This window comes from Furipterus horrens, unplaced genomic scaffold (assembly GCF_987537825.1).
Source record: "Furipterus horrens unplaced genomic scaffold, mFurHor1.1.pri manual_scaffold_1, whole genome shotgun sequence".
In the NCBI taxonomy this organism is placed as follows: domain Eukaryota; kingdom Metazoa; phylum Chordata; class Mammalia; order Chiroptera; family Furipteridae; genus Furipterus; species Furipterus horrens.
This window is the reverse complement of record NW_028327171.1, coordinates 214,083,751-214,336,931: the sequence shown is the minus strand read 5'-3', so window position 1 is coordinate 214,336,931 and position 253,181 is coordinate 214,083,751. Positions and strand designations below refer to the sequence as shown.

General features: G+C 53.1%; 4 protein-coding genes and 1 long non-coding RNA gene across 6 annotated transcripts; 1 reads left to right on the top strand and 4 right to left on the bottom strand.

Moving 5' to 3' along the window:
• Positions 1–13,173: 13,173 nt before the first annotated feature.
• INPP5D (inositol polyphosphate-5-phosphatase D) lies at positions 13,174–119,838 on the bottom strand. The gene is made up of 27 exons (XM_090285023.1): positions 119,535–119,838; positions 107,490–107,553; positions 72,498–72,648; positions 69,218–69,389; positions 65,422–65,562; positions 59,354–59,441; positions 53,977–54,057; positions 53,739–53,810; positions 52,607–52,730; positions 45,628–45,734; positions 43,862–43,964; positions 41,261–41,457; positions 40,703–40,820; positions 38,244–38,340; positions 37,594–37,732; positions 37,100–37,208; positions 36,853–36,941; positions 32,313–32,394; positions 31,936–32,025; positions 29,649–29,762; positions 28,283–28,365; positions 25,771–25,858; positions 22,700–22,849; positions 21,853–21,949; positions 19,757–20,023; positions 15,591–16,194; positions 13,174–14,579 (listed from the first exon to the last, which is right to left on the bottom strand). The coding sequence occupies exons 1-27, from the start codon at positions 119,666–119,668 to the stop codon at positions 14,577–14,579; spliced, it is 3,564 nt and encodes a 1,187-aa protein (XP_090141149.1). The 5' UTR covers positions 119,669–119,838; the 3' UTR covers positions 13,174–14,576.
• Positions 119,839–133,175: 13,337 nt separating this feature from the next.
• On the bottom strand, positions 133,176–140,227 carry NEU2 (neuraminidase 2). The gene is made up of 3 exons (XM_090269468.1): positions 140,151–140,227; positions 135,705–135,910; positions 133,176–134,456 (listed from the first exon to the last, which is right to left on the bottom strand). The coding sequence occupies exons 2-3, from the start codon at positions 135,903–135,905 to the stop codon at positions 133,518–133,520; spliced, it is 1,140 nt and encodes a 379-aa protein (XP_090125594.1). The 5' UTR covers positions 135,906–135,910; positions 140,151–140,227; the 3' UTR covers positions 133,176–133,517.
• A 34,468-nt stretch (positions 140,228–174,695) lies between these two features.
• Positions 174,696–237,276, top strand: NGEF (neuronal guanine nucleotide exchange factor). 2 transcript variants are annotated; one of them, XM_090285019.1, is made up of 14 exons: positions 174,696–175,037; positions 178,771–178,885; positions 206,066–206,208; positions 211,339–211,643; positions 225,396–225,556; positions 226,767–226,919; positions 228,067–228,196; positions 230,526–230,600; positions 231,902–231,991; positions 232,945–233,108; positions 233,578–233,733; positions 234,272–234,351; positions 235,006–235,110; positions 236,338–237,276. In XM_090285019.1, exons 1-14 carry the CDS (start codon positions 174,773–174,775, stop codon positions 236,526–236,528), a joined length of 2,133 nt encoding a protein of 710 aa, XP_090141145.1. In that variant the 5' UTR covers positions 174,696–174,772; the 3' UTR covers positions 236,529–237,276. The 2 variants fall into 2 exon arrangements, with proteins under 2 accessions (XP_090141145.1, XP_090141146.1); XM_090285020.1 differs by lacking the exons at positions 174,696–175,037; positions 178,771–178,885 and adding an exon at positions 205,108–205,379.
• Positions 180,141–184,073, bottom strand: LOC150022808 (uncharacterized). The gene is made up of 3 exons (XR_016512605.1): positions 183,826–184,073; positions 182,257–182,343; positions 180,141–180,276 (listed from the first exon to the last, which is right to left on the bottom strand). It is a non-coding gene; the product is annotated as an uncharacterized LOC150022808 (long non-coding RNA).
• A 1,951-nt stretch (positions 237,277–239,227) lies between the features above and the next one.
• Positions 239,228–244,898, bottom strand: SNORC (secondary ossification center associated regulator of chondrocyte maturation). The gene is made up of 3 exons (XM_090285013.1): positions 244,818–244,898; positions 239,440–239,622; positions 239,228–239,337 (listed from the first exon to the last, which is right to left on the bottom strand). Exons 1-3 carry the CDS (start codon positions 244,888–244,890, stop codon positions 239,228–239,230), a joined length of 366 nt encoding a protein of 121 aa, XP_090141139.1. The 5' UTR covers positions 244,891–244,898.
• Between the last annotated feature and the right edge of the window lie 8,283 nt (positions 244,899–253,181).

The window sequence follows — 253,181 nt, the reverse complement described above, 5'->3', positions numbered from 1 at the left end:
TAGAAGGGACTTCCTCATACCCTGAAGAAAAGGAAGAGTTGTACCCACCTCAAAAGACCACAGCATCGTATAGCATCCGCTCTTGACAGTTGAATATGCTAATTTTCCAGACACAGTTATGATGAAAATATATTAACAAATATGCAGAACCAGCAATTACATTTGTAGAAGTTGATGCCAAGAAATATTTGGACTTATGTCCATACAGAGAAAACCATAGAAAAAGTGGAAATGCTGAAAACAACCTGTGTTTCCAACAGTAAGAGGTAAATTACTATATATTTATTGCTCCAAAAAAAAGTTCATAATAAAAGCAATATGTATTATAAATCCACTGTATGTAAAATAAGTATGTCCCTGGCAAAAAAATTTTTTGAATGAACAGAGGCTATAATTTCTAAACGAAGCATACTAAACTCTGCTAGGTCTGCCCTCCCCCTAAATCCACAGCTTGATCTAGTGCACATGGCAGCTTCATTGGGCCCCATGATTTCCTTCTACTCACCACGTTCTCTCCCACAGCAGGGTCTTTGGATCTACTGTGCTTCCCTCTGACGTCACTGAGTTAATTTCTGTGTGTTAACTCTCAGCTCAGTAATCACGTCCTCATAACCTCTAGGAAACAGACCTTCACAGCTAGGTCAGATCTCCCTGCTACCCATAGTCCTCTCCCTTATAGCGTATATTACAGGTGCACCTGCACATGCATCTATATCATTACTGGATGAGGGTGTATTTCCACCCACGGGACTGTAAACTCCATGAGGCAAGAACTATGTCTATGTTTGCCCACCATTCTAGCTCCAGCAAGAGTGTAAAGCCTTTCACATATTAAATGCTCAGTAAATGTTGTTTAATTAATAAATGGAATCTATGAAAATACTAATAGGATTATCTCTGAGCAGTGGCACTGCCTGTGTTTTATATGTATTTCCTCTATCATATACATTTTCTAATTGTTATACATTATTCATCTACTATAAGGAAAAGTTTTAGAAATGAACATGTATTTATTGATGAACCCATTTATACAGCAGGGGGCTAGGCTCTGTGGGAGATAACTAATAAGCATGAACCTTCTGGGTATTCCGCTTACTGTAACCATTTTAATCCTCCCAACAGCCCTATTCAGTGGGGTCGTTGTCAGCTACTGTCAGCCTCTTCACCCTCATTTACAGATGAGGAATCTGAGACACAAGGGGTTAAGTAACTTGCCTGAGGACACCAGGCTAGCCTGGGGCCCTAATCCACTAGGGTGGTTGGTATCCCTTCCTCAGAAGAGTAAGAGACCCTCTTTCCCTGTCTGCCCTGTGAAGACACTGAGACAATGGCCACCTGCGAACCAGGACGCTGGCTCTCACTAGACACTGAACGGTACGGTGTTTTGTTCCAGCACCCTGAGCAGATCGTCAAAACTAGAAAACCGCCCAAGCTACAAATGTCAGGTTTGAAAGTTCTAGAGTTAGGTTTGTGAAGATCACATTTCTGATCCCTGTGGGAAACAGTCGTTGAAATACCCCGCCCAGCTCCAGGGAGCCAAGTAGGCATGTCCTCGGGCAGAGACAAAGTTTGGAGGGCTGGGGCCAATCAGGATTCAACTCACTTTTCTATTTCCTATCTAATTGTAGGACGGAAGTATTGTTAAAGGTCTGAAGGTAGAGACTGAGGTAGACTTTTCTTAGAATTTTAATCATTTCCTGTGTAGAATACAGAAGTAATCTTTCCTCTTGTATAGAAACTTAATTCTGAGAGGTAACTTTTTTTTTTTTTAATGTAAAACGCTTAACCCGCCTCCAAGTACCCTGGCAATAGAACCAACTTTTATGGTTGGAAAGGGCAGCTTTGGAGATTGGAGACACGACTCGAAGACACTGTTTTTCACCTTTCTTGTGTGGCTTTTGCCAAGTTCCCCAACCCGCAGAACCTTAGTTTCTTCCTCTATAAAATACGCATCAGATCCAGCCTATGGAGTGGTGAAGATCAAGTTAGAACACATATGACAGTGAACTTTCACCGGCCCAAAGGCATCTGGTACTAGACCCTCTCTGAGCAATCCCTGAGATAGGGGACCTACTGGATTTTCATGAATGTACCTTGTTTATGATCAGTTGTCCTGTGGTCAGGTTAAAGAGAAGTCCCAGAGCCCCCAATCCTAGATACACACCTGCCTCCAGGCCAGTGCTGAGGAGGATGCCTGGTTGGGAGTCTGCTCATAAGTAACTGATAGACAGGTGCAAATAAGGGGAAAGGAATACCTCCAGGAAAAATGGATTAATTGGCCCCCAGCTAGCTACATCAGTGTCATCTGGGGAGTTCTTTAAAATGCCTGTCCTAGGTTTCACCTCACCCTTACCCTCAGAACTACTGAATCAGATTCTCTGCGGGTGGCCCCGAACCTGCATTTCTAAGTGGGGTCCTTGGGTGAGTCCATGGGTACATAACATTTGAGAAGCACAGGTCTAGAGCTTGTTCAAATTTTATAGTCACTAGCAGGCGATTAGACTTTGTACCTAAGTTTTAAGTAAATGTTTTGAATGGCTTGCTTGGAACAGCTTGCAGTTCAAATTTATTTCCCATAACAAGCAGAATTCGTAGGCTATTTATTGGCAAAAAAAAACCAACAACCCTGGAAGCTTGTTATATATCATCTAGGATTAGTAACTACATTATGTAAAATATCCCTCAAGTCACATATTATCATCTACTCATGTCCAATTAGGGTGATTTAAGATGAACAATTAGACACTCCCTTTACCTGTATTCACTGACAGCACGCTGAGCAGGTTAGGAAAGACTCACAGTGGTAGTTAGATTCTGGGTGTCATCAAGGTGGCTGCATTATGGGGTCTGATTTTGGTTTTGCTGCTTGGGGGTCTGGTGCCCAGAAGCACAGCCAATTAAATGTAACAAATGCATTTTGCAATGAACAGAGAGCAAAGGTTCACTTAAATTTAGCCTTCTGACTTCATTACAATTTTTTATTTCAGCACAGAGAACACACAGTGAAAAAGAAATCACAGCCCTGGCGGGTGTGGCTCAATGTGTTGAGCTCACTGGCCTGTAAACCTAGCGGTCTCTGGTTTGATTCCTGGTCAAGGCACATGCCTGGATTAAGGGCCAGGTCCCCCGCTGGGAGGCACATGCGACAGGCAACCGATTGTTTTTCTTTCACTCTTTCTCCCTCCCTTTCCCTCTTTCTAAAAAATAAGTAATTAAAAAAAAAATCACAGAATGACATAAAACAATGCCTCTGTCTCGGGAGCCTATATTTAGAGTCATTTCTGAACGTTTCTGCACCACTGAGGCTCTCCACAAGATTTTTCTTCTCAGGATGCCACACGAGGGACCAGACCAAAAATCTAAGACGGCTAGTTTTAATATTTGTTGTCAACCCCGTGTGGTCCGATGGTACGGTGCTGACAGCAAGAGAGAATGGGAAAGCACCCTGTGCTCCACATGCTGCAGGAGAAACAATGATTTTCTGAAATGTATGAGACGCAGTATCTCAGGATGGTGCTCATTCGTCTTCAAAGGTAGGACTCCGAGAGCCCTACCACCCCAAGAAAGGCTTGCTCAAGAAGCTTCTGGGTACACATGGCGAGCGCCACTAGGTGTTAATCATGGTTTTTACTCTTCGGCGATTACCCGCAAGGAGACCGTTATGTACATTTTGACCTTCTCGTACATGACAGAGAAGGTAAGTGGCCTCGCCTCACCGGTGGTGAAGTCGGCATCTGAACCCAGCTCTGACCCCACCCCATTGCCCCACTCTATCTGTCCCACCACTTCGCCGCCTTTGTGTGTGAGTGGCATGGTCAGCCTTCTGCACAGCGTTTCCCGCAGAGGTTGGGCACTGACCCCCAGCAGAAGGCGCAAGGATGCTTGTTGGCATTCAGATTCCCAGGTGCCCGCCCGCCGACCCAGGGAACCCACCACTCTGGCGGGCCCAGGAATCTGCACCCTCACACGTTCTCCAAGCGAGGCTGGCACGGAGCGAAGTGTGGGTGCCCTTATTTTAGAGGGCTCACAGCTGCTGCCCTTCAGGCCTCTACAGACCAGTGGCAGAGACCAGGACCCATGACTCCAAAGCAAAAACTTCCATTTACTTCTGGTGGTCTGCAGCAAGGCGCGAACCCTAGTCTGGCTTCCACCTGGTGCTCAGGGCACTTGGAAACCATCCTGCTTGGCGATCAGGTGCTATTTACTCGAGGAATCCAAGCCTTGTATTAACATAAGCGAAACATAATTAGAAAAATCTGTCATAAAAACCATTCTGTTTTCTAAGCCAAGTATAAATTACCCTGGAGTAAGTCATGCCAAGAATCCCACTTCATCAGCTCAAGTAATTAAGAATGGCTGTCAGGCCGATTGCTGTCAATGTGTGTTTTTCTTAATTGTTTGGACATGTGGTCCCCCAACATCTTCTCCTCCCAACGTACGTGTAGTTTGAAAGAGTTGCTGTCAACGCTAACGGGCTGTGTTAGTTTTTCTCCATTTGCCCGCTCTCTTCCCTGTCCATCCTCTGCCCTCTCCAGTGTGTCCACGCCTAGAGACTGACCCCCGTGGGCAGTACCGCCACCTGGGCTCCCTTGCCCTCTGGCCTTTGGTTCAATGGGGAGAACCAGAGGGGAATAAAAGGACAGGAGAAGAGGAGGTCAAGATGTCTCTAACTCACACCTTTCTGCCTCCCTACTCTTCTTGGTTTCCTTTACAGCAGCAGCTTCTGGCAGGGACCCCTCTTTCTGGCTCCAGCTTTCACCGCCTTAGGTAGCAGCCCCCTCACCCCCTTCAGATCCAAGGGAGGTGATGGCTTCCTGCTGGGTAATTCTCATATATCTGCCTGCACTTCTATAAATCGTCTTCTCATTAAGGCCTCTCTTGAGTGTGCCCTGTTTCCTGTATATTCAGGTGCATCTATTTATAGTCATGGACTATGTACATACAAAGCGGTCTAGTTTATCTAAATTACTGGATTAATTTGCAAATATACAAAGACCTGTCCAGAAAGTATCCATCCATGCACACAGGACAATGACACCTCAGTCCTCTTCAAAGCAGGCACCTTGGGACCTCACACAGGTCTCCCAGTCTCCATCAGCTGCCCTGTCGTATTTTCCTGAATGTCATCATGGTCTGAAATCTCCTCTCTTTCCAAGGTTTTGGGAAAAGCTAGAAGTCGCAGGGCGCCAAATCTGGGCTGTAGAGGGGCTGAGTCACCTGGGTGATTTGATGTCTCGCCAAAACACTGCATGAGACGTGATACGTGAGCCAGCACATTGTCGTGATGAAGCTGCCAGTCTCCAGTTGCCCGTAGCTGCGGCCTTCTGAGTTACCTGAATAGTTTCTGCAGAGGAGTGTTCAAGCTTAACGCAAAATCTGATGCAGATTCGTTGCTCTACTTGCTCAGTCATTTTGAATGTGACGGCCACACAGTACACACACTCACTCACGGTGTCCACTGCCCCCACTGACTAGTACAGTGAGGTTGTCATTGTTCACACATGCACATGCCAGTCCACTCTCCTTGGCCACCAGGTTACATCGATGTCATGTAAACCATTCTCGTTACATTAACAATGGCTTGGCTTTTTCCAGACCGACCTCATATACATACACAAATGCATACACACATGTACATGAAAATATTAAAGAGTGGCAACCTACCCCTCCTACCTTCCTTATGAGGAAAGACTTATTGCTGGTTCCATTGAGGAAACTGATAGAGATGGGCCATGGGGAAAGGGAAAACATGAAAGCCCAAATTTAACTTGGTAAAAAACAGTGGGGGTGGGGCTGCAATGAGCTGGGACAGAGAGGACAGTAGAGGTGGCTGGAGAGGGGAGGGGAGGAGACGGAGAAAGCAGAGGCGCCAATGACTGCAGCAGAGGGCGGACACGTGGTTTTCGGGGAGAGGTGACGATGAGGACCTTGAAGAAGCTTTCCGTGGATCAGGTAGTGTGACTCCCCTCCTGGCTGCCCATCAGCTAGGATCCCCATTTCTTTTCAGGGTGTGGGGGTTTTAAACACGTCTGCGAGTTCTTTGACACATCTCCTTTCTGAAGGCAGGGTCTGTTTCTGGTCCCCTGGAATGTGGGCTTCCTTCAAGCAGAAGGCAGCAGAAGCGACTCTGCGTGACTGCCGAGGCACGGCCACAGGTGTCCCAGCTGACATCCAACTGCCCCACCAGACCCGTGAAGGAATGCACCTTCCGGCGGTGCGAGCCCACCCAGTGATCATGAGTAGAGCCAGGCTCAGCCCTGCCCAAATCGCAGACGTGGGAGCAAAGAAAGTGTCGCCGTCATTTTAAGCCACTAATTTTTGGGGTGATTTGTTATATATCAAAAGACAACTGGAACGATGCTTTTACATTCAGACTTGGGTTTCTCTTTCCTTTTTTTTTGTTTTTTAGTTATTACCATATTATTGACTATATCCCGTCGTGACTCTTTTGTAACTACAAGCTGTGCTCCATAACCCCTGCGCCTTCTCCAGCCACCTGCCAGTCCCCTGATCTGATGTCCATCATTCTGTTCCCTGTACCTGAGACTTTGTTTCTGTTTTGTCTAATAGTTCATTTTGATTTTTAGATTCGACATATAAGTGAAATCATATGGCATTTGTCTTCCTCTGTCTGACTCTTTTCATGTAGTGTAATACCCTCAAGGTCCATCCATGCTGTCTCAAATGGTAAGATTTCATTCTTTTTTATGGCCGAGTAATATTCCACTGTACAAATGTACTGCATCTTTATTATCCATTCATCTATCGATGGGCACTTAGGGTGCTTCCATACCTAGGCTATTGCAAGTATTGCTTCAATGAACATAGGGGTGCATATATCTTTTTGAATTAATATTTTAGATTTCTTCAGATAAATACCCAGAAGTGGAATTGCTGAGTCATATGGTAGTTCTATTTTTAATTTTTTGAGGAACCTCCACATTGTTTCCCATGGTGGCCGCACCGGTCTGCATTCCCACCAACAGTGCACGAGGGTTCCCTTTTCTCTACATCCTCACCAACATTTGTTGGCCTATTGATGATAGCCATTCTGACAGGTTTGAAGTCATATCTCATTATGGTTTTAATCTGCATTTTTCTCACTTGTGATGTTGAACATCTTTTCCTATCAGCTTGCGTTTCTTGAACTAGCCTTGGGGAGGCCCAGTATTTATCAGTAATGAGAAGATGACCTGGAGAGAAGTCTTTTTATCCTCTTAGTAGTCTTCTGAAAAACTCTGCTCAGGACGGGTAATACACGTGATACCATGACAGGCACTGTGCACCTAACACACAGGAGGACTTAATACATTTATATTGTAGGTGAGCAAAGAAGCCACGTGCGGGGGGGCACCAGGTGGGCGCTGCAGCAGGATAGCTATCGGGGCGGGTTTGGGTGCCTCTCAGGCACATGTTCGGCTCTGAGCCTGGGTAAGTGGTTGAGGCAAGTATGGGTGGGAGCTCATAGCTCCGTTTAACAGAAAAGGGGGCCGGGAGGCAGCTTGGAAGTTTATCTACATGTAGGAGCGAGGAAAAGTGGATAAAGAGCTGGTAGTGGAATTTTTCAGAGAGAACACAATCTTTTTGTAGCAAAACATCTTGGAGGGTCATGGCCCTTGTGACGCGACAACCCGCATGGCGTGGACAGGGCGGGTTTTGAATGAGACAGAGCTGCACTTGGCTGCGCAATGGGATGAGCGACGAGACTGGGAGGGTTCTCAGCAGAGGGAGGACCTGTGGGGCCCTAGAGAATGGACATCAGAGAGAAATTCCTGGTGGCCACGTGACTGAAGAACTTTAAGAATAACGATGTCTAACAGTTATTTGTAAGTTGTGGCTGTGGTGTTCTGCAGTAACGATCCATTGCCCCAGTTTTCCGTGAAGTCCGTCTTACACGTGGACTTTCATTGGTGGTGGCTTGTGGAATGAAGGAATTGGGCAGGGACCAGCATGGGGCAGACAAGAAAGGGTCAAGAGGCCAGACATATGCAGGCAGTGTGAGTGTGGAAGCAGAGGCCGCTGGAAAAAGCACAAGTCCCCAAGAACCCCCTTTTTCAGTGGTTGCTCTGGAGATTAAAATATACATTTTTAATATAGCAAGTCTATTTAGAGTTAAAATTGCCCCACTTCATGTAAAATGTATAAGCCTTGTAATCATATTGCTCCATTTCCCACTACATACATTATAAATCCTACAGTACAATGTTATAATTATTGCTTTACACAATCATATTTTAAAGGAATTAAGAGGAGTCTTTTCTATTTATCCATGTATTTACCATTTCCAGTGCTTTCCATTTCTTCCTGAAGAACTGACTTTCTACCTATGATCATAGCCCACCAGCTTAAAGACATTCCTGTAGCATTTTTGTAGTAGGTCTGATGGAGACAGATTCTCTCGGTTTTCTTTTATCTTCAAAATGTCTTTATTTCAGCTTTATTTTTGAAGACTATTTTCACTGGGACTAGCATTCTGAGTTGACTTTTTAAAATGTCTATTTCTTTGCTAGATTTCCTATCTTTTTAATTTATTTCAGGAGTATTTTCCTTTAAGTCCTTGGATCTAGTTACAATAGCCGCTGTAACATCTTTGTCCAATGCCTAGAGTGGGTTGATCTCTGTTGTTTATCTTTTCTCTTTAGATGTGTGTGTGTGTGTGCGTGTGTGTGTGTGTGTCTCCCTTCCTCTCTCTCTCTCTCTCTCTCTCTCAATAAATAAATCTTTAAAAAATAACTGAAGCAAGACAATTTCAGGGGATAAGCTCAAAATTAGGCATGAAAATGCCATTTACATTCCATGCACAAAAACACAATTCCACATAATGCAAAGGATGGCTTCTGTCTGCCCCTCTGCCTCTCCCCGTTTCTTGCCAGGGCCGGACGGAGCACGGAGCCTTGTCATTCATGGGAACTCGGCCCCTCCTGGCATCCAGGGCTCCCTCCCCCACCTGCTCAGCAGGCCGGGACTGCGGGGAGGCAAGCGAGGCATCCGGGAGCCGCATTTAAGACGGTGCCAGCTCAGGGGAACCTGAGAGTGAGAGACCCGTCCCTTTGGCACCCGGCACCTCACCTGTCTCATCCTGTCCCGACCTTCCTAAGCACACGAGCAGCGCATCACTGTCAGCTCCGGTCCCTGCAGGCTGAAGCGCGGGCCGCCAGTCGCTTACCTGGTGAGGCAAGAAGGAAGAAGCCAGTGGAGGGAGAGACAGGGGTGCTGGGGCTGAGTATCCCAGGGACAGGCTGATCCAGAAATGCTGAGGGCCCAGAGCAGCTGTGTGGTGACCCGGACTGCCACCAAGTCAAATGGCAAGGCGCGCAGGCCAGCGCGGCCCAATGCCCCCGGCCCCCGCCCATGAAACATAGCTGGGCACGTGCACAGGGACTGCCAATGTATCCCCAGGGCTCCCTCCCATTGGCTCAGGCTATCTGAGCAGCCCTAATCTGTGTAACTAAAGCAATCCAACTAGCCCCCCTACCCCTACCCCACCTCAGCTACCAGTACCCCCAGCTAGTTCCCCTGGCCTTAACTAGTAGTCCCCCTGACCTCTACGAGTTCCTCTGGCCTCAACTAGCTTCTCCTTGGCTTCATCTAGTTCACCTGGCCTCAACTAGCCCCTCAACACCCCTTGTCTTGAAGGCTTTCCCCGCCCCTTGATTTCTTGCCTTGCTCATTTCAGGCCCTCACACACCTGGGAGGCCTCTACCTGCCTCCTTCCAGGACATTCGTAACTGCCCCAAGGCCCTGCTCAGAGCCTCCCGCCTCCCTCACAGCTGCCTGGACCTTTTCCTGCCCACAGACCCATCTCCAGGGAGCAGGAGGGGCAACAGTCAGTGAGTGTCAGTGTCACTGGGCACCCACGACAGGCCAGCCAAGTGTCTGTGGAGCTCAGAATCCACACGACCACATCACACACAAGGCACCCTTCTCCCCACTTTAGAGATGAGGACACCGAGGCTCAGAAAACCTAAGTGCCCCCCGTACGAGATCGCACTTCTAGGAAATGAAACCCAAGATCTTTCGACCCCATTCTGTCTGATCCCACAGCCCAGGCTGTACCCCCCTCCCCCCTCCTGGTCTCCTTCATAAATGCGCTGACTCCCAAGGCCCAGAACATGCCGTCAACACATGTGTGGCTGCGGGAATGAAGGAGGCCACCAGCTGCACACGCCTAGGATAAGAGTACAGACAAGCCTCAGCTGTAACCTGAGAGAGACCCAACCAGTGCAGGCAGCCACCCAAACAGAATATAACAAGACGGGAAATTGTCCGGGACTGTCCCCGCCAGATGTCCCCAGAAGGGACCTTGGAGTTAGGGGTCTGTGTGGGTGAGACCAGCATGTGCATTCCAAAGGCTCTCTTCTTGTTGGAGTGAAGGCTGGGCCCTGGCTTGCTGCCTTGGAGAAAGCTTCTGCCCCCAGATAGCTGAATCTCCATGGAGATTAGTTTGCAGGGAGAAAGGAGCTATTTTAAGGGTAGGCAAAGCGAGAACCTGTAGGCTGGGCTTAGGGAAGGTAGCTGTGAGAGAGAGCTTTTCTGAAAGACTCGCTAATTTCCCTCCTATTGGGGGGGTGGGGGGAAGAACGGAAACCGGGGAAGGAGGAGGAGCCCGCAGCCTGATCCCCCTGGGAAATGGCCCCAGGCCCCCAGCGGAGGGGGAGGGGCGTGGAGATGCCGGTGCCGGAGAGCATCTATAGAGAATTATCCGCTGCATAACAATACCTTCCTGTTGGCACAGAGTCTGCGTTCATAGACTCACGCAAAGAAGGAAAAATTGGCTTCTTAAGAAAAGTCACTGCAGCAGCCTCTGCAATCTCAGCAGCGGGAGGCACTCCGGTGAGGAGGGCTTGTTCGGTAATCTGCCTGCTCGGTTAGGAAGCTGGGGAAGAAAATCCGACATAAAATACAGGGGCTCCTCAACCTACGATGGGGCTACATCCTCATAAATCCTTCATAAGTTGAAAATATCGTAAGTCAAGCCCTGAGCAGTGTGGCTCAGTTGGTTGGTAGTTGTCCCACAAAATAAAAGTTTCTGGTTCAATTCCTGGTCAGGGCACATGCCTGGATTGTGGGTTCAATCCCCAGTCGGTGTGCATGAGAGAGGCAAACGATTGATGTTTCTCTCTGTCTCTTTCTCCCTCTTTTCCCCTTTCTAAAAATAAATAAATTAAATATTTTTTAAAAAAGAAAACATCCTAAGTCGAAATGCATTTGATACCCCTCACCTACTGAACAGCATCGCACCACCTAGTCTGCCTTCAAGGGTGCTCAGAGCACAATACCCAAAAGCCACTACAACAAGCAGCGTCAGCTGCTTACCCTTGAGATGGCACGCCTGGCTGGGAGTCGCTGCTGGGAGCCACATCACGGGAGAGTCTCATGCTGCATGTCACTGGCCTTGGAAAAGATCAAAATGCCAGATCCGAAACACAGTTTCTCCTGAATGTGTATCATCTCCACACCTTTGTGAAGTCAAAAAATCATAAGTCGAACCCCTGAACCCCCCTAAGTCAGAGGCCATCTGTATCTTAGTTTGATGATAAAGAAGTGGGAATTTCTGGGGTCCCCTCTCATCTTGCTGCGGGAGGCCGAGGGCTGGGAGCAAAGCAGAGATGGCAGAGAAATCTGGCTGGAGTGGGCCCCAGTCAGGACTTGGGGACAAAGGTGGTCAGAGACCTCAGGAGTGGGAGCAGAGCTGAGTGGTTGAGAGGACAAGGATGAAAGGCCTTCACTTTCACAGTGTTTCCAGTTCCAGTCATGGCGGTGGGTAGTCTGGTTGGTGTTCACACAGCCTCTGTTCCCCACTGGGAGGGGTCTGTTTGCCCGTGGGCATCAAAACCCAGTAAGACATGAATGGGGGTTTGCAGCCAGGGAAGTAAAGATTTCTTAAGGAGATGGTGCCACGGCTGGAGTCACAGGTAGCTTATGCTCAAAGACTTGGCCTCCTGATGGCTTCCAGGGGGTGGATTAGTAATGGAAACATCATTAATCGTGGTGACTAAAGGAGTTAAGGTCATGGTCTCTACCGATGGGTCGGTGCTAGGGTAGCAGGTAACTGACCGTTGCATCTGGCCCTGATGTCAGCCACGAAACTGTCCTGTGCAACTTGGCAAGGATTTGTTTTTGGAGGTCATTCCGCTTTCCTGGGTCTTGAGCTAAAACACAGCTAAGGCCAAGATAGTATCTTTAGTTTGACTGAAAACTCTGTCTCAGTAGTCAACAGACCCAGGACCCTGTTCCTAAGACTACTTGCTGGGTGTTGCCCAGAACCTCCTGGTCCTGAGGGCTTCATGAGTCAGCGAGAGAGAGGGAGGTGGGTGAGTCGGTGCTGGGTGAAGCCAGCTGGCGTCAAAGTGAAAAATATCCGAATAAAGGGCAGATTAAAGGAACTGAGGTCCCTGCGCGGTTACACCTGTGCTGGAACTTCAGCGAGAGGCAGGAGGGTCACTGAGTTCACTCAGGCCACCAGAACTCAGGGCAGAAGGTGACAGGAGTCCAAGGTGCACCCCGCACGGCAGCTCCACTCGGTTCTCCTGGGAACCCTCGGAAATGGTGGAGGGGGCCTGGAGGTCCATTCTGGGTGCGGGTGGGAGCTTGAGCTCTTTGCTCTCGGCCCCAGCATGGCAGCCCACCCTGGAAGCCAGCGCTCCCAGGTGCCCAGGCACTAATGCCCTGCTCGGCAGGGGTCGGGTGCTGGATGTGGAGGGGGCTTGGCTTAAAGGATGTCTGGGTATCTTAAGCTGTCCCTTCACCATGGCCCGTGGGCTATCAAGTCCGAAGGCTGGTGCCCAGGGACTTGGGTCAGGTTCTGTGTGGGGACCAGGCAGGGAGTCTGCAGGGGGCGGGTATCTCCTCTGAGCGGGGGAGGAGCTGAGGTTGCAGTTGGTGCTCGGGTCTTGGCGCGTCTCCGGGGGCCATTGCTGAAGGGCAGTGAGCCGTTTGCTCCACAGCTGCCAAGGTCACCAGTCCCTTAAGTTCTGCGTGGCGTCTGAACCAGAGCAGAGGCTGAGTAGCCGGAGGCGGTGGGAATGGCAGCCCAGACCAAGGCACCCAAGGCCCGTTGGGGGAAGCCAAGCGGCGCCCATCCGCACTGGCCCCTGTGCTGGGGGCCTCTCCCTGACCCCCAGGGCAAGCTGCCCGGGAGTGCAGGGAGCTAAGAGGCGCATGACCTCAGCCTTGTTTATATGTTTATTGTCTTTGGAGCTTAGCGACAAACATTTCCACAAGCCATGAGGGACTTGTGAGGGCAGGCCAGCAGGTGGCGCTGGAAGGGGTGATGCAGGTGCCCTGAGTCACGTGCAGGTGTGACACCCTCTGCTCTGCTGGGCCCGGGTCTGAGGAGCGCCCTCCGCTCAGCACAATGCCTGCCCATCGCCGCTGTGAACCTCAACCCCGCTCCTGCCCTTGCTGCTGCTCTGCGGCCCCGACGGCCTGGAAGCATTTGTGGTCGGATGTCAGGAAAAAGGGCCACACGGAGGGCGCCGAGAGAGAAAGACACCGTTTATTGGTCACACAGACTGACACACATGGGGACACGGGGGGCGTATCCAGCCTCCAGCATTCACAGACACTTCTGGAGTTGACTTCCTACATTTATTCTGTATTGTGAAAAAGCAACACAAGGAAAGACATCACCGATCTATTCTAGTAACCAAGGAAGCAGGCCCAAAGGCCACGATAATTCAGAAAAAAGGCTGCGCTGTCTTGAGAGCCAGGCGCTGAGAAGCGCCCCCTCCCGGGCAGCCAGGTGGGGAGCTCAGGGTCAGAAGCAGCAGCAAAGACTCTGCTATCAGCATGACAGGACAGGCGTTGGGGGGCTTGGCTCAGCCCGCGGCCAGGGAGGACATGGGGGCTGAAGCCGGACCTCCCCACCGGAGAGTCAGAGCTGCTTTTCCTCCTTGAATCAAGAACTGAGAGGACCCAGATTGACCCCTCCGCTCGGCACCAGCTCTGCCCGAACCCTGGGACTTTAGCTAAAGCAGTTTTTGTCACTGAAGCTACAAGGCCAGGTCCCTTGTACCCTAAATTAACACTCACTCCTCAGCTTCCTGCAGGCCAAGCCCGAATTTTTAATGCTTTGTCCCAACCACCCAGGACATGCTGTTTTGAACTGGGGGGGGTCTGGGAATGTGGTTTCGGTTGGCCGAAGAAGACTGAACTCATAATGTCTGTAAAGCACTTAGCAGGTACCTGGTACGTGGTGAGTGTTGGAGACATGCAGCCATTATTATTAATATTATTATTATTTATATCACTACCCAGAAATCAGCGTTTTAGTTCCTTTCTTCAAAATGGTGCTGGAACAAGGCTCTTGGGTCCCAAGTACCAAGATCAAGCTGGGGGCCCAGGTGCGCAAGTTGCTTGTTGCCCGTCGGGTGGGCTTTCCCTTCCAACCGCGGCCCGCGGGGCCAAGTTCTGAAGCCGGCGCACTCTGCTGATCACACAGAAGCTGGGCCTCTCCTGAGAAGTATGAGGTCCCGCACAGGGAGCTGGGTGGGAGGGACCAACAGGAAGTCCCAGGAGAGTGGCCCGGCGCTGCTCCTCTGGGCTCCCGTCTCGCCGGCAGCTCACCAGGCACCTCACTGTGGGCCAAGGACAGAAGGTGTCAGCATTGCATTCCCGCCAAGCCAGGCTTAACTAGAGGGCCCCACGCTCCTGCGCACCATGGGCCAGGTCAAGATCCCTTTGACGGAGTGCTGAAAAGCGGCAACACTTAGTACGAAGTTCTGAGCACTTTAAATAATTCTGATACCTCTACGTATGTGTTATGTGTGTGCCTAGCATATAAATACATAACTTAGATGTAAATGGTAACAGACAGTAATAATGTATAATGAAGTTTAAACCTCCTTATAAACCTATGAGGCAGGTTCCCCTAATAGCCCCCTTTTTACAGATGAGTAAACTGAGGCTCAAGGCAGAGTCAGGAAGTGGGAGAACAGGATTCACACCCGGGACAGTCGGACTCCACAGTCTGTTATTAGCACTATTAGTCCTGCTCAGAAAGAAATATACTTTATAAAAAGGAAGGGGACGTTGCATCTGAAGTGTCTACCATAATGGGAAAATTTTAAGTACCAACACTAATGATGGTAATAAGGAAATGTAAATGATCTGGGCTCTTTGTATTGATGGTCTTATTCCCATGGGCCTGACGCAGGAGGGCTCAGTTTATCCATAGCACCTTGCACTGGCAAAGCAGGGACTTTTGGGGCAGACAGGCCTGGGTTCAAATCCCGATTCCATCCCTTCCTCAAGGAGCAGCTCCAAGAACCACTGTTTATTGGGACCCACTCCTGGGCTGGGTTGTCATCATGCATATTCACATGCACATGCATGCAGGCAAGCACACGTTCACCTGAGCACACTCCTCGGGTGTGGTAGGTTCTATCACACACACGCACATGCACGCACAGGAACACACAAGCTCTAGGCATGGTGGCCGTTTCATACATGTGCACACACATGGACACGAGCATGTGTATGCACGCTCCTCGGCGTGGTGGTTGTCACACATGTGCACACACACGAACACGAGCCCATGTGCATGCAGTCCTCAGCATGGTGGCTGTGTCACATGCACCGCAGCTCACCTGCATGGCGGCCCTGCCGAGCGGCATGTCCTCAGGGGGCCGGTGCTTGCCCTGGTGGGGGAGCTCGGTGTTCTCACGGTAGTCACGGCCCTTGGAGTGCTGCAGGTGCAGGACTGCCGGGCTCTTGACCGGGAGGGGTGGCCGTGGTGCCGGGGTGGGCGGGACCTGCTGGCTCAGCTCCGATCTGGAAGGCTTGACGGGCCTCTTGGCTGGCACTGGGACTTGGGCACTGGCAGGGGCCTTGGGCTTCCCCTGGCTCTTGTCCCCAGTGGCTGGCCAGCCCTCAGCAGAGGACGAGCAAGTGAAGGAGCGGAGCCGGGGCGTGGGACTGAGGAAGGGCGTGGGCACCAGCTTGCCAGTCCCTTTGCCGCCCTCAGCCTCCTGGGGTTTGGGGAGCAGGACGCTGGGCGACAAGGATCCTGTGTCCGGGCATGGCGGGGGCTCCTTCCTCAGCATCTGGGGAGATTCCTGCTCTCTCCTGGGAGCCGGTTTAGGGAAAGAACTCACAGTCCCGTACAGCGGGTTCTCAAACATCTCAGGCTTGGCCAGCTTGGGATCCTCCTGAGGCAGAGGTTCCACTGTGTTCTTCCCTGCGTCGCTGGGCCTGGAGCATGAGAAAGAGGAGACATGGCGGAAAGCCCATGGGGGCGGCTGCTTGATGCCCACGGGGTTTTCTTCGGGGGCGACAAAGACTTTGGGCAGTGGAGGGAGGCGGCCGTCGCATGTTGCGAAACACTGAACGCCACTGAATTATTCGCTTTCAAATGGTTAATTTATATCACATGCATTTCACCTCGATTAAAAACAAAGTTAAACACGAAAGGAAGAAGGACCGTGTGACTCCCATGTTGATGTCGCTTGGACCTTTTCCACCATAACAACGGTTCACAGGGAAGAGAGGGCTGACGTGGCACTGCCAATATCCAAACCAGCCCCGCAGACCTGCTCAGAGAAACCTGCCCCCCCCAACCCTGCCCCTCACTGCTGCTAACAGACCTGCCTTCCTGGTCACCCCCCCACCCCCACCCCGCAGCCTCTCTCATGTCTCTAGCAAATTCTGCCCTGACCCTCAGGGGAACGGAAGCCTTGTAGGTGACTAGATGTCCTCAGTCCCCATCTGTGCCACTTGAGGGTCCCAGGTTGAGTTTCATTTAACGGAAGGGTAAGAGCCGCTATGTGTCCCAGACAGAGGAGACAGCCATGAATGGGACAAAATCTGGGCTCCTGATGGACACAGAGCTCCCTGGTGACTGACTGTAGGTCCTCCCTGGCCCTGCTTAGTGTGGGCAGGAAAAACACGCTGGAAATCCCAGGGAAGGTGGGAAGGTGGAGAAAGGAGCCAGCAGTGAGAAAATGGCCTGCTGCTGACATATGGCCAGAGCGGGAGCACCCCGTCATGGGCCGAAGAAGCAGAGCACCCCTCTGTGTGTCTCTCCCGATTTCTTACGGCTTTTAATAGAGGTGTGTTCCTGCTGAGCAAGTGATGAGAACCAGGAATGAGAACACATTTTACGTCCTGGGGGAAGTCTTCTGGGTTCTGCTTTCTGTGAAAAGGAGGTTGCCGTGAAGAAACTTCAGGTCCCTGGGACCCCACTGACGGCAGGCTGCATCACTCTTACCGACAGAGCGTGTCCTGAAACCCGGCTCAAGGGTGCTGGGCAGTCCAGGCAAATGCACTCTTTGGGGAGTAAGGTGTGTGCTCAAGGGACCCGGTGGGAAGTCACCCTTGCTCAGGTGCCAGGAACAGGATGGATGATCTAGGGTGTCGGGGAGGCTAGCCTCAGGGACATGCCAGCGGGGGCCTGACTGCAGATGGTTTTTGGCTCATTTTCCTTTGGAAAGACCTGGAAGCAGCTGTGTAATGAGGAATGCTGGAGCCTTGAAGGAAGACTTTGGAAGCCATCCCCTCCACCCCAGGCCACCCTCTGTGCCCCCCCTCGGGGTCCTCGAAGACATTTGCTATGAGTTAGTCCAGGGAGGAAGGGGCAGGAAGGAGAAAAGAACAAAGCGGGATCTGATGCCTGACAGCCTTGGGAGGCGGGGCCAGGAACAGGGTCTTGGATGTAATCCTTTCGGTGATTCCAAAGCTCAGTCCCCCTAGGTCATGAGCAGAGATGGTGACAAGTCAAGTTCTCCCTCTGGGAAGGGCATCTGTCACTCTTCCAGAGGGGAGAGCTTGGCTGCGGCAGGGGAGACTGGGAAAACCATGAAAAAATTGAAAAAGTCTTATTTCCATGACCAAAGCTGGTAGGAAACCGACTTCCATAGTAGGCCACGGTTGTGGAATACATGGACCAATATCCAGGGCACAGAGTTAATAAAAAGGGACTCCACTTTTCAGATCCCAGAGTCGCTTCTTGTCCAAAGCAGTGACACACTCAGCAGGGACAGAGAAGAGCCATCTTTCTGACCACATGACCTTGGTCCAGGTGAGCAGCTGTTCAGGTTTGCCCAGGAGTCGAGGGTTTCCTGAGATGTGGGATTCTTAGTGCAAAGAAGGGGACAGTTTGGGGCCCACCGGGATGGTTTGTCATCCTAATAGGGTGTAGGGCAATCGTGCGGTGACATGGAGGAGCCTGGGGACACCCCCTTTTCCACAGCCTTTGCTCAGGCTAAGCCAGGGCCTGAGCAGTTAAGAGGGCTGCAGGCAGGGATGGGAGCTGCCAGCTTCCCACCTCTATCACCCCCTCGGTGAGCAGTGAGCTTAGAACGCCACCCCGGGGGCTCCTTGCCCACAGATGTCCCCGTTCTGGAGCTGCCACCCGTGAAACCAGGGGGAACACACTCCCTGCCCCATTCCAAACTGTGTGCTGTGTTCAACTCGTTAAGCACAAAGGCATACGATCTTGGGGAACTGAGAAACATTTCCCTTAAGTCACGTCCTTGTTCAAATCCCTTTCCCGGGTTGCCAAAGAGACGACCTTCGCTAAAAAGGCACCTCAGCACCCATCAAAGGGGCTTTTGTCCTCATTTTCCGAGGGCAGGACACTCAGGCTGTTTTTTTCCTTCCTCCAAAATATCATCAACAAATTCTGAAAGCTAGAGGGATGGAGAGAGCCACGGTCAAGCTCAGGGGCAGGTCTACCTACTCATCCTCCCCTGTCCTCTCCTGCCCGTCACATGCTCTATGCCTTCCTCCCAGTCAGTTGTCCGTTTTTTATTTTTTATTTTTTAGAGAGAAAGCTTAGGGAACAAAACTATAAACTGCCTCTCAAAAAGGGTGGAAGTGGTGAGATGAGGAACACTTCCCTTCCTGGCTTCTACTAAGTGGCAGGAAACACCACTGAGAAACAGAACGGCTCACCAAAGGGAGGAGAGCGGCCCCCTGAAGTCGTTACAAAGAGAAAAGAGCCACCAACGAGAGGCGATGCTAAGGCTGCTGTGCACACCTTCGATCGCTGTTCATCGGGGTCTGCACATTTCATTTCCGCCACCTGCCACCCATGCTCCTAGCCACCTGCCAGGCTCCCTGACTTCCATTCCCATGAGATGCCTATGAAGGAGTCTGCTGGCTTCCGGTGCCCATGTGAGAGGTGGCTGTGGCCGTGGCTGCTGGACCGGGGCCCCTCTCCAGCTCTCCCTCCTGACCCATGCAGTTCTAGACGCAGGTCGGCTTTCTCTGACCTCCTGGCCTTTCCTGCAGTTTCACGGCCAAAGCCCCTCCCCCTCTGCAAGCTGGCTGCTCTCTCCTGGCCTCAGCTGCTTCTTTTCCTGACTGTCCTTAACAGGAGAGGCGGGAAACCGGACACGGAAAGACACCTCGTGGCTGAGAGGAGAGAGGGAACCTGCAGTTGGAGAGGGACTCCTACGTGGAAATTCCCACCTCTGTTCCTCGGGGGCCTCCAGGGAGTGGGAAGTGGCCCAAGGGTTTGCTCGTTCCAGAAATGTATTTTTCAATCAATGCAGTCTTAACATGATGGTATTTTTCTTGACAGTATCTTTAAAACATTCTATTTAAAAACTCTTTCAAGTCACACAAACAAAGTAGGACTACAAGTGTTTCTCAAGTGCCTACTGTGTTCCAGGCCCTGAAGATGAGTCAGGGACCACAGTGGACACCGCCCCCCCAACCCCACCACCACCCTCCTTCAGCTTCCGTTCTGGGGCTGGGCCCCCAGCAGTGAAGTCCCAGGGAAGGGAGAGGTCTTGGCGGAGAGCACGCTCACCTTGGCTCCTGCGTCCTAGGGCAGGGGCCGCGGGTCGCTATGGAGGATGAAAACTTCTTGGGCGATATGGGTGGCTGGGAGGGTGGTGTTGGAGGGCTCTCCCCTCTTCCTGGTCCCAGGGAGGAGTCCTTGAGCAGCTGGTCGTAGCTCCAGGCTGTGGGCTGCTGGTCAGGGGACAGGGCCTGTTTCATGTGCCCCAAGGACCCCATTCCCATGTAATTGGGGTTGATGATTTCAGTGATGCTGGAGCCACTGCAGAGAGGGACCCTGTGGGAAAGACACACGAAGTCCCACGTCAGGTCTCCCTTCACGCCTCTGGGTCAGTCCCAGCCTGGGGACGGTGTCTTGTGATGGTCCTCAGGACCCCTCAGGGCCTTCTCCACTCCTTCACTGTTGGGGCAGGGATCCATCCATCCATCCATGCATCCATCCATGCATCCATACAACAAGATAGTTTCCGAGGGCCAAGGGAGCATCAGGCCCTGGGCCAGGCAAAGGGAACACAGTTGGGAAGGAGGCAGCCATAGTGCCTGCCCTCATGGAGCTCAGAGCCGGTGGAGGAGACAAACAGACCAGCTCCAGGACTGTGACACACGGTGCTGAAGTCTGACAGAGAGTCACAAGAGAGGCAGCGGTGGGCTGGCAGGAGCGTCGGGACGCGCTGGGCCCAGGGCGGCCAGGAAAGGGCCACCTGAGGGGTCAGGTAGGAAGGGGGACAGGGAGACAGTAGTAACTCCACTGGCCCAGAGGCAGAAGGGGCTGGACTGCCTTGGGAACCATCGGGGGGCCCAGAAGCCAGCTGGGAGAATGAAGTGAGCAGCTGTCGAGGCCCGTGGGGCCCCGGGTGGCCATGCGGGAGGGCAGGCTGGGGGGGAGGTACATGGGACGATCCACCTGCAACACGTCAGCCTGCGCTCCTGCGTGTGAGGTGCGAGAATGCAAGTGGTCACGTGGGCACCTGAACAAGAGGGCTCGAAGGTCAAGGCCGGAGCCTCGAATGTGAGGCAGTTAGCCTCAAGCAGCTGAGCAGACAGCCCAGACCGGGTGAGGCGCCGCTGCCGCTCGGTGACAGAACTGTTGTCCTTCTTTGTAAGACAGGGCTGTCACGAGAACGACCTAGCAGGGTTCTGAGTGTGCAGGGGATAGCAAACGCTCCCAGCTCCCATCTGCTCAGCCAGCCAGGTTCAGCCCCTGCCTGGCCGATACGAATTCTCCTGCCAGTACGAAGGAAAACAGTTCGTAGACCCGCACTGAGCCTGTGTCTGCAGCCAAGCATGCGCGTGAGCGCTGTGATACTTTCGTTGATGCGATAACAGTGGGAGAAAGGGTCAGAAGGGGCTGCTTAGCATCCATGGCAACAACCATCAGAAGTTAGAGCAGGTCAGGGAGCGGCCTGGGGACGTGAGCTGCTGTGTTCCCAGGGGGTGGGTGGGTGAGGATGAGGGCTGGAGGGGCGGACAGGCAGCGCAGGGACCGAAGGGGCACAGCACGCTGGGCTCTGCAGCAGCTTTGGGACCGTGACAGCCCTCGCTGGCCATTCTGGGACTCGAGACCCTATCAGAGCTGAGGCAACTCTATTATTCATGACTCGTAACGTCTGGTTATTGTCAGTCCAGTCTCTGCCAAGAGCAACCTGCGTGTATTCCCCCCTCCCCCCCTCCCCAACCTGGTGATGTCTCCCCTTAGGGACAGGACGGGGTTTGCTGGCCGTGGAGGCGAGACTGCCCATGCGGCCTGTCCGTGGGAGACCTGGCGTCCATGCCACGCAGACATCTCCGCAGCTGCTTTCTCCTGTCCTAGGCTGTGAGCCCTCAGTCAGGGACGGCACCCAATCTGCCTCGGTTTCTCCGGAACCTGTCATGTAGTAGGTGCTCAGCCCAAGTCTGCTGAAGGGAACTAAAGTTTCCAACACAGTCACTGTCACGCTAACGGCCCTGGAGCCGCCGTGTGTGGTCAGAAGCCTCAAAGCCGAAAGCAGGACACACCTCTTTCCCTCCAGGTCCTCGGGGTTTTTTTGGCTCCACTTACCCTCCCCGGGTCCTGGTCCACAAGGCCAGCTACTCTGCAGTGTGGCCCCGGTAACCCCCCTGCTCTACCTGTTGGCAGGTTCCCACTGCTTCATGGGGTCGTGGCTGGGGAGGCTCTTCAGAGGCTTGGGCCCGCCGGCCTCGTCCCGCTCCGTCTTCACGAAGTCTGCAAGGAGAGGGCCGGGGAGGGGCGCGTGAGGCCCCGGTGCGCAGAGGTTTCCACGGACACGCCAGAGCCGGGCTGCGGCCACTGGCTGCCTGGGGGGGGCCTCATGCGAGTTCAGTGATTGGTTAATTCTGCCTACCATGGACAGCTCCAGAGGGAGAACTGGCATGTGTGACCCAGAGGGGCCATCGCACGCGGCACTTCCAACGTTTGTCCCTTGTTGGCAGGGGACAAAACAGGCAAATCGTTCTTGGAAGATCCCCAAAGCCACCCTCCCCATGGGCTTAAGGGGCAGCTGGGACCCGTCTTCATTTCTGGCACTGATGTGTGGTTATAGAGGCCCCCTCACTGCAACCCACTGTCCTGCTGGAGAAAGGAGCTCCCACAGGGCAGAGGGGGGCCACGTCCACGGCAGGCACACCCCTGATGGCCCAGTGCCCTCCAAGGAGCATTGGGTGCCCCACAGACCATATGCAGGGAGCCCTGCTGCCTCACTGTCAGGTGCGGCAGCACCCAATCCCATTTACAAATTCTGCTCAGCGCCGGGTGAACCTGCCCCTTCCCCTTGGGCGGGCTGTTTACTCGGTGCATGACCTTCAGCCCATCACTTAACCTCTTTGTGCCTCCATCTACCAAACAAGGATGATACCTGGATCTCAGACAGCTTTGCTGCGAGGGACCTTACTCCTGACCCTAACCCCGTGGCACTGAAGAGGGCACAGGGGTTGGGAGGAGGGCGTGCCCACTTACCATACAGCTTCTCCCTCATCTTGCCCTGGGAGGTCTGCAGCTTGATCTCCCCCCGGAAGTGGCCCATCATCTCTCCGTGGTGGGTGAGTGACGTGTAGATGGGAAGCTCAGTTTCCGTGGCCTCTAACCGTAGAGCAATGCAGCCCTCGCCTGGGGACGGGGAGGGGCCGACAGTCATGTTAAGACGCTGCTGTTTCACAGGAGAAACACCGCAGATCTGGCCTGGAGAGTTAGCTCTCCCAATAAAGACGGTCCTTCAAAAACAATGGTCAAAGTAGGGCCCAGCGAATAAACCTGCAGAATAACTAACTTCTCAGCAATTTGGGGAAAACAACTCAAAATTGACAGCAGACGAACTTCATGGAGATGAGTTGGTATGAAAGAAAATGAAATCATAGAGTATCTCACAGAAAAACAGAATTAAATACTCATCCAATGGCTGGAAGGAATGACAAGTCTCCAAGGTTGAAGCTGTCAGAAATGACAACATAAGACTGACAGATAAGAGGATATAAAAGTTTAAAAGTTTTACACAGAGGGGAAAAAAAAATGAAGATGAGAAGATTGACTGGAACCATCACTGAAGTTAGCTTCATAAAGTGGGATTTTGTCTGAACTCACGAGGAACTCCTCAAAATTAGATCCCCAGCAGATAAAGGAGGCAGATAACCCAAACAGTCATTTCACACAAAAGAATCGCTGCTGGTTAATTTCAATAAAGGGAAACTCATTCAGCCTTGTAAGCCATCAATAACACCCATGAAGGCAGCACAAAGGGACTCTCACAGACGAGAACTCTGCACAAAATAGAAGGAAGGAAAAGGCACCCAGTGCCACCCAGAGTCGGGGAAACCTGCGCCCTGGGGCATGGCGAGGTCAACAGGGCAAGCGGCTTGATAACAAGGACCAAGAGTCACAAACATGTTTATACCCTTTGACCAGCAAACATGGGAGCTCATCCTAAAGACATGATCCAAAAGAATAAAAAACCGTAGCTTCAGGAGAATAAAAAATGGCCCCGAAGAGATCCATCTCAGCCTCATTGATAACACTAATGCATATAACTGGCAGTAATAGTAATAAAGGCAATTTTAAAAAATGAGGAGACAGAAATTCCATGGACTATTAGGAAGCTGTGAAAAAGCAACACTCATGAAGAGGAGGATCATGGGAAGTGGGTCTTATCTAATACTGGGTGAGGAAAGCAGAATATAAACGGGATCTCCATGAGGATTAGAAATGTAGAAGTCTACATATGCTGTGTACAGGGCCGCAAGCATAAAGCCAAAATGAAAAGGATTGCTTAGAGGGGAATGAGACAGCTGGTGGGTTTTTTTCTTCGTTATTATTACAACATGCTGTTTGTAAGTATACACACCAAAAAACGGAACCAAAGGGGGAATACAGTATTTGATCAAGAAAATGGAACCGTCAGACCTGAGTTCCCGTTTCCTGCCACTGACCCTCAAACATTCTGGCATCCACACGGATCCTTTCTCTTTGCCCCATTATGATGGACAGGAGATTCGGGTCCACAGCAAGACACCCCAGGCTTTGCCTGCCCCTGCCCTGGTTCGGGGACCCTCTTTCCAGTGCTATACTGGGAGTGGGTGAAAGGTATGATTCTGGAGCTGGGCTGCCTAGGTTCAACTCCAAGGTCACATAGCAGCTTGTCAAAGTCACTCAGTGGTAGCTCCATGACCTTGAACAAATCATTTCATGTCCTGACCTTGGGAACAAGGGCAGTGCTTGGGCCTACGTGCCGGCTTCAGCAGAGTCTGCAAGGAGGGCAAGCAGCACCCATGGGAGCCTTTTGTGACCATGCCCCTGTCATTTCCTGCCTCCCATCGTCAGCACTGAGAACCTTCAAACTCCTTCTGCTGAAAACAAACCCCTCCCTGGACCAGGTCTGCACTGTCGCCTGCCTCACGCCCTCGGCTTCCTCACCCCATTCACTTCCTGACCACCTGGGAGCTCCGCCTCCCATGGCCACGGATGGTCCCAGAGTCACCCTGTCTCAGGGACACGGTTTAGTTATTTTGTTAGATCTCTCAGGCACACCTGCTATCGTAACCTTGCCTTCTTCTCAAACCAGCTCTGACAGTGTCCCTGACGCCGCAGCCTCTGACTGTCCTTGTCAGCCTGCCATGCCCGGTCCTCGCCACAGTGGACCAGGGTCAGGAAATGGAAACACTGACCCAGCTACTCAAATGAGAAACGCAGGGATGTCCCCAAAAACCAGCTTCCCTCAATTCCCAAAGCCAAACCATCTCCCTCCTTACCACCTCTCAGCTGTCCTGTCTTTCCTGTCACTGCTTTCCCTCTGCATTCCCATCGCTCATCTTGATCCTTGCCAACACGTATTTGTAAGACGGAAAGCTGGTCACATTGCCGTGTTACTTGGGTCTTCGATGGCTTCCTACTGCCCCCAGGGTCAGCTGTGTACTCCTAGCCTGGCTGGTATGGAGCTGCTTGGTCAGGCTCTTGCCTCCAGCCTCTCTCTGGCCACCTGTCCCTCACCCCATGCTGTAGGCACACTGAATGTACCAAGTGCAAGGGCAAACCTGATGGGCTGGAGCCACGGCAGGCTGAAGGTGTTACAGAAGATGGTATCTCTCTAGTAGGAAAGTTGGTGGGGCCACTGGCCTGAGCACTGAGCAATGCTGAGCAGACCTGGGTTCAAATAAGGGCTCAGCCAGCTCCTACCTGTGTGACCTGGGCAGGTCGCTTAACCTCTCTGAGCCTCAGTTTTCTCTTCTACAAATTGGGAGAGCAATGTCTGCTTCATGGGGTCTTGTCAGAATAAAATTTTAAAATGCCTACAAAGCACCTGAACAGAATATGACACTGGAAAAGTCTCAGTAAATGGGAGGGGCTGTGGGCCTGGCTGTTACTGCCAGAGCCCGATGGGGCAGGAAGCGTGACTGACCACTGACTATCCACTGGGGGCCCTGGCATGGGGGAAGGAGGGCAGGAGAGTAGGGTGGGCTTTGTGTGACGGAGATGCCACCGCCGCCCTTACATCAGAGGCCGCCAGCAAACAGCAGGAGTGGCCCCTGCGGGACCCTTACCGTAGGACTCATCGCTGTCGGAGGATTTAATGCTAATCAGGATGTGCTGGTCCAGCAGGTACTCAGGGTCAGAAATAATGGGCTTCAGCTGCAAAGAGAAGGACGTGGGGTTAGAGGGGACAGGCCGGGGACAGGTGCGCGAGCGTCACCAGCGCAGAGGAGGGAAACGCGGGAGAAGGCGGGCCTGCAGATGCTGTTATGCACACACGTGCATCTCTGCTTTTCACACCCAGAGAGCAGGAAGGAACCCGTAGGTACACCGTACCCGCCAAGGCGAGCATGGGCTTAAGTTCCTCTGCTGTCCCCTCCTACCACATGGCATCCCAGGCCCCAGGGACGGGGTCAGACCCCAAATATGCCCCACCTTCACTGTCTCCCTTGCCTCCTTGCTGTCCCAGGGTCCTGGGAATGGGCCCAGACCCCAGGTCTGAGTGCGCCCACCCCCACCCCAGGTTCCTGAGCAGGGTGCAGTTCTCGCCTCAGGCCCTGCCAGGACGGGGGCCGCAGTGACAGTGGCACCCTGAGGCCTCTGCGTCCACCCATGCAGAGCCCCCTGGTGGGTCTGGAGTGTCCTGTGGGTAGTTGGAGGACGGCTCAGTGGATGAGAGGCACAGATCTCAAGTTCCAGCCCTGTCCCCGACTACACTGCTCCAGCATGTCCCCTCGCTTCCCACTTACAGATACAGAGAGACCCCTGGTGCAGGCCCGGTGCCATATTGGCTGACAGAAAGTTCCAGAACAAATGACTGGACATCGCAGTGGGCACCGAGGCATTCGGGCGTTCCAGAGGCACACCAACCACTGTTCATTGACTTGTCCTGGTGGCTACCTTGAATTTAGACCTGAGGCCACGTGCTACGGATGCAGGAAGGTTCCGCCCTCCCAGGCAGTAGTGGGAGCAAAGCGGCTGATGTCTGAACGAGGGGTGTCTGTGGGGGCATGCTCACCATGGGGCGGGGCTGGCAGGAGAGAGTGTTGGGGTGTCTTGAAGGGGGTTGAGAGGATGGAGTGAGAGGAGGCGGTGAGAGAGGTGGGTGCCATGGAAGTGGAGATGGCAGGGGGCTGGGAGCCACGCCAAGGAGCTCGGGCTCATCCCGTGTGACACCAGAGAGTCGGCCAGATAAAGAAGGGTGTGCCAGGATGAGACAGGCATTCCAGCAAGTTCCATCAGGTTTTAGGATACCTCACAAGGAGACAGGAGGATGGAGATGGCAGGGAGAGGGCGGCAGGTGCAGAGGAGGGGACAGACACTGCAGCATCAGGTCTTAGCAGCAGCTAGGCTGTGGGGACAGGAGTACCCTAGAGGTCCCTGAGGTGGACAGGGTGCTGCAGGGACTGGGATGCCAGTCTCCTCCCTGACTTGGACCCAGGAGGAAACGAGACATCTGGGAGAAGCAGGAGGGCAGCATGTATGTGGCCCTGGAGCCCAGACCCACCAGGGTTCAGGTGACTGACAACAGCCCAGGACTTCTGACCGCTGCGCCCTGCCTCGTGGAAGCTGAATTAGGAGTGCCGCCGAATGAGGGGACTGTGACTCGGGCTTTGGCCTCTGCTCCTCAGATGACAGGGCCTCTATGTGTGTGGCCCAAGGGCGGGTTCCAGTGCACAGTGAATGCCAGCATGGGCAGCCCAGCCCCCAGAAGCCTGCCTGCACCCCACCCAGCCCTGGGAGAGGACAGGTCCCTCCAGCTGTGAAAGGCCAGCCTCCAAATGCCACCTCTGAGGGCACCTTACAGGGAAGGCCCCAAGACCCCACTGCCCCATGGGACAGATCGTCCCGGCCCTGTATGCTGCCTGTGTCACTACTTTCATTATGTGACAAGGACACAGGTCCTACTCCACCGTGTACCCAGCACGCACATCCAGATGTGTTCACCATCAGCTGAGCATCCCCCAAACAGTCCTGGGCTCCAGGGAGAAAGCCATGCTTTTCTGCAGTGAAGACGAATGTGCTCCCACTAGGGTTTGCCTACGTGTCTTAAATGATAACCCTCTGCCCACACAGGCCACAGTCACCTCAAGGTCTCTGCATTCATGTCTGTATAGGAGCCAATGGCCCCCTCTACTCCCGCACTTGACCCTCCGAACCAGGGCTGATCAGGCAAAGGAGCACTCACTGCAGGGGAATCGGGGCCTTGGGGCGCGGGTCCTACATCTGTCACTGAGATCGGGTGACTGAACAAACCTCTCGGATCTGCCTCAGTTTCCTTCATTGGTAAGTCACGTGGTCAGCCGAGGTGACCTCTGTATCCCTCTCACAGTCCCTTATGGGAACTGAAATTCATTTAGAAATGTTGGGGCCACTAGACACAGGCTCATGTGTCACCTTCCCCACGAACCACCTTCAAGGAGAGCTGGCCCCACGGGTGGGCAGGTGGGCGGTGGCCTCATGCGTGTTTGGCGCCTGGGATGCCTGCTCCCCGGGCAGGTCCGCTGGCGCTCCGTCACTGCCCAGCGCTGCTGACGGCGTAGCTGCAAAACCCTCCCAGGGGCTGTCCTGTCCCTCCGTTACCTTAGGAAGGGTCTCACCAAACTTCACCACCAGCTCCCCTTCGCTTCCTTCTTCATTTTCTCCTTCCTGACTCTTGACGAAACCTGTCAGAGGACAAGAAGGCTGGTTTTCAGGGGACGGGATAAGAACCAGACCGAACAGACTCCTAGGGCCATCGCGCCTGGGCCAGTGAAGACACACGCTGTCCTCCTGCCTCTTAGGTCTGTAGGGGCCACAGCATCATGTAGGGGTCAGGCTTGTTGGGGATTCTGTTTTGGTGCAAGTGACAGCCGTTTGCCAACGGGGTCTATTTATTTTTAGGAACATCAGACTTCTCTCCTTTTTGGCTCCTCTTTGCAACAAACCAGGCACCCAAGAAACCATAGCTTCCCGGGCAGGATTAGGAAGTTTGACAGCTCTCCCACGCCACTCAGGATGGCAGCCTTTTGAATGCTAATTTAAGCTTCCTAATATGCTGTTTCCATAGAGATGTATGCAAATGTCGCGATAATTTATTAAAAACACCCACGCAAAAGTCCTCATCATTTTGGGGAGTACTTTGCCCCTGCTTGGTGAACTGGGACCTAGAGACTTTGAGGAGATGTGGAGAAGGTGGGTCTTTCACCAGGACTGGAGTGCAGGTGAGTCAGAGGAGGGAAGGGCTGGGGCACCCCTGCATTTGGGGGTGCAGGTCTTCTCCCTGATTTCTGGAAGCCTCCCTCATCCCATCACCTGATCTCATGGAGTTGATTCTGCCCCCCCACCCCCACCCCCACCCAGACCATCTCAGCCAGAAGAGCTAGAGACCACACGGGGCTGCCCACATGGAACCACTTCAGAGAACACGCCTAGAAGTGTCACCAACAAGGGGTGCTTTGTGCTAACTGCCTCCAGCTGAGAGGAGGCCCGTCCCCTCCAGCTGGCTTCCAGAGGCTCCAGACCCCCTGGGCAAGCTGCCCGTGGCGTAGGAAAGAGCAGAGGACTCCAGGGAAGAGCAGGCAGCTCAGGGCCTGGTGCTGTCTCCAGGAGCTCTGGACCTTCACCCCTGACCATCTAGTTCTGTCAGAGCCTGGCCTGGGGGGACCCCCGAGTGGGCTACACCCTGCCCTGAGGGGCAAGGAAAGCATCCAGCTGCCCAGCAGCCTACAAGGGGCTGAGGGGTCACGGCATCAGTGACTGCCCTGTCCCTAGAGTGGCAGCACCGCAGACCACTGGGGACCCCCACACACAACTGGTGTCCCCCTGCGGCCCCACTTCTCTGACCGCCCCCGGAGGTGTGTCCATGAGTCCTTCCCAGGGGAGAAACGGGGCAGAGCACCACCAACGACGGGCACCGATGACAAAGCCGGGCCGGCCACAACCCCACGGGGGCCCGACAGGTTCTTACTTTCCAGGCAGCTCGAGTGGAACTCCAGGTAGAACTTGGTCTGGGACTTGGTCTTCAGGGTGGCGAAGCACCTGAGGAACTCGATCTGCCCTTGGCTGTCGGCTGCCCCGGGGCCTGGAACAGTGAGCACAGAGACTGGGGTCCACAGTGCGCCCGTGGCTGCTCCCTGGGGTCCAGGGGGAAGAGAGGTTTTCCTCGAAGTCCCAGCACCCACACGGAGCACCCCATGGTGGCAATAGCTGCTGTGACGAATCGCAAACTGGCGGGGACAGAGTGGGGAGAGCCAGGAGTTCCAGGGCTTTGTCACTAGAGCTGCGCGGTCCCGGGCAACGTCCCTAACTCACTGCCCCCGTCTCCCTGTTAGCTCCGGCCGAGAGAGCCGCTGTGGTGGCTCGGCGGCTGGGTTCCCAGACCCACTTGTTTCCATAATCAGGTCACGAGGGTCCCTGCTCTCCCTTTCCCAGGCCCGGCCACCACCTGTCCTGACTCCGAGCTCCTGCCGCTCGCTCGTGCTCAGGTGACCTGCTCTCAGCCCCTTTCGCAGAGACGATGCTTTTGCAAGCGTCCCTAGGCTGACTGTGAGCAGGGGTTCTGTCCGCTCGCATAGAGCCTAAGCCACCGGAGAGCAAGGACGGACGCGCCCTTCCCTCATCTGTCCCATCGTCCCTTCTTTCCCGGCCCTTTCCCCAGCTTTGCTGAGGAATCCCTGACGAATGTAATCACATGCATGTCAAGGGTGCATGGCGTTGACTTGATATACATAGACGTCGTGAAATGATCACGAAGATCGAGGTCATTAACACACCCGTCACCTTACACAGTCACCTGTTCTCTGGTGGCGGCATGCGGGTGAGAACGCGCCGGGTCTCCTCTCTGTAAAATCTGAGGATACGATACTGTAGCGCTGTGTTATCACCTGCGGTCACCGGGCTGAGCTGCAGATCCCCAGAACGTCTTTATCTCAGAACCGAGTGTTTGCATCCCTCGCCCTGCGTTGCCCCATTTCCCTCATCCCCACCCCGGCAAGCACCACCCTACTGTTCTATGGTCTATGAAATCGGCTCTTTTGTTAAGTTTTCGCGCCTAAGTGATCCCATACAGTACTTGTTTTTCTGTCCGGCTTGCCTCATATAGCTTTTCTTTCCTTTTCTAAGTGCCAGAGCACCTAGGCCAGGCTCTGCTCAGGTAGCTGTTCCGGGTCGTGGGTGTTTGTGGGCACCTGCCCTGAGCTGAGTCCCTGCGGGGGTGAGTGGCAGGCCTGGCCCTGAGGAGGCCGTGAGGGTCCTCAGCGGGGTGTGATGGCAGGGCCCTCCCCATCAGCGCCGCGGGAGCTCAGAGAAAGGCGACGTGGGTGGAAACTGAGGAAGAGGTGGAAGGTTCTGGAAAGCCAGAGTGGCCAGAGCTAGGAAGGAGAAAGGATGGTGAGTCATGGCTGCATGGAGAGGGAGGTGACATTGCTGGGGACCGCGGATGTCAGACCCATAAGCATGGCGGAGTGTCCCGGGGAGGCTGCCTCAGCACAAAGGGCTCAGGGAGACAGGCTGACAGGCTCTTCCCGCCTGTCCTGGGCCCCCTGCTCAGCCTTCCTACGTGAGCCTGGGCTGTCTGCTGGCCCCAGAAGTGGGGGGTTGGCAAAGAAAGTGACAGCATGGCCCCCAAGTCACCCAGGCCCAGGGCCAGACAAACCATAGAGAACAGCAGGCCCCTGTTGGGATGAGGGTGGCCCGGTGACCAGGGCTGAGCTGGATCATTTGAAAAATCACCTGTAAATCTGAGTATGACTTACTGTAGCTGTTTCCCCAAACCTAGTCGCCCGTCTCCCATCTCCACACTTTTTACCGTCTCTGCCTGCCACGCACCTGTCCTGCTAGTAACCTAACACTTTCGTCAGACTCGCTTGTGAAACTTTAATAGCTGTATTGAAACCAGAAGGCCTAAATGGAAAATCAGTGTTGCTTACCTTACACAGAAGAGACAAACTCAAAGCATATTAAGATGAATGCATTACTGATAAATGCTCATCCAGGTCCCACCCAGAAGTGTCATTGGTGCCACACCTTAGAAAACACTCGTTTACCTAATTTTAAAGACTGTATTAAAAGCAGGTCTTTAAAAGGGGATGTATTTTCCCCAGAGAACAAGAAAGGGCTCTGGCCTGAAATCAGGATTCAGCTTGGAAGGAGGGAGGGGCCTTCGTGCAGGAAACAGACGGCTGCGCCCAGAAGATGTGCATCCAAGGTCCCCGTCTTTGTGGACAACGGAGGGGCGGCCACAGCCCGCCACTTACCATTTTTGGAGACAAACTGGGAGGTGACTCCTGCCTCAAATGTGGCAAAAACAGGGCTGTGGTCACTGGTCATGATGTCGCTGGTGCTGCCTGCGGGGGAGGGAAGGCGTTTCTGAGCAGCAAAGGAGAAGCCCTCCTGGGCACCAAGGAAGCACACCCACAGAGGAAGTCACTCACTCATGGCAGCCTCCAGAAGCTTTGCGCGTGGGTTTCCACAGACCTCCCACAACCACCCCAAAGTCCCAGGAACGGTGGGTGACCCCCGTCCCCTCCGTGGCCAAAATGCGCCTAAGCTGGTTTTCCCTAAAGACTCACAACTGTGGACTGGCCGGAGCCCCATAGGTTAGGGCTGTCGGACCTCCCAGCAGGCCACTCACCATAGGACTGACACACCACGTGCACCAGCGGGTAGGACTTCCACAGGACGCGGTCACACCAGGAGGGCAGGTTGTACTTCATCTGCAAATCAAAGTCACAAGCTTTGTAAAATGCCGGCCCTCGTAAAGTAGGTATATCAGCAAAAGAAAAGATGAGCTCGTGGCCTCGGCGATCCGATCCTTGACCTCATCTGCCATTGGTCCTTTACGGAATTTCCCCATAGGAGTCTTTAGATCCTCTTCACCTGCTTCCGGTCCCCATACTTCCAGACTCCCTGGGCTCCTGCTTTGGAACAAGACTGGCCCACCCGCGGTGCTCCCTCACCGAGCCTCATTATTTCAGAATCCCATGTATTTTTACATTCTTTGGTAACTCAGATAAAACCCTCTACCTGTATTTTCAACCCAGGCTCTGCTTTATCTTCTCGAGCTACTTAAACAACATACTCCAGCCACTATATTTGACCTGCCTGTTCACAGATCCATTCGTCTATCTACTTATCCATCCATCCATCCATCTAGCTTCCCAATTACTTATCTCTCCATCTATCCACCTATTCATCCACCCACCCATCCACACATCCACCTGCCCATCCAATCATTCCAACAACATGTTACTAAGAAGTCCTCTCCAGGCTACCGTGGTGAGCAGGACTTCCCCTGCGTGTAATACACAAAGCAACCTGGCTAGGACAATGATCCTCCTTAATCAATGTCCTCACCTCCTGCAGTTCTAGCTCTCGCTCCTCTGCCTACAAACGTAAAAGCTCTCATCCTAAAAGAGCCTGTTTCTGCCATCTCCTTCAATTATTTTTCTTCTCTTCTTTTTACCAATTTTCTTTCAAGAATGTTCTATTTTTGCCTCGACTCCTGGACTGCCGTTATTTTTTTAAGTTGAAGTACAACTTACATACAGTAAAGTGTACTAATCTTAAATGGGTAGCTTCAGGAAGTTTTACAGTCGGAGACACCCATTCAACCGCTCCCCAGAGCAAGATTTAGAAAATTTCCATCATCACAAAAGGTTCCCTGTTCCTTCCTTGTCAATACTATCCCCGCTTTGAGGTGAACACTATTGTGACTAATGTCAATGATTCGTTTTGCCTGCTCCTGAACTTACAAAAGGACTCCTTCAGTATTCAGTGGACCCCTGAACAACGCAGATTTGAACTGCCCACTTATATACAAATACTTTTCAATAATTATGTACGGTGCTATAAATGGATTTTCTTTTCCTTTTGATTTCCTTGATAACATTTTCTTTTCTCTAGCTTAGTTTATTGTAAGCAAGCAGTGCTAGCATACAAAATATGTGTTCACTGATGGTTTATGTTATTTGTAAGGATTCTGGTCAACAGTAGGCTATGACTGGTTAAGTTTCTGGGGAGTCGAAAGTTACATGTGGATCTTCTACTGCATGTGCTGTTCAAGGGTGAGTTGTATATGCTTTTGTGTCTGGCTTCTTTCCCTCATGTTGTTGCTCATAGAAGTTCTTTCACGTCACCGCTGGGGTTGCGTTGTGTTGTACGTAAATACCACACCTGTCTGTTCTACGGTTGGTGGAAGTCGGATTGTTTTCAGTGTTGGGACATTGTAAACAAAGCTGCTGAACCATTCCTGGATCTGTCTTTTGGGGAACAAACTGACTAACTTCTCTTGGGTACACACCGGAGTAGAATCGCTGAATCGCGAGGTAGGTGTAGTCTCATAAATTCTGCCAAACCACCGTTTCTTAACCTTGCAGCTCTCAGCCTTGGCCGCCTCTGAGAATGACCGGTGGGACTTAACCAAGGTGGGGAAAGCGAGGCCCTACGCCAGATCCATCGCATCAGAACCTGCGGGGAGGTGCCCCAGACACCTGCGTTTCTGAAAAACTGCACCAGTGACTCATCTGCACAGCCTTGGTGAAGAGCCGCCCTGTCCTCCTGCAGCCGGGATTGCACCTCCAAGGCTCTCTGCACTTTTATTTTATTATTATTTTTAAAGATTTTATCTATTTATTTCTAGAGAGAGGGGAAGGGAGGGAGAGAGAGAGGGAGAGAAACATCGATGTGTGGTTGTCTCTCATGCGCCCCCAGCTGGGGACCTGGTCCACAACCCAGGCATGTGCCCTGACTGGGAATCGAACTGATGACTCTCTGGCTCGCAGGCCAGCGCTCAATCCACTGAGCCACACCAGCCAGGGCTCTCCGCACTTTTAAAGCCCACCAACACCTCTGAGCCACGAGTCCGGCTCCTCGTGCAGGGGTCACAGGCAGGACACACACTCTCCACTCACGTGTCACACTGGTTACCTGCCCTAAGTCGCTCGCCCTGGCTTCTGCGATGCCGAGCGGCCTGGTGGGTCTTCCCACCACCTAAGCGACCAAACGTCTTCTGTCCCCTTTGTTGTCGCTGCTTCCTCCTCTCATCTGAGCTGTGAGAGGCCCCGAATATGCCCCCAGCTCTCGTCAGCTCACCTTCCACTCACTCCTGGGCCGACAGCTCCCCAGTCTAGGGCCCAGCCCTGGCACCTCTCTTTAGCACCAACCTAGTATTTTCACTGCTTTCTGGATGTTGTCTGAGATCCTCCACTTGCGTTACAGCCTAAGTCTGAAAATAAGCTGTTTTTCCCTCCAAGCCAGCTCTGCCTTCTGATTGTCCGGTTTTTCATCAATGGCAACCGGATCTATCACATTCCTGCTTTTCTCCTTTTCTCTGACTCATCGCTGTTGTCACTGACTCAGACCCTAGTTATTTCTCAGTGGGACCCCCCACGCCGGCCTCCTCACTGTCCCCTGTGCGGTCCTCGCCCCTCACACCGAGGCAGATGAGGCTTCTCGGTGCATCCCTGTGACTGGCGCTGCCAGCCCCTCCGCAGAATGGTCACTGGCTCCCAGTGACCTACTGAAAAGGGTAAAACCTTAACCTGGGACATTGGAGACATTGCTTCCCAGCATAAGCCACCAGTTTGGCTCAAATAAACTCTTACAGACATTCAAAACCAAAACCAAAACCCACCTTAATCTGGTATCTAAGACTTCCCCCTCTCCACCTCCAGTCAAACCAGACCGTCCCTCCCCAGCCCCAAATGTGTCCCCCTGAATCTGCCACACAGTGGCCAGTGGACGCCTCACAAGAAGGGGTACTGCCCTGGGAGGGGGGGGTATCCTGTCCTGGGGGTCTCCGCCTCGTTCCAGGCAGCAGACCTGGATCTTCTCCATTTTTCTCGGCAACTCCTGCTCCGTTCTGGCCCCTTCACTGACCTTGGCCTCTCTCCCCTGTTCCGGTTCTCCACACACACCTGAGCCCCAGTGATGCCCAGGAGGCTCGTAGCCAGGGTTTTGAATACCTCCCACTTCCCTAGGCCTCTCGTGGCCCCAGGAAGCTCACCACGGCAGCCTTCTGACCTCAGGATCCTACTGCAGGGCTATCTCCCCTGCATCAGGGGACAGACACCAGCATCTCCTGTCTCGGCATCCGCTCCACTAATTCTCTCAGCAAGATGGATCAGACCCCTCACCCCTTCTCATGGCGAAGCTTTCCTTCAAGGCACTGCACATGGTCCCTCTTTAAGAAACCTCCCTCACCCTGGCTGGTGTGGCTCAGTGGCTTGAGCACCGGCCTGAAAACCCAAAGGTCGCTGGTTCAATACCCGGTCAGAGCACATGCCTGGGTTGCAGGCCCGGTCCCAGGGTGGGGGTGCACAAGAGGCAACTAATCGATGTTTCTCTTAAACACAATGTTTCTTTCCCTCTCTCCCTCCCTTCCCCTCTCTCTAAAAATAAATAAATAAAAGAAAGAAAAGAAACCTTTCTTGATCCTTCCCGCCTCTGACTGCTCCTCATTGCATCTGGCATCATCACGTTCTCCTGGCGTACGTGTCTCATCTTGTGTTTCCTACTATAAACTCTTGGGGAGCGGGGGGCAGCGGCATCCCTCTCCTCTTTGATCTCCCATCACCTAGCAGAGCACCCAGCCCATCATAGGTTACCAGCAAGAACAAGAATGAATAAATGCTTTGTTGCAGCTTTCCCCAAACACGGTTCCTTGGAACCCAAGTGGCTTCGTGAGCTGTGCACCGGTATTCCGCGACCAGTCGAGTCTGGCACCTGCACTTTCTCGTGGAGAACTACGATGTTCACAAGCCCACAAAGGCTCTGACAAGTCCTGCAGCAAAGAAGCTTGTTTAACGATGATTCCCTTGGCAGATTAGCCCATATATTTGACCACAGGATTTTTATTTTAAATGAGCTTCAGAACCCAGTTAAGGAAATAACACTTAATCCTCTCAGAATCTTTGAATACACGGACAGAAGGTAAATACCCCAGAAGCCAGGAGCCCAGCTCATCACGGTGTGTAAGTCTGGCTGCCCAGCCTCTCCTTGGGAGAGGGTTTCGCTCTCTGACACAATCCACATGTGATTTCTAATTTTCTTTTGTTGTTGTTGTTGTTGCCTAGCAGACAAGGATGTGCACTCCGGTGTGTTCGCCTTCAGGGGAACAGACCCGAGAGCGGTGGGACATGTGGGGGCGGAGACCGTGCGCAGGAGGCACTCACCCCTGTGGCCTTCTGCTTGGTGTAGGCGTACTTGTCCCGCGTCAGCCTTTCAAAGCGGTAGGTGGGCGCAAACGTGATTTCTTCCTCCTCTGGAACCAGACAAGACCCTGGTCTCAGCTTCCACGCCCCGCGTTTCACATCCGGCCACGTCCCCTTCTCCAGGCACCACCCTCCCCACCGTGAGGGTGTGCGGGGAGACAGAAGGACGGCTGGAGAGGGTCCCGGGGAAAGGGACGATGGTTCTTACCGAAGTGCAGGAACACCTTCTGGTCCTTCCTCTCCATGAGCAGCTGGTCGTGGGCCAGGAGGTCTGTGTACTGCTGCTGCTTGATCTTCTGGATGATGGCTTCTGCCTCCTGCAGCGAGGACACGCCACTGTGAGACACCTGCCACCCCAGCTCCCGGTCCCCACCTGCGGTTGCCGGGTTGGTGCTTCTTAGCGCAACTGTTTTATAGGGGAAACCCCATGATAGTGAAGCATCCGTCAGACAATGTAAGTTCCTGTCTGTTCCAAATTTGCCAAGGGACACTCTTATTTCACACTGCCTTTAATGTCATTGTGCTAACACTTCATCAGGTAGGTAGGTACGTCTCTATCGCTGCTGCTCGTGGAAGCCCCTCACCCAGATGGAAAGCTCCTCGCCCAGAGACAGCTGCCACCCCAGGTGGGCAGCCCCTTACCCAGGTGGGCAACCCCCACCCCAGCTGGGCCGCTCTTCACCCAGGTGGGCAGCCCCTTACCCAGGTGGGCAGCTCCACACGGTAGTTGAGGTCCCCAAGCCAGAAGAGGTGGGTGAAGCGGTGAGTGATATTAAAGGGACTCAGCTTCTTGTCTCCCAGAGCCAGGAACCGGAGAATGTTCATATAGTTTTGGTTCCGCCTAATTAAACGACAAAGCCACCACCTCAGCTCAGAGCTCCCTACTCCACTGTGGCAGGAAGTCAGAGGGGCCAGGCTAGGGGCGTGGGGGAACCGAGACTCAAATGCCCAGCCCCGGCTGCAGCAGACCACCACGGCCCAGGGGCCCGGGAGCATGTGCCCCGTGGGAATCAGAACCGTGAATGTTCTAGATGGCTGTCTTCATGGCTGGGCTATTGATAGGCATCTGGAAGGGCGCTCCAGGGGACATTTGTAACTCTAGAAAGACGTGGTGTTCAGGTGTCTGCTAGGTTAATGACATAGGAAATTTGTGTTCTGCCCTTCTGATGAGATCCAACCCCACGGGAGGTCATGACTGTGCTGCAGGTGCCTCTGAAGAGACCACGGGAAGAGCCGCCTGAGGCCAACAGGACAGGGCCCCAGCCACAGCCGGAGCGGTCATGAGAAGGGGGTGTGAGGTCTGTCTGGGCAGGAGACCCCAGCACAGGCTCCCGGGGAACAAACGCTATTACCTGAGTTTCTTTTCACTTCCGGAAGTCAAGTGGCTGTTGACAAATCCCAAGGAGGTGCCATTAAACACAAACGACACCCCCACAGCTCCCTTGTTACCTGAAGGCGGGGGAGAAAGGAGTCAGAATGTCACATACGCAGACCTGCCACGTGGCGGGAAATCAAGGTGAGGAAAGACAGGTAGAAGCAGGCGTGGGAACATGCAGAAGAAAGGAGAGTTTCATTTGGGAGAAGAGATGGGACAGGTGACAGGGACTAGGGGGCTGAGACTCCTTCAGGATAATAAGAAAATGAGGGGACCGGCCAGCAGCCTCAGGTTCTTTGCAGGGCCCAGGGGGGAGGCTGCCAGGGTAACCCGTCCTGGCAACTCCCCAAAAGGGGCGCTCAGTCACCCCACATGCCACACAGGCAGGACGATGAAAGGCAGCCAGGAGCCTTGGGAAGAAGATACAGAAGGCGGAGCCGGGGCTGGGGGTGCTGACCTTGCACCCAGCTAAAACCAGGTTCCTGGGGAGACCAAAACCCGCACCGAGACCGCCTCTTTTTCTACCAGTTTTACTCTCTTCTGGACCACTGGTTCTCAAAGTGTGTCAGGGTCACTTGGGACCGTGTGGGAAGCGCACATTCTCAGGCCCCACCCTGGACCTGCTGACTCAAAAACTCTGGGGGGGCGCCCAGTAACCTGGGTTTGCCAAGTCCTCTGGGTCGGGGCGGGCAAACCGTGGCCCACCGCCAGCTAAAAATGGTTTTCACGTTTTTAAAGAGTTGGAAAACATCAAAAGAAGCATATTCCGTGACACATTAAAATGACAGGAAATTGGCGTTTCGGAATGCATGAATAACACTGGAGCGGACCACAGACAGAGCTGAGTAGTTGCAACACAGACCGCGTGGCCTGCAAAGCCTAAAGTATTCACTCTCTGGCCTTTTAGGGAAAGTTGGTGAGCCCTGTCCTAGGTGATTCTGCCTGGGAACCTGGTCTGTCCAATGCAGTAGCCATGGGCCTACGTACTGAGCCCTTAATATGTGATTGATCCAGTCCTGACTGGTGTGGGTCAGTGGCTTGAGCGCTGGCCTGCAAACCAAAGGGTTGCCAGTTCGATTCCCAGTCAGGGCACATGCCTGGGTTGCGGGGCCAGGTTTTGGGTTAGGTGATGTTTCTCTCCCTCTCTGCCTCCCTTTCCCTCTCTCTAAAAATAAATCAATCTTTAAAAAAAAGAAGCGACTGATCCAAACAGGGATGGGCTGTGAGGGTAAAGGGTGCATTGGAATTATAAGCCTTACTAAGAAAAACACAATATAAACTCTAATAATTTTCTTTATTGCAAACCCATTGAAATGGTAATATTTTGGACTGTGTGAGGTTGGATTAAATATATTATTAAAATTGTTTTCACCCGTTTCCTTTTCCCTTCTCTAATGTGGCTACTCAAATGTTTAGAACACACCACAGGGCTCCCCTTCTTCCTGGGCAGGACAGCCCTGCGCAGAGCTTTCGCTTTAAAAGGGCTGTGGGAAGGGGCAGGGGCAGCCCAGGCAGAGACCAAACAAGGACTAGAAGGAGGTCCCTGGGCAGCAGAGGGTGTGGGCTTCACAACAGGGCAGCCACGGTGACAGGAAGGAAGACGGGACAAGCGGGTGTGGACGTGTGCAGTGTGCCGTTTGTCAGCAGAGAAGTTGAGAGGGCCTTTCACGTTCAACTGCAGCAATTCTGCTATTTCCTGTTCTCTCTGGGACTATCCTGTCCCTCACCTCCGCCCACGGCCCATGGGGGGTACCTGCCACACGCACTCCAGACAGACTCACACACACTCACACGCCCACGCACAGACCCACACTCACACATTCGTGGGGTCCTCCGCTCGTATTTGGATGCTCTGAAGCACCCCGATCGGTCCCACTGGCTCACAGCTGATACAGCGTTTCCACATCCCACCTGAACTGGTCTAGATCCACACCGGGGGTCGGCAACCCACAGCTGTGGCCACCCCAGGCCCGCCGCCTGGGCTGTGAATCAAGTTTTAGCGAACAGCCCCTCCCATTCATTTCGTGCATCTGTGTTTGCTTCTGTGTGACAGCAGCGGGGACGAGGGGTGACGTACGGCCCGCAAAGCTCACGTATTTACTCTCTGGCCCTTCACAGCAAGTCTATCAACCCCTGTCCTGGGTCCCTGCCACTCGGGGCGGGGCCTATGGGCCAGCAGCGCTGACACCACCAGCGGCTTGTTGGAAACACAGCAAGTCGGGCCCCACCAGAGACCGGCTGAGTCAGAACCCGCATTTCAGCCAGCTCCCGAGTGCTGGCTTTGGGGGAGCAGCCACCTTGGTCTGCCCAGGACTGAGGGGGATCCCAGGCTGTGAGACCCAGTTGTTAATCCGGGGACATCCCGGTGGCGCTGGACAGGATGGACACACGTGTTGGCAGGAGCCCGCCCTGAAGAACATGACAGTCCCTGCTCACCCAGAGTGTTGGCGATGCCCGTCTTCACGTTGTCAGTACAGACATGACTGATCCGGTTCTCATGCTCTGGCTTGGCCAGCACCACAATTCGAATGTTCCAGAGGGTGTGGATGGCGACCTGGTGGGAGGACAAGATGGTGACCCTTAGCCAGGCTGTACTGCCTGACCCCAGAGCAAGAGATTCACACCTAGCCCTCACCTCCCGGGTGTGGGGATCCCTGTCTGTAATCCTCAGACTCTGGGGGACTCCTAAGGATGCCCCACTGAGGAGATAAAGTATCTTAAAGATGAGAGCTGGGACTGACGACATTTCAAGGAGGTCAAGATGATCTATAGGCACAGACAAGGCAGAGGCAAGACCGCGGTCTCTTTCAGCAACGCTCACGAGCCCCATAGCTTCCTGAATACAGGTTCCCCCCTCTGGCCCTGGGAGGGAGGGGAGGACCCCTGAGCAGCCCAGCATCTTTAGAAGCTGAGCGTTGATATGCCAAGCCCACCCGTGCCTCTGAGGTGCTCCCGGCCCCGAAGTCCCAGCCAGGGCAGGGGCCCGCTGTTCACCGTTTTGAAAGTTATGCTGGTGATTTCTTGCAGGGAGGTTTTGAGAATCTCCAGCCACTCCTTCTCCCCCAGGGGGTCCTCCTGGGTGCCGATCACGTAGATGTCATGGGGGATGTAATCGGCAGAGTCGTCCCGCGTCTTTCCCTGCCCCTTGGAGAGAAACCAGGACGTGATCTTCTTGGGAGGGGGGGCGTTACCTTCAACAGCAAAACCCAACACCAAGTGAGTCACAGGTGCATGAGAAGAATTCAAACAGAGGCGGGGGAAGCATGTGGGGCAGGGGGGGTCACACAGACATGAACACCTTTCAGGCCGCCCGACAAAATACCTTAGATGGAGAACTAGGTATTACTCTCCCCTGGGATGTCAGGTCAGTTACGTGTCTTTTTAAAGATCATGTGAAGCTCAAAGGCTAGAAACACTAGAAGAGTCAACATAGTGACTAGAACTAGTTATACATGTGGTCAAACACCAACTAGTCTTGGAAGCTACGCTGGTGACTGAGGCACAGCCCTGGAGGAATATACATTTTGTGGTCAAGGCGGCCCAGCAGGCTGACAGGTTTGGGCCGGGGCTTCTCGCCCACGGCTGGGAGACAGCTATGGCTTCCTTGTAAAGGAGAGACCTCAGCCAAGGTCCTGTGTGAGGGTGTCAGCCAGAGAATCAGGAGCAGCGTGGAGACCCATTCCACCCTCACTCTGAAAATGGAATCGGCAATGAAAGATTTCTTTCTCCTCTCAATGTCCTTAAAGATTAAGGAAGTTTTTCCCCCAAAGATTAAACTTCTTGGCTCACAAGTCCCCAAAAGACAAGAACTGAAATAATTTGACAGCTGCTGAGTTCTGCTCCTGAGGGCTGGTGGTCTCTGTATAGGGAGACCCTCCCACCCACCCCACCCTGGTATAGCCAGTTCCTCTATACTGTCTTCTGTGTGAAGGGCGCCCCCTGGAGTTGTGCAATAGGACGGCCCTCACCAGGCCCGGCCAAATCTAGATCTCCATGCTCACGGAGGGAAAAACGGGCAAGGGCCGTGTGTCCACGTGCACACGCCTGAGTGTGAGAGCCAGCGAGATCAGGCAGTCAATACAAAATGTGGGAGAGGACACGTGAGGGTGCGAGACCTCAAGGCACAGGCCAGAGTTCTACGCCAGTGCTACTGTGGCCCCTGGAATATCCGGGCGCGGAGGCCTGGGGAGGCTGACAGCTTGTGGAACCAGGGTCAGGAGGTCCCCTGACTTCCTTTCTGGAAGACTAGCCCGTCCTCCACTCAGCTGATGGACCAGCAGTGCCACTTTGAGTTTTCACCTCCGGATCACCCCTGTTCCTTGCTGCACGGCTCGTGGGCTGCTGCTCACCTCCCCTTTCTGGGCACTGCGGGGCGGCTGTCAGATGCATCGGGAGGGGCTGGCCCTGACTCTACTCAGGACCAACTGACTGGGGAGACAGAAGCACAGTTAAAGTCGAGCTTCAGATAAATAACAGAAAGTCTTTAGAATACATTTATCGCATGCAATATCTTTTATCTGAAACTCGATTTTAACTGGACACCTTATATCTACTTATTTTTTCATGTCTTGCTGAGTACTTACACTAAATAATTATTAGCATAATTTACAGTGAGTATACAAATACACATTAGCATATAAGTATATAGTGCAGTGGTTCTCCACCTTCCTAATGCCGCGACCCTTTAATACAGTTCCTCATGTTGCAGTGACCTCCAACCCTAAAATTATTTTCGTTGCTGCTTCATAACTGTGATTTTGCTTCTGTTATCAATCGTAATGTAAATATCTGATATGCAGGATGTATTTTCATTGTTACAAAATGAACATGATTAAAACATAGTGATTAATCATAAAAACAATATGTAATTATATATGTGTTTTCCGATGGTCTTAGGCGACCCTGTGAAAGGGTCGTTCGACCCCCAAAGGGGTCATGACCCACAGGTTGAGAACCACTGATATAATACAATATTTAGTATAATATATATTTGTTATATACCTAGTACTTATTTCTAGCTGCATAGTTACACTAAATATTTAGTAAAATTTATATTCAGTGTATTATATTTATAATTTGGTATATAATATGTATTAGTATATAAATATATAATACATACACTTAACATAATACATATTTAGTATGTACGTATGTATTTCTAGGTAAACACCTACACTAAAAGATTATTTGTCATTTATATGAAATTCATATTTAATTGGGTACCACCTCCTCTCTCTCTCTCTTCCTCTCTCTGTGTCTCTGGCAACGCTACTCAAGGAGGTTCTTTCTTCAAGTCTGGGGCCCCTGGATGAGCTGCCGAAGACGGGCAGGCACTCAAGAGCTCCTGACCTAGATGTGCAGCTTCTTTCCCTAATGTTCTCCGACTCAGAGACGCACCACAACACACGGCAGCAGCTCCCTGGGGTACAAGAGCCCCAGGGCTCATCCTTCTAACCCATCCTCTCAGGAAAAGGGTGGAATGTCCTAGAAGGGAGGCTATGCAGGTGGGCTGGGGTGGGGCAGACAGGTTCCCTCCACCCCTTTAAGGATGCCCGGGGCAGGAAGCAGGGCCCAGGGGGAGGCGGCAGGACCCACCCATGTTCCAGGTGCCGATGAAGATGGTGATCATGTCGGGCTCCGGCTGCTCCGAGTGCTTGTTCTTCATCTGCTGCAGGAGCTGGCAGAAGCCCTCTCTCTTCTAGGGAGTGAAAGGCAGACAGACTCAGATGGGCCTCTGCCCCCTGCCCCCTGCCCTTGCAAAGCGCTCGGTCAGCCTCAAGGAAACCGAGGGACACGAGAGTCAGTGTGAACGTCCTGGACAGCAATGGGACACAGCTCCGAAGGCTCAGAACGTGGCTTCTCCGTGACCCAGCCATGCGGGGCCCCCAGGAGAATGTTCAGGAACTGGACAGAGACCCAACCACATCACGGGAACTGCAGCGTGCATTTCAATACAGAAAAACACAGAAGCGGCCATAGCGTCCGTCTCCGGAAATGAACTCATCACGGTATTATGGGTCGTCCAAGTGCTGAAACACCACAGGGCTCAAAAATGTGGTGCAGAAACACTTTATCAGCGAGACTAGGTGCTCAAACTACATCAAGTACAAAAAGCCTGCTGACCAAACACTATGAATGGCTCCATGGCATTTGTTAAAAAAAAACGCAAAGACCATTCTGGAAGGTACCGTCGTCTATGGTTTGCTGGTGGTACACAGAAGCTGCTGTTTTAATCTGTTTGCTTATCTGTAACTTTTCCACCAGTAAGGCTAGATTACTTGTGTAATGAAAAGAAATTTAAATTAAAGAAACTAATTGAAAAGAACACAGGAAGGCTGCCAAAGCTTCCTTAAGCCTTTATTTAGTGATCCAGGAAACCTGCCTTCGGTTAGAGGCGGCCCAAAACTCAGAGCCTCAGTTTGCTGCTGGGTCCCAGCCCTTCGGAGCTGGTGGCAACAGGACGCACTGGTTTTTGCACTGAGGCCCCTGTGCCCAAAATGATGCCCAGCCAGGCCTGCCATCACCTGTCTGGCCCCCACTTCCTTGTTTCTCCCAGCCCCTTCCCTATCACTCCTCCAAGTCCTCCCCATCCTCTCCGCTAGTTCTGGGCACCCCCAGACCTGCCACGGGTCTCCCACCAGCCCACCCCTGCCAGTTGACCCATAGGGGGCCGTCCCTGTAAACCTGTGCTGGGACCCCTTGTGCCCCAGCCTTACCACGGTGCCAAGGTGTGATAACTGACACGTGACGGTATGGGAACACCTCGTGTCCCGCCTCACACGCGCTGGGCACCAGGGGGTACACGCTAAGGCTACGATGGTGGGTTGCAGCCCTTGGCTGGCACGTCAGAAGCGAAAGCAGACCAGAGAGACCTGTCTCTGTCTATCTGAGGCCCATGCGATGATCAAAGACCCCGAGCTTTTCCATGAGCCCACATCACCACTCATTCCAGGACCCTGTGCCCGGGCAGGGCACCTCACTTCTGCAGAGAGGGGTCACGTGTGTAGAAATGGAGCAAGCGCTGACTGGGATGAAGATTTAAATTTAGGGGGCCCCAGGGTGCTCCCAAGTACAGCCCAGAGAAGCTAAAGGCCTCCCAATGGGGCCAGGGACTGGGTGGCCTCGGCGATAAAGGATGCATCCTCTTGGGGAGGCAGCGTGAAGGAGGGGAAAGGCAACTGGGCGGAACCGCTCAAATCCCAGCTGGGGAAATGCATCCCCTCCCCAACCTAGGCTCGGCTTTCCCAGGCGAGAACTGAGGGAGCTCCCAGTATGTACCCCCAGGCAGAGCCAGCCTCGGGAACAGCCTCGCTCATCCCTCACCCCACCCCTGGCCGTCTCAGTCATCTGTTGTCACTTACTTTGGAGTCAGCAAAAACATATTCCTTCCGCAGGGTCTTCTCCTTCTCTGTTTCCACCAAAATCACCAACTTGTTCAGAAACTTCTGAGACTTGATGAGCTGCAGGACTTAAGAGAAACGGAAGTTCACTTGCTCATTTGCCCACTCATCGCCCAGTATGTACAGTGTGCACTGACCAGCAGCCTTGACCCTCCCACCCTCGGGCGCAGCACCAAATGTGCGCCTCGTCTCCCAGACGCCTTTGCCCCAAGCTGCTCCTGCGGGGAGAAACTCATGCTGGGAAAGGGGGTGTCTGCCACAAGCAAGGGGTGGCCTGGCCAGGGCAGAGACAGTGTGACTTCATCTTCCTCCCTCTTCCCTCCTCCTTATTTCTTTCTTTTTCCTTCCCCTGCCTCCTTTCCTTCTTTTGCTTTGTGTTATTTTCTTAAAAGATTTTATTTATCTATTTTTAGAGAGAGGGGAAGGGAGGGAGAAGAACATTAGTATGTGAGAGATACATCAATTGGTTGCCTCTTGCACACCCCCAACTGGGGACCTGGCCCACAACCCAGGCATGTGCCCTGACCAGGAATTGAACCGGCAAACTTTTGGTTCACAGGCCAGCGCTCAATCCACTGAGCCACACCGGCCAGGGCTTTTTATTATTTCTATCAATGATTTAAAGACTCAAGTTGTTCTACAAGATTTGTACACACAATAATAACCTCACAACCCCACTTCCCTCCAATGTTCTGCTTTCCAGAGGCAACCACTTTCTTTTTTATTTAATTAAGATGGTATTTATTTATTTTTAGTGACAGGAGAAGGGAAAAAGAGAGGGGGAGAAACAGCAATGAGAGAAACATCAACTCCCTTAGTGCAGTCTTTTGAAATTTTACTTCATCTCTAAATAACATGCCTAGATTGCTACTTCCCAGTAGCAATATTTCCTACTGCATACTGACTTGGCACTATGGAAGATGAAAGTATATCCTGTCCCTCCTCTCACCAGTCCCCTACCCCCACCAAAGCCCATGCACAATGTCAGTCCCTCCATGCTCCTTCCAATAATTAGATCATCATTTCGGCTGCCTGAGTAGTCAGTGTTTTTCATTTGCCAGGTGGCCAGCATCTGAAAATAAACCACTTTCCTTTAAACCGGCACCTCGCACTCGAATATTGGCTTTCATCCTGGCAGGCGGCTGGACCTGCGTTCGGTGACATTTTGGTGGCACAATATTTCTAGTAGCTTTCCAAGAAAGGGGGACAGGGGATAGATGTGTGTAGGCCTTGCGGGTCTGAACACTACCCTCCCACATCACTAACAGACCCTAAGTTTGGAATAATGTTCCTCAGACTCGGAGACTTTGCTTCACCCCCTCTAGTTGATGGCATTGCTGCTGAGCCCCCTGGTGCTGCTCCGATCTGCGTGCGTGCAGGAGTGCACGCAGCGGGGCTGATGGGGGCCTGGGAAAGCCTGCTTCCCTGGTGGCCCCGGGCCGGCACCTGGCACTAGGGCTGGGGAGAGTTCCCAGCAATCTCTGAACTTCTCCCTGTACCTAAACTGTACAGACAGCGTGGTGCAGGCCTGTGGGCAGGTGCCAGGCAGAGGGCACTACATGACCGGCTTCTAGTCCAAACCCTGGGTCCTGAGTCTCTCATGCGTTTCCCTGGGAGACAGCTCTTCACGCGGGTGTCCACACCTCGTTGGGCATCTCCTGGACTTCATCCCACGTGCCCTTTCCCTTTGCTGGTTCACTTTGTCCCTTCACGGGGACAAATCACAGCGGCATAACTCTATGCTGAGGTCTGTAGGCTCTCCTGGTGAACCCCTGAACTGGAAGGGGATTTGGGGAACCCCCCAAAGTCTCTAATTCTACTATTTGCTTTAAAGTTTTTAGGACCTCCTCTTTGAACGCACTGTTTTAAGACTTCGCAACGTTGGGTGCGTCTCCGGGCAGAACGGCTTTCCTCCACTGAGCCGGGCCCTGGATGGACCGACCATGTTCAGTCTGGAAACCGATGCTGTTCAGAGTACTGAGATTTTTCTTAAATTGTTTCTTTAACGAATCTTCTCATTCTTTCCATTTTCCTTTATTAACACTTATTATTTTGGCATTGAACCTCATGACTGGTCTTCTAACTTTGGAAAACCTGTCCTGTTTTTCCCTCACGTTGTGCATCTGTTCTACAGCCTGGGAGCTTTCCTCAGCGTGTATGTCCACCCTTCCTCCGAGTTTTTATTTTAAAAAATGTCTGCTATTATCTTTTCCTCCCTCCCTCCCTCCCCCTTCTTCTTCCCCTTTCTCCTTCCCCCCCCTCCGCCTTTATTCTTGTTTCCTTCTCTGAATATTCCTTCTAAAGCAGCTCTCTGTTCCCGTTTCCTGGTCCAATTTCCTTTAACCTTCATGATTTGTTTCCTTCAAGTCTTCTGCTGCTTCTTGGCCTCAAGCTGCCCTGTCTCCCAGCCCCGGCTTCCCTCCAATGTCTGTCTTCCTTGGCTGTCTGCGCCTGTGGAGCAGGGCTTCTCCACTGGGTGGACTCATGGGCTGATTCGTGGGGAGACCTCGCCATGGCGGCATCTTTAGATGTTGCCTTGTGTGCTGGTCACATGCTCCAAAGACACTTCCCACTTCCTGCCTGCAGGCCGTGGCCTTGCTGCCAGCATCCTGGGCTGGGCAGGGGTGAGGGCCAGGGTCTCAGCACTCAGAAAAGTGACCAGTATTTGGTCCTCTGTTTCCAGCAGCTTCCTCTGCCCTCACCAGGGCCCAGTGTCCCCCAGCCCTTTACACTCTCCTGAGGATCGACGCCCCGTCTTCCGCCTAATGAGGCGGGGAAGCCATCAGCTGTGAGGAGGGGGGATTTGGTGGGTCTAACGCTTTTGAAACAGATTTTCATCCTGTTCTGCTGTGTAGAACCCCACTATCAGCCTTACTTCTAGAGGCCCCTGATGCCATCAATTCCTGTCCTCTGTGGGTTCTGCGGTGTGGGAGTCAGATGTCTCACTGTTTCCTACTACTTGCTTAAAACTTCAGCTTTGGTTCCTACAGGTTGTTACCATTATCTGTCTGTTTTCCAGGGTTCAGAATTTTGCCGCCATTGTTTCCTCTCGTTGTCCTTGACCTTGTGCGTTTGCCTTTAGGAAGGGAGTTGACAGTACGTGCCTTCAGAGGCCATCCTGACTGCAGGTTTTACCCGAGGGACACCAGCCATGACCGTGTGCTCAGAAGTCCCACCCGTCTGTCAGCAGCAGTAAACATCCCACGACATCGTTCCTACCGCTGCCAAATGGGATGCCCAGACTTTCCGACACCTGCTGCCATTGGACCACGTCTCCTTCCCTCTGAAGGTCATGTTTCCCTTGACATCCGTTTGCAGAACTGTGTGGCTGCCCCAAGATGCGACATCCTGCTTGATCAGGATTCATATTCGAGCAGGGCCAGTAAGGGGCCCACCTGTCCCCACACCTAGTCATAGAAAGCTCGGGACTCTTTTTGGGCCCTCCCTCCCTCAGCCCTCTTCCTCTCCCTCATCAGCAGGTAGGCACAGTCTACCTACAACACATGCCCAGTCTGTCCACCTTTCCCCATCTCAGGTCACCGCCATCTCTCCCCTGGCTCTGGTCATGGCCTCGGAATCAGTCCCCTGTCTCCACCAGTCCCTTGCCATAATTTATTCCCAGCACAGCAGCCAGTTTATTTTAAAGTGGGGCCCTGTCACTCTCCTGCCGGAAACCTCCTAATGGTGAATCGGCTCTCCCAGAGATGGGGCGTGACGGGCTCCCAATCTCCGAGCCATCTCTGCCCTAGACGCTCGGCCTCCTCGCATGACAAGTTCACTCCTGCCCTGAAACTTCTGTCCCAGGGCCTCTGCCCCTGGTTTTCCCATGGCTGGCACTTTCTTGGCACTCCGGTGTGTCAGCTCAAATGGCACGCTTCCATTACTGTCATATCAGCCCATTGAAAATCCCAGCCTAGATTCTATCCCCTGACACTGTCCTGGTTTTGCATATTTGTGTAGTTGTTTATTTTCTCCCTGACTTGGATGTAACCTCCCTGGCTGTTCACTCCCATCTCCCCAGAGCCTGGCACATAGTAGCTGCTCAGTGAGTACATTAGGACTTCTTCCTACAGGAACTGGCTTTTCCCGTGCATAGAAGCCGCGATGCCAGAGCTCCTAGGAACATGGGGATGGGAACAACACACCTGGAAACGGACTGCAGGACTGGCCTGGCTCAGGGCAGACCTTAGCCCACCGTCCCCACAGCGACCCCATGAGAATCCTGTTCTGCATGGACACAGAGCCTTTGAGCAGTTAAGTCACTTTCTCCAGCTCACACCATCGTCAAGCCTTAAGGCAAGGACGGGATCCAGTTCAGCCAGAGTCTAAACCCGAAGGACACTCCCTCTTGGTGCCAGTCACAGAAGCCACCTAAACACACAGTCACATGGACTGTGCTACTGCACTCGTTCATTCATTCATTCATTATATACCTATTGGTCCCCTACTCTGGGCCAGACACTGTTCTAGACTCTGGGGATCTAGCAATGAACAAAACAACCCCACTTTCGGGCCTCTGCAGAAGATGCACTCACGGGGAAGGGGCAATGAGCGTTCCTGCCGCAGAGACCTCAGCCACCTGGCAACCCCTGAGTGTGCACCTGCCGAGCACCCGATCCTGCGCAGATGCCAGCTGTGTACGGGGAAGACCCCGCCCCTTTGGGGGAGGGAACCTGTGAACCGGTAATTGTGTTCTGATGTGACAGGTGCCATGACAGGGTGAGCTGGGCGCCTCCAGCCCAGAGTGGGGCTGGGAGCCAGGCAGGCACGTTCCTCAGTCTGGGCTGGCAAGTGCCAGACATCCATGCTTCTCCTTTAAGGGCTCATAAGCCTGCACTGTCATCGCCCATTTGGGACTGGAGCTGGGGCTTCTCAGGGGAATATTCACCCCTCTAGTGGTAAACACACCATTGCTGTCCACAGGATGATGTCTCTGACCCCGACTTCGGCATTCAAGGCCCTGCCCGTAGCTGGGACCTCCTCCTCCACTGCTCCTCCCTAAACCACAACACATCACATGTCATCTTCCTAACAGCCGGCTCCTTTCCTTGCACACGCCACTGTCTCAGTCCAAGTCCCCTGCCTCATGCTGGGTGAACTCCTATTCATCCTTCAAAGCCCCAGACAGAGCCACCTCTGCGGTAGGAAGCCTCCTTGTGCCACCCCACGGCAGGCTCTGGCCCACATTCTGATACATGCTCACATGTCAGCGGTTCTCTCTAAGTTGCCAATTCTTTGGGGGAGGTCTACCACTCAGAGCTGGCCCAAGCAAGAGGACCACGAAAAACAATGTCCATTGAATTAAGCTGATAAGAGTTCACAGTGCTTCCCAGAATCCTGGGAGGTGTTCCCTTCAGCCCAGAAACCTCAAGTGTTTTTAGAGCAACCAGGCACTCTTTGATAATCTCTTCGCTCATCTTAGGTTTCCATTTCCTCTTGTCAAAGTTGGGAACCGCCCCCCCCAACACCCCCGCTTTCGGCTGTAACTCACTCTCTGTGACAGATAAGGGGAAAAGTATGGCTCTAAGATAATTGCTTTCATCACAGCCCTCTGCTGCTCAAACCCTCAGTGAGTCCCCATCTCTCCTGCCCAAACTGGCGGTGGACAGAGAGATCCTGCCCGACACTGGGATCTCAGCTCCGTGTGAATACGACAGCCTACGATGCTCCAGCGCCTAGCGACTTCATTCCCGATCCATCCTCACTGCCCCATTCTGCCTTCCTCACAGCTACCTTGGACTTGGAAGGATAAGGACAATGATGATGGTGGTGGTGGTGGCAGTGGCAGCCAGTTTTCTTGAGCACCTACTACATCCTCGGCACTACTCACTTTGATGTTTTCCTGTTTAGGACTCAGGGCAGCCCTACAGGATGCTACAATACCCATCTGACAGAAGAGTGAACTGAGGACCAGAGAGAGAGCGAGACCCCTAGACCAAGGTTGCAAGTGACTGAGCTAGGACTCGGGCTGAGCTTCTAATACCCCTCTGTGTTGCCCGCAGTCTTCTCCTTGTTACAGCACACCTCCTGCACAGGGCTGGTCCCTGGACTCCCGTCCCCCGCACCCCTAGGGCTTTGGTGTCACTCCCAGGTGGGACTCTGGAACAGGAGGCTGCAGGGTGGGCAGGCCCCTGCCTGGACACTTTGCTGTGAGGTCAGAGGTGCCCTTGCGTGCATCAGCTCCTCTGTGCCTCAGGACGAGCCTGTGGGAAGGCTGTTATTATTACTATTACTAGTCCCATTTCACAGATGAGAAACTGGAGGCGCAGAGAGGTTAAGCACCCAGGCTGCAATACAGCCAGCCAGTGGCAGAGCCTAAATTTGAGCCACAGCCCATCTGGGCTCCTGTCCTCTGCCTCACCGGCCATAACCGGCCCAGAAGCATCTGGTGTGTGAACATTTCCCATTTTGCTCATGAGTTTACTTGATGCTATAAAGCCTCGGGTGCTCTGGGCAGCGCCTACATGCCAGGCTCATTATTCACTTAATCCTTATCATCCCCATTGGACAGATGAGGGAACTGAGGTCTCGGGCGGGTCAGGTGTCCAGGGCACAAGCTGCTGAGAGGCAAAGCTGGGGTGCGCCCTGGAAACTGTTCCCCAGTCTCTGTTACACTGAAGATGCTGCCTGACTCGGGCCGTAGCCCTTACACGTGCGGGGCCCTGGGAGGTGACCGTGGGTGTCAGCCTGGCCCCAGCTGGGAGGAACACTTCACAGAGCTGTCACATTTCCTTGGGTTCAGAGGAAGGAGGAGAACTGGACAGGGAAGGCCTCGAGAATGAGGGGGCGTAAGGAGTGGGCCCTAGAGCTGGTGGCGGGGGTCCACAGGCAGGGTAGGAATGGTGGTGTCCTAGCGTGGGGTGGCACGTGCCTGCTGCTGACCGGTCATCAGGAAGGACACTAGCAGAAGGGGAGCCCTGCGGGCACAAGGGGATCTTACTTTTCTTGTGGCTGTAGAACTTGTCCTCAGATCCATCCTTGGACTTCTTAATGATCAGTTTCCCAGACTCAATATCGACTTTGAGCTGCAATTTCTGAGGAATCCCCAGCGACTCTGACTTTACCTGTGAAGAGGAGGACGAGCAGCAGCAGGAGGGTGGGGGGAGACATCGGTCATCTCTTCTCCATTCAGGCTTTCATGGTGCCAGTCCCTGAGCCCCTCGCTCGTACATACAGCTGGGCAGCCCTTGGCCAGTCCAGCCTCAGTGTCCCATATGCATCCCTCTAGCTCCTATTTGCAAGTCCCCATCTCACCCGGGGCCACACACCCAGGTTTCCACCGGCCGCCCCTGAGAATTGCTAAAATGTGTGAAGGAGCCAGCTAGTCCATTGTGCGCATGTGAGCTGTTCCGCCAACAGGTTTGGTGGAGGAAGCAGATGAACTACAGGAAAAGTGTTCGTCCACTGCCGAACCTGACAACGCTCATCAATCTGATGTCATCTACTTCCAGAAAGGAGTTTAGCAATGGATTTAAGCTCCTGAACCTTGTTACCACCAAGAATTGAACCTTGACTGATAATAATTAGGAAAAAGACAATCGCCATACTCAGGAGACAGAAATATATGCTAACACAGAATTGTCATGAGGGCTAGGAAGGTCTTCGTGGGGTGGGGGAGACATGCGGGGACATCTCATCCTGTTTCTGAATGTGGGCCCAGGGCTGGGATAGATGCACCAGAATCTCTGGGGATAATTAAGAAAAACAGATTTCTGGACCAGAACCTGAGGAGTCTAACTCAGTCACTGCCAGGGAAGCCATGAGAGGTGTATTTTTTTTTCTAATCCCCCTTAAGGCACTATGCAGACAGCTTGGAGGTTCTGTTTGATGTCACTCCCCTCCCTGTGCTGAGACAGATAAAGTATAGGTCATCTTGGGATGAGAGGGTCCTTCCTGGGGCGCCTTGCTGTGAAGGAGGATGCACAGATCCATCAGGACACCCATTCTAATGTCTCAGCATCCTCACAAGTGGGCTCCTTGACCTTGTACAGATGAGCCCAAAGCTCTCCGTCCACAGGGACCAGAAGGGCCCCCGGCCTCCAGCTGTGAAGCACAAGGGTACAGCCACTTACCTCAAAGGTGACCGGAGGGATGAGCGACCGGCGGTGGGGAGCTTCGGGGCCCTCGTGCAGCAAGGCCTTGACCTGCGGGCACACAGGCACAACCGCCCTGAGGCTGGGAGGCGAAGGAGGGCAGCCGCCTCTGGGACAGAGGCCAAGGGAGCAGAGTCTGCACACCTGGGCATTCTCTGAGCCAAGAGGAGACCAAAGAGAAGCCGAGAGAAGCTGTAGGACCCCCCCCCCCAGGTACCTTATCTTCAATGGAGGACAGTAGACTTGTCAGTTGGCTGAGCTTGGTCACCATGTTGATGGCATTGGCCTCACCAGGCATCTGGGAGATGAGGAAACGAGCCAGTGAGGACACAGTCACTGCATGCCAGCCACAGAGAGGGTAACGCTGAGCGTGTGCCACGCTTCGTGGCCGTTCATGATCCCCAGCCACCCCCGAAGTGCTATCATTGTCGCCGTTTGCAGATGAAGACATCGAGGATATTGCCCATCACTTCACACGTGTCATGGCTGAAAAGCATGTCACTTCTTCCTCCCTCTAAATCTGCTTCTCCCCCAGAGCTTCACACCTCATCCACTCGTCCAGGACTGGCCTGGATTATCACCTTCCTCCTCCTCTCACATCGATAGCATCGCTGCTCCTGCTCTTCCCTGAGTACACAGCCACCCCACCACTGGAAGCCCCCGCTGGCAGGGACAGTCATCCCAGCTCCTTACCCTGGCTTTTAAGACCACAGGATCTAAAGCTCCGCGCCCAGTCACCCTCAGCCTCACTTCTGATCTGCGCATGGCCTTGAGCTACTCTTCTGAGGAATCCCCAGAGACGTGGACTCACCTGGGAAGGCCACGCCTTGCCACTCAGGTCTCAGATCCGCAACTAGTCCTTCCACCAGGTCACCTCTATCCAATCATCCTGCTTTGTTGCCTAGTGACCCCCAGGATCTCTATCTGTTCATTGTGTGTTTCCCCTGCCAGAACGTAGGCTCCCCAAGAACTGGGGCCAGAACACTCTTCTGCACTGCAACCTGGGTGCTGGTGTTACAGAAACAGGGGTGTTCCAAAAAACCCCAGTTTGCGGCTGGGGGATGGGGAGAAGGAAGCAGCTTTCAGAATGCCTCCACATGCCTGAGGCTGGTGGCTAGTTTCTTTTTTATGCAAAATGGCTTTAATGCATCCAAAGCCTCAGGTAGATGGGAGGAGTCTTGAACCAGGGGACGGTATGGAGAAAGCACACAGAACCTGCGTAAGGTTCTGTGAATGGTCAGAACTGGTTACCGCACCCACTACATCAGAGGACGTAGTCAGGGATTTAAACATAAGCGGAGACATTTTAGGCGGACTGACTGTGCGGATTTGACTAAGGTTAAGGCGGACTGTGCGGATTACAAAAGGACTAACTATACAGTTTACAAGGAGGCTGAGAATCCATGAGGTTCTGGATTAAAAGCTGGTGGACCCCATAACACAGACGAGGTCTCCCCAATCAGGATTGAATGATTGACAGCTACTGGTAAAGCTGAACTGTGTTTGGAAAGTAGGGAAAGGGTTTCTCTGACTTTTCTAAAACTAGCCTGGTTTGGTGGGGGGGAGGCAAGGATATGTGTTTATGGGTGTTTTAAAGAACATAAGACTTAACAACAGAAATCCGCAAATAACTAAATCTATATAACTGTTAAATAAACTATTCTTTTTCTTTTCACTAAACTCTGGTATTGAGAGTTATAATTTTGGCGGCGGGCAATCGGGCCCCTAACTAAAGAGCCCGCGGGTTTGTTTTCAACTGGAGCAGCCCAGGGGTTCTGTAACACTGGGACCAGTCTCCAGCCAGCGACGCTTGATGCGGGTGTTCGCGGCACAGGAGGCCCAGAGAGCTCAAGTTACATACCGGAAGTCACACAGCGAGCAAAGGACGGGGCAGGTCCTGAATCCTGTCCGCCCGGCACCACGTCCACCATCTCCAGCATTTGTTGCCAGAACAAACATTTATAAAGCTCCTATTCTGTGTCAGACACCTGCCAGGTGCTGGAGGCACAGTTAATAAGGTCCCACCCCTGCCCTCCAAAGGTAGGAGGAGAAAGTCAGGCAGGTGTAGCATTAACTTGAGCCCCAAGCAGAAGAGAAGGAGGGCTACCTCCAACCAAGCGGTGTCCCTTTACCCCCTCCCCCGCCCCCTGCTTGACCAGCCAGCCAGGCTGCGCTTGCTTCTGACCTCAATTTCCCACCCAGCCACCTCACATACTACTTCTGCCGTCAGCAACTGACCAACCCTTCCGTCACCACCAGCAGCAACATCGTCACCACTGCCCTCCCCACCGTGACCCTGTCACCCCCGTCAGCATCGTCACCACCACCACCAAACACTAGCCATCACCACCCCCACCTCAGCAGCATCTGCACCACATCCGCCAGCACTTTCTCTGACTACTTTTGCTCCTTAAAGCTGCAGGCAACAGTTACTATGATCAGGGAAAAGGCCGGCAAAAGGGAGCTGAGACCGAGCTAAGGACGGAACAGGAAGTCTGCTCAGTAGATGGGACAGCGGAGGATCCCCTTGTTTTAGGGGTGATTTTCTCCTAAAGGATGGAAAGGTAACAGATTTCAACCCCTCATCCTCCCTTGTGGACACTTGGAATTACTTGCTTGCTACCTGGGCAGTCACCTGGCAGTTTTAGGCAGGTGTCTCCCGACACCGCCACCCCGTGGCTGAATCTGCATCTTTTGGAGCAGGTTTGGCAAAAACTTATAGAGTATAAATGAAGTTCCCAACAAAATGGGGGTGAGGTCTTAGAAGATTCAAGAACAGCGCTGAAACTTTGTCTGCCTGCTTTACGCAGCGGAACGCATAGGGGGATTGGACGAGTACCCATGATGGCGAACATACTTGGAATGTGTTCTCTTGTCTAATCCACATGTGTGTTTATTCTTACAATCCTTGTTCTGCTGGTGGGGAAGTGGAGTCAAAGTGCTGAATCAACGGACCCAAGGTCACAGAGCTAGCGTATCCCTGAGATCCGAATGCACATCTAGCCCTGGGGTTCTCAGCTGGTGGCCCTTTTGCCCCCCCACCACGGGACATCTGACAGGTCTGGAGACATGGCAGGGGGTTGTCCCAGCTGGAGTATGCTAATGGTGTCTAGCAGGTAGAGAGGCCCGGTTGTGCTAACAACCAAGCAGCCCCAAAGGTCACCGGCCTGGAGGCGGAGGCCAGAATTCACAGCTCAGCCCAGATGTGGGCGGGAGGGTCTGGGTGCCGCCTCTGGGTTCCCATAAGCTGGTGAGGGGTTTCACTTGGCTTTGCAGCTGCCGGTTCAAAGGAGGATGTGGGCTCCAAGCGTAATAATGACTCTTCCTCCGCACACAGGACAGGCCGCATCTTTCCCAGCCTTCAGGCCAGCGGTCCTTTCAATTACGTGACATTTTTTGCCCCCCTTCCAGTTCTCGAGTGAACTCCACGCAGGGGTCCAGGGGTCCCCATCTTGTCTCGCCCCCCTAAGGGCCAGGGTGTGATGTTGGCAAGAGGCTGGCACGGTCAGCTGCCTCACACGAGCAATTTCACTTCCTGCCCAGCTGAACCCTGCGGTGTCACTCAGTGTGGCTGCCGTCAGCTCACCTCTCCGGAGTGTGTCCCTTGTCTCATCTACTTCAAAGATTTGGGTGTGTGGCCTTCTAGTCAAACTACTTAAATGCTAGTGTCTGGCATGACCTCTGTTTTGTCTAGATTTGTTCTGACTTTCCTGGAAATTTACCCATCATTCACTTGGAGGGAAGCAAAATTATCTTTTTCTTTTCTGATGAATTTTTAAGTTGTCCAACTAGAACATGCTACATATAATTTCTCACTAAAAAACTCAGACAGTATAGCCACACCCAAAGTCCCCCTTGGCCAAGCCTCTTCTCCCCAGTTTCAGCGCCGCCCCCACCACCGCCATGGTAACCAGAGTTGCCCTTTGGGTATAAATCCTTCTGGCACAATTTCCCCATCATTTGCTTTTGTCCCACCCAGCGGTATGCCGTGGAGGCCTCCCACGTCAGTGCCTCCGCCATAGAAAACTCTGCACCGCTGTTTAACAACTTTCTACGTTTGTGTGGTTTCCAATGTTGTTGCTCTTAGAGACAAAACCACATTAACCATCTCTGTCAACATCTGTTCGTCCCTAAGACAACCGCTCACATACAGGACTGCTCGCTTGGAGGACATGTGCGTTGAACGTTTGCGTGCTGTCGGGGCCGGGGGAGGCCGCCCCAGGACGTCCCGCGGGGGCCTGTGGCTGACCTCCAGCTGCCATGGCCCAGAAGCAGCAGGAGGCCGGGGGAGCACTGACTCTCCTCTGAGCCCCTCAAAGCAGGAGGGAATCTCCCTGTGCTGGAGGCCCCCCGCCCTGTCCGTGAGCCGAGACACACCGTTCTCTCAAGTCAGGAACCCGAGGAAGGTGGCGTGGGAGAAGGCTGTGAGACAGGCCTGAGCCACCATTCTGGCTGGGGCCGGAGCCCAAGCCCTGCCCACGTGCTTCTAACGGCAGTGACAGTCTGTCCTGTTCCTCCCAGGCGTGTTTGCCCACAAAGTACACGTAGATGCTGAGCACGGTCATGTCTTTGAGCCTCACTGTCCAATCTGAGCATCTCACGGTGATTCTCGCGTGCGCACGCGTTAAACTGGTTTTTCTCCTGATCATCTAGTCTTGTTTCAATTTGATTTTATTACCAGTCCAGCAATAGAAGGGGGTGAGTTATCCCCCCTGCCTGACAATGCAAATGGCCAGACTGCTTTTCAGAAAAGCCATTTCCTCTCCAGCAGGGAGTGAGCCCCTAGGGAGTCTCTGCACCCCCAACCCCCAGCCCCACCCCCAAGTGCTGACTTTACCCATCAGCCTCTGGCCTGTCTGATACGCAAGCTGCAGCTTTGAGCACCACATTTCGGTCACTAACGAGGCGCGGTTACACGTCATCTATGTGCAATGTTGCCCTTTCCCAGGTCTTCAGCGAAAGTCTTCTCTAGTTCCTTTCCCCATTTTACAAAGTGGATTGTTTTTACTGAATTATCTGTCAACTTCTAAAAAAGTATGTTACCGCTTTGTCCTGTATGTTGGTTGCAAGTACTTTCTCTGAGATATTTCTTTCTTTGTTTTAAATCCTGCTGATGACACCTCTTGTTAAACAAGTCTTCCCTCAGTGGGGAACTTGGCCTTGGCCCCCTGCGTGAGCAGGTGTCTTGGGGGGGATGCACTCACACCTTGCTCTTCCTGGGGCAAAGGCAGGAGCAAAATTTTTGGCACCTCGGGTGTTTTGTCTCTCGGTTTCTGAAGAGAAATGGAGGGAAAGGCCCTGCCTTGCCACCTTACTCAGCACTAATAAGTAGTTTTGCTGACGGGCGCATAATTTGACATCTTTATTCCTCAGATCAAAATCAGGCAGTGGGAAATGCTTTATGGGGGAGGGTGGGGGGTGGGCAGACTTCTGTGGCTCTCACCCCTCACCCCAAAGCATACTCCGGTGGTCTAGCAACGTCGGTGCGGGGTGGGGCTTCCCTCTGAGCCCTCAGGACACTGGCTACCTCCATGCCCCACCCCCACCCCATCCCCAGTTTATCAAACTCATCTTTCTAACCCCCAGAACTTTACCTGAGGCCGCGGACGGAGGCCCGGGGAGAGCTGCTGGTCAAACAACCTCTGCAGAGACTCCAGGGAGGGAAGGGTCCGGATGACTTCTCTGGGGGCAGGAGACAAGGTGAAGGTCAAGCATTAGTGAGGAGCCGGCTGAAGAAGCATCCAGGCTTCATCTGGACCCTCCTCTGGCGAAGGCAGGAGTTCTTCCCAGAAGAACCAGTCCCGGCAAAGGTCCAGGCCTGCCCACCCCCCAGACACCCCGACTCCTTCCCACACCCTGGCCAAACTGGAGCCGTCACACCTAGCCCTGATTTACCTCTGTTTCGTCCGTCCTACACGGCGGGTGAAAAATTTGGGTCTAGAATCACAAAACTACCTTGAAATCACTCAGTAGTCCATGCTTCCAGCATGAATCCCTCCTCCACTGTTAAAAATGCAAATTTCTGGGCCCCAACCTGGTTTGGTCTGGAATCTGCATTTTAAATGCGTGCCCCAGGGGCTTCCTGTGCGGGCTGTCTGTCCTTACCGGTGCGCGTCCCTCCTCCAAGCTCAGAGGGGCCCCAGAGACTCCCCTGGGTCTGACCCTTTCACAGTGCCTATACCGGGGCTTTATGGGTTCTTCAGCCCCTTCTCATCTTTTCCCATGGCTTTCACGTTGTTTTGGGCACGGTGGGCAATTTTGAATTCTACCTCTTACTTACTTCCCCCCAAACTATTAACGTTTTTACATATTTAACATAGTTGGTTTGCAAATAACCTATGGAGTAAATGTGCCCAAATTGGTTGTAGATACTCGGGTTATTTTGAGATCTTGGGGGTCCTAAACACAGGCCGCTCTGAACAGCTTTGCTCACCCAGGGTTTCTTCCGGTTTAGGGATAACCAGAGAGGAGGGCCCAGCCTTTGAGTGATGATGGTTCCCCTTAGGGGGCCCTCAGCACCGTCCAGGCCCCGAGGTGCGGTCTGAATTCCTGCAATTGTTCCCTTCCACCCCGCCTTTCTCTACTGATGCCTGGATTTGCATGCCTTTAATTTGTAACGGCATTAAGTGTTTTTCTACACCGTTGGTTTTGCTGTATTTCTCTTTGTACAAACTATCCGTGTCCTTTGTCAGTTTTCTGTTGGGAGTTTTGTTATTACTTTGATACATTGGTATAAACTTTATATATTGCTTTGCTTTTTCTTTAATCTAGGTGCTGTATTTTTCTCCCCATTCTGTGGTTTTCACCCTGGATGGGTTGGATTTCATTATAAAGGGATTTGTAATTTTTTATTGTTCTATTTTTCATCCTTTCCTTGGTAACATTTTGCTTACATCAGTCAACAAGTTACATCTGGACTTACTGGATTTTATGGCCCTGCCGCTCCCTGTGGCCCTGCTCCTGCCCGAGGTCGGCTAGCATCACGTCGATTTCTCCTTTAATTCGGCCGTGATTTAGGAAATGATCGGAGAACGTCTAGGGCTTGGGAGCTTGTGGCTCGTCTGTTATTTCTCTCTGTTTTCATCAGCCCGTGTTCCGGGGGTACAGAAGGAACACTTGCACAGGGGTGTATTCATACCCGGCTGCGCGGTGAGCTGCTGGACTCCTTTTTTTAGGGGCACCAGCATGCAAAAACTTTGGAAGAAAAAACTCTAGGATCCTTTTTGAAGTAGAGGCCTGTGATCAGTCCATTGTCACAACGTTTTGTTTTTTTTTTCTAATTTGCAAAGACTCGCTATGCCCTTGAATGACCTCTAGGCTGAGTTAGCCCCAGGCCAGAAGTCTTCTCCGCAGAGATAATGCAGTCAGAAGTTTTACTGCCTCCTCAGAGAGTGTGAATAATATTCAATATGTAGTTCTTGAAAGTGAGGGTGCCGTCCCCAGGCGTTTACTCTCCGCGTTCCTCTTCCCTCGTGGTCCAGAAACACTCTAAGTGGAGGGTTAGGGGTGACCGTTTGATTGTTCCGTGAGTTGCATCTTTGCGAGGTTTTTTTTGTGCCTGCATTGATTGAGTTCCTTTAAAAGCCTGGAAAAATTTCTTTCTCTGACACAGGGAGTCATCGGTTCTGCATCATTTCTTCTTGTGTCTTTCAGACCCCACCCGCCCACTGTATGTAGAATCTCTATGCCCTCCTTGCAAAGATTATCAATTCTAATCACACATCCTCTGTGTGTGCTTTATCCGGTCACCCCCCGTCCCCGCCCCCGCCACCCAGCCCAAGTTTTCTGTGTGCACTCCCTTGACACTCGGCTCTGTGCTGTAATTTGATTTTCAAATTTGATTAGGAAAGTATGACTTTGTGTTTATGGCCTCCAATGAAGCAGTCACAATTACGGTAAAGCAGTTCTGTTTGGGGTTGGTTGGTTGGTTGGTTTGTTTATTAAAATCTTGACCCTGTCCTCACTTTTTAAAAAATTTTTTAAATTTTGTTATTTTTAGAGAGAGGGAAAGGAAGGGAGAAAGAAACATCCATGGACGAGAGAAACATAGACTGGCTGCCTCTCGCACGCCCTCCGCTGACGATCTGGCCCGCAACCCAGGCACGTGCCCTGGCCGGAACGGAACCAGCAGCCCACGGTTCACAGGCCAGCGCTCCATCCACTGAGCCCCACCAGCCAGGTCCTCACTGATCATCGCCACACTTTGACATTTTATTTTAGAGATCCACTTACATCTCTCCTCATTTCTCTGTTTCAAGCGTTACCAAGTATTTCCAGACTCTGGTGACTTTATTCTCTTTATTTCTCTATTCTCGCCGCGAGAGTTCCAGCCCGATTCTGGAGAACCTACCTTGGGGCCACAAATCCCCCTGAGCTGCTGAAGGTCTCCATTTCCAATGCAGGACCTGGCACCCCGATGACATCTTGGCAGCGGGGCTCACGCCTCAGTTCCCCGCCACCTTCTTTTCAGGGCATTGGTGCTGGACCAAGTGTCACCGTGGACAAGCCTGGTTCCCTTGGGTGTCATCCTCAGACTCCTGTGGCAGCTATTCTTCCTGCACCACACCTCCAAGCACAGCTTGAGTCCCTGTCTCCCCGAGTAAGTGCCAACTGTGTCCTGAGGGGTCCCGGTGTGTACTCCCAGCCTGAGGTCTCGCGGGCTCTAACTTCCAGCTAAGTCCTTGGTGGGCAGCTCAGCAGGCGGCACGCCTGGTAGCACCCCAAACCAACAACAGCCCCAAGAAAGACCCCCACCCCAACCCCGGTCCCTGACTTCCACTTGTTCAGTGACCGGCATCACCACCCACTTGGTTGCGCACACCAAAAATCTGCGGGTCACCTCGAGTGTCTGCTCCTCACACCACACCCAATTAGGCCAGTCGGCCATCCCCACGTGCCCCAGGTCACACCGGCGGCTCTCTGCACACACAGAGCCCCAAGCCCTCAGGTCACGTCACTGACATCTGTCAGCTGTGCAGGTCCCGTCTCAACCCCAGGGCTCAGCAGGAAGCAAGACAGACGGAGGTGCCTGTCTCTGCCGCTTCTTTCGCATGGGCCGCCGGCCTGTCACAGCCACAGCTGCTGCGCGCTGGTCTCCTGCTTTGGGCCTGCCTTCTGGGGTGCAGGCTCTGCGGCCCCAACCAGATCACACCCCAGTCCTCCCAGCCCTCGGCAGGGTCCTGTGCAGCGAACGCGCTGTGGCTCTGCCCTGCACTGCCCGATGCAACACAGAAAGCCCAGCTGAACTTGAACTACAGATCAACCATGGAAAATCTACTCGCGTAAGCATATCCCGATATTGCGTGCTATAGCCTTCTACCCGAAAAACATTTGTGGTACATCTAAAATGCAGACCGAGCTGGGCATCCGAGGTCTTGTTTGCTCAATCTGGCCACCCTATGCCTGCCTCTCCCTAACCTCTGCGCCAAATGTTGCCCTTCTCCCATTACGCTCCAGCCACACAGGCTTTCTCTCTGTTCCTTGCAGGCCTGCCCCATTCCCACCTCAGGACCTTTGTACTTGACATCCATCTGCCAAGTGGCTGGATGGCTAGCTCTCTCTTGCTACCAAGGTGCCAGCTCTGCCATTGCCTCAGAGAGCTATCCATGGCCCCCCAAAGGACACTGGCACCGCCCCCCACTCAGTGTCTCTCCATCACTTTCTCCTGTTTTATTTCGTCACGACGCTTACTAGACCTATCTTGTTATTTACATACTTAATCTACCATAGCGCCCCTCACAAAGATGTCAGCTCCAACGGGGTCTAAAGAGCGGGAACCTTAGGCATTCGGGTTAGTGTTGTAACCCAGACCCCAGAACAGAGATCAGAGGATACTTTCCAGACAGCCTTGTTACGTGAGTGAATGAATGAGTGAACGAATGGAGTAAACGGAAGAACTGTTCCAACCAAAGCACCTTGGAAACTACAAGTTTATGGTTAGCTTCACGGAACAGCACCAGCAGGAGTGGCAGGGGGCGGTGTGTGTGGGGGGAGACCATTCTGTCCCTAAGATTTTCTAAAATTCCATTTCTCCGCTGTGCAAGCCTCTGAGCCTGCTATCACTTTGCCTCTGAAGGTGAAGACAAAGGAGTGAGCGGGGGCAGGGTGGGGGTGGGGACAGCATAGTGTCTCTGATCCTGATTGCTCCGGAAATGCAGACTGGAGCACCTAAAAAGAAGCCAAAGGAAGCTTTTCCCGTGAGCACAATGTACCAGAGAAACAGGCACCCCGGGGCACCTGCTGCCCCACACGGTGAGGTGACCTGCACCCTAGGAAAGTCCAGGTAGCCGTGAGGTGTTGGGGACACTGCCCACGTGCTGAGTGACAGGAGAAGCTTAGCTGAGAGACTTACAAGGACATTTTCTCCTGGACAAGGAAGCAGCAAAGACCAGGCTCTCCACTGGAGCAGAAATAAAAGCTTGTTACCAGTCATCATAAAATTGTTGGTTAAAAAGGAAGTGCCGGGTGTACACATTTCCCTAGTGACAAATGAATTCTAACAACAGCATCAAACAAAAAACATCTCTCCGTGGGAATTTGTAAATGGTGAGTCTAGGTCCCCCTGGCCAAACTTGGATTAGTGGAAAGCCGATTCATTGAAATGAAGCCTGACTGGCCAATTTGGTGAGTGCTCGGCCTGTCAAAGGCATTATCTGTTAAATGTACTACATGTGCTGATGGTACTTTTAAGAGCCCTGACGAGGAAAGTTCAATCTGATTACTGATAACAGATTTTTCTTTGTATATTTACGAAACTAAGATGGATACAGCACCAGAGAAACTGACAAGAGAGTTCTGAAACTGCCGAATCTGTAATAAAATACAAACCAGTACAGGTCGAGAAACCCTCCCCCACATGATATGATTTTTCCCAACCAAAATGTTGACCTTTTATTTACGATGGGAGTCCTTTGGCTCCTTGGGATCTCTTTCAGATGTTTTTGACTGTCCTTTCTATTTGTCAGGCTTTTAAAGAAAGCATTTAAAATAGTCTTCTGATTTTTTCAGATGGCAGATCAGCCTGAAGTTTGCACTTCTAACAATAAGAATTCATGAAGCTTCGAATTAATTTTTATGTGAATAAAATTAAAATGTGAAATAAAAATAAAAGTCTAAGTGAAATGGGAACTTTGATCCATGGGGTCATTCGATGAATCCAAAATTAGAATACTGACATTTCGGCGAATTAGCTCCCCCGAAGAAACGGCTGTCCTTGGCCACCTTGGGCCAGCACCAGCCACACAGAAAGTAAGCTGACTTCCATTTCGTCCCTCTGGGTGTCCAGTGTGCTTGCTGAAGGTGCTGGCTGCAGAAAGGAAAGCCAGCCCCCCTCGCCTTCAATGCTGGACCCTGAGCACGTGGGAAATGGCTCCCAGGGCCTCCTGCCCACCCCTTCCCGTAGCAACTGGCCTCAGATGAACGTCGGTTGTTTTTAAGTGCTTTAGTTCAAATACCATAAAAATGAAACCTCAGAACAACCACGACGATTTCTAAGCGCCGCCAAGTGCTCAGTTACCCTGAGCGCAGCAGCAGGATCTGAGCGGCCGCGGGGAGCCCCCCGCGCCCCTCCGAGCAGCGTCCCCGGCCTGGGTGCCCTCTCCCCGCCCCCGCGGCGCCCTTACCCGGCCTGGGTGCCCTCTCCCCGCCCCCGCGGCGCCCTTACCCGTAGACCTCCCTGCACAAGAGCACTGTCAGCTTCTTCAGGTGAGGGAGGCTGCTGGAACCCGTCTTCACGAAATCAGCGTCCAGGGTGAGCTGAGTGCTTAAATAGTCCTGGATGGCTTTAAGGTGCTCTTCTGGAAGCCTACAAATACAGAAACGAAAACACGCTCGTCCGGGTCCTTCGGCCACAAACACCATCGATAAGGAGAAGAACTCTGCGTTCTCAGCGTCTCCTGCCGAGACAAGGTCCTTCGGGGGACGGTTGCATACCTGCACGGCACCCTGGGTCTCACCAGAGGGTCGCAAAGCAGGTCGCCGCAAGATTAAAGGGTCTCGCAAGGGAGCGTGCCTTGTGACCCACCCTTAAAGGCTTGAAAAATGTCCCATGAGCTGTTTCCCTACTTCACCTGCTGCTAAGCACGGGATCTGGAGACCGCGGGAGGCTCTAGTCTACAGATGGCAAGTGGTCCCAGCTCACATGCCAACTCCCAAGTCACAGCCAAAGGCCACCTGGAGCCGCATGCCGGGAGGTTCCGAGTCACTCTAGCCTCTGTGGGGAGGGTAGTCTCTGTGATGAGAGGTGGGGGCTGGGACGTGGTAGTGGCAGCCCGGGTGCCCTGCCCGTGGCCTCCCTCCCGGGTCTGGTCCAGCCCCCTGATGGACCGCAGCTCAGACCTGCGCACCTAGCGCGCTGGCCCAGCGGACGAGAGCCCAGGTGTGGTGGCACCTGGGCCATTCCTAGGTCATATCACGCATATCACACCTCTACATTCTCTGTGCCAGCGCTTTTTTTTCCTAGATAACTTTTGAGTTTTAGTTCCTAGAATTTAAAAAATTAATCACAGCAAATATTTCCCGAGGATAACATTCTAAGCACTTTCTGCTCATCTTCATTTTCCCCTTTGATCCCCAAATGACTGCAATGAGGCAGACATTATTACTCCTATTTCACAGATGAGGAAACTGAGGTTCAAGGATGTTGTTTTACCTGTGTGGGAAAAACTATTCCACGCCTTAAAAACCTTTGTTCCGGCCTTGACAGACCATCAAGTTGAAACTGGAGGTCACAGGGTTTGGGTTTTTTCTTTCTTTCTTTTTTTTTTTTTTTTTTTTTTGGTAGGATCCTTGAAAGCATGAAAAGCTGTTGCTCTTGATTAGAGAGGAATGAATTAGTCCTTCTGGCTTAACTAGTTTGAGACGTGAGCAACCAGTTACGTGCCAGCTGTCATAACATTTGAGTTTAATCTATACTTATTCTGAGTCTCGCATCCTAGAAATCCCGTTTCTGCCTAAGTCTGCTTTACTGAAAAGGCCGAATCTCTCCTATGGTATTAGGATAGGCACTGTAACCGTTCCAACGACTATTGGCTTATCACTTGGAGGTCACGGATCCTTGTTACAGGAAGCTGCACGTGTTAAACTGTTCGTTGTAGAAAAGATTTGTCCTGAGAGGTGAACTCCGGGGTTCAGAGGTTCACGCCACTCTGTGGTCTTGTGTTAACTATGCCGCAACCGATTAGATCTAATTAACCTGCACAGGAGACTGCGCGGGTTGCCTTATAATTAAGAATAACCTGGGGGGAGGGGAGAAGAGGGGAAAGGAGGGGAACGGTCTAGTCAAGGAACTAGTATAAATGACCCATGGACAGGGACAGCGGGGGTAACAGGGAGGGGACTCACTGTGGGAGGAGGGGTGGGGGGGTGGGAGGGAGCAGTGGGGGAAAAAGTGGGACAAGTATAATAGAAAAAACAATAAATTAATTAAAAAACAAAAAAGAATAACCTAAAGGCCATCTTCTGCGGACAAAGTTATTCCAAAAGCAAAATAGATCAACTGTAAAACTCAAGGAAGAATCTCAGTTTTTCCTGACCCGGAAGAGAACAGGACCGTGTCACCATGGTCCCTCCACCACACGCCATCCGCTCCTCCCCAGCGCCAAGCAGAATTTTTAGGAAGGTTCAAAGGCCACACATCAGCTGACAGGGCAGCCGGCCTCCCAGCTCCCTGCTCCCCGCTCTCGGCCGCCCGTACACAGAGGCCTGGCCGTGCGCACTGTCCTGCACCCCTCGGCCCCGGGCCCTGCGCCCAGAGAACACCTGTGCCCGGAGAGGAGGGCCAGGACAGGAGACGGAGTCCGAAGGTGGGGTAGAGGCGGGAGGACTGAGAGATGACGGCCCCGCTGGGCTCCCCGCCTGTTTCCCTGAGGAGATCGCTGCACACGGCCCCTGAACCTGAGAGAAATGCAAACTCTAGGAAACAAACAATGAGCTCTGCTTGCAACGGCTTCCCAAGCACCTGTTGTTTCGAGACATACATCAGGATAATCATGATGATGCATCGAGGTAGTCCAAGCGTCAGACACGCAGCCAGTTGATAAACAGCCCATGTAACTCCGGTGTGCGGAGAACACAGCCAGGTGGGCCTGGGGGAGACTCGGAGGATGCGCCGGCTGGGACCACAAAACACCAGGTGCCCCAGCAACCGGGCGGCTTGTGCGCACCTGCAGGCATTTCTTCTGCGTGTGGCCAGAGCAGGCGGTGCGTGAGCAGCCAGCCCCTGGCCGCCCCAGATTGATCCTCCAAGTTGGAGGCGTTGCAGCCGCCTGCCACGAGGGTGTTCTTCGGGGGGCCTTTCCTCACGAAGAAACAAACATGTTTCTCGATTACTCATGCGTGGACGTCACTGGGCACGAATGTATGAATTGATTCAGCACATGTGTAGTCAGTGCCTGCTCTACATGAGGCAACATGGGGGCCACTGGGGCCGAGTCCCCCTCCCTCATGGGACTTCCTTCCTGTGGAAGTCAACTGGCCTGCCTTTTTAAAATTTTTTCTTTAAGGTTTTATTTACTTATTTTTAGAGAGAGGGGAAGGGAAGGAGAAAGAGAGGGAGAGAAGCATCGATATGAGAGAGAAACATCGATCAGTTGGTTGCCTCTCAAATGTGCCCCAGTCGGGGACCAAACACTCAACCCAGGCATGTTCCCTGACCAGGAATCCAACCGGTGACCTTCGCTTATGCGGGACAATGCCCAGCCCACTGAGCCACAGCAGCCAGGGCCCCCTGGCCTGGCCTGAAGTCAGGGCCTCTGATTTGCCAGGGCTGGGCCTGCTAAGGTAGAAATGGACCACAGGGCAAAAAATGCTGTAGGAGCCCGTCAAGGTGAACCAACAGGAGCCAGTATGGGGACACGTGAAGGACCAGATGCTGAGAGCCCTGCATCAGAGCAAGTGAGACTTCAGTCATTAGGATGAGTGCATCTCACACCTTCCGTCACAAAGGAAGGAGCGCCATGCTGTGCAGACATCACAGTCCCTACCACACATGGAACTATTGCTCTGACCCATTTACTGGTGACAAGGAAGGTGACCTCCTTTGTGTGGGGCCAGAGGAGGAAAGGGCTGTGTGGCCAGTCCGGGCTGCAGGGCCGGCAGCTTCTCCGCCGGGGCTGTCTGCTGGTGTGGCTCTAGAGGGGCTGTGATGGGAGAAGATGCTCCGTGCAGTGACACCCGGTAAGGGAGTCACAGCCTAGACCCCTCAGGTCCGGACCCTGCTGTGGGCAGCAGAGGGGTGTTTGTCACCCCAGAACCAGCTCCCGTCCCGCTGCGGGGCCTGACGGAGACGGACCCCCGAGCTGGGCCCTCCAGAGCCCATGCAGCGGCGCCCGGCAGGTGGGCTCCACAGCAACCTGTCCTGGGGTGGAAGGGGCACCTCCAGGAGGGAGCCCCGAGGGAGCTGCCTGGGTGCTGCGGCCCTGGGGCTGGCCTCTGAGGGGACCCGCCAGCTAGGGACTCACCCGCTGGTGTCCATGCTCTGCAGTCGCTGAAACAACGTCTCGGAGAGGCTCGGCCGGCTGACCTCGGTGGCTCTGGGATTCTCGCTCAGGAGAGGGACCTCCTTGGCCTCACATGGCCCGGCAGATAAAGGGATGTTTCTCGGTGGCAGCTCAGGTGGAGACGGGACACCTTCTACCCAAGACAAGAGCAGACACGTCCTGTGGGCTAAGCTTTTGCTTCTCTCTGGGTCACTCGCCTACAGAGAGGGCCACCTGGCTGATACCCTGTGTCCTCTATGCAGTGACCCCGCCCGACATGCGAGGTCCAGGCCACTGCACCCAGTTACAGACCCCATCTGCATCCACACTGCCCCAGCTGCCCCCACTCCCTCACTGCCTCCCTGACTAGACCGGGGTGGGGAGGCCCGTGGAGGCCAGAGACCTCGTCTTAGGGCACCCAGCACAGTTCGTCCCATTGAGGCGCTCCGTAAACACCTGACATTTGGCGGAGCTGCTGGCCTTGGACAGGTGGAGCCAGCAGCCCCAGGCAGCTCAGCAGGACAGCCAGCTTTTGGGACCAAAGAAGGGGCCCTGGACCAGGCGGGGAGAGGCCCAGGTCCCAGAACAGGAGGAGCGGGGCGGGGAGCAGGCAGGCCCCAGACATGCAGCTCGTCCCTCTCCCACCCTGCCCCCCTCTGCAGCCTCTGCCCTCCTTCTCCCCCGCCCCCCAGGCCCTCAGAGACAAATAAAGGAAACTGAGGGCTCTTCCTTCACCAAGAGAACTGAAACAGGACACAAATGACTTGAACTTGGCCTGGGAAGTAAAACACCCACCCATTCACCTTTAGGAGAACGTCCATCCCCCACACACCGCAAATGAGCGCGGGTTCTGAGCCCCTCGGGTCCAGAACCTCCTGCCTGAGCTTCTTCCTGCACCAGATGGCCGTCCCACGGCCTTGGCCATGGAGCTACTGTTATAGAGCAGGGTCCCCCAAAGCTCCCCAGAGCCCGTGGTTCGGGGATGGGGGATGGGACTCAGTGGAGCACAGACATTTTTCTAAGAAATACCTAGTTTCTTAATGTGTAAACAGCTATGGCCATTCCAGGCACCAACGAGGTGGGACGGGCTTTGACCGTAGAATGGTGACGAAAAGCTTATGGGCCTGCGCAAACTTCTACAAGTGCCCACGACTGGTCACCATATCCTCTATGTCACAGGCCACAGTCAGGCATTTAAAAATAAGGCCACAGCCATTGAGCAGGGAAACTCCACGGGGTTTTCCAGGAAGTAGGAGAGGGCCACATGGGTTGAAGGAGAGCAGAAGCACCCCACCAGCTGGCCATAAGATCGGTGGGTAAGAAGGTGCCCCGTGGTTCTGGATTAACAGCTGAAAGCCACCCCAGCACAGGCAAACCCTCCCCCGTCAGGCACGAGTGACGGGGAGCTGCCGGGAAAGCTGAGCTGTGTCTGGGAACTACAAAGCCACAGACTTCTATTTTCCCAGAGGGAAACGGTACCTCTGACTTTTCTCTTCTGAAACTAGCCCGGCTCAGCAGGGGGAGGCAGAACTATGTGTGGGGGGCTGTTTCAAAGGGAGTGAGACCTAGTGGCAGAAATCCACCACTAACCTAAAGCTGTATCACCTTCAAATAAACAATTCCTTTTCTTTTCACCAAACCCTGGTATTGAGAGTTCAGCTTTTTGGTGGCGGGCAATCGAGCCCCTGAAAACCAAATGACCTGTGGGTTCCACATCCACTGGGGCAGCCGTGGGCTCTGTTTCACTACCTCTTCACAGGGGTAGCCCTTCGCTTCCTCTCCTGGTGGGGCTCTTCGCTTCTTTAGGTGGCAGCGTCTGTTTGAGCCCCACGGGGACTGCAGCGCCTTGAGGACACCTGAGTTCCATTTGGGGCCCTAAAGCTGGCAGTCAGCAGGCCGCTTTCTCTTTCTGGCTCTGACAGAAGGTCTCGGGGTCTGTCTCCAGATGGCCCGCCCCAGAGGGGCAGCAGAGCTGGGCAGGGGCTGTATGGCCGGTGAGGACACGAGTGTGTGGAGGACATTTCTGTGGGATGGCCTCTCGGCATCAAGGTCAAGGCCGGGTGCCTGAGGACACTGGGGGGCATGTGGCGGTGGCAGAGCCCCGGTGAGTGGCCCTGGACTCACGCACGGGACATGTCAGTGGTGGGTACTTCACAGCTGGAGTCCCTCTCCGCCTCCACGGAGCCACGGCCCTTCTGAAACCCTCCGCCTGGCCCGGCCCTCTCCCCTGCGCTGAGGAGGCCACCGCCTGCAGGGTTTGCCCACAGAGGCAGCCACGAGCCAGCCGGGCAGCCACTCTAAGTGGGTCGCCAGGAGGAGCGGAGGAAGGGGGTGGGGCCCACAGCCAGCCCAGGGAGCAGGATGACAAGGGCACCCAGGGCGTGGCTGCCAGGGACAGGTGGGAAGACAGGCCAGGAGCCTCCGTGTCTCTACCCTGACCTGCCCTCCTTAGAAGGGGATCCTGGGGCCCGGGTTGTTTCCAGGCCCTGGAATTTAGAAGTCCTGACCTCCTACACTGAAGGGCTCAATTCTGTATTTCGGGGTTTTCCTTTAGGCAGAGAACTTTTAAAGGGAAATGAAATGCACCCCCAGGGGGGTGCCCCCCAGGTGAGCTTCCATCTGCAGCAGCTGTTCTGCCTGCACCCCCAGCCTTTGTTGCGGGATCCTGTCTTGTTGGTCTGTGTCTCTCCGTGGCCCATGGGGCAGGGCCCCCTCACGCAGGCTTTTTAGGGTCTGTGTCTTTTATTTTCTTTTCATCAGGATATAAAGAAACACCTTTGTCACCCTTCCAGTTAGCAGCAAGGATTTCTTCCTCCGTCACTCTCTTCCCAGTGAAATGCAGCTAATGATTCTGAAGATGATGGCAGCTGCATTTATTGAGCGCTTACTGTCTGTACACTGGGCTCTGGGCTCTGCATCTATTGACTCGCTGATGATGCCCTGAGAGGTAGATAGTCTTTGTACTGTCCCTTTAAGAGAAGTCTGTGGGCCAGAGAGGTTAAGTGATTCCCCAAGGCCACTCAGCTAGGACGCTGAGGAGCTGCACGTCCAGCCCAGGTCCGCCTGACTCCAGGGCTGTGTCCTAGCTTGTCCTTAACCACGGTGTCACACTTGTTCCCTCCGATCGGGGGACCCACCTAACCTACGAGCACCTGTCAAGAGAGAAACTCCCAGGACCTCTCTGCCACTGTGCTGCTTAGAGAACAGGGCCCCGAGGGCCCCTCCCGCCCGAGGCAGCTGCTCGGGCTCCATCCCTGCCTACCTGTCTCCTCCTCCGGCTCGTCACACGGGTCCTCCTCCTCCAACGGCACCGGATACTGCAGGTGGGTCACCAGGCCCATGTTCTCCTTCTTGTAAAACTCGATGAGCTGGTCCAGCTTGGTGAAGAACCTCATGGGGACGCCTTCAGAAGCCTGAGGACAGAACCCCCAACAGAGGCAGCATTACAGGCTGGAACATCACCCAGCCACAAAGGCCATCTGCAGGGGAGACCGAGGGGCCAAGGGAGTGACCAAGTGACCGCATCCAGAAAAAGCCCTGGGCAGGTCAGCCTGCATGGCCCACACCCTCACGTCCTGTAGCCAGCAGCCCCCGAGAGCCAGTCTGCAAGAGGCACAAATGACACTTTGAATGTTTTTTCTTTTTCTTTCAGTAAAAAAGCAAACAAAAAACCCTTCTATTTTAAAGAATATTTTTATACAAATAATTTATGCTCATTATGATGAAACTAGAAAACACAGAATTAAAAAAAACAACAACAAGAAACAAAATCACCTGTAATCCCATGACCTTGAGAGACCTATTTTCAATAGTTTAGAATGTTTTTCTAGGGTGTGTGTGTGTGTGTGTGTGTGTGTGTGTTTGGTGGGGGAAGATACCCGCCCCCCAAATCATTTATTTTTAAATAGAGGATAAATCTGTCCTAGTAACTGTTTGCTTTTATTTTTATATTTTTCCATTTGCTATAATTCTGTTTTATCAAAGCTCAGAAAATGAGTCAGCACAAAAATCTTTTCTGACTTGTATCTCGGTTGCTGATTGCAGAGGGGCCAGGAGATGATTGATCATTCCCCTGGGCTGTTCAAATGCCCTGGAGCCCGTTATTTCTCTGCTTCTGTGACGTCAGCAGGAAGTTTCAGGAGCTCCCTGGGCAGCCACCCACCCTCTCTTGGGAAAGCTCTACTTAGGAGAGACCAAGGCCGTGGGTTCAATCCCCGGTCAGAGCACATACACAAATAAGTAGAAGAACATATTGAGGTCTCTCTCTCTCTCTGTGTCTCTCTCTCTCTGTCTCTCTCTGAAAATCAATAAATAAAAAAAATTTTTTTAATGAGTGAAGAAGGTACCATCTTTAGAGATTTAGATCAGGGGTGCAGCTGCTCCCCTGGAGGCTGCCAGCTGCCTTCTTGCCCATCACATGTGGAAAAGGAGGCCAAGAGGCAAATAGGGTGGACGGTGGAAAGCCCACCCAGGCTGGTGAGTCAGCAGGGTCTAGGGCTGAATGTGGCTGGCGCGCCTTGACTCATTCACCTTCTGCCCTAGCATGGCTGGGCCTGACATGGCAGGATGGGGTGGTGCCCTGGCCTGAAAGCCTCAGGGCTGCAGGCAAGTGGCCTCGAGAGAGCAGAAGAGGCAGGTTGAGCCAGCCTGGGACAGACGCAGACATCCAGGAGAGGACCAGGACTCAGACCCGTCCCGGGGCCCTCGTTCCTGGCGGTTAACTGTGGATTGTAGTGCGGGTACATTTACCTTAAATAAGAACCCACCCCGGTCTCTCAGCCTGACCCAGGGCTTCCCACTTGGCCTTTGTTTCCCTCCAAGGGTTATTTGTGTGTGCATGTGCACAGCACACATGTATAAATCCGTGCGTGAGGGCATGTATGTGTGTGCTTGAGTGCATGGCTTAAGCTACTCAGTAAATTTGTAGAGAGTTTAACAAAAGGGTTTTTCACCAAGCCCACATTAAGCAACCTCTTTCAGGAATGACTGAGCTGGAAATATCTGAGCAGAGGCAGCCAGGCCTTCTGAAAAGTAACTTGAATAGATTCAAAACCAAAAATGAGCAGAATAACACAAATAATTTGAAATGACACAAGATCAATTAAAGGAGTCGTGATCACAGTGCCACCCTGCCGAGCGTGGGGCAAGCGAGAACAGGCGGTGAGGCGCGCGGGAAGGGGGTTTGGGAACAGCAGAGAATGTCGAAGGGGAACTCCCGGGTGGGCCTCCGCGGCAGGGTGTCTGGGGAACGTGTGTCTGAGCGAGCACATCAGATATGGGAATTGCAGGTGCCGGGGCTAAGACACGTTATTTCACAGACCGCTGGGAAGCTAGCATGTCAGCTCCCACGCTCCATCAGGTGTGGGCACCTTTGACTTCAGAAAGGTAAAAAATATAAGGGTCCTAGAATTGGTGACGTATGCAGTGTACTAAGCATACAGTATAGCAGGACACTCTAAAATTAACCAGATCCCCTCAAAATAAATAAAATAAAATGAACTAGTCCTTACAGGTCCACCTAGGCGGGAGGGCCTGGAGGCAGGCCAGTGCTGGGTGCTGAGTGCTGGTGGTGAGGCCAAGGTGCAGGGGTCACGTGCGCTTAGATCAAGGCTGCTGGGCGCCCGGGCGGCCCAGGGTCCCAGGAAGGCAGAGAATGAGGGTTGAGTCCGAATTCCAGATGGTGGACCAGCCTGTCTGGCAGCGGGCAGGCCAGCCAATGAATGGCCGCTCAAAGGCCTTGCGGGGGGAGGGACACCTGCCTGTCCCTCCCCTACAGGATGCACCCAGGAAAAGCAAGGGTGCCCTACAGGAGGCAGGTCTGCGGTGACAGATCCCACCAGAAGTGGAGACTCACCGGGCAGAGGGGGAGCAGCCTCTCTGAACAGGCAGCAGACACACAGACAGAGATGCACAGACACACAGACAGAGACACACAAACACACAGCCAGACACAGTGGAAATGGTGACAGCAGGGAGCCACCCAGGCCAGAGTTAGGGCCTCCTTGGAGGAAGTGTTCCCAAGACAGGCCTCAGCAGTCTTTGCTCTGGGCACTAAGACTTGAAGGGGTTCACCGGGACTCCTTTGAGAACCTCGTTCAAAGCACACTCTAGAATAGGACAGGAAGAGGAGAAGGTCAGAGGGCTGAGGACTATCGAAGCTCCTGAACTGTCCCGAACTGGGGGGTGCGGTGGGGTGGGGTGTAGAGCCGAGACAGGCGGGGGGAGGCTCCACGTGCCCAGTGCAGACAGGAGCCCAGCTGAGGTGTCCTCACGCCTACGCTGGACCTAGAAAGACCCCCTGTCAAGGCAGGATGGCCAAGAGGGCAGGGAAGGGTGGCCAGCAAGGTTGTGGGTCTGCTCACCGGGCATGCACGCCTGGGTGGGGCCTTCCAAACTCTGCCAAGGCAGAGCTGAGGGTCCAAAGTTGGGACCTTCAGGTAGACAGTGCAATGACCTTAGGCTGGTGGGACCACGGGGCCCTGTGGGGATGGGGTGGGGTCAAGTGCACATCCACCTGACTGTACCCCTCTAGTCTGTTGTGCCCCAGATGGTGCCGCAGCACCTGGCAGTCAGAGGGGCTCAGCAGTCAATGGTTAGGTGACTTGCTGTGTTTGGAATCAGGGGAGGTGTCAGGGAGGACTCTCCACAGGTCAGGGACTGGGGGTGCGGAGAAACAGCGTGGGTGAGGGGAGGGAGCAGGGGAGCACCCATCCCCGCTCACCCCTGACCACAGCCCAGAGGTGGTGTGTTTTCAATCATTTCAAATGCCAAATGTCTGAAAAGAAGGTTGTCATGTTTATCAGTCAGTCAGGTCTTGGCAGGAAGCAGTTGTCAGGTTAAACTGGGGAGTTTGGGGAGAATTTAGTGGAAAGGGGGTACGGATACCAATAAGAGGGGTGGCATCCCAGAGCTAGCAACCCGGAGACAGGCCCCAGGGGAGGGGAGGCCTGGGAACCAGAGAGGACTGCCTCCTGAGCGTGTGCTGTGTAGGCCGGCCACCACCCGGGCCTCACCTGGCCATGCCTCCGACTGCCAAGCCCAGCTAGAAAGGAAGGGCCAGGCCCAGACAGGCAGCCGCCACTCAGCACATCAAGTCCATGGAAGGCGACCTGTGTGTCCTGCCAGCAGGGGTAGTGCTTCCACCAGGCGGGGGACCACATTTGCTCCCAGGAAGGGGGCTGCCCTTGATTCTTAGGAAGTCAAGGCCTCCAGACTCTGTTCCTCATTCTACCGCCACTAGCTTCCTGAAGAGATTTAGCAAGTCATTTTGAAACAGAAAAGGAAACCTTGACACCTTAGCCATTCACTGAAAATGTGAGCCCAGCCCCGGGACAGGCACTCATTTCCCAGGGTAGTGACCACTTCTCTGTGACATCTTCCCCACTCGGGAACAAGTGCCTTGTCCCCTGCAGGAACCTAGAGCACGTGGCCAACAGTGTGATGCAGAACAAAGAGTAGCATTTCCTAGTTAACAGCATACAATGTGCCGGGCACAGAGCAGATGTCCCTTCAGGGTTTATGAGATTCACAAAATGGACGCGAACTTACGTTCATCCCCAAAGTCAGCAGAAAGCAACATGGTTGGGTTAGTTCAGAATGTGAAACAAAATACTCATCTCCTCCTGCTTCCCATTAAAATCTCCAGGTCTGTGGAAGCTTCCAGGCACTTTCCAGCAAGGTGGTTTCCAGGGAGGCCCTGCAGACAGCTCCCACCAAGCCCAGGGGCGCCTGCATCCCCGCAAGCTTACAAACCCTGGAAGGATAGGTAGGCTTGGCCTCCTCTTGTCCCCCAAGCCCCTGGCAGGGGTGCCGACTGGCCCTGCTGCTGTCGGGCACATGGGCTCGCTGCACAATACGGACCCTATGGTTGCAAAGTTGTAGGAGACAGAGACGTGGATTTCCAAGCTGGGCCCTGCGGGAGGGGCCCCTTCTCCTTCTCGCTTGGCACCTGAGCTGACCCAGGTGCAATACTCCTGGGGAAGGCACAGGGCAAGGGGAGAGGGGCACCTCCAGTCCCAGGGTTCGAGAAGAGACCACATCCGGGGTCTTTAGAACGAAGGACAGCTGAGCACCCAGTCACTCTGAGAAACAGTGCTTCTAGAAACAGTTCTCGGGCTGTGACTTTCAGACACCCTGCAAAGGTCAGGGAGCGGGGAGGGAGGCCGGAGCCCTGCACAGGCTGAAATTTCCCAGGGTGTCATTTTTAACGATGGCACTGTCTGCCGTCACTAAACAGGAACCGAAAGAGGCTCCCCATGGGAGAAAGCTGGCACAGGCCTGCAGTGGGAGCCGAGGGGTGCTGCACAGCAGACCCCCCAAGGTCCTGCCAGCCTTCGCGTTGCATGAAAAAGTATGTACAATCAGTGTGGACATCTTTTTTATTATTATTTTTTTATTACACTTGTTCCACTTTTTCCCTCATTGCTCCCCCCACCAGCCTGTCCCCTCTCCCACAGTCAGTCCCCACCCCGTCGTCCACGTCCATGGGTCATTTGTACATGTTCTTTGACTAGACCTTTCCCCTACCTACTCCCTTCTCTTCCTCCCCCTCCCCCCTGATAATTGTTACTCTGTTCCTTGTTCTATTTAGTCCATTTGTTTGTGTTGTTCTTTAGTCTCCTGTACCAGGTGAGATCATATGGTATTTTTCTTTCTTTGCCTGGCTTATTTCACGAAGCATAATTCTCTCCAGTTCCATCCATGTTGCCGCAAGTGGCAGGAGTTCCTTCTTTCTCTCTGCTGCATAGAACTCCACTGTGTAAATGTACCACAGTGTTTTGATCCACTTGTCTACAGATGGGCACTTAGGCTGTTTCCAGCACTTGGCTATTGTAAGCAGCGCTGCTATGAACATAGGGGTGCATACGTTCTTCTGAATTGGGGTTTCAGGATTCTTCAGGTATAATCCTAGCAGTGGAATTGCTGGTTCAAAAGGCAGTTCCATTTTTAGTTTTCTGAGGTGATTCCATACTGTTTTCCACAGTGGCCGCACCAGCCTGCATTCCCACCAGCAGTGCACTGGGGTCCCGTTTCTCCACATCCTCGCCGGCATTTGTCTATTGATTTGTTGATGATGGCCATTCTGACCGGTGTGAGGTGGTATCTTATTGTGGTTTTTATTTGCATCTCTCTGATGGCTAGTGATGCTGAGCATTCTTTCATGTGTCTATGGACCCTCTGTGTATCCTCCTTGGGGAAGTGTTCGTTCAGGTCTTTTGCCCATTTTTTAATTGCACTGTCTGTCTTCTTGGTGTTGAGATGTAGTGTGGCATTTTTTAAATTATGGGGAGGATGAAGAAGTGGGGTGAAAACCCTCCTCGTTATCCCACTAGAGCAAAGCGTTTTTTCCGTGTTCAATGAGAAAGTCACCAGGAAGATCTTCAGCAGGGTGACAATCCCATTTGGTCGCTGTGATGAGAATGGCAGGGACAGCTGTGGGGTGGCTGGTGTCCTTTCCTATTTCACTGTGGAGGTTGGGGAGGCATCGGAGGGGCAGAAGCAGCAGCGAGGGCAGAGCTGGATTCATCTGGGGCCTTGGAGCCCCCCCCAGACCCAGAGATCCCACACATCCACGGAGGCGCCACACTGATGGAGCAGACGGGCAGCTCAGCCTGCGCTCGGCCTCACCGCCTGCCCCTGGGGGCTGGGAGCTGAGGCCCAGCGACGCTCCCTCCACTCAGACATCAGCTCAGTACGGGCTGGATGCCGCCTTCCTGTCCACCTCTCGCTGCCCCCGGGTCCCCCCTGACCCCAGCCCTTCCTCGCCCTTCCCCTTCTCTGCCAGCCCCTGAAATGCCTTCCTTGGTTTTTCTTCTGCCCTCAGGACTGTTCTCAATCCTTAACTACCTCCTCTCCCCCAAACCTCTTCCCAAGAATTGCAGACCCCGACTTGGGTGAGGAAGGGAGACACCGGGAAACCAGTTCAGAGAATTTGGGTTTTGTGCTGAGTGACTTAGGTAGGAGCTGGGGACCCTGGAAACCCCACTCTGGGGCGTGAACGGGGGAGGTGGAGGGGACGGAGAGGGACCACGATGGAGCTGGAGTTAGAGCCGGACAGACCACTTGTTAATGCACCAGAGAAGGGCCAGTGAGTGACGAGGAGCCAGGGAGGAGGATTCAGGGCCTCCAGCTTAATAAGTGATGGTAGCGGGGAGGAAACTTCACATCCAGAAACCCCTCTTTAGCCCTATGGCCTAGAATGGACCCCGGAATATGTCTCCTTAGATCCAGCTCTTCCCCTTCCCTTCTTCTCTTTTTCTTTAAAACATACCCATTGGTTTGCTTCCTTCCCCTGCTTGCCCTTAAGTGACCAGGGCCTGCAGGGCCCTGGGGCAGGGGCCGAGGAGGGGGTCAGAGGCAGAGGGTGTGGCAGGGAGGGGCAGGAGGTGGAGGGGTCCTAGCAGCCCGCTGCCGGGCCCCAGAGTGGGAGACTGAAGCCAATGATACAGTCCTTGGAGCAATGGGCACCACGTTTCTCAGGGTCAGAGGACGGGCTTGGGCCAGACCGGAGTGTCTGCCGTGTCGGGTTGGAAGGGGACGCTTCGGTGAACTCAAGGTTTTACTCTCTGTAGGTAACACGGATGCAGGAGTGTGTGTGAGTGTGTGCGCACGGGCACACACACATTTCCCAGCTCTGTCTGTCAGGACCCAGTTGCCATGAGGAGCACGCCTAACCACCACCAGGCTCCCTGGATACACAGCCGATTCTAGGGCCCAGGCAGGAGGGTTAATGTGGGCCTGCCTGGACCATCTGTTGCCCCAGAAAGTAAGGAAATGCTCAAAAAGTGACAAGGACGGGTGAAAAGCGTGCAGGAGCCAGGGGACAGCGGCGAGGACAGTTGAAAGGACCATCTGGCATAATCAGAGCATCAACACGGATAATAAAAGCAATGATAATCCATTGAATAAAATATAAACTCATGAGTCTACACTGATGTAAATACATGGGAAGGGAAACTCCTCCTCACAGTAAATGCCAATAATAACTGTCGACGGAATGATGGAAACAGTCACCGTTTGGCAACCGTCGTATCAGTGACTGATTCAGGCAAGTCAGCAGATGCTGAAGATGCTAAAACGGCGGGTGGAGAGAGTTCAAGGGGGAACAGGATACCTACCCAGTCCTGCAGACACCCCTGGAAACCCCACATCGAGGGGCAGTCTACAAAATTAGCAGCCTGTTCTTTTCAAAAATGCCAAGGTCATGAAAGACAAGGGGCTGAGCCAGCAAAAGGGATGTGGCCAGGACATGTAACGTGTGACCCCGGCTTGAACTTGGGGCCAGAAGGAGGAGGTTACATGTGACGTTTAAACAGAACACAGTTACATCCTGCTCTCATGGGCATTATTAAGACAATAGGAGAAGGCGAACGGGGCCTAAGGAGAAGCTGCTGGGCCGTCAGCAGAGCCACTTCTCTGATTCCGATGGCTGGGCTGCGGCTCTGGAGGACAGAGGGCTTAACACGTAGGAAAAGCCGTGGGAATGTTTCGGGAAAATGGGGCCTTGTCAGCAACTAAGACTCCGATCACTCAAAAACAAACACTACCAATAACACGAGAGAGAGAAGACAAAGTCAGCGCTAAAACATCGACGGAGGGAGGAGAGGGAAGGGTATGCAGGGATTCTCTGGGTCATTTCTGACAATGTTCTGTAATTCTGAAATGGTTTTCAAAATAAAAAGTTAAAAAGCAAAAGACAATCAGGTCTTCATCTGGATGGTGGTTACATGTAAGCACTGTTTTGAGCTATATGTTGTAATAAAGTTTTTTAAAAAATTAGCTCAGGAACCTGGCCTCTGTGGCTCAGTGGACTGAGCGTCGGCCTGCGAACCCAGTGTTGCCGGTTCGATTCCCAGTCAGGGCACATGACTCAGTTGCATGTCAGGTCCCCAGTTGGGGGCGCGAGTGAGAGGCAATCACACAGTGATGTTTCTCTCCCTCTCTTTCTTCTTTCCCCTCTCTCTAAAAATAAATAAATAAACAAACGAACAAACAAATAAATTAAAAAAAAAATTAGCTCAGGAAGCCAAGCTGGTTTAACGAATACGTGTGAGCGCACACACATGCGCCCAGATGGGAGCGGGGTCTCAGAGGCAGCTTGTGTAAAAGCATCAGGTTTTTTTTAATTGTACAAAAATATTCCTAGTCGTTATCCTTCTGGAGGTTTCTGTACAAAAGTAACATCTCGGAAACATCTTCGCTGCTCGGAGAACCGTAATAACATTTTCACACCAAGAATAGAAAGGAAGGGTCAGAGTCACACCATGTGAGTGACGGGAGAAGAGGTAGCGGCCGCAGCGCCACCGCCAGCCCCAAGGGGGGCGCAGCCTCTGGGTGGACGCGAGTGCTCTCGGCTGACAGGCAGGAGGAGCAGCACCCGCTGTGATCACGCGTGCTTGATGGGCTGGTGTGGAAATCAGGTGCCCATGGGCACTGGCGTGAGGGAGCTGGGCTCCTGCCAGGGTGCCATCCAGGGGTGAGCAGGGAAGGGTTTCTGTTGTGATTAGAAGTGAGAGCCTGAGAGGTGGCGGTGGGCAGGGGACGGGGAGAGATGCTGACATGGCTTCTGTTCTCTGCCAGGACCTCTGAACTTGACTTAGGTCCTGGGGCGAAGGAGAGAGAGATGGAGACCAATGGCATGGGCTTTGGGGGCGCAGAACCTGGCAGCCTGGTGGGCAGAGCACAGGGACCCTGGCGCTCTCAGGGTGCACAGGGGCAGCATGGAGTTTCTCCCAGTGTCTTGCCTGCCACAGCCCCGCAAAAGCAGCAGGTGACAAAGGAAAAAGGAATGACGCTCTGTGTGGCTCCTGCAGCCGGCCGGCCAGCGGAGGGCACTCGCGGGGTCTTCCAGGATGTCCCAGAACATTTTGTGAGACCGTCGGAAGGGGCCGCTCCCTGGCAGCCAGGCTGCAGGGCACACTGGGGCTGCCTAGTGTCGCAGGTTCAAGGGCTGAGCACTGTGGGCTGTGAATGGCATTTGTCGGGCAGAGGAGGTGGGCGGGGAGGGAGGGATGTCCAGGGGCAGGGGACTGGGGTCTCCACCTTCCCGCAGGTCTTGCTCTGAAGCAATGACCAGTCCCATGAATCCATCACTTAGGATACAGATAGGTCACGGTGGCAAGAACACAGCTCTGGCTGTGTCCTGCACTGGGGCAGGGAAGGCTCCATCTGAGGGGACTCCCGGAACCTCTCTGCTCCTCCTGGTTGAGGACCCCCCCCCCCCAAATGGAAGAAACTGGAGCCGGGCCAGTTGTGCTAGGTATGTTATCTAATTTATATTATATCTAAGACCACCATGGGTGTCATAATTCCAGTGTACAGATGAGGAAACTGAGTCTCAGAGACTTTGAGTGACAGGCCTGGGTGGTCAGGGACATGTCAGAGAGCAAAAACTTGGGGGATGTCTCAAGATAAGAAGGAGGATGTGGGTGGGGATCCACGGCTTTCTAGCTAGACAGGATGAGGGGTACCAGGCACAGGGAGCTGTCGGCTCGGGGACACCAGGTGGTTAGAGATTCTCCCGAAGACTCAAGCCTCCCGCAGCTCAGGGGGCGGGCGGGTGGTGTGAAGCCTGGCATGCGGGAGAAGCCGGCGTCCTGGGAGGCAGCAGGCCTGCCCTCTGAGCCCTGGGGGCCGGTGGGGACAGTGGAGAGGCTGGCACTTGCTGTCCGTGGGCACAGTCCTGTCTCTGCTGGCCCACCCTATGGCAGGGTCCCCCAAACCACATGTCTGGGGGCTTGAAGAGGGTAGAAGATGACACCAGGCTCACTTGGAGTCTTATCTGTGCCCAAGGGAGCAACGTGGCAGCTCCGGGAAGAGGCATGAAACTCTAAGGAAGAAAAGTGGGGACGGCCAGGCCTGAGCAGCACCCCCGCATGCCCTCCACCCCCAGCCATCACCAGGGCCCATTACTGCTCCGAGCCCCCAGCCGGCTGCACACGGGGCTCTTTCCACTCAGGTCTGGTGGGCCTGGCACCGGCGGGGTGGGTTCTGTCTTGCACTCTGCCAGCAGGCTGGGGTCTCCCCCTGACCATGTTCCCCCAGGCCCCCACTTCTGGAAGCTGAGTTCTCCAGCTTCTCACTTGCCTGCTTTGGGCAGACTTCCCAGAATGGCTTGGCGTGGGCTTCGTACTCATTTCTAAATCCATATCTCTCCCAGATTCTCAGAGCTGAAACCCCTTCCTTGGGTTTGTGATCCCCCCCTCCAGCCCCCAGCAGAGCAGCAGCCCCAGCACCCCTGCCAACGGCACTCTCCGTAGGGGGACCCTGATGCCGGGGCAACTCCCACAGTCTTGTCGCTTTGTCACCTGTCAGCGGGGATCCCTCTGGGAAATTGTGCTGGTGATGCCCCAAATCTCTGCCTTCCGCTCAGAGATACCTGCCGCGCAGTGGGAGTAAGTCCTGAGCTTTCCTCAAAGACCTGAGCAGTTTATAAAGTGCTTTGAACCTCTGCCATCAAAGGCGCTGCAGGCTGGAGGCTGGGAAATTCACACCTCTGGCTGGTACTGAAATGACTGCACTGAGCTACATCATCTGACACCACAGTCCTTGCCAGGGGCAGGGCATGACAATGCTCTGTCTGCCAGCATGTGTTCTGCGTGTTTGGACAGTGGAACCCTCATCTGGGGACCCTGAGCCCACAGTGAAGGCCCTGGGAGAGGACAGATGTTTCGTGAATGGAGTCACAGTTGACAGCTGGAATCTGTGCGTCACACCAGCATCCCAGTGAAGTGAAGGCTAAGTATGGGAAAGGTTTCCATGCTTGTGCCGAGAGCCTGCATGAGCAGAAGGCCGGAGGGGAGGAGGGAGGCCGTGGCAGAGCGGGTCCTCCCGGCTAGAGCATTTGCAGCCCCACCCTCATCACGGCACCTTGCAGCATCTTACACGTCTTTGTAGCACTGATGAGCTTGGTCGTGCAACTTGCTCTGACCTAGGCAGTGTGGGCCAAAGTGCCAGTTCTAAAGTCCTGGCTTAGCGAGCATTGTGGTTTCTACTTGCCCTTCCAGGGCCCCTGTGATCTACCCCAGGACCCTTCAGGGTGGTCCAAGAATAAAGGCAGGAGGGGCAGACCTGGACGTCTTTGGACACCTAGAGTCCAGGAGAGCCCAGCTCTGATCAGCCAGCCCCAGCTGACCTGCAGACCCAGGACAAGAAAACAAACATCTGTTGTTATAAACTACTGAGCTTTTTGAGTGTTTGTTACACAGCAAACACGGACAAATATAAATTTCAAGGGAAGAAAGGACTTTTCCTGAGTCTTACACTTATTGAAACTTCATGACATTATTATCTTCATTCACGCACAAGGAAGCTGATGCTTCAAGAGATTAGGTAACTTGTCCAGTGTCCTACAGCTTGTTTTATCACCAGGACTTGCCTCAAGGGACAAATCTTCACGTCCCGTGTCCTCACTCCCAGTACGTCTGCTCTCTAGTCTCGTAGAGGCCACCATTTTTCTATCTCCTCCTCTGCATAGGCCCGCAAGCCTCTCTCGGCTCTATCACCTCTCTGACAAGCCTGAACCCCATGGGGGCCACCAGCAATCCTGTCCGCATGGCACCCTCCACCGCCTGTACTTCTGCAGGCCCTGCCTGTCAAAGCCACGATCTCGGACCAGCTTCCCAATCTGCCTTCTGCACCTGAGCAGGGCTGGAGGAAGCCAGAGCGGGGGACTCATCAAGCCAGCAGGCAGTCCCCACGCGGTTACTTGTTACTAACCTCTTACCGTGGGCCCCCCCTGGGGCTCGGCCACAGGCACTCAGCAGGGACCCACATAGACCCAGTCCTTGCCCGCAGTCCAGCAGAGAAGCAAGACATGAGGCAGTAAACAGTGACGTAGATAATTACAAGGTGCAGAGGCTGTGTGGGGAAGACCATGCCGTGGGAGGTTATTATACAAGGGGCCTCAGCCTGGTGGGCCAGGAGATTATTTGTCAAAGAGGCAACACTTAAGCTGAGATGAATGGGATGGGAGCAGTTCGCTGGGCAGAGAGCGAGGGGACACATGGCAGGCAGGGGCAGCAGCGTGCACCGAGTACGGGCATTAATGCAAGGTTGTGGTGGCAGTTAGGTCCTTATATGGGATGCTGCTGGTGCCCAACCCAGTTCCTCTAGGTCCCTCTACTGCTCTGTGCTCCCACCTCCCCCTTCTGGGGGCTCTGGGCTTTGCCGCCAAAGGCTCAGACCTGTAAGCTTGGGGGGACTCCCTCAGGCTCTGGAGCAACCTCATTCATTAGGAGATCCAGGAGAGATTGGGCAGTTCTCTGTCCCCTGGGCCCAGCCACGTAGCCTGCAGTGTATGCGGAAGAGCTCAGCTCTTTGCCTCAATATGGGACAGATCCTAAGGTATAGTCACACCTCAGAGCTCCTTGGAGGATCAGGCGGGTCCGAGACTTCGCCCAAAAATGCACCTTTGCTTGACCTCTCTCCTTCCCTCTCCTGGTCCACTCTCTCTCTGACTGGTTCTCCTGGAAGCCCTTCTGTGGTGAATTACTGGTACCCAAGTGCAGGGTCTGCTTCTGGAAGAACTTGACCTGTGATGGTCAGCTCCCAAATCAACCCTTTTACTTGTCTGTCTGGAGCCTCCCCCCAACAGCTGTTCCAAGGATCTACCTTTAAGCTCTCAACCCAGGTCCTTTACCAGCAGCGAAGAATCTGGACCCCTACTTTATGGGTACATTTATCAGATTGGATAGACATGAAGTCCTTAGCTTCCTCTTCCTCTCCTTCCCCAAACATGGCTCTGCAGGAGGACCACTCCCACCTTCATCCACCCCCCGCCCCCAGGGCTCAGCACACATCCTGCCTCATCTTCTGCACAGACTAGTTCATAACCCTGCCCAGTAGCTGAGCCTCTGGTCCAGTGAGTCCCGGAGCCAGTGAGAGGGGATAAAAGAAGCCCTAAACGGGACTGGACGCACACAAAACCCAGCATTTAGGTGACAAAATGCATCATCTATTTACCTACATGTTGAGAATGAATAAGTGAAAAGACGGATACTTTTTGAGTATCCAAACAACCTGACTTAAATTTCTGTTGGTCCTCCCATTGCGCAGTCAGGAAACTGAGGCTCAGAAGGGCCGAGCGGCTGACCCTGTACACGGTAGCACCAGGTCCCCAGGTCCTTCACTGCAGGTTCTGAGCTCCTGGAGTCTGAAAGGTGGCCGTCCTCCAACTTCCCCACCTGTGTTCTGGCACCTTGGTATAAGACGAGCTTATTTTGAACTCCATGCAAAGGACCGTCTTTACTAATGGATATTATATATTTAAAGGTCCTCTCTCCCTCCCATTCCTCCCTTAATGTCTGTGTTTTATAAAGAATTCCAGGAGTGTAGACCAGTGTACCCAGTCTGCTGAGCAATCAGACACAATTTAGACAAATTCAACATGTGTCTATCCTATGACTCAGCAATGTCACCCCTGGGTATGTGCCTCATTGGGCCATCTATATGGACGGTCATCACAAATTTGTGGTGGCTAAAATCTGGAGGGAAAGTGGGTGCCCATGCCCGGGCAGTGGACAGGTGAGACAGGAGACAGGTAATGTGGGCCCGAGGTCTACTAGGGGGCTATGCAGCAGCCAGAAACAAAGACCTGATGTATACACAGCAACATGGAAGGATCTTTAAAGGATCCTTTGATGAAGAAAGTAGAAAACAGAAGGAAAGCTATGAAATCATTTCAGTGAATTAAATATGCGTGTACACAAAACAATAATAAACATTTAAAAAGAACATATTCAAATAAGAAGATATCACGCAAGCAAAACAGTTGGTAAAGACCTTGCTTTATAGTGAGAATGCATCTTGGTTTTGCTCATGTGGCCCAGTTGAGAAAGATGGGTTCTTCACTTTGTTGTGACCCTTCTGATTTGACCTGAATTACCAAATCTTCTGTGTCTCAATTTCTTCCCTGGTCAAAATAGGAGGAAAGACTAGGCAAGGGGAAGTAACATTTAGTTTGAAAGCAGTGTCGTCCATGAATATAAGCACAAAATCCAAAGCCTGGCCTAAGTGGAGCAGGAAAAGTGTGAGGCATTAGGGAGAGGTGGGGACTGTGGTGCATTGGAGAAATGTCCCTTTAAAGGGATCAGCTTCCACTTAGCTCGTTTTATCCCCACAGGGTAACATAGGCATGGGGTTGTCAGAATTTCAGAATATTCAAGGGAAGGTAAAAAGCCAGATTCTTAGATAAAATCTCAGATTTTTTAGTGCTTGCAACCCCACGTCAGCTACAAATTCAATGAGCAGTGTGACCTGGAAAATGGTATTTGACTCTCTAAGGCGAAGCCAATTTCCTTGTCCATGAATGAAGAGTCTAAGACCAAGTCTGCCGGGAGCTTAAATGAGCTCATGTGAGTCCAGGACTTGGCTCTCCGTCAGAAAGAGCCATTATCATCACGGAGCAGATGCTGTGTGTTGAATATGCTAATGCATTATCAACTCTTATTTTTCAGATTAAAAAAAATAATGCCCAGAGGAGCGGAAAATTAAGTAGAAAGTCAGGTATGAAAAAAATCCTCTCCAAAAGGATTTTTCTCATAAAGAGAACGGGAAAAACAGAATTAAAATAACTTAGAAGTGAGGGTTTGGGGAGTTAAAGGCCTCTAAGTGAGACAGATTAGCAATCACTAATCTGTCTGACTGCTAACGAGCCCCCAGAGTCTCTAAGGGAGACACCCACAGTCCCAGCGGCACGCAGACCTCACCGGGGAAGCGGCTGGTGAGAGTTCATGATACCCAGGCCAGTGTGAGCTGCTGCCGCCTCACATCAGCTTCTGCCAACCTGGACTGGCTCAAAGCCCAGTTTCTCCAGAACACCACGTGCTGACACTTATAGGCCCCGGCCTCCTCCTGTTCACACGCCCTTCTCCCTGCAGAGCCCCAATCTCCAGAAGCGACACTCATCAGGATAACACTTCGTTGACACAAGATGGTTCGTGATTCACTGGGGGAAATGTGGAGGGGGCTCCTGTTCAGTTAGGAAAACCGCTTTTTCACTCAGAGATAACAGAAGCCTGTATCGACGTGGGACGCTTCCCGCCTGCCTTCATGGGTCAGTGGTCTGGTTTGAGACTGCGAGAAGCTGATCTGGTTGGCAAGATAGTGTGACAAATGCGAGTGGCCTGGCCCCCCAGCAGGGCTCCTCCCAGACCTCTGGGGGACAGAGGTGCAGGTCAAATTATCCGGAGTGGGCGGGCAGCTTCTGGTAAACATGTGCCCAGCAGAGGAACCGAAAGTCACCGTTTGCAGGCTCCTGCCACTCTGAGGAAGTGATCAGGCAGCGCTATCATGGGACTGAAGCCCCGGACAGAAAAGGCACCTGCTCTCCAGAATCCAAGCCTCATCCCCTGGGAGGCAGAGAGGCCTGGGAGAGGGAGCTCAGCCAGGGGGTGCTCATGACTGGGGGAGGAGCAAAGAGGAAGGGGGGCGGGTGGCGTGAGGGCGGGCTATGGAAGTTGTGGTTTTCACAATGGGTGAGCTGGTTCTTCTGCAGTTTACAGTTTAGGGAGCACTATGTCCACCCCAGGCAGGATTCTAGATCAGGTCACTAAGAGTGTGGTTGGTAAGGTGTGCAGAAGCAAGTAACTGTCCTAGGAACCAGCAGGACTTCACTGGGAACAGACCAAGTCAGGTGAACCTGTTTCTTTTTAAAATTTTATCTACATAGTAGAAGGCCAATGTCTGTTTGCCAGCCTAATGAATTGGATCTTTTGTTGCATGTGATTGAGATTACAGCCCAGTTGCCTACAGAGGCCAGGCAGATGATGAAAATCAATGGAACGGGGTAGGAGTGAGGCAGTAGGGAGAGGTGGGGACTGGGGCACATCAAAGAGAAATGCCTCATTGAAAGGCAGAGGCTTCCGCTCAACACTGTCGCATCACCAAGGCGTCATATAGGTCTAAGGTTATCAGATGTTCAAATTTTTCAAAGGAAGCTGAAAATTCAGAATATTATGTAAAATCTCTGAATTTGAAGAAATGCTTTTAACTGGTTCATACTTTTAAAAAACATGTCAGGTAAACAGAACACCAAATCCAACACGGGGGCTACACGTTCACGATCTTTGATATAATATACAACGATCTCAATAAAGTGTTTTGTGATATTCATCTGTGACTTTTGTTGGGAACCACAGGACAGAATACGGGCTGGGACGAGAACACGCCATGTCGGCCTGGACGTAGGTGTCTGGGCTGTTGGGATCTCCCCCTCATTCACATCAGTGACTCAGATGAGGATCCAGAAGGTGGGCTCACCAACGTGTGGCCCCCACCAGGTGAGGGGGCATCTAAAATATGCTGGGTGACAGGCAGAGCCGAGGTGAAACAGGGCTCCATGACGGGGAGCAATGGGCGAGGCCAGAGAGATGGCCCGGCGGGCACTGACTTCCTGGCTCTCCTTGGCCACGCCCCGCCAACCCCAGGGAGGGCACTGTTGGGTTGACGCCCTCCTCTCGGCTCCCTTATTCCACTCCTTGCCTTGGGTTCACATCCTCCTTGCGGAGCAGAAGCAGCCTCGGCATCGGAGACCAGACAACCAGGGTCATCGCCACCGACCCGCACCCCTGCGCCGGGTCCCAGCCAGTGCAGAACAAACCGACACACCCTCAGACCAGGCATACAGAGAAGAAGAAACACACATATAGTTTTCTGCAAATCACAAGGTCATGTACTTAGAGAAGCCAGAAGAATATAACCCCCAAATGAGGAAAACTGGTGAGATAATTCAGCAAGAGAGGTAAGAGCACCTCCCCAAACCATGACTTTCCTAGACACCAACACAACCCAGACAGAAAACGTCATGAATTCTGTTTGTCAAAGTCGCTAAAAGTATGTACTTCACACCCAGGAACAGGGTAAATGCAAGAGCGATATGGAGCCCTGACCGGGTAGCTCAGTGGGTTAGAGCATCATGCCCATATACCAAGGTTGTGGGTTCAATCCCCAGTCAGGGCACAAACAAGAAGCAACCAATGATGCATCAGTAAATGTACAACACATCAATGTCTCTCTCTCTCTCTCTCAATAAATAAAAATTAAAAAAACAAGAACTATATGGAGAAAACATAAGACATAGGAAAGAACATCTGAATAAATGAAGAGCAATGCCGTAAGATGAGTGATCCTTGAATTAATCCATAAAGTCAATGTAATTACATAAAAGTCCCACTGCAGCCCTGACCGGTGCGGCCCAGCTGGCTGGGCTTTGTCCCACAAAGTGAAAGGTCGCTTGTGTGACTCCCGGTCAGGGCACAAGCCTGGGTTGTGGGGTCGATTCCTTGTCTGGGTAACCCATCTCTGTGTCTCTCCCTCTCTTTCTCTCTCCCTTCCCCTCTCTCTAAAAGTCAATAAAATCTTTAAAAACTTCCAACTGTAATTTTAGAGACTTTACAAATGGATTATTGAGTTCACCTGAAAAAGAAGAAAAAACCATGGAAACCACCGAGAAATAAAAAGAACAATAGATAGGAACAGGTCTACTGGGTGGGAGTGCATGCGCTAACGCCCCACTAATGAAACACGATGGAACTGGGGTACAGAAGGGTCACCAGTCAGTGGAACTGAAACCGGATCAGGACTATGTGGGCATTTAGCATGTGGTCGGATGGCATTCGGAATCAATGGGAAAAGGGCGGACTGTTTAATGCTGAGTATATGACCCGGCTAGGAAGAAGGTAGGGAAATAGTATTGAGATGCGCGGCTCACAAAACCCAGAATCCATAACGGAAAACACTTGACCACAGAAAAGTCGTAAACTTCCACAGGACAAATGAGTCCTAAACAAGTCTTTGTAAAAGTGGCAGACTGGGAGAAAATATTCAGAACATAAGAAACCAAAAAATTAACATGCATAACGTATGAAGAGCTTTTTAAAAATCAGATGTTTAAAAAGGAAAAAAAAACCTGACAAATAGTATAAATAGACAAAACGGTCAAGGCACGTGTGAAAATATGCTTTTCCTCATTTCTGAGGAGGGAAAGGCGACGTCAGATACTGAGGTTGCAGAGTTCACCCACTGTTGGACGAAGATCACAGGCAGTGATGAAGTCCACTAATGGGAGGATGTGGGGACTCGGTGGATGTCAAGTGACATCAGGTGGGTGATGACTCGTTGGGAGAGGCTTTGGGTGGGGTGATGGGGCTGTATCTATGGTAAAAATATGCGTCCCGGCCACCTAGGAATGATCCTTCGTGAAGGAGACGGCCCCACGCAAACCTGGCTTACTGTAGTAACAAGGGAAACGAAGCGGAAATTGTCTAAATGCCCACCTGGGGCAGGGTGGGGCACGGTGCCACATGGCAGTTAAGCACAGAGTTAAACCATGACAGTTAAAAATCTATTGTTTACAGTACTCTGTTATAGATTTGGAAGTCGTTCAAAGAGCAGAGCTTAAAAGTTCTCTCATCGCAAGAAAAAGCAATGTGTGGCTGTGTGGTGCTGGATGTTAACTTATTGTGGTGGTCATTTTGCAATAGATCCATATGTCAAGTCATTACGTCATACTCTTAAAACCAATACGTTATGTGTCAATTATATCTCAATTAAAAAATAAAACGCCTCCCCCGCCCCAACCCCCAGAAAGCACAGAGGTGTGTGACCCTACTCAGAAGGACCTGAAGGACAGACTTCGCTGGGAAGAGAGAAGGTTGCAGGACAATACTATGTACAGCTCATCCCACTTATTAAAAACAAACAAACAAAAAATCACCGTATTCATACAGGCTCCTCCTATCTCTGCATAAATGCACAAGAAATAGACACGCCCCGCCGCGGGCCGTGGTTACCCCCAGAGAAGGAGGGGTGTGGGCTGGTGGGGGCAGGCTTGCACTCTCTACCCTCTAGGCTCCTGTTCTGTCTGAACGCTTTTAAAAAGTAGATTCCTATTTCACTTCGGTTGAGAAGCCAAAAGCAAAAGAGGAAAACGAGAAAGAAAGTAAACAGGCAAAACCGTTGTAAGCAGACCTGCTGCTCCCCTGACCGTCCCCCCAGAAAGGGTCTGGACGCCCAGTCACTCCGCCTGACAGTGAGCATTCCCAGCCCGGGCCTGCCTTGGGGACCCTGCCCTACTCACATGGTTGTGCCCCTCACCCCCCCGCAGGGCTTTAAATAACAACAACAGATTTTTTTTAAAAACAGACAAAAGACAAACCATCTCCCCAACATCCAGTTTTTGCCTTGCGGAATTTACATTCAACACAGACCCTCTTCCCAGAGGGGCACAGGGAATAAAAGGTAATTTTTTTACAAAACCAACTTTCAGTTATTATTATTATGCAGGTATGGGCCTTTATTCTGGAGTGATAAAAATGTTCAGGAAGTGAATGTACTAAATGCCATGGATCGTTCACTTTAAAATGGTTAATCTGATGTCCTATGAGTTTCACCTCCGTTAAAAACAATCGCAATGGCAAGCAAACAAACCCTCCACGCTCCCTGCTGTCTACAGAGCTGAGTCCCAGCTCCCGGCCCAGCCTTCCTGCTCTTGTCAAACCGCTCTCCACTGCCCTTTCCCAACCTGGTCCGCGGGGGCTCCGATCGGGGGCTCCGATCTGGGACCCCAAGCTACAGCAATCTTATTCCCAGATGGTCTGAGTGATCCCGTTTCCTGTTACCATAATTCTTCAAGAAAGACAAGAGGTGAAATGCAAAACAGAAAATATTATTATATGTTACAGTTCGACCACAGTTAAAAAAACTCTAACAGTCTTAAAAGGGTGTACATTGGACAGGAGGAGCCCCCGCCCCCCCCCATCGGCAACCCCCATTCTGGCCCCACGGTTACCAGTTTCTCAGACATCTTTCCTGCTGCTCTGACACATGCGCAATCGGGTGTCTGTATTTACCCCCTAACGAACAGAACCCCAAACTCTCACACTATCGTATCATCCCACCACTTTGTCCTTTCTTATAACGCAGTGCTTATTTTGGCGGAAATTTATTGATTTCTTTCCTAAATTACAGTCGACATTCAACATCATCTGGGCTTCGTTTCAGGTGGACAGCGCAGTGGTCAGGTAATCGAACACTTTTACAAAGTATTCTCCCCGCTACAACTTTTTCTTTAAAATCTGGAGATGTTTCCAGCTTATTACACACAGCCTTCATTTTCTCAAGAACTGCTTTGCCTTCCACTGGCCGGACCACAGTTGATGTAACGGCTTCCTATGAATCACATGTAGGTCTCTCATTGGTTCCTGTGGGTCTGCATTTGAAGGAGCGCTACAGGGAATGTTCGAGGACATGTATCTTTGCCCACGTGACCTGTTGGACACTCTCCGGGGGGGTACTCACCTCGGGGCTCAGGCGCTAGAGATGTTCATGGATATTAGCAGTTTGCTCTCTAGAGCGTTCGCCCCCGTTTGTACTCCCTCCCTCCATGTGTGAGACTTCCTGCCTCTGCCCCCACCCCCATGTGGTCTTCAGACTTTAACTTGCACACAGATCACTTGAAGATCTTGCTTCAATGCTGATCCTGAACCAGTATGTCTGGGGCCTGATTCTCTGTGTTTCTAACAGGCTCCTCTCGCCACACTCTGAGTACCAGGACCCCGGGCGATGCTGGTCAGTAGAAAAATAATGTAAACTTATATATGAGTTAATTTCTTCTAGGAGCCGCATTTTTAAAAGTTCTTAGAAGTCAAGTGAAATTCATTTGATGAATATATTTTATTCAATCCGATATATCTAAACTATTAGGATTTCAATCTGTAGTAAAAAATTAGGCTATATTACAATGTTTCTTCTTCTTCTTCTTCTTCTTCCTCTTCTTCTTCTTCCTCCTCCTCCTCCTCCTCTTCCTCCTCCTCTTCTTCTGTACTAAGTCTTTGCAATCAGGTGTATTTCTTACACTTAGCATGTCTCAGTTTGGACTAGCCATATTCCAAGTGCTTGATGGCCAATGTGACCAGCGGCCGCCACATTGCCCAGCTTTAGAGCATTGCTTGAGCTCTGCCATGGAACGTGACCTGAAGCCACCATGGGGCTGACAGTGGAGGGCGCTCTGGATGGCACAGGACTCCAGGCAAGGATGCTATGGTTAACATTACTACTATCTGTTCCTAGGCAACATTCCAAATAACTCTTTTTTTACATGAAAAAAAAAATTGAGATCTAATTGCCATCTAATATTGTATTAGCTTCAGGTGTACAACATTTGGTTTGATATTTATATATAGTGAAATAATCACCACAGTAAGTCTATCTGACCATGTAGGTATATTATTTTTTCTTGTGATGAGAACTTTTGAGACAACTCTACCCACATCTTCCCAATATACGATACAGCGCTGCTGACCGTAGTCACCATGCTGTGCATTACACCCCCGGGACAAGTCACTTAACAACTGGAGGTTTGTATTTTTTGACCATCTTCACCCACTAACTTTTAAAGGGAATCCTGGCACACTTGAAATTGTGTAAAGTTTGTTGTAGTTGCCTAGGTGTGATGATATAATTGCCAAAGTCAGCCAGTCTTTTCTGCCCCAGGTATCCGAGGGCTGTTGACACATAAAGAATGCCTCAGCGAGTACCCAAGTGCCGGCCATAAAGCCTTTAAGGACTTCAGCCACAGTGGAGCCGGAGGTATGCACGCTGCGTCTCCCTCCACACCTGCTTCCACAGCTAAGAAGGAACACAACTACCTCGAAACTGAACACAACCAGAAGTTCCAGAAAATTGAGCTGCATGGAAGTCCAACAAAGATATAAAGAAGAAATATTCATCCAGACAGGTAGGAGGGGCGGAGCCAGGGCGGAGAGGATGTGGCTTGGTAGTGGCAGCAACGGAGGCAGCAGTGGCAGGCCAGTGGAAAGCGCAGTCACAAGTTTTGAAAAGTCGGGAGGGACACCTGGGGAGCACTCCCAGCACCAGACCAGACCAAGCAGTTCATGGTCCCAGCACCGGGGAAAATCAAGCCTCATTGCTTCTGACTGTGCAAACCAGTGGGGGCTGGGGCGGAGGCAGAGACTGATGGTCTCTCAGCAGAGTCCACTTGTTTAGAGGGTTCCCACGGTCCTAGAACATCCACAGACTCACCCACCCTGGGAACGATGGCCAGAGAAGCTGCTAGAGAGGTGCCAGTCCCATACAGAAGCGGGAGAAGTGCCTGGAAAAGGGGGCGAGTGCTGAGCAAGCAGAGTTGTCCCCTCTCAGACCCCTCCCCCACATACAGCGCCACAACATGGTGAAACAGGTCGCCATATACTGACGAATCTCTAAGGCTCCACCCCTTATAATATAACAGGTACAACAGCTTTACCTAAGACACAGAGGCAAACAAACACAGGAGCCTGTCAATTTGAGGAGACAGAGAAGTACGGCCCAAGAGAGGGAACAGATCAAGGTTCCAGTGGGAGAACTAAGTGACGAGGAGATAGCCATCCTAACAGACACAGAATTCAAAACACTGGTGATAAAGATGCTCACAGGCTTGACAGATATGCTTGAGTACGGCAGACCCATAAGGGAAGAAGGGGAGGCTATGTTAAATGAAACAAAGGAAAATCCACACAAAACCAATGGTGAAGGGAAGGAAACCAGGGTTCAAATCAATGATTTGGAACATAAGGAAGAAAAAAAAAGTCAACCAATACAAAATAAGGGAGCAAGAATTGAAAAAAATGGGGAGAGGTGTAGGAACCTTTGAGACAACTTTAAATGTGCCAACACCCAAACCATAGGGGTACCAGAAGGAGAAGAGGAAGAGCAAGAAATTGAAAGCTTATAGAAAAAAATAATGAAGGAAAACTTCCCAAATTTGGCAAAGGAAATAGACATACAAGTCCAGAAAGTACAGAGTCCCAAACAAGCTAAACTAAAGAGGATCACACAAGACACATCATAATTAAACTGCAGAAGATTCAAGATAAAGAGAGAATCTTAAAAGTGGCAAGAAAAAAGCAGCGAGTTACCTACAAAGGGGTGCTTATAAGACTATCAACTGATGTCTCAAAAGAAACTTTGCAGGCAAGAAGGGAGTGGCAAGAAGTATTTAAAGTGATGAAAAGCAAGGACCTACAACCGCGATTACTCTATCCAGCAAAGCTCTCATTTAGAATGGAAGGGCAGATAAAGTGCTTCCCAGACAAGATAAAGCTAAAGGAGTTCATCATCACCAAGCCATTGTTATATGAAATGTTGAAGGGACTTATTTAAGAAAAAGAAGATCAGAACTGTGAACATTTAAATGACAACAAATTCGCAACTACCAACAACTGAATCTAAAAAATAAAAACAAAATCCAACTAAGCAAACCAGAACAGGAACAGAATCATGGGCACGTGGAGCAGACCGACAGCTGTCGGAGGGCAGGGGGAGGGGACTGGATGTAAGGAGGGGGAGGGATCAGCCAAAGAACATGACAACATGAAAAATAAATTAAAAAAATAAATAAGCCAAAGAGCCATTTCCCTCTGACACAGGCCAGGAAGGAAGCCCATCTTCTCCTTCACTGTTTCCATTTCTCCTTTTCCCTCCCCGCAAGCCAAGGCGGGATTTAAGGTGCCGCAGGGCTGCCACCTTTCCTTCCTGATCGGACCCACCACACACCATCGGGGGCCCCGGGACACAGGCGGTGTTTATCGTCGCCCGGGCTCCCCGCCGCGAAAGGCCCGCCCGGATCCGCTTTCAGAAGCCGCTGTGGTCCCAGGGGACCGAGAACAGGAGCCTTCTCCATTCCCCCCCACCAGGGATATTTTTACCCTTAATTACACTTCCCGAGAAGCTTTCCAGCTTCTTTCCTTTTTGTGACACTCTCGAGGTAGTCTGACAGAGGCGGAAGTGACAGCTGGCAGACAAGCTCTGAGTCCTCCGCCTGGATGAACTCGGCAGCTCGCCCCCAAGCTCTCCCGGCGCCCTCACTTCACCCCAGGCCCATCCCTGCTGCGGTCACTGTGCCTGACACTGTGGAGCCCACGGTAATGCATCCACCCTGGACAGTCCCCCTCCTAAACCTTGGCTGATGTCATTGTTACAGAAGGAGGCCTTTCCTCCCTGGCTCATGTTACAAATGTATCCCTTCATTCAACCACTTAGCCAGTATTTATTAAGCACCTACTATGTGCCAGGTGCTCTTGTAGGAGCTGCAGATACAGACAGGCTTTACCTTAGGTCTTAGGTGCTCACAGTGGAGAGAGATGACAAAAGAGTGAGCTGGTAAATAACAGAGAGAGTGGGTGTGGCAGGCAGAGCTGTGACCCACCTCAAAGACCTGGTAACCTGATCCCTGGAACTTTTCAAGACCTTCTGTTACCTGGAGTGGGGGAACCAAGGTGCAGAAGGAATTAAAGGTGCTAACGGACTGACCTGGAGACAGGGAGACTATCCTGAGTTATTTAGGTGGGCCCACTCTCATCCTGAGGGTCCCTCATAAGGGAAAGAGGGAGGTGGGAGGGTCAGAACCCGAGGGGTGGCCAGGTGAGAAGCCCGGGCCACCATCACTGGCTTTGAGGACAGAGAAGGGGGTCACGCCTGAGCCAAGGAATGCAGGCAGCTCCTAGAAACTGGAAAAGACGAGAAGATCACATTGCCCTTGAACCTCCAGAAAGGGTCACAGTCTTGCCAGCACCTGATTTAGCTCAGTATGACCCATCTTGGACTTTCAACCCCCAGAATAAGATGATACATTTGTGTTGTTTTCATTAAAAAAATTTTTTTTTAAAGAGTTTGTTTATTTTTAGAGAAAGAGAGGGAAAGAAACATTGGTTGGTTGCGTCTCACACACGTCTGGACTGGGGACCCAATCCACAACCCAGGCATATGCCCTGACCGGGAATCAGACGGGCAACCTTCTGCCTTGTGGTACAACGCCCAACCAACTGAGCTACACTGGCCAGGGCTGTGTTGTTTTTAAACTGCTATATGTTTGGTAATTTGCTACAGTGACAATAGAAAACTATATACCATTGCAGACAGTGTTAATGCCTGTGAAGACAAATAAATAGGTGTATAATGGAGAGTGACTATGGGGGCAGGGCAGGGCAGGACTTCAGATGGGGAGACCTGAGAGTAACTTCGGGGCAGTCAGCCACATGGTGATCTGGGGGTCAGAGTCCTAGGCAGAGGTCAGAGCAAGTGCAAAGATCCTGCGGCAGGGAGGAGTTTCATGTTCTGGGGTAACTTCCTCCTTAATGCCTTCTCAGGAAGAGAGAGCCATTCTATTCTCTGGTTTTCCTCACAGCCAATGGCCTTTCTTGCAGATTTCTGAGTAACCTTTAAATCAACTTGTCTGAATGTCCGGTTTCCCTGTTTATAGCCTGGGACTATGTCCCCATATCCTGTCCTTGTCCTAGTATTGAGGGGCTAAGGCCTCTTCTTAGAATCTTATTTTATTTTTTAAGATTGTATTATTTGTTTATTTTTAGAGAAAGGGGAAGGGAGCGAGAAAGAGAGGGAGAGAGAGAGAGAAACATCGATTGGTTGCCTCTCATTCATGTCCAAGCTGGGGACCTGGCCCACAACCCAGGCATGTGCCTTGACTGGGAATCAAACCGGCGACCTTTCACTTTGGGGATGATGCCCAACCCACTGAGCCACACCAGTCAGGGCGAGACACTGGATTTCAGAAAGCATATTTGTTCATTTCAAGATTTCAGAACCTTTTCTCCCAAGTCACAAGGGAGCATAATTACGGCCAAGACATGGGCAGACACTTGGATGGGCTGTCAGCCTCCCAGGGCACAGCTGGAAATAAAGGGATTTCAGGAGCGCCCTGCTCTCTTACAGTGACTCTCTTTGTAAAAATGAACAATTGATCACCTCTACTTCAAGCTCTATAGATCTGGGGTTCTGGGGATAATCTTGATAATCACTTGTCTTTGGTTTCCCCACTGAACGTCCCCTGAGGGCAGAGACCGTGTCTGTGTTGTACCAGCAGCGCCCAGCTGACATTTGCTGAATGACTGAGCAGATGAGCAGGTGGATGTGGGAACCTTTGAGCGAAGTCATGCTGACCTTCAGAGAATATGGTCAGTGGTTCCAGCTATAACCCCGAATGGACTTAGCTTAAGAGGAGAACCAGCTGAGCCTCGCTCCTGAAGGCTAATGGCTCAGAGGCCATACAGCCCGCAGCGGGGCCTGCAGTGGGGCCCACCCGCCTGTGGCTGGGGAAACAAAGGCGAGTAGCCGGACAGGACAGCAGCATCAGACTCAATCTGGCATTCACCTTCCAGCCAGGGGGGCCCAGGCTGCTGGCACGTCGATGACCAAGCCAAGGAGGGGGAGCGTCATCTGACCCTCAAAAGCCACAGCATTGGCAGGTCAGATGACATCTGTAGTCAGTCACTGGCTAGTTGTATGAACCAAGTGGACAACGTTGTCCCATCTGAGCCTGAGTTTCCTTGTATTTAAAATGAAAATAATGATAATATCTCCTTCACAGGATTCAATGAAAGCCTACATTCCAAGGGTCTGACTCTTCATAAGGGCCCAATAAATGAAAGCCATGAAGAAAAGGGATGATGAGGTGGACCCCACTGGGAGTTTTGGGCCCTCCCTCTGACCCCTCTGGTATCTTCAATGTCTCTCTTACTGCTACCTACTGGGGCCCCGGGCACCAGCCCCTGCCCCGAGCCCTGCCTCTGTCTTCCCCAGTCCTTTAACGTTGGGGTGACATCAGCCTGATAAGCAGGCACATTCATCGATGGTTAAGCAGTTATTCATTAAGCCATGCGTCAGGCCCTGCACTGTGCACGCGTCATGGAAACCATCACTTTGGTCCTGGAAAGCACCTTACACGAGGAGGACGGCCGTTATCCCTGTATTTCGGAGGGGAAAGGAGGCTAGGGAGAGAAAGAGCCAGAGGAGACCTTCCCGCAAAATGCTGCTGCAGAAACAAGTAAAACACGCTGGGAAGCCGAGGATATCCTCGCGGGGATGTAAAAAGGCAGGGCCTTTACCACCCAGAGTAAAACCTGCAAGAAAGACACTAGACAGCAGGACCAGTTAAAGAGGGAATTGGTCTCATAAGGTGGGCTTGCCCCCAAATGAAGAAGTTAATGTCCAAATTGAGACCCGCAGTGCAGGGAGTGACAGCAAGAGTGAGACTGTGGACCAGGAATGCAGAGGAAATTGACCAAGGCACGAAAAACAAGAGCAGCAAGCCACTCACTACGGTAGGCGCGGTGGAGATCAGCTTAAGGTAACAGGGACAAAGGAAAACAAGTCCTACTTATAAATGAAACATGCAGCTCTTTCTGCTGGGTTGGCCAACAAGTCTGTTACACTTTTTTCTGGAAAATAAGACACGTTTTTCATTTTCAACAGTAACTTCATTGATTTGGATATTTTGAGTATGCCGGCTCTCTCCTGCTATTGGCTTCTAGTGGGTACAGGCCCGGGGGCTGCTAAACATCTTCCAGTGCCTAAGACAGCCCCACAGCAGAGAGTTATTTGGCCAAAATGTTATTAGTACCAAGAAACGTCACAGACCCCTTCTGACACGTTCCATCAGTCACGGCACCTTCTCCGTACACGGCACACGTCTTTGTATTTCAGTTGCATTTTTATCCTTCAGGAAACAATCATGCATAATATGCCGAAAATGTTGCTTATTTTCTCCCATCCTCAATGTTAAAATGGCTACATGAAAACTCACCAATTTTGATATATTTTTTAAATGCACGCTGATACGACAGCTGTCACAATACCATCGAACGAAAGTGTTTAGAATGGAGTTAAAGACGACTAAGCGCTACTAGAGCCACTGCATGGAAATAAGTAACAGATTTTTTGGCCAAGCTGACATATTCTTACGGGGGCAGCAGAATTAAATCATTCAGTAAATACTTATGGAGCGCCCATCATATACCAGGAACTGTTCTAGGAGAGACGGCGGTAAATAGCAGGACTGAGTATATGAAGTCGGGTAGTTAAAGATAAAGCGGGGTAAGGCGATAGGGAGCGGGAGGTGGCGGTAGGTAACTTTAAGCAGCCTCATATGTATCTGAAGGTTAGACCCAGAACTTGACCTTGAAGGGTGACTTTGACAGGAGATGCTAAACCATTCTGCAACAAGAAAGTAATTGCTAACACATTGATTGTTTTTGAGATTTTCTGGCTAGACTTGGAGAAAGGATATCTGTCATGGAGACACAACACAGAGACTGTCCGGGAAGGGCAGGAGTGGGTGCTGCTGACGTGGGGCAGGCCACCGCCTCGGAGAGGAGAGAGTCAGAAACCATGTGTGCCAGATCGTGACCCGAGGGCTTCCGGTGCAGTGAAACCTGGTGTTTAATTTACATTTTTCATTTTCTGCTTTGAGATCCCCGTTGGACAGAAAACCCTAATTTAGCTCCTTGTAACAAAAATGGAATCAATTCTCTCACAGACAGGAAGTCTGGAGGCAGGGCAGCGACCAGGCTAGTTAATTCTGTCCAGTTAATCAGGGGCATCACTGGGGACACAGGTTCACTTCATCTTCCTGCTCTGCCCTCACCCTCAGCTACCAGCTCTCCTGACTCCAAGGCAGCCGCAGCAGCGCCAGCGATCACAGCCTAGGACAGCTTCCAAAGGTAGAAAAAGGACCTTTTCACCTAAGACCAATAAACCCTTCACAGAAGTCCTGCAGAATTTTCCCTTCACATCTCGTTGGTTACAGTTGCATTGTCGTCCCATCACCAACCACAGCTGGTGTGGGTCCTGCGCACGATCTGCTCTGGGCAAAGAGGAAATGGGCCCGGGTCCTGGGGCGAGGTGGACCAGAGGCTTGGAGCACGGAGCTCGCGAGGCAGGGACAAGATGACCCAGGGGAGGGGACAAAGTACACAGTCAGTCATTGGGAGGCAGAGATGACAAATGGAAACCAGAAGGAAATGTACCCGAAGACAGACAGAAGGAAGGTCTTCTGAGCCAAAAAAAAAAAGACCCAAGTTTGCAAAGCAAACAGGCTGAACACCTTCCAGGAAGGATCAACGACAGGCAAATGACACGGGCAGAAAAGAATTCCCGCCGGCTTCAGAGCAGAAAAAGAGAAAAACCGGTTCCCTATCATGGAAACAGTACCAGCCCGGCGCTGGAGTTTGCTTCTGGGGCTGCTTACGTTACTAAATTCCTCGAGGAAGTGGAACAACACCTGGGGGGAATGTTGAGGGACAACTCGGTTTCCAAGAACTTTATCTGCATCAAATTCCCGTCTGCACGTGAAGGCGACTAGAAGATATGTGGAGGTATTGAGAAGCTTGAACAGACCTGTCCGTGGTCTCCAGCCATGAGATAAAAGGGGAGCATAAAATAAAATATAACAGTGCCGTGGGGAAATGGCAGTCATGGCCTAAGGGACTGCTTGGCCACTGCAGACCCCCCCCCCCCCCCCCCGCCCACGCCGGGCCCTGTGGGCCTGTGAGGCAGCCCTGGCCCTGCGTGGCGGCGTCTGTCGCCTGAGCCTTTTCTGTCCCCTCTTGGGCAATGTCAGGAAGTGTGCGTTAGAGCCACATCCTTCACCCGGCGGCTCAGACGGAATCTTGACTTCGCTCGGTGACCACTCAGAACAATAACAGCGGCCACGCTCTTCCCGAGCTGAATAACAATAGTTAACGGTTCCCCCGCCCAGGCGCTCATGACGGAACGGCTTTTAGGAAGTTGTTTTCTCGTCTGTCTCCGAAAGTCGCAGTGCCCAGAGCAGCGTGACAGCCCCCGTCAGGGACCAGGAACTGAGTCATGAGCCTCTCACCCGAACGGCTCGAGCCACGCGGCTGTTCTTCCGAGTCGGGAAAGAAACTGACAGCATTTATGAGGCGGAGACTCTCAAATTGCCTCTTAACCTCCACTCGCGTTAAAGCCTGCGTGTGGTCTTGCCTTGCCTTCAGCGGTCAGTGTCCTGGACATGATGTCAACCCTGAGAAAGAACAGGAAGTTCGCAGCCCGTACTGACGGGGCCGGGCACCAGGGCTGGGTTTTATTTGCTGTTTCTTTATCCTTCTTGGTAGGAAGGATGTCCGAAAAAGGAGCCGGGCTGGATGGGTTGTGGGAATGGAGCCTCGGTGACTGTGGGGCCCCATTTCTCAAAGGGCCCCGTTAACTTTCACTGTGACATTGGGTCTAGAGCAGCCAGTTTTGTGACAGGCCTGAAGGCCACTTAAGAGCCCCGCAGCCTTACGCTCATTCACCCTCCAGCTGGCCCAGTGGGACTGCAAACTGGCCCTCAGTCTCCCGGGGACGAAGGTCATTTTGCAAGGCGGTAGGAGCACGGCAGGTTATTCTGGGCTCCTGTGCCCATCACTTTCACTTCCCTGTTCCACAGCAGGAAAGGAGTGGGGGCTTTACCAGAAACCCGAGGGCTGAGCTGACTGACCTGCCTTTCTGGCTTCACCCTGCCCTCAGGGCACTGCCACCCCTGGGGACCGGCGGCTCAGGCTCCAGTCTAGAAGCTTCTCCCGGTCTGAGGATCACAGCAGCTGCTGAACAACTAGTTAACGGTGCCACACGCCTCTGAGGGCACCGAGACACAGAAAGCCTCAGCGCAAGGTGCCGAGCTGAGGGAACATGGTGGCCACAACATCTCTCACCCCAGGTGCTGCTAGAATCTTCTAGAATGCTGCCTGTCCCCCTTTCCCTGCTCCCCGCCTCCCCCTGCCTCTTTGGTCTCTTTGCTCCACACCTACTTCCAACTCTGCTCTCAGCACTGTCCCCTGACCCTTGTCCCCTCCACGCCTCCCTCATCTTCCTCTACTTTTTCTTCCTCTCTGATTTTTCTCTTGCCCTCTCTCTCCTTTTTCCCATTGGTTCTTTCCTTCTCCCCTCTTTCCGTTGTCTCTCTCCATCTCTCCCCGTCTGTTTCCTCCATTCCCTTTCCCCTCATCTGAGCACACGGCAGACCTGACTTAACGTGGGTAAGCGGACGTGACGGTTTGTTTGACGCCTGTTCCTTCTCACGGAGAATCAAGACAGTCCTGGTGGCACCCATGCCGACCACCCACCTGCGCTGGGTCTTTCACAGGCACCCACGGAGGCACATGGGTGACTTCCACTTTCCAGCGGAGTGACGTCTTCTCCCAAGGCCACATGGTGGGCAAAATCTGGAATTGCACCAGCTGGGAACGGAGGGGTCTGCCTTGGCTCCAGGGCTCTCCCTGATTTACAACAAGGGCCAAACGCTACCGTGATCCAATGTTATCTCCACCATGAGAAGGACAAGGGGCCCCCCTCCTTGAGAGGCGACATCACCCTGCCCCCTGGGGTCTGCCCTTCCCCAGGGGATCCAACACCAAGCCAGGCTCGGTCACCCCGGCGGGGAGGCCTAGAGACCTGATGCGGGCTCCACCTTCTGCAGGCCTCAGTTCCGTCCACGCTTAAAACAGGGCTTCCACGGAGTCGGTTTATCGGTTTACATCTCTCCCACCCACCCCTGATTTTTCGTAAGTCTGCAGAGGTGCAGGGAGAATACAGTCGCCGCATGTCAGGACGCTTCTCTTCCTGACTGACACGGGCCATCATGGGCCACAGTGAGCGGGTCAGGTGGCCCCACTTGTGGGGGTCGCTCTGGAAAGCCCGCAGTGGCTCTTTGGTTGTCACCGAAAGACTGAAGCCCCAGGGAGGGGCACTGAGATCATTAACATAAGAAAGCGCTGCAAGCCTGGGGTGCTTCAGGCCAGATGGGGGGGAGCCTCGTTTTATTGGGTAGCCCGACACAGCCTCAGGTGTAAGGCATGAGTTATTTAGAAACTGTGGCTGAGCTCAGAAAAGAGTCTGAGGTTTTGCCTCCCCATGAAAAGAGGAACTTGAGTTAAAATAGTCAGTGATTCCGCTGAAGCACCGTCGTCAGGCCTTTGCCTCGCCGTGTGTCTGCTGTAACTTACTCCCGGTAGAAGTCTACTCTTACTGTTTTAGTATGGTGTTGCTATTTTTATAGGGAAGGGTATTTTAGGGGTGGTCACTTCCTTGGGCCGCCTAAGCCCCACAGCTCCCTGTCCCCTGGCTACTTGGTGTTGGCCACCAAGGGGGTCACAGACCCAGTGCTGGAGAGAGGACCAGACACGCCCAGCAGGGCCACAGCTCTTGTAGGAAACCTGCCTGCCTGTCACCCTGGCTGAGCGTGGGCCTCAGGTGACCGTGTTCCGTCTCCACAACTCTACCCCCACCTGCAAGTGGTAGGTGGGCACCTGCTTCAAGACGGCTGATCTGTACACAGACTTGTGGCCTCTATGTGGCCCACGCAGAAAAAGCCGTTGGAGGCTGAGCCAACCAGTTTCCTCTAGGGACCAGGAACCGAGAAGTGGGCCTGCTAGTGGCGAAGAGCAGACCCACAGAGAAGGGCTGAGCTGTGGCAGGCGCAGGGCCTCAACCCTCCGGGTCCCGGGTCCCAGGCCTTCTCCCCACTTGCCCTGTGCGTCTCCGCAAAGGCCGCCCGCCCCTTACATGAGTTAGCCGAAGTGAGTCTCTGTTCTTTGCGACTCCCCCAAACCTAGTGAGGCCCCTGATTCTGTAGGTCTGGCAGCGATTCCCAGAAACACACGATGCGTGGACATAAGAGGGAACAGATACTAGACACAGTCTAACATTCACGAGCCCTGGGTGCAACCTCTATACAAGAAGCCACAAAATCATGTCTTTTCCAGCTTAGGGCCAAGTCATACTTAAAGTCTTCTGCACTTTGAAGGAACAGAACAAACCACAAAGGAAAAAAGATCAAACGCATCAACCAACTTTTAACTTAAGAGAGTTTAGACTCCTTTCAGCAAAGCACCTGTCAAGGATGCCACCCCAAGAAAGTTCATACAGTCCCAGACATGGAAGGAAATGTGGAGGCTGTCGAGGTCCATGACCTGCCCCACGCAGCCCCTCCCCTCAGCAGCCACGTCCCCGACAGGGTGAGGAGCCCACATGAGAGACCCCCATTTGAATGATGAGCAGCCACCAAATACTTGAAAGGACAGTTGTGTATCCGGTGTGACGACATTTATTTCTGGTGACCAGACGGAGACATTAGGTATCCCAGACAGGCTAAGAACACTGAAATGGATACTCTTTAGATACTGGAGCAGAGGCACAGACGTGAGGGAAGGAGAAGCCAGAAGCAACGCTCAGTCTGACCTTCATCGGGTGGAGCAATTCCGCTCAAGCCCAGACTTGCATCTCCTGTGGGAGCCGAGCAGCAAACAGCCCCTGCCTCCCCAGAAGGCAGCTTCAGGACTGCCTGGATTGGCTCAGGCATGACCCTCTAGGTCTTACTCTCTGTCCCAAGTGGCGCATTGATTCAAGCGATTCCTTCGATCCCCAGATCTAGTCTCCCCAGAGGCCTTCTACTCAATATAGCTGCTCCCTCTTGACACATCCCCAGGGCCTTGTGCCCCAGGGCCCTGCCTGTTGCGCCGCCCTCGAGTCCAGCCTTGTTTGTACCACCGCCTCTCAGTCCTGCACAAAATGCGTCATCCTCTCCACGTTCCGGAATCAGGCCCTTCTACCTCCACTTTCTTTTCACCTAAACCCCACAGACCCCGTCACTGCTCCTCTGGGACACGGTGTCCCCGCCCTTGGCTCTCCTGGCTGCTCTGGTCGCCATGCGGGTGAACTCGACCTGTTGGTGCCTGTCACCACAACCCAGAGAACTGCATGTGACCCTCTGCCCCCACTGAGAGTGTCACCTCCTTCTTCGGCCCAAGTCCCTGCTCTCGCAATGCAGCCGGATAAAAAGAGCTCCCCTGGCCTCCGCCTCGTTCAACTGTGATGCACTGTGGCCACAGAGAGCCCCGGTGCTTGTCACACAGACTGCGCGTAGTAGGGTGGTCTTCCCGACTTGGACTGGCGCGAGCTGGCTCTTCTGTAACATTTAACAGCAGGTTTTACACATTTGCACTTCCCACGGCGCAATACACAGGCCTCTACAAATGGGAAGGCACCGTTGCGTGCTCACCCACCGGCGACCGTCTGGGCCCACGGAAAGTACAGTCCTTTCTCCTGCAAGTTCCCCTCCTCCTTCACGGTCCATGGGCCCTCACTCCGTTCAGTCATTGAAGGAAGTGACTGACGAGCCACAGGGGCTTACTTTCCTCCATCTCTGGGTCCCTTCCCATCGCCTCCCCTTCACACTCATGAATACAAATCACGTCCCTCGGGTCACAGAGCAGGGTCACTTGGCAGCATCAGTTTTGCTGCTAAGCCACCCCCATCCACGAACTTCTAGGACAGAGACAGGCTCAGCCAAGCCTTCCTGTCGAGGCCACTTGGGGCACATGCTTCTCCTCCCCTTTCCTTTGTCACTTTCTCTGCCAACACAGGCTCTGACCAGGTCAGACTGGTAGGTGTATTCAGCGCTTACCTGAACAGTGAATTTATCATCTTCATTGGGCAGAATCCGGTAAGTATAAACGCAGTTCCGATACCTGAAAAGGAACAAACACACTATTAGAGCCCATGCAGGAACATTTTTCAGGTCCTTACGCGTCTCCAGGAGTCAGCGTGAAGTTTCTGAACTTCGGAGCTGACTGTTCTGAGGGGGAGCTCTGTCTTGACATCCAGGGATCCTGCCCACCCCCTCGCCCCCCCCCCACAGGAACTTCAGGGAAAGGGCAGGTGGGGTCTCCTGGGTGTGATTTACATTCGCATTGAAGGCTCTGTGGTCTGAGCTAAAGCACTCGGCCAGACAGAAGGGCTTCTTCAACCTCGGAGCTGGCACGCTGGCCAAAGAACAGAGCCAGAGGGGGTGTTTCAGACAGAAACAAGACTCCAGGGGAGTGGAACAAGGTGGGGACAGGCCGAGTGGGTGTCAGGCACAGCCGCAGAGAGGGGCCGCCCCGGCCCAGGAGAGGTTCGCTCAGCTCTGGGTGGAGCGCTTTCCTCCTGCTGAGTCTCCCTCCCGCGCTGCGTCCTCCTCCCGGGGCATCTTGTCCCACGGGTTCATCTGCCCAAAGGGTCGGCCACCATCCCATCAGAGACCCGGGGCTTCCCTGACAACTAGTGAGTGAGTCTCAGGGTTGCTGCTAACGAGGAAGAGCTAGGGGCCCCAGATTCTCTTCTCTTTCTAGACATTCCACCTTCCTTTTGTTCAGGGGTCACCAGTGTGAGGAGGAGGAGCTACTCTTTACTTTCCTAAAACCTTTGAGAGTAAGAGGAGTTGTCACGGGTGAGCAGCTCGGGGAGGAGGAACCCATGGTGGGCGGTTCAGCGGGGCCCAGAGTCATCAGGAGCGTCAGTGTTTGGTGTTCTCACTCATCCCAGTCTCCCCCCATTTCCTTCACTCAAGATTCTCGAGAACCTAGGACCTCCTGCCCCTGCTGAATCCCCAGGTGGTTGTGTCGTTTCTGTGATCGGGACAATGACTCCTTTGCTGCAAAAATCTCACTTATTTAGCCTTTCTTGCATGCCCAGCACTTCACTGAGCAAGTACATGCATTGCTGTCTAACTAGATTTTAAAATGATGTCTTACTTTTAAAACTTTAAGACCGTACAGGAAGAAAATAAAAAATGAACGTCTTCTTCCCCGTCTCCTGTGAGTTCCGTTTCTTAAATTTACTGCTCCTTTTGGTAACTCATTACAGAACTTCAAAGCATGCACAAAAAAGATATACGCATGCCTTTTTAAATGCAAATAACCTCATACTGTATTCGTTGTTCAGACGGGTTCCCAAGTCGCGTTCCACCTTGTGGTTGCACCATCACGCACTGGACTAGACCGTGAGGATGGACAGGTAGCTCTCTGCAGCTTTTTACTATTATAAATAACGGCGTGGACGTCTCTGTTCCTGCATCGCTGGGTTGAGTTTTAGTTTCCCCGTCAGTACACCGGGGGTGACAATAACGCCCTACATCTACCCTGTTGCGTGTAGACTTCAGTAAATTCGTGTATGAGAAGCTTTTGGAATAGCCCCTCCCCCGTTCCTGACCACACCGAACACTGGGAAGAGAAGAGCCAGCAGGGCCAGGGGACTGGGCTCCATTCGGATACAGACTATCAGCTGCCTGCCTGGGGCGGGTCTGCTAACCGGATATGAAAGCGTCTCTTTCTCCACACCCTGCCAGCCCGCTGTTATCAGGCTTTTCAATCTGAGAGGTGAGCGAAAAATGACAGCTTGCATTATGACAAAGGTGGTATTTCTTTTTTCTGTGAATTCCTTTCCATGCCATGGGCACTTTTTAAAAATATATATATCCTTTGCTTATTTATTTGTAACACTGATACATACTACAGTACGTTTCGGAATGATTTATTTGTAACAGTGTTTCTCGTCTTCTTTTGGGACAAGTTGTTTGCTGTGTAGAAGAAGTTTGACAATTTCATATGGGCGGTGTTACAATCTTGAACAGCTTTTGAATCAATGGATGTTTAAAGAAAGTTTTGGGGAATGTTGTGGGTCATTTTTCCCTCTTTCTCTCATCTTTTTAATTCCCATCTTTTTTTCTGTCCTGTCCTCAGAGCCTGAACTGACATCACACTTGGCTTTTGATCAGAGATGGCAGGGGTGACTTTCTCTGCGGCCACCTCACCCTCTGGAGAGGTCCTAGGAGACAGAGAGCCACCCCAAGACCCCAGCCCAGCTCTCCAGCCCCAGCACCTCCAGCTTCCACTCCCTTCTGCAGAGCCTGCCAGACAAAAGCCAAATCGCTGGAACCCTGCTGTGCCCTTATCTGTCACTGCTACTGGTGACACTTCCTCCTGTAGATATGCAAATAGAGGCAGGGCACAGACTGTCTCTTACTCGGCTGAGGGTGGCTAACGTGCGCGGGAGGTGGAGCAGGGCCAAAACATCAGCTTGCAGACAGAAATAAGGGCCCAGGGGGAGGGGCAGAGACCGTGGCACGGAGCAGCAAGACCATTTGTGTCTTTTTCAAAGATGTTCTGGAAACACGCTGAAACAAAGAAGCAGCTCCACAGGACTGCAACAGATCAGAATTCAAAAGCAAGAACAATAGGAAGAGAGGGCACTTTGCCCTTGACAGTGACATCAGTGCGTGGGGCAGACACAGTGTCCTTGGGGCTGAATCCATTTAGAATTTCCAGGGAAGTTGCCACACACACCCACGGGGGAGCAGTCATTCCAAAGTGCATACCATGGGGGGCTGGGGGCTCCTCCGCAGGGAGGGGGAGGCGGGCACTCCCCAGCCTACCCCCGACCAGCAGCTGCTCTTCAGTCTGGTCCTGTATGCATACATGTGTACCTACCTGTGCACACAGATGCATATGCATACATGTGCATATGCAAGCACATCATGGGCCCATACACACACACAGACAATCTTACATGTAAAATGTTCAGAGTGAAGACTCCACAACTAAAGTGTCTGTTACCACTTCTGCACTAGGACATGCAGGGATCCCTCACTTATCGCAGGTATTACGTTCTAGACCCCCCACGATAGCTGAAAATCCGCGAAGTAGGAACCTTACATTTATTTTAGTATTTACTGTACAGTACTGCAAAATCCTGCGGTATAGCAAAAACACCGCGATAAATAATTAAATATAATATTTTTAAAAACCCCGCGATACAGTGAGGCCGTGATAAGTGACCTGCGATACAGAGAGGGACTGCTGTATTCCAGACAACACGTTCCTGGCTGTCGGAGCCACGGTGCCCATCCAGTCCTCGCCCAGTGACATAGGAACCATTAAGGGAGTTACACTGGTCCTCAGCTGCTGCTGAAAGAGTTCTCACCTCGAGAAGAAAAGGTTTGTCACAATGTGAGGTGTGGGGTCATTTCAAAGTCTAGACAAGTGTGGCACCATTATGCTGTACACCTGAAGCTAATATAATGCTATGTGTTGATTGCACCTCAATAAAGAGGTATTCTGTATGACTATTTCTAGCCAAATAAACACGGACAAGTATGCCCAGAAACATCCTTGCCATGGCGAGCAAGGGAGCGCATGAGTGAGAGAGAGCTCACACTCTAAAATTCAAGGACATCATTAGTGTCTCTGTCTAGCTCTGCTGATCACCTTAACATACTCCTAGAATTGTTTTTAAACCCCTTAGTAATTCGCTATATATGATTTCTAACTTCCAATGTGGTTTTATATGTGCTTTCTCTCTTTTTTCTTGTTTTAGTACTGCAAACATCTGGACCGGATGGAGTCTAGAAAGTTTGCATTCAAAAACACCCTGGACCACGTAGAAGCCAGAGAAAATGATACAGCCCCAGCCCAAGGGTGTTCACCGCTCCCACTAGAAAGCCTGAAGAATCCCAGCCGAAGAGAAGGAAATAGATGAATCGAAAGAGAACGCAGGAGGAGGTGGCCAGGTGAGAGGTGGACGTGAGGCCGCCAGCCCGTTGTTGGGGGGCCTGCGGAGCCTGCTGGCCCAGCAGCCTGGGGGGCCCGTAGGTGGGAGGGAGCCCGCCCGTACCTGCACCACGCCGCCTCCTCCCCGCTCCTCCATCAGCTGCGTCTTGGATTGGGAGCTCTCATCTTGGTCCTTTGTTTGTTTGGGAAGAAGATTTGGCCAGAAACCCACTCTGATCTCTACAAGAACGTGATCTAGTTTTTCCTGCCAGTTCTGTGTCAGAAAGGCACAATCACCTGACCTATGAAAACACATTGCCACCCAAAAGAAGGGGTGCCGCTTTCCTAAGGACTCCAAGGTGTTCCCTCTATGCTACATAGAACCACAGCAAAAAGGAGAAAAGAAAGAAAGCAAAGACATTCTGGGGCCGAAGTCTGATCGGTGAGCTTGGTACGGTTGAAGAGACCATTGTGTCTCTGAAACTGGAAAAACCGACTGTGAAAACAGAGAAACACGAGAGGAGGAAAGCTTATTAGAGGGTCGTGCCTGGGCTTCCAGAGTAGCGTTCAACACCGTGGGAGTCAGTAAATATCCACGTACCTCCTGGAGAACGTCCACGTGGAGGAAGGCAGACTTGAGAAAGTCAGTACAGAAGGAAAAGACAGATTCTAAATGAGAGAACAGAAGAGAAATGTAGAACTATGGAAGACTGTTCTCAAACTTATGTATAACAGGGGTTCCTGAAAGCACAAATATTTCTTAAATATAAAAATAAAGCCCTAGCTCGTGTGGCTCAGTGGACTGAGTGCCGACCTGCAAACCGAAAGGCTGCAGGTTCGATTCCCAGTCAGGGCACATGCCTGGGTTGTGGGCCAGGTCCCCAGGTGGGGGCTTGGAGAGGCAGCTGATCAATGTTTCCCTTGCACATCAATGTTTCTCTCTCTCTCTTTCTCCCTCCCTTCCCCTTTCTCTAAAAAATAAAATAAAGTCTTTTAAAAACCTCCCTTAACAAAATAAATAAATAAGAAGAGCTTATTGCTTGAGACATGGAAAATTAGATAAACAACCCTCTGACCGATGGAATAAAGGAAACAAAAAAACACAAGTGAACAGGACGTTCTTCTCCTTTTGCCCTCTCCCTGTCCCCAACCAGACCCACTCTCTGGCCCCTTCCACCTGCATGGTATCCAGGAGGCTGCTCTGGGCTGCTTCACTTAGATGGGGCCCATGGCAGGCAGGAGGAAGGGGTGAACGTGTTTGCTCCCCTGACCCACCCCGCCTGCTGCAGCTCAGCAGTGACTAGGTTCCCTCTAGGGGATACCACAGCTCGAGGCAGATGGCCTGGTGACACAGCCTTATTTCCTGCTTCTTCAGGCCCAGGAGTGGGGATAGTTTCTCATGGCCGCTGATCCCAGGCTGCATCGCCATAGCCACAGGTATGTCCCTTACATCCTTCCCGGGAAGTGTCACGTTTGATTTTCACACCACTTCTCCCTGAGGAAGCTATTTTTCCCAATATCCTCCCCTGTAATCTTTTAGAAATACTGGCCGATGTAATACGTTATGAAATCTGAATAAGAGTTATAAGTATTTAGAAAGTAGAAATGTAAATCAAGCAGAATAGAAAGTGGTCACCTTTCACCTTGTAACCTACTGTTTTTCTAAAAGAAAATATTCAAAATAGGGAGACTGGAATGAAGTAGGCACTCTCTTATACTGCTTACCGAAGCATAAGTTGGAACAAAATTTCTGGAAAGCAATTTGTCATTTTGTATCAAGAGCCCTAAAAAGGTTCCTATCCTTTGATCCAGTAACTCCACCGCTGGGACTCTCTACCAGAAATGTCACATTTCTGCACAAAGACCTTCCTCATCATCATATTTATAACAACAAAACACTGTTGATAACGTCAATACCTGACGTAAGTTTCTATTACATGGCCCACCATGTCATAGAGCTTTGAGCACCCATTAAATATGCTAGTTAGGAAGGAAGTTTAACTAAATGGGAAAATGTGAATGCAGTTTAATTACAGAAAATGCAGACTAAAATTATACGGTTCTGGGTATTTATGAAGATGGTATATGTACATGAGGGGGGAGAGAATGGGAGGATACACCAACAAATTCAGAGTATTTGTGTGAGTCTCTCAGGGAGGAGGTGGTTCTTCCCCTTCTTTACACTCGGTACTTTGTTTGTACTTAATACTGTACATATTTACATTTCTGGAAAGAATGTTGCCCTGTTTCTCAGAAGTTTCTGCATTGCCCTGACGTCCGCAATGGCCTCAGAAGCCTCTCCTCTCCAGAGGGCGCCATCCCGGTGGGCAGGTCAAGGGGCCGGGCCAGCTGGCCCCCCGCAGCCGGCCCTGCCTGGCGTTATTGGTAATAAGTAACTGAACCCAAACTGCTTGAGTCCTGGCACTTGGGGATACAATGTCTTTCTAACTAATGGACAAGGGGGAGTGCAATGAGCGGGCCAGGGAGGAAGGGCCCGGCCCCCCAAGGCTTGTGCTCCCTGCGCCCCGCCTCCTGCGGGTGCTGCACCCCTTCCCCTCCCGCAGAGCCCAGGACCTCAGTCCCCTCAGCGTCTCCCTCCTGACACAGAAGCAGTCGCTCTGAAGACGGCCTCCCTTCCTCTCGGCTTTATCTTCACTCCATCTCGTTTCATCGGGTGGCTCTCCCTGCCATCCGAGCCCCAGACCCCCTTCTCGCTCAGGCTCCCAGGCGCTCAACCGAGTCCCCCGGCAGCCACCGGCCACCGCTCCTGCGTCACTCAAGTCCTCTTCCTGCCTCATGGCTCTGAGCACTTCCTCTGAGGAGGCCCCGCAGACGGCTCAGTGACTCCGCAGCCTCCGCCAGGCCTCCAGGAAGTCGCAGGAGTGACTGCTTCTGCTTCCCTCTTCCCTCCTGAGCATTTTCTTCCCAGTCAGGCCCCGTGCTTCCGTGACGTCACTGCCCGCTCTACAGCTTGTAAACAGCGGTGACCAGCGTTCAGCAGGGGCCCGCCACGTGCCGGCCTTGGGCTGTGCATGTGGCTCACAGTCCCCCGTTTTATCCTCTCGGTAATCCGGTCACAAAGACAGGACAAACAGCCCAACTTTTTAAATGTGCAAAGAATACGAACAGACATTTCTTCAAAGAAGATATTCAAATGACCAAGAAGCACATGGAAAGCTGTTCAGTATCATTAAGCATCAGGGAAATGCGGCCTGACCAGTGTGGCTCAGTGGGTTGGGTGTCGTCCCACAAACCGAAGGTGGCCGGTTTGATTCCTGGTCAGGGCACGTGTCTGGGTTGTGGGTTCGGTCCCTGGCTGGGGGTGTGTGAGAGGCAACCGATCAACACCTCTCTTGCATATCGACGTTTCTCTCCCTCCCTTGCTCCCTCCCTTCCCCTCTCCCTAAAATAAATAAAATCTTAAAATACATCATTAGGGAAATGCAAATCAAAGTCACAATAAGATGTGCCTTCACACCCACTAGGACGGTCATCACTAAAAAGATAACAGCAAGGGCTGGTGAGGCTGCGTGGACGTTAGAACCTCCCTACGTGGCTGGTGGGTGGGGACGTAAGACGGTGCAGCTGCTGCGGCAGTGGCGTGGCCGCTCCGCCCAGAGTTAAGCACAGAGTTCCCACACAACCCAGCAGTTCTACCAAAGACATTAGAAATCATACATCCACACAAAAACATGTACTCGGACGCTCACTGCAGCATTATCCACAGCAGCCAGGAAGGAAGAACCACACAATGTCCATCAAGTGACGAACAGATGAGTAAAATGTGGTCTCTCCACACAACGGCGCATGTTGTAGCCGTAAGAAGGAAGGATTCGTGCTACACCATGGATGAACCACGAATGAACTCACGCTCAGTGAAAAAAGCCAGACACAAACGGCCGCATATTGTATGATTCCGTTTCTGTGAACCGGAAGGGGCTTGGTACCACCGCCGGACCTTTGTGCCCTCCCGAGTCCCTGCCTGTGCCTCTTCCCTCCAGGCCTCGCCCGGCCCCACCCCTGCCCAGGCCTGTTTCTCCCTCCCAAGAGCAGCATGAGTTCAAGTCCTGGCCCTGCTGTCCATTAGTCCTGTAAACGTGGCCCGTCACCTAAGCTCTCTGGGCCTCGGTTTTCTCATCTGTAAAGTGGGACTAACAAGAGCACTGTGTCCAAAAGCTGTGGTGAGGTGACACACGGAAAGAGCTTGGGATAGAGTCCGGCACACAGTCCACCCTCTATAAGTTTTTGCTGTTATTTTTAGGAGGAACAGGTTAGTGACCCCCTTTTGTTAGCAGAGCCACGCTCGGGGCTTGACCTCCCACAAGGGGACTGTCACTCTCTTTCCTCCCAGACAGGTAGAATGCCTTCTCTGAGGGGACTGGGATGACTAAATGTCTTTCTTGTGACTCTTTGTCTTTCTGGCTCTGCCAATAAAGCCACCAAGTCCAGGTGGCCTGGTACACTGTCCCCAGGAAGGAGAACGCCTGCCCCTGGGCAGGTTGTGTGCTGAGGGGAACCGAGACTGGGTCTCTGTGACAGCTGCCGGCCCAGCTGTGTGGCTTCTGAGCCAAAGGCAGTGCCCGCCTGCCCCTTCCCCAGCGGGGAGCCAAGTCTCTCTAGTGTGGTTTGTGGGAACACCACCTAGCCAGGCAGCTGCATGTGGCTGGGTGGCTGACAAACCCCGCCCCGGCAGGCTCTCCTGGGGCCGGGATGCCATCACAGAGAGGGCAGGTTGTAACCCCAGCAAGGCAGGGCCATTGCTCTGACCCCGCCTTGCAGCCTGGGCGAGGGGAAGCTGTCCCCGGTTGGCTCATGCCTCCTGTACTGATGGGTCCCCAGTCTCAAAGCCATATCTCTTCTCTGCAGCACGAAACAAGTGACAGGTGTGCTGGACCGGTGTGGCAGTGCAGCCCTGGCAGGACAGGAGGGCACGACCTTGCTGGGCAGCCCCCAAGTGCCCTGCAGACTCCCTAGAGCAGGACCAACTCTGCTGGCGGCTTTGAGTGGGGCCAGGTGAGGATGGCATGGCCCTCACCCAGGACAGCCCTCTGTCCCTCGTGTTCTCAACCCCCATGCTACAGACGGCAGAGCTGGACCCAAACCATGAGGTCAGCTCCCTGGGGTCTTCCCCCACCAGCTGTCTGTCTGTACCCTGAGACAGGCCTGCAGGGTCCTCCCCAAAGCAGGGCTTTCTGAGTTGCTAAGGAGAGAGCTGGGCTTTCCTGCCTCGTGGCAGGAGGCGGGTGGCAGGGGGCAGGGGGCAGCGCTGACCTGTCCAGAGGAAATGCGGGTTTGCTAGGCCTGGGGTAACTGACTCTCAAGTCAAGTGAGCAGCGCTGAATCGCAGCTGGCCCTTGGGTGTGCCCTCACCCTCCCTAGGTCCATTTCAATAGTCAAATCCTGTCTCTTCGGAGCACAAAGGTCGCCTCTGAGGAAGCTACATTCACTTTCTGGACCTCCGAACACACTGCCTAAACCAAGACTTGGACCCCCGCGGCCTCCTCACAAGAGGGGACCAGGAAGAAGCAAACTCTGGCCCCGGGGCCCAGGCAGGACAAGGTGTGGGCCCCCCGTGCCGTCTGGTCCTCTCCACATGGCTGTCCCTGGAGCAGGAGGCTGAGCCTTTGCGGCTCCCTCCTGCAGTCCTGGCTCCCGTTCAGAGCAGGGCGATGTGGGGGCCCTGACCTCTTGTGATTCCCAGGGAGACGGCAGAGGTGGGGAGCTGAGAAAAGCCCAGTTGCTCCCCGCTCCACCCCCGCCCCAGGGTTCCCAACACCAGGCGGTGGCCCAGGGCAGTGCAGGGCCAGGTCTGCGCACGGCCAGGTCTGGGCGGGGCCAGGTCTTCACCAGTCCATGGGGAACAGAGACAGCCACGGACGGTGGATTGTTTTCCAGTAAGTTAAATCGATTTGATTTAAGGAATCGGCTGGGTTTTTTTGTTTGTTTTTTTAAGAATATGTTTTTTCTGCCTCTTTGGTGTTAAAGGACACGTTCTTACATGAAACGAGCTGTTGGGAGGTGGCCGTTAGTGGTCACTCATTTAGTTAGTTGGCAAAATGAAGGGTCACTACAAAATGGGACCTCCAGGTCTGGGGTAGATTTGGTGGTCCCCGGTACCCCCCAGCCTCCAGTGGCTCCTGGCCCCACAGAAAGGGCAGCTTCCGCACAGACAGAGGAGAAAGGGGAGTCCTGAGCCTGCGGGGAGGGCTCCAGCCGCGGTGTCTGGGGCCTTGGGGACGGGAGGCCTGGGCTAAGAGGGTGGTGGACATCCTCCCTAAGGTGCAGACCCCAAATATCTGCCGCGGGCCTGAGTAACTCACTGCAGGCTAGGGAGGCGAGGGAGGTGAAAGAGTGAATACGGGAAACCAAGGCTGGATCCCAGTTTGCCACCAGTCATCAGGTCAACGCTAAGGCCTCAAGCCCTTCAAGCTCCATCGGCTCACCTGCAAAGTCAGGGGCCACCGGAATAGAGGTCCCCAAGGTCTGTGGCCCCAGTTGTGGCTGGCCACAACACCCAGTTTGGAGTCAGAGAGACCTCGTTCCACGTTTGCAGACTGAGCACCAGGCTGGTTCCCCGGGCAAAGGGCTGCTGTGTGGATCAGGGGGCCAGGGCCCTTTTTCTGCAGGAGGTGCGTGTCCACAAACACCCAAGGAATCAGCCCTGGGCCTCAGTCCTGCTGGGGCAGGGGAGAAGCCACATGGGCCCCGTGGAGCCTTCTTACCGTTTCCAAGGCCCTGTGGGAGGGTCCCCATGGGGACAGTGTCTGCGGGGAAGTCCGGACCTGTGTCCCTCCCCCAGGGGGTGAGAGCGGGGAGAGCAGGAAGCTGGCCTGGGGAGGTGGGGCCGCTGCCACTGTCAGAGCTCAGGCACCAGGCCAGCTGTGAGCCTGGGTTGTTTTCTAAATACTCCCAGCTGGTCCTTGAAAACTCTCTGGCCTTTCTTGCTGTCACCTGGAACCTATCCTCACACCCTCTTTCCAGGGGCAGGAGTCGATGCGTCTGGGGCAACCTCTGGGCCCAGATGGCCTTGGCTCTGACTATTGTCACTAGTTTCCCCTGTCTAGGCCTTAGTTTCTTCATCTGCAAAATGGGGTGAGAACAGGACCCGCCCTCCAGCTTGTTGTGGGGATGAAATGAGATAATGCACAAAACGGGCCCATGTTCCGTGGCCCACTGTGGTTCCCACAAGCTCAGAAGGGCCTTTCTGCAGGCCCACAGCCCCTACCGAGGTGCATGTGGACACACCCTTACCCACCGGGCCCTGGGGCTGCCCGAGGCGCCAGCTGGATGGCTGGACCACAGGGCTGCGGGGTGAGGGCCTCCGTCAGACATGGGTCTAGAAGGGTGTTTCAAAAAAGGACCCTTCTGCGAGAGGCTGGTTCCTCAGCTGTTAGGACAATGGCACGTGCAGCAACGTCTAGAGACAGGGAGCGGGGCAGTTCGTGGTGTCAGAGAGGCCCAAGTTGGTGGGGACACAGCCAAGCACCAGGACAAGGAGAAAAGAGGCTCTTGCTGCCTTAATGGGGACTTCTTCTGTGCTCAGGGCCCAGGACGCAGCTTCTGGGTGAACTGAGAGTCCTTTCTTGAGTGAACCTACCCCAATAGTCATAGCTCCCCGATAACGGCTTCCTCCAGGGGCCCAGAGTCTGGGCGTGGGAGGGTCCCCCATGCCACATCGGTTCTTCCGCCCCAGGCACCTCTGACTAACACCTGAGTGACTGGGCTGCTTTCCGACACACCCACCACCACAGAGCTCAGAGCTTCCGCCTGCCCCAAAGAGCCCGCGCCCCTTCTCCTGGCCCCTGTCACTCCGAGGGCACCCTGCAACCCAGCTCACGGGCAGCTGCAGGCCTCAGGGTGACCCTGGAGGGTCCTAGCACTGCCCGACCTGAACTCCAAGGCCAGCCAGTCCACCACGGGCCTCAGCTGGGCCCCCGACACACCTGGGCAGTATGCAAGTCCGGTCCCTCCGTGTCATGACATAAAGACCAGTCCCCCGAGCCCCGTCTCAGTGCGGGGGCCCTGGCTACACCCCGAGTTCTGAGCCGGTTTCCCCTCCCGGAGCGGTCCCTCCGCATCTCCGGGCCCGGGCAGGGGTGGCCAGGCCAGGCCGGAGGCCACTGGCCAGCGAGCGTTGTACTCACAGCACGCAGAGCGCGTAGGCCCGGGAGATGGACTCGCTGGCGCGCACGAGGAAGCTGCCGTCCTTGCCGGTCCTGGAGAGCAGCTCCTCTGCTTTGGAGCGGGTGATGTTGCCATGGTTCCAGCAGGGGACCATGGCGGGCGTGGGACTCCGTGGGCCTCCGCGGGCCGGGCCGGCGGCCACCGCCAGGATCGACAGGCCACCAAGGGGAGCTGAGGCCCCTGAGACACTGCCACCCCGCCGCCTGTCCTCTCTCTGCTGCCCTGGCTGCTGCCACCAGCTCACTGACCGACGACTTCCTGTTTCAGGCGCTTGGCGAGGGAAAGGAAGCGAGCTGCAGAGGACTTCCTCATTGCAGAGACGGAGCCAGGGCCCGGTCCCCCACCTTCCTACCCCACCCGCCGAGGCCCGCAGCCCCGGCCTCCCACTCGTCCGCCCTTTCTCTGTCCTCCAACAGGACTCAGTGTCCAGAGGGTCAAATGCCAGCTCAAGTCCTAGGGGGACGGGCAGCTCCTTTAGGGTCAGAAGGCTCGTCGCGGGCTTCTGACAGGCGTGTGCATGGCCACGTGGGATGGCCCCGCCCTGGACAGATCTCTCAGCCTTCCTTCCTACCCGAGGGCTCTGCAGCTCCCTGTCCCCCATCCCCCAACATATCCCAGGAACAGAGACTCACGGGAGATTCTCTACTGGGTCAAAGCCTGCCCAAGGCTGAGCAAAATTGAGGGGGAGGGACAGAGCCCAGCCACATTGGAGGATCATGGCCATTCAGACATCATAGAGCCTTGGGTATGGGGGGAAACCTTGGGTGACCCTACTGGATGGCTCCAAAGGCCCAGGTATGAGCTCTGTGACACCTTTACATTCATCTTCAGGGGCTGGTGAGTGTGAAAGATGGGGGTGACATGTTCTCCATGGCAACGTGAATGCAGACTGGGTTTTCACCTGTGGGTCTTTCCAGAACACTCAGGAACCCCACACATTCACATTCCCAGGGGCAAGCTGGCCATCTGGCCAACGGAGATGCTCCTTCCTGAGTTCATCTCAGCAGACTTGGAGATGGCCGGGCATGGCTACCCTTGCCCACAGCTCGAAGGGAAGCTGCCTCTGCGGGCCCAACATCCAGGGCCAGCAGATTCGAGGGCTCCAAAGTGGACACCCTCCCCTTGAGCCCCAAACTGGGTGCCCTCAGTCTTCGGGTCAGAGCTAGTAGGGTGATGGGGCAAGTGCTAACTTATTGTGCAAGCGGGACCCCGATCCCGCACCCAGGCCTCGCTCCCCCGGACACGACCCAGAACCTCTGCCTGGAGGCAAGCGGCCCCCAAGGGAGCGCACGTGTGCCACGAAGCCCCCAGCACCTCCGACCTGCAGCAGCACCCACAGCTGGCGATTCCGAGAGAACAAAGCGCTCTCGTCCAGGTGGACTGACCTCATCTGGATTCTGAGGCCCAGGGTGAGTGTGGCCCCCTCCCTGCAGGGCCTCTCTGGGCTCCAGGTGAAATCCCTTTTGGAAACTCAAGCCCAGAGGCCTCCCATCCTCATTCCCACCTCCTAAAGCCAGTTCCCCGAAGCCTCCTTTCCCAGCTCCTCCTACTGAACCCAAACCTTTGGCAAGCTCGGATCAGGGGCCCTCTGGGCAGGCCCTGAGCGGGCAAGGGGGCAGGGTGAGGCTAAGAGGTGGTCTTCATGCTCTGGCCTTCCCGAAGCCAGCTGGGACCTGGGGCTGCCAGCTCCCAGAGGCCCCTGGTGGAAACCCCTGCTGTCACTTCAGCTGTCCCCCACCCTGACGCTCCCATCATGACCTTCCTTCCCTGCTGACCTGCACTTACTGTATTTCCACCCTGCTCTCGCCTCCAAGCAATGGTCTCGAGAGCCAGTGGAGGAGATGGTGCTGCTGGACACCCGGACAGTGACCTCCAGAGGGGCTAGAGTGACCACCCAAGTGCTGTTGGCAGGTGTGCGGAGGGCAAAGAACACCTGTCACTACCTCTGCCACCCTCAATGCTACTGGATAGAGGCAGCGCCATGGATGGAATGCTGTAGGTGAGAGGTGACCCGCAGACCCACATAAGTTCAAGGCTAGGGATTGGCCATGAACCAGTAGTTACCCCGAGTCCTGAACTTGCCTTGTGTCTGATGTAAGAATCACGCAAAATGAGCATCTCAGCACCATTCTAGTCGCCCAATCTTGTGCCATTGCACAAAGGAAATGCCACCCTGGTTAGGAGTGACCTGCTCCCGAGACGTTATTCTTAAATCACAGCTAGTCATAGGACTCCGAAAAGATCTCATAGGCTGGAGTCACAGAGCTCCTTGGGACATCTGGTCAACCCTACATATAAGCACTAGGGTTGGAAAGCAGCTGACGGGAGAAAACGGGGCCCAGGTCCAGACTAGAGCTCGTCACTCAGTGGCACTGCCAGCCCTGGCCAGTGCCAGGCACTGGAGGGGGGCTTGGAAAGTTTCTAGGAAGTCAGGGCAGTGAGCATCGGCATGGTGGCCTGGCAGGCCCCGGGTCACGGGCACTTGGCCATCTGTAGAAGCCCTGGGAAGGACAGGCAAAATCTGGGTGCTGAAGCAACGAGCCTGTCTGGCAGCTCCCCCTGCCTGCCTTCTCCTCAGTGGCACCTTCAGGTCGGCCTTTCCAGATCCTCTCCTGGACCCCTTGAAGACACAAATTCGGTTCCAGTTTTTTGCAACAGTCCCTGAGCCTGAGGCCTCTTGGGGCCTGGAGCATCCTGACAAGCAGGCAGGCAAGGTCTCAGTTCACAGCCCGTCCCCTCCTGTCCCCCCACGGCTCCGATACCTCTGCTTCCGATTTGTAATCAGACCCGGGAACCAGAGACAGGTGAGGCCAGGGTCTGCATCCTGGCTCTGCCACAAATATCTAGCGGCTGAATCTCAGTTGCATCTCCGTGAAGTTATGGAAGGTGCTTGGTGCCAAGTAGGTGCCTCGGGGCAAGGCTGCTCTCCAAAGTGGCCCTCCTTAATCAGCTCCGTGCCTGGAGGGCAGAGCCTGAGTGTGTTCCAACCTGCGACGGGCATCAGTGATGGCTTCTCAACCCCGGTTTGAGAGAGGATGGGATTCTCTAACAAGCTCTTTACCTGCAACTCAAAAGAACCTAAGTGGGCCAGGCTCTGGACCTGGGGACTCCCGCCACCAGGGGGAGCCCTGAACTCTAGCCCCATCCAAGAGTTCCCACCCTGCTCTCCCCTCCAAGCCATGGTCCCTGCAGAGCCCTCTCATGTTCCCATAGCAACAATGCCAACAAGGATGGAGGTGATTTCCCAAGAGGTCCTAATTGCATCCAAGGACGTCCCGTGAACACCAAAGGCCTGGCAGCAAGCCGCTCTGCCTTTTCACTGAAGATGCTAGAAAATCAAATCGGTGAATAGCAACGAGGAAAATTAGCTTGATTTTGGGACGCATCAGCTAAGGGAGAATCACATTCACAAAAATAACTTGGGTGTTTTGCCAAGATTGTGAAGGACATGGGAAAGTATTCGTAATAATACAATAGTAAGTAAAATCAGAAAAACAGTTGAAGGTACATATTCCAACTATGGAAAAACTATCTCCGGAAATCACTGATTCTGAAGAGTCCTCAGGTGGCAATTCTACGAGCAATTTTTTTTTCTTCCTTCTGCTTTTCCAGGTTTCCTTTATGACCATACATTATTTTTATAATAATAAAATTAAATACATTAAAAAAAAAAAAAAAACTCTGGTTCCGGAAGGCATGTATGAAATCCCTCGGGACAACTTGGCTCTATGTGGGGAGCTGGTGGCACCCCCAGAGACAAATATTCCTCAGGATTCCTCAGGAAGAAACTGACTTCTTTAATCTTTCAAAGATCTTTTTTAAATTACAAAGTAACACATGCACAATGAAAAGTAAGCCTTCCTGCTGGCCCAGATGCCCCAGTGCCATTGCCCCAAGGCTAGCATCTTGGGTATTCTTGCAAAACTCCCCGTGCATATAAAAACATATTTTTGCAAAACCTCTTTTCCTTTAACCCTGCTGTGCACCTTGCTTTTTCCACTTAACAATATTTCTGAGCATTTCATGGCGGCTTTTGTGTCTACCACACTTTTTTGAAGCCAGCATGTCATTCCAAGCCACAGCCTAGGTCACGGCGCCAGTCTGCAGGCAGAGGCAGAGATGGGCCCCAGTGTTTGCTACCACAAGCCACGCTGCAGGGCACACACGTGGCCACGGCATTGCACACTGTGCCGCCAGGGTACCTGCTGGATAAATCCCCAGAAGAGCACCCGGGGTCAAAGGCGGCGCGCACTTTCAGCTCTGATTGATTGTGCCGTACTGTTCTCTAAAGTGGTTGCACCGACGGCCGTACCCACCATCTGTGAGGACCAGCCCAGGGGCACGATTCTGGCTCATCTCCTGTTAATAAAGTGACATGAATGAAAACCCCCACTTATGAAATGGATTTTAAGAAACAGGCCTTGGGGCCTTGTTTCAAAAGGATTCTTGACTTTCATCACAGTATTCATTTAAAAATGAGCTGTGCTTTTGCTGGTGTGGCTCCGTGGGTTGAGTATCGGCCTGCAAACCAAAGGGCCATCGGTTTGATTCCCAGTCAGGGCACAGGCCTGGGTTGCGGGCCGGGTCCAAAGTTGGGGGCGTGTAAGAGGCAACCACACATGGATGTGTCTCTCCCTCCCTTTCTCCCTCCCTTGTCCTCTCTCTAAAAATAAGTAAATAAAATCTTTTTTTTTTTTAAAGAGTTGTCTTCTTATATCCACACTGTGAGTTAGATTAAAAAATATGTATATGTTTCCTTTCCAAGAAAGCTGCCTGGGTGTTTCCTGGGCTGAACACGAGACACGTGAAGGGCGCCCTGGCTGGTGTGGCTTGCTTGGCTGGGGCGCCGTCCTGCACACAAAAAGGTTAGGGGTTCAATTTCTAGTCAGCGCACATGCCTAGGTGGCAGGTTTGATCACTGGTCAGACATCAATGCTTCTCTCTCTCCTTCTCTCTCAAATCAATAAACACATTTTTTAGAAAAGAAACATGAAGAGATGGGCCCAATGGCCTCAGAGGCTCTGGTAGCTTTGCATCTTTGTGGCACCAGGCCCACACTTGGGGTGTAGAACAAGACACACCAGTGATGTCCTCAAGGTAACCACGTTGCCATGGCAACCACCCCCTCCCGGTTCTCTGCTTCCAGGGTCAGATATGCCAAACTCTGGAGACAGCTAATCTCTGGCCCTGAGTCAAGCCATCGGCCCACACTGGCCAGCCTGCCTGGCTGCCTCTGTCCTGTGCTGGGACAGCCACTGCCCAGGCCGACCTCCGTTCCGGTCCCAAGCACTGCACAGCCTCCCTTGGCAGGGCCTAGGATGGCATTACCTCCACGCACTTGCTGCCAGCGGCCACTGCGTCCCTGCGGTGTGTATGTGTTAGCTCCTTCCCAGCTTCACGCTCTGTTCCTCTTCCCCCACGCCCCACACGCAGCAGGACTGCGGATGGTGCCCAGCTCCTTCCCGTCAGAACCTCCTGCCCAGTGTCAGCTCTGCATGGTCACCCTGAGTCCCAGGAAGCCCTGGGCTCTCCTGACTTCAGCTGCACCCATTGCTCAGCTCTCAAAGCCACGTGAGTGCGCTCTGCGTTGCCCCTCCACCTGCCACCCCTCCCCACTGCAGCACCTGGTCCCGGGACTGCCCCCGCCTGGCAGGCTCCCAGAGGCACCGTCTTTTCCTGACCACACTCCTGCTGAGCAGTCTCCTCCTCTGGGAGCCCCGCGTGGCCTGCTCCTCACCCAGAGCACGTGCCTGTCACGACCTGCCTTACTCTGTATGCACCTCTCTGAATCCACATTTGTCGTATGGGTGGCGGCAGTCACGGAGCAGATACCTCAGTCAGCTCAGGCGGCCATAACAAATCAGCACAGACCGGAGGCTTCACCAGCCCACGAGGACTGCTCACAGCTCTGACGGCTGGAAGAGCAGCGTGCTGCCACGGTCAAGTTCCCGTGAGGGCCCTCTTCCTGGCTTGCAGACAGCTGCCTTCTTGCTGTGTCCTCACGTGGCCTTTCCTCAGGACGTGTATGAGGAGCGAGAGACCGCGATCTCTCTCTTCCTCTTCTATAAGGCCATCAGCCCTCTAGGATTAGGACCCCATTCTTATGCGCTCATTTAATCTTTTTTAAAAAGATTTTATTTATTTATTTCTAGAGAGAGGGAAAAGGGAGGGAGAAAGAGAGGGAGGGAAACATCAATGTGTGGTTGCCTCTCCTGAGACCCCAAATGGGGACCCAGCCTGCAACCCAGGCCTGTGCCCTGACCTGGAATCGAACCAGTGACCCTTTGGTTTGGAGGCCGGTGCTCAATCCACTGAGCCACACCAGCCAGGGCTCGTTGAATCTTAATTATCTCCTGAACACCCTATCTTCAAATACAGCCACATTGGGGGTTGGGTGTCCAGGTGTTCATTCAGAAGGGGGTCCGTGCAGCCCACGATGGTGCCCAGCAAATATCTGCTAATGCAGAACGATGGCTCTCATCTGTCTATCAGCCACTGTGTGCCGGGCTGCGCTCTCAGCAGGAATGGCCTCAGTCCGTGCTCAGGAGACCTCCAAGGGAAGGCGTCTCCATTTCCCTGGCAGAGAAACGGGGTACCAGAGAGGTTAAGTGCTTCACCTGCTGGTTAGCAGCAGAGCGGAGACTCCCCTCCCATCTGCTTGGCCTTGTAACCACGGTGCACAGTGCGTACTTTGGGATATATAAGCGGTCCCCCCAAACAGAATTTATTTATAAAACATTGAGTATTTATTCTTACATGTTTAAACTTCAGTCACCTTCAAAGTTCTCTCCCTTGGATGCACTATGCCTATCGAGACGTTTTTTCTACTGCTCAAAACCGTCTTTGAACTCGTCGATTTTGATGCCTTTCAGGGCTTCTGCCGCTTTTTGTTTCTCCTCTTCCACGTTGGCAAAACGCTTCCCTTTGAGGACTTTTTGCATCCGGGGAAACAAACATACAAGAGAAGTCGCTCGGGGTGAGATCGGGCCACCTTCAAATGCCCCGTCATTCACTCGGCACCCCTGGGACTGTGTCTCAAGCCACCCAGACCCTTCTGGACTGTCTCCCTCCCTGTTCCCTCACCCTATAAGCAAGCTTAAGATGTTTCCATCTTAAAAACAAACAAGGAAAACAACACTAACAAAAACCCTCCCTGCCCATGGTCCTCAGACTTGGCAGTGTATTGAAAGACCTCACACCAGGTCAATTAAATAAAAATCTCGGGTGGGGCCTGGACATCCAGCTCATCCAGACGGCGGCCGGGACTGAGAACCAGGCCCCCGCTGGCTTCCTTCTCGCCTGGGGGTTGACCTGTCTCTTCACCCCAGTGGTGACCTTTGGGTACACTGCCCTCACTCACTGTCACAGCGGTGTCCTCACAGCTGCCGGGCTCCAGCCTGGCCCTGCCCCACAGAAAGCTTCTCAACAGCATCTCCACAACTTCCATCTCCTGCCCTCTCCCGCCCCCCCCCACGTTCCTCTGATGGCCCCCCCAGTCCCCCCCTTCCCTCTGACCAGCCAGTCTCACCCGTGCCCTCGGCCCTATTGGCGTTTCCCTGACTTGGTTCTCAGCTTCCCTTCGGTCTACCCCACGCTCTCCCCAGGCGCTCTCCCCCATGACCCCCAAATCTGTGTTTCTCGCCTTGACCTTCCCAAGCACCCACCCACCCTTCCTGTTGTCCCCGTGAATATTCAACGGACACTGCAGCCCCACCTCCCCTGCGGGCCGCACCATCACACGCAAGCCTGTTCTCCTGCCCACGCCGCCCACCTAGATTCCGATCCACCCAGGCTCCCAAGCCAGAACCCGGAGGCCTTCTTCCTGCCCGGCCCCCTCGGGCTGATCCCGGGGCTGTGGAACCCTCTGGAATTCGCCCCCTTTGGTGCAGCTGCGCCGGCCCTGGCTTCATCCTGCCCTCGCATCGTTGGTCCCCCGGACTTCTCAAGGGGACCTTCATGAGCGCGTGCCCCCTCAGGCTCCCACCCCGTCCCACTCGCACGTCTCCCGGTCCTCCCCTGTGCACCAACGTTCTCTGTCTAAAATGCACATCCGAGTCTGCCGCTCCTTCCCTCTGTTCTTAGGAAATGCAAGCTCCCTGGCCGGCTCCGCAAAGCCCTTCCAGGCCCACACCTTCCCCGCCTTTCCTGATCTTCTTCCTCTGCTGCACTCAGTCTGGGCTCCCGTGCCACCACATCAGGGCCTGGCCTGTGTCCCTCAGTCATTCATTCATTCAACAAACGTGGCTGAGAGCCTCCCGTGTGCCCAGAGGCTGTCCTAGGCCCCAGGGAGGTGCCTCCCCGGAGCTTCCAATCTACGTGGGACCTTCCGCCCGTCCTGTGCTGTACAGTTGTCTAGTCTAACTCCTCTGCAGCCAGGTGGGAAAGGGCACCCTTGGGACCCCGACCTCCTGCCTCGGCCATTTGCCAGCTTGTAAAATCATGGTCAGGTGGCTTCCTCTTTCTCTGCCTCGGTTTCTTCCTCTGTGAAATGGGGAAAATAGTAACCTGCCACGTAGGCTTGTCGTGAGGATTAAGTGAGCGAACACCAGCAAAGGGCTGAGAAGAGCGCCTCGTCCACGGTCAGGTCTCAGGACTTCTGCTTTAGCCACTCGGCCCGGTGCTTCACACAGCAAGCGTTTTCAATCAATGTTTCCCGGTTGGATTACAGAATAAGAAAGTACACGTAGCAACACCTTAGAAATCACATTCTCACTGAAAACCCAGAGGCCCTGCCGTTATAAAACCGCACTCAGAAAAGCCATCGAAAGACCTAGAAGGAAAGAACGTGCCGCGTGCATGGGAGCCACGTGATTTGGACCCCAACGGCCAGGGCTCGCCCTCTGACCCCAAGCTGCCTGTGCAGAGGCGGGGGCTGGCAACTCAGCCAGACCCTTTCGGTGCGAAGGCGAAGGGAAGGGGGTGACAGCAGTCAGGATCCCACCTGTGTTTGCTGGGACCCCTGAGCTCTGGTGCGGGGCAGAGGCGCGGGCGAGGCACCCACAGCGGACGGACGCCCCCCAGACCAGGACTGTATGACTTTGAGCTCCTGCCTCCCCAGGCCTGTGCTCAACGCTTGTCAAATGGACCAAGTCAGACCAAAGAATATTCAAGGCCCTTCTGACCTCTGGGAGTCTAGAACTTTCTGTAGGATAAACCTAGCTTAGAGACCACATCAGGGAGAAAGCAGGGACCGTGACTTACGGGTGAAAGAAAGACGTGCGTGACAATTCTCTGGGAACTGAGGTGTCTGTAAGTATGAAGGAAGGACAGTCATTTCAGGACAGGCCAATTTAACTCATCGTCGAGAGCTGTACTTGGACTTGGATGCTGCTGCATGGTCCGTTTTAGGGGAGAAAAAGGAAGTTCTCAGGTAAAAGACCAGACGAAAACGTGCCTCTGGTTAGTGGGGTGAGTTTTACTCTGCTTCTTTGCACTTCCAAACGTTCGGCATCTATGACTCTGAAACCCTCCTTTAAAAAGAGTACAAAAAAGGAATTTGAAAAAGTAACCCTTTGCCAGAAGTACAGCCAGCTTTCTCACCTCTTGGAGCAGTGCGATGAAAGACTCCCATTTAAGCTGGATTCCTTCCTTCCTTCTTCATGTGGTGGGGGCGGGGGAGGGCGGTCTGGTGCAGACCCCGAGATCTCGGGATGCTGAACGGGGCCTTTGAGCGTGGCGCTCTCCCCTGTGGCTGGCTGGGCCTGAATCGCTGCCTTCTTAGGTGCCCTGGGCGGGCAAGTCCTCAGACCCAGGCTGCCATCTGAGCTGCCATCTCCCTGCTCACTCGGGCAGGGCCAGGAAGGAATGCCAGGGAAGGCGGCGCCATCCCCAGGGACAGACCACGCAGGACTCCGCATCTCAGAACTGGGGCGCGTGGACCCCGCTGCCCCTCTGGGACGTTCAGACGCAGGCGATGGAGACAACTCAGGACGTTGGTCTGGGCTCAGAAAACCCAGGTCTTCTCCCAGCCTTGCTTCTACCTGGCTCTGTGGTCTTGAGGAAGTCACCAAACTGCATGGGACCCACTTTAACCACCTGTCTACTGAGTAGGATGGACTTAGCCTGAAGGCCATGTCCACCTCTAAAGGGCTAACCTTTGCGTCTTGCTGCTATGTGTGGCCTTACCTCTAAGAATGGACACGTTGTCCCCAGTTAATCTCAGCTGTGCAGAGAAAGGATCCTTCCTGGGTTTGGGAGCCCCCTCCTGGCCTCCCCACGGGGTCAGACTCTGAGCCTTCCACAGTGACTGTGATGGACATGGCCCAGGCCCCCTCTGCTCTCCCAGGCCTCAGGTGCACTTCTGCAGGGGCCTGCTGGACCTCCACCACCTTCCCGTCCCAGGTGTCCAACTCAGAGAAGAGTTTCCTGGGAGGGGGGGCAGGGCCTCATGGTTCAGCCACGGGGTCTGTTTGGCAGGCACAATCTTGCATGACGTAAATCGCCACGACAAGCTGACCCGTGGGGGAGGAGAGGCTAGGAGCAGAAACGCTGTGTGAGTATATGCATACATGTGCATGTGTGTGGACGTATGTATGTGCACATGTGGCTTTGGCATGATTACAATTCTTAGGGGAGGAAGCAGAATCTGACATGGCTGCGGCAGACCTGGCCTAATTCAACTGACAAATGTCAGACAGTTTCCAGTGTTGTGGGACAGTCTGTCCAGTGGCTTTGTGTAAGCATGTGTCCCATGGTCATTTGTTAACAGAATGAAGGCAGGTGGTGGACTTGCCAAGAGCAGACGGTGGTGGGGGTGGGGGGGCCCAGACTGAGGGCCCCAAACACACAAAGGCTAAGGCAGTTCATGTAGCTCCATGACTTCAGAATCATGTAAAAAGTCATTACTAGCCTTTCTATTGGGTGTGCCAATTAGAAACATATTTAAGTTACAGAACGGCCAGGAAGGGACCGGACTTACCTTCCCAGCGTTCGCTGATGTTTAGTTCAGTGCGTGGATGTCTGACAGAGAAGGGGCCAGGCCTGGGCGTGAACCACAGCTAATGGGCGTGAGCCAGTAGGCGCCCAGCTCTGTCCTTCCTGCTCCATCTGTGTTTGCTGCTGGCAGAGAGAGCTTTGCCCCCCTCTCATGCCCATCCCAGATCACCAGCCTCCACCTCCGGGGTCCCCAGGGTTTCCTGGCCTAAAGTCCCACGGGCAGCCTTTTGTATCAGTGAGACCACCAGCATGGGTCAGGGTGGTCTTGCAGAACTGGGAGGAGCCTCCTGCTTCTTGAACAAAGTCCTGGCCAGGCTGGGGTCTACGTCGGGGTTTCTCCAAGTTCTTAAACTTTTGCACACACCAGAATCATCTGGAAGGCTTGTTAAGACAGATTTCTGGAGCTGAAGATTCAAAAGGTCGGTAGGATTCAGGAGGACCCGCGATCTGCGTTTCTCAGAGCTCCCCAGGGGCCACACTGAGAACCTGCTCTAAGCCCAGGCGGACCCCCAGGCACGGGGCTTCGGGGGCAGCACCAGGGACAGGCAGGAGACGAATGTGCCTGTGCCCGGCGGCCCGCTGGACACTGGTCAGGTCCTCGGTTCCTGGCTGTGCTCCCTGAGGAGGACAAGCAAATGTATCATCGTCTCTCTGGGGCCTCTGTGGAAATGTCAGCTCTCCGAGGTGCAGGTACGGCAGCCCCCGCTCTCTCTCGGCCACGTGGTTCCCTTCCACATTCTCGTCATCACTAGGCGGTGGAGTTGTGTTTCCTGCTTCCTTGCCGTGTGCTTATCGTCCCCTTTGCCGCACAAGAGGACAGTGGCTCTGTCTCGTCACCGTTGAGTCCCTGTCCCCCAGAACAGCACCTGCTCCCTTGCTGACACTCAGTACACATCTGCTGTGTCATGGAGGCCTCAGCCATCCCCAGGGGAGCCAGTGGGGTGAGTGGTGTGGAAAAGGTGGCCTTGACCTTGTCACTGGCCCTGATCTATTCCCAGGGTCCTCAGGGGACCTGCGTGAGGTCACAGGTGACACGGCAGCCCAGGGCTCTCAGTGCTCACTGGCATCTCATGAGCCATCAGATGCCCCAACTGAACACAGCAGCCGAGCAGGGAAGGGAATGCGGACGGGATGGCAATGATGGGCCTCTTAGGGGGGTGGGCCTTAGGGGTGATAAGAGCTCTAACTCCTTCATGCTGATAGCAGCCCTGAGCCAAATATCTGCAAGGACCAGGACCAAGGGGGCCCCCCAAATCTGGAGCTTCAGGTCTCCCCGGCCTGCTCTGAGGGGAGTGGGCCCTGAGGTCAGGCTCCCTGCTCCCAGCTCCCTGCTCCCTGCTTGTCAGGTCACCGGGCAGAGTATTAAGAGGTGCTGCCTTACGAGACTCCCTCCACCTTGGGCTTGGCAGTGCAGGAACAATGACCATGTACCAGACAGACAAACAGACACACACTCACACACCCCACACCAGCTCCCCGATGTTCCAGGCAGTGTCCCCCTCCTCCATGTGCCATGCCTGGAGCTCTGGTGTAACTGACCTTGGGGCCACCTTCCCGAGCCTTTGGAGGCTGAGCTACTTCTGACATTTTCAGTCCAGCAGTCGGGGCTGAAGCACACGCTCTTTCCGTTTGCTCGTCCGTTCATTTGTTTGACGGCTGGTTTTTAGGGGAAGGTGGGTAGAGGGGCGGGGCTGCTGGAGCCGAGCACCCACCTGTGGGGTTGTGTGTGTCTCTATGGACACAAATTATAGTAACAGTTCAGTTTCACTAAATGCTCAGAATACATCCTAAGTGGGGTCCTGGAGCAGAGAAAGGACATTAGTGGAAAAACGGGTGAAATCTGAGTGAAGCCTAGAGTTTAGTGAAGTGTGCACTGGTGTGACTCTCGCGGTTTTGACCACTGTCCCCCAGTGCTGGGAGAAACCAGGGGTGGGGTGCCCGGGAACACTCCATACTATCTTTGAAACTTTTCTGTAAATGTAAAATTATTCCCCCAAAACAGTTTATTTAAAAAATTCAGTTCCAACGTTTTACAATCTAATATAACCTATTGATTTGGAGGCTTGATGAGCAAATCCACTATTCAGTTCAACTTTTATATTTTATTGAGGTATACCACGTACCGCAGGGCGCACAAAGCTTGTGTGTCCAGCGCACTGAAGTGTGACCCGACCAGCACCAGGTCACACAGTAGAAAGCTCCCAGCACTCAGGAGCTCCCTTCTGGCCCCTTCCCAGGGAGTGGCATTCCGCCCCCAGACCTGGCCACTCTCTTGACTTACATACCACAGGTGGGTTTTGCCTGTTCTTGAACTTCATATGAGTAGAACCATAAAGTAGGTACTCTTTTGAATCTGGCTACTTTCACTCAACATAATGTCTAAAAACCAGCCATGTTATTGGGTGGAGCCAGGAAGGTTCAGTCCCAGAGCCTGCAGAGGGAGCGCAGCCCCTCAGACACTTCGGTTTTGGACATCCAGCCTCCAGAGCCGTGAGAGATGACACTTCTGTTGTTTTAAGCCATCAAGTGTGTCATCGGTTGTTACCCCAGCCCTGGGAACTGGGCCCCACGACTGGAGTTAGCGTGGTTTTCCCAGACGCCACCGTACCCCCCTGCAAAGCCGCTCCCCGCACCGTCTGCCCTGAAGCGCTGCTGGGCAGACACACAGACACACCCACCGTCACACCTCTCTGCTCGCTGCCTTTCCCCAGCAACGCTCCCCCCCGAGAAGAAGTGGGACACACTGGATAATTTATCAAGACGCGCCCCGAAGCTGGGGGCCGGGGGCGCACACAGAGCTCTTCACACCGGCCCCATCGAGAGGCTCTGGGAAGCCAGGTTCCTTCGGTTTCTGGGCTGAAAACGAGTCCTTTGAGAAGGTGAAACTGCAGAGGAGGACAGGGGCCAAGAAGCGGACCTCACGCTCTCGGCGACGGGACCCAAGAGCGGCCTGCGAAGTCAGAGGCAGGGCGGCAGGGTGGGGGGCGGGCGCTCGGCACGTGGAGGGCTCACCGAGGCAAAAATTCAGCTGGGAAGGCTTGTTTCAGGGTGAACATGAGGAAGACGATCTCCTCGTAGTCGTCAGATTCGTACAGACACCCAAACTGCGGGGAGCCATCGGGGCCGGCGCCCAGGCTCTGGAGGTCCGAGTAGGCGCAGCTGCCCTGGGCCAGCAGGGCGGGCTGGGACCAGGCGTCGGGGGCCGGGGGCCGCGCGTTGAGGTAGGCGCCGAGGTCGCTTCTCTGCTGGGGGTCGGTGGGGTGCGTGTACAGCAGCCACTGGTCCCAGGCGCCGGACCCCACTCTGGGGCTGGGGAAGCTGACGAAGCTGCCGTGGCAGCCGTGGGGGGGCTCCACCAGCTTCCGCACTGCCTGGGGGCCCCTGAAATCAAGGCCGTCGTTGGTGCTCTCAGCCTGCACCCTGGCGCGGAGGGGGCTTCTCGCGTTCAGGTACACGGCCCTCCGTTCTGCACCCCCGACCTCAGCCACTTGGCACTCCAGGGTGTCCTGGGCCACGAAGTTGCCTCTTCCCCACGTGAGCCCGTGGTCGTGGCTGAGGAAGCAGAAGGCGAAGGGGCTGGGCCCCCGGTGGGCGTGCAGGTTCCGGTAGGCGTAGGCGGGCACCACCAGGCTCTGCGCCTCGTTGTGCAGCTGCAGACAGTGCCCCGGGCCCACCGCAAACGTGGCCCATTCCTTGTGGGCGGAGCCAATGGCAGAGCCGGTGAGGTCTCTGGCGGGGCTCCAGGACCTCCCGTGGTCGGCGCTGGTGACTTGGCACAGCCGTGTCACGTTGACCTTGGTGTGGAGCTGGTGGCGCTCGGAGACCTGGCCGGGGATGGCAATGAAGAAGAGGAAGAGGGTCCCCGTCTTCTCGTCATACAAGGGGCTTGGGTTCATGGACCGGTGGCCCTTCAGCTGGGCCTGGGCCACCACCTCCTGAGCGTGCCACTGAATGTGAGGAAAGGAGGAACGAGAAGCACTGCCTTAGCATGACCAGTGACAGTGACGGGAGCTGCACTCTTGGGGGGAGGGTGGTGTCTCATGGGGTCAAAGGTCATCAAGGAAAAGCGTTCATCCAGCACCCTGACACCACTGCCCAGAGATGTGGGAGCCTCCAGTGCAGCCCACTCCCCTTGCATGGCCATTCCTTCCATTCCCACTGACATGGGCCTCAGAGCGCCTACGGTGGGCTAGACGTCAAGGGGCAGAGCCATTCCCAGCTTCGTCCTGTTACCTCAACTTATCAGCCCTGCCCCATGTCCCGTTCTGGAAAAGTAAAGCCCAGGTAGGAACTACGATAGTCTGACCTGTGGGGGCAGACTATGACAATCACCTCCCACTTTCTGCATATCATACTCCATTAATGCAACCTAGGAAGCGGCAGCTCCGCGACACTAAGGGCTCCCACGAAGCTTCCATAATCTCCAAGTCCATGTCACACACATGGCACGTCTGCCTTCTACCCCATTCGTTAACGGCCATCCCCCAGTGAGTGATTCCAAAGGCAGCCACTGACTGACTTAGAGTGTCCCATCTACCCTAACCCTGAACCCCTGGGGAGCAGGTGATATTAGCTCCATCTTACGTCTGGAGAATGAGAGGCTTAGACAGGGTACAGAAGCCGCCCAAGGCCATACCTCTGGGAAGTGACAGGACCAGGACTTGAACCCAGGTCCAGCTGCTTCAAACCCCATGCTCTGAACTGCTGCTGCGTCATAATGACCACAAAGTAATGATGATACTAATATTTAACCCTGGGTATGTGATACACCAGCCTGCGGTGTCTGTCAAAATCAAGGACTTGCTCTGCATCCGGGAACTTTAGGATGTAGCAGTCACTCCAATCCTCCCCAGCCCCATTCCCCAGGTTAATGTTACTCAAAGGATACAGCCCCAGCTATGTGATAAACTAGTACTCTTTTGGGTTCTTAATAAGGCAGGAAAAGCTTTCTGACATCAGTTTCCCTGGACAGGTCCAATTATGACCTGAAGCTGGTGCTGCCAGGCCAACTGGACCTGGTCCTGGCGAACCCATGTTTCTGGGTGACCACTTGGGGCCACTTGCTCTGCTTCATCCATGATGGTGCCTCCTGGGTTTCAGTGTCTCCTTTCCTTTTGTCCCCAGACCCCAGCCATCCAAGGAGGGCATGGTCCCTGTATGCCCAGTGGGACTATTGCAGCCCCCTCCTGCCTTACCTGGACATGGTGGGTGGACGCGTCGTAGCTTCCCCTGCGCAGGACAATCAGCTCTGCGTGCTCGTCTTTCTTGCTCATCCGCTTTTCCGCGAAGGCCAGCAGGGTCTTCTCCCGCGGCAGGTAGAGCAGAGCAGGGATTCTGTAGGCGTGGGTTCCCGACCAGAACACTCTCTCCTTCTGCAGGACGGGGCAGGATGCCATGGGGCCTGAGGGAGGCGCAGAACGGGGCCTCAGCAGTCACATCCTGAGACGGCCTGAGTCATCCTCCCAGGCAGGGGGTGCCCACCCCATGGGCGAGCGAGCCGAGGCTGTTGGCCTGTCCTCCTTCCCCGTGGGAGTGCCCCCTGATTACCTTCCAGGGTTCTGCACGCGCTTGCCTTGGAGTTTGGCAGCTTTCTGTCCGTGAGAGTCCGGGGAAGGGGAATTTGGAAAAGTATACTTTGTGTTGAATTTTTACTCGAAGTTAACAGACCTCGTTAGGGCAAGTCTGTGATATCCTTCAACTGCTTTTGCCCGTCAAATGCTAACCCTGGGCTTGGACAGGAGGGCTTGCCAAGCGGCATTCTGCAGCTGTCGGGCTGCCAGGGAATGACACATAGGCGCTTTTTATAACTCCACAGTGCTGGAAAGTCACCTTAGAGAAAAAGGAGGAAGCGGGGAAAAGCCTCGACTCTCCAGGCTCCCCGCCGGCTGCCTGGGGCTGCGCTCCCAGCCGCCCCGGTGTGTGGGCTCCACCCAGGAGCCAGGGAGACGCAACTGGAATTGAAGACAGAGGCTCCTGACAGCTCAGCCGGGCTGAGAGGGTCCTCCGGAGGTACAGAAATTAATTAAAATTAAAATTAAAATTAAGCATTTGGCCAAAAAGGGCCAGAGATAACTTGGTGACCGTGTGTGTGACAGTGATCTCCAGGCTGGGCCACCTGGGGTCCCCCGCTGCAGGGAGTGCTGGAGGCAGAGGAGGTGGCCCTCAGCTGAGCAGGAGGGACAAGACTGCCATCAGCTGAAAAGAGCCTCCTGCTGGTCAGCCCCAGGAAGGACTGGCCCTGAAGGCTGGCCCGCCCGGAACACGCGGACCTGGCCCCTTGGCCAATCTGCGGGCTCTGCGGGCGTAGGACAGGGCTCCCACGTCAGCTGTGGCTTCTCTAGGACACGCAAAGCCCCTCCTCTGCCTCCCCTTTCCCGCTGCCTGCAGCCCCCCTACCGGGTACCTTATTATGTATGTAACACATCTTAACATGTTGAGAAACAAAGGCTAGCCATCAGTATTTCAGCCAATCCGAAATGAACAGTATTGCTAGGACCGCATCACAGAATAAAGCTAGTAAGGGCCAGTGCTGCACCCGGTAAAAATGGGCGGCTGCCCAGACGTGGGAAAAAGAAAGGAGTCTTTGTGATGACATCGTGACCTGAAAATTGCAGTCCAGTTCGATAGGGCTTGGTAGCCAGCATGGTGGCTGAGATGAAACTTTGTTATGAAATGTAGGTGAGAAAAAAATCAAACATGATTCGACATTGAAATGGCAATGGGGGAAAGATTCCGCATGACAGTGTTCTCTAGAAAAGTGATCTGGGTTTATTTAAGCTCTTGGTTTTTTTCCCTTGGAGTGGAGTTGCTGGGTTGTATGGGAATGCTATGTTTAACTTTCTGAGGAGTTGCCAGACTGTTTCCCACAGCGGCTGGAGCAGTTCACAGCCCGCCAGCGGTGTATGAGGGTTCCGGTCTCTCCACATCCTCCTCAGCTCTGGTGACTGTGTCTTTTGAAAATAGTCATCCTGGTGGGTGTGAAGTTGTGATTTGCATTTCCCTGATGACTAGGTGATGTTGAGCATCTTTGCGGGTACTATTGGCCATCAGGGGAGTTGGACGTTAGCCTGGAGGCAATGGGAAGGTTTCCAATGTGTTTAGGCAAGGAAGTGATCTAACCTGATTTATTTGTCAGGAAGTCACTCTTTTGGCTTCAGGGGGTGGGGGGAGGGCAGCAGGTGAGTCTGTTGCAATACCCCAGGTGATAGAAAATAAAAGCCTAGAGAGGAGAGAGAGGGGAGCCTGGCTCTTAGAGAGAGAAAACAGTAGAATTCATATGGTTTGGAGGGCAAATTAGGGTGGATTTCAGCAAGCCCCAGTTGTACTCCGGATTGATTTCCGTAGCATCTCTGCCTGTTTTCTGGACTCCTTTAGATTCAGATGCTCTAGGGGAGGACCAAGATTATTCATCGTATAGCGCAGACTTACTGTGCTCCTTCCTTGGGCCCTGCATTGTTTTAGGACAGTGGGAGGCTTGGTGAATAAAACAGACTAATCCCAGCCCCCCAAAGCTGCTAGTCTTTGTCCCTTGTGTATTTAGAGCCACAGCTGGTGCAGGAGAGAATGGGGTGGAGAAAAAGCGCACCTTGGGGTCCATTCTAGAACGTTCTTTCTCAGTCTCAGTAACTCAGCACCAGCCCAAACTCACACGTGCACCAGTGACACCAGTCCCCAAATGCCTTGTAGTAATAATAGCAAACACAGAAGTGGCCCATGGCAAGAGCTGGGCACTCTTCAAGGGCTGTATAATATTATTGTCAACTGGAAGTTGTATTTACAAATTGTATCGTTTACAATACAATGCACAAATTGTACTCCCTTAATTCCCACAGCACTCCGCTCTTCCCTTGTACAGATGAGGAAACTGAGCTCACTCAGCCTTAAGTGCCAGAGCTGGGACTAGAGAGAGTACAGTCCTGCCTCCGAGGGGCGCGGGGTCTGGGAAGGGTCACCTTCCTGCACCTCATTACTTCCAGTGACGCGTCAGCTGCTGGAGTAGGTAGCTGCCCCCGTGGCCCCAGCCCTGGCTCCGAGCGTGGCAGCAGCTGCAGGCTGAGGTTGCGGAAGGAGAACTCAGTTAGGAATTGGGTTCTGGGCCTGCACTCACACACAGCTGCTTGTGCATCTCTGGGCAAAAACCTGCTGGGGTCTGTCCCCCGCCTGGCAGGAAGGGGGCTGGAGGAGCTGAACGTGCAGGTACTAGATGAGAGCCTGACCCTCAGGGGAGGCTGGCTGGCCTCAGCACAACCCGGTCGCACACTAGAGCCCACAGGCCATCAGAGAGAGGACAATGCCCCTTTGCACTCGAGAACCTGCCATTTTGTGATTCAAAAATGGTTGAATCGTGGCAATTTCAGAGGGTCCTACCTAAGGCTACCAACGGCTGCCGTGGCTGGTGGCCTTGTGAGTACTGAGCCCAGAACGAAGCATCTCATGTGAGGAAGCTCACTTCTCTCCACTCAGCCCACGAGGCCGGCTCTCGCGCTCCCACCTCGGGTGTGGGGAAACCGAGAAGTGAGTCAGAGAGGAAGCGGATGACTTCCTTGGGTCAGTGAAGGTGGGTGGATTTAAGCCTGGATCTGCCTTATTTCAGAACACATGCCCCTAGCCACTGGGCTCTCCTTCCACAGACCCACAGCTGGGACTCTGAGGTCTGAAAGCTTCTTAAGCCAAGACAGGCGGCAGAGGGGCCCTGTCTGCCTTCTCCCTCTCCTGCTGGGAGCATGCTGGCCACTGGCCTTCCCCTGCCCACTTCGGGAGGACTCTTTGCCAATTCACAAATCTGTGTTGAACACCTTCCGTGGGCCGGGAGACAGGTAGACACACAAGCCCTGGTCCCTGCCTTCCAGGAGCCCATGACCGTCAGTGAGAGCTGATGCTTCTGAGGGGTGGGAGAGAGGTGCTCTGTGAGCATTTCCCAGGGGAATAGCCCTGGTTCATGGGTCCAGTTTTGGGTGGAACTTGGCCTCTTGGCCACCACATTGAAATTATGCCAACTCTCGAAAGAGCAGATGGAGCCCGCGTGTGGTCCAGCAAAGCAAGAATGCAGGGCAACAAGCCGAAAGCTGGGGCAGCCTCTTTGCCCCAAGAAAACCCCAACTCCGCTGGGCTCGACAGCTCAGCTTGGACCCTGGCCGGGTAGCTCAGTTCGTTAGAGCGGTGTCCCGATACACCAAGGTTGCAGGTTTGACACCCGCCCCGCCAATCAGGGCACATACAAGAATCAACCTATGAATTCATAAATAAGTGAAACAATTTGATGTTTCTCTCTCTCTCTCTCAAATCAATAAATAAAAATTTAAAAAACAAACAAACAAACCAACAACTCAGCTTGGGTCCTGGGCGTTGCTGGGATTCTCATCCCACGGTGAGAGGAGCCCTCACAACCCCCAGGCCAGAACAGGACCACGGAGTGTCCTTCTGGAAGGTCAGACAAGCAATAAGCTGAGGGTAGAATGAGGTGTTTTCTTGAACTGGCTGATCTGAGCCTTCTTCCCACATTTCCCATCCCACAGGTCCACTGGACACCCCCAAAACAGAGTGGGTGCCACCTAGGGGGTTGAAGGGCCATGAGCTGGCATCCTTAACAATTGCCACTGTCAAATGCATCCCCAAGTATCCCACCATCGCCCCATAATTACCTGGTACCGAAGAACTCCTGTTTATATCAACAAAGGGACAGGTGGGTCGGCCCCGAGGGAAGCTAGCTGGACCTCAGGGAGAGCGTTCCAGGTCGGATCCCAAGGCGTGGCCTGGAAGTCAGAGTGTGTGAACAGAGGCAGCGGGAACCCAGCTTTTCGAAGGAAGGTGCAGCCCCTGCGTTCCCCTGGCTTCACCCTGAGTCTCACAGCCTCCACCCCTGAGTCCAGGCCTGTAAACACCAGAGGGAGGCCCCAGCTTCTGCCACCCACTCATCTGCCACCCTGTTCCAGGGTGATGTCAGCGTACGGACCCAGCCCTGGCCCAGTTGGGATGCTGCCTCTCCCGAGCCAGGAAGGAGCTCCCTGTGTATCAGAACAAGCCCCAGGCCGCCTGCGTCACGCTTGCCTCTTGAATGGGTGCCGCGGGCAAAGTGCGTGCGTGTCAGGGACCTCAGACTTCCAGGGCCTGGGAGGGGCTGGGCCACCCAGGACTCAGCTTCTCTCCTGGCTCCGCCCGGGCCAGCTGGGTGAGCAGGGTAGCTCTCTTGATCTCTTACGACCTCAGGTTCCACCTGTGAAAAGTGGGAGCAACAGCATCACAGGAGACGCCAGGCCGCCTGGGAGAAGACGGCTTGATGCACCTGCGTCTACGACCCAGCACAGACGGCGTTTCAGGTATGTCGGTGGTGGTCGCCCACTGAGCGAATGGACGGGCCAGGCTGCCTTTGCGGCAGGGCCGACCCCCGCGTGTGGGCGTTCAGCTGCCTGTCTAAACCTCTTCCCCCAGCAACACGGACAGACATGACAACCAGCCCTGTCCTTCGGGACCCACCATGGCATGCCTAACCGGACCCACCGCCGGCCTGAGCTCATTCCCAGCAGGAGAGTCAGTGGCTGGCACACGGCCAGGAAATAAGTGTCACCCACCTCCGCCTAGTCCACCGCCAGCGCGGGGGAGGCCGCAGGGACTGGAAACATCAGAAGGCAGGCCATGCAGTTCAAAGGGCGTGTCTTGTCTCAGTCTAGAACCAGGGGTGAGGGAGGCCCCCCTAACCTATTCCCCTTCCTTCCACGGGACACGGTTCGTTCACAGCATCTTTGGCTCTAGAGGGTTCCCCTGGCTCAGAGCCAAGTGCCGCAGCACCTCGGGGCCTCTTTCCTGGGAGGCCAGCTCTCTCTGGCTGCCCCCCAGGTCAGAGTGATGCCTTCACGGCCCGCTCTGGGAGCCCTTGCTCCTGCTCTGGTCTAACCCTCGCACAGCCATGGTCTGACCTTGGAATGGATGTTTGAAAGCCCCACCTGAAGTCCTGCCCATGTGAACGCCCTGGTAAACCCAGACTCCGGCTCTGATGCCGCCCCCCACCCCAGAGGTCCAGGAGACACCTCGAAGTTGATGCTGCTCTATTCTGGTGGCTCTCCCACGAGCTTGCTGGGCCCCAGGAGTGGGGTTTCAAAAGCGAGGTAAGTGCGGGGGTGGTGACTCATTAAAGAAATCATAACACATCCATAAAATGCATTTGAGGCAGCTGATTAATTAAAAGCATGTTTTAAAGATAATGCATGAGAAAATGCTGGGACCCTGTGAACTACAATATAAAAAGCAGGGTACAAGATGGCATATAAGCTAGGATCACACTTTTGTAGATTTGCATATGATATACTCAAAAATCTGTATGAAAAATGAACAAGAATTATATCGACATATGTAATGCTGCACCCCCAAAACTTAGCATGGTGCCTGGAACAAAATGGGTATTTAGCAAATATCTAGTGAGTGTAGAATGAATAAATAAATATCAGGACCAATTTTAACCAGCGGGATTACAAATGATGTCTCTTTACTTCCTGTACTCTTCCAGGCATAGATGATTTGATTATTAGTTCAAAAGGCATTATTTTTAAAATGATCATAAGCAATATAATGACAGGCTTTAAAATCTGGCTTCAGAGTGCCTTTTAACTCTGTCCTGGCCAGAACATCAAGTGAAAGTATGGTTTCAAAAGGGCCCAAAGAGCTTGTAAAAATGGGCTTGACTCAGCATGAGACTCTAACTTATATTTGACTCCAAAGGATCAATTGATTAAGAGTTCCAAAATATTCACTGTACACATGCACGTAGCCAACCTACACCATACTAACTTGGGGAGAAGAGAAAGATCATGGATGAGGTCCCAGAACCCCCAATGTTCATTGTTTGTGTGGGGAAAAAGACAAACACCCAACGGACAGGAGCCAGTGAAGGTGGGCACCCAGTGATGGTGAGGAGGGGGTGCTGTGATGGGGATAGTGATGAAGAGCAAGTGTTGAGAACAGGGGCAGTCAGGAAGACTTCCTGGAAGAAGGGGTACAACCTGGGCTATACCAGGAAGAAAAGTAAAATTTACAGAAGCAGAGATAGACCATATCAGCAGGAGAGCACAGGCTAGCCCATAGTGGGTGCTCAGTTTGAGTCGGAGGAAGCAAGGGGGTGGGACAGTGCCTGGGTGGGAGCATCACTACTTTTTGACTCTCTGGTGTCTTTGATGACTTTTCCTTATCTTTGACATTTTGCAGTCCTGCCATGGGTTGTCCAGGTGTGAATTCATCTTTATTTAGCCTGTCTAGGACTCAGCATGCTCTTCCAAACTCAGAGTGCATGTCTTTCTGCAGTTGGGAAAATTTCTCAGTCGTTAATGCTTGAATGTTGCCCCTCCTCCTCTCTCTCCTTCAGGACAGCCTATTAAATGTATATTTGGTTTTCTTGCTTTGATCTCCAGTTGTCTTTGGACTAATTTTTCACATTTTCCATCTCTTTGCTTCCTGGTGCTTTATTCTGGGTGATTTTCTCAGATATATCTGGCTGGTTTGGCTCAGTGGATTGAGCGTCGGCCTGCGAGCTAAGTGTCGCTGGTTCGATCTTCCAGTCAGGGCACATCAGAGAAGGAAAACTCTGACTCCAAAAAACCTCCGCTGCCTTGAGGCATACCTCTTCAGGGGAAAGGCTAAGGGAGTAAACCCCAACAGGAAATCCGGAGCCGGAGTCCCTAAGGCGGTTTGACGTTGTAGTCAACACCGGCAACTCCTGCGGCGCACCTGAAGCCAAGCTGTATTGACTCCGTCTTTCCCTTGGACCCTTCAGCTGCGAAGAGAGGGGGGGTCTGCTGCATGGGCAACAGCAGACCCTCCATATCACCCTGCCCAGGCTCTGTAGCTTCAGCTTCACTGGAGAGGACACTCCAGCGTCATCGCAAGATGTCGATTCAACACGGGAGGAGACAGATACCATGTCACTCCCGAGTCGGACTGCACAGCCATTCTTGGCGGTGCAGATAGACTCTTAAGAAGCTACACCATCGTCTCTCAAGACGGACGGCTGCCGACGATCTTCCAAATCACTAAATCTAGAGTTGTGTCTAGCTAGGAGGGTTTTTGTTTTAATGCAATGTTTTCCATTTCCACAGTTTCTGTCTAGTCCTTCTTTGAATTTGCTTTTTAATAAAACTAATTTTCTCAGCATTAAAAAGCAATGAGCTAAGAAGCCATGAAAAGATGTGGAGGAAGCTTACAGGAATACAACTAAGTCAAAGAAGCCATCTGAATAGGCTGCACACTGTGCGATCCCAGCTACCCGGCCTCCTGTGAAAGGCAGAACTGGGAGACCGAGAGAAGATCAGGGACTTCCAAGGGTTGGGGGGCTGGGGGAGGGGCTGGAAAGGAGGAGTACAGAGGATTGTCAGGGCAGGGAAAATTCTCTCTGTATGATACCCTAATGGATACACCATTAGACACCTGTCCAAACATACAACACAGGGCGAATCCTAATGTAAACCACGGGTCTGGGCGATAATGATGTGCAAATGTACACCCAAGAATTGTAAGAAATGTACCGCGCCGGTGGGAGCCCTGACTATTGGGGAGGCTGTGGGGGGGTGCTGGGGAGTATACGGGAAATCTCTGCACCTTCCCCTCAACTTGGCTCTGAACCTAAAACGGCTCTAAAACATTAAAGCCTTAAAATTTTTAAAAATGATTTCCTATTTTTGTTTCACAGACTTCACTCTTTTATCTCTTTAAGCCCCTTAAACGTACTTACTTCTGTCTCTTTTTATATTACTTTACTGTTTCTCTTTCCTCATGTGTCAGCTTCTCTGTTTTTTGTGGGAGACTTTTCTTCATGTTAGACTTCCTCAAATGCTTTATAATTGTTGTAATACTATTTTAATAATGCCTAGTCTTTTATATTCGTCATACCGGTCTTCCTCCCATGTTCTGTAGTTTTTGTGTGTGAGCTCACCTTCCGTGGGAATCATCTCTCGGGTGGGATGGTGGCGGAGGTGTTCCCACCACTGGTCCCCCCACCCACCGTGCCCCAGAGCGTGGACACCTCCCCAAAGCTGCCTAAGTCTTAAGGATGCACAAGTTCTCAGCTGTCTTTCTCAGTTTCTCTCTTAGAGTTTCTGTGCTACACGAGCAGCAAACGCTTAATTCCCACCTGCAAACCCAGCTTGTTTTCTGGTCTCTGGGAGGTGATTCTATTTGAGGACATTTTTTAACCCATGAGCTGTAACTTCTCTCCCAACTTCCTGCTGTGTTCCAGTCCACAGGCTTTGATTCTTGTTCTCCCAGAACTGTTAACTGAATGAAACGCATCCCCAGCCATGTATGTAATAGTTCCTAAAGCACTAGCCCACCAGGGTGGCTGTCGAATTACCTCTCCCTTTATGGCACCTAGAGATTTAACTTTCTTGCCCTTGAAATCAAATATATATTTACATGACATATATATGATATCGTCGTCGGCAGCCGTCCGTCTCGAGAGACGATGGTGTAGCTTCTTAAGAGTCTATCTGCACCGCCGAGAATGGCTGTGCAGTCCGACTCGGGAGTGACACGGTATCTGTCTCCTCCCGTGTTGAATCGACATCTTACGATGACACTGGAGTGTCCTCTCCAGTGAAGCTGAAGCTACAGAGCCTGGGCAGGGTGATATGGAGGGTCTGCCGTTGCCCATGCAGCAGACCCCCCCTCTCTTCGCAGCTGAAGGATCCAAGGGAAAGACGGAGTCAATACAGCTTGGCTTCAGGTGCGCCGCAGGAGTCGTCGGTGTTGACTACAACGTCAAACCGCCTTAGGGACTCCGGCTCCGGATTTCCTGTTGGGGTTTACTCCCTTAGCCTTTCCCCTGAAGAGGTATGCCGCAAGGCAGCGGAGGTTTTTTGGAGTCAGAGTTTTCCTTCTCTGATGTGCCCTGACTGGAAGATCGAACCAGCGACACTTAGCTCGCAGGCCGACGCTCAATCCACTGAGCCAAACCAGCCAGGGGGTATATATGATATACGTATGTGCTATCTATCCATATCTATATTCAGCCTTTCTGTGTGTTCAGGAAATTTCATGTGACCTTGGGCAAGCTAGTGAACCTCTGCATGCCTGGCTTCCTCATCATAAGACCACAGTGATGATTAAACCAGTCACTTCGTGCAAAGTGCTAAGAACAGAGGCCGACCCAAAGATGGTCGACAGCTGTTATGGTAATTTTATTCATGCTTCTGCTCAGGTCTTTGTCTTGACCAGATCTAATCCCATGCTTTTATGTATTTCAAATGTATTTTTTAAATAACAATACAATTTAAAGTTTTTTCAAACATTTTAATTTCTGTCCTTTCCCCACCTCCCAACAGCAAAGTTTCCACAGGACGTGAGTAGATAATGTTTTAAAAAATAAGTGAATTAAACTTATTACACTTGAATGTTCAATTCCCTCCAATGCACAATTATAATAATCACCTTAAAATTACAGGCATATGATTATTCAGTCTATTAATGATCTATCAAAAGTTATCACGCAGAAAACGTTAGAAAAGCTCCTGGTCAAGAGCCCCTCAGGCCTTGAGAAGGGTGTCTCCCGCCAGGCTGCCGTCACAAAGCACCGCAGTGGGGGGTCATAAACAACAGAAGTTAATTTCTCACAGTTCAGGAAACGGGAAGTTCAAGATCAAGGCACTGGCAGATTCTGTATCTGGTGAGAGCCCACTTACCGGTTCATAGCTGGCTATCTTCCCTCCCGTGGAAGGGGCAAGGGAGCTCCGGGGTCTCCCTTAGAAGGGCACTAATCCCGTTCACAAGGGCTCCACCCTCATGTCCTCGTCACCTCCCATGGGCCCCACTCCCTAATGCCATCACCTTGGGAGTTAGGTTTCGATCTATAAATTTTGAGGGGACACATGCATTCGGTCTATGGCTCTCAGTATCACCCCAGAATATTCCTACAGCAGAACAATGGACAATCATGAAAAGACATGAAGAACTTCAAGGTGCGCTGCATTGGAACCTACCAAGACAACAGATACAGAAGAGTACCTACATGACCTACGTGTTGTGGTCCTGCCTAAACAAAACACAGGGTATAGGGGTGTGTGTGTGTGCATCTGTGAGAGAGAGAGAGAGAGAGAGAGAGAGAGAGAGAGGTTATGTAGAGAGAACATTTCCAGAATACTCACGAAACTGTGAACAGAGGTTATGTAAAACTGTTTTGAGAAGAAAGTGACAAGCTCAGGCCTGTGGCAGCATGTTCACAAGGGAGATTGGGCGGGATGGGGTGGGAAGGAGTGGAAGCAACCGGGGGAGAATGACTCCAGGAGACCATTTAAAGGATGTCGCAACAGGAGTTGATAGGGCCTGTTTGGAAGCAGAGTTGAAATGGAGGAGAAACAAAGCAATGAAATTTACTTTCGAGGTGCTCCCAGTGGTATCCCCAGGGCCTAGCACAATATCTACGCCAACTAGGTACTCCACAAATGTATGAAACGGATGGCTTCCCATATGAAGACTTACAATTCCAGCTCCCAAAGATGTCCCTCTGCGCTCCTCGAATCCCATAGACTTGTCGCCCTCTCCTCGGAGTTCACTCACCCAGCCCCGGACCTCAGCAGGGTCAGGAGACGAGGTTCACAGGCAGGTGAGGCCGGGGCGCGGGAAATGCAGGCTCAGCTCTGAGCTGGACCCTGTTCTCCCGTGGCAGGAAGGGTGTCTCCGCAAAGCTGTGGGGCCCTGCTTCCCTTGGGAGCTAAGGGGAGACAGGAAAATTACTAATGAGAAAGGGGAAAAGTTAGCCAACAAAACCAGGTCTAACCCTACACACACACACATATACACACACACGCGCGTGCACACACACACGCGTGCATGCCCACATGGCCTACCATCGCTCATTGCGTTTAGGGGGTGCTTAAAATAGGTGTTGGTTTTTTTTTTTTTTAACTGAGTAAGACAAAGAAAGAAGGCTGAGTAGGAGGAAAAGGAATCAGGAGTGTGGCATTGAGGACTGAGTGAGAGCGAGAACCGATGCCCCTGAGGGGCAGAGCATTCAGTGGACCCTCCGCACCAGACCCCCAAACGTGAGGGCTCAACTGGGGGCCTTTGGTGGTGGGGACAGGGAAGCAGCAGAGGGAATAATTGCATCATCCTGGTGTCTTCTGAGCTTAATGTGGGGTCTGGCTGGTTGTTTCCTGCTCCAATGTTTGTTGAATGAATGAACAGATATATGGATGAATTGATGGGTGGATGGATGGATGGATGGACAGATGGATGGATGGAAGGATGGATGATGGGTGGGTGGATGGATGGGTGGATGGACAGATAAATGGATGGAAGGATGGATGATGGGTGGTGGGTGGATGGATGGATGGACAGATGGATGGATGGAAGGATGGATGATGGGTGGGTGGATGGATGGATGGATGAATGGACAGATAAATGGATGGAAGGATGGATGATGGGTGGTGGGTGGATGGATGGATGGACAGATGGATGGATGGAAGGATGGATGATGGGTGGGTGGATGGATGGATGGATGGACAGATGGATGGATGGAAGGATGGATGATGGGTGGGTGGATGGATGGATGGATGGACAGATGGATGGGTGGAAGGATGGATGATGGGTGGGTGGATGGATGGATGGATGGACAGATGGATGGATGGAAGGATGGATGATGGGTGGGTGGATGGATGGGTGGATGGACAGATGGATGGATGGAAGGATGGATGATGGGTGGTGGGTGGATGGATGGATGGACAGATGGATGGATGGAAGGATGGATGATGGGTGGGTGGATGGATGGGTGGATGGACAGATGGATGGATGGAAGGATGGATGATGGGTGGGTGGATGGATGGGTGGATGGACAGATGGATGGATGGAAGGATGGATGATGGGTGGGTGGATGGATGGGTGGATGGACAGATAAATGGATGGAAGGATGGATGATGGGTGGGTGGATGGATGGGTGGATGGACAGATGGATGGATGGAAGGATGGATGATGGGTGGGTGGATGGATGGGTGGATGGACAGATGGATGGATGGAAGGATGGATGATGGGTGGGTGGATGGATGGGTGGATGGACAGATAAATGGATGGAAGGATGGATGATGGGTGGGTGGATGGATGGGTGGATGGACAGATGGATGGATGGAAGGATGGATGATGGGTGGGTGGATGGATGGATGGATGGACAGATAAATGGATGGAAGGATGGATGATGGGTGGGTGGATGGATGGGTGGATGGACAGATGGATGGATGGAAGGATGGATGATGGGTGGGTGGATGGATGGATGGATGGACAGATGGATGGATGGAAGGATGGATGATGGGTGGGTGGGTGGATGGATGGATGGACAGATAAGAGAATACTTCTATCTGGCTTTCAGAAGTGTAACTGAAACCACTGTTTTAGAGCAGTCGGATGGCTGTGATGGACAGCTTTCAAAGAGGGCCCTCAGCAGTCCTACCCCCCGAGAGTCACACCTTTGCATAAACCTCTCCCTTTGCATGTTGCCTACACCCGACGACTTCCTCCCAAGGAGAATACAGTGAAGTGATGGGATGTTACTCCTGTGAAGAGGTTATAAAAGACAGCGACTTCCTGGACTCTCTCTGTTGTGCATGTTGGTGACAGGCTGCCACAGTGGGGAGCCCTCTGGGGGGACCTCAGGACAACAGCCAGCAAGGACCCGAGGCCCTCAGTCTAACAGCTCCCAAGGAACAGAATGTCACCAGTGACCGCATGAGTACAGAAGGAGACCCTTCCCTGCGGAGCTTTGAGAGGCCGTCCCAGCCCTACCACATGCTCACTTCAGCCTGGGAGGGACCCTGAGCACAGCACCCGTCTAAGCCGCGCCAGATTCCTGGTCACAGAAACTGTGAGAAACACATGTGTTCTGTGTGAAGCCGCTTCATTCTGTGTCACTCCACTGCCAGCAATCCATAGCTAATACAGTAGCTGATTGGGGTTTAACATAAAAATGGACATTCTGGCAATTAAACTTGGCACATGGCAGTAGTGGTTAAAAGCCTAGGTTTTGGAACCAGTTGGCCTGGGTTCGAATCCTGGATCCCCAACCTACTAGCTGTGTGGCTTTGGGCAAGATGATCAGCTGCTCTGAACCCCTGTTTCTGCATCTTTAAAATGATCATCATTCTCTGCTCATAGAGATCACACAAGGATTATGTGAAACAATTACATAAAATGCTAAGCCCAGTACCTGTCACTGAACAGAAGGTAGCTGTTAGAAAATACTAGTAATAAATAATAATAATGGAGCAGGTTCCCTCCCAAAGCAGCAAGTGTCCCATTTCCAGAAGTGATCATGCTGAGGCGTGATGGCCACATGCAGGAAGTGAATGGACCCCTAGAGAACCCCAAGCCCTTTCCCGAGTCTCAGATTCCACAGCTGTGGCAGCCTGGCTAAGGCCAGGGGGTTGGGGGATCAGGGGTGCCAAGGGACCGTCAGGGTTACCCTGCACCAGGGACCAGCACCAGGTGTTGCCGGCCTGCAGCATGGGTGGCACCCTCCCTCCGGCACAGCCATGGGGTCAGGCATGTGGCCGCCACCTTAGCTGGGCCCGTGGGGCCCAGAAAGGTAAACACCCAGCCAGGAAGTGATTGTCACGGGCATCGGGCCAGCTTGGGGCTGAGGCAGGTCTGAAGGTCAGAAATGCGTCCCAGGGAGCCTTTTCCCAAACAGCACGAAGCGTTTGTCGGTGGCCCTCGGGGACGGAGCGGGGCCGTGTGGACAGGCCAGCTGCTCCGAGGCCCCAGACAGGACAGAAGACAGGAAAGAAAGAGCCACCCGGGAGGCCAACCCCAGGAGCTCCTCACTGGCAGGTGAGCAAATAGTTTTGGTATTTTTTTAAATGAAATGAGATAAAACAAGAGATGGAATGGAGGTTACGGCCAGGCCAGGATTGCAAAGATCCCGGGCAGGTGTGCGAAGGAGAGGAAGCCCCAAGAAACAGCCCAGACTTCACTCCCGAGTTGCAGGCCGGTCCCGGCTCAGGCCCCGCACTTCCAGCCAGGCTCAGGTTCACTGCCTTTGAACCGGGCTGACGTTTCCTTCTGGACGCCTCTCCTGGGCTGGCTCTGGGGGCAAGTGAGACAATAACAGGACTGGCGGCAGGGTTTGCAGGGCCCCGTGCAAAGGGAATAGAAGGGGCCCGTTGTTCAAAATTTCAGGCTTTAAGAATTAAAAATCGGAAAATTATTAAGAATGGCAAATCAGTGCCTTCCACCAAAGGAGTGGCCCTTCTAAGAGCAGCTTCCTGTGTGACTACCCAGGCCAGCCACACCCTAATAACAGGCATGTGAACTGGGAGGTGCCAAGCACACCGTGATTGCTTTGAGCCCAGGGCTCCAATCTCAGGGTCGGGAAGCACACCTGGCGGAATGGAAGTCACAGCCATGAGTGACAGCCCCCTGCAGGCCACCCCATTGCATTGCCCCCTGCTGCTCAGGGTCCCACCTCAAGAGGACAGAAGGACCCACCCCTCTGAGCCTTCTGGACTGGCGCACCCGGCTGGCATCAAGCCACAGCACAGCGTGACTCAGATGTCTGGGGACACTTGCGCTCTTGGACGTGGTGGGGGTGGGTCCTTTCTTATCTCAGTTTGAAGTTTGGGATGTTCGCAGTCACTGGTTGAACAGACCTGGGCTCGTGGCTCCGTCCGTGGGCCAGTTGTGCTGCGTTCTGACGACAGTCAACGCCTTTCTGGCTTTTGGAAAAATGTTTGTGTTAATGCGGTACGACCACTGGTGGGAATGTGCCGGTACACCCTGTCACATCTCTGTCCCCCCTCAGCTTCGCCCTCTCCACTTTTCCACCCAGATTCGTCCTTTCCTTGTCATTCTGGCCATACCTCCTGCTGCCCGGGGCATTGTGTAGACGGAGCACAGAAGCCAGTGTCTCCATGGGTGTCTTAAACTTCCGGGCCCGTGACAGCTAACAGTAACATCTTCCCCTGGCCCCTTCCTGGAGTCCAAATTCTCTTGAAAACTGCACCCTTGGAGGGGCTCCCCACAGGAGAGGCAGGGTGACCCCACTGGCCAGAGATGGAGGGACGTTGTTTGCCTTTGGAGGACCCCTCTGGCCCAGGCCAGGGCAGCCCAGCAAATCCACACCAGAGGACACCCCCCGAGGGACTTGGCAGAGGAGGCCAAATCTGCCCTCCCCTGCTGGCTCCACCAGGGATACAGCAGGTGCTGTTTGTCTCAACAGCCACTGCGCCCGCCAGCCCTAGACCAGATACCCCACCTCCCAGGGCAGGGTCCTTACCCCTCTCACGAGCCCAATGCCTCCCCCCAAAGGGGTCAGCTCTGATCTTTGGAGGTTACCCCCAGTACCGCCCTTCACCAAATCATTGCTGAGCAGCGCTGGGGGCAGAGGCCAGAGGCCAGGTTAGAGGCCCTTCCTCCACAACGAGGGCCCAGAATGCCCCCCTGCTCCAAGGAAGGATATGGGGTCATGGGGCTGAGAGGCATTTTGGCCGACTGAGCCTGGGGGTACATCTCTGAGCCTATGGGTCATCTCTATTCAGTTTGGGCCTCAGAAAGAATTTTCTTTCCGGTCACCTGGAGCTTGCCTTTCCTCACTCCACCCAGGAGGCAGAGCTCTGCCTCTGGACCTAGAGGCAGTACCTAGAGCAGCCCATCAGCACCCTCTTTTCCTTGGTTGACAGCAGTCCTTGAGGCCCTGCTCCAGGGGAAGCTGCAATGGGTCTGGGCAATGACTTTGAGCACTAAGGATGGGGCTTTTTCTGGGAGCACCCTTTAGGTAGCTAATTAAGGACCTGGGTGTCTGGAAACCTGGGTCTGTCATCTCTCAATCTTTCTACGTCTACTCACCTTATTTTTGGAATGGAAAAATAAAATCACATGTTCAAATGAGGATGGGTCATCAAAGGGATATCCGGGAGGCCTACATGGAGGAGGTGGCCTTTGAGCAGACATTACCAAACAATCTTACATCACGTATTATTTATTTTATAAGAGGAGAAGAGCTGAGGAGTATGGATTTTATATAGAGTAAAGCTCTCTAACTTGAAAATAGGGTAGTAATTTTGTTCACACTTACCCTAACTGAACGCTGACAGCTCTTTCAGTAGCACACTTGCTCGGAGGGCATGTTCCCAGGAAAGGGGCAGCAGGGTTTCAACAAGGTGGAGCAGGGCCTGGGGCTGGAGGGAGCAGAGGCAGGGACCCGGCAAAGCACAGGGCCTCTTAAAAGGATGCTGACGGGACAGGTTTGCTGGAGCAGAGAAAAGATGGAGGGGGGTGGCCCCCAGCCCACAATGCCTGGACCCCAAAGGCTCCCAGAGATCACACCGTGGGTCCACCTGGCCAGCGCGGTTCATGGGGCTCACTACCCCTCACTTCTGTGCTCAGATTCTCCCTTCCCTTTCCACTCCTGGCTGAGGTTCCCGCTCTGGCGCATGTGCCTGCCGCAGCTCTGACCATCAGTTACCTAGGTCTTTGATGACTTTTAAAACAAGGTGCTGAGTCATTACTAATTAACGACTATGTGTCCTACCAGAGGACACGCAGCTTGGATGGTGTCTTAAAAGGCTGGGAGAAGCTTGGGAGCCACTAGGGCAGGGACCAGCTGGGATAAGGAAAGAAGACCCTTCGGTCCTGCCCAGAAGTGGCAAGGGCCAGTCCCCAGTGGCTGATAGGGGCACGGCTCAGTCCCACGTACAAGTTAACATGACCTGCTGTCCCATGACCATGAGCTCCTGCAGACCGGCTGCTCAGAGGACCCCTCGCTCAGCCAGGCAGTGCTTGCTGCTCACTCACTCTGAGCCCGCAGTGATAAGATGGGCACCCCCCTGCCCGTCCCCCAAGCTCCGCACCTTCGTTCCAGGACCCTCAGCTAGCTCGCTGCCTTTGCTGCTGCCCAAAGAAGCAGAGGAGGAAAACCTAGTTTCTCACTCACAGCTGCTGTTTGCCCTTCCTGAGCCAACACAGATTCCCATTAATGGGATAAAAAAACCCTCCAAGCACTTGGGTATGATAAAACCCTGGCATGATGGGCTTCATTTTTCATGATGCTTTATAGACATAAATCCACGCATGAAAGTGAATATATCTATAAACAGTTTTTTGCTCTTAAGCGAGTGATAAAAACATTCCTCGGTGGATTATTGAATGCTGCGGGAAAGACTTCTTTCCTACTGAGTACCTCTTTAGGAAGTCAGTTTTGAACTTGAAAATGATGTTAAGGTTCTCGGTAGCTCCGTTGGGTAAAGAGTCATTCCAATACGCCAAGGCTGTGGGTTCGATCTCTGGTAAGGGCACATCAAGAATCCACCAATGAGAGCGTAAATGAGTAGAAGGTGACGTTTCTCTCCCCCTCCCCCTCCCCCTCCTCCTTCTTTCTCAAATCAATCAGTTAAAACATTTTTTAAAAGGCATCTGGCTCATAGACAATTTTTTCTAGTGCCTGAGATATCAGAGCAGTTACCTGGAACTTTCTTTCTCCTGCTTTCTGGCATTTTTGGAGCCAGTTCAGAGTCAAGATCAAAGTCACTTGCAGTCGGCTAACTTGGGTTCCAAGTCAAGGTTAAGACACGGAGAGATTCTAATTTGGGGTCAAAATGAAGCCATCTTGCTGTTCAACCTAGGATAAACAGACCCCTCTAGGCTAGGTTTGGGGAAACATTATTATAGCTGATTTGTGTATTCGCTGGAGAAATACCACAGAAATTGCCAAAATGAAGTAACATCTTCTAACCACGGGCACAGGCTGTGGAGGCTAAGGCGGCCCTCTTGTTACTGCTTAGCCCCAGGCTGGGTCTCTGTCTCCTTTCATTTCTCTCTGCATCTCTGTAATCTTCTAAGGCTGTGTCTCAGGAGAGGCTGTTGGCTATAAGTCAGAATGTCCTGGATGAAGGGCAGAGAGCAATAGTTTAGCAAACACGCTCTTGCCACAGACAGGCTGCCTCTACCCTCTGCTGCTGTGTGACCTTGGCTGAGTCAGTCAACCTCTCTGAATCTCCCTGCCCTCCTCTGTAAAAATGGGGGAAATGGGACAGGACCAGAACGGTCATGTAGGATTGCGCCGAGTGTCCAACGAGGTGATGGATAGAAAGCGCTCGGCACTCCCAGTTTTAGCCCCTACTGTCGTGAGAGGCCTGGAGAGAGAATAGGAATCCTTCTTTTCAGTATAAAAGCTGACTGTAAGCAACAGGGAGGGAACTGTGAGCTTACAGAGCATTGAGCACTTAACACAAATGCGTGCAGAGAGCTCTCAAATACAAAGAGTACTGGGGTCCCCTGAAGAGTTCCCCCACCTGCCCTAAGCGCTCTGAACCGGCCAGCGGAGAAACTCCTCCTTTTAATGGGGCATTCCAGCCTGCTTTCTGCAGGGAAGACTACGCACCCTGCCCTCCCCATCCCCACCCCCCACCCCCAGTTTTCCCTCAAAGTGTCGGCAGAGGGGACCCGAAATCACTGCTCCCCTCCAGTGAAGAAGCGAAGGCTTTTTTTTTTTTTTTTTCTGGCAAATTGAGATGGTGCTTCAAATTAAGAAGAAGAAAAAAGAATTTGGTAAATGCTGGTATGAAAACATTTTGAGGAAATCAATGGTGAGCCAAGCTCACAGATTTCAGGCTCCAGCTGTAGAAGAGTGTGTTAGCTTTGCATGGCCATTGTGACAAGTGACCAGGCAGAGTGGCTTAAAATCACACAAAGCATCGCCTTACAGTCCTGGAAGACGCAAGTCCACGGGCCTGGCTGGGCCAAAATCTAGGCGTCAGCAGCCCGGCGTTCCTTCTGGAGGCTCCAGGGGAGAAGGTTTCTTGGTTTTTGTCAGCTTCTAGAGGCAATCACTGTCCATCTTCCCAGCCTCGGAGCCTCTTCCTCTGTCTTCAAAGCCAGCAGCATCTCCAGGTGCTGGAGAGAGAAAGGGGTCAGTGAGTGAACAGGAGTCTCCATGGACCTCCGTGGGGTGGGCTGTGCGTGGAAGGGCTTCTAGGTCCCTGGGATCCAGTGGTGCCCTAGAAGGCAGAGCACGGAGGAACTAAGGATGAGGCAGGGCCACGGGCAGGAGCCCAGGGACCAGTCTAAGCTGGAAGCCATGGCCCAAGGATGGGCAGCAGGAACTAAAGGAGAACTCTAGGGGGGCGGGGGGGTGGAGATTCCTCAAATCAAAAAGGGCCAGAAAGAGGCCGAGGAGAGAGCACCCAGTGCTGCTGTGAAATGGGGGTCGGGCAGCCCCCATGGGGAAGCACCCAGCTGCCTCCTGGAGGGTCTCCTTGGCATGGGCGGGCCTCAAACACCTGCCACAGCCGTTTTGTGCCCACTGAATGTGCCCCGCTGACGCCCTGCAAGCTTTGGGTTATTCATCATCAGAAGCACGTGAATTCATGAACACAAGTGTCAGAGAAGTGCGGTGACAGGCACCTGGACAGCAGTGACACATGCCCCTGCACACAATTTCAGATTTTCAGACTTGCTGAGGCTCGGTTCCAGAAGGCTGAGCGGATCAGTGGGCCATCAAAGACCCTGCCGGGCTGTGATGAGGTGGCCCTGACCCCTCCGCGGGCCCAGGGGCAGGAAGAGAGCGGGACTCTGTGGTGTCCAGTTTGTCCAGGTGATTTCACGTCAGTCATTTACTGTCCACCTTTGCCACTTCTAACGTAGCCATGTGCCACCTGTGCTATGAACACTTTCTACCAATCAGCTTTCATGAGATTCTCTATTTTCATCCTAAGCATTAACATCTGTGAAACTGCAGGTTTGAGGTGCTAATTGGATTTTCTAAAATACATAGTATTAATCTTTCCAATGTCTGACGTGCCTCCTAAAATCAGCTCCCAGCCACAGGTTCACATCCCACGCAGCTGGCGGGGGCACAGGGGACCCTCTGGATTCAACCAAATCCTGTGAATATTTGAAGAAACCACAGCCCATCAAGGTCTCTGCCGCTATTGTTTACAAGTGCTGTGTCTCCCTCTTGCATAAGCCGGTCCTCTAAACCGAAACAGAAACCCCGGCCTCCCTGCCCCCGGGCGCCCATGCTCTGTCAGCTCCTACCTCTCGCCAGCATTCTGTTCTCTTCGGTTGCTCCTACTCCCCTCTCGGCCCACCTTCCAGGCCCGGGCATGCTCCACGGGTCTTGGTCCCAGCCGCCTGCGCCGCCATATGCCTCAGTTTACCTCCTGCCTCAGTAAACCTTCCTCAGGGCCTGTCACTTCCCTCCTACATGTAGGAAGGGAGACCCCAGAAGCCCCACAGGAGGTGTGCAAAGGCACTCGGAATGTTTCCAGCACTGCACAGATGACAGAAGTTTCCAGAAGGAAAAGAGAAGCCTGAGGAAGGGTGCTCATGTTTGGGAAGATAGGAATGTCAGAAATTCCCTTCTGCCTGCTCTTTGGGGACCGAGCAAGGTTTCCACATTGGCCTCAAGACCTGGGGCCTGGCACAGGGCAGACATAGCCACGCTCAGCATGTGACTGGACAGGACCCACTCAGGACACAAGGACGTGACCGGCCAGGTCAACCTCCTGTCCTAAATCAGAGTTGAAAACCTAGATATACCACAAGGCAGAAGTCCATCTCGGGACCACGGGGAAGCAACGTATAGAAATCCCTTCAAGCCAGAATAAGAAAAATGTTTAAGGGATAATATTGGAGAAAACATAAGGATCTAAAGGGCACTATGACCACCTCAGCCTGCTGAAGGCAAAAAGCAGCAGGAGGAAATGGAAATGCGCCACATCTCTCTCTTTCTCTCCTCCTTCTGCTCTGTTCTCTCCCCCAACCCACAGTGGTTCTGCTACACGCACACCTGGCCCATCCTGGCCCGTTCAAAACACCTCCCCTGACCCCATGGCCGTCCAGCTTGGAGCCGCTGCTCGCTGGCCTGGTCTCGGCCTCAAGCCTCACCTGAGAGACAGAATCTGACTGGCTCAGCCCAGCCTCGAGAGACTCCTCCTGGGTGAAAGGCCCACCCTGTTCTGGTCAGTTATGACCGAGGGGCCAGGGACCGAGGCTCTCAGGGTGCCCCTCTTCCCCGGCGGGTGGTGGAGCGGAAGGTTCTGGAGCAGGAGGAAGGATGGCTGCCTTCTGGTACAAGTTCTGGTTGCCCAGAGCCATTCAGAGACATCAGGTTGGGATTCAGATTTCTTCAACCAGAAAGGCAAGTACCCTTCCATTCCTCTGCCAGTTGTTATGAACTGAATGTTCATGTTCTCCCAAAATGCATACGCTAAAGCCCAAACCCCTAACGTGATGCATCTGGAGGTGAGGCCTTTGGAAGGCAATGAGGGTAGACGAGGTCACAAGAGTGGGGTCCTTCTGCTGGGGTTAGTGGCCTTATGAGACGAGGAAGAGCGTGCCCTCCCTCCCTCTCTTTTTCCTTCCTCTCCCTCCTCCTCCCTCCCTCCCTGTCTCCCTCCCTCCTCACACATGCACCCAGGAAAGGCCACATGAGGACCCCACAGGGAAGTGGCTGTCTGCGGGGCCCTCACCAGCACCGGCACCTGGCCATACTTCACCCTGATCTCAGACTTCCAGTCTCCAGAACTGTGACAAAACAAACGTCTTGCTCAAGCCACCCGGCCTCTGGCATTTTGTCAAGGCAGCCTAAGCTAAGACACCAATGCGGGTCTTGTCATTTTAGCAGGACCTTTCGTAAGCCCTCTAGGAGGGAGGTGGATAGGTGAGTTCATAGCAACTTTGACACACAAACCACCCCAGTCCTAGAACCCAACAAAGACCCAGTGTTGGTGCGCAGCTTCCTGCCCATAAAGATCCCCGCCCGGCGGGAAGCGCATCGCCTGCTGGTGCCGTGTCTGCCCTGCCCTGTGACCGGCCGTCCGCAGCACTGGCGGGCCTGCTTCTGGCAGACCTCGGCCCCCAGGAGGGTGGGCGCTTGCCAAGGGCGGTGGCTGGCTGAGGCTCACCCAGAAGGAGTGGTCCTTGTCCCCAGCTCACTCTCTGCTATTGCTCACCGCCTGTCTGATGGCCAGGACAGGAACGAGGGTCGGCTTCCATTCATTCGGTAAAAGTTCTCTTAATCACGGAAAGGCAGAGCAGCAGCTAGCTCAGCTTCCCTTTGAGGAAGTGGTGAGCCCTCTTCTCCCCCACCCAGCTGAGAGTGGCTGCTGTCACTGACAGGACCAGAGGGGATGGGACTCTGGCCAGTCCCTGGAGACAGGGCACAGATTCGCTCACTGGGACAGAGCCAAGGCTCCGTTGGACCCTCAATTTTATTATTTTTTTTAACCTCTATACTTAGTTTTCTATCTTGAACATTATATGCATTTTACTGTCTTGGATTCTTTTTACACCAAAAAGTAAAAAGCATAGACAAGCAGATCGTTCGTTGAGTTGCCGAGAGTAAGAAGAGCAGCCTGGGAGTGTTATTTACGGGGCGCTGACCGGGTGCCCGGCGCGCAAGCGCGTCAGTGCTGGCTCTAGCGCCGCACAACTGGGACGGTGGGGGTGATAGGAAACTCCCCAGTCTGCTCCCTGGGGTCCTGCACTAGGGGACACATCTGTCTCATGACCCCGTGCTTAGCACGTGTGGATACAGCCATGCTCGGCATGTGAGTAAATGGAACCCACTGGGGACACACCGGATCGATGCCACCCCACGTGAGCGAAGTGGGTACCATCGCCCTACATACAGATGGGGAGCTGAGGATCAAGGGTGTGTCAAGGACTGGGGAGGCCCAGCCCCAGGGTCCTTCCAGCAGGTGCTGGGGGGGCGGGACACCTTGTCTTCCCCTCCACTCCTGGGGTCCCACAGTTTCAGCCTGACTTAGAACTCAGAAGAAGGGAGCTGGTGGGAGGCCACCCACCACTCTCTACGAAACCTGGGAGTGGCTGTCATTCCCACGTGGGTAACCATGGGCCACAGCACTTTGGGGAGGATACTTCTGCACCTGGCTTGAGCCCCTGATGCCAGAATACCCAGGGCTCCCCATATAGAAGCCTCCACACAGCATGTCCCACTGCACACAGACCACTTGGCTCTTTCCCTCGTCCACCCCTGGACACTGTCACCCCCTGGACACCAAGCCATCCCCACTCACAGAGGGGTCTTAGGGGAGGGGCCCCCACTCCTCCTCTTTCTGATGCCTGTCACCCCCCCACCCCCGGGCTTCAGATGCATGTGGGCACGCTCCCAGCGCCCGGCCTCTCCTGGTCTCCTGCGTCCCAGCAGATGTGTCCTGTCCCCTCCTCCCTCTGCTCTGTCCTCCAGCCTCCTCCAGCCCCAGTCCTGGGTCTCATCTGCCGGCCGCTCTTTCCAGATGCACTTGCCCTCTGCCCAGGGTGAGGCCCAGCAGCCTGATGGCTCAGCTCCCAGCAAGCACAGGGCTGGTCTGTCCTCGCTCTGGCTTGGTCCCCTGTGTGTGCTTTGAACCTGATGCTCTTTGATTAAGGGCTGCATGGCTTCCTAAGCCACCGCCACCTCCACAGGCAGTCTCTCCCCCTCCCCATGACACTAGCTGTCCTGTCCTCCCAGCGGCAAGGCAGGGCTCTGGGACCTGCAAGACCCAGGTTCGAATTCTGCCTCAGCCACTTACCAGCTGCGTGATCTTGAGCAAGGGATTGAGTTTCTCTCAGTGTCTTCGTCTCTAAAATGTGAGTAGGAAGAGTCCCTTCTTTCCCTCCTCCATGAGGGTTGTCTGAGGATCCGGTGAGTTCAAGGACAAGTGCCTGAAACAAAACTCCGTAGACTGGCAGCCAGACCTGGGACTGCAGTTCAGTGCCATCGCTCCCTGGGCGGGGTGGCCTCGGTCACCACCTTCTGGCCCAAGTTGCTGCTGTCCTCCTCGGCGCTTCAAGCTGACCACCCTGCACCCACATCCTGTCCCCTTCAGAAACCGGGGGCAGGCGGCTGGCACCCTGTCCCCGACAACAGTGGCAGATGTGCAGGCTGCGGGCAGCCGCACAGAGGTGCCAGACAGAGGCTGGGACCATCATCTGCAGCTCGGAGGGAGGGCAGGGCCATCTGGAAAGGGTAGCCAGCAGATGAGACCCAGGGCTGGGGGCTGGAGGAGGCTGGAGGACAGAGCAGAGGGAGGAGGGGACGGGACACATCAGCTGGGACGCAGGAGACCAGGGGAGGCCAGGCGCTGGGAGCGTGCCCACGCGCATCTGAAGCCCGGGGGGTGACAGGCATTGGAAAGAGGAGGAGAGAGGGCCCCTCCCTTAACACCCTTCTGTGGGCAGGGACGGCCTGGTGTCCAGGGGGTGACAGCGTCCAGGGGTGGGCGAGGGAAAGAGCCAAGTGGTCTTGTGTGCAGTGGGACTCTGGGAACTGGTTGATGTTCCGGAAATTTCCACCATAACCTATCCGCTCCTGGAGGAGACACAAAGCCTGGGCCAGATGCGTCCAGCTCATAACCCGAGAAGCCCCAAGGATTCAAATAACAGAAGTGCCTGCCAGGAGCAGGACAGCAGAGACGCTGAACCCACTCTTGGACCCCGACTGACAAACAGCAGAGGCCAGAGACAGCAGAACACTGGCCTGGTCCCCCACCAGGCCCGCGGGCAGTGCTGCCCCTGAAAGAGTCTGGAAGCAACAGTAATGACAAGCCCAGATGCCTTTTCCAAAGGAAAGGGGATCTGCCCGATTAAAGAGGTAGTCAGCCTGGCATGGTCTCCAGACCTCTAGCAGCAGCAGCTGAGAATTTGTTAGAAATACACATTCTCAGGCCCACCCCAGACCTCCAGCATCAGAAACTCTGAGGGTGGGGCCCAGCAATCTGTGTTTTTAACTCCAGGTGATTCTGAGGCTCAGTCCAGTGTGAGAACCACGCTTCAGAGCAACGGGAACAAATTCTGCAAAAGCATGGAACAGTGTGGAACAATGTGGAACAGCATGGATGGATCTTACAAGCCTGATGTCATGAAAAGAAGTCAGGCATGAGAACACTCTAAAGGATTCCATTCACATCAAATCCCGACACAGGCAAAACTGGCTGGCTCCTTCCGTTAGACGTTGCCAGTCACCCTTGGGACCAGGAAGTCACAAAGAGGCTTTCTGGAGTGCTGGTGATGTTCTCCTTCTGCATCTGGGTGCTGTGACACAGGGTGTCAGCCTTCAGCATTTCAGACAGAGACACTTTCTGTATTCTATATACTTAAATTAAAAAAATTATTTTAACTGTATGAAAGGGTAAAATAGAAGTGCCAGCTCCCTCTTCCTTCTTTAGCCTAATAATTGGTTGAAATCACTTGGGGATGACCTGGGGGTGCGGGGGTCTGTCCTCCTGGTCCAGAGGGTAAAAGTTGGGCATTCTTTTACCCATGGCCAAAAAGTTTTCATGAACTCAACCTAAAAGTGGCTTCAATAGACGACAGCTAATTAAAGCCAGAAAGGTCTGTCGATCATCCCACCTAAAACTAACGCCGCTGTTTTTGGTAAAGGCTGCGGCTTCCACCTCTTCCCTGGATTATAGATACTGTTTGCGGAGAACAAGAAGCCTCATTCAATGAGCCTGGTGCATATTTCACAGAGTTTATCTTGGAGGGGGCACCAGGAAGTCATGTTGCACAAGGTGACACTCTGTGAATATTTCACTCTGGTGTTGGTAGGCAGGCAGTGAGTTGAAGGTCAAAAGAAGAATCTCGCCTCCCTTGCCAAGGAATTTTCCAGGCTAGACATCTCAGGGCCTTGACACCTGAGAACCGGGCTCTGTGACTCCATCCCTTATCAGCCCGGTGCCTAGACTAGTCAAAACAACATTCCTGATGAGATCATCTTGGTCCTCCTGGAGGGAAACTATCTCCCCATTTTCCTTGAAGTCGTCCACCCTTTCCCAACCCCGTAGTCTACTCCGAGTGGGTAGTTCCCAGGCAACACAGACACACCACGTCGCTGCGGATGTAGGAGCTTGATCTCAGGATGGCCCTAGCAGACATCTCTCAAGCCCTCCCCTCAGAGGACGGTGGAGAGTCGTGTCCTCTGCAGTCTCCCCCGTCAGGCAGAAGCCTGCACGGTGTCACCCGCAGAATGACCCTGCCAGGCTGTGTGAGGCCCATGGGAGGGGCACAGAGGAAGAGCCTCAGAAACCCGCGTGCATGAGCGTGTGAGCGTCTTGTGAGTTCAGGAGAGAGACCACGTGCTGGAGCGAATGGGCAGCCATGTGTCCCCTGGGATACTCTCTAAATTGCCTGATCCTGAGACCCACTTCAGCCTCACTCGGCCCAAATTCCAGCCATGGGGTCCAGGAACCCATATACTTAACGAGCTCTGAAAAGTTTGAAAATCATGGCCCTGCACTGCCACAAAACCCTGGAGAGAGATCCCTCAGCACTGACCTCCAACACGTCTCCTCGTGAGTGCCTGGTGGCTTCTATCCCTGAATGCGGTAGAATGAGTCACTGACACATGATCCCCCTCAGGGGGGCTTCTAGGAAGCTTACGGGTCACTTGGGACATCCATAGCAAGAGTCCTACCTGGCTGCTGTGGCTCAGTGGATTGAGTGTCGGCCTGTGAGCCAAGTGTCACTGGTTCAATTCCCAGTCAGGGCACATGACTCGGTTGCACGTCAGGTCCCCAGTTGGGGGCGCGAGTGAGAGGCAACCACACAGTGATGTTTCTCTCCCTCTCTTTCTCCTTTCCCCTCTCTCTAAAAATAAATAAACAAACAAACAAATAAATTAGTTATTTATATTTTTTTTAAAAAGAGTCCTTGTCGTAGGAATTTTTTAAACTTTACCCCTCATTGAGTTTTATGTCCCCTCCTTTTATTCTTCTTTCTTTTGCCGCCTTTTTTAGTTCGTGGCGTGTTGAAAAAGGGAAATAGGAGTATAAATATGTATTACACTTACAGATGGAAATATTATCGCTGTGTATTAATTTGCATGATAGCACACCGACAGCTACCATGCATGGAGTGCCAGCACTGCGCATCCTTGAATCAGCCCCAGCCCTTAGATGATGTCTGTCCACCCTGCGTGACAGTGAGGGACGGGGGGCCCCAACAGAAAGCCACACGTGCAGCTCATGTCGCCTGGGAGGAGGGGCTTCACACCCATGCTTGCTTGGCTCCACCCTTCCTCCCCTTGGCTCTAAACACCTATACTCTGCCCCCCCCCCCCCGGGTGCTCTGGCAAGATTCGGGAATCATTTAATTTCTTTTCAGAATGTTCTATTTTTGAGCCCCCAACAGAGGTGGAGGGGCTGCTCCCCACAGTGTCTTAACCCAGTCTAGACCTCGTGTAGTTTTTCAGGCTCCTTTTTCTTCAAGTAACTTGAATGACTGTCTTTCTTACAGCTAAGAAAGGAGTCTAACTTAAAGGTACATAAAAGGAGACAATGGGAACAAATTAAATCATGATAAAATAATGGAAGCATATAGCGCACGCTATAGAATATTATGAAAATATTAAAACTGAAGCTATACACCCTGTTTTATTGAAAGAGAACATTCCCCCAAACACATTGCTTGATGGGAGAAAAAAGTGATAAAACCATACGAAAAAATATGTTTTTAGAATGCTCTATAGTTTGAAGAAAATATTTAATGCTTTAATTCCTTTGGAGTTTATTTAGGGAATTTATTTTAAGGATCTAAGCTGGTATTTTCCCATAAGTGCTGACCAATATTCCCAAGTTTTATTGCTATCCTCATTTTTTTAATAACAATGTTATTGAGATATAATTCACATTCTACACAATTCACCCCTTCAGGGTACACAATTCAGTGTATGTTCACAGAACTGGGCAACCATCACCACTACCAATTTCAGCACATTTTTAACATCTCACCAAAAGGAAAGCTCATCCCCATTAGTAGACACTCATTCCCCACGACCCTTCCAGCCGAGGCAACCACTACCCTACCTTCTGCCTCCGGATTTGCCTATTCTGGGTAGTTTATGTAAAAGAAGTCATACGATACGTGGTCCTTCGTGACTGGCTTTTTTCACTTAGCAAGGTGCTTTTAAACCCTTATTATATGAAATGTTAAAGGGACTTGTTTTAAGAAAAAGAGGATCGAAACTATGAACGTTAAAGTGACAACAAACTTACAACTGTCAACAACTGAATCTAAAAAAGAAAAACAAAATCCAACTAAGCAAACCAGTGTAGGAATAGAGTCATAGGTGTGGGAATCCCTTGCAGGGTTATCAGCTGGGAGGGGGAAGCGGGAGAAATGGGGATATGGTGCAGGGATTGAGAAGCATAATTGGTTGGTACAAAATAGACAGGGGGAAGGTAAGAATAATATAAGAAAGGGTGAAGCCAAAGAACTTATATGCATGACCCATGTACATGAGCTAAGGAGGCAGGATTGCTGGAGGGAAGTGGGGTACTGGGAAGAGGGGAGCTAAGGGGAAAAACTGGGACAACTGTAACAGCATAATCAATAAAATATACTTTAAATTTTTTTCAAGATTCATTTATGTTGCAGCATGAGTCAATACTTAATTCCTTTTTACGACCATAAAATTCCATTGTGTGATACACCCCATTTTATTTATTCATTCATGAGTTGTAGACATTTGAGTTGTTCCCACTTTTTGCCTGTTATGAATAATGCCACTGTGAATATTCATGTTCAACTTTTTGTGCGGATGCATACTTTGATTTCTGTTGTGAATACGCTTCAGAATCGATTTGTTGGGTCGTATGATAATTGAGGAACGGCCAGGCTACTTCCAAAGCAGCTGCACCATTTCACATTCTCACCGGCAGTTCTGATTTCTCCACGTCCTCACCAACATTAGTTACTGTCTGTCTTTTTGATTACCATCATTCTAGTGGGTACGAAGTAGTGTCTCATTGTGGTTTTGGTTTGCATTTCCCTGACGGCTAGGGATGATGAGCAAGTTTCCATGTGCTCATAGGACCATTTGTAATATTTACTCTGGAGAAGTGTGCATTCGGACCCTTTGCCCATATTTTCGTTGGGTTATTTTTTTTCTTGAGTTGTAAGAGTTCTTTATATAGTCTAGATATAAATCCCTTATCAGACATATGATCTGAAAAAGTTCATCCTCGTTTGTAAGTCGTCTTTCCAGTTCCTTGATGGTGTTCTTTGAAGCAAGTTTTCAAAAACCGTGATGATCTCCAACTACTTTTTTCTTTGTTCCTTGTGCATTTGCTGCCATAGCAAAGAAACCATTGCCTAATCCAATGTCAAGAAGATTCCTGTTTTCTGGGAACAGTTTCTATGGTCCTAGCCCTTACACTTCGGCGTTCGATCCACGTTGCGTTAATTTTTGTATGTGATGGGAGGTAGAGACCCAAATGCATTCTTTGCATGTTCACGAGGTTGTCCCAGCACCGCTGGTTTACAAGATTATTCTTTTCTCATGGAATGGTCTTGGCACCCTTGACAAAAATCACTTGCCCACAGGTCTATGGATTTATTTCTGGATTCTCAATTCTGTTCTACTGACTGTATGTTTACCTTGCGTGAGCACCACACTGTCTTGATTACTGTTGCTTTGTAGAAGATTTTGAAACCAGAAAGTATGAGTCCAGCTTTATTCTTCTTTTTCAAGATTTTTTTTGGCACAAATTTCATGATCAGTTCATCAATTTCTGCAAAGAAATCAGCTGGCGTTTTGATTTGGATTGTGTTGAATCTATAGATCAGTTTGGAGACCATTATCATCTTAACAATATTAATTTTTCTAATCAATGAAAATGCATGTTTTTTCCATTTAGTTAGGTCTTCTTTAATTTCTTTCAATAACATTTTGTAGTTTTCAGAATGTAACTTTTATACTCTTTGCTAAATTTATTCCTAAGTATTTTATTCTTTTTGATGATATTGCATGTAGAATTATTTTCTGGATTTCATTTCTTTTTTTGTTCATTCGACTGTGCAGAAATTGATTTTTCAGTATTGATCTCATATCCTAAAACCTTGATGAACTTGTTAGTTCTAACAGGTGTTTAGGAGATTTCTTGGGATTTTATACATACAAGATCATGTCTTCTGGGAACAGAGTTTAACTTCTTTCTTTGCAGTTTGAATATTTTTAATTTCTTTTTCTTGACTAATTACCCTGGCTAGGACCTCCATAATATGTTGAATAGTAGTGGTGAGTATGCGCATCCTCACATCTTACTGACCTATAGGAACACATCCAGTCTTTCACAATCAAATATGGTATTAGTTGCCGTGGCTCGTGTGGCTCAGTTGGTTGGAGCTTCGTCCCATAAACTAAAAGGTTGTGGTGTGTGGGCACACACAAGGGGCGGCTGATCGATGTTTCTCTCCCTCTCTCTCTCCCTCTTTTCCCTTCTCTCTAGATCGGTGAGCATGTCCTTGGGTGAGGATGAAAACCAATTGCATGGTATTCATGGTGGGATTCGCATAGATGCTCTTTATCAGGTTGAGGACATGTTTTTCTATACCTGGCTTGTTGATGATTTTTATTATAAAGGGCTGTTAAATTTTGTCAAATGTCTATTGAGATGATCACGTAGTTTTTGTCCTTTAGTCTGTTGATTTGGTGAGTTACATTAAGTGATTTTTGTGTATTAAACCAACCTTGTATTCCTCAGATAACTTCTACTTGTTTATGGTGAATTAATCCTTTTCATATATTCTTGGATTAATTTGCTAGGACTTTTTTTAAAAAATCTATATCGAAAAGGAGTATCAGTTTAAAGTTTTCTTTCCTGGGGATGTTTTTCTCTGGCTTTGCAATCCCTCCATTTTTAAATATGTGTGATGCCTCATCTATAAAATAATATCTTTGTAGTTAAGAATTCATTTCTGGGCCAGCCATTCTGTTTTTCAGATTGACAACCTTGTGTCAGTACATTTCTTTCACTATTGTGATATTTAGGAGAAGTAGACTCTCTTCTTTTCCTTTGTTTCCCAAAAAGTTTGGGCTCAGCCCGTCTGTCTATCCTGCACATGAACTTCATAGTCATTTTAACAAAACATTCCAATGAGTTTTTTTAACTGGAATTTTTTCATTGAAATAGCACTAAAATTATAATTAACTTGGTAAGAACTGACATATTTTTAATATTCCATTTTTTCATTAAAGAAAAACTCATGCTTCTCTAAACACACAAGTCCCCTTCTGTCCCTCAAGTTGTCCCTTTATATAGGGTGTTTGTACTTATTAGTATGGTTACTTCGAGTTTTCTAGACTTGTTGCTACTATTTTCGACTTTCCTGTTACTGTTGACATGTTGTAAATCTCTCCTATTCTGGTCCTCAGCTGAATTCCTTTTCATTCTAATAGTCTCGATTGATTCTTTTGGATTTTCTAGGCGTTCAAAACATATCAGCTGCAAATTGTGAGTATTTCTTCTTTCTTCCTGGTAACGCTTGTTGTATGTCTCATTACACTGGCCAAAGCCCAGGAAACATGTCCATAGTAACGAGAGCAGGATTCCGCACTGATTTCCAGCATCACTGTTTTTGTCACATGCATCGCACTCTTTAATGCGATGGCTTTTAAAGGTCTTTCCTGAAGGGCTGGCATTTAACCTTGTCACTAACGCACTGATGTGTTATATTGTATTAAGCCCGCCTCGTGATTATAAAATTGCCTCCGTTTTATTTAAATCTCTCTGAGAACATTTTAATCAGGGAATTAAAACACCTCATTTAGCAGCTCATTCTTATTCTCTCTTTGATTTGCAGGAGGGCGGGGGGGGGGTGTCTCGGTTTTTGAAGATATGAACATAAAATAGCTTTCTTTTTCCCATCAGGGGTACCCCTTTATTCTACCCAGACTCACTTCCCTGAGGTTGAGTAGGGCTCTTGGCGGCTTCTTGGTCGTTTTCCGTAATGTCTCTGTCACTTTCAGTTTTTAGAAGTGATTCATTTCCTTATTTAAGATTCAGTCCTACTCGATTTGTTTTTTTCCCAAGAGATTTACCTATTTAATTTTTGAATAGGTTAAGACATCAACATAGCCTTTAAAAAAATAAAAAATAATTCATAGGTATGTAATTTTAAGTCTTTTTTTCCTTCCAATCTCATTTCCCAACTGCCCAGGTTTTATCCTATAATTAAAAAACCATGTATATGTGTAACCATTGATGCTGATTTCTTTTCACTCCTCTCATAATTTTTTAGGCACATCCAATTAATTCAAATCTGTCTCCTCCTTGTATACTGATGAAAGCATAACACGTACTCTTCTGTCCTTGTGGTTTTTAATCTTGAGATCTCCTAGGGTCCTTTCTTAATCAGTACATAGAACTTTCTCTTTCTTGCTTTTACATCTGCACCTCATTCCATTTGCGGAAATGTTTAGAATTCTCTCATTGGTGTGACCAGTTGTGGTGGAGAGACATCCTGGTGTCCCCAGTCCAGTCCCCACACGTGCAGCAGACCGTGGGCCACATTCCTGCGCACCAGATCGCCAGGCTAGAGTATATTTGTTTTCTGCTTTGACAGACATTGCCAAATTGCTCCCCGCGGGGATGGAATCAGTGATAGGGGGCTGCCCGCTGCCCCTCAGCTTCGCCAATCGCTGTTCAAACTTCTGATTTTTGGCCAATGCATTAAGTGAAAAAAGGATCTCAGTGCGGTCTGGATTTCCATTCCTCTTAGGAGACACGAGGCCCCAGGAAAGCGCTGCATTACCTGAAGTTTCTCTGCCCGCCCTGTGCCTGCCATCGCCCGGGGTCCCCGCAGGGGCCCTTGTCCTTCCTCCATCGCCGGTGATGACGCGGCTCGATCGTGCTCGGCCTTCTGGGATTTAGGCTCCACTCGTGGTCCCTTTTCTCCCGGCGCCTGTCACTGATCATTGTGCCAACACGAGCATCTAGTTTGTCCTTTGAGCCTCTGGTTTCCTTCTTCCCTCACAGGCTTTCTTCCCGTTGTAAGTTACAGGTATAAGAAGATAAACAGAGATGTATCAGCCACCACTCCCCGGCATTCGAACACCTTCCTATAAAACAGAAATGTGCTCAGCCCCGCTACACTGCTGTCCAGTTCCCTAGCTTCAGGTTAATTTCACCGATTTCTGGGGCCTCGTCAGGAAAGGGGTGCTGTTCGCACTCGATCGGTCGGTCAGTCTCTTTCGTCTTGTGCATGGATTTTGTCACTGTGCCTGACCCACCCCCCGTCTTCTGTGCGTGTCCCAGCCGGCTGGTGGCAGCGCTGGCTCCAGCGACACGGGGCCTACGCTCATTCAGCGGGAACTCAGCAGCCACGCGGCCTTGAGAATGATCTTGATGTCACAGAGTTACAGCGCTCTCGCCCCTAGAGACACGCTGTTCGGGTCGGAAACTGTTACTATTGCGTCCGCGCCCAATGAGTCCTGGCTGTAATGAGTACTTTGGCTTCTAGGCTGCATTCTGGCGAGTTTGGACTCTGTCCCTATGGACCATTTTTAAGGGGCACCTTTACTTTTCTCCCTCTTGAACCAAAGGCCAGGGGACAAGTCCAGACTGGAGCTTGGCCTCCGGAGCGAGCTCTCCGGCCTCCTTCAGGCCTCTGCTCTGACGTCTTCTCCTGATGCACCCCCTGAACCTGGAAACCCCGCCTCCTTCACTTACTCTATCCCCCTCCCCACTCAGTTATTTCTAGACAGGTGTCTTTCCGGCTCCTGGGGAGAGAATCTCTACCTATCCCTTTAGGCATCAAACCTGTCACTCTCGGCATTGGGCCGCAGCCTTGATTCTACAAGGACCCCCGCCCCTTCCCTCAGCCCCTGGAACCGTCCCCCAACCTCCTGAAGCTGATGTTGCCCCAACGATGCAGGTGATGCTGCACCCCAATGTTCAGAGCCTGCTGGGTGCCTGGGCTTTGCCTTTGGGATCTGCCCCTCCCCACCCTTATCCTGCAGTTTCTGAATTCCCGCCTTACATTTGTCAGGGGTTCTCTCTCCTCTCTTAGAGGGTTCCATTCCCTTTCTCCTTTGTTCCTGCTGAGAACAGCAAACGTTCCAGAGGCACCTCCCGGGCAGGGCATCAGCGGTGGCCCTTGCACTCACCTGAGTTTGCACGGTTCCTACCGTGGTCACGTGATCCTCACCACCCAGCAGAGAGCCTTCGGGGCAGCCTTCCTGACTTTTCCCCAAAACCAGAAACTTCACCTGCTTTCCCCTCTGCTCCCTAAAATCCTCCTCTACAGCTTTCCCTCTGTGCTTTCCAAGACAGACAAACAAACACACAAACAAACAAACAAAGCCCAAAGTGAGCACTGCTGTTTGCCTGGGAGGCATCTACAGATCCAGTGCCAGGAGCAGGAACGGAAGTCGAACTGATGCAGGTGACTTGGGGTCAGCCAGGCCCACCTCCCTCTCAGGGGGCCCCATCTTTCCATGGAGACCTGGCTGCCAGCATTCAAGCCCTTCTGGTTGTCACAGCCACAGCTAAGGTGACGCTCAGGCCACATTTCCAGGCCGTGCCCCTGCCCAGCCCCCCGGTCAGCTAACACACCCCACCCTCACCTTCACTCTGGGCCTCTGGCCCGAAGGCGGGGGCGGGGTCTTCCCTGTGGTCCGGACGTTCCCTGTTCATAACCGGCCCTCTTCCTTAGCATTGGCTCCCTCCCACATCCCTGGTTGGTAGGCCGGGCCTGGTCCTTACAGGGCCACCCCTGCACGCAGAGGGGCCTGCCTCGGAGCAGGTGCTCAGCTCCCTCAGCTCTGCATTTCTCCTGTTTTCCTTCCCCTCTCCAGTTCCCACTTCATTCCGTTGTGAGAGTCCGAAGGGGACAGTAGAGGGACAGCTCCTGTGTCACCCCCAACCCTGTCCTGACAGCCCCGCCTCCCCACTGCCTCAGCACAGCTGCCCATCAGGAGTTCCTTTTGCCTCTGACCTGGGGCGATGCTGCCCAGATCAGGCCAAGTGCGAGGCAGCGCCTGGGGCTTCCGGTGGCCCCAGTCCCACCCTCACTGAAGACACTGAGGTTCTGTTCCCCTAGGACCTGGCCCAAGGCTGCCTACGGACTCACAGTGGCGGCATCTCTGGCCAGGCCCCAGACCTCCTGAGTCAGAGTCTGTGCCTTAACAGGGCCCAGGTAACCCTTGTCCTTGAACTTCTGAGAAGTCCTGCTCCAGGGGACGGGCCACCCTGTGCCCACCAGGCCATCGTCCTCCGCCACAAGCAGCTGGCTTAGGCTGCCACAGCGGGGTCTGTGGCAGCTCCCCTCCCCACCACCTCTCACATGTGTCTTGACCTCCCAGGCTGCTACTGACTGACTCATGCAGGGAGGTCCTGCCAGGAGGTTTAATAGTCAGCCCTGGCTCATGTGCCTGGAGCCACACAGCTAGCACTGAGAGAGCAGACCAGAACCCCCACTTCGGCCTGACTCATCCAGGCGGTCTTTGGCCAGTTCTTATAACAGCACTTTCTGACCACATCCCGTGAGTCTCAGGTTCCAACAACAAACAAGTCAGACAGATGAGGTACGATCCTCACGGTACCGTTCACCAGCTGCGTGCTCCTGGGCGAGTTACCGGAGCTCCCTGCCCTGCAGGTTCCTCGTTGGTGATGGGGGGTGATTGTCACAAAGTCTCATGGAGAGAATCCGTTTGCAGAGAGCTGTGTGTGCCCGGCACCAGGGACAGCAGTGAACAAAACAGGCTAAGCCCTGCCCTTCCGGAGCTTCCTAATGAGGGAATGTGGGCAGAGGTGGAACAAAGGTGGGAACAGGGTGCCAGCCATGCTTGTGGCACGGGTGATCGAGTGAGTGAGTGAATGAGTGAATGAATGAGTGAGTGAATGAGTGAATGAGTGAGTGAGTGAGCAAGCGAATGAGTGAGTGAGTGAGTGAATGAATGAGTGAATGAGTGAGTGAGTGAATGAATGAGCAAGTGAATGAATGAATGGGTGAGTGAATAAATGGATGAGTGAGTGAATGAATGAGCAAGTGAATGAGTGAGTGAGTGAGTGAATGAATGAGCGAGTGAATGAGTGAGTGAGTGAGTGAATGAGCAAGTGAGTGAATGAATAAGCGAGTAAATGAATGAATGAGTGAATAAATGGATGAGTGAATAAATGGATGAGTGAATGAGTGAGTGAATGAATGAATGGATTATGCAAATATAGTTCCACCATCAGCCCCACCCCCTCCCAATCACAAAGCTGCCTCTATGGACTTGCACCCTGAAGCCGTCTGGAGCAGAAACACTGGGGCTTAAAGCTCCCAAGTAGTTTCAGTAAAACAATAGAAAATTGGGGGTGTGACTTTCAGGTTCCCAGCAGCTAATGGATATAGAAGAATGGAGTGATTATAAAAATATTTCAAATTTGGAACGCACGTGTCTGAAATAGGCAATAGTTAAGGTGGAATTAGAGCTGTTTTTTAGACTTTCACAAATTCTTTGTGTGTGTACGTGTGTGTAATGGTCTTTAAAATGGTATGATTTGGCCCTGGCTGGTGTGGCTCAGGGGACTGAGCATCGGCCTGCGAACGAAAGGGTCACCAGTTCAATTCTTTCTCCCTCCTTTCCCCACTCTCTAAAAATAAATTTTAAAAATAAAATCTTTTTAAAAAATAGTATGATTTGAAACACATTTTCTCATGGTTTCAGAGTCCACTCGTTTAAAGACCGTGAGAGGGATGGTCTGAGAGCGATCCCCTGGGCTCCTGACATTCCCGCTGAGGGCTCTCTGAGGCTCCTTCATCACAGAACTTGAGAGCTAGTGAAGGGATCTCAGAGAACACCCACCTACCCCCATGTTTCCTGGGAGAAACACCGAGGCCCTGACTTCCCAAGTAGGTGATTACAGGCAGTAGGAAGTGGGGATTCGAACCCAGGTCCCCACTTCCTGGCCCAGTGCCCTTCTCAATACATTGTGCAGGCATCCGTGAGTTCCTAGCACCACACGGTCAACACTGGTGGTCGGCACAGATACACCAGGCTGAATCGGAAAGACATCACACCAACCAAAGCGCACCAGATGCCGAAGGCTGCCCATGGCCGAGTTCCATCTATACCCCAGTCAGGAGAAGGATGACAAGGGGAGCAAACAGAGACCAGTGGTTGTCGGGCAGGGGGTGTGGGAGGGGCACCAGGGAACTCTGGGCTGAAGGAATGTTCTGTATGTCGATGGTGGCGCTGGTTACGTGGCCCGTATGTGTTCATCATAACTCACAGAACCTGGCACGGACAAGGGCAAGTTCTACTGGATGTAAATCACACCTCAGTTGTTTTTAAAAAGCAGCCAAGATCATCATGGTGATGCTAATGAGAATGATAATAATGATAACCTAGCATGTCAAAAGGCAGTCATGTTCATGACCGCCTCGGGGAGACCTTTGGGGTGCCTGAGGGCAGAGCAGGAAGATGCCCTGCCTGGAACAGGCAGTCAGCCAAGGATTTCCAGCTGCAGGCTCTCCAGGGAGGTTTTCCAGCTGCACATCCCTGAGGGCTGAGGGATCCAACCCCAGTCCAGCTTTGCTTCCACTTCCCCTGCGGGCACTGAGTGGCAGTGGCCTGCCTAGTTACCCTGCCCCCCCCAGCCCCCCAAGATGGGACAGCCCCTTCCTTGCTCCTCTACAAACCCCGTGACTCCCCAATCCTGTCATTCCTCTGGACCCACCCAGGCTTAGGCACTCACAGGCGACACCTGGGTGATACCCGTGTGCTACCTGCCCTCTGGCCTCGGCCCCTCTGCCCAGCCTGCCTAGAGTTCTGGGATCCTGCCACCTCCTCAGTCATGGTCATCAGTGATGTGGTAGGAGCTCCCTGACCCAGTTCAGACACCTCCACAGACCAGCCCCAGCCCACAGCTAACTCCTACATTACCCACCCACCACCACGGGACCCCTGCCACTTGCTGGCCCCAGATTGACTCCCACCGGAGAACAGCCTCAATATCAGAATCAGAGTCAGCCTAGTGGGAGGCACAGTGAGCAAGGGAAGGAGGGAGAAGGAGACATCGGAACGACCGAACCCTAAACACTCCACAGCCCCAGTCTGGACACCTCCAGTAACGGGACATTTATTGCCCCCCAGCAGTGGCCCCACCTTTGGACAGCTCTGCATTCAAAACTGAAGCCTGCCCTCTCCCCGGTCCACTCCTTTTCTCTTGAATTATTCAGAAAGTGTTTACTTAAAAGTTAGTTACACAAGCTACTCTAAGCATTTTCCCCCAAAGTGCATCCTATGAATAGAACAAACAAACCTCAGTAATAAAATGGTACATGAAGGCATCCAAATTGCAGTGGTTAAACTGTAATTTTTGTTGATAAAGAATTGATTGTTAGGATGTGCAAATTATCCCAAATTTCATCAAATCTGAATAGGAGTGGAAAACATACTCTGAATGGAACATTTAGCCTGATGATCCTAACGGAAAATTGTTCTCTTTTCTAGTCTAAATCACTCCACACTGGTGGAGCTGGGAGGCTTGCGGATCTCCAGTCATTCTGTTGAGAAAGAACCAGCCCAATTTGCATGGAGACGAGGGATTGTGACCATTTGAAAAAGCCCCAGAAGGAATCGGCAGGGGGGTCATGGGAAATTGCTGATGAACCAGCCACGGTGAGACCTGAGCTCCTTTCTGAAGAAGAGAAGACGTCCCATGCCAATGAGGTCCAAGACAAAGAAGCCCGATGCCACAGATCAATTCACAGACACTCTCTCTTCAATCGCGCCGTGAGACGCAGAAGCAGAAGCAGGGCCGGAGAGCCTCCTGAGCCAAATGCTGGGCCCCTGGCAGGTCAGTACCAGGGACAACTGTCCCAGCTGTTACTTGAGATGCAGCTGGAATCATCCGGGCTGAAAGGCCCTCTTTAAATGAAAGGCGCATTCAAGGCCATGAAAATGATCAGGGGTGGGTCCCACACGGTGGACCCTTCTGAGGCCATTATCTAAAGAAGTCAAAGTCCCCCAATAGGAAGACGTGGGTACTTCAGCACAAAGTGTTGACCCAAATTACACAATCAAATCGGCGTTGGTCTGTAAAAAATGTCTGGCTTTCAGAGTCAGCAAAACACCCCCAGATGTACTAACTAGCACCTTAGGAGGGAGGCTTGGAGCTGTCCTCACCTGGGAACATCTGGGAACACAAGGCTCTACCTGTCCTCCCACTGTCGCCATGACAGCCGGAGTTTCTTGCTGCTCTGGAAGTCCACGACATCTATATGCTGGGCAGAGGAGGTCGCAGCAGGAAGCCTTAATATTTCAATGCAGGCCCTAGCATATGTTATGTGCTCACAATCTATTTCGTGCGCAGGATAAAGTTCAGAAACATTCACAAACAGGGGTGTCAGAGCTACAGACTACTGTCCTTGTGACGCACACGGCTGAGCAGGCAGCGTGCTGGGGCTGTGGAGGGTGGGACCGTTCCCCTGCCCCTGGGGTACGGCAGCTGCCCCTGGCCGGACAGTGTGCTACCCTGAGTGTGCGGCACGTGGCAACTCCCGCTTTCACTTTGGGGCTTCATTAACTCCATCGATAACCGGGGACGCAAACTCTATGAGGAAGCCTCTTGCTATATGTTAAGCCACCTTCAAATCATAGGGACAAAACAACGTTGATTATTTCTCGTGATCCTGGGGTAGGCTGAGTGGCTCCTGTTCAGGCCACTTTGACCTCTGCAGTCAGCGAGTGGCTTTGGCTTAGCTGGGAAGGTCAAGGAAAGCCTCGCCGGCCTCTCTGGCGATCAGTGAGCTGGCTGGCCCGAGGGCGAGCCTCAGCTGGGACTGCTCTCTCTGCTCCACGTGGTCTCTCGTCCTCCGACGGGCCAGCTCGGGCTTGTTCACACGGCAGCAGCTGTCCGGAGAGCGGGAGCAGCAGCCCCCAGGCCTGGAGACCTGGACTGAGGCCCTGCACGGTCACTTCTACCACATCCTGTGGGTCCTAGCAGCTCACAGGGCCGGCCTAGACAAAAGCAGGCGGGAGGAGCGGCACAGAACGCGTGGTCATCCGCCATCTGCCCCCCACACTAACAAAATCCCGTGTCGAGTACCGGCCAGCAAGACAAATACAGCAATTTAAATAGAAGTCGTGGAAGCTGGGGCTTAGTATATTATTTTACTCTCCCAACTTTTATGTGTGTTTGAAATTTTCCATAGATTAAAACCTGACAGAAAAAGTTGGAGGCCCTGTCCTCAAGGAATCTACAAAGTTGTAATGATGTAATTTTGCAGCAAGCAGTGTGCCAAGGTCGGTGAGAGGTAAAGGCAGAAAACTAGGCCCTTCTGGGGGAGTTAGGAAAGGTCCCCCAAAGAAGGTGCAGTTTTGGATGCATCGTTAAGGGTGTGGGGGGGCATGGCCAGGAAGACAATGGGAGCTAATTTGGCTGAAAACTCACGGGCACAGTGACTGCGTCAGGCAGGCATTGCCAGGGGGGCCTTACCATACCCATTTTACAGTTTAGGAAAGAAAAGAACTGAGGCCCAGAGAGGTTGAGTCACTCACCCCAAAGCACACAGCTAGTGAGTGGTATAGCTTGAACTGGGGTCAGGTCCTTCTAGTCCCAGAGCCTATGCAGATGGGGAAGACAGGACAGCTCTGTCCAACAGAAATATAATGCGAGTCACGTGTCATCTTAAATTTTCCAGTGACCACATTAACAAGGCAAAAAGAAATGGGTAAAATTCATTTTAATGAGGCATTCTACTTAATGAAATTCATCCAAAATGTTGTCATTTCATCATGTAGTCAATAATCAATACGAAAAGTAGAAACGAGCCCTGGCCGGGTAGCTCAGTTGGTTAGAGCAGCATCACAATACCCTAAGGTCATGGGTTCAATCCCCAGTCAGGGCACATGCAAGAATAAACCAATGAGTGCATAAATAAGAGGAACAACCAACTGATGCCTCTCTCCCTTCCTCTCTACTGAAAATCAATAAATAAAAATAAAAAATAAAAATGAGTCATGAGATATTTTGTATTTTTTTTGCACTAAGCTTTTGAAATCTGCTGAATAGTTTAAACTTACCGCCCCTCTCCATTTACACACTACATTTTCACTGGAAAGATTTCAGCTGGATTTAGATTTCATAAAATATACAATCAGAAATGTAGATTTACATGCCCATATTGTTCCAAATATCCTCAAAAGTGTTCCCCAAATTGACTTGAGTACCAGTTTTTATAGTTGGATGTAAATTAAGTTAAAGACAATGAAGCATGCACTTCCTCAGGCGCACCAGCCACGTGTGACTAGTGACTGTCCCCTTGGAAAGCATGGGGTTAGAGTATTGAAATCAGAGAGAAGAGCGATGTAGCTGCCCAGCGTCAAGGCTGGGGGGTCTTCCTGAGAAGGAGAAAAGGGGGGCAAGGGGCTGTGTGTGAGATGGGGCCACTGGGGAGAGGCCTGGGGGTCGTGGTCTCCAGCCGAGCGGAGCACACGCTGGGGCTCTGGGGCGTGAACAACAACAGCCCCAGGAATGTGGCCAAACCAGGAATATTTTCATCGGGCTCACAGTTTTATTTTAAAAGCGACACCCCCACTTCACCCCCTGCCCCCGCGAGTTAACTCCCCAAGCCAGCCCAGCACCTCCTGACCCAGAGGGCCCTGCTCAGCCTGCGAGGACCGGACAGACGGGCTGCCTGGCACCAGCCTGCAGCTGAAGTACTGGGCCTTGGGACTAAAAAAAAGAAAGTGAGTTCTCGGTCTTAAATAATTTTAGGAACATGAGTTAGTCATGGGATTACTCATCTTCCCCAGGCACACAAGGACTGGTTGTAAAGATGAGACAGCGAGGGACAATAAAAGTGGCTGGAACATCTATTTTTCTACCAAACTGGAAAACTGAGCCGGGTTCCCAAAGAAGACATGGCAAAAGAAAACACACGAAGCCGTTCTGATCCTTATTTACAAAAAAAAAAAAAAAAATTCGCTCCCTAATTCCCTAACAATAAAACCAGGCTCCTGCTCTGGGTTCACAGTGACAGATCTGGGTGTGAGAGCTGTCACCTGCCAAATGGGCGTCCTTTGAAAGTGACACTGAGCAGTGACGAACAGCACGGGTGATCTGACACTCTGTGGGAAGTGACTTATTTAATATTGATCAGGACTTGGACCTCGTAAAGTTGGATGTTTAAAGACTGATACGGTGCAAATGATTTTTGTCCCGCAGAAATAATAACGCCAACGGTTATGGTTTTATTGCCATCTGAGACATTCACTAGGTTTCTGTCTAAGGTTGCCATCTCATTTCCAATGTTCTTTCCTCTGTGTCTGTATGCATGGACTTGTATGTAGGCATGTGTGCATGTACATATGCATGTATATGAACTTCCTTGTGTCATCATTCTAATTGTCACAGAGATGGCATCCAAGGTCACCACATAGAGCACCAGCTGTGCCGCATGGCCCCGGGGGTCTGAGAGGACAAACACCCCTCCTTGCATCCCCTCTGTCCCCTCCTGGGAGACAGCAGCTTCCTGCCTGAAAAGGGGGCACATTTTCTAACTTGCTACATCTCTTAAATGTCACAGATTCACTGGACAATGGAAAACCTGTAGAAGAGCCCCTGACCTTGGATTTCTCCCAGAGCTGGAGGCCTCGTTGGCTGACACGGACCCAGACAGACCCAGGAGCCAAGAGAACGAGGTGAGAGACAGCAAGTCATGGAGGGGCCGGTTCATGACAAGGTGTAGCAGGGACCTGTGTGCCAAGTATTGACAGAGGGTCAAGGGTGTCTTGTGCTTTTAAAAAAAAAGTGGGGGGGACACTTCTCATTGCTCATGTTTTTAAAATCTCCACAATTTCCTTAAAGAAAAAAAGACATTGTTACTCCTCTGTCACCAAACTAGGAAACTGTAGGTATTACGTACGTTGAAAAGTAGAAAAAAAAGAAAAATCACTGTATCACCATCACCCAGTGAGGTTTCACTATGTTGTAATTGTTTCAAAACTGTATTCCTTATGCATATTTTCTCTTCATAAAGCAGGGTCTTACTATACAGTCAGTGCTGTCACTTGCTTAGTGGTATGTCACAAACACTTCTCCCTGTTACTAGATATTTCATAAACTAACCTACGGTGTGACGGGACCGTGACTTAGCCATTGTGCTCCCGCTGTTGGGCCTTTGGGCACGGTGTCAGCGAGGAACAAACTTAGCTGCCTGTAACCAACTGCCAACCAACCAAACAAAACCCCCAAATGACACTGCTTAAGTGAGGGGGGTCTGGAGGTCTGCGTCAGCCCCTCCTTCCTGCCTTCAGGCCTCTTCTAGCTTCTGCTCCGACGTCAGCCCAGGTGACTGCCAGAGTTCCAGTCATCCCAGCCAAGTTCAGGTGAAGGGAGAAAGGCAAGCCAAGGAGGTGTGGGGAGAAGGCGGGAGGGCACATGCCAGCTTCGTCTGACCTTGTAAGGAGCGTCCCGGACGCCCACCCAGCCATTAGTGCTCATAGCCTATTGGCCAAAACTGGGTCACACGGCCCCCTCCGCCTACACAGGAAGCTGGGAAACACAAGTCTTATTTAAACCAGGTCTGTTTCTGCCCCCCAATGAGTTGGTTCCCTAGGAAGCAAGGAAGGAGAAAGAATACAGGGGAGGCAGCAGCAATCTCTGATCCAAGGGAGTTTCAGATTCTTGGCGGTTTTGTAGGCCACAGTGTGATACATATTGTTGTGGCAAAATCCTGATGCCCGTCCCTCATTATCTCCTCAAGCTAAATTCCTACAAACTTCACACACTCTATAAAATCCCTGGGTAGGTATGGGGGAAAGTGTTCTCCTATCTGCACCGGGGAAGTGCGGACCAGACACCCTTCTGCTTCCTTACATAAATCTTGGGTATTCAGCTGGATGAGTGTATTAGTCATCGTGAGCTGCCATAACAAAATACCATAGACCAGGGGCGGAAATAACACATTTATTTTCTCAAAGTTCTGAAGGATGAAATGTCTAAATCAGGGTGCCAGCACGGAAGTGTTCTGGGAGGGCTCTCTTTTCAGCTTGCCGACGGCTGCCTTCTTGCCGCGTCTTTACCTGGCGGACTGACAAAGAAAGCAGCTCTGGTCTTTTCCTCTTTATGGGGGTCCCAAACTCATGACCTCATTATACCTAATTACCTCCCAAAGGTCCCTTATCTAAATATCATCACATTGAGGGCCGGGGCTTCAACATATGCATTTGAGAGGGTGGACGCAATTCAGTCCCAGCAATGAATTTTTATATACATATACACCTATTTGATCATCAACCAGACCAAGATATAGAACATTTCCATTGTGCCAAGAGGCTCCTGAAGGCCCTTTATTCAGTCAATATCTAACCCTCTCAGTTATAACTTTCTTCTGACTTTTATCACCTTTAGATTAGTTTTGCTCTTTCTTGAACTTCATATAAATGGAACCATATAGTGTAAACTCTATGGTATTTGACTTATTTTGCTCAACACAATATTTTCAAGATTCATTAATGTATATATATATATCAGAGTATTCTTTTTTATTGCTGAGAAGTATTACCACAATGTGCTTATGCATCCTTCTGCTGATAAGCGTTTGGATTGTCTTCAGTTTTTGACTATTATACATAGTTGCTATGAACGTATTGAGAGAAGTCCTTTCGTGGATGTTTGCACTCATTTGTCTGGGGTGTGTACATAGACGTGGATGCTCTGGGTCTTAGGACAGGTGTGTATTTAACTTTACTAGGGACGGCCAAATAATTTCTCAAAATGGTTGTATTATTTCACACTCCTACCTGGCCAATGCTTGGAATTGTCAGTCTTTGTAGCTAAATCCATTCTAAGACACTGTGGTTTTAATTTGTGTTTCCCGGATGACTAATGATGCCGAGGGCCATTTCTATGTTTGTTGGTCATTCATCTTCTTTTGTGAAGTTCCTGATTAAGTCTTTTGCCTATTAGTTATTTATTTTAAGTTGTAGGATTTCTTATATATCTTGAATACAAGTTCTTGGTCAGATATATACATATATATATCTCACAAATACCTCCTACCAGCCTGTGGATTCTCTCCTAATTCTTTTTTTTTTTTTTTTTTTTTTGTCTTTTAAATGAGCAGGAAGTTTTTATTTTGTTGAAGAGTAGTTTATCAGTGTTTCCCCTTTATTGTTTGTCTTTTACCATCCTATCTAAGAAATATATGATTACTTCAAGGTCACCGAGACATTCTCCTGTGCTTCCCTTACAGAAGTTTTATACTTTCCCTTTCCCACGGAGGCCTGTGGTCTCCATGCACAAGAGTCGCTCTAATGTCATGAAAAAGAACTTCTGCTTCCCCAATAAATTCCATTGTTGCTTTCTTTTTTAATCCACTGACTGCAAACATGTGGGTCTTTTCCAGACTTTTATTGTTTCATTGATCTAATCATTTTCCCTTATGTCTATATCATTCTGTCTTAAATAACTAGCTTCACGCTAAGTCTCACAATCTGCTAGTGTGAGCCTCCCTAGTTTGTTCTTTTTTAAGATGGTCTTGGCTATTTTAAGTCCTTGCATTTTCATATAAATTTTAGAATCAGTTTGTCAATGTCTACTCCAGAAAAAAGTCTGTTAGGGTTTTGGTTAAGATTGCATCATCACTATAGATAAATTTGGAAATCATTGACATCTGAATACTGGCACCTTAAATTGTTCTATCTATGAACATGCCCTTATTTTCCATTTATATCTGGATATTTCTTAAATTAATTCAGCAATTATTTGCAGTTTTTAGTATACACAATTTGCACATATTTTAATTACATTTGTTCCTAGGTATTTAATGCTTGTGATCCTATTTTGAAAGCTGATGTTTATTCATTTCATTTTTCAATTATTAGTAGTATGTTTTAAACTATTTTTGCCTGGTCATCTAGCATCCTGTGACTCTGATAAGTTCACTTATTTGTTCTAATTTTTTGTTTTTTCCTCTGGATTTACTATGCACACGATCTTGCCATCTGTGAATAAAGACGGTATTAGTTCTTTCCAATCTTAATGCCTTCTATTTATTTGTTTTTCTTACCTTATTGCACTGGCAAAGACACCTATTACAATGTTGAATAGAAGTGATGAGAGTAGACATCTTTGTCTCATTCCTTCGTCATGGCTGCTTTAATCACAAAGATCAGAAATTTACTTAGATTTGTTCAAGTGAAGAGGAGATACTGTAAGGATGCAAGAACCCCTCAGAACCCAAGTATAAGAGATGAAACTCAGCTTTATAGGAATGGGAAAGCCATCAGGAACCAGAGCCACTTTATTCTTTTCTCAGGACAATGGGGCCCTCCTCGTGGATCGCTCTGTTCTCCTGCTCTCCCCAGACCAGCGCTTCTCTCTGTCTGTTCACTTGCTCATGACCCAGAATGGCAGCCATAGCCAGAGTGACCTTTCAGCTTGGTCACCACAGCCAATGGGGACTCCCTTCTGTATCTCTTGGAGAGAGAAAAATTCTAAGGAAAAGAACCTGGTTGGCCATCCTTGGCTCAGGTGTTTATCTCTGGGCCAATCAGCTAAAAGAAAAGGAAGCAGGATCAGTGGGGCCATTCCTGCTTCATCAGTGAGAGCTGTGTTTGGGAGAATCTTTGAGAAGTATGTGAAGAAGAGCCAGGCATCCAAAACGTATCTCATGTAGTTAAAGTCTGGGTCTCCCGCAGGAGAGAATGACAAAGATGAGTTGGGGGGGGGGGCAGCGCGAGAAGCAGCAGGACGGACATAAGAGCAGTAGGTTAGAGGAGAAAGGTCTCCCCAGACCCACAATGGGCCCGGGAGCCAGTCCTCCATTTGCAAGAAGCTTGGGTGGTGCTGATATGGAACATGCTATGTCCTTAGTGGTCAGTGCTTGTCCCCAGAGGTTCTACAACTGTCTGTAGCTCCCCCAAGGGTGTCCTGCTAGTCGTCTCCCATATGCCAACAGCAGGTGGGGGGATGTCGTGGTGCTGTCGGGCAGTGTCAAGGAGGGCAGTACAGTTATTACAGACAAATGTGCCAGAAAGAGGGGTGCAGGGAGGGAATTAACATCTGTGGAGTGCGTTTATGGGCACAATCTTTTTAAATTCTCTTATCATTCTGCTTCACAGATAAGAAAACTAAGACCCAACCGAAGTTAGTAACTAGCCTGAGGTTGCGCAGCTAGTGAGACAGCAGCCCATGAACCCCGAGACTCCGACTCCTCACCTCATGATCTCCCGCTCCCCAGGCTGCCCAGAAGGAGATCTTGCCAGGACACACTGGGCTGTGAGCAGGAGGATGCTCCTGCTAACCTGCTCACAGGGGGCAAAGCCCAGGGGCTCGTCCACTGCCGCATCGGTCCCTTACGCGTCCCCTCAAGCCAAGCTTTCTAAGCTGGGTCTCTGCCTCAGAGACTGTGTCACAGATCAGGGTTCTAGTCCCAGAAATCATTTTCTATCACAAAAGTACCAAGTTGATATACATTAAAAAAATATGTAACTCAGAAATGTGTTTCTATAAATGGGCAGTTCTATATAAAATTAAACTGCATTATAAAATTTCACAAGGGGCAATTTTTCTGTATAAATCAAGCAGGCTGATGCTTCTTAGAATATTTTTCCACTGACCATGCAACTGAAAATACCTGTCTTTTCCTGGAAATGCCCTGAAGGAGTTGCCGGAGGTCTTCGCTGTTCCAAAGATGGGTAGCCTGCTTCAAACGGGAGAGTCACCCCAGAGCTGGTGCTCAGCGGGGCAGCCAGGGACAGACAGATAGCCTCACTAAGTGTGACCGGCTCTGCTCCAGCTCGTCCTGCCAGGTTTCCTGGTTATAACTATTGTAACTATCATCCCTGGATCCGTCTCCAGAACGGCCACGGCCACGAAAACCCTCATGGCCACGAAAGGCTCATGCGTGCACCATGTCTTTGACGGCTGATTCAGGGCAAGAACCAGTTTCTATATTAGAAACGGTACGTGTTTCCATGGCGATAGACCAGCTCCACATTCTGTAACCTGGGTGGCAGCTTGTAAATGCTGATTTGGGTTGTTACTGGGAGGGGCTCACAGTCTTCACAATCTGGAGACGCCAGGAGCAAGCACTGAGTCACTGTGGGTTGGGGGCTTCCTCTTCACTCAAGGAAGCTGTTTTCGGGCTCTGCCATTCCTCGGTCGTTGGAGGCAACGTGGGAACCGAGCAAATGCAGCTGGATTCCAATCAGCCTCTAGGTCTCCCGGTTTACAAGGAACCACGGGAGAGGGAGGAACAGGTACAACAACACCACGCAGATGCCATCAGAACAACCCAAACAGGACGAGTGACCCAATTTCTCACCCAAGTGCAAGGAAGGGAGGGGCGATTCAAGGAGCCTAAAGCAGTACCAGCCCCGTGCCATGCACGTGTGGACCTCACTTGAGTCCCCCCTCAGCAGAGAACATTGAGAGGACCGTTAGTGCAATTGGAACACAAGTCAGATATTTGATGATGTTAAAAATTATTAATTTTTAGATGCGTTCATCATATTATGGGTTATTTTTTAAGTCCATGCCTTTTAGAGCCACATTCTGAAATATTTTGGGTGAAATAGGAGATGTCTGGGATTTATTTCAAAATAGTCCTGGCCAGGAAGGCGTGCGTGGGAATAGAGGTGAGGGAAGCTAAGCCAGGGGTCTTTACTGTTGACGCCGGTGAGAAGTCTTTGGGGAGCTGATTTTACTTTTCTGTCTACTTTGGTATATGTTTGAAATTTTCCATGATAAAAGTTTAATGTTTATGAGTTATTCGGAAGTCATTTTAAAAAATGAAAAGGCAGGAGCTGAAGTAGAGAGACCCTCGGCCCCCCAACTCCACACCCACCTGCCCATGACCCCTTTACCAGGAATTTGGACAGAGTCACCAGTGCCCACCCCAGTGGCCTTGGTGGCCTTGATGGCATCACGGTGGGCTCCTTGAAGGCAGGCCCAGGCCAAGTTGTCTTCTCTTCTGAGCCCTTAGCATAGGGCTCATACACTGGAAGCGATCAATATTTGCAAATGATTGGTGAGTGATTGATGAATGGGTGGGTGGGTGGGTGGATTGATAGACGGATGGGTGGACGGACGGACAAATAGAGTCCCTGGGCAGACGTTGCAACCTGGGAACTCGAAAACCTCCTGAAGGCACACCTGTGCAGACTGATCCACTAGTGGCCCAGGACTGTGCAGAGCAAGGCTCTCACCACGCCAGGTCAGACTGTCACGGGGTAGGCGAACCTCTGCAGCCCTGGCAGGGAGGCAGCGCCTCTAACTCAGAGACGTCTGCCTGCCCAGCTGCGTTTTGGAAATCACACACTTCTCCCCCTGCCCCAGTAAGCCGGGCGCACCAGTGCCCTGGGCAATAAAGATGCAAAGGGCACAGTGGAAATCATTTTCCTCTCTGGCATCCTTCCCCGGCAAGGCCCCTCCAGCCTGTGAACCACAAGCAAAGGACACTGGAGCCTCCAAAGGGTCTTGCGCCACTCAGACATGGTGACGGGAGAGGCCTGGGTTTCCTGCCTCCAACATTGTTTCTATTCTGACACTGTCTCAGAACTGATATAACTGCGACTTACGTTTCACAGTCGATGCAGCTAATTACTTATAGTTCTGACAGCTATCTCTGAGGTTCAGCCGTTCTCAACTTTTTTCCTGTTTGGGAAGGTGAAGGGGCGTCTTCCCCACCTCCCCGTGAGTGCTTGTTGATGGGGGCTGCAGGGTCTGGCCTTGAGATGAGAGAACTTCCCCCACCCCCACCCCCACCCCCGAGTCGACCAGACAGAGGCTCAGGAAGTTGCTAGGAACTTAGATCTTAAGGGGTCAACTAGTCTCCTGGACTTGTTGCCTTCTTTCACACTTGAAATACTAACAACAATAGAGATAACAGTGATGTGCCTTGGGCTGAGCTTGGCACGGGGATTTTACCTGCTCATAGCTACACCTGTAGCGTTTTACACTGCGGAGACCCATTCATTCCATTGCCCCTTTAGGTTTATTTTGCCTTGTTTTGGTTATTCTAGTTTATTTTACTGACCATTCCTTTAATGTTTAAGCTTCCCTACTTTGCCTTTTTACCTTTCTTTTTATTTTCCCTCTGTTTTAATCACTTTTAAGTGTTCCCCTTTTTTGTTTTACCTTTATAATTATTACCACAATTTCACAGTCACCTTTGTGCGTTTGGAATTAAGGAGGTGAAGGCGGGAGAGAGCGAGGCGGGGGTTTTTAACAAGGTTTCGTGTCCACTTGCGGGCGGTTACTCGAATGGTGTGTGAACCTAGAAGCACAGAAACGAGGGACAGGGCTTGTTTGGTGCAAAAAGAAACCTTTTACTGGGGGTTATAGAACAACTACCCTCAGGACCTGCCCAGGTAGAAATTTAAGGCCCAATCACTGCGCGTTGCCTTTCCATCCCCAGAGATGCCTGTTTTATTTCAGGGCGCCTTTTTTATCCAAGTGGTCAGACAGACGTGTCCAAGAGAATAAAGTGAATACCATGGAGCAAAAAACGTTCCTGAAATTTATAAGTATCACCCGACTCTACAGACTTGGGTGAAATCAATAGAACAACGTACGGAAAACACTTACAATGGTCTATTGGAGTTTGAAGAGCTTGACCTTCCTTGCAATCCCTGTATTACATGATTCTTATGTATTGTGCTGAGACTTTGTATTCCTATTTCAATTCCATCTGCAGGACTCCGGCCTTAGTCTTTAAGACCTGCCTCCATCCCTCGGGAAGCAGGCACCTGCTGCGTCCCTGCCTGAGGCTCGGTCACCCCCGTCACTAGCAGAGCCCTCTGAAGGGCGGTTCAAGGCTTTGAGGCCCCAAGGCCCCTTTATTCTTTCACCCTTCCGCAGTCTGAGGTTTCACCTCTGGTCTGCCCCAGCCCCTCCCCCTGCCCTGCAGGGCTCAGAGGTCTTTATCATGATGCGCTTCCCCCCAGCTTCCTGTGGTACCCCGCCATAAAACCCCCGCGCCCAACTGTCCCTGCTGCACTGACTACAGCCGCACCGCTGGGCATGTCATCCGTGGGAAGAATAATTCGTTTCGCCCATAAACAAAGTACTGGGTTCCCACTGCATGTAAAGACTGGGGGAGGGGAGGTGTGGGCCGCAGAGATAGAAAAGGGGGTGAGGGGGGCCCCGGCACTGTGGCGGCACAGCGAGGCCGCCAAGCACACAGCCCCCCGAGAGGTGCCAGACCGCCCCGATTCCGCTCGGCTCTCTGACGCGGGTGATGGGTGCTTCCCGCCTCACACCCCGACGCCGCCAGCCCTGCAGCTGTAAAACCTCCGGCTGCAGAGCTGGCCCCCGCGGGGAATCATGGCGTCTCTGTTTTGGCCGCGGTTCATTCCCGTGCCAGGAGCCAGGCCTTCGCAGGTTGCAAAGTCACGCGTCTGCCAGGACACGGCTGCCTCGCCTGGGCTGGGGAAAGAGAGCCACGCACCCGTGTTCGCGCCGCAGCAATGGGACGGCGGGACAGCCCGTCACGCGCGCCTCGTTTTCCGGAGTCGGCTGGTCCCCAGGGCTGCTACCGGGGGGCCGGGGCTGACGCAGCCCCCAGACGGGGCAGAAGGGGCAGCAGGAGGACCAGGAAGGGTCGTCCACGTGGCCGTCCTTGCTCTGGCCAGAGTCAAACCACACGGGACAGCGGCACCGACTGGCCCCAGAAATTTCCAAGCAAAAGGAAGCAGAAGGAACGCGAGGTAGTCTCCCTGCAAGACAACGTCAGGGACCCCGCCGCGGCCGCCCTCCCCCACCCCTCCCCCACGCAGGGTGGCGTGTCTCCGTGACACTTAGCGACGGGCAGCAGTCTCTCCGCCCTCTCCCACTCGTGTGGACCCGCGGCAGGCAGCCGGAGGGAACTTCCCCGCGGCGGGCGGCGGAGGCTTCCTGCCAACAGCCGTACAGCGAGCGGGACGGCGTCCCCGTGTGCGACCCGGAGCTAGACGGGCCTCCCGGCCTGCGGACGCCACGGGGGAGAATACGCGTTGCTCTAAGCTGCAATGTCTTGGCATCATGGGCTGCATGGTGATAGGGGCCTAACACATTGGGAACATTCTAGAAACTTAGCAAATGCTAGGCAGAAGGTTTGACCCCAGGCCCCTCTCACCCCACCTGGCCCTCTCTGTTCCCTGCCTGGGAGTTTACCGTCCCCTCCCCCACCCCTCCCCCACTCCTCCTCCACCCCTCCCCCTCTCCTCCCCTCCCCCACATCCTCCCCCTCCCCCACCCACACACATACACATGCCACGCAGCCCCCAGAGATGGGGGCAATGACCGTCACCGAAGTACAGAATTCCAGCTTCCTGTCACAAGTGGGAACTACTCCAAGGGGTACTTTCTGCTCCAGAGCCCCCTGTGGGAGCCCCGAGACTGAAGCCGCTCCCCTGCATCTGACTGAAATGTCCCCTTCATTTATCAGGTTCTTAAAGACATTATTCCATTTCTATAACTCACGAAGCTCACTTTTAAACAAAGAAAAGACAAGTTGACGACTTTAAACACGTAATTTACCCAGTCATTTTTAAAAAATTATTCAGTAGGCCTCTCTTCCGGGACTGACGAGGTGAGGCGAGGCACCCTCCAGGCGCGCAGCCTTTCGGACCTGGTGGGGACAGGAGCACGGCCACCCCGTGTCTGCGCACTCTGGGATTTCCACAGCGCGATCGCTGGACGTGAGGAGCAGCCCGCCACGTGTCGGAGGCCAGGGCAGGCACTGAGGCCCCACCGTCCGCTGGGGCTTTGTAGGTAGCAGATGCTCAGTGTCACTTGTGGGATAAATTAATTACTGAACTGTTGGCGTTGCCATCTATTTGTCAGCTGTTCTTGCTTCTACTTTTTCCCCTGTAGTGTGTTGCCCAGTCCATGACTTGTTAGCGAAAAAGAGGCAAAACCGGCCGACGGGGCTACTTTGGGTAGTGTCAGTTTCAGGCGAAACTGTCTCAGACAGGGGTGGGCAACAGGCGGTGGCTGGGGACTGCCTAGAAGGGAGCGGCGACCACTGTCACTGCCAGGACTGAAGAGCCACCCCCAACCCCGATCCCCCGCTGACACAGACCTGGGACGGGGTGTGTCCAGGGAGAGAGGTCCCGCCCCTTGGCTGTCCTTTCTGTAAAATTGCAGTACAACTGTCATGCTTGCCTGAAGGCAGGAGCTGGACCAGAAGACCCTGGGAGGCTCCTCTCTGACCCCCACACCCTCGTCTCCCAGCCCAGCACCCTGCCCCACACTCAGGGGGGCTGCAGAGCTGGCCGCACGGCCTGCCGCTGAGCACCCAGCACCCCTTCCTGATGCTGTCATTCAGACACCCTTTAGGCACCAGTTAAAAACAACTTATTTAGGGTTCCTATTTTCACAGGAAAACCTTCGCGGGGAGCTGTGTTCTAAAAATAAAACGCTCCTACAGACAACATCGCACACTGTATTTACAAACCAGTTAGAAAAAACATGTACGTTCTAAAATTAAAACAAGCAAGAGGCATGAAAAAATAGTCACTAAAGAAGAATACAGAAGTTTCATAAGTAAAACTAACGTCACTAGGAAAGAAACGCAAACCAGAACGAGATTGTTTTGTGTATCAAATTGGCACATTGCTTAAAATTCTAACGTGGGTACCAGAAAGAGCGCAGAGAGAGATCCGGTTGGGTGGAAAAGAGTATAACCTTTTGTAATTTCTTAAAACTTGTGAAAAGCATAATAATGCTCTTACTCTCTGACCAAGAGTCTAGGCTGGAAAAATAATAAAAAATCAGACAAAAATGTTTATCACCGAGCTATCTGCGCTTCATGGCATCTGATGGATGCTTCTTGAGCACTGACTGTGACCCAGGCTTTGCTGCAGGCCTGGAGACTTAGCAGTGAACCCAGGGGAGCAAAAGCTCTGCCCTCCCAGGTCACATTCCCCGGGGGTCCTGGCACCCCAGGGCTCCCAAGATTAGCAAGGTGACTGGCAAGGTCACTTGAAACCATGCCAAACTCAAAATTCTGTACCTTACGTCTGCCTACATTTAAACTTGGTTGTTAATACATGTCTTTAAACCAAACAAGGTGTTTTTCTAAATACCATCTTCCCTTCCCCCCCAAATTTTATAAAGAAAGAATTTAGACAGACTAAAAAAAAAAAAAAAAAGGAAAGAGTACTGCAGTGAACTCCCAATGTATCCTAAACCTACAGTCAATAAATCATTAAAACACCTCGTGGCTTTGGTCAAGATGGCGGTGGAGGGAAACGCAGCTCCATCTCCCCACAACCACATCAAAATTACAACTAAACTACAGAACAACCACCTGAAATCTAGCTGAAACGGAAGTCCTACAGCTAAGACTATAAAGAAGAAGCCACATCAAGACTGGCAGGAGGGGCAGAGGTGCGGAACAGGCTGGCCCCACACCCACCAAGGGTGGATAAAAATTGGGAAGAATCTCCGGATGGCGAAGGTGCCCCCTGAGGGGCGAGGTGCCCCAGCCCCAACCCTGGTCCCCCGGCCCAGGGTTCCGGTGGCAGGAAGAGACGTGGCCGTAACCCTGGCTGTAAAAACCAGCGGAGACTCCGGCTGAGTGAGACAGCGCTTCTGGAGTCCCGGGCAGCACCGCTTAAAGGGCCCGAGCGCACACTCACTCGGACTCACCTGCTCTGAGCCCCAGTGCTGGGCAGCAGCTGGGGGGGCACTGGGGACACACGGGGAGGAGGTGAATGTTCGGCTTCAGGGCGAGGGCTGGAGGGGCAGGTTTCTCCCAGACGGAAGTACTGGCAGAGGCCACCGTTCCTTCTGCTGAGCTGCTCCCCCGCAGAGCTCAGAGCGAGGAGCAGTACCCACAGCTGAGTCTCTATCAAACTGGCTACGTTGCTGGCCCCACCCTGGTGTTTTCTGAGATCCCACCCCACCCAGCTTGTGGGCCCACCCAAATCATTTCCAGGGGCTTTTGCATACAAATGGCCTCTCCTGGCTCATGCTTCAGGCTTCTGTAAAATCTCTCAAACAAGCAGCATCCGGCCTCTGCTACCCCATAACTCTGGCTAAGTGGCCCCAGGCCCCGCACTAGTGGCAGCTAGCCTCGGTTTGCAGCTGGGCTTCTCCTGGGCACCTCCAAGCCCGGCACAAATAGCAGCCATCTGCAGGTCACTTTGTAGCTCACGCCAGGTGGCCCCTGGCAGGGCACAGGCAGTAGCTGACCTTGGCCTGCACCTACCAGGAGGTCCCACAGCCAGTACACCTGGTGAACAGCTTTAGACCACCCCAGATCACAACCCGACCACCTCCATGAGCAACACACTCAAGGGGCAGACTCAGGGGGCACCAAAGCCCCACTGAAGTAAGTCCTGCCCCAGGAGGTCAGCCCCCCGCATAGCAGCGCGTCCGCTGTAGCCACAGCCAGTGCTCACGGATGGTCAGCCTGGGGTTCAGTCCCTCCCAGTGATGTGCCAACGGCAATCAAGGCTCAACGACAATGGGAGGGTGCACACCACCCACACGGGGGGCACACCCGAAGGACCCATCTCAGGTGACTGGGAGGTCCGTGTCACTGGACCCTACAGGACACCTACTACATGAAGCCCCTCTACCAAGACTAAGAGACATCACAGCTCTAACTCATACATAGAAACAAATATCGGAAGGCAGCCAAAATGAGGAGACAGGAAACAAGCCCCAAGAGGGAGGACAGGAGAAACCTCCAGAAAAAGAACTAAGGGAAATGGAGGCAAGCAAACTGCCAGGTACACGGTTCGAAACGCTGGTTACAAGGATGCTCAGTGGAGTTAGGAGGAGAGCAGATGAACTTAGAACTTCAACAGCATGAAAGTGGACGTGGAAATCATTGAAAAAAGTCTCAAATGAAGGACACACTAACTGAAATAACTAATTTACAGGGAACCGACAACAGGGTAGGTGAAACAGAGGATCAAATCAGCGGCTCGGAAGATAAGGAAGCAAAAACACCTCATCAGAACAACAAAAAGAAACAAGCATCCAAAGAAATGAGGAGAGTGTAAGGCATCTCTGGGACAGCTTCGGGCATACCAACCTTCATATCATGGGGGTGCCGGATGGGGAAGAGAGAGAGCAAGGAATTGAAACCATATTTGAAAAAATGATAACAGAAAACTTTCCTCACCTGATGAAGGAAACAGACAATCAAGTCCAGGAAGCACAGAGAGTCCCAAACAAGATGGACCCAAAGAGGACCACACCAAGACACATCATGATTAAAACACCAAAGGTTAAAAACACAGATACCCTTAAAAGCAGCAAGAGAAAAGCAGTTAGTTACCTATAATGGAGCTTCCATAAGACTGTCAGGTGATTTCTCAAAAAACACTCAGTGGACCAGAAGACATTTGTATGAAATGAAAAGCAAGGACCGATAACCAAGATGACTCTACCCAGCAAAGCTGTCATTTAGAATCAAAGAGCAGATAAAGAGCTTCCCAGACAAGAAAAAGCTGGAAGAGTTTATTACCATCAAACCAATATTATAAGAAATGTAAAAGGGTCTTCTTCAAGAAGAAGGAGAAATTTTAAAAAGATTAAAGATATGAAAAATAAACGGCAATAAATACATATACATCAACAATTACTTTAAATGCGATGGATTAAATGTTCAATCAAAAGACATAAGAGGACTGAATGGATAATAAAACAAGGCCCTTATGCATGTTTTCTATAAGAAACTCACCATATCAAAAGACACACACAGCCTGGAAGTAAAGGAATGGGGAAAAAATATTTCACGAGAATGGAAGCAAAACAAAACAAACATCTGAGGTAGCAATACTTACACCAGACAAAATAGGCTTTAAAATAAAGGCAATAACAAGAGGCAAAGAAGGACCCAGCAACTCCACTACTGGGTGTTTATCCAAAGAAACCCAAAACACTGAATCAAAAAGACACACGTACCCATGTGTTTCTTCACAGCATTACTGACAGTGGACAAGCTATGGCAGCAGCCTAAGTGCCCGTCCACAGATGAATGGGTAACAAAGACGGGATGCTTCTATCCAGCGGAATATGATTCAGCCATAAAAAAGACTGAAATCTTGCCACTTGCAACAACATGGATGGACCTATTATGCTAAGTGGAAAAAGTCAGGTGGAGAAAGATAAACTTCATTTCTATGTGGAATTTAAAAACAAAAGAAATGAACAGGAGAACAGAAAACCACTCATAGATACAGACACCATTTTGACGGTTGCCAGAGGGGAGGGCGACGGAAGGATAGTTGGGAACGGTGAAGGGATTAAGAAGCACAGACTGGTAGTTACAGAACCATCACGGGATGTAACGTACAGCCCAGGGGATATAGTCAGTAAGACTGTAATAACTCTACCTGATATCAGATGGGTACTAGATTTATTGGGGTGATCACTTCATTAAGTTATGTAACTGTCTCATCAAAGGGTGATACACCTGAAACTAATTCAATATTGTATGTCAACTCTAATTTGAAATTTTTAAAATAATTGAAAACCAACTTGCATGTTTGTATCCTCTTTCTCCCTCCCCCACTTCCACTAAAGCCACATGAAAGTAAACTGCAGGCATCGTTACAACATGTCCCTAAGTATCCAGCCTAGAAATTCTGAGACTAAGGATGTTCTCCTGCAGAATCACATGTCATTATCACACCTATGAAAATTCACAATCATTCCATAATCTATGGAATCAACAGTCTGTATTCAAATTTCCCCCCACTGTCTCCAAAATGCCTTTTAGAGCCAGGGTTCAGGAATCAAGACCTAATACAATTCAAGCACTGCATTTGTGGGTCCTATAATGGGAACAGTCTCCCCCACTTCTTTTTTCAGGACTTACTTGTTGAAAACCCACACTTACCTGCTGTGAAATGGCCCCGTTGTGGGTTGGTCTGCTTCCTCGGGAAGGGTGTTCACTTGCTCTCTGAGCTGCCTTTAAACTGGGAGTCAAGGCGAGCCGCTGGATTCGATTCAGGTGATGGGTGCTTCCAACCGCATCCTGTCAGGCGACGTGGGAGTCAGCTGACCCACCATTCCTGGCGGTTAATTCGGAAACTGCTGGGTTGCTCCAAAGTAAAGTAACCATCTTTCCTTTTGAAACTGACAAGTGATCGTTTGAGACCATGTAAATTTTAACATCCACTGATGGTCCTTCCTGAAACAGCCATTACGTTGGGAATTGCAAGCTCGGAGTGTTTCATGATCCCTCCTACTTTTATTAGTTGATTTTCTCCTGTGCAGAAGTCCTCGCTTTATCTTTTGATCCATTTTGCTTTTGAGTGTCCCTATGGATTCATGGTGGTGGCTTGCCCTTGCCAAATATCAGCGCAGAGGCGCTGCCCTCATCTTGGTCCTCAGCTGCCCCGCGTGCCATTGTGTGGCGGTCCCACAGTCTATCCAGACCAATCTTTGGTTGGGTAGGAAGGTTGCTTCCAATATTTTGCTATCAAAACTAGTGCCACAGCAAAGGATCTTGTGCATACCTTGTTTCACATTTCAGGATAAATTCTTAGAAACGGAATTGCTGGGTCCAAGAGTAAATGCATGTTGGCTGAGTCGGATCAGGTTGCTCTAACAGGAGACCACAGAATGGGTGGCTTATTAACAGCACGTGTACTCCTCAGCGCTCAGGAGGCCGGGAAATCCAAGCCCAAAGCAAGGGAGTACTCTGGGATCGCCTTTATAAGGGCACTAATCCCATCCACGGGGGCTCCATCCTCCTGACCTTATCACCTCCCAAAGGCCTCAGGATTTCGGCATGGGAATTTGGGGAGACACAACATTCAGTCCATTGCATATACGCAGTTCTCTTAGTTATGGTCAAGTCCTCTTCTGTACGGAGATGGACAGCTTTGCTCTCCCATCAGCAATGCATATGAGTGCCTGTTTCCCAGGAAGGTTTTCTACTGAGTAATAACAGAGTTCTTCAATCCAGAAAATGCAGAGCACTGCCCCCTTAAGACACGCATACGGTCGATGGCGGTCCACAGCGTGTGAAGTGCAGACACTCAGGTCCGGGGGCTGAAGGAGGGACAGCGTGTATTGTGCTAAGGTGTGCTCAACAGGAAGGAGTGTTTCCACTCAGCTCTGTTGTTTCTCTGACTCACTGTGTCGGGAAGACTCTCCTCTCTCCCGGTAAGAACCCATCGCTTCTCAGAGAAAACACTCAGGTGATGACAGGGCAGAGTCTCTTTCTTTTTCTGAGGTTAAACGCTAATTTCAAAAGGGGGGGGTCTGTTTCTGGAGAGCTTGAGGCCCCCCTCTGAAGCCCTACAAAAGCCCCTCGTGGTTAGGCAGAGAAGACAGGCCTGGAGATCCCGCTGACGGGGACAAGTAAAAGCCACTCCAGAGGCTGAGCCACGCTTTAGAAATAGCAATCACTTACCATGCAATCTTCGCTGCATGGAGAAAAGCAGACACGGATTTTAAATTATAAAAAGAAACATCGACTGGTCAGCTCTGGGTGCGGCTGACCAGCAAAGAGGTAAAGAAACAGAAGTGAAATTACACTTCTTTGGGGTAGCCGTATTCTTTTTTTCTCCCCCAGATAATGATGCCATTGATGCTTCAGCCAGAGGCACATTCCCCTTTTATTAAGCAAGAAGCCAGGACAGGAGGTTGTGTTTAGTGGGTAAAAAGGAAAGGGTTTGGGAGATGCTTCTGCGGCTGTGACTTACGGAGAGGCCCCGGGACGGCACCAAAGGCATGTCTGTGCTGTCAAGCCTTCTTCTACTCCGCCTCCGCTTGGCAAATATGTCTCGAGCCTCCAGGATGTGCAAGGTGTCTGCCCGCACAGTGAGGGGAATGACATCCATCAGGCTGAGTCCTGCCTCCTTGCACGGTCCGGGAGGACAGAGAAATCATTCTCCAGGAAGTGATCAGGAATGAAGAAAAACCGCGTTGAAGACAACAGGAGAGCCCAAGAGGAGGAATGCTGACAGCAATGGGATGGGATGGGGGTGGGCTTCACGGGGGCGGTGGCATTTGAGCCAGCACAGGAGGGATGGAGCCCTGCAGGAGGAGCTTGGTGTGAGGGGCACCTGCCTCTGAGGGGAGGCAGCGATTTCGGGATGGCTCCTTTGATGGGACCATGACTTCCGTAGAAAAAGCAGCAGCATTCTGGTTAGGAGTCATGGGTGGGGATTTATGGAAGGAAAGGGGGGATTTCTGGAAAAGGGCTATTTTGATAACCAGGCAAATTAGTATATCAGGTAAGTGCTTTAATTTGAGAGATGCCAGGAAGTAATCTACTGTGAAATTTGAATTCGTGATTCTTTGGAAACTGGAGGGCTTTTGAAAAGATGGATGTATGTGATGAGCTGAGGTGTTTTTCCCCCAAGTAAATCAACAGAATACAAAACAGCTCAGCCCGATTTGTCAAGTTCATCAGGACTCCCTCTGGTTATGTGAATGCTTTCAGCTCGGCTCTAAATTTATGCACATTGAGGGAATGGTGTTTTCTGAAGCACCCCCCCCCCCCGTTACATAAGTGACACATTTATTACAGGAAAAAATTTTAAACACATATGAGTAAAAAGAAGAAAATTCCCTCAGATTCTGACTAATCAACTGCAAGTACTGAGAAATGCTTTTGCTGATCATTCTTCCAGCCCTTTTTCAAATACATATGTGCTTGAACGTCCATTCCAATACATCTATTTATAAACAAAATTAGATCATTTATGAATGAAATTAGATCATACTACCACTTAGTTTGGGAATCTGCTTGTCTATTTGATATGTTATAGACATCTTTCTAGATCATTAAATATGTTAAAAATCATTTTTAAGGCTATTCCATTTTAGAGATGTATCATAATTTAAAGTCAATTAAATAATCTATTATTGGACATTCAGGTTGCCCCTAATGTTTCACTATTACAAGTAACACTGTGATAAACTATCTTGTAGCTAATTTTTTCACGTGGATTCTTATGGTTTGTTAGGATAGATTGCTGGAAGTAGCATCTCTTCGCTGATGGTGTGAGCATTTACAAATTTATAGCACGGACGGCCCAACTTGCCCTCCAAACAGGTGGTATTGATCCATACGTCCATCCCCGGAGGCCAGTGGCTGTCTCCAAGCCTTGCTAACTACCTGTCTGTTCTTAAACCTCTTTAAAGGCTGTGTGTCTGGCATGGTTTTGAAATGTTGTGCTTTCTCTTTAGGATAACATTTGTTTGGTGCTAATTTCTGCAGTGGGGTCCCTAGTTCCCTGATTAGAGTCTTCAAAAAAGAAATATCAATAATAGTCAAAAGCATTGAATTCCTGGGAGGACAGGCCTTTTCGTCAACATGACGATGGGCCCTTTGTCTGGCGGTGCACCTCGTTCGTGTCTGTAACGGCTCTCGTAAAGGGACTGGTCTCTGCCAAAGACACACTGATCTTTCTCCAGGACTCTCAGTCCTTGACCACTTCGTTCTGGTGGCTTAACAAAGAACGTCCTTTCTACTGGATAGTAAGGGCGAGGGATTTGTTTCGACAAGGGATGAAAATTTATCATACTACTTCCTGTTACAAAAAATACTTATCTAAAATCTAGTTATTTGCAGTTTTCATGGAACAATGTATGAATAATATTAGTTACTAATTTTAACTACATGCCATGCCTTCAAGTCTACTTTGTTTGTGAATGGACATCTTTTTCTTTCTTATTTCATATCTTACATAGTTTGGCTGCATTTGATTAATTGTTAAGGCAATACGTTCATTCTCCCATTACAACAATGAATGTATTTAAGTGCTAAATGCATGTTTCCTAAATCGTTGTCGTCGGCAGCCGTCCGTCTCGAGAGACGATGGTGTAGCTTCTTAAGAGTCTATCTGCACCGCCGAGAATGGCTGTGCAGTCCGACTCGGGAGTGACATGGTATCTGTCTCCTCCCGTGTTGAATCGACATCTTGCGATGACGCTGGAGTGTCCTCTCCAGTGAAGCTGAAGCTACAGAGCCTGGGCGGGGTGATATGGAGGGTCTGCTGTTGCCCATGCAGCAGACCCCCCCTCTCTTCGCAGCTGAAGGGTCCAAGGGAAAGACGGAGTCAATACAGCTTGGCTTCAGGTGCGCCGCAGGAGTTGCCGGTGTTGACTACAACGTCAAACCGCCTTAGGGACTCCGGCTCCGGATTTTCTGTCGGGGTTTACTCCCTTAGCCTTTCCCCTGAAGAGGTATGCCGCAAGGCAGCGGAGGTTTTTTGGAATCAGAGTTTTCCTTCTCTGTCTCAGTAAATTACACTCCCAGTAAATGACTGTAATTTACCCGTTGAATTCCCTTGTTCAGGAAAAGCACAAAAACACATTCCAGCATTTCCACAGCTCAAATCTACTATTCGGGATGCCAAGAACAATCCATGGGAAGTAATTTGAAACTGTTTGAACCTTCAAATGAGGGAAATTAGAAATGTTTTGAGAGCTAAGGTTTTCAGTGAGGAGATAAAAACCTGATAAAATCTAACTGTTCTTTCTCTTTCTTCCCCCTCCCATATCAGAGGCAGAGGTCTAAATAAACTATTCCACAGTAGATTTTGAGACAGTGCTATAAAATACAGTATGAATAATATGTCAAATTTACATTTACTAGGTTAACTTCTAGTGAAAATACACACTACATTCATGTCATGCTTAATGTTTAAAACATAGATCCTCCTGTGCACTTTTCTATCACAACTATCTCCCTGTGCACTGTCTACCTGACCATCACTCAAAATATCCTCTAGCACAACTTATATGAGCAGAGTTATAAGGACTCAAGGCCCCAAGGATACCAAGCAGTCCCTTTTAAAATTATCTGTATAAACAAATTATCTGTATATATCTGTTTCCTAAATAATAATAATAATAATACCATTTTCTATTTGTATATTACATTATAGCCCTCATGACATATAGGACTAAATTAGATCTAACTACGTAGTTTACAAGGCGATTTACAGTGAATGACGCCACATGGAAGGAGGTCGGCGGCAGTTCCTTCACAGTTTGAGTTCCAACAAAAAGTATAGGAACCATGAACTCCCATGGCCACAACCTCAATTGTGCCCAGGCAACTCCTCATCTCATTTTCTCCACACTCATCCTCAACATATCTCGGGGGAAAAACAGTATTTTTCCTTAGGACCCCCATTGTTTCAAGAGGCTTCTTGGTCAAAAGCCCCTGACATCACGCACAGCCAAAATCCGTGGACCCGCTGGGTCCCGGGCTCCTTGATTGGCGATATCCAGAGAAACCCGCAGGCCAGGCTCTTGCTCATTTCCCACGGTTTCAGATAAACACCCCAGCATCGTATTGCCTTAGCCATGGATTATTTGGGGGAGCCTGTTTCGAGAACGCAGTTCTGTCAAGGCCATCCAATTGTCTGCATCTCACAATTGAAGACAGGGCTATGCTTTGTCCCAGTCGGTTAACTATGCTACTAAGGATACAAGAGCCATCAGGAAGCGCTGGAAAAGCCAACATCTCACTCACCAAGCAACATCATCCAGGCTGCCGCTCATGCCTAGCAGTGGAGTGACGCTTGGCCACCTATTTTCGACTCTGCAAATGTATTCAGCATGGATAGCGTCATCAATTGTTCAGCCATTCAGCCCTAAGATCTCGACACCCGCTCCCCATATCATTGCCACCTGCCCAGCGCTAGCATATCTCCTTAAACCAGACAAAGACTGTGGGCATCTGCGCGTCCCTCTGGGCTTTCCCTGTTCAACCAGAACTGTAACAACATCCACCATAGCAGCCACATCAAAGAAGAACAGAAACAAAAATAAAACACCCCTCACTACCCCAAAATGGTGAATCGCGTTGCAGCGGGTTTCTCAGCTCCCTCCGATACGGCACAGTCACCACGCCCCCAGGCCTGAGGCACCAACCCCAGAAGCCTGCTAAAGGGGTCACTTAAAGAAACACCCTCTTTGACCAAAGACGTGCACGCTGTAACACCCAGGCAATGCTGACGCTACGCTCAATAACTGTAGAAGAAAGACTGAAACCAGGGACAGATCAACATCACATCCACCGACTTCCGTGTATTTGCTTAGTCACCAGCTGTCCTAATGCCTCCTGGATGGGATGGATGCTGGGTGCCGAGATCAAAGACCTCTGCACAACTGCCTCCCAAAACCCCAGGTCCACTGGGGACAGAAACCGCGCAGCAGGGAGTAAGTACTCGCAGAGCAAAGGGCAGGCCCGGGGAGCGCTTGGGGTGACCTAGCTTTCACCTGGGCAGCCCCAGCCTGGACTGCACTTTAGCCACATTAGCCGTGACTTCCCAGCAGGGACTGGGGAGTCCCTGGAGGTGGCAGGTGGGTGGCGTCAGATATGTTTGAGGAAAATGGACTGAAAGCTGCGTGTAGGACTGACTGAAGAAGAGAAAAAGGTATCAAGGAAAGCAAGGCTGTACTCTAAACCAGACTGGAAGTTAGGGGACAGGCCGCAAGATCGCTCTCAGTCCTGACACCAACCGTAGAGTTTGGGTGGGGGGTGTCTCCAAGACCACCCCCGCGTCCACAGTTCGCTGGGAGAACTCACAACTCCCCGAGCGCTGTTACGCTCACGGCGACCGTGTGTTACCGCGCAAGGTGACCCATTTACATCCACCGAGGGGAGAGGGGCCCGGGGTGGAATCCAGGGACGGTCTGTTCAGAGCTTCGGCTGGTCTTGTCCCTGTGGTACCGCGGCCAGCACTCCCAGTTCCCTGGCAGTGACGTGCGATGACATTGCCGACCAGGGAAACACACGGTGTCCAGAGTTTTTATTGGAGCTTCACCACCGAGAGCTGGTTGGTCGCCCTGGCAGCTGACGTCGACCTTCAGCTCCTCTGGAGGCTGAGGTCTCACCACGTGGCCCCAAACCCCTACCTTCTCTGGTGTGGCCCCAGGTCCCCAGGGAAGCAAAGACACTCTTAACAGACATGGCGTTTTCCGATGGCATAGAGGTCACCTCCCGGGAGCCCAGGGCAAAGGCCAGGTCTCTCTCTGGGCAAAATTAATGCTTTACTACCCGAGGCTAAACTGATTGTGCTTTTCACTTAGCTCTATAACATGTTAAGTCCACATTTACAAATTATCTTTATGATCAAAACGAAGGGAAGACCCCCACCTCCACGTGTCAAAGAAATCCTTCCAACCACACAACAGGACAGCCCACTTTTGACTAGTCTCCTTGTTGAGAAATCTTCGCAACCATCAAGGATGGGTTTCTTGGAGCTTTGGGGAGCGAGGCTGTGTCTTGGCCTTTTTCCAACTTTCTCCTTCGATTTGGAGGTATGGGGGGGTCTGTTTATCCCTTGAGGCTGTGGCCCTCCATGAGTTTACTGCTGGTGCTGCCTCTGTGGCTGAAATTTGTTGATTTTCAAAGCAACTGAGAAAGTCCTTTGAAGGTGGCAAAAACAAGCTGTGTGTACGGTTTTGAAACACACAGTTAATTAAAAGTTATCAAGCACCTGTTCTTAGAGGTTTCTAATATATCTTTGAGGATTATCTCCTCACTATAAAAAAATTCCAAGCCTGTTTTCCTTTTAGATCTAAGACTACAGATGTATTCAATTGTTGGATTGTCTATTTGCAGACCGTGTAACTCTGAAAATAGTTAGAAAAATTAAATGGAAATATGCTGCTCCTCCCCCCACAAAACGTAGTGTTGCCTTGCTAGCATCTTCTTCCAAAACCTGCCACTAGCCAGCTGTGTGATCTCGGGCTTGTCATTTCAACACGCTGGTTCTGTTCCTTTTTCTGTCAAATAAACGTGTTGGACCAGATCGTTTCTAAAACTGCCTTCTGCTTCTAGCAATTCTCCCTCAGAATAAGGTGACATTTTACAAACATAAATGAAGGCTCCTGAAAGCTGAGGTAGCTACATAAATAAGAATCCACTTTTCCCCGATATTGACCATTTAAAGCCCAAAGGAAAAAAATAAACAATCTTTAGATAAAATATATAAAATAACTAATGTTCAAGAACATAACTCAGCTGAGTAAATTTGAAGATCTAATTGGCTTTATTTTTAGTCCCTGCCTCTCAAAGATAGCTGCTGTCTGACTTTTCTTTTTTTTATTGCTGTTCTAGTACAGTTGTCCCAATTCTCCCTGTTGCTCCCCCCTGCCCCACCCCCTGCTCCCATAGTCAGCCCCCACCCTGTCGTCCACGTCCATGGGTCACTTATACATGTTCCTTGACTAGTCCCTTCCCCTTCTCTCCCCACTTCTCCCCCTCCCCCTCCCCTCTGGTTGCTGTCAGTCTGTTCCTTGTTTTCATGCCTCTGGTGCTATTCTGCTCATCTGTAATTGGCTTTATTACATGATTCATGAATCCGGCAACATCCCATCTAGCAATCAGAAGCGTCCTGTTATGAGTTGTACCAAACGGAAGGATTTTTATGGGCAGAAAGGGGGCGGGACTAAGAAGTTAAAAGAGTGGAATTTTTCAGGCAAGGACCCCTTCCCTTAGGGAAGGTGGGGGCTCTTATCCCGCAGACGACCGGCTGGTTTAAAAGTCCTCTTCTGGGAAAGTCTGAGACTGCCCTGAGGTTCGTTATTAAGTTCTGTTTTGGTGATGTTGCTTAGCAAAAGTGACTCCTTCTTGGGTCTCTTGATTCTTTTTTGAACACTAAATATTTTTTAAAACATACCATGAATAGAGAACACCTACCATGGGCTGGCTAATCAGGTATATTTGGAAAATTTATCTCCATTTTGTGAATACCGTATAGTATTGTGAGCAGAATGTCAGTTAGGTGGCGGTGCTGGTGACTCCCTGCCTCGTAAGGACTAAACGTGATACAAAGTAGAACATGGGGACGTTAGCTCATGGCCGAAAGCCTTCAGAACTCAGTGACTTTCTAAACTGATTGTACTATGAGGAGGGTATTGTTAGCTTATTTTTCAGTAGGAAGGTTTCAGTACGCTCACCTCACTGATCACAGCTGGCTCACAGCTGTGAATGTGTGAAACCCCGAGTTTATCCTGTATTATTATTGATTAATTATTGTATCATTTCCCATATGAACAACTGTAAACCTACTTTTGCCCGCCGCTGAACGTAATTTCACTTGAACATTTTCTGATTTTAAAATAATTAATCTCTTCCCCTTGGTACAGCCAAGTGGGACAGGAACAACGTCACTGCCTGTCGCAGCCGAATTTAAGGGGGCCCCAGTGATCGCTGATGAAAGATTTGTAAGACATCGTGGTGCCCAGCCTGGGGGGGGCCTGTCTTGGTGGAAGGACAGCCCTGTTCGCGGAGAACTGCAGCTGGTCACACAGAGGGAAGGGACGAGGTGGGGCACCGAGGGCACCTGGATCCACAAGAGCGGAGTCCTAGCCAAAAGAGCCTCTGAGGACAGTGGCCTGGGGAGGCTGTCAAGGAATGGGCCACCCGGTGTACCTCATGCAGGGCTGGTCCCCTTCCCCCTCAGGCGATGGCACTCCAGTGCCTGTTTTTAAGCAGGGGACGGAACAGAGCAGACCCATCGTTTAGAGAGGGGACAGAGAGAGGGAGGAACTGGGTGTGGACGGGTCCCAATGCCAAGCAGCAGGTTACTGCTTTAAAGGACTGGGGACCCAGGGGGCGACTGGGGCTAAAGAAGTGGAGGCCAGTTCTCTGCTTCTGCCCGGCCTGGCTGGCGCTGGGGGTGGTAGGGTGTGAGTCCCCGGGGGGAGTGTTTAGGTGGCAGCAGGAGGGGATAGCCAGTGAGCAGATGGAAACCTAGCGCTCAGGAGAGGGCTGTCTGGGGATATGTGGAAGGAATCAAGGAAGGGAGGGGCTTGTCTTGGAAAAAGAGGAGACCAGATGGTTGTCACGAAGACATTCTGAGGCCAAGGACAAGAGGAGCTGGGACCTGTCCGTTCTGGCCCCTGGAGGGAATGAACTCTTTTTACCAGAACTGCCATGCTCTGGACAGCGGGATAAGGAACTATGAAAGCCTGCAGTTCACTGCTGATCGTATCCCTCCCACCAGGAGTATCTGCATCCGAAATCAAGCAATTTGTTCATTTAAACAAATGCCCCGCGGGTGGAACGCGAGCTGGGCACTGGATCTCCATCCCCAGGTGTCCTCTGGCGCCACCCCTGGCCGGCAGGAGCCGGCTGCTGTCGCAGGCCCATGGAGGGGAGCAGGAGGGCTGGCCTCAGAAAGGACACCGGGGAGTCTGCCAGTTGTCCTGCGAGTGAAAGATCCCTCTAGAGTTCCACGTCACACAGGATCACCCACGTTCCACTCGACTCCAGTTTTGGCTTGCTTTCTGTATCCAGAAGCGCATGCAACTAGTTAACACGAAGGTGCAGATTCCAAGAGTCCATGTGACCAGGCAGGGACACCAGTGGAGGTCTGGGGGCACTTCGTTTCTCCTCGTCTATACACCACACCCCTCCCGGGACGCCAGGGCCTGCGGGTGGCTGAAGGCGGCCAGACCGCCCGGAAGAGGCCTCCGCGCTGGCCCCCGCTCTCTAGTCAAGGTCACAGCGGGTGTGCAGGAGCTCTCCAAGACCCCAGCCTCTGCCTCAGACTCCCTCAGACAGAGGTATCTCCAGCCAAGAACGCGCCCCCGGAGGCTGAGCCTGGAGAGGCAGAGACAGGGTTCCCCAGGCCGGTCCCTGTGGAACCGCAGAGAAGGTGCGGCACCGCCAGGCGGAAGTTCGAGGGCGCGCGGAGCAGAGGGTCCAAGTCCGCCTCGCAAGCCGGTGGGGTCCAGCCAGGCAGCGAGGAGGGGGCAGTAAGCGGAGGGAGCAGCTCTTCGGTCCCCACGCATCCCGCCCTCCCCCTCTCCCCCGGCGGGCGAGGTTGCTGCCAGGGAGGGGAGGTGAAAGCCCGCGGGAGGACCCAGGTTGCGCCCAGCCCCGGCTCCGTGGGCCACCCCTTGGCCACCGGGCCTCGCCCCCGCCGCGCGCGCACCCCTCCCGCCTTCCCCGTTGCCTTGGCAACCCCGGGATCCTCCAGGCGCGCGCCCGCCCGCCTGCGCGAGCGCTCGGCAGCGGCGGCGGTAGCTCCGGCTGGAGCTGCACGCGCTGCGACCCGGATCCGGAGTCCGCTGGTCGCCCTGCGCCCAGCTCCGGACCCGCACACCGTCCCTGGACTCGTCCCCAGCGCCCGCCTGGCCGCCGGCCCCCATGGAGCTGCTGGCCGCAGCGTTCAGCGCCGCTTGCGCTGTGGACCACGACAGCTCCACCTCTGACAGCGACGCGCGCGACTCGGCAGCGGGACACCTGCCCGGCAGGTGAGGACGAGCGGGCGCCTGGACGCCCCGCGCCGCCCCCGCGCGCCTTTGGCCCCAGCTCGCGTCCCCCGCCGTGGACGCCGACCCCCGAGGCCTGTGCCCAGCGGGCCCTGTCGCCCCTCACTTCACCCCCGACCCCAGCCGTTCTGGCACCCGCCTGGGATTGGGGGTGAGTTCCAGCCCAAGCCACTGACGCTCCTGTCCCTGCCCCGGAACACCTCCGCCCCCTCTCAGGGGCGCCCTGGGCGCGTGCGTCCCTCTCGGCAACCCCGTCTCCGCGCCTTGGGGCCCTTGGACGGGAGGACCGGAGCCCGAGGAGGGCCGGGGCGGGTCACTGCGGGCAGCACGGGGTACGCAGCGCAGGCTGGGCTCGCGGCCGCGGGACCCGTCGGGGCGGCCGGGCGGCGCCGTGGAGCGGGCAGGACGCGCCAAGTTTCCGATGCCTGCCCGCGAGCTCCGAAAATATGGTTTGGGCGGGCTGCTGTGGGAATGAATCACTCGGTCGCGCCCTGGTGCGGTGACAGAAAGGGCCTGTGGGGCCCGCCTGGCCGGGAGGGGCTCCGCCTGGACCGTCCCGGGCGGGGCCCGCTGGCCAGGGCCGCGTGTGCGGACGCTTCTCTCCAGCTGGCCAAGGTGTGTGTCGTTGCTTAAAAATAACTGGCCCTGCCCCTGCTTCCCTCTGCCAGCGAGTCGTCCTCCACCCCGGGAAATGGGGCCACGCCCGAGGAGTGCCCGGCGCTGGCCGACAGCCCCACCACGCTCACCGAGGCCCTGCAGATGATCCACCCCATTCCCGCCGACTCCTGGAGGAACCTCATCGAACAAATAGGTGGGTGCCCCGGCGGCGGCCGGCTTCGCGGGGCGAGTGTGGGCTCCCGGTGGGCTCGGAGGGTCCGCCGCTTGGAGATGCCCTTGCATTTCTGTGAGCAGAAGCATCTGTCGTGGCTAAGGGGCGTCCTCTGACATATTTGGTTCGAAATGATTCCCAAACCGCTACATTGTGATAGTGCTGAATAATTGGGCTTTAGCAAATGCATTTGTGTCCTGCTCCCTCGGGAGAGGTCTTCCCGCCCAGAGCCCTCGTCACTTCTGCCGGGAGGACCACAGTGAGGTGCTGCTAGGCCGCGCAGGAGGGGGCGCCAGGAAGGGGTCTGGGGGGGACCCGGAAAGAGAAGGAATCTGCAAAAACGGGGCTTCTGGAGAGAGCCCGACTTACGGAGGTGATTCAGGAAGAGGGGACCGTGGCAGGCTTTGGCGTGGGGGGCGGGGGCGTAAGGATGAGAGAAAGCGGGGGCCCCTCCCCGGCCCCTGGGTAGAGCCCCGAGAACGCAGAAAGTGGGTTGAGCAGGCATCCTACCAGCGAACGCAAGCACTTGGATTTGAAAGTCAAAAATTGCTGATGCCGTCCAACGAGTGCTCACCCCGTGGGTGCTGTGGTTCAGAATGCGGCATCCCGGCTTAGAAAACCTGCTTGTTCTTGCGTGTGCCGTCAGCAGAGAGTCTGTTACGTTGAAACTCTAGGTTTGGACAATCTCTTCCCTAAACAGCATTGTTGTCCTCCATCTCAAACGCTCAGACAGGCACAAAGTGTCTCAAGTCGAAGTGCAGCATCCATTGCCCACCAGCCCCCACATTTGGGAGACTTCGGGGGCGGCCCGCCCTTCCCTGGCAGGGGTGTTTCCGAAGTGAGCCTGAGAGGAGCTGGGCCCTCGCCGGCTGAGGGGGTGGACCGCGCACGGTGCAGGCTGTGAGGCTGCTGACTCCAGGAATTTTGTTTCCAGCGGGCCCCCTGCGTGTCAGGCCGGGGGTGGTGGCGGCGGCGGCTTTTCTCTTTGTTCGCTGGGGGACTGGAGAGGGGCTGATCTGGGAACAGACTCCTGAAAACGCCTTGCTCCCAGCTCCCTGCCACGTTGTCCTGCCTAACCTGGAGGGCCACCTCTGCCTTGGCAAACGCTGGAAGCCTAGACTTCCACCCTCTTGAAAGAGATCCCCTTTGGCTAAGGTCAAGGTCATGACTAGAAAGGATATGGGGCGGGGCCAAGGAGCTCCGTGACTCCTCTCCCAGAAAGAGACAGAGAGCGAGGCTCCCTCCCGTCTGCATTCCGGGCATGCAGAGACTCCTCTCTCCTGAAGGTGGCTGAACCTGCTGGGTCAGTATCATAAGCTGGAGATCTGGGATCCAGAGCTCTGGTGCCTGCCGCCCCGGCCCTCAGTTTCCTCGTGTGCTCAACAGAAAAGAGTGACATTTGGGCCCCCGGCCTGTATCTGCTGGTATGATGGTGACTTCTTTTCCTGGTTCCTGGGCTGGATCCGTAGCAGGTTCTCAACCGGCGCGCTGACAGCACCCAGTGGTCGCTGCCTCCTTCTCGCGCCCTTCATCGTAGGCTGGAGGCAGGTTCCACACCCGCCCTACCCGCGTTTAGCTCTGGAGTGAAGTGAACCCTCGGCCAGGAATCAGGAAAGCATGACAGGTCCCTGAAGACAGTGTAACTGACAAGGAGGGAAGTGGAATAACGACTGCGCTAGGTTTTGCAGTGGCTCCCACGGAGGCCAGAACAGAACTATGCCAGGATCATGCATGACATGGTACACGACTGTCATACACAGTGGACCCTGAGACCCCGCAAGTGTGCACATGTATGTGCGTACATGCATTCTGGTTGCTGTCTCTGACACCTAACAAATTCTTGGTACATAGAAGGTACAGTACTCAGCGAAAGAATAATAAATAAATAAAAGAACTCCCTGTCCTTTAGAAGTTTCTATTTAAAGGAGCCAAAGGATAACAAATTGTTTTGTTCAGAAAGTGAGATTTTGAATGACTGTGGCGGCTTTGATAAGAAGAGCCGGGAACTTACCTTGTCTGCAGGGCAGTGCAGTCAGCCTGGTCTAGATCATTTTTATTTGGAGAGATGAGAACTGAGCCTTCTAATTCTGCATGGAAATAATACCAGGTGCAATTTTCATATAAAGTTGTGCGTGCTACATGTACAAAATATAAAATAGGAAAACATGCTATATTAACAGTATATTGAGTACTTCTAGAAATGTAATCAAAAAACATAGTTCCTCAGGTATTATGAATTTTAAAGTTAATAAAAATAAACAGTTTGTGAAAAATGGGTACACAGTGTGTCAGATAACTGTAATCATAGGAACTCTAGAAAATTAGTGCTTAAATTTGTATTTTAAATACTTCAAAAAATATGAAGTTTTAATAAAATTCTAAAATTACTTGTAGTGGGAGCCTTTGGTTGAATGTAACAGAATAGCCAGCAAAAAATGACCTTTAACAATAGAAGTAGCCCTGACTGGGGTGGCTCAGTTGGTTGGATGTTGTCCCGCAAAGCGAAAGGTCACCAGTTCAATTCCTGGTCAGGGCACATTCCCGGGTTTTGGGCCGGTCCCCAGTCGGGGTGCAGGTGAGAGGCAACCAACTGATGTTTCTCTTACACATTGATGTTCCTCTCCCTCCCTTTCTCCCTTCCCCTCTCTCTGAGAATAAATAAAATCGTAGAAACAAACAAACAAACAAACAAAAACAATGGAAGTGTCCCATCTCCGTCAATGAGCTCAGGGGTAGGATGTTCTGCGGTTGTTTAGTTCGGCTAAGCAGTCACCCAGCTCCTCTTCCTTCGCCGTGCTCAGCTCTTGGGCTTCGCGTCACAAGGGGGCTGCCACCGCTCCGGGCATCACATCCTCAAGCTGCCGTGTGTCAAAGCAAAAACAGGCAGCCTGTCTTCAAGGGTCTGTTAGGGACAGACGTCTTTTTAAGAAGCTGTCCTTTTACTCTCCTCGGCCACGCTGTGTTACTTGCTTACGTCTAAAGCCACCGCTGACGAGGGGAAGGGAACTATCCCAGAAAGTTTGGTCAGTTGACACTTCCCCGGCATCCCTGAGCGCAGAATGGGTCAGCATCCCAACAAACCCCTCCCCTGTCCGCTGGGAAGAAGGGGTGTGAGGGGCTAGAGGAGGGGCAGCCAGGAGCGTCTGGCCACCAAGTGATTTCAGAAATAGCATTTTCAGTCCAACTGGACACACCGCCGATGCGGTCTTTTTTCAGCATATCGTATTGCAAATAGCTTTTACCCGTGATTTGCCCACTGTAACATACATGAGACATTTTTTGAACCTTCAAAAATATGTCAAATTAGACATTTGTGAAGCTTGGAAGCTGCAGTTTTAAAAGGTGTTCAATTCGACAAATATATATGTACCAACTATGTGCTAAGCATTGAAAAGCAACTCCAAGTCAGCTGTGGGAACCTGGTTGCTTTAAATCTCCGTAAACACAGAATCAGAATCACAGAATAATGGGACTCCTGTCCGTAACAACAGAGGTCTTATGCTTACGACTGACTCAGCTCAGGCAGTGACATTACACCTCCGTCTTTATAGATCTTCAGTTCGCATTGCATTTAGTGTAGACTCGGTTTTCTTTTTCATTCCTTTGTCAGATTAAGTCCATGTTGTATTCTGCAGAACTGGAAACCTGTAAAATCACAGGGTCTTGCTTTTTAAAGTAAGCTTTACACTTCCCGTGAAGGCGTTATAATTTAGTGTCCTGGAGCGTAGGAAAGGATGGATTTATGAGGTTCCTGTTTATAAATACAGTCTATCCAACCACACTCAGGATTTCGAAGTTTGTTTTCTTTCCTGCCTTTTTCTGCTGTTTACATGTACTGAACAATTAGATAAAGAAGGAACAATAGCCCGTGTTTGTACTGCATTATCGGGAAGGAGCTATACACGTGGAACACGCACCGCTATCACAACTGTCCTGGGAGAATCATCTTTGTTTTACAGCATATCAAGGCTCCCGACAGCTCTCCAGACCAGTATGTCCAGCTGCCCACTGGACCTCTCCAGCTAGGTGGCCCTCAGCCGCCCACTGGATCCCTCCACCACCCTCTGCCCCTTCAGACACTCCTCCTGTGGCCCTCATCTCCTTAGACTAGGCCACCCGACCTTGTTGCCAGGCTGGTCACCTGGCTCTCAGCCATGACCCAGCTGCATCAGCCACTCCCCAGGCCCTGTCGTCCCCCTTATCCGTGTCCCCTGCCTCAGGCTCTGCTGCATCTCTCCGCCCCCACTGCAGCTCAGGCTTCCTGAAATGCAGACCAGAGCTGCTCATCTGAGGCGGCCCACAGGATAGATGGCCACCTCCAGTCACAGCTGACAGACAGGACCCTTGGGTCTGATGCCCTTCCTCCCAGCCTCACATTCCTACACCCCTCCCCGTCCCCAGCCCCCTCCCCCTTGGGGATTCCCTCCCTCCCCCTTACCAAGGAAGTTTTCTGCTGCTCCTGTGTGAAAAGACAGCCTCTCCGCCCCCCCACCCCCAAGCCAGGATGTCCTGGGGAGGAGGTGCCACCTCTGTGCGGATCCATAGGCCCTTTAAATCTCCTTGGAGACTGAAGATGCATTTATTTCAAGTACAATAGGTCTGGGAAGTAACTCTGAAACTGTAAAAGCAGAAGTAAAAAAATAAATGTCTCCCTTTTGAATCCTAAGGCTGGTGAAATATTGGTTTTTCCTTCAAAATGAGAATTGACAACTACTCCCCATTCACAAAGGAACACACTTGCATTTTAACAGGGAAGCGCTAAAGGCTATGACCGCCTCCTGTCAGGATGTTGAAGCGTAACGGAGACATTTTCACCCGCTCGGCACACATTGGTTATTAACACGCCAAGTTGTGGAATGTTGTTGTTTGCCAAGTATGTGTGGGGAAAGTATGTATTTACTTGTGTGATTGGGTTTTAAATCAGTTCAGGGATTTCTTTATTCTTCAGGCTGCTGCTCCTTCCCGGGAAGTGGGGACATGGAGGTTGGGCCCCGGTGCAGGTCTGGCTGGCTGTGTGCATCCCTACAGCCTTGCCCGTGAGAAGAGTGGTTCGGAAAGCTCTTCATCGGAGATCTGCTTCCTGTTCCTCATGCCCTTGCTGTGTGATTCCAGGGCTCCTGTATCAGGAATACCGAGATAAATCAACTCTCCAGGAAATTGAAACCAGGAGGCAGCAGGATGCAGAAATACAAGCCAGTGACCACGGTTCCCAGGCCAGCGAGGAGACTCCGGAGGAGGAGGAGGAGGAGGAGGAAGAGCAGGAGGAGCCGACCAGCCCTGCCCAGAGGAAGGCTCTGCCTCAGATCTGCCTGCTCAGCAACCCGCACTCCAGGTTTAACCTCTGGCAGGACCTCCCGGAGATTCAGAGCAGCGGGGTGCTGGACATCCTCCAGCCGGAGGAGATCAAACTGCAGGAGGTAGCACCCCCCGTGGGCTCCCGGGGCGGTGGGGGGGCGGGTAACCCATGCGGCGTGAGGCAACCTAGCAGGTGCACCCTGACAATGACCGGCAGGGTTCATCCACCGGGAACAGGCAGGAAAACCCGCTTCTTTCACAGGCAACCAGAAATACCTCCTTACCTCCTAGGAGGGCTCAACCCCAACGCCGAGTGTTCTCCGCATAGCGCTTTCCTTAGTCAGCAAGACCGCACCCTCAGACCTGCTGTTACCGTTGGGTGTTTCCTGGTGCCCGTGACCACTGGTGCTCAGGGAGGGACATGGTGGCCGTGAAGTCACTGCTGCGGGCGCCTGCTTCTCGCTCGGTCTTACCGCACCCCTCTGTTGTAGTCGCTTGAATCTCGGGGTGGGGGGAGGGGAGGCTCTGCAGGAAAGCCCTGGTGCCGAAACTGGGGGCTTGCGTCTCTTCCCTCTCATTTGGGGGTCCAGGCAAACATCACCCGTCTGTCCGTGAGGCTCTGGCCTCGCTGCGGAGCCCCCAGCCTGTGGCCACCGCGCAGAACATCCGTTACACAGGAGCAGAGACGGGGATGAGTAGCTGAGGAATTAACGAGTCTGTGTTAGCGGCACCGAGACCGTTTGGGCGCAGAGGGAAAACAGGTGGGGTAGGTGGCGAAAGCATGGTCGACAGGAAGCGGGGAGACGGGGCGAGGGAACCAGGGAGTCTGTGGGTGTGTGACAGAGGGAAGTGGGGACAGAGGGAAGAATGGAGAGATTGGGCTTTTTCAGCTCGCTCAGTCCAAACCCCATCACCTCTGTCCTCTCGACCCCCGCCTGTCCCCTCACCCTCACTCACCTGCTCCTTGAAGCTGCACTTGAACCTGTTGCTGGTCGGAGTCGTGAGGCCAGATCCTCCGCCGTCTGTAACCTCCGTTACTGACTCCTGCGCCAGCTTCTATGGACGCATTTGCTCGTCTCGTTGACTTAAAAGGCACTCTACAGACTGGGCACGGTCAGTGACCAGGACTGAGCACGCTCCTGACCAGGGCCGGCTACCTCACCCGGGTTTCTCCCTGCATTGCCCCCCCACGCCCCCGCCGGGAAAGCCTGATAAAAACTGTTATGTGACAGGCAACCCACGGTCCACCCGCATCCTGCCCCGCAGAAGCAGGAGCAATTGGTTTCAACTTTGACATCCTGGGGCTGTGAGCAGTGATTTGCAAATGGCTGCATCGAGTTTTATATGAAACTTCTGATGTCAATGATGTCATCAGTCCCTGTCTCCCCGGAGGCAGGTGGAGATGGACAGAGGAGAGCCCACCAGGCAGGGACACATGGAGAAGTCCCCTGCGGTGGCCGTACCTCCTGAGAGACCCAGGGGCTCCACCAGCCACACGCAGGGCCACCATCCCTAACTCTGACTCTTACTTCTGTTTTTTTTATTCCTCAGGCAATGTCTTTATTGATTTTAGAAAGAGAGGAAGAGAGAGAGAGGGAAATATTGATGTGAGAGAAACACTGATGGGTTGCCTTCTGCAACCTAAGTACGTGCCCTGACTGGGAATTGAACCTACAACCTTTTAGTGCACAGGACGCTGCTCCAACCAACTGAGCCACCCGGCGAGGGCCTCTGACTTTCCTGCAAAAGGAATTCTACAACAGTTTTGCTCTTGGCTTCTTTCATGCAATAGACACCATGGGACAGTTTTTCCCCCCTCTTTGTCCTCAGAACAAGGAAAAGAGACCAGTTGGGGGAAATACCTATTTTTTACCTAGTTGATTAGAGAAATGACAGTTTTAAATACTTTGAAAAGCTTAGAGATAAATGCTAGTAGAACTTAAAACATGATATAAACTTTCCACGATATAAGCAAAGCTAAAGGCAGAGAAGGCTGGGCCCTTGCAACACAGGGAAGCAAGCAGTGGAGAAGCAGGGAAACAAACAGCCCTATCAGGCGGCAAACAAGGTGGCGGAGCTGGTGGCAAAGGTGTCACTTAGAGCAATAAGCGCGAATTTCTTAAATCCTTCACTGAAGGACATTCTGCAGTTGGTCAGAAAACAAAATGAGTCATTTTGTCTTGTTAAAGGCATCACTTCATTTCTAAATGTTTTGAAATCAAACGAGCAACTCGTTGTTACATTTTCTAATCATTCTTGTTTGTTTCTGAACTGCAAACCATGCAGACCTGCGGGCCTTTTCCTGGCTGCCGGGCTCTCGCTGGAGGCCCAGCTGGGTCTCTGCCGTCTCCCCCAATACGACCAGTACGCGCCATCCAATTTGGGCATTTAGACACTTCGGAAGGTTCTTGAGTGCAAAATCTTTATTGATCTTCATATTGCTTTCTCCTGTGTTTTACGCCTGTACGATTCAGCAGCAGTGTGATGTTGATTTTGGTTTTTAGCAGCCTGCCTCTCCCGGACTCTTCCAGCTTCCACCTTCGTCTTCATGACAGTAACCCCTTTGCACTGAAAAGTCTTGTTATCTTTAAAGGACATAAGTGCGCAGCAAGTACAGCTGACTGGCAAACATTTAAGGAAGAACACGGGGACTCAGGTGGGGAGGGAGGTGTGCTGATGGCCCGGAGAGGGGCCTGCTGCCCCGGCGCTCATGGGCCCCCCAACAGCTTTGCAGGAAGGCAGTGCAGCTGGACTTGAACATGGGCCTGCAGAGCTCCGTTAGGACATTTGTGTGTGTGCGTCCTTGGGCCCCTGCGAGACCTTGGCCGCAGGACAGAGGCCTAGGAGTGGCACCGCTGGTCAGGGGTGAAGGGCATGGTCACTGGTGGTGGCTCCTGCCAAGTCGCCCTTCCCTTAGGCACGTTTCCCAAGCCTGCAGCAGGGACGGGTCGTGTTCACACAGCAGCCCAGCCCTGGGAGCAAACTCCTTCATTTTTGCTTGAATCCGTTGGTTGAAAAATCACATCTTGTTTTAACTTGCCCTCGTGAGTTGGGGATTGAGCTTCTTTTCAGTATGTTTATTGGTTATTTCCAATTGACGATCTCCCTTTTGTTCTTTTTGCTCTTGGGCTGTTTATATTTGTCTTCTTGATTGACAGCAGCTTTTTAGACATTCTGGATATTAACTTTTGTATATGGTTCACGTGTTTTCTCCTGCAATGTAGCGCAGGGGAGGCGATGCAGCTTAGCGGCTATGCACACAGGCCTGGCGGGCTGACCCCTGGGTGTGACTCTCAGTTCTGTTGCTTCTTAGCTCCGTGACCTTGAGCAGGTTACTTAACCTCTCCGTGCCTCTGGTTCCCTATCTGTAAGATGGGGACATTCACAGCACCTGCACCTGGGCTGTGAAGGTTAAGTCAGTTAACGCGGAGGAGCTGGCGACAGGCTGACGGGCTGATCAAGTGCAGACTTGCTTCCATGCCTTATTCGTGGTATCCTTTGTCACATAAAAATATTTCTCCATTTTTATAGAAAATCTGTCAGTCTTTTTATTTATTTAAACCTATTCTTCTGGATATTATGTCTTTTTTTTTCAATTTTTAAAAATGTATTGATTTGAAAGAGAAAGGTCTATTTGATGTTCCACTTGCTGATGCTTTCATCGGTTGATTCTTGTATGAGCCCTGACGGAGGATCGAACCCATAACCTTGGCGCATTGGGATAATGCTCCAACCAACTGAGCTACCCGGCCAGGGCCCTGGATGTTGTGTCTTGATTAGAAAGGCCATTCCCAAGAGGTAACCGTTACACACTGTTATGAGCTAGCAGCCAGATAGAGCAGGATCCATCGGACACAGGAGCAGAAATGGCCACGCACTCTGTACTGTTTCTCTAGGACTGGGACGTAATGGGGATATAAGGAGTCTGAGAAAAATAATGGGGCCGACTGAAAATATTTTTACTGAACTTTGTGCTCTCTGAAGCGGGGCGCCCACCCCAGAGCCACCGGCCACACGCCACCGCGCCTCCACTTAGCGTGTGGAGAAGAGGTGGCAGTTTCCTACGAAGTGAAACGCGCGTTTACTACCCAACCCAGCAAGCCCAGTCAGGCACTTCCCTGGGGCGGCGTCTCAAGAGCAACAGTGTTGTCATTTGGGGCTGAGTCATTCTTTGCTGTCGGGCTTGCCGCGGCAGGTAAGCGGGCTGGCAGCACCCTTGCCCCTACAGGCCAGGTCCCCAGCTGGGGACACGCGCGGGGCAACCGATCAAGTAGCAGTTGATGTTTCTCTCTCCCTTCCCCTCTCTCTAAAAATAAACAAAAAAAAATTTTTTAAAGGGAATTATTGATAAACACAGCTTAGGTGAATCTCAAAGGCATTTTGCCGAGTGAAAGAGGTCACAGAGGTCATGTGCCATGTGACCCCATTTACAAGACATTCTAAACAGGACAAAGCTGTGATGACTGAGCCCAGGTCTGTGGGTGCCAGGGCTGAGGGTGTGACGAGAAGGGGCGGCAGAGCAGGGGACTTTGGGGAGGGGATGCCACCATCGTATGCCCTGGCTTTAGTGCCAGAAGAATCTGTACATGTGTTAAGGTTTAGAGAACTGCACACCCCAAAGAAGTCGATTTTACTGTCTGTAAACTTGAAAACTAACGCTCTGTAAAAAGAGTTGAATGTCCTCATTTTGTTTAACCCAACAAAGTAAAACACAGATCTATCTCATTGTGAATTAAGACAAAAATTTACATAAAACATAAGGAAATCAAATCTGGAGATACATTCAAAGAATAACATGCAAAGATAGTGTAATGTTGGGGACCTAAATTTATCCTCTGAATAGGCCAGGGGAGAAAAATCGCCTCATCTTTGAAGAGGTTGAAAAGGGGGTAGTGCCGCCACTTCCATCTGAACACAACCCAGAAGGCTACTTCCTGACACGCAGCCGGAGTAGCTCAGGCACGTTCATAAGGAATATCTCGATATAGAGGAGTAGCTATGCCCAGCATCATACTCAGCGGAGCCGTGTTGGTGGCCGTAGAGGCCACCTAGGACACTGGCTGACACCACGCGGCTCCGGGAGCTCCAGGCAGGGCAGCAAAACGAGGAAAGGAGGGAGAAAGTCGTGACAGAGGGAGGGCAAAGCCACCCCGACTGGCCCTGACAGGTGCCTACTTTAGCAGAAATACTGCCTCTAACAAGGCAGTTCTGGGAGGTGGCTGATTCTAACATAAACATGCGAAGTCATTGGTTTTGTATATATCAGGTTTTAATCAACTAGGAAGTTCTCTATCAATAAGCACCGAAAGGAAATGGGAAAACATTTCTCATAGGAAAAACTGCAAATGGCCAGTCATTAAATGAAGAAAAGAAAAACAACCCCATCAAATTCACTGGCAATCAAAGAGGTACAGATTACAGTGACCTTGAGTACAGGTGTGTCACGTGGCAGAAAATGTTAAATGTAAATATATTAAAACCTAGTGTTGGGGGATTTTTAACAAGTTCTCAAACACAGCTGATAGGAAGAATATGCAGTAGGTGAATCAAAACCCTTACAAGAATAGGTTTGTACCCTGTCTGGTGTTTCTATTTCTAGAAATTTATCTTGAAAAGTAATCCAAAGTGTGCACACATACCTATTTATTAGGATGTTCATTCCCGTAACAATTAGGGGAGGATTCTGGGGAAGAAACCTCAATACCCCATGATGGGGGAAGTGTTTCGTAAGACAGAGCACAACTGCCCAAAGGCACAAACCTCAAAAACCATGTTTCCAAAGGACGGAATAGGTGAGTCTTCACAACATATGAAGTTCTGAAAGGCAGGACAGAACATTTCATCTATAGTAGAGTGGGCACAGAAGATAATGATACTTAATAAATTACAGTTGTTGTCGGTTCCCGTGGGCATATAAAAATATTTACATGAATTAGGACGACTGCACAATACATGCTGTCACATGGGCACACGGGCTTCTGACTTTTCGTATTTATGTTAAAGCGCTTCCTGTGCCCTTCTCTTTGTTACTGTCTGGGCACCTGCGCAGGCCCAGCACCGAGAGCTTCAGATACTTTGTTCCAAATCAGTAACTTCGGGGGGCCATGGGGGTTTCGTGTATCAGAGCAAGTCCGGCAACTTGCGCTGCAACAGCTCGGTCTGCGGCTGGAATAGCTCTCCTTCTTCAGCTATAGAAGAAGCAGGCCCCAGTAAGGAATGGTCACCAGGTACATGCCCCCAGGCGATGGCTTCCCGTAGGAATGTCACGCCAGGTAAGTGCCCACAGACGCAGGCTTCGTCGTAGGCCTGACTCTCCATCAGCTGGTGGAGAATTGGGTTTTAAAAACAGAATTGTATGTTTTCCTCCTCTTTTCAGTAAAGATTAGGCAGCTGAGATTGGAAAGTGGGACCTCAGCTGTCGGGTAGGATTTTCGTGGGTTTTTGTTTTGTAACGTGTTCTGAAGCACCTGGTCCCCGTCCGCCTTTGTGCCGGAGTGGCGTTACCCTTTGAGCGCGCACAGCGGTTGCAGAAAATAATCAGGCCTCTCTTCAAACCACAGGGTTCAAGGGGGGCGGCTGTGGAAAGGGCCGGGTGTGCAAATGGGGGAGGCGGATGGCACCTCTGGGAAGTGGGGGACCGATAGGGTCCTACAAGGAGAACGGAAAGCGAGGGGGAGGGACTGCAACGGTGGAGGGGGGGGGACCGTCACTCCTGGTGGGGAAACTTCAGCCAGCCCTAGATTCTTGTCACTCCTGATGGCTGTCCGGAGAAATGCAGAACCCCGGGGGCGCGTCCCCAGCGGGGTCCCTGGAGCAGCCGCTGCGGCTGGCGAGAGTGTTCTCCCAGCGCGCACCAGGAGCCGGTCTGGGCGAAGGAGGCAGGAAAAGGCAGGCTCGCCCTGGTCCGCGGTCTTGGGGAGCTGGGTGTACAGGTCTTAAAAAATGAGCAGAGAATATTTTGAGTATCTCCAAGGAAACAGGGACACATGTACACTCAGGCGGGGCGTCCTGCCCAGCTGGCATGCCCAGACAGGACTTCCAGCCTCGTCCTGCTGTGCCCGAGAGGGGAGGAGACCCAGCGGGTACCCCCTGCCCCCTGCCCTCTGCCCGCCCCCCGTGTGGCCTCCCCAGGGGATCTACCAGTTACAGTACAACTCAGAGTCCATCTGCTCAGCCTCTGACACCAGGGCTGTATTTTTGTTGTTTTTCAATCTATTTTTACAACATAGAACTCAAGTGTACTTTCATTTTTTTCCCTCCAAAACTGTCCATTTTAGAAGGAAATTAATTACTTAGGGTTTTCATATGATGTATCTCTATCAGAAAATTAAATCGTGTGGGTTATTTTATTTACCAACCCTCACTGAATCATATTTGTCTCTAGGATAAACCTTAACAATTCAGCAAGTCAGTCCCAAGTTGGGAGGGAACAGGGACACTTGCACTGTGACTTAAGGGGGACAGTAGCTGTCACCCCAAACCCTAGCTCGCTCCTGCTCTGTTTGATTTAGAAAACAAGCACCTACAACTGGCCTAGGCAAAGGAAACAATTTAACAATCTAACAGTTTAACAAAGTGGCAATGGTAGCTTTGATCGCTTTCAAGATGAATCCTTTGGATAAGTAATTTATGCAACTGATACAAAGTTCAAAAAGAGCAAACAGATTTATAGTGAAGGGGAGTCTCCCCCCACCACCCCACCCTGACACCATCAGGGCCATTGTGTGTGTGTGTGTGTGTTTTACACAAATGGTAAAATACTGTGTACATTGTTATAAATCTTTCCTTATCAGCCCAGAGTACCCCACTCTTTTTCTTTTCTTCTCTCTCTCTCTCTCTCTCTCTCCTTTTTTTAGGAGGGTAGCTTTATGGGGCTCCATGGTTTATGATATTCTGCAACTTATCTAACCAGTCCCCTGTTGCTGGACATTTGCAATTAGAGATGCTGTGTATTACGGATGTTCATTGCAGCATTATTTATAGGAATCAAAGACTGAGAGTTATATAATGGGCTACTTTGGGAATTGCCAAGTGGAATTCTTGGGTTCTAGATGACACATTTTTTAAATCTTGAGAAGACACCGCCAAATTATGTTCACACTTCAGCTGTGTTGAGGGTCCGGCTTCCTATCACCATCATCCCACAAGGTGACCTTGACCAGTGTGCTCGGTGGTAAATGATAGCTCACTGTGGTTTTATTTTGCGTTTCTCTTATTGGAAGTGAGGATGAGCATCTTTGCAAGCATGTGTCTTTTAAAATTAGGACTTTTTTACTATGTACATTTTTTAACGTTCACTAGATCATCTGGGAAAACGTAACAATCGGTGTGCAGGCAGGCGGGGAGAGAGCTTGCCGAGGCTGTTACCCACCAGCAGTGGGGTCCCGCTGCCCGCCATCACCCCCTAGGTGAACCCCCAGAGGCAGAGGTTGGCGATAAAGGAAGGGAGTCTTTATTCAAAAGTTACCCAATTTTGGAACAGCTTTTCACAGGCAGTCGTCACTTAGGCCTATCAATAAGGCTAAACTCTTCAAAGCTTCAGTTACAGCTTTAATCACTTAAGCCTATGATTAAGGCTGATATCTTTAACACCCGAGTTCTCTTAGCATTCCCATTAGTTTTTTAAAAGACTTTATTTATTTACTTTTAGAGAGAGGGAAAGGGGAGGAAGAAAGAGGGAGAAAAACATCACTGTGTGGTTGCCTCTCTCATGCCCCCAACTGGGGACCTGGCCTGCAACCCAGGAATCAGTTGCCCTGACTGGGAATCGAACCGGCAACCCTTTGGTTCGCAGGCTAGCGCTCCATCCACTGAGCCACACCAGCCAGAGCTCTGTTAGTTTTTAATTAGCTTGTTTCTATAGGGTTAGTTTACAAACTAAAAAGAAACAAAAGCTACACAGTTTTGGAAGAATGGCAGGCTTCTGCCTCAGAGCTCGTCTGCTCTAGAACACCCCAAGGATAACCCTGCCACCCTCTCTCAGTCCAGCCCGATCTAGGCTGTGCCTCGCGTTTCCTCCCATCCAAAATCCCCCCAAATTACCGTCCTTTGGGAAGCACAGGCAGCTACAGCATGACCATCCAAGCATCCTTGAGGAAGAGAGGAGCCCACCTGAGAGCCCTTCTATTTCAAATCTTCCAGCCCATAATTCCATGCGCTCTGGAGGTGGGCAGCTTCTTAGCCAATCCTGTCTTGTTATGCTGTTTACCGTTGCCTCGGGCAACCTCCTGGGGTGGGGGTGGGGGTGCTCCTCCCCCTCCCCAATGGTGTGACATGTCTCTGTATCAGCTTGCGTCTGGGCTGCTGGTGGTGCGGGGCGTGTACCAGGCACCCCAGTGCCTGCGTGGATGGCTGGCATTTACTCTATGACCCGAGTCCCACAGCAATCCCAGGAGTTAGTGATCACCCCGGGGGGCAGCCGAGACTCCAAGAACTTGGTCAGCCTTGACCCTCCTTGCGCTTCCTTCAGGGACTAGATGTCGCTGCAGAGGGTCAGGGCACAGGCTGTGGATTCTGACTACATCAGTTACTATTTGCAGAAGAAAAGGACACTCTCGAGACTTCTTGACTACGAGCCTGTTTGGGGACATTTCTATCCACCCTGACACCTGTAGGGTGCAGGTTCCTGTCTTGGCCACATAAATGAGGAAAGCTTTGTACCTTTACGGTCGGGTCACGGGGGAACAAGGTCTGGGGGAGCCAGTGGCGGGGCTGCCACAGGGCAGAGGGCAGCTGCCTGGGGTCTGTCCCATTCGCCTACTTAGATGGGCGCTCAGACCAGCCACCTCGGACAGGTGGCCCTGGTAAGAGCCCGGACTCAGCTGGAGGTGAGGGGGTGATTTTGCTTCTCAGCTGTGCCGATGATGCACCGGACAAAAAGAGCAGGAGCGGTGACACGTACCTTCTGTCCTCAGTCAGCCCACCGCTGTCCTCGACCCCTACAGAGGGCGCCCTTGTGACTCAGGCTGCAACGCAGCCTCCTGCTGAAGGGCGGGTGGCAGCATCACAGACGCTGTAGTTCACTGACACTGAGGTCGGGGAGCAGAAACAATGCACACCAGGTTGGGGCGCCCCGCGTGGGGGACCGTGGGGGTCCCCGGAGAATCCTGAGCCAGGAGGAGGAGGCCTGGCCGGTACCAGCTGGGGTGTCGCAGCGGGTGTGGGGGCCGGTGAGGAGAGCGTGCCTGGCCGGACAGCGAGGGCCCACGTCCCCCAGAGAAACACGACGCACGCTGAACTGTGACAGGTCACCGGCAGTTTCGGGTCAGGAAACGGAGCCCTTGAGGACCGGTGCTGTGTTTTAGGGCTGGTGTCCAGGCCTCCTTGATCCGAAGCAGGTGGTTTTTCCCCCCAGACTGGTTTGGAGCCGCCGCTTCCTCGCCCAGCCCGCGTGCGCGTGCCCGTAGGACGATCAGGTGCCCTTTGTTTCTCCAAATGCGCTGCCCCAAGCGGGGTCCGGCGGGGCCTGGCTTGGGCCACTGCAGTCCCGAGGCCACCGAAGGTCGCTGATCCCTGAGCAGCGCCCGGGGCCTGAGCCGCACTGGGAAGCCCTGGCTCTGCACACCCGTGGGGTGTCCCCTGGGCAGCCCGCGTGGTGCCGGCTGGGGTCTGCAGTCTTGGAAGTCTGGGCTCCCCCCAGGACAGGGAGACCCTCCCAACTGAAGCCAGGCCTGGCAGCTCCTCTGGCGCTCTGTGGTGGTCCCAGCTGGGCCGCTGGTGACTTCTCTGATGTGCTGTTTCCTCCTCTGGAGGAAAACCTAAACTAACAGGAAAAACATGTTCCAGAGCCTCCCGAGCACGGCCGGGGAGGCCCATGGGCAGCCGGGCATGGCTTCTGGTCCACGGGCCGGCTGGGGAGCTGCGGGAACACATTCTGAGCCCAGGGCAGCCACCGCCGCGGCCTCGTGAACACACGGCTGCAGGTTGCGGCCCACGCGGCCGACCGTCAGAGGGGATGGACCCGACGTGTAATTGCAGCCTGTTGTTCCCCGACCCGCGCCCTCCAGTGGCCTGGGGCCGGCCCCACTGTTCTCACTCGCCACCTCCTCCCGGAGGCCTCCCCGTTCCCTGCCTGGGAGCCCCTTGAAGTCTCCTCCTGGGACAGCCCCTCGTGGACCCCTCTGGCCGGAGCACCGTCCAGGAAGCGTGGTCCTGAGAGGCCAATGCCCGGAGGTCGGAGGGATGATGAGCCCGCGCGTCTGCAGGTGCTTTGAGACCGGCGGGCTCCCGGCTGAGCGCGTCCCACTGGGGGCTGTTCCCATGTTGCACGGAGGGGGACGGAGGCTCAGCGGGTGACGCGGCTCTCACTCACGGCGGAGGCCTGGCTGACTCCAAGGCCGGGCCTGGGACGCTGCAGCCCCGGGGCCTGTGGTGGACATCAGACCCGTCACGGCCCTCTGACCCTGCCGAAGAAACGGCCAGAGTTCACCTGTGACCCGTGAACGCCGAGGATCTGACCCTTCGCTACGACTCCATGCGGCAGTGGGCTCAGTGGTCGCGGGGGTGGGAGGTGCCACGAGCAGCGTGATTATCGGCAGATACACGAAGGAACAGTCTAGCGCTGAGGGCGCCCCTGGGAGTCTTCCTAAAACCCGGTCAGTCTGACCGAGTGCTCCTGGGGGCTGGGTCCTGCGTGAGCCCAGCTGCGAGGGTGAGCCGAGGGTGGGGGTGGGGGGCACTGCGGGCTGGGACGCAGGGGCGGCGTCCCCGAGGAGGGCGTCCCTGCAGTAAGTAACACGCTCACACACACCTCTTCCCCTGGCTCCACAGCTCTCTCCCCCTGCCCCGGTGTGCCCTCCACCTGTCTGCCCTGCCCCCACCCTACCCCGGGACATTAGCTTTGGTGGCCGCAGGGAGCTTGCCATGTTCACCGCTGGCGGCAGTGCCTAGCCCAGCAGTGCTCAGCAAACGTTTGTGGTGCAAATGGATGAATGAATGAGTGAATGAGTGAGTGAGCAAATGAATGAATGAATGAGCAAATGAATGAGTGAGCGAGTGAGTGAATGAATGGATGGATGAGTGAATGAATGAGTGAGCGAGCGAGTGAATGAATGGATGGATGAGCGAATGAATGAGTGAATGAGTGAGCGAATGAATGAATGAGCAAATGAATGAATGAATGAATGAGCGAATGAATGAATGAGCAAATGAATGAATGAATGAACGAATGAAGGAAGGAATGAGCAAATGAATGAGTGAGCAAGTGAATGAATGAATTAATGAGGGAATGAATGAATGAGAAAATGAATGAATGCGTGAGTGAGCAAATGAATGAATGAATGAATGAGTGAAGGGAGGAAGGAAGGAAAGAAGGAAGGAAGAAGGAAGGAAGAAAGGGAAGGGCTTGGACTCCTGCAAGCTCCACACTTCTGTGCCAAAGCTTAAATGACTAAGAGAGAGAACAATACTGGTAAGAAAATGACAACCTTATTGATGTGGCCAATAATTTGACATTAAAATGAAGACAAACACCCTGGAAAACTAAAATTCCGGATGACTAACCGCCAATCAACAGAGAAGGAGGGGGTGAGTGTCACGGTGAAGGGCCCCGGCCAGTACCAATTAGCAGTGACTCAGGCCCAGCCCCCTGCGTGTCAGCAGCTGAAAGGTCACTGACTCCCGCCCAGCTGCCCCCTGACTCCTTGTCCTCCAGAGTGAAAACAAAGATGCCATCAGCCCAGGGGACCGGGGCTTCTGTGCACAGTCCCCTCTGGTGCTGCATCTGGGGCCTGGTGCTTTTTCTTCTCCTGTTAACACTCATCCAAATCGGTTTTACGGTTCTTGTTGTTTTTAGTTATATTTGCTTAGAACTTATGAGCTGTAAGGCCTTGACATTTTCTTAAGCAACTTAAATTTAGCAGCAGGAAAAGGACTTGATTTCAGCATCAGGGACAGAGAAGCTTCCGGGGAGCCTCGTGCTCGGCACAGCCTCAGCCTTGCCGGGCAGGGTGTGAGGGAGTTGTGGGGGGCAGGGGGTGCGCGGGGGGAACACTGGGGCGGACCCTGCAGAGCCCAGGGTGGGTCCTCGCTCTCTCGGTGCCAGGGCCACAGCTGAGCCCTCAGAGCAGCCAGCGTGCTGTGCCTGTCAGGAGACCGAGCTGCCGTTACCTGGGGACCGTCCCAGAGGGGCTGGGACCCCTTCCAGCACCTCGTCTTTCTCGCTGTCCCTGTCTCAAGTCAGCTGCAGGGAGCAGGGACCCGGGCAGGGGCGGCTCTTGCTGCAGCAGGGGTGCCCAGGTCTGTGATGGTGGCCACCCCCGGACTTCCTCACTGTTGCTGGCCCATCCATGCTATGAAGCGCCCCCCACTTACCCAGATGTCACTTACTGTAAAGTGCTTGCCATGTGGGGCACCCAGCTTTGCTAGGATGCCACAGCGGGGCTGCTGGGCTGGCCGCCTGCAGGCTCTGTGGAACCAGCCCCATCCGCGGTGTCTCAGTGCCGGGGCGGTAGTGCAGCCCGGATGTGGAGAGACCTTGGGTGAGTCTCCGCTCTTCCACTGGCCAGCGGTGTTCCCTTGGGGCATTGGTTCACCTCTACATCCTGTTTCCTGATGGTAAACCGGGAGCCTCCTGAGTCCTTCCAGGACCTGCTAGGATTAAATGGGACCGAGCCTGGGGTGCTGGAGCACATGCCATGGCCCCCTCCTTCCCTCCTCCCTTCCCTGTCTTCCCTCTTCCCTCCCTGGCCCCCATCCTTCCAAAGCGCTGGAGCAGGTATGGGGTAGGCGGGGTGTGGGGGAGGGGCTGAGCCCCCGAGCTCGTCAGTGTCCTGAGTTTTTCCATCCCTCCTCTGTCTGTGGGCACCCTCCTGGGGACGAGTCCTCGGGGGTCACCACTGCCTCCTCTTGTCTGCTCTGCCCGGTCCCCTGCGCAGGCCATGTTCGAGTTGGTCACCTCCGAGGCCTCCTACTACAAGAGCCTGAGCCTGCTCGTGTCCCACTTCGTGGAGAACGAGCGGCTGAAGAAGCTCCTGCACCCGTCCGAGGCCCACATCCTCTTCTCCAACGTCCTGGACGTCATGGCCGTCAGCGAGCGGTGAGCCCTGCCCGCACCTCCCTGCGTCCCCGGGGGCCCGGCTTCCCGCCCCTTCTCGCCTGGGGCCCCGCAGGCGGCCGGTGTTCAGTACGCAGACTTCTTCTTGGCTTCCGTGGGTTTGGAATTTTCTGTGATAAGGCAGGAAAAGGAATAAACACGGAAACCCAGAGACCCACCTGCCTCCCGGCAGGGCAGCCAGCGCACCCCCCAGGGCAGGACTGTGGCTGTGGGTCCCTTCCCGTGAGCACACGCGTCCGTGGGTCCCACACAGTCAGGTGGGAGTGTGGCTGGTGTCGTGACAGGCCCGGGGCGTCCACATAAGCTGTTCTTTACCCCGAGAAAGTCACGAGCCCTGGCTTGGGGCGTGCAGAACCCGGCCCTGAGAGAATGCCTTGTCCCCTCCAGATGGGTGGCTCTCAGAACTGTGCTCATATTTTAGCCCACAGGGGAAGGGACAAGCTTAGTGGAGGAGCGGACATCTATGCCTGGATTCTTGCGAAGAAGAGATGAACTGTGATCATATTGTTAGGGCAAAAGCTTTTAAACCAGATAACAGTGCAAAACTCAGCTTTGCAGCCTCTAGCCCGACCCTGAGGGTGCAGGTGTGAAGCCCCGTGTGGCAGGGCTGCTGGCTGTCCCAGGCCCCCCTCCGTGCCCCCCCCCCCCCAGCACACACACGCTGACACCTCGCCTCCCTGTCTGCGGCGGACTCAGGAGGGCGAGAGCCCCTGAGATCACCGCGGCCGTGAGACCCCTCGGCCTCTGGTGCTTCAGCCGCTCAGGAAGGAGAGGGTCTTTTCATTCAAGCACCCATGTGTACTAGGAATCGTTCCAAACGTGCAGACTAGGGCCACCTGCGTAGTGAGCCCACACTTTAGCATCTAGGTTCAGCCACATCCCCTCCCCTCCCGACACCCACGGGATCGGATCTGTCTGAAGCAAATCCTTGTCGTCATTCCATTTTATCTGTAAACCCATCACTGTGTGGCTACAAGATAAGGTCTCTCGCTCCCTCTCTCTCTTTTAAAAATAGTCCTAATGCTGTTTCCACCTAAAAAAAAACAAACAAGAATTCCTTGATGTGACCAGATACACCACCGACCTCGGGGTCCTGTCCTGTTTGTTGGTCTGTCCCAGGGAGGCCCCCTGGGGGAGATGTGTCTCGAGGCTCCACCCAGGCGCCCTGAAGCCCGGCCGCTGCCTTCTGCAGGTTCCTGCTGGAGCTGGAGCGCCGGATGGAGGAGAACATCGTCATCTCGGACGTGTGTGACATCGTGCACCACTACGCGGCCAACCACTTCTCGGTCTACATCACCTACGTCAGCAACCAGACCTACCAGGAGCGGACCTATAAGCAGCTGCTGTGAGTGCCCCGGGCTGCCGGCCGCTGAGCCGGGCCGTGCGCCAGGGCGTCCCGTGTCGCTGGAGAGACGCTGATCCCGAGCCGTCAGCACGGCGCCTGCTGGGCCTCTGTCCTGAACAGGCGAACAGAGCTCTGTGAGGGTTAGAGAGGGAGTGGGAGACCGGGAGGGCAACTTGAGGCTCAAGGCGGCAGGGAAGTGATTGAACCAGAGACAGAACAAGGACGGGCAGAAGGAAGTCCTTTTGGGGTTACCCGGCAACACCCTTGAGTGCCTCGCTAATCTGCCCGTTGAGTAAACGTTCTTGGGAGTTTAGTTGCCGAGGTCATTTTTCCATCAGCTTGCCCATCTGACCCCGGGTGAAAGGACAGCGTCCCCAGTGACGAGTTCTCGGCTGCACCCGGGAGCAGGCGAGAACTTTCTGAGTTCTGGCTGGCACGGCATCGTCACACTCACTTCGCCGGGCCCTTCCACCAAAGCATGTCGTCCACTGTGATGTTTTAAAGCTGGAATATGGGGACAGGGGTCTTGTGCACGTGGGGTTTGGAATTGGAATTGGAGGGAACCGGGAAGCCGGATTTGAGGGCAGACATCGAGAAGACGTGTGCACAGGGGAACAGGAATCTAGACATCACGGTGCCCGTGGGTGCAGGGGCGTGGCTGTCGGCCCGAGGACAAGGCAGAGTGCCCACATCCCCGCTGACACCAGGGCCTGCGTCTGGGGGCAGCGGCAGTTTCCCGGAGCCCTGGGAGCTGGGGACCCGGTGCACCGCCCATCCCGTCTGCAGACCAGGCGCCCCCGCCTGGCAGGAAGAGCACAGGTCCCGGCCGGTGGCTGTCTCCAGCTGCCGCCTGTCCCGGTCGTTCTGTGGATTTATCTTGCCTGCTGGGTAAAGCCCTGGGCTGTGTCTGATTCACAGACTTGGCCCCACGAGGCCTGCTTGCCCTCCCACACGGCATCTTTGGCTAAGTCTTCACAAGCTGGGCATGGGAACCCGCAGTTTATTTTCCATTAAAATAAATAAATAAATGGACGTGTGTTCGGCGCCCATAGGCTGTCTGGTTCCTGCGAGGCTGTGCGTGGGGAGGAGCACCGCCAGCTCACGCCTCCGGTGAGCCAGAGTCCCACTCCCGTGTCTGTCTCCCCAGCCAGGAGAAGGCGGCCTTTCGGGAGCTGATCACGCAGCTGGAGTTAGACCCCAAGTGCCGGGGGCTGCCCCTATCCTCCTTCCTCATCCTGCCTTTCCAGAGGATCACACGCCTCAAGCTGCTGGTCCAGGTACGGCCTCTTCCCCCGTCATCCCCAGGCGGACGGGGCTTGTGTGCGCTCCTGTGGCAGAACTGTTTCCTTCGGGCACCCAGGTCTCTGCCGGCTTCCTGGGAAGCCTGTCTGTTCCACAGACCCGAGTTAAGCCCCTTCTGGGAGCCAGGCAATGGGGGCCATACTTCTCCTAGGTCCCGCATCCTGGGCCGGGGAGAGATCAAACACACGACCAGGAAGTGGTCACGGCTGTGAGAATGGTGAGAGGGATGCTTTCCTGGCCACTGCCAGTTGAGGGGGTCAGGAAAGAGTCTCAGATGAGTGGCATTTAAGCTGAGACCTGGCTGACAGGCAGGAGCCCTTCAGGTGACGGAACGGCTTGTGCAAAGGCCCTGGGCAGCCAGGTGCCCAGACTGGAGGCCAGCGCTGAGCTGGGGATGTGATAGGAGTGAGCGTGGAAACGGGTGCAGAGGCCCGTCAGGGGCTCTGGGAGGCCCAGAAAGACACCGAGTTCTGTCCTCGGGGTGACAGGGATTCACTTGATCCGGTTGCCTGCTGTCTGCAAGAGCACAGAGGCCACCATGTGGGGGCAGTGGGCAGGAAGTCCAGAGGGAAAATGGGAGGAAAGGTTAGGAAGTGATTCAGGGAAGTGAGATGGCGCGGAGGGTGGAGGGGATCCCGGAGGGAAATCGGTGGGTTGAGCCCCAAGCTTGCAGCTGTGAGCTGGGAAGGAGAAGGAGAAGACTCTTCTAGCTGGAGCAGCTTTCCAGGCTGGGGAAGACGGCGTGGGGGGCGGCCGGGTCTGAGATGACCTGGAGCCGTTGAAGATCCAAGTTCAGAGTCAGAAGGAGGAGGGGGCGCCAGAGCTCTCAGCACAGAGATGGCATTTAATAGTGAGACCACAAGGAAGGACAGAAAGGGGTCCGGAGACCCTGCGCGGGGACACGCCATGCCCAGGAAGGAACAGGGGAGGCTAGTGTGACGGTCACGTGCGCCCGGCGGAGGAAGCCACGCCGTCCTCAGTTTGCGGCCAGGAGCCGGAGCTGGGCAGATGGGAGTTTCATTCCAGTGAGAAAAGCAGGAGCCTGACCGTGCCGATTTGGGCACAGGGGGTCCATGACTGACAAGGTCTGGTGGCCCCACGTTGGTGGAGAGCGGGGCGGCATCAGGGGTGACTACAGCCTCTGCCTTGCTGCGGGCGAGGCTGGGCAGGTGACCTCCAGAGGAGGCTGGGACCGTGCAGCCGAGACCCGTCAGAGGCGGCAGGGATCTAGGTCCGGTCTGGCCTCAGGAGAGAGGCTGGGCGCCGTGGGAAGAGGGCAAAGGTGTGCCACCATCTGGGTGTCCACAGGGCGCCCAGGGGTCATGTCAGCCGTGGCACGGGCAGCTGGCGGGGAGGAGGACTGGGCTGACGCCCCCAAACCTCCTTAGGGGCAGAGCTGATCAGAGAGAATATGGGCACAGACCTGGCCTGTGTGGCTCAGTCGGTCCCGTAACCTAAAGGTTGTGGCTTTGATTCCGGTCGGGGGGCACACGCCTGGGTTGCGGGTCAGACCCCGGTCCAGGCGAGAATGATCCCCGGTCCAGGTGCGTACAGGAGGGAGGCAGCCCGTCCAGGCTTCTCTCGCACATCGATGTTTCTCTCTCTTCCTTCCTGTCTCTCTAAAGTGAAAAGGAAAATGTCCTCAGGTGAGGATTTAAAAAAAAAAAGTGCAGGCACCGTGAGGACTGTGAGGCAGAAACCATGCAAAGTGTGGAGAGCAACTCAAATTCGTGATACAGAGGGGAAGGCAACCTGAGCATCATCTTTCTGGTGATTGAAGAAAACTTAACCATTAGAAAAAAGACCTTTGGATTAATAAGACTGAAGTTAACAAAGCTCTGCGGTTATTGCAACTTGGTTTCAAATGGCAATCCCAGAGCGGGAGAAGGGAGGCCCCTGGGGCCCGCCCTGAGCTCCCCTTGGGCCTGCACCTGCTCCGGTCCCTCAGCGCTGGACCCTGCCCTCCACCGGGGCACCTGGTCACCCCCTTGCTTTGGGGTTCATTGTGCAGTGGGGTCTCAGGCTCTGGGTTGGCCCTCAGGGTTAGTCCTCCCAGGAGACCGGCTCGTGGTTAGCAGGTTAGAGCTGAGCAGTGTTTGGGGTCAGGATGCTCAGCCCCCGGCCCAGCGGAGGGTTCTCCTGCCCTCTGCTGTCACCTGGGGGTGGGGGCTGTAGAGGGTGTCGCAGCAACAAGAGGCTGTCTGGACGGGCGGGGCACGCGGGCCACCGCTGCGAGGTGCGTGGGGGGAGCGGAGCGGGGCGGCACGGCCGCTGCGGACATTAACGCCGACTCCCGGTGCGCAGAACATCCTGAAGAGAGTGGAGGAAAGGTCTGAGCGTGAGTGCACTGCCTTGGACGCCCACAAGGAGCTGGAACTGGTGAGTGTGCGTCCTCCGTCCGCGTTTCCCCGTAAACTGTTCCCTCGTCTAGACCTGCCTTCCTGGCCCTGCTCCCTCGCCTGTGAGTGCGTCTTTGGAAAACGCAAATTAATTTCAGCATTTGCTTTTGCAATCCAGAGGAGTCACTGGGTCTAAACACTAGGTCGGGTGTGACCTGGGCAGAGGGGCAGGTCTAACTTCTCCACCCCCTGACCGCTGCTGTGCGTGCATGCGCGTGGGGTGGACCAGGCAGCAGCCCACCCGCTTCACCTGCCGATGTCTGCTGCCCCCCACAGGCCTGGTGTGTCTCACCAGCAGCCTCCTGCAGACCGCTGGGGCCCTCGGAGGCCCCTCCCTGTCCCATGTCCCTGCCCGTTTCCCTCATTCCCTCCTGTGACTGTCAGAGGCTGGTCTGGCTCTCTCAAGCCCTGGGTAGCTCTGCCCTGAGCCTCTGCCTCCACAGTGTCCCTGTCCCTCAAGCTGCAGCCGTCCTGTCCCCGCAAGAGGGCTCACGGACCGTGCCGTCACGCCGGCGCCTGCCCCTTCGCCTCCTCCCAGACAGACCCACGTGCGCATGATCGCGTTCTCTGCAAACAGAGATGGTGGCTTATAACCCGGCTTTGCTCTCCATTTTAGTGCATGTAAAGCTATTGCAATTTTTAATGATTTCAGAGTACTTGGTACAATGGCTCTATGAGCACCGATCAATCCCAGGTGATGGACACTTAGGTCGATGACATTTTCCTCGCCCCCGCTGCAGGGAGTGTCCTAGTTCACATACCTTTGGGCACCGTCCTCACTCACAAATACTGAGTGCCTGCTGGGTGCCAGATGCCGTCCTAGACACCTGGGATGTGGTGCAGAATACTGTTTCTTTGTAGTCAGTCTCCAGGAGCCCCAGGAGATGCAGTTTTATTAGGCCTCTTGATTCCTGGGCTGCCTCCCAGGAAGGTTGGGGGACCCTCACTCCCCCTCAGTGTGTGTGGCAGGGCTCGGTCCCCCCACCTCACCAACCTGAGCCTTGCGGGCCTGTCTTTTCCAGTCTGACAGATGAATAAGGACATCTTATCGTTTCGGTTTGCTTCCTGACAGCCTGAAGGGTTTTCCCGTGTAGGCTTTGCTCCAGAACACACCAGAGAAGGGAGCTCCAGCCCAAATGAGGCGGCCCGGCCCGTCTCAGCTGTGGGCGCAGTGTCTGGACACAGCGATTGTTCAGCCCTCTGGGGCCTGAGTGGGCAGAAGGAAGTGACCAGGGGACAGCTGGCTCCAGGCCGCCTGACATGTCCTCCTTTTTATCCCAGGTGGTGAAAGCGTGCAACGAGGGCGTCAGGAAAATGAGCCGCACAGAGCAGATGATCAGCATCCAGAAGAAGATGGAGTTTAAGATCAAGGTGAGTTCACACCCATCTGCATGTCCCCGACCCAGCCCCGTGGCCTGGAGCTCAGTGCAGTGTCACCTCCCCAGAGGCCGTCCCTGATCCCCTAGCTGGATGGCACCCCTCTGCCTTGTAGTTGCCAGACCATCACGTCAGCCTGGCCTGGCTCCTGAGGGACAGTGTGCGGGCTGCGGCCACCTGCTCCCATGCACTGGCCGTGTGTGAACACCAAGTGCCCGGCAGGGGCCAGCCCAGAGCTCTTCCCGCTGGAGATTTGAAAATCCGAAGGAAGTTACCAACCTTCTCCCCCAACTTTGCATAAAGCTTTGGGCATCAGGGAGCCTATTAGCCTGGGTTTCCGGCAACATGGACACTTGAACACACAGTTCAAGAGGGGTCCCTGAGGCCATGCCGGGTTGGGAGCTGAGCCCCACTTGGGGAGGCAGACCTGGCCTTGGGAGCCCCTCCCTGCCAGGCTGAGCCGGGTACGGGAGCCTGCCCCTGAGCCATGCGCTGCGGCCCTCACACGGCCCAGCTCTCTCCGCTCCCTGCAGACCTGGCCTCCCCTCTGATTCTGCAGACACACCCCCACACACAGAGGCACCCACGGGAGCACGTAGTTACACGTGTATGGACACGTGCTGTGCACATTGATGCACTTAGACACAAACACACATACATAGAAGCACCCGCGAATACACCTGCGACAGGTGATGCACAACTGCACACACAGGTATAAGCACATGCACAGCTGTACACACACACACACACACACACACACACACACACACCCTGCCCCCACCCCCCGGGACTCGCCCCTCCCTCCCGCCAGCGCCGCGTGTGTCCCGGCCCCGCACAGCCCTCGCGTGCCATGCCTCCTGCGCCCGGCTCCCAGAGGGCCCTGGGGGAGCCGCAAGGAGCAGCGTCGGGGGGCCCAGCCGGTCTGATGCCGCCCTGCGCCCCCACAGTCGGTGCCCATCATCTCGCACTCCCGCTGGCTGCTGAAGCAGGGCGAGCTGCAGCAAATGTCCGGCCCCAAGACGTCCCGCACCCTGCGCACCAAGAAGCTCTTCCAGGAGATTTACCTCTTCCTCTTCAACGACCTGCTGGTGCTCTGCCGGCAGATCCCGGGGTGAGCGGGCCGGCGCTGCCTGGCACTCGGGGGCAGGCATGCTGCTGGGGGGCTGTCAAGGAGGCCCTGGGGAGCCGGTCCCCTGTGGCTGCGAGAGGCCGGCGGGATGGCAGGACGAGCTCAGGCGGGCAGTCACGCTTAAGGTCAGCTCCGATCTCACCCAGCCCTGGGCCTCTGGGCAAGTTTACTCAAACCACCAGGCTCGGTTCCCACTCCTGGTGGGCGGAGAGGCCAGCGCACACCTGGCACGTAGTGAGTGCTCAGCAGAGCGGCTGCTACGGCTGTGTGCCGATGTGGGTGCCCAGTCTGCTGGCCACGCCCCAGGAGGGTGGTCTCAGGGTGGGGGGACAGGCATCCTGGGAGTGGCAGTGGTGGGGCTGATCCTGCCGGCCAGCCGGGCTGAGGGGTCCCCTGGGACCCCTGGGCTTCCTCGGGACTGACACGCCCCCTGGCCACCCTTGGTCCCCAGAGACAAGTACCAGGTGTTCGACTCGGCCCCGCGGGGCCTGCTCCGCGTGGAGGAGCTGGAGGACCAGGGCCAGACGCTGGCCAACGTGTTCATCCTGCGGCTGCTGGAGAACTCCGACGACCGGGAGGCCACCTACATGCTGAAGGCGTCCTCTCAGTGAGCGCCCCGCACCAGCCCCTGCTCCAGCCCCCTTCCCGGGCCGCCCGGGTCCTGTGTTCCCCACCCCCGGACCTGTAAGGAGGGTTTCCATCAGCGGTCAGTGTTGGAGCGAAGTACACAGCCTCGGACGCTGGGCGGACCCCCTTTTCCCGTGAGATGCTGTAGAACCCCAGGGCCAGGCTGACCAGTGAACTGCCAAGTCTCACCTCTCCGAGCAGCCAGGCCACCTGCCCTGCCACCAAGATCAGTGTGGGGACACGCGCTCCCTCCCCCAGAGTCACAGGTGCCACCCGCCTAGCTAGGTCCAGCCCCCACCGCCTGGGGCAGGGGTGACATCGGCCTTCCCCAGCTGGCACTTCTGGGCGGCTGGCCCTACAGGGCTCCCCCGCCTCTCGGCTGAGTCCCGGGCACCCTGTCCTGCTGTAGCCCTGGGCGAGGTTCCACACCGAGTAGCCGGCTTGCCGGACTCTTGACACGACACCTCGGTGGGGCCGTGGCTCTGCAGTTGGGGCATTTGTCCTCTTCCCTGTCCCAGGAGTGAGATGAAGCGCTGGATGACCTCGCTGGCCCCCAACCGGAGAACCAAGTTTGTTTCCTTCACGTCCCGGCTGCTGGGTAAGTGCCTCTTGGGAACAAGGACACCTCTGGGCAGGACAGGTGAGGCCCCCGTGGCATCAGCCTCAGGTGCTTCCTGGGCCCATCTTTCCAGAGGCCTGTGTGGCCTCCAGAATGCCCACTCTGACTGCCAGGTGGCCCAGGTGCCAGCTGCTGGCCTAGCGCCCGATGGAGGACGTCGGTGTGCTGAGCTCGGCCAGCGTTAGGATGGTGACCGGAAGAACAAGTCACTGGGTCTCTAGTGACAGGTGCTGCAAGGAAATCACGAGGAGCCTGGGCCCAGAAGGTGGATGCCCGTGTTCTTTGGGGTTGCCGGTGTCCGAAAACCTCACACAGCATGACCGGGTGCTGGGCTGGCTGCCTGCCTGGAAGCTGCCGTGCCTGTCGGCCCACCGCGGCCCGAGCGGCCCACACTTGCTCCCAGGGCCTCATGCTGGTTCGAGAAGCCCCTTCCGAAGCCTCGAATAGGAGCCCTCATGGCCTGTTCATCCCTTCACACATGTGGTGTTTTCTCTGGAGCCCAGCCCCTCCCTTAGACGACTCCTTGTCAGTTGCTGCAGGACAGGCGGTGTCTAGGCTTTGCTGGGTCGGGGGCAGGGGGGTGATACAGTGGCAGGGTGATGACGACGTGCCACCTCCGTCCCCTCCCCCTAGACTGCCCCCAGGTCCAGTGCGTGCACCCATACGTGGCCCAGCAGCCGGACGAGCTGACTCTGGAGCTGGCCGACATCCTTAACATCCTGGACAAGACGGAAGACGGTAAGGCAGGGGCTGGGCGCGTCACCCACTGGTATCCCCAGGACTCTGCACCAGCCCGAGGACGCAGTGGGAGGCCCGGCCCCCCGTGGAGAAGCTGGCTGCCGGGCAGGCAAGCCCAGGCCCCGGCACGTCTCTGCTCCCCAGGACCGTCCCAGCTTCCCACCTTCTCCCAGGGCCTCTGCCCTCCCCAGACCTGCTAGGGCCATGTCTGGCTTCACACCAGGCCCAGCCCGGGCAGCTGGCTCTATGCCTTCCCCAAGGACGGCCCTGGGCTTGGCCCACCCATCGGGGTGGGAGGAAGGACAGTCGGGAACACCCCACCCTGACCCCCACCCTGACCCTCACCCTGAGCCTAGACCCTGTATTTGCAAGAAGCTTCCATCTGAGCCTGTGATCCCCAGGCTCAGAGCCCCATGTAGGCCAAGAAGCCACCCACCCAACTCCCACCCACCCCTGTGGGTACATCAGTGCCAAAACACTGACTCCTTTTTTCTACATCAAAATATACCCAAAACTGCATGGTGCGCCTCCCTCCTCCCAATTCCTCCTCCCCTTTGAGGCCTGCCTAGACGGCCTCAGGCTGGTGACATCCCTGGGAGACCATTCCTGCTGGTTTCAAACTCTGGGGGCTCACCTGGCATCGGAGGAGCAGGGTCCGTCCTTCCCTACCAAGCCCCGCAGAAGAAAACAGCCCAACACACCTCCCATGGGGCCTGCAGAGGGTGCTCTGGGACCTGCCCAGGGACCCCGTGATGCAGGGTGACCTTGGGGGGAGTGAGGCAGAGACAGGGCACCATGCTGAGAGGCTCAGAGAAGGGTACCCAACCAGAGGGCGATGTGACCTTCTGGGCCCGGTGACCACCCATCAGCCACCACCCCCACCAGCCCCTTGGATGTCTCTTGCTTTTGGGGTGGCTTTTGGGACTGCCCGACTTCATGTGGGACAGCCTAGAATTACTAAGGACTGGGGAGCGGGTTCCAAAGTCAATACAGTCGGGATCCACCGTGGCATAGAGCGCAGCTGGTTCCGTCAGGGCACAGAGGCAGGGAGGCAGCGCCTCTACAGCCCGGGGGGGCACCCCCAACCTGAGGTCTTTGGTAGGGGCTTCCGGAGCAGGCGCCTCTGGGACGGCCCTCTGGGCTCCGGTGCCTTCCTCCCTTGTGCCAGGAGGAAGGCTCAGCCAGGCCCCCGCGGGGGCTCCTCACCCTCCCGCCCTCCCTGCGCAGGGTGGATCTTCGGCGAGCGGCTGCACGACCAGGAAAGAGGCTGGTTCCCCAGCAACATGACCGAGGAGATCTTGAATCCCAAGATCCGGTCCCAGAACCTCAAGGAATGTTTCCGGGTGCACAAGATGGAGGACCCCCAGCGCAGTCAGAATAAAGACCGCAGGAAGTTGGGCAGCCGAAATCGGCAATGACCCCCGGCTCCCAGCCCAGCAGAGGATGTGGGCGGGTGGGGGGAGCAGGGCCTGGCAGGCAAACCCATGGACCATGGAGGGGCTCTGGGGGCAGGTGACCTTGTACAGGAGTCACGCCCACCCCTCATCCCTGCCACGTGGTGAATGCTCATGCATCTCGGTCCCTCGCTTGCAAACTGGAAAAACAGTGCCCGCGTCTTTCCTCTGATGCATTTGCAAATGAGAAAGCATTTTAAACAGTATTACACCACCTCTCCCTCTTGTCTCTTAGAGGGGGTGGAAGGGGAGTGCAATGCTCCAGGGGCCTTCCCAGGCACTGGAAGAGGCCCCAGACCCAGGGTGTCCCTGGCCGAGGGCAGGGGCAAAGGTGATGATTGTCATGATCCCCTGCACGTGTCCTTCTCTACCCCAAAAGCCATTAGACTCCACCAGGCTTGCACATGGACTGCCCTCGCCCGGTGAGCTTGATGAGCAGCCTTTGGTCCCCAGGTTACAAGACTGAGCATCTGTCTGCCTCTGGCTGCACTGCCAGGCTCTGCCTCGTGGCGGGCCTCCGAGAGCTTGGCTAAGGGCCCCCGCCACCTCTGGCTCCCTGATGGGCTGGGTGTAACTTGTGACTTCTGGCCCCTTAAGGAGCCCAGGTATCATAAGAAATGAACTGGCCACTGCATCCTGTATCGGTTATGTTTCCAAGAAAAGCAAATACCATTTTTGGCTGCATTAAAAGAAGCATCATGTATAAAATAAAGGAGGTGAAGTTCTACTCTTTATTGCCCTGCTGCACATAGGAATGAAGTGCTTGCTTCTGGACAGAGAGAGAGGAGCCCCCTTCAAGGTCAGTGGAGGACCTATATCCTGAAGGAGGAGGTTGAGGTGGCCTCTAGTGGAGACGGGAGCCTCCAGGGTCAGGACCTCCACTTGTTCGAGGAGTCCAAAAACAAACGGGTGTTTGAAGGAGTGGGAGACACCCTGTGAGAACACAGGTTTGGTGGGACCGAGGTGTCAGTGAGTGGTGGTCCCTCAGGGAGTCTGACCATCAGGCATGGGGCTGGGGCTCCCTACCTGGCCAGTCACTGGCCTTGGGCACTTGTCCCACCTGTGCAGGTACTGCCAGTTACCCAGAGGCTGCAGCTCCTCCCCCAGTCCTCACGGCCACCGTACCGTCACCCCAGTTCTGTTCTGGAGTGTGGATGGGCCTGAATCTGGCCCCGCCCAGCCCTGCCTGCCTGGGACCCTGCTCTCTTGGCCAAGACACACCATCCTCTGCACCAGAACAGGCCTTTGATTAGGAGCCGGAGGCTTAGAGCCAGTGGGACTTTGTAGCTCCTTCCCACAGGCCACAGCATGACTCTTGGCATTCTTGAGACCCCAGATCCATTGAGAATTGCCCGAACCCTACAAGATGCATGCGCCTGCAACACACTGATTCAGCTGGGGAGGAACCCCAGTCCCAGGGAGGAACCCCAGGCCCCAGGGAGGGACTGATGTCTATGCTGTACCCCTTGGGGAGAGTAGCCACACCTGAGTCCCCAGGACTGAGGGAAGGGAGTGAGGGGCCATTTCTGAGCCCCATGCTGCTGGGGGTGGGGTGGCTGGCACAGAGTGGTGGGGTTGTCTCTAGGTCCTGGCCCTTGTCCAGTCTTCCTTTTGAAGCTGGGAACAGCATGCTGACTTGGATCATGTGCTCTAACGAGGGCTCTGGCCACTGGAGGTTATGTGAGATGAAGTAATTTAAACAGTTTCATGAAAACTGGTTAGTTTCATAACAGTCCTTTATCAGCAGAAAAGTGTAACCCATGATGTGTTTTGGGGAGTGTGTGTGGGTACCACGTGTACTCATCTGGAGTATCCAGGAGAAAACTGGCCTTCGCAGGAACACGTGTGGCCAGATCAGGGACACCCAAGGGTCAGACAGCTGCCGAGACCATGGGGGAGGGGGAGGAGAAGGAGGAACAGCTCCCTGCCCCCAGCACCCACTCCAAGGACCTCCCAGGGGCAGACGGTGTTTGCAGACAGTCTCTCCTCCAGGCTCCTCACCCCAAAAGGCCCTTGCGGGGCGGGGACAGGACACAGTTCTGGCTTCTTCTCTGCTGCACACAGAACAGCCAGCCACTATTTTAAATCTCTCTAAATTATAAACGCTAGGCTTCCTGGGAAGTGTGGAAGACAGAGCATGATCAAGGCCGAGAGCCAGGGCCAAGCTGCAGGGCGCGGGGGCGGGGAGTGGGCAGAGCGGGGGCGGGGGCTGGGCGGGCCATCCTCCCTGCGATCCTATGGTTGATCGAACTGACTTGCGTGGGGCTATAGGGGCCCCAGGCTCCCGTGAAACCCAGCCTGGGTGGCCGCCTGGGACTGCGGGTACCAGGCCCACTGATAGCACCTGGGCTTCACCGCTCGGCTCGTCCAGCTCCTGGGGCTCCCTGGGGTGGAGAGGACCCCGCGATGGCCGCCCGATCCCCGGGCCGAGGGTGCGGGGCGGGCTTCTGCTCCGAGCGCCGGCCGCACCCGCCCCGCATTCTGCTGCGCACCCGGAGGCCGGGCCCCGCGCACGCACCACGCGGTCCCTGCGGGCGCCGGGGCCACACGCACATACGCGCACGTGTCGCGAGGTGTCGCCAGCCCCCGCTCGCCACACACTCAGGCGCGGACACACTCGAGACACAGGCGCGCCCGGCGGGAGCGCGGCCCCTTTATTCGCTTCAGGAAGCGGAAAACTTTCTCAGAGCGACGACCACGAGCGCCAGCACCACGCAGGTGGCCAGCAGGGCGGCGATGACGATGGCCGCGATGGCGCCGGGCCCCAGCGAGCCTGCGAGGACAGAGGGCCGCGTCAGCCCCGGGCCCGCCCGCGCCCCCGCCGCCCCCGCCGCCCGCCGCCCGCCCCTGGGCCCCGCACCCGGCCCGCGCGTACCGCCGCCCTGGTCCAGACGCTCCCGCGCAGTGCTGTCCTCGGGGCTCGGCGGGGCGGTGGGGCCCGGGGGACCCGTGGCCGCGGGCTCCCGGGCTGCGCTGGTGCTCTCCACGGGGCCTTCTCCGGATGGCAGCTCGGCGGGCTCGTTCCACAGAGTGGGCGCGGGCTCCTGCGGGCCCTCGGCTGCAAGCCAAGGACAGGCGCTGGGGCCCAGGCTGCGGGCCTGCGGGGACGTCTCCCTGCCCCTGCCAGTTAACCCCCTGGGAGGGCGGCGCTGTGTTCGGGGACCCTGGAGCGCAGCGCTGCTCTAGCCTTCCCGGGTCATCGGTGAGGCAACCAAGGCTGAGAGGCCACGCGTGACCCAGAGCCCCCACTGCCTCCAGGCCCAAGTGGAGACCAGTTGATAGAGGTGGGGGGAAGGGTAAAGGCTCTGTAGGACTGGGTGAGGCGACCCTTGGGAGGGACCCCCCGCAGGGTAGACACAGGTCAGCCTTCACCCTGGTGAAGAGGCCAGGCAGGTGGAGCAGTGACCCCTCCAGGAACCAGGGTCCCTGCCCGCTCCGATCCCCATGAAGCAGGAGGGGGACCCCTGCTGCAGAGGCGGGCAGCAGAGGCCACCCACACCCGGGGCAGTCAGGCCTGCTTCTCCTCTTTGGCCCTCACCTGGGTAAAGCCATGCGGCCCCCAGGACAGGGGTTCACGCCCACACCTGCCCGTTTCTTGAGGCTTAACACCCAAGGGGCCTCTATATGGTAGGGAACTGAAGCCTGCTTGTGACTGTCTCCAGACAGAATGGGGCTGGGGGGGTATGTGGTCTCTAAGGGCAGCCCCAGGAGAGGGTGCGTGCCCCCTGCCCTCCCCGACAGGCTGAGGTTCAGTCAGCACATCATCTCTGGGCAGCATTTTCTGCAGGAGCCTTTCTTTGCTCATGGGTGGGGGAACTGAAGGGACAGGCTGAGTGATAACCGGGCAGCTCATGCCAGTGCCCACCCCCACCCTGAGAACCTTGGCCTGAGGAGCCCGCAGCACCTCCCCAACCCTGGCCCATCCAGTCTTCCCAGACAGGAGGCCCCAGCCACCCAGTCAAGTTCAAGAGCAGGTGGCAGGCAGGCTCCAGGCCTCCCCTGCCCCGCCCTGACCATCAGCTTTAGCAGAGGTCAGGCCCGCCTGCACCTGATCTTGACCGTGATCCACGGATGCTCTGGGAAGAGGCAAAGGTACTCCCAGGTCTTTCCTGCCAACAGTGCCCACCTGGGGCAGATCATGAGGAAACATCAACAAGCCCAAATTCGGGGTCAGTCTTAACATAACTGGACTTTCAAAAATGTCAAGGTCATGAAGATGAAGGCTGAGGAATAGTTCTAGGTTAGAGACCAAGGACACGTGACAACTAAGTGCAACATACGTTTCTGGATGGGGGCAGGGGGGGCGCTGCTATAGAAGACAGTTGGGGTCCACTGGTGAAAGCAGAGTCAGGCTGTGGCTCAGATAACAGCACTGCATCGAAGTTCAAGTTCACTTCCTGGTGTGGACAAGTGACTGGCTATGTGAGAGAACACCCTTGTTCGTGGGCACATTTGGGGACAAAGGGGCACGTCTGCTTCTTATTCTCAAATGGTTTAGCATCCAGACAGACAGGCAGGTGGGTAGACAGACAGGAAGACAGAGAAAGCAGATATTGCAAAATGTTAGAAACTGGTCTAAGTGAAGAATCGACTGGTCATTGGATTATTCCTGCAACTCTTGTAAATTTAAAATCTTTTCATAAGAAAAATGTGTAAGGCTCCCCTGGCCCTGCCCCTGTAGCCTCTCTCAGGCCCTGGCTGGCTCAGTTTGGAGGCTTGGCCAAAGCTTTGGCAGAGCTGGTACCCCTTTTCAGAAAACACCCCTGACCAAGAGGCCTCCGGGGGCAAAAGGCCTCAGCACCCATTGGTGCGGGGTGGGGAAAGTTTCCCTCTCCCAGGGCCCAAGGCCCACCTACAGTGATGCATCTGGGGGCCACCCTGGGTCCCACCAACTGTGAAGTTGTCCCTGTGGGGAGGGTGAAGTGACCCTGTCAGGCCTCCCTGGTCACTGCCTGGGAGGGCAGGGGCCTGTGGCCGTGTGGCTGGCCAGGGGAGGCTCCAGGCCCTGGGCATGCTGACCTCAGGCTCCCGGGGATCTGGGCAGAGAAAAGGCCTGAGCGTGCCCACTGCTTGGCAGGCCTTGAGGGCTAGGGCTTGCAGACTGTCTGTCCCATCAGATACATGGAGAAACCACTGGCCACCAATCGTTTCCCACACACCCGAGACAGGCACCTCCCTGCCCCACCACTGCCGACCCAAGTTCACCTCTGACTGCCAGGCACCTGGCCAGGGAAGCTGCCACAGGGCTCCTGGGGACCCTGCCCAGCCAACCTGGGTGGCAGCTGGGAAATCAGCTCTGGGCTCAGAAGGTGGAATGACAGGCCCCATGGCCCTTGGGAGGGCAGGAGCTCACGCCCTGGAGCTGGCCGCCCTCTGCCCTTGGCCAGAGCCCAGGAGCCTTCTCCGGGGACAGGGAGCCCTCTGAGCAGGGCAGCCAGGCGGTGTACCCAGGCCGCCCCCCCTTCTCTGCCCTGTGACCGGTCCCTCCGCTGCCCCCACAAGGCCTGGCTCCCCACTGCAGGACACACAGGTCCAGGCCACCTCGTCCCTGCTGAGTGCACCCTCCTCCGGCCTCTCTTCCAGCACCCAACCAGTCAGTCCCTGAGGCTCAGGGTGCTAAGCCCACACTCTCACCTGGGGGCCCCTCCCCCCTCACTTTCCTGGCCTGTGAAGTGGGGTTGGACCAGGCCTCCCACATCCCACCCACATCAGTAACTGTGAAATTGTTGCCATCAGCAGGGCTGCCCCTATCCCAGGGCTCCCCTGGCGTGAGCTGCCCGGCCGGACACAGGCTGGGCCACCCCGTGTGCTGCGTGCCTGTGGCACTGCCTGTCATGGGAGACCCCCACAGGCTTGTCCAGGGCTCGGCTGTGCCGAAGCAGCAGGGCCCTGGGGGCCGCCAGCTCCCTGCCCACCCAGGCGGGTGCCCCAGCAGCAGCCGGGGCTCAGCCCCAGCCCCCAGCCCAGGGTGTGCAGCTCCCAGGGCAGGGCCGAATCATCCTCTTATCCCATCTAGATAGACAACTCCGTGTTTTCTCAGGGTGCTGCGGTTCAAGGGGAAAACAAAGTCCCAAGGCAATGACCTGCCCCGCCCCGGGCAGCCATCGGACGTTGCCAGCAGCTGGACTGGCCCCGTCTGAGGAGCGGGGAGGAAAGCCGGGCGGAGCGCCCCGCGTGAGCAGGGGGCACAGAGGAGGAGCCCACGGGCACGTAAGGCGAGCTGTGAGTCAGCCTCAGCGACGTGAAGTGCAGACGGAGAAGGCTGAGGGCCCGTGATGAGACCCAAACTCCAAGAGCAGAGTAAACAAGGTTCCGGGACTCCGTGCTCTTGAGCGAGGAGAGCAGCAGCGGGGCCCTGGGCCACAGGCCTGGGCACTGTGGGCTCTCCCCGGCCCCACCGCCCCCGGCCGCCCTGCCTTTAGGTAAATAAGTTTGTTTAGCGCTCACTCTGACCACAGGGCCCCGGGGCCAGGCGCCCGTGCTCACAGACGGCCTTTGTACGGGCCATGAAGGGCCTTTTCATCCCCGCCCTGGCCTCACGCCTGCGCGGCCCCAGTAGCTGCGGCCACAGGCGACCAGTGGGGAGGGCAGCAGGCCGGCCTGGACGGCAGCCACAGGGCCCCCGCCCACGGAGCAGCGGGCAGGGCTGCGGGCCTGGAACACACCTCCCAGAATGGCAGGAAGGACAGCCAGCCAGAACCCCAAAGCCTCCAGCCGGAGCTGGCCTGTCCCTCTTGGTAGCACACGTGGGGAGAGGTGAGGCCAGCTGAGACCCCAGGTGACTCCAAGCACGAGGCTGCCCCTGCAGCGTTCCTGTGGTGGGGGACGGAGCCCGTCCCCACCGCCCACCTCCCAGGCGGTGTATGCGTGGTGTGACCCAGCACCTCTGGCTGGCAGCCTGGGCCGCTCGGAGCACGGGAACTGGGCCGGGAGCCCCCCACGCAGCCCCGGGCCCACCAGGCAGAGAACGGTCTCAGTGAGGTGGGCTGGGGTGCAGGGCCTACACGGTCACAGTCCCGAGGTCCAGGCCATGCAAGATGCCACATTACACTTTAGGTCACTTCCCCAGTTCCTGGGTACCTCTCCCACCGAAAGGTATCTAGGCAGCGCGTTCACAGCCTGCGTGAGGAGGCGCCTCTGCCCCGAGGCTGCCCGGCGGCCCGCGGAGGGGCTGAGACACGTGTGCCCAGTCCCCTGACTTTGACCGAGCACCGCCTGATGCCGCCCGAAGCCGCTGCCCAGACTCGGTCGGCCTGCAGTCCCGTGTAGGAGGCAGCGGCACACAGCGGTCACCGTCCTACAGGTAGAGAGGAAAGCGGAGACGCTGAGGAACAGCCAGGAGGGGCCAGAAGCCACGCCAGGCTGCTAAGTTCTTTTAGGGCGTCTCAAGCTTCCCCGCGTGGGCCTGAGCGCGTGGCGGTCCCACCAGGCCTCACGTACATCCCCCAGCCGCTCTCCCCAGGCCACGCTCACTCACCTGCTACCAGGTGCCTCCCCCGCAGACCCACAGACCCTCCCTGAAGCCCATGCTGCAGGGAGGGTCTCCAGCCCTGGGGTCCCTCACGGGGACCCTGGAACACGGTTCTTTGGCTACATCATGGCCAACAGAGATTGCTTTCTTCCGGGAGAAGGATCACCCGTGACCCACTGTGCCTTTTCCCTTTCAGGCTTCGAAGCCAGCCTGGGCCAGCGTCTCCCAGCTCGGGGCCCCACAGCCATGCCCGGGACTGGGGCTGAGGTCCCGGGAGCCGAAGCTGGCGGCGTCCTCCTCGTTGGACCCCAGCCCCAGCCCCTTTGCCTCCGTGCAGAGCCCAAATCCCGCGTCCTGGCCGGCCTCCTGAGGTGTCGCCGGCCCTGTGCTCCCTCTGGGATTTTTCCTTAAGTAGGAAGAGCAGCTGGGGCTTCACTCTTACGACTTCAGAAAACCAGCAGCGAAGGGCGTGAAGGGTTTGACAAGCCAACGACAGGGTTCCATCCAGGGGCCTGGGGCCTCTGGCCCCTCAGCCACTTGCCTTGGGCCAGGTGTCCCCTCCTGACTCTCAGGTCTGGAAGGCTACAGATTTTAGGGTGCTGGAGTTATCCCCTTGTCCCCAGACAGTTAACGTCCCTGGCCCTGCTTCAGAGGCCATCGGCCCCGTGGCTGCCGCCCCCTCTGCTGTGAGGGACCTCTGCCCCTTGGGCATTCAAAAATCTGGCCCTGGGTGCTTCTTGGCCGTGGAGGCTCTGGCAGCAGGGCCCAGGGACCACCCTTACCTGTGAGCACCGCAGGGGCCAGGACCCCGGAGAGGAGCAGCAGCGCCATGCGCAGGGCCAGACAGAACGCCATCCCGGCCCGAGTGCGTGAGGCCAGCGAGCGGGATGCACCGAGGACTGAGCCAGTTAACTTCGGGGCGGCGGGAGCGAGGTATCAAAGGGCTGGGAAGGGTTTTCATCAATGCAAACTCTGTCCTCCTGGGACACCGTGCCCGCCCCCCAGGCATGCCAACACACACACACACACACACACACACACACACACACACGCGGCAGAGCTAACAGAGCAGACCGCTTTCCTGAATTCTGGGGCAGCCCCACCCTCGGAGAGCAGAGAGCAGAGAGGAAACTGTACCCTTTCTCTCTCTCTCTCTCTCACCTCCACGCGCAGAAGACTCACCCAGGGAACTGGGAAAGGCAGATGCCGTGGGCACTGTTCAGCGGGCCGTGTTTGGGCCCAGGAATCTGCACTTCCGCACCCAGGGCCCAAGGACTGGGAGACTCGGCGCTGGGCGGTCAGCACGCTTTTGGGTTCTGGATGCCAGGCCGGGAGCACTTTAAAGCAGTTTCAACCCAAACCCTCTGGCAGCTCTAGTCTCTTTCCAGAAAAGTTCCTGTCATTAAATGCTGTGTGTCTCCTCCTCTTGGTCTCTGCTTGCCCAGGTGACTGAGAATTAAAATGCCACCTATATGCCGGTGACATGCGTACCAGCCTGGGTCGGGCCCAGAACTTCAGCGCCACGGCCCGCTGCCTCGCCAACGGCTCCATGGGTGTCTAATGGGCACCTCCAACGTAACATGTCCAAAACTGGCCTTGGCTGCCTTCCTCCCAGCCCCCACCTGCCAGGTAGCCCAGCCACACCAATTACAAGGTGTCAGAAGTCCTTCTTTTTATCTTGCTTCCCACACCACGCCCCGACCCTCGCCAACACCACCCCTGCCCCCCTCACGCCCTTCATGGCGTCCCACTGCTCTTTGAACAAAAAGCCGACTTCAGGGCTTGCCGGGGCCCTGCTCAAACTTGAACCTGCCTCAGGGCCTTTGCACTTGCTGTCCCCGCTTCCAGAAAGCAGCTCCTCAGCTCCTTCAATAAGTGGCTCCCTTCTTATCACGGTTCAGTTCTGATCTGTTAGCCCTCTATCAACTCATTACATCACTTTTAATTTCTTCTTAGCACTTCTATTTTTATGAAACTTTATTTTTTGTTTTCAATTTTTTTGAGGACTAACATATATACTGTGAGGTATATGAATCTTACATTTATAGCTTGATAAACTTTTATACAGGTCAACATTGCCCAAATCAGGAGAGAACATTTCTAACATACCAGCAGGATCCCCCCCTGGCTCTCCCCAAAGTGCCGTTCTAGCTCCTATAACCATCACCACCAGTTTTGTCTACACTTGAACTTCACGTAAATGGAATCATATTACATGAACTCTCTTACATTTGGCATTGTGAAATTCATTCTCATTGCCGAATAGTATTCAAACGTCTGAGTGTGCCACAGCTTACCCATCCTTCTATCCCTTTTGTTCTTTCTCTGCATCCGTTTGGGTTGTTTCCAGGTGTGAACTTTCTCGCGCACGAATACTGCACGTGAGAATATTCTTGTGCATGTCTTCTGGTGACCATGTACGCTAATTCTCTGGGTGCTGTAGCTCAAGATCAGATTCCTAGGTCTGAGGGCGGTTAGCGTTTATGTTCTATAGCTGCGGCCCCGCAGTTTTCCCAAGAGTTTGCCCTGTGTCCTCACCGAGGCCGGCTGCCGCCTTTTCTTTCCAGTCATCTGCTGGGTTCATGCTGGTGTCTCATGGTGGTGGCTTTTCCATGACCGATAAAGTGGAGCCCTTCTTCATATTGCCCACAGGAGTATCCTCTTTCATGAAGGGTCTGCTTAGTTATTTTGCCTACATATTTACCAGGTAGCCTATCTTTTTAGCTGTGTGTCCCGGATAAAAACCCTTTGTCAGATACGTGTTACAGTGCCTTTAGATGGAGTGTTCACTGGTTGTCTTGTTTGTCCCCACCACCCAAGTCCCAGGACAGCAGGCGCTGTGCTGTGCTCACCAGGGCATTTCCAGAGCCCAGCCCCACGCCCCGCACACAGCAGAGGCTTACCATGTGGCTTCGGTCAGCTGTGACTTGGGGGACAGACTTAACCAGGGGCATCTCCTCCCTGCTCATCCGTTTGTGCTGCTTGCTGGCTCAGCAGCCCAGCTTCATCATCCTGCGCGTAAGTACAGTCAGACCCGGAGATCACCCCGGAAGCTTCCCTGCCAGCGGACTTCCTGTTAGCACCTGCCAGTCGGGGGCACTGCTGGGTGATGGAAGGAGGGGAGAGAGGACGACCTTCTCGCTGCTTCGGGTTTCCACCGGCATCTCCGGCAGCGGCAGCGGCCTCGGCTACAGGGACAGTGACACGCGTCAGGGGGAGGTGGCTGCAAGGACAGGAGACTGGAAGTGCAGGCTCCCGCATCCCCAGCCCCAGCAGCCCTGGTGGACAGTGCTCTGGCCTCAGGCAACCCTTTCTGCTCCTCCCGCCCAGGCTGGCGTCCATTTCCAAGCTGCAGCTACTGATTTACAGCCTTTTCCTATCTGAATAATAAATAACCTCACCTGTTAAGTACCCTCCCGAGAGGATGCCTGTTGTCAACAACCCCCCAGTGTCTCCATACCCATACCAGAAGCAAGGAAAACGGGGACAAAGTGTGAGCCAGGAGGAAGTAAGTACACACTAGAGCAATTGCTGATTATTCTAGCAATAAGTGAATGACCACATGCTCAGTGCGATTTTGCTAACTTATACTAATAGAAACCTGGGTAATGTGTGTGGGAAGGAAGCCTAAGGTGTTAGACGAAAGGGCAAGGATATGAGTGATCTCAGATCAGGTCAGATGGATTGACAGGGGCGTGTTTAGCAGAGATTCTGAACTCAGTGTTTAGCTCAAGCACCTAGAACAGAGATTTTCAACCAGCGTGCCACAAGAATTTTTAAAACATGCACTACCTAGTCAGAGGCGCTGACCTCTTTCCCTTAGATTGTCAAATAAAATGACAGCCAACAAAGCAATAGCCATCAGTGTGAATGAATCAAAACTTTATTTTTTTTTTTTTTTGGTCAGAGCAGAAAAAAAAAATATTTTTTGGCGTGCCACAGAATTTTAGCGATTTGTTCACGTGGGCCACAAGATGAAACGGGTCGGATATCGCTGATGTAGAAGCAGCTCCGACAGCTCAGGGGTTGACTGTTACCCAGACTCAACAGCGGCCTGGATTCAAGGAGACAGGGAAGCCTGAAGTCACGAACAGGAAGGGAGCCAAAGACGTAGGAAGGAAGGGACGTTGGAGTGGACCCCCGGCAGGTGACTCAGGCCTTCACTGCCCGTGGCACGTCCTCAGCAAGCCCCCGAGTACACTCCCTTCACTGAGGCACTGAGATGCAGTGGGAAGGAGACCAGCCTCTGAAAAGCTACATGGGGTGCGTCCTCTGCAGGCCAGGGGTGATGAGGACAGGATGCCCGATTCCCATGGGAGTCAGGTGGGTGCAAACACTGCAGTGAGTGTCAAAGACAGAGGGGCCACAAGAACATTTTGACTCTTAGAAATAAACTAGCTGGACGGCCTGCCAGCGTATTACTCGCTACACAAGCACAGACGAGTGGGCAGAAATCTGCATGCACTATAGCGGACCGCCAAGCCTCTCACCGAGTTCTCAGACCCAGAGTCTCCGGACAGAAAAGGAGGCCACACCAGTAAGAAAGGACTTTGCAAGATTGGCCCTGAGTGGGAACAGCAGCCCTTTCTCAAAGACATCGCAGCCTCAGGCCAGGCAGCTGAGCCTGGGGAAGGGAGCCACACATCTGCAGGGGTCCCTGAACCAGCTCTGTGTTGACACTAGTCTCTAGGTACCTGAAATACCACTGCGTTCACCCAAGTGGGAGTGTGTGGAAGTCAAGTGGTAGATGGGATCTTGGCCTGAACCCCTCTGGGTGGCTGAGGAGTAGGGAGGGAGGGGAGGTGGCCAAGGGGCGGAGCCCATCCTGGAGAGGCAGAGCCCCCCCCACCTTCACCATTCTGTCAGTTTGCTTATAAAAGACAAATGAGAGATAAAATATTAAGATTTCAAGAGACTAAATTGTACTTGAAATAATTAATAAACCACACCAAAGGGCGAAAACTGGCAATGTGCTCTCAGACTAGACAGTAAGTCTGAATTACAAAGATTAGTGCATGATCAATGCTGTGCATACAGGGCGGGGCAAACGCAGCTTCACAGTTGTTTGTATGGGAGATAATACAGTAACTAACAAATAACACAAAAATAAGCTGTTTCACACTCATAACTGTAAGCCTATTTTTGCTCCACGCTGTTATTTTTGTCGTGTTGGAGGTGCACCTTTAGAGTCAACAAATATTGAGTTCTAGTTAGAAAAAGGCTGTTTTTCCCAGTACTAGGGGTTAGCAGTTATGAGACCACATTGGTATATTCTAGGGCCGAGCAAATAAGGAAACACGGAGGACCCCAGGAGCCAGTGCCTCATTGCTGGAGGCAGGAATTGCAAACATGGGCAGGGGAAAGACCAGAATGGATCCTGCGTACTGGAAGTGAAGGTATCAGTAGGAAGTCATGCGAGGTAGAGATAAGCAGTCATGACATGTGGATACACACGTGTCTGCATTTCTACACACACACTGCCCAGCTGTGGAGAGACCCCAGGAGCAAAAAGCACGAGCAGTCCCCAGATTCTGGTTTCCAGACACCGTTCCCCACAAAAATGAATCACAGCTCCTCGGAGGAAAGATTTTCCAATCTGGAAAAAGTGAGAGGAAATGATGGTTCTAGAGCATCTCATGTCAAAAGTACGGACGTGCTCCAAGAACGGTGGGGCTACAGCAAAAGGACCCAGCGGCCAGGCTAGAAGGGCTCCCAACTGGGCAGTCCGTGCATGAAAAGGATCAGGTTATAACCTATGCATGGTGTGTTCACGAGCGTGCGTGTACGTCTGTACGGCAAGTTCATCCTAGAGCAGAACGCTAATGAATGTAAAAGGAAAGTGATCAAGAACCCCCAAGGGCTGCTAACACTAGTGGATACAAGTTTGATATGACCCGGATACCTACATAACCCTCGAGGTGTCCCATGAAGAGAAAAACCATGGCAGTGCAGACACCTGGCGGACACCACCATTTCCACGGGATTCCAGTGAGCGCCACCCGTGACAGTTCAAACCCACCTGTGCGCTGAGCACGTAACATCCTCTGTAGTGTTCCCGCCCGAGTGCGTGGTCTCCAATGAAGATGAGAAAACGCCAGGCAACCCGCGTGCTTTTTACAATCGTTCTGCCCCTTAAAAACTGTCAGGATATGAAAGGCACAGAGAGCCAACTCCAGATCAGAGGAGACCCGAGAAACATGACGACTGGCCACGGACGGCATCTTGCTCCTTTGTGTTCTTCCTTATACAAGACAGCGGTGGGCCAGTCGGTGAACGTGAACGGAGCCTGGACAGAGACGGACAGCACCGCACGCCTGCCTCCTCATTCTAATCGCTGCACGCGCTGCGGTTATGTAAAATATGTCCTTGGTTCAAGGCGTACACCCTGAAGTATTTAGGGATACGGGATACAACGTCTGCAGCTTACTCTCGAATGGTTTATTTAAGAAGTTACTGAGCGCCCTGGAGAGTGCAGTCATCGAGAAAAAAGAAAGCGGATGTGGCAAGAAGTTAGCAATGGGAGGATCTGGGTGAAAGTTATGTGGGAGTTTTTGCTATCGTTCTCCCAAGTTTTCTTTTAAGTCTGAAATTATTCAACATAAAAAGTCTCCCCCTGCTCAGTGACAGTCACAACTATCAACGACAAAGAAAGTAAGAGACCTAGGTGATGCTCATCGATGAATGATAAAAATGCTGCATGAAAGATCAAGGAACTTTTCTAACGGGATGAATCAACTCATAGCAACAGACTGATGAATTCTGACGCAGGTAAAAACGGGACAACCAGACAACACTGCCAGCCGGTGGGACCGATGTGTGCAGCAGGGGATGCATCATGCCACCAGTGAAGTGTTCTTAGGGGGGAGGGGAGGACCTAAATTTAGTCAAGCCTCTGGGTCTGACCACTAATAACAGAAAGCGGGCGAGTTGAACAAATTGACACCATAGGATGCTCCCTGTTGAATCTAGAACATGGGATGCTCAGTGGACAAACGATTCAGTTTTCTCAGCCTTTTCTTGTCCTTTTTTGAAGATTTTATTTTTTTAGAGGGGAAGGGAGGCAGAGAGGGAGAGAAACATCGATGTGTGAGATACACATTGGTGAGTTGCCTCTCATGCATCCCCAACCGGGGACCTGGCCCACAACCCCGGCATGTGCCCTGACTGGGAATCGAACCGGAGACCTTTTGGGTTTGCAGGCCGGCGCTCAGTCCACTGAGTCACACCAGCCAGGGTTCAACTCTTTATTTCTTCAAAGGGGGAACAGGAGGTGTCTGTTTCTTGATGGGCCAGACCCATTGGGAAAACCCATGGAAAAGTCAGAAAACCCACAGAAGTGTCCCCGTCCCCTGCATGAGCTCAGCACGCTTCTGTTCTGGCAGGGCCCTGCCGAGGGGAAACTTCAAAGGACGCTTGTCAAGCGTGGGCAAGGACCCACACCGAGACACCGAGTGTCCCCAGGATCCTGCGGGGGTGGGCCGGGGCACAGGTGCAGCACGCCAGCACCCCGCAGGTGAGAGCTGAAGACCTCCCCAGCTGACCAGGCCGCCGGTCCCCCGTGCGGGCTCCCTGTGCCTGGGCACTTAAAAATAATGCCCCATGCTGGAATGCACCCCAAATTAGGTTCCAGGACATGGCGCCAAGGGACTGACTTGTTTCAAGTTTCTCAGGCGATCTGCACCACCCCTTACCTGACAGGACAGGAGGGACCGGCCGACGATGAGGCTGGCGGTCCCACCCTGCCTCCCAGGGAGACTGCTCTGCACTGATTGGAAGACACCCAGGAGGAAGGATGCCCTTGTTAAATAGGCTTCACTGTGCCTGTGGGCGAGCTCCAGGCCCCTTCTCCCCTGCAGAACAGTCTGCAAGTGGAATGCATCGGGCACGCCCGTGCCAGGCCCTGCGCTACGCCACCGCATTTCAGGTTACTGGTCACGACCACCTGGTAGCTCCCATTTCCCAGACAAGGAAACAGGTGTCTGCCTAAAGTCGGTGGTAGCAACAACACTCAAATCTGACAGCTGGACTCCAGGACCTCCATTCCTGACCACAGGGTCATTCCACAGGGTACCTTAACAAACACACACCAGAAACCCAGATTCTGTATAGAACAGGGAGATGCTACACACAGCAAGGCTGGGCCCTTGGAAATGGCTGTGGGTCCCTGGCTCTGTACAAAACTGGAAACCAGCCGTGGCTGGTGTGGCTCAGTGGCTGGGTGTCATCCTGCAAGGCAAAAGGTCACCAGTTTGATTCCCAGTCAGAGCACATGCCTGGGTTGCGAGTTTGGCAGCTGATTGATGTTTCTCTCCCTCTATTCCTCTAACAATAAATTTAAAAATCTTTAAAAAAAAAAAGGAAACCAGAGCCTGCTGTGACCCCCTCACTGGAAAAGCCAGAGTTCCTCAGTCCGCGGGCCAAACTGGGGTGTCTACTAGGATTCCTTCCCCCAGTCACTGTGCGTAAACTCACCCAACCCAGACCCCCACCCCCCCATTTCAAAACAGAGGACTGAAGAGAACACCTGTGTATGACGTACGGGGTTGGTAGGGTTCCCAAAAGAGCTCCTCGAAGCGGGTGAGGAGCAGAGATGGGCTCCTTTGCCCGACCCACTCCTTCCTCTCGCCTGGGACACAGGCGGGCATGGCCGTTGGTGCTCTAGCAGTCACCTTGGACTGCGAGCAGCCTTGAGGATGGAAGCCACAATCAGGATGGTGAGCAGAGAGAACCGGGTCCCCGAGCTACCACACGGCCTTGGACTAATGACCTCCAGAGTTTCACTGGAGAAATAAACTATCTGGGTTAAGTCGTTGCTACTTGGTCTTCTGTGACATGCAACCAAAACCTACTACAGACCCACTGACCTCGAACAGGACCTTTTCTCATGCCATAGAAGGAATTCAAAGAAAAAAGCGGTTGCTGTCAAGGGAACCCGATCTACCACACCTCCACCTGGGTGGACAAGTAAACCGTCTCGAAGACACGATGACTCTGCGTCGTAAGAGCAGCTGTCCCGAGCTCAGCGCCGAGGTGATGGGGAGTTCCACCCCCCTGGCCACAGGCCAGCCGTCAGGGTGAGTGCCCGCGGCTCCTGCTTCCCTGCATCGAGGTGCTGCTGCTCCCATGCAGCGAACCACAGCTATGGT

Excerpts from the sequence above, each read along its gene's own strand:
- INPP5D (XM_090285023.1), bottom strand. The coding sequence starts at position 119,668 with ATGGTCCCCTGCTGGAACCATGGCAACATCACCCGCTCCAAAGCAGAG. Across the intron at positions 37,733-38,243 it reads GGAAGTGAAAAGAAACTCAG|GCGGAACCAAAACTATATGA; the intron begins GTAATAGCGTTT and ends TCGTTTAATTAG. Across the intron at positions 25,859-28,282 it reads TTGGTGAGACCCTTCCTAAG|CTGAAGCCCATTATTTCTGA; the intron begins GTAACGGAGGGA and ends TTCTCTTTGCAG.
- SNORC (XM_090285013.1), bottom strand. The coding sequence starts at position 244,890 with ATGGCGTTCTGTCTGGCCCTGCGCATGGCGCTGCTGCTCCTCTCCGGG. Across the intron at positions 239,623-244,817 it reads GGCCCCTGCGGTGCTCACAG|CCGAGGGCCCGCAGGAGCCC; the intron begins GTAAGGGTGGTC and ends CTTGGCTTGCAG. Across the intron at positions 239,338-239,439 it reads GCGTCTGGACCAGGGCGGCG|GCTCGCTGGGGCCCGGCGCC; the intron begins GTACGCGCGGGC and ends CTGTCCTCGCAG.
- NEU2 (XM_090269468.1), bottom strand. The coding sequence starts at position 135,905 with ATGGCATCCTGCCCCGTCCTGCAGAAGGAGAGAGTGTTCTGGTCGGGA. Across the intron at positions 134,457-135,704 it reads CGTCCACCCACCATGTCCAG|TGGCACGCTCAGGAGGTGGT; the intron begins GTAAGGCAGGAG and ends CCTCACATTCAG.
- NGEF (XM_090285019.1), top strand. The coding sequence starts at position 174,773 with ATGGAGACGAGGGATTGTGACCATTTGAAAAAGCCCCAGAAGGAATCG. Across the intron at positions 234,352-235,005 it reads CTTCACGTCCCGGCTGCTGG|ACTGCCCCCAGGTCCAGTGC; the intron begins GTAAGTGCCTCT and ends CCCTCCCCCTAG. Across the intron at positions 235,111-236,337 it reads CCTGGACAAGACGGAAGACG|GGTGGATCTTCGGCGAGCGG; the intron begins GTAAGGCAGGGG and ends CTCCCTGCGCAG.